Raw genomic sequence first — 269,074 nt, 5'->3', positions numbered from 1 at the left:
AATCCGCGTACAGCAATGTCTGATTGTATCGCTCGGCAAGGTCCGAACGAGGAGACGCGAGACGATATCTGGGGATAATTTCGTGGTCGAGAATTCGCACGGCGACATCATCGTACCCGGTCCAATTAACAGCAGCAAGGGGTCCTCCCCCTCTTGGCCGAGTTACCTTCTCGTATATCCTCTCGTAAAATCCATGATCCTCGCCCGCACTCTCGTATACACGTACATTGATCGCGAGAACTCTTGACCCTTTGTTTCGCAGCCGGTTAACCGGCCAGAGGCGACGGCGCCTTACTGCCGTGATAAGATAAGGGCACTAAACAGTATTTTTGCCAAACTTGAGCTCTTCGTACAAGGTACTTTAGCCAGTATTTTGTTGTGTCCTTAGAACCTTTTTTCGTTCTCCCGAAAACGAAAAAAAAGTGCAATGAATGAACAATCTCGACCTCTATTTTTATATCTCATATAAATTCTGACGCGGATGAATTCTACTTTTCTCTTTTTTTATCCATTATCTGTCACTCACCTGAGAAAAATTCCGAAAACTGTCATGCTTCTCCGATTAACCGCGTGTGAATAAAATAAATAAAAAAACATGCGCGCGGTGAATTGGAGCGCGTTTAACGATAAAACGCCGAAGGGATAAATCTGAATTTCATTAGATGTAACTACGTGCTGATACAGTTTAGCGTTACATGCGATTGCGCGATGTACCAGCGCCATTGTCGAACGGTACGGTTGTAATATCTGTATCAGCTTCTGTTTCTGTCTATTCAGAGTGCAATTCTACGTTCGCCGCTTGTTCCCGCAACGGATCACGAATGAACGCGCCAAAGCGGAAAGTCCACGCTCGCGGCACAATGCACCAGAGTTCGACGCGACTGTCAATGACGCAGCAACATCTACCTTCACCTTTTTCCTTCACTTCCCCATGCCGAGAGAAAAGCTTGCAACAGTTGTTCCCACATCGAGCCCCATCTCCCATCCGCATTCCTGCTTGCCGTGCTTTCCCGTGCTTTTCCAGATTGGGTAAGTAGCTTTATGCAATTGCTGGGGCATAGATGCACAGAGTGCCTCTCGGCCGAGCGTTTCTTTCCGACCGCGGATGTAACATGGATCTAAGTGGAATTCTATCTGAAAAGATAGATACAATCATTCGTAAACGGCATGACGGCGTTTCAATTTCAGTGAGACATCGATATTATATTTTTTCCCGGGTTTCCCTATAAATGTTACAGATTTTTACTCCCTGCTTTTAGTTTTCCATTTCTACATTTCGGCTTTTAAAACGATCCTCCATAAAGTATTTCCCACGAGTTTTACAGCAATATTATATTTATCGCGAGAAAAATTACTCGTCGAGAATACTCATCAGCAGAGATACTCCGTTTTGCGGGGAATGCAACCGGCACAATTTCTGCGAGTTCGACGTTGCGGACAGAGAGAAGGAGAGAGGGACGGAACGAAGTACTCAAACACGTGATGAAACGCGGCTGTGACGCGCGGTTATATTTTTACATAGCTACCGGCATCATATCTCCCCCGTATCCGCGTCGAAAATTGAACTCTGAAGTCATGCCGGTTTCAATACTCGCTCTGCACACCGGCGCAGATTCCGAACGGCGATATCGGTCCCTCGCTCGTACTCCGCCCTATCTCCGCGTCATTCGCGCGGATCGCATTCGATACGCGTGCGGTAATCAAGCCGAAACGACGGCGGGGTCAGCGGATCTCGCGACGCCCGATCGTGCTAATGGTGACCGTGACCACGTCACGTGTCGAACGTGTCGAGCAAAAGATATTCCGGACGAAAGGGCGGGATCCCCCGAGGCTGGAACTACCCTCGAGCACCCTTATTGCGGCTTGCCGCGCGCATATGCGCGATGTATGCATATGGAGGGCAAAAGGGGTTGCGTGGAGCATGTTGCACGTGCGTTTTCGTCGTGCACACACGTTCGCGAAGTGCCCGCGGGGGTGACCGAGGCCGGTGGCTAATGGCCGAACCGTGTCACGATTTTCGTCGGGGCGTGCAGGTCCGACCTGCAGGTTCGCGCCTGCACGCCCGCACCGCACAGCGACTCGGTCCAATTGGCACGCATATTGGAATTCTATTACCGGGATTACGGCCGGTAATTGCTCGGTTTAGCGCAATATCGCACGGCACCGTCTGTGCGTCGGGCTGGGCGCGCGTCGCGACGCTCCGCCAGACCGATCGTCCGGCGCGCGCCTAATCGCCGTCCGCGCGATCCCTCTTGTTACGACTGCTGCTTAATTGCTGCCGGATACCGAAATGCCATGTTGCTGATGCTACACTGCATCGTCTTATCTTGATGCAACAATACGGAATTATAATTCATTACGATGGTTAGAATGATATTTTTTTAAATATTACAAAATCATCTTTTGATATTTTTTATCGTCGTTACACGAAGGGTATAGTGACGATTATATATAATTCCTGCAAGTATATGCCATGGATATATGAGAGATTTATAAATCTTTAACTTCTTGGTATGTTAACGTACGAGGGAAAGTTTGATATTCCTGAAACTTTCGGAATTTGCTTTTGAAAGATAGATTAATTAATTAGCAGGTTAATATAAATATAATTGCTCGTGTGTGCTTGTATCCCTCTTGACGTTCGATCTTGATTTGCGTTTGGGGTGCGTGGCCCGAGAGTGACTCGAGAACTGTTTGCGATGGTACCCTTTGTGGAGTTCAATTAAGCGAATCGCGATTGCTGACAATGAGACGTATTGGAGCGGTTTGGCAAGCGAACGCTAAGATTGATTAATTAACGCGCCGAATAACGCCGATAATTAAATAATGCGGGTTCTCGCGGTTATTCGTGAGTAAGGGACTGCGGTATTAGCGATTAGGACGCTCAGAATTGGGTGGGAATTACATGTGTGTAGCCGCACTTCCCAGGAATAGAATTTAGTCCGGATTATATGCACGAGTTTGTGTGCACGAGACGCGTTACCTCCAGAGACACAATTTCGAGCTACACGTATCTCGCAGCTCAAACATTTCTAGGCAAATTTGTATAATAGAAAGAATTGTCTATCCATTTAAAAAATGCTGCAATGTATTGCAAAGATAGAAGAATAAAATTTTCAATATTTTGTTCCGTAGATAGTTCTCGAGATTGTGAATTTGGTATTACGTTTCCCGTTTTCTTATTAATATGAATGATCACATGTCGGGCAATATTATGCGCGATGTAAAAATATTCGAAAGCTGGACGTTCGACGTACAAACTGTAATATTCTATAATCCTACCATCCAGCATGTTTTTTCGTTCGGTATTACAGAGAGAGATCGCAGAGAGATTTTTTTTCAAAAGTCGGTCAGTGACAGAGACGTCGGTGAACGAAACCGCTGACGTTTCCGATCGGTCAGAATAAGAATACCATTCTTAGGAAGTGCGCCGGGATTTTTAGAGATTCTCTTCACCGATGCGGCACGGGATTATATAAAATGTTTCTACATAACCGGAAAACTCCACCGCGGCTCTCCCCGCTTTTGCCGGGGTGTCGAGGAAAAAGCGCTTACCCGGCAGATTCGCGCGCCGGCTAAAGCTCTCCTTTCTCTCGTATTTTTTTCACCGCTTGAGTTTTATCTGATAACGGCAAAAATATTTTTTCGGCTTCGCTCGCGGAAGATGATACACGATCTTCTGTTGTCACAGCAGAAAGTCGAAGTAATAAATACCGTCACACGCGCGAATTCGAGTCTCCATATATTTTATATGGTTGATCGCGCACTTTGGATCTTGTATCCCGTGTACTTTCGCGCATGAAACTCTGCTCTTGTTCGTAAGAATCTGGAAAACATCGAAACTTGAGTCTCTTGTCTCTCCAATAACATAGATATTTTACATTAGTTTCAGTGATCATGATTTACGTTAATTTGCATTACGAAGCATTACTCATAAATTATAATCTTGATATTTCGTACGTACACATCGATGGAAACAACACATTAATTATACGGTATAGATAAATTCCGTTATCAAGCCGCGAATAATCACGTTTCAAAATCGAGCCGCCCGAATTCTGATCCGGATATTTAAATAACTTTCCAATTCTTCTCGCCATCTCGCCCACAAAGAGGCTTCGCCGTTGTTCGCTTGTCGGATGTACCGTGGGAATAATCGCAAGAAAAGCACGACTCGGCGCTTTTGAACGGGTTAATCCGCGAAGTGGCATTATTTCCGGTGAGATAGTCGCGCTTCCCGAGCTGGGTCACTTCGTTATCGGGCAACTCGCGCAGTCAACAACCGCGACCACCGCGGGTGCAGCGCTAGCAACTTAAATATTTGTCGGAGATTATATTCATACTCCGGTCTCTCTCTCTCCCTTTCGCACTTTTTAATCAGCCTGTCGGCGTCCTTGCTCGCATACCCTCCGCCCTTCGTTCCACCGAATCATCCCGCAGGCCCGCCGCAGATTTTCATTTCAGATCTGGCCGCGGACTTCTCCGCGCGTGTTCCGCGCGGGAGAAAATGGTCCGCTCTTCGTCTCTCGTGCTTTCTCTTTCTGTCTCTCTTTCTCCGTTTCACTCCTCTCTCTCTCTCGATTTCAATCTGTTTGACGGTCCGCTCCTCTTGGTTGCTCAGCGTGTGGCGACGACGACGTCGTCGGCCTGAACAAGACAACGAGACAAGACCCCCGGCGGAGAGACGTTATCGAGCCACGGCATCGCTCGAGCATCTTACCAGCTTTGTCCCCATTTCCCCTCCAAGGCCGAGTCCTCCAGACTTATTGGTACCCGAAAGAGCTCCCGAAGATCGTCTGGGCGTAATTGCAAGAATCAGTCATGTTACCTCTCTCCCGGTCAGGCGAGCCGTCCACCAAATTCTCTCCCGGTAAACCACCGTGATCCTGATGTGTAATTTTCCCCAAACGATGCCGAGCCGCCGGATCTTATTCTTTAATCTATGCATCCGTGATACGTGACAATAGGATTTAGTTAGGTTTTAGGGCGAACACGATTAAGTCGATTCTATAAAACATTAAACGTACCTTTACATATTTTAGCATCACGGAGCGTTATGTATAATTCTTTCTCTCGAATATCTTTCTGTCCATTAAAAAAATCTACTCCATCAGTTTTATTATTAAAGCTGTTCGGTTAAAATTTAATATAGAATTTGCTCTCGGTACGTACGCTTCTTCCAGCTCATATATTTTTTCGATTTAATTAATTTCGGCTATAACTTAGGAACATTTATAGTTATTCCCGCTCTAAAGTATCTGAAATCGATGCGCACTATCGTGTCGCAAAATAATGGCGTGTGATTATGACTGGGAAAATATTTCAAAGGCATACAGCCCATGCTATCGCACAGCGGGGTTATTATTACCCGATCGTAAGACCGTAAAATTCGATCTTGCGAACGAAATTGCGATCGGTGGGAAGACTTTCGAAACGCACGGCCGGAACGTTCCGGGTGCCGTCTAATGGCTGGAACTTTATCGGAAATAAATATTTTTTGCTCACGTAATCGTGTCGTTACGGCGAGAGCGGTTAGTAAGGCGATATCGGCATCGCCTGGGCTGCCTGCATCGATTCGATGAAACATTCCCACGAAACATTACCTTCCTTTCAATGGAGCTTAATGCACAGATCTACCCTGTGGGCTTCGACTTTCGATCGGAGTCTATGCTATCCGGTTCCCCTTTTCGTCCCTCCGTTCCCTCGATTTATCGTCTTCCCTCTGGCAGCAGGTCGGCGTCTCTAGGCAAAGCGCTTAATCCTCCAACGAGTCGAAAACCCCAACGGTATTACCGTAAACGTTGATTTGTGGTCACGGCAGCGACATTATTTATAATTTGCGAGTATTAATAGCTGGGCTTATATTCCTGCGTATAGCACCTGCATCGCCTTGGCCGTATCTTCGTTCTTACTGTTGTCTGTATCCTCGTCTTCTGTTCTGTGGAGGCAACATCATCTTCAAGATATCGTTCTCGGGAACGATATTAAACATACTGATGAAAAGGATCCTTTGGTCTTAATATTAATAACGCAAGTTCTTTTGTGAGTTCGCAGCGAATTGTTTCAAAGCTTTTTCCTCAATACCTTACCGGGGATAGTTTCTGATTCTCTTTTAATTATTTAAATTTGGAAAATATTCCGGATGTTCTGTGAAGCAACTGAATCAATAATTAATCGAGTTTCCAGATCTGTATAACAACTGGCATGCTGGAGTGATTATTTTTATGTACACTAGATTAACGTGTTGCGCGAGTGATTTATACATAGCCGATTGTTTATTAGATTATAGACTTGAAATATTTACTCACCTTCTGCAAAAATAATTTCGTTACAGGATTCGTTTATTTTGTGCCCGGCATGCGAATAGTCGAAAAATCGAATCGTGTCCGATGTGATTATAATAATTATTCGTTTCTTGCCACTTACTCGATCGCCGGCGGTTTTCAGATTGCGTTTTAAACCTGGGAATTTCTTGCATATGCATGAATCACGGCCGCGTTTCTTTTTGTGCATTTTTCGCATTCGCGTTCTCCATCGCATCCCTCGTCTTCTCTCAGCTACGAAAATGGTGGGAGGAAGCGTCGAAACGATAGGAAAGCCATGCTGCCTATCTGCAAGAGCAGAGTTTCGGCCTGCGAATTCGTTATTTCTTCAGACTTGTTATTTTCATGGTAGAATACGGCACATATATAACGAAATCAGATTGCTGCTGCGCTGTGCCATCCTTTATCGCCGAATAACACCGTAACGTTATACAACTCATATGCACATGCACATACTACTGGCAAACTGATATTTCTCTCTGAAAATCATGCCGGTTGTTTCTATCGTAGTTTGATACGTTTTCCTCACGCTTGTTTCCCGATTACTATGCTTGCAGTTATTGATATGTCAAATTAGTTAAGCATAAATGAACGAACGAAAAAAAAAAAAATATATATATATATATATCGTACATATTATTATTGATGATGTAATAACTAAATTCTCGTACCAATTAAACGCTAGAGCTTCTCTTTTCTGTGATGATCAATTCCCTGGAGACTGAAAAGACTGTTATTTTTATATTTGATATTTTATGGTCAGTTTATTCTCTAAGCACAAACAATGCCAGAAAAATCGACGGAATTTTATAAATTTAGTTTATAAAATTTTTAAAACGCGCACACTATTGTTAGATATGTCAACGCTACAAGTTTCGCTGATATTTCGATGGGCGCGTTTAAACATTTAGAGCTAAGTTGGTTGTGCCTCATAAAACGTTAACGAGCCCGAGAAGTCGGTAATGAAAATGGCTGTTGCTGCGCTCCTGCCTTTCTTCCTCGACTCCGAGGTATTACGTATTTCGCAGCGTCGTGCCGAGAGTGCCAGTCTTCTGTCACATCGCAAAAGACCAAAGCAAATTAGCGGATGTAATGTAATTGCATGGCACCAATTTATTTCTGCTGCGCGGCGAAGCGCAGCCTTGCGTTTCGGCTGTGGGTAAAATTAAGATCAGCATGAGACACGAAATATGCTCGCAATTCATACGCGGGAATAACGAAGTGATCGTGTACCTTTGCATACGTACCCTTGCGCGTTTTCGTAGCTATCTTTGAGACGTTGGATGCAAAAATAAGTCTGACAATCTCCTGTCCGGAATATTCCAACAAGGATGATTGCTCTTGATTGAATGGTACGTATATTATTGATTTTGTATATACGTCGCATTCGCTTTGTCTGGCATTCAAATTAAATAATGCGATCTATTTCAGTAGTTTTTATGCAGCAATCGCCCGAAAATCGCCGTATAAATCTTTTTACATGGAACAGATGTTAATTATTTAACTCGCAAAAATTGTCGGATAACGCACCATTTCGGGAGTGTCGTTTCGAGGGCTAATCATGTACTGTATGAAGTCGTCATACGTTGCTGATCCACACGATCAGCTCGCGCGATCGTAATTAAAGTTCTCGCGAACAAATGGTGCGTCGGGAGTGCCGTATCTTGCCGCGCGAATTGACGATGTCCTCTCATATGTAGTGTACAATTGTCATATCGGAAGTGTTGTGAAAAAAATGAGTACAATGCAAAATGCAACTAACAAGGGAAATGCATGGGAAGGGTGAAGCAGAAATGGAACGATGGTTTCAATTATGGAGATAGCAGATTGCCGTTTTCATCAATGGACTACGAGGAATTCATTATTGGTGAGTGCTTGATTTTGTAGGGTAGCAGTAGTAATGTTGCACAATCACATTGCTTCTCTTGAGTTAATTTCATGATATAATATAGTATAGTTACTGATTGTTCGGTACGGACCATATCTAAATCTGAGACAGTCCATAATGCTGTTCCGCGCAGAGGTGAACCGATTCACAGAAAGCAATGACTTATTTTGACAACGATTTGTACTGACGTTAAGGATGTACAACAAAAATATCCTTGACCACTTGTTTGTAAAAAGATCGATTCGCATGTCGATCTCGGTCAATTGAATCGATCGATTAATTTTTGCACCATGTTACGTTGAATTAACCATGAGCTTCGTCGAAGCGCGAAAAAGTTGAGTGCATCGCAAATGACGCACGATTTTCGCTACTCCGCTTCCATTATCGCACTTTTTTCGCCATTTAATAAATTGCCTGCTAATTAGTTATTAGTCTCGGTCGGTGATCCGTACCCGCGTCACTCTCGTATCTCGAATACGAAATAAATGCCGCGCGATATCGTCTTCCTAATATCGGTAATATCAGTCGGGTTAATATCGGTATAAATAACGCCGTGTCCCGATTCCGGCGCATTTTTCACGGCCTATCCACTCGCAAAATAGCGTTCGGGACATTCTGGAGGGAAGCTCGTAAACCACGCGGTGAAACGACGACTGTGTTTCTTGCTTCGTCACTCCCCCGATGCCAACCCTTGCCAGGCCGTGGTTGTCGACATTCTGATTCGCCGTTAAAGATGGCCTGGCACTATCTTAATGGATATCTAGACGGCTTTCCGGGTTCGTGTTGCAACATACACGACACCCTTCGAAGTTTCCCTTCCCCAGTCGCCAGTGACAACGGCGAATCTCTTGGACTAAACTAATTTCGGATAAGAAATCGCATCGGCGAAAACAGATTCGGAACATTTGTGAAATTTATCATACGTTTCGAGATTGGACGGTACGTAGATTTCGGTCGGCTAGCTCGACTGTCGCGGTGGAGAATTGCTCGAATTTTAAACATTCGCCCGGCATACGCGTGGTACTGTTAATATCATCCATTTCCCGTCCATTTCTGTGCGTTTAAAATTTCCGATATTGGCCCGGATGATACAATTTCGGAAATTTAATCCGCGCGTTAACGAAAAAAAGTATAGCAAAAACTGGAGTGCTCTGTTCCAGATAATGCATTCAATGAATTTCCGAATAAAAAATTCTGTAACTTTATTTGAAGTTAACTAAATATATAATTTTTTTTAAAGTCTAAAAATTCGAAGAGCATTCTATTGAAGATAACAAGATTAAGAATCTTGTAGTTCTTAAACTTCCAAAGTTTATCCTCTCAAATTAATGCACAATTATTTTCAACTTAAGATCATCAGCAGAGAACCATCAAAAGAAATGTTCTTACACTTTATGAACATTTTTAAATTAATTTAATGTCAATGGAAATATCGTAGAAATTCCTGACAATGTCTTATCGTTTGGAAGCGTATTTCCATCATCCGAGAAATATCGAACCATAGATTGGAGCAGTGTTCTCAAATGTAGTCTAGGAGGAGCGATTCGTTGCGGTTGAATTGTTTCGAAGGCAGATCGGAGCGACATGTACGCGACGATGTTGTCGATGACAACGTAGGGATAACGCGCCGGGGTGATTTCATCCGCGATAGGTATATACCTTTTATCCGCTATGCAGAGCGGCCGTATTAAAATGTAAATGCGCGGTAGCTAGTTATTATGCGGGGCGGCCGATGCGATCTCCACCGGCGGCGATGCGACCCCCGTCCTCGTGTGTGCCTCCTGCTGCACCCCTCGTCGTCGTCCTCGTAAACACCCGATAATGGTGAAACCGTGTAGCCGACTATCCGCCACCGCGTGAACGTCCCGAAGACGAAGCGGAAGGAGGGATCATCGCGGTTTTCCTGATCGCGCGATCGAAAAACGTCGGAGTATCTTGTATCTCTCGCGGGAAGGAAGCTTCTTGGGGCGCGGTTCCGTCGTCTCTATATTTTTTAGATCTGACGCTGAACGCAAGTTTTGCATACGACGCGAGAGAGATGCTTATTTTATTGTTTTACTAAAATGTCGAAACTGCGAAACGCAGATACACGAATAGCGGGTAAAGTGCTCTATAAAAAACGCTTATGAGAGCTCGAATATATTTTATTGGTTTTCGATAGCGCGCAGCGGCAAGTAGCGAAAATGCGCGCGCAAGATCGCACTTATTGTTGCAAAGCATTCTATTTGCGAGTGGTTTAATCCCGTCCCTAGGCGATTTCCCCGTGCCGGATTCGTTAAAACTATCGGTACCCGTTGGAGTGGACGCCGTTCCGCTGGCCAGCGTCCGACGGTTTTATCTGTTCGTGCTGAACGAGGAGCCGTGTTTCCGAGGTTTGCGTCACGCGGAATCGAATTTTCAAGCACACCGCTTTACGCGTCCGGAGACGTTAACGGCGTCGGATCGATGTTACACGGCGAACTGTACCGTTGCGAAGATATATTATCCGCCGTTGAATTTGCTCGTGGTGCCGATACGGCCGTACGTCGGGAAAAACCTTTCGACGCCGACAAGACTCTCCCAGCAGAGAGAGATAGAGAGTTTCTACATTGTACGGTGTCGCCCTGAAGAGATTAACGGAAAACGTTCCGCGGGAAACGGATATATCGGATGCGCGTGTTCAATACGAGGTATACTCCTAAGAAACCCGTAATTGATTGGTCCATCTTCGCGAACGGGTCCGATGATCGATAAGTATCGGCAAGCGTTCGCCGATTTTTCAGCTGATGAAAAGTTTCTGAAATAACGTAACTTCGACGATGAGAATTCTGAAAGATTGAGCATTGACTTTTTATTAATTAAAACGCAAGTACCTCTGTGATAAGATCGACGAACCGTTCTCCAGTTTTGCCCTAAAAACATGTCCAGCAAGTACCCTTCAACTTCGCGGTCTTTATAATCCCATTCTGGGCGTATCGGCCGACTGACAAGTTCGCAGATAATAGACATCCTCTTACGGTTTCGCTAGCGCGGCTCCTGTATTCGCGATGCTATCGCTTGTTTTGCGGTACTCGTAGTATTTGTGTATTTCCACGGTTATGTTCCTCGGGGGTTTCCGTTGTACCGTATAATAAAATCCTTCACAGTGTTCACCGTCTCTCTCCTCTATCCCCTTGTCGTCTGTTCGCCAATCCCCGGTATTCCGGGTGCACGCAGTATGTCGCCATAGCTCGACGCGCGACGACGATACGGCACTCCGCCGGCAGGGAAGGGTGGCGGAGAATGCAGCCGGGCAGGGAAAACGTAAAGGGGTTGAGTAACTGCAAACAGCAAATACCGCCAGGTTACCAGCACGCATTCCTTGACCCGATATGCGTGTACATACTACACACACACATGCACAACACACATCGAGAAAGCTGGTTGTACGTGTGTGGGAGCGAGCGCCTGAAATCCGTTAGCGAGTAAAGACCAGCTAACAGCTTGTGCGTCGATATTCCTCGATCATCGGACCGCCGAGATGGCCTAATCAGCTACGGGTTAGGAGCCCTTGGTGGTTCTCCGCTTTAAGGTCATGGGAAACTTTGTACACCGGACCAGCTAATGAACTTGGGATGGCGTTGGTTTGTGCGACGGAGAGAGCGCAGGGTGTAAAGGGTTCCTCGACGCGAGAGGGAAGGTAAGCCCGATAGACGATTAGACAAAAAGGGAGGGACAAAGTGAGGAAGAGAGAAAGTGAGAGAGGTAGGAGGCGAGGTTACAAAGTTGACTGGCTAACGTTACCGCAGGTCGAGTTGCTCCATCAAAGGTCAAAGGGTATATTTCCGACGGCGGTGGCACCGTGTAAGGACATTTTTATGGTGTACTAACGGGGATCGTTTGAGAAGCTCGTCGGTCCTCCTCCGCGACATGTATGTAAATATCCGTTTAATAACTAACGTTATTTACTTGCAAAGAGCAAGTAACGGAAGCTGCAGCGAACTTTCCTCAGCTTGAAGACCGGAGACGCCGGTTATCGAAGTATCCCCATTTTCTGGCAGGTTTGCCAATGAGTAGAGAGACGCATAAAGATCGGCGAATTATGGTGATAACGCTCGTCGGATAATTTTGTTGGTTGCTCCCGATCGCGATACTCCTTAATGCGATCCGCTCCGGCTTTAATAGCTCGAACTGTGGTCGTTTGCCGGAATCGATTCTTCGAGGAGCGCAATGAGGGGCGGACTTGATGAGACCGTCTTGATAAGCTACCGTTATATATTTAATTGATTGTGCTTGATTGATTTTATGGGTCATGGAATTGTATATTGTATATAATTGTATATACTGTCAAGCTGTTGTACACAACCTTTTATACATCTATCGGTGGGTGGAGAAAACTGTGTCTCAGGAGTTTGCGTTGCGTTGTGAAAAGGTATCTCCGTAAAATTGCACGAAATTGTAATTTAACGCTTATTCACCATGAAATTTAATACTTGAAAGTGATTTGTAAATTAATTGAAAAATTTCTGTTATATAGACAGTTCTAAAAATATCTTAATATCGGATGACAGCGCGTACGTGGATGTCAGGCAAGTCGGTATAATCGCACGAAAAAGTTCGAAGTGCCCAGCTGAATCGCACGTTTCGTTAGAGCGGAAAATTCGAAGGCCTATGCAGATCGATACAAGTTGCCCGTTACAGCGGTCTACTTGGCGATGGGATGGAGGTCAGGTCGATCGAATCAACGATGCGATTAATCGGAAAAACCCTTATTTTTTCCCTCTTGTCGTCCGCCGGTCTTGGCGCGGCGTGTGTGTACAGATGACTTCGTCCGAACTGAATAATGGCGGCGATGCTCCGATATCTTACATGCACGAGAAATGTACTAGCTATCGTTAACACGCTACGCTTTTACGAGCATAATCGATAAGTATCTTTCGTGTAAAAAGCGCTGTTCGCTGACGTATAACTGCAGTTTGCAAGATAACGCTGGAACATCCTTTATTACAGCGCGAGTGACAAATATTTCTTAAGCAACATTTAATTTACCTCTTTGTCTCTCTCCCTTCCTCTCTTAATTTCTTCGTCGACGGATTTAATCGGTGTAAAAATACTCCGAATCTCCATAGGTTTCTCGTCTGTAAAAGATTTCTTTTTTAAACAATTTTTGGAATTCCTTTAATGATGTTTTTATACAAGATAAGAGAGAATACTTCGTAATCGATATTAGCTTTTTACCTTATTCCTTATGAATAAAACATTCGTTGAAGATGGGGAGTAGTTCGAAAGCGGTCTCCGAGAGACCATTGCGCGTCAGTCTCAGGAATTAAAAAAATATTCTCTCTTACAAGAAACAATATCTCAGACGTTCCTCTATCTCGCGACTATCGTGAATTTCAGTTTTACTCCGAATATGAATCTTAATGTCTCGCAACGAAGGCAGGAGCGTCTCTCCACGCTTCCTTTCGCGTCGACCTGCAATTTCATGCTGGACCCTCAATTAATACCGACTTAATTGTTCGACAAAACGGGATCTGATTCCTCGCTGTCGCGACTCGGAAGAGAGGAAAAATAGAAAACAAAGAAAACTCTTTCCGCGATCGTCCGGTCTTAACTGTCGGCTTCGACACGGTCTCACGTTTCCGCGTTTTATATATTTCGCGCGGCAAAGGGAACCGCTTCGTCGCCCTCGGGTATCGCGGCACCGCTAAATATTCGAATCGCCATTCGCGATACAAGAGATTATTAAAATATTTAAACGAGCCCGGCGACTGGTCGTTACGATGGTAGGTCTGTAGGGGTAGGCAGGATACTCTCATCCTCACCCCGCGAGGTTCTCAATTAAATGCTAACGAGCGAAGAGCTCTTTCCACCTGAATACTGCTTCGCTGGAAGCTGCAGCAGTCACCTAGCCCGTCCTGGTGCCGACCGACGCTCCCTTTCACCCGCCCGCGCATCCGCGTACACCCGTCTATGCTCCTCGCGTCGTTTCCCACTTTCCACCCCCTCGTTCTCACCCTCCCGCGCCTTTTACACGGCGACATTGTTTTAACGAGACTGGGAACGTGTAATTTGTTCGTCCCGCGCCCGTAGCTCGTGGCGAGAGAGCGCCACACTCGGCCGCTGCACTCTGCCGCGCACTTTCGCACTAACGCTCTCCTCTCACGGTTCTCCCTTTCCTCTCTCTCTTTTTCCTCCTACGTTCTCTCTTGGTCTCTCTCTATTTCTGTCGTTCTCTCCACGTTGTACTAAAATCAGTTCTACTACTTGCTCGCAACGGCACGCTCTTATGCGCGTGCATTCGCGCTGCATCGCGGCGTGTGTGGAGTGCCGTCCCGGCGCGAAATAATTTTTTCTTTCTTTCTTTCTTTCTCTTTTCCGAAGACGCAAATGCGCCGCGCCGTTACGCTCGTCACGAATCTCCTGGCGCGCCGACCGCGGAATTGCGAATAAAATTATGGTCCGGTTTGAAGGACGCCGCTTCGTTAGTCCCTTTGCGCGACCTCATCGAGAATGGGAAAAATACAGAAAAATATGTACGCCGTCAGTTAGCCGCGGTATATTCTTCCCTTTGCTGGCTAAACGCATTTTATCTTGTATACGAGGAACGGCCGGCATTTTCGGCTGTTGGTACCGTCCAAGTCATTGTATCTGCGAAGCGGACCAAATTGAACAGACATTTTGTTTTTATTTATATGTGTGTAACTGTAATGACATAGTTTATTATTCTACCGTGATTGTAGCGAACGCTGAAATTCGCAAGTACCGAAATTTTAATTTCTAGTCTAATTCAGTTTCTAATTTATGCTGTTAGACCATGCCACAATCTGGCATTGAGCCTTTGCGAAATCTTTTGTTAGTTAATGTCTGAAAGGCTCGAGTTTACTGTCAATGAATGAAAATGATACCTGCAATCGCATGATCCACGCGTTATATTGAGCTAAGTGGCGCTCGCTTCATTTGTCAAATATAATCCGCGCTTCATTAATGCGTCGGCGAAAATCTCCTGCTCTATACGACCGCCACGTTCGTTATTAAAATCCGGGACATAGATTAAACCAGCCGATGAATAATTCAGCCGAATTATGAAGAGTATCGACGCGGTGAAATTCTCGGACTACGCGAAATTAAGCTACGCGCGTCGAATTCGCATTGTCATGTAAATGTGCTCCCGCATTGATCATCGGCGACGTTCCCCCTTTTTTACGCAATGCACGTCAGTGTGAGTCCATGTTTCGGTGTGTGTGTGTGTGTGGCCTGTTTTCAAGCGTTTCCGCGCGCGTCTGCGTTCCAATATCGCGAGAGCGCAACGGAACTTTTCTCGTAAAAGTCTTTACAAGATTTCTTGTAAAGGTTTCGAACTTTTCCGCCGTTTCTGATACTTATGTATATTTATGCATTATTTATCATAATGTATCTCGCGCAGTTTATGTACATTTCCGTTACCGCAAAGCCTTGCCAGTAGCGAGAAAAAAATGAAGAAGACATCCCGGCATACGCGGCTACCCCGTTTTTCCCGGCGAACTCGCGCGTGTTCCGTCGCGACGAAACTTCGTCACCGCCGCGAAAATCGAGTGATTACAATCACGGGCACCGGCGAAGTTGCACGCCTGCGAAATTTCATCTTATAGTTATGTCGCGCAGTTGCTCTAAACTAGTTGCATGCACCGGTATGCGGAGTGACTTTTCTCGATGCGCGGAAAATTTGTCACGGACAAACTATATCCTCGCGGTGTATTTTGCATTTCGCGCATACCAGTAGTTGCATGCACATTTAAAACGTTGTTAAAATATTAGCGAAAGGCTCGTAAATCGCTTTTCGGTGTGTCGAAGTGATTCAATCTTTTATTGCTCATCGCATCCTTATCGCGATCGATTGCGACGGATAAAAATCCTAAGGATGTCGGATGAAATATATTTAATTTAAGGTCCCTCGGACATTTGTGAAACTTTTAAGCCGTCGTCTATCTCTAACGGATTTTCTCTGGTCTCAGCGGCGACCTTGGAATGCAGCGGATTATGAGAATATCTCTGCACCCACAGAGAGAAGCGCATCTATTTCCCTCTTTCTTTCCTTCTGCGTCCGGGTGCATTTCGTGTCCAAAAACTGACAAAAATGCAATCTCGACCTGTCGACATTTTTACCGCTCGGGGAGCAACGCGTTTCTCCACCGGCAGAAATTTCATAAACTCCTATATTTACGCGCGACACACAAAAGAACAGCATTTGTCCTTTACTCGTGGAATTCGGCAAATTAAATGAAAGCCCGCATCTGCGCGTCGTATTTACCGGCGCGTTTCTGCATACGAAAGTGGCGGCAAAATAATAAGGAAGCGCGTCAATTTTCGTAAAGCGGAGATAGAACATTGACTGAGGACCGAAAACTAGAAACTCTGAAGAGTTTCCGTAAAGTTCTTAAAGTTGACGCACGCAACGTCACTGAAAGTAAAAGACTTCAATTAATAGCACAAATATTATATGAAATTGAAATAAATGCAGTTACTTCGTTTACTTTTAACAGCATTTTCTGTTAAACATGTTACGATAAAAAAAGATCCGGAATTAAGCTGCAAAACCGGGGTCGTAAAAATTTCTTTACTCAGAAGTCGCAACTTTAATCGAATCTCGTTACAATCATTGTGTCGGGGAAATGTTTAAAACATCCACGAAATTCTTCCTCCTCGCCGTCTCACCGGTATTCCTCGGAGCAATCCGGTAACTCCAATTTTAGAAGCATTTTACCGAGTTATGGTACCAGAAAGTGCCGAACAGCGATGAGTAAGAGAGTCGAAAGTGGATACACCGGAGTTAAATTTTAATTTGCAACTAGTTAAAAAGTTAACGGGAGTGGAGTGGTGGAGGCTTGCTGGCGGTGTGATGATGATGTAAGTGTGGGGCGGGCACGACAAATTTCCGTCGGATGACCTAAGGCACCCTTGCGGCGAAAACTGCCTCTCCCCTTTTTAACCGTGCAATCTAAACTTGAGCTTGAAATTATCCTCCCAATGCGGTGCACGCGGAATGCGCTGACAAATTTACTCTTAAATTTACTCGTTAATAATGTACGATGTATCTGGATATCTGAGAATCCTTTTTGAATGTGAAAAGAAGTAGATTAAAAAGGAGACGCGAGGAAAAACGGAAACACTTTGTTGCTTCATTGCGCGGCGGAACAATAACATAATGGCGTAACTATTGCTCGCGATGACAGATGATCAGTGATTTAATGATGCGTCGAGTGTCTCTTTGTACATAATAAACGCTGTAATGATGTATTTGGCTCGCTTTTCTGCCTAATTGATATTTAACGCGATGCACAGTGGGCCAGAAAGCATGCAAAAGCGGACAAAATTCAAGATTTCTTTAGACTTTTCTGAAATTCGAGGTACTTGAGGTTTTGAGGTTGCTGATAACGAATCTGACATGGAAAATTCAATATTCAAATTAGTGGATCCAATATGGCGGTCAATATCTATTAATTTTGATCGGATTTGTATGGAACTTGATATTTAATGGTTTTCAAGGTTGCTGATAACGAATCTGACATCAAAAATTCCTACTCCCTACTCGGAGCGTACAAGCGCCGCGAGAGACAGTGCCGGCACGGTAGAGCGGCCTATCAGCAGATGGGGCACCGTTGCGTAGGACAAAATATTTTCTATTTGTTACATTTAGAACAATGAGAAATAAACTAGTGAGATAAATTGTCGAACTTAAAACTTTGGTGTCTATCCGTCAAACTAGCTTTATATCGTGAAAAAATGCATTCTATATATTAACATATATATATTAATATTATATATATACCTATATATTATACATATATATAATATTAATATATATATTAACATTAATAAATATATTACTATTAATAAATATTCGCTATCACGTGAATTAATGCACCTTATTGTACGTATCTAGTCGCGTAATCGTAGCAAATCTGGGCGATTTAAAACTCATGTACACATAGCAAATTACAGTATTCGCAAAATATCGCCGAATAAGTTTAAAGTAGACATTATAATGAAGATCCTGACACCTTTAATTTTTAATTAGAAAGTGGAGTCTCGGGGAGCAGGAAAACAATAACCTGTACAAAAGCGAAATGAATAAAATTGATTTCACAAGAAGTCATGATACTCAAATCAGGTTAACGTCCACAGATCTTTACTAGCTTTTTCAAATTCAAATACCCGTAATACTGATATTACATAAAAGAAAAACTTTTAAAAGTGATAAGCTAAATTTTTCATATGAGAAAAAGAAATTATAAATACGTTAGGAAACAAATAACATTTTTCTTGTTCATGATGCCCCTATATGAACAAATATTGAATAACCTGTAAAAACATTTCGCTACGGCCACTTCAACTACTCTATTTTAAGATATCGTGATAATTGAGTAAAAATTTGAGTGTTGGTTTTTTGCCACTTTTGTGAGTTTTCTAGCCCACTGTGCGATGGCGGGATTATTCTTTGAAAGAAAAGCGATGTTTATTACACTGTATAAACAAACGATGTTTTTGTAATTGTTTTATGCCCCTGGAATGTTAGCATTTCTGAATATTTCAACTGAACAAATTTATAGCAGATATGTTTTATTAATTTTACTTTGTTTTAACATTACAATTACAGAAAACAACACTGTAATAGCAAAGTCTTTGTAGCGAAAATCGTTTTGTACATTACGCTTAATGAAGATTAATACGTTGAAACATATAAAAACATACATATATATATAATAATCTGGATACTATTACGTACGTATTAACTGCTGGGAAATACAATAATGCTGGAAAATGCCGGCGAGAGAAATTTTTCTCGTTTCCAGAACGCTTACGCTTTCCCCATTGTAGCAATAAAGTGTGGCACATACTCGTATAATTAATTAAGAGTCAAAGCTATTTTTCTCAAATACATTTATACTATTCTTATATTATTATCGTGGACGTCATAACATTCAATACAAAATAAAACCTTTGAAAGACGGATAGATGCGTTAGCAAAACGTATAAGTTTGAAAACCGACATTTAAACGACACTTGCGACAGTTAGGAAATTTTCAAGTTTTCCAACTTCTAGTTATCACAATTATTCCATTTCACCTTTCGCTTGCATAGCAAAAACGAATCTCTCACTTTCTCTTTGATTGTCAATCTGTTAATAGATGGTAAAGATCAACATATTGGTAAAATAGCGCAATTTTATTGACATTTCGGAATGAAATCGGTTATTTGTCACGGCAAACGGAACGAACGGCGATAGCAAACGCGGACGGCAATCGGCGCACGGTAATTTGTACGAGTGAAAAAGGAAAGCGAAGGGGGAAACGGGGGAGTAGAGAAAGCGAGAGAAAGAGAGAAAAAGGCAGAAGGGGGTAGCGACGGCGGTCGGGCAGAAAACGGGATGGCAACGGGAGGAAAAAAGTTGCAGGCCGCGAGAAGATGAAATTTCCTCTTCCGGATGGGTCGTCGAGGCGCGTACGGTCGTCGTCGCCGCGACGGAAATATCGGTTTTCGTGAACGACGGGTCCATTGTCTCCGCTCTCTTTTTTTTCTCCTTCTTCATTTCCAAGGAAGATCGTCGAAGAAGACGATCGTCGGGATTCACTCCCTTGGCGCACGCTGCTTCTAGTTTTTTCTCTCTCCATCTCTTTCTTTTCCTTTCCTCCTTATTCTCTCTCACTCGTTCTCTTGCTCCGAGTCTGAAATCTTAATTACGGGGACGTTCGGTGAACACCTCGTCGTTACACACGGCGCTTGCGATGTGAGAACGCTTTATAACGATAGACGGCAGGCGAAGGAAAGGGAGGCGAATCGGAGCGAGAAAAGGGAGGAAAAAGAGTTGGCGGCTTGACGGAGAAAAAGACCTTTATTAGCTCGAAAACTGAAAAACGCGAAGGGCGCTCGAGGAGTGAATTTATCGCACCAATGCGTGAGTAAGCTTCGAGTAAGCTCCGGCCGAGTACTTACCGCGTGCAAGTCGAGTTTGTTATAGAGAGACGATAATTGCATCCCACTTGCCTCTGACTCCACCTCGGCCAAGTCGCGGAATAAGCGATCCTACAAAGAGACGGTGGGCCACAAATGGGGGGAGGAGAGGCGACGCTCTCGGAAACGATCGAGAATCTTGTGATTCCAATTAACAGATAACGAGCAAAAGTAATATCCCGGTTTCTTTTCTTCCGCCTCCTTCGGTCCCTCACAGTCTTCCTCTTTTCTTTCTCCTCCCTTTCGTCGCACCGCGCTCCCGTACCTTCGTCCTTCGTTCCCGTAGCAGATCGATCCCGTGGCTCACCGTCTGGGACTCCGCGGGAATAAAAGAGCAGACGAAATCGCTTTTCTTCATGTATATATGTACAGAGTGCCTCGAGTTTCCTCTTAAATACGAATTCTTAATTCAATTTGAGATTTGTCTTTAGATTTGTCTTCAACAGAAAGGAATATACGATGGCTTTTAAGTTACAACGAACTAAATGCAATCTCGAGCAGTTATTTTAATAGAATTCCCACCTGACCTGAATTCTCACACCGTTAATCGCAGATATTTCTAAAATTAGATTGAAAGTCACGACAAATCTCACCGTTAGATTTCCGGCAGAGCAAAAAGTCTGATAATTTTTAACGTCGTAAAATTTGTTCAGGGAGAAAAGAGTACTTTACTACAATCTCAACGTTGTATCCAGCAGATTTTTTCTTACATGTCTGATTCGAGAGCGCTCGTAGGACACGAGACCGGACCTGTATTTTTACCGTTGTACACGACGATACATTAGCGCGAGCCGATAATTACCTGCTAGCGAGCACGAGAAAAGGGAAATAATTTATCACGTTAGTCGCCCGCGACCCCGCAAACTAAATTTTCCCGTGTCTCCGTGCAAATGGTTTTATGCCGAGAGACGCTCGTTTCTCTGCTTTCTCGATACGTAGTTAAGTTATCGGTAAAGACTGTAGCACGTCGATTATCAAGCCATAATTAATCGCGCTTGTCCGATTCGCAACAATCCCGTGCGAAAACGTCGTTGAAATTTGCGAGGTGTGCGTGAACACGCGCGGATAATCCGTTCGCTGGCCCGATAAAGCTTCGCACGTTGCGTGCAAGAGAGTTTCGTAATGTACCCGTAACGCTCGCGATAGAGGGCTCGCCAACGGCAAAAAAGGGCCGTTTAGAAGTTGATAAATGTTTGTTGTAAAAATCCATTGTTGTAGCCAATCGATGGACTGCATAGGATGCATCGTTGACTCCCGGTTGTCGCGGAATATACGTGCCTCGATATCTGTAGCGATATATCTATCGGTGCCTTGAATGCAGGCGTGGACGCGAACGTCCTGCAGCAGATTATAAATATATTCTGTTTCCCCATTTTTAAATCGAAAATTTAAAATCGAGTTAAACTCGAAGATGTGCAGATGAAGGACTAACGGAAAACCGGATGAAATGGAAAATAATCACAAGTCAAAATAATCAAATTCTTCTCATTGTGAGAATTTGACGAAAAATTTATCAAAGAAGATCCGCAAATTTTATTATTTACTTGCGCACCGGTTCGTATATGAACATTTAATTAAAGTCAGTGACCCGTGCATGAATATTTCACTCATTTAAAATTACTCGAGCACAGACGAATCTTCTCCACAAAGGGTGGCCAGAGACCTGGGTCATATTCGAGAAAAGCTCTCACTCCGCAAGCAGCAGCGAGCTTGTAGGGTACTTCCTGACTAATTGCCGGGGGGGTTCGCTGTTTCCCGGAACTCCTGCAGAAATATAGCTTCCGCGGGTCGAAGCACCGAAGACAAACCGCGGGGAGTCTCGAGCCTATCCCATAGCGCGGAACCTCGCACCCAACCTCGTAGATTCTCTCGGATACATCTCTCGAGTACATATCCAGCCACCCCTGATAACTCCCCATTCTCAAGAGCAGATTTAGATGTTCTGCAATTGCCGACTACATTTAAACAACAATCTTTTTATGTCTATACGCGTAACGAAAAGGTATAATCAAAAGTAAACGAAAAGTTCAATCATAAAATTTGTTAACAGCTCATTTACTCACGTAACTTTGAGTTTCCGTTATTATGGAAACCACAACGGTAGTCGTTAATTTTGGGAAACCGCCGCGGGGTTTCCCAAGAGGTAGTATTACCGTCAATAATATTGCAATATTAATCGCCCGTTGACGGGCCGATTAGCTATTGTTAGCTATTGGTTAATTCGCGTTTCACGGCACAGCCGATCGCGGCTGTTTTACTTTTAAAACAGTGCAAGTACAGTCGGTTCACGGGACATTTTCCAAATTTCACATAATCACCGCACTTCCGTTGATGACGGACTCGTGATTTCCCCTTGAGAGATTAATTCAACCGCTCGAGGCAATTTTCCGTTAGATGCGACCGACACGTTTTTCTCATTACGACTTGCCCGGCAACGTATCAAAGCCTCATCAAGATCGCATGAGGCCCGCCCACCCCTCTCGCATTAATTAATTACGAACGCGGAGCGTGACGTCGTCCGAGGTCTCGGTTTTTAATTCCCCTCGTGAGTTCGGCTTCTACTTTTCAGTGCATGGTAAATGGCGGGCAATCCAAGCGAGGAAAAAAACGCGATATCCCAGTATACACCGAAAACTTTACAGAGAAAAAGGCGCGCCATGAATGCCAGCTCTTCTTGCGGAAGAGCTTTTTCTGCTGAAATTTTTGCAGCTGCAGCAGAGATTATTACTTGGACAGGAGGTTTTTCTAGACACGTGTCTGCGGGAATGTCATGCCTTCATTGTTTTAATAAGAGTAATAGTAATCGTTACGAAATTCAGCGATCTTTTGTGAAACTATCGTCGTGGATCATCGTGGATACTCGATCGACTCAATTATTATTAGCATTCTTCCCCAAGAAAATGAATTCCGACTATAAGTTCATTGTCCTGCATACAGCTACTAATCTCCGTAGCTCGAGATGAATCTCCGCGACAGATCTCTCCCCTTCTCTCCCGTCTCCTTCGTTTCTAGATTCCTAGATGCCTCGTCGGTGGTCGGGCGATGTCGCGCCTTGGGACCGACGCGTAATCGTAATTAACGAGGCAAAAATGGAGTCGCGACGCGGTCGCGCCAAGTGAAAACTCATATTTACCGGTTAGCGAGCTCAGACGTCTCCGTGGTGTAATGCCACGGCATTACGCAATGCGCCGGGAACAACCGACCTGCACCACTACCATCGGCACAGACCAGCGGAAATAAGCCGCATCTGGGTTGGAAGTGCTCGTCGTGAAAACAAACGAGAGGATCTTGATACATAAAAAGGAACGCGGTTCGACCAATCGCATCCGGAGTGGAGAGAACTCGTCGGCCTTTTAAGGGGGGAGCCTGCTTTAGAACGCTGAAAATAAGGTATATTTTACGAATTGTTTTTGGAGAAACTATACAACGGATCATTATAAAACTTTGATGCATTTATTAGTACATGTTTAAAGATAAAAAAATTTTTTTTGATTTGAATATATCGCTTGTAGAGGTCGTCCTGGAGAAATCTTAGTGCAGCCGCGTCGCCGGCATTGCAAATTGGTGAGCATTCTCCTGCCTCCAAATTGCGTCTAAACTGAAAAATTGAAATATGTTCTCGTTATTTATGAATTCCCATCGTCGATGAACCAAAGAGAGAAGAAAAAAGTTGAAAAGTGCCAAAATGGTGGAGCTTAGAACACAAAAGTACGATTTTTAGGCAAAGTTTTTGAACTTTTTCATGCAAAAGTAATTGTTTAACTTAATGTTTTTATGAATATTAAAGGTTCATCGACGATGGGAATTCATAAATAACGAGAAAATATTTCAATTTTTCAGTTTGGATGAAATTTGGAGGCAGGAGAATGCTCACCAATTTACAATGCCAGCTGCACTAAGATGCCTCCAGGACGACCTCTACAGGCGATATATTCAAATCAAAAAATAATTTTTTTTATCTTTAAACATGTACTAATAAATGCATCAAAGTTTTATAATGATCCGCTGTATGGTTTCTCCAAAAAAAATTCGTAAAATTATACCTTATTTTCAACGTTCTAAAGCAGGCTCCCCCCTTAAGGGGGATCTTGTAGTTAATTAAAAATTAAAAAAGTAGGGATTAAAAATAAAACTCATGATGGGAGCATGTTGCGTATATTCTAGTACTTACCTGTGAAAATTGTCCCTTTTTATCGATGGAGAAAGAGATTCATGTGACTCTTAGTTAACTAAAAGAAGCGATTCGAGAGAAAGAAGCAGGAAAAGTTCGTGGAGAAACGGGAGAAGGGACAGCAGGATCGATAGACATTAACGGTAGGCGCATTGTGGGGAATAAAATAAAAATTGTAAGCCTGAATAATCCTCTTCTGCTGCATTCTCGTTAATGACAAAATTTCCAGCCCGTGCCGGACTACCTACGCGCTTTTAACGAGTTCTCGCTTGCTTCGTAACAGAAAAGTAATACAATATTATATTTTCCGCGTCGCGTAAGAGGGGGCCTCCCGCTACTCTTATTTGCTCCCTCCCGCTGTCTCTTTCTCGCATTTGGGCGGACAATTAAAAGCTCGGAACGGTGCGCGAGGGATAATTGCTCTTCGTTTCGATGCGAAAGCCAGGAATTCTAGCGGGGTGCTCCGGACAATAAAGCCCGGAGCCGTAGCTGCGTGGCAAGGGGATACGATTGTGCGGGAGTGACAACCCGGTATGTCGAACGACCAAATGGATTTTACGTGTACACGAAAAATAGAGGTCCGGTCCGGATAGCATTCTGCTCTCGATATAACTCGCCAGCAGGCGAATAGGGTGGAGCCACGCGGGGCGGCGCGCGACCCGCATGTTGTACGCGCGTTACATCTACATTTACACCCCCGCGCTGTAATCCACCCCGTTCATCGTGACACCAACGTCGCGACACGAGCGTAAGTACCGGACGAACGAGGTGATAAATTTATTTCCCGTCGTTGAAATGCATCTCGCGTCACGCGGGCGAGCGAGCGTCTCGTCGTCTCTCGTCTTCAGAAGTCACCTGCAATTTCACTGACGCATCCGCGCGTTTTTCGCGTTCACAGGGTTTTTATCTGAGCGAAACGATGACATGGTACCGCGCCATCCACTCTGCGTCGTCCATCCCTCTTTCGACGCATCATCCGCAAACCGTAAAAATGTAATTAGCGCGAGAAAGCAGTAGCGAGATTTAGTTTTCAGCTGATGGAAGGTATTGTCTAATAACGTTGATCGGCGTTGTGCGGTATGGCGATGTGTTTTGCTCGCAAAATTCCTTTTTTTGTTGCCTCATTTCGAAGTCATTCGTTCATTTATTTCTAAAGATTTCTCTAAATGCGGATTACGAGAAATGCGGATTACTTTTAAATAAAATCTCAATATCAGACTGCTAATAAATATTGACAAAGCTTGCGAAACAGGCAAAATCCTTCGATTATTTCGCCGTCAAGAATTTATCCCCAACTTTGTACTGCAATAAACGACGAGGAGATTTCTGTTGCGGCCTTGTCATCATCATGATCGCGATCGTTTCGTGAATGACGTGCGTGATTGGTAGCACTGTTTTCTGGACGCAGCTGAACCATTCCCATCCGTTTTGCGAGCAGAAACCACTCGGTTGTTCGTCGCGATCGCCGCGGAAGTAAAAGATCGAGGTGCTTAAACGCGATCCGTGTGTCACAAAACGAAAGCGTCAATTTTAATTACGCGCTCGCGCTGCATGCCAGCCTATCCGGAATACCGGGATAACGATAGCGCCCACGTGCAGTTACATCCGCCGGCGGATAGGTGCGATATCGGTTATCGCTTCTGTTCGCCTGTCCCCCTGTTCACGTGAAATCGGGAAATATGAGCACCCGAGGAAATTTGAGTACCGCCGATCTGATACTTTCGTCTTGCTCCTCTTCTCCTTCTCGTTGCTATCGATCTCGTCCTCTTATGATCTTCCTATCAATTGCATCGACATCTACATTTGCGCATTCGTTAGCAGCTTTGGATAAAGGATTTTAATTTGATATTTATATATAATAAAAATATGTTCACCAGATTTTTAGGAGAAACACTCACAACGGTTCACTATTTAGTCATAGCACGTGCATTGACTGCTGATTGGCACTTACAATTATAATTAGTTTAGTAAAACTGTGAAATGTATAAGTGAAATTTCTGTGTTACAAAGTGTATACGATCCGTATTGATCGTCGTTTTTCGACAGTGCGTAGACATTAGCAAACTGAACAGACGGCTTGATTAAACATTACGTAGTGACAAGATATCGTGTTAGTCGGATACATATTGGCGGATTAACGTGTTAACATTTCGGGTTCGCGTCGGATCGTCAAATCTAATAAGGTAAGAATACATTTATCACATCTTGACTGTGCATGTCCGCTAACGTAGTTTGCAGTATGTACACGTTCGCCTCTCTCCTCTTCAATTACCCCGAACGCAATTTCTCGCATGACGCTGTCTGCATCTGATCTAGATATACCTGCGTCGTCGTCCGTGTCTCATTACGGTTCGTCGACGTTCTCTGATAATATTAGCTCGTCGTGATCTTGATTCCCTGTATTTTCCGCTAATGATTCTCGATTAGAGGTGCTTGCCCTGCGGAAAAATAAGTAAGTTTAACAAATATTATATTATTCGTAAGCCGATGGTCGACGTAAATTGTTGTACAACGCGAACTTGCAAGACGGAATGAAGTTTGTATGCTTTAATTAAAGCTCAAAGTTTGCCAATTTGGCGTAACGTCTACATTGATGTAATGCAAACATTTAATAGCGAGAGATGTATAATATGATGAAGGTGTCGTGTGTCGGGAGCCTTAATAAACGTTCCCCGAGTTTTCGCGGTCGTAGGCAAATGAGGGGTCAATATTAACGTGTAATTACTACTCGCGCGTCTTCCCTTTTTATCTCGAAATCTCATGTATCAAGCGGTGTAATTAATTCGGCGGGCCATCTTTCCTCCCGCGAGTCTCGGCCCTTCGCCGTCGGGATACTGACACGTCCGACGACATGGATCGACCGTATTGCGAATTTAAAGTACGGAAGACGAAAGGGAGTTAATTTCGCGCGGCGTTGAGCCGCGATGCGACGCCGTTGTGGAACGGGGTTGGATACAGGATGGGGCCGTGGCATCGCAATGTGTCTTTCGGCCAGTCGACGGCCCTCGCCCTCGCTCGAGGGGTAATTGCGTTTGTGTGTAGCCGGGAAGTTTTATTTGGCTGGCATTTATTCGGCAACGAAGAGACAGCCGGCCCACTTAGGCGAGGAGACAAATGTATTTACGTCGTGAATCTGCCAGGACGCCCGCATCCACCTTTCAAGCTTACCCCGTTTATCCGGGAGGATTGCCGCGAAATTAAGGGGTCCCTGCTCCTCCCCTGGCTTTTTTCCGTGGCTGAGGAAAGACGGCGTAGCCGCGCGTCTCGTACCGATCGAATAATCGTCGAACACTCGATGGTATTAGCGAGAACAACGTAGATAAATACCGTTAGTTTAATGGCTACCGGTCTCGGGTCGATGGAGCAGACATGTTTCCTTTGAGTTCTCGTTATGTTTCGGTCCAATTAATCGATTCGCTTGGCGGCGGAAAGAAACAAATGACTTGCACATGTCGGGGAATGTTATATCGGTCCGCTTTAAATTTTCTATCTCGTATTTGTTGGGAAATGCACTCGCGAAGATTGATGCGATCCTTACGAAACACACTGCGCTTTTAAAAATTGATCGCGGACGTCGAGAGGAATTAAAGGAGAACATTCCCAACAATTTTACTTTTTCCAAGTAGATGGACTGTGTCTGACTGAGCATTATTTCCTTCCTGTTTCTACTTACGTTATTTATGATCCCATAAGTTGTATCTGACTCGCATATCTCCGCATCGTTTTAACGACGGAAATGGCTGGCGTGCTTTCCGCATCGTTCAAAATACCTCGTAGAAAACTGGAAGTGAAAATTATGGAGCGCGCAATTAACCAGTTATTGCGGGAAAGAAATACGCCATAAAACGGAAAATTCCTCAGGATTAAGAACGGAGGGAGTCTCGGAAGCCCGCTTTCGGTACCCCATCGATTATCCGCGGAGGAAGATACGCGAACCCTGTGATCGCGAGTGAGAGGAAACATTATTTTAAATCAGATATAAGATGCATACATCTAAATCTATCTTCATCAAAATTCAGTGCGGCATTTCGCTCGAGACAAATGCGAGTTCTCCAGTTTATCCGTGAGAAATTCGAATTTCACGCTTCGTTCCAATTATTTCCGGAACCAATTGAGGACGAACTGTTCGAGCGCGGACAAACCGTTCTTTGCGAGTATCGCGCTCTAGGTTTAAAATCAGCGTACCATACGCCACGACATATCGCGATAACTCGACAACATGATCCGAGACATAAGGGACACCGTTCGTCGCTTATGACACGGCCGGGGCTGGCGACGCGACGCCCGCGCAAACGAACGTGTACGTGTAAACGCTGGCTCCGATAATAGATTCCCCATTTGGAGTTCAGAGTTCTACGGCGAATCTGTAACTCCGGCGATCAAACTGCTTGCAAAGTTTGTCGCTCGAATCGAATGGGAGTTTGGGTAACTCGTATCTACGCCCGCTCTCGCTCGTACCCTCGCTCCTGGTACGTGTATTTTCGTGCACGTACACGTGCGCGTTGCATTCCCCTGTCTCCCTTTCTCTTTCCCGTCCTCGCCGGCTGTCTCTCTTACTTTCCGCGTATCTACTTAGGAATGTATAGGTGTAATATACATATCCGCATGTACAGAGTATCCTAGAAATCACCCTCTCGCCCCGGGAATCGAGAGTTGCCAGAAGTTAAGCTAAGAAGGATGTCGCTGGAATTATTTGACATTTCCAAGTACGGATTCTCTCGACGAGTCACTTGCGCGCCGTTTAATCTTAATTCGCGATCTCCACGCGCGTATTAATTACGTCGATATCGCGACTGACGCATCAAGGCAGGATTAACGTTGTAGTTTTCCGTTGTTCCTGTATTTATTTAGTCTCGAGGGATTTTTCGAGACACTACGCGCGACTAAAATCGTGGCTGCCCGTGTAAATCCAAGTCGGACCGCATCCAATTCGAGTAAAACACGCGCGTAAACACACGTACGGGCACGGCGTCTCACTTATCTTATCGACTGACGTGACGGCCGATGCATTCTCCTCCGCGGATAATCGATGGTACCCGAAAAGAGGTCTCCGAGACTTCTCTCCGCTCTTCGATTCCGCTCGCAGTTCTCGCCGTCACAGCGTGTACCATTAGCGTGGTTCTCTCTTGGCGACATGTCGCGATGCCGTGTGCTGTGTCGCGCATAAATAAGAGTGCCGTTGTGTGCACGTTGCAACCGACAGCGTCGTTTCCTCCCGATGGAAATGGACTCGGGGCCCGGGACTGACATCGCCGACCCACCCCGACAGCCGGAGAATTATTGTTTTCCTCGGTCGCGAGCCGCGTAATACCGAAAAGCGAAACACCCCCGCTGAATACGCGCGACTTGGTAACGCTGCGCGACGAGACGAAGTACACTTTGCTTTTTTCTCACCTCGCAGAAGCGTTATATTATCGGTATTTGTAGTTTGTCTCCAGCCATGCAGCGCCCGCCGTTTGTTTTCGATGCGCCGAAGATTGAAAACGGATATCGAGCACTTGTAACCCGCCACGACAAATGTCACTGCTCCGCACAAACGGTAACGGATCTCCCTTCACGCCCCGGGAACTTTTGTCACCCGTTTCTCGCTTTGCCCGCAAAATCTAGATAATTTTGTAGAAATGAATTTAGTATAACTGAAATATGAAATGAATTTAGTATAACTGAAATATATTGATTAATTTTATTATATCGAGTTTGTTGTATACAAATTATTATAATTCCTCGGGCAGAAATCGTCAGTACTGAGATATGAAGCTCTAATTTAAGCGTTCCGTGTTCCCTCCCATTTCACTCACTCGATAATGGACTGAGCTCACAGAAACCAACTATTCCTCTATATTCGATAAATAACAACTTCTACCGAAATACAGAGCGACGTCGTAATCTGCGAGGATCGATAAATCCTTTCCTCCATTCGCGGATTTCTCGCGAATTCATATATCAGTCGAGTGGACTCGTGAATATATATTTCCCGGACTCCACCGCGCGTAATAATGGCAATATAATGCTATGATTTCCGGGCGAGGGTTTTGTTGCGGACTCGACCGAGCGTGAAAGTATCCTTCAGAACGCGATTCGAGCACTCAGTGATGAGAAAAGCGTTTCCTAACCGTGGAATATGTTAATGTTCGTCCGCGAGTCTGACCTGAGTCTGCCTTTTTCTACTTGATGGTGGCTCATACGACACGTATCTCCTTTTGCTCGCAAATTTCTTGGTGAACACTATATAGATTCTATATTATAGAACATTCCGTTATTGAAAGACAAATTTGAGAGCATTGTAATTGTAATATTTCTACCAATTATCTTGGCAATTAGGATGTAAATTAATTATTTAATTAAAGCAAAGCTGATTTGGAAAATATGTAGTAATACTGCGAAAAATGTCTTGTTACTTTTCTTGCATGACTTGGTTCAAGAATCGATGTTACTTCGTCGTAAACCAAAGCGCTCTTTTTTCAGCTTGACCTTTAATATCCTTTAATATCTCGGGACACCCTGTACATCGCGGCAGCTTGCTCGTGAATTCGACACTGAAGAGCACTTATCGCTCTCTCGCGTTCTCCTCGAGTCGCGAGTAAATCGTACCGCTCGAGTTCGACTTTGGGGATGTAACCCCCGGCAACGACCTCTTTCCCTCGTCTAGCTAGTCCTCCTTGGCCTCCTCGTTTCAGCCTTGATCTCAACATCCATCTCTCTCGCTCGAACTGTGCACATCGCGAAGTGTAGGCTATAGCGCGATCGCGACGAAGCACGCGGTCGATAATAACCGCGCCGAGTCCATTACGACGCCTTAAGGATTCCCACGGCGAGATTACGGACATCAGAAAAAAAGAGGGTGGCAGTCAACCTGCACTCCCACGACTTCCTGCCATTTTGCCCAGGCGGCAAATGCCGCACTAAAAGAAAATTGTTTCAAGTCCGGGTTATCAGATAAAAACCAATGTGATAGTATTGCTGAATTGTATTTTATTTATAATTATCTTAAATACAATGACTAAATAATCAGTCGCGCTCACATAATTAATCGGAAAAAATATTGAAGAAGTGAGAGAGAGGGATAAATTAACGTGAAATATTTTTACACATTCCGACACATTAATGGTGTTTATTACAGACATTTTACAAGAAACATCTTTGGGATAAATATGTCTTTCGGATTTATTTAGTTTTCCTTTTTTTTGTATGAAAAAGATCCCGGGAAGATCTCGCAGCGCGCACTTTATGCGCTTACTGGGAAATTGAGAAATCCGTCGCTGATTTTAGCACCGCGGCCATTCTCTCTGCCTCAGTGTCTTCCTTTCTCTCTTTTGTTACCTGTCTATCCATCTCGTCCTTTGCTCTCTCAACAGCCTCCACCTTGCCCGCGTGATTTACCGCGCTCTCCTCATTTTCCGCGTCTCCCTCTGCCCTCCTCGCTCCAATCTCGTTCTGCCGGGTAAAGGATTTCAAAGAAATTGAGAAAGATTTGCCGACGCTGCCGACGAAGCCGATGAAGGAAGGGAAGGCGAAGAATGCGAAAGGCAAGGAAAGAAACTGGTGGTGCATCCTCCTCGGCCGAGAATGCGCCAAGCTTAAAGAAAAAGAACCGGCGCTCACCGTCGTTTTCTCTTTCCTGCCTCTCGCCGATAAAATAACATTAAAGCCACGAGCGAGTCAAGTTAATTACAGCACAGCAGCCTCGGTTCCAGCAAAAGACCGTTCAGGAGGGCGCATGGCGAAAACTCGTCAGGTTCCTCCGTATTTTGCATTATAAAATTGTCACGGCAAATTCGTCGGCGACGCAGCTGCACGAAACGCAAGATCTTTGCTTGTAGCTTACATTTATAATGCCAGCTCGGTCCGCGAGTCGGAAGCTCGAAATGAAAGCCGCGAGACATCGTGTCCCCGATTCTGATTGGACCTCTCGTGTATCGGGAGGCGATTCCGTTGGAAATTGCGATAATTTCACGAAGGAGAGTGGACAATCGCGTATTGCAATGCGACTAGAAACACGCAGAACTTAAACATTACTTTGCAGCTCTTATTAGGGAGTCTCGCGCGTTCGCGAACGGATGCTCCAGGACGTTACCTTGCAATTTGCGATGGTGCGTTACTGCTATCGGGCTTTTTTCCTAGTGTCCGATGTTTCCTGGCGTTGCGTATTTCACGCGTGACCCCCTTCGAGACGGGAAAACGGTTATCGCCTCGATTTTTATTCCGTTATTACGCGGCTGCGAGCGCAAAGCATGCACGAACGTGCATCTCGCAGAAAATTGAATTGTTGGCAGATTGCACGTTTGGTACTTTCGTGGTTGACAAAATACAAGTTCGCTCCATCAGTTTAAACATGCAGGACGCACTTGCACTTTTGACAGACACGTACGGGAGTATCGTCAGCGAAAAATGAATCGGCGCGTTTCATCGAGTTATCGTCGAGAGATCACCATGATTCCGGCAGCGACACGATGCCATCGCGAAATCTAACTAATCAGAAAGCGAAAGCGAATTAAAGCGGAGCGCGTGACACTCTCGGTGCGCGGACACGCGGCTAACGAATGAAATAAAGTCGCAATCTTTTCCAATCACGGGACCAACGACACGCCACACTCGCGCGGCACATCCGCGAGCTCTCTCACTCTCGCGCGCGTGCGAGATCCATCGGAAAGTCGATGTTGCCAGCACCATGTACCGCGTTGTCACCCCCATAAATCAGCCGAATTCCCGGCCGTGAGCGCCGCCGCGCCGTCACGGTCACGGAAATATCAGCGTTTTACGTCTCCATCCTCGTTCATCGTAAAAAAAGCTCCGGCAGGAGCGTGTTTTGCGAGGCAGCCGAGTGTCGGCCGGTCGCCGCATCGCGACCCATCGGCTATCGATAATCAGAAAAGTCAGGAATGTCACGCGGACGTGCCGATACCGAAACGATTCGCGCGATATTTCGCGCTCGTGCGGTTTGTGCAGTCGCCGGGCTTCGCTAAATAGAGACAGCCGTGGCGGGGCGATCTTTGCGCGCGGTTCATAATACGCAGAGCAATAAATCATGCATCGCGGGAGACGGATAACGATCTTCAATAAATATCCGCGTAACAAACCATCACGGCTCCAAACCGGTACATTCTCCACGGAGATTCATCTCGCGCGCTCGTGTTTGATGCGGGTGTCGCGGTATCGTGCTGGCATCCGTCTCTCTCTTTCTATCATCAATCCATAATTATCCGTAATTATCTCGTGATAATTGTATTTCTCGCGAGGTTTACATGGTAGAACAATTTGTTCAATCGCGTCGCTACAAAGCGGCGAATTTCTCGTCGGTATTACTGCAACCCTTTTTTTATGAAGTTCCTCGAGTATCACGCCGGTGCACGTTAGGTCCGTTGTCGTTCCCTTCGTAAGGAGTCCAATGTAGCGATCGCGCGGACCTCTCGAGACGCCGTTGGAGCGATGGTGCCGTTGCGGGGGTCGGACAGATTCCAATTTAGATCCGAGGGTGCCGGCGGCGGGTCTCCCGGGCGGTGATGGTGAACGAGCGTCGTTATCGGCGCTGGTCGCCAGTGGAGACGCTCCTCGTTCTCCGGTATAGACTACGGCCGTAGTCGTTTGTATACAAATATGCGGGCGAACAGGAAATTAAGGAGCCGTGGCCGAAGGGGTGCGCCGGCGAAAGTGACGGGGGGTTGGATCGCGCCGCGGCGACGGTGTAATTTGTGATAGCGCCTCTCTCGCGACAACGGTACCCCACCCTGCACGTAAAGCCGATTAGCGATACTTATTCAGCACTTTGGAGCAGCGGTACTTAACGGCGAACCGCTAATTGGTATTCGCGGCCCGTGTACTTTTGCCGCGCTCAAGCAAGGGGCCGCGAACTCTGGAATTCGGATAAATGAAACGAGCACTTTTCGTTTGCGGCGCGATTATTTTCCCATGGCGAGCCATGGAGGAGCGCTCGCGTAATTGATCGAATTGTTTCTAAAAGAGAGCAAAAAGATACATCTCCAGCGTTACTTTCAGCAAGTACTTTCTGCGTTTTCACGGATTCCGCGTTTCCTCGCTCGCTCCTGTTTCGTGTGCGTGTCGCGTTTATATGACGCGGACGCGATGGTCGCATCGTCGCGCGGAGTCGTAACGCTTTCGTTTAATGTAAAAAAGTTATTACGCGGTCGCGCTGAACTCTCGAGCCTCGCCATTACCGTCTGTAACGACGACTACGCGGTATATCTTCCGCCAGTTTAATCCCATGGTTTTCCCTGCGTGCGCTCCCCCTTTTCTCCGAACTGACTTTACGGAGATTAATTTTTTTTCTTGCTTCCTTTTTTGAGCACTTAATGCAGATCCTTGCTCTTACTTGCGCCGCGAGGGAGGAATACAGGACTAATCCCTTATTCCGTTGGAGCCCCCGCCATTGGTCCCGCGTTATTTCTTTAACTGCGAGCGAGAACGCGCCGATTTGATCATGCAATCGGGTTGCGCTGATAACAAAAGCCAAACCGAGCAAAATGACGATTATTGATGTCAAGACATCAATAATTTATGTTGGAATTATATCATGTTTCAAATTAAATGATTTCCGTGAACCGGGCTTCAAACGTATGCATGAATGATGAAGCATAATATTCTGTTGATGATTTGATTTGGTTAATTGGATATTAACTTGATAAAAAGTTAATTTCGTTTATCGTCGTGGAGTTTCGCTTCATCAGTTCAATGAAGGACGTTGAAAGTTATTGTTGAATTGGGTCGCACGGATGCCGAAAATCAAATGGAGCGAAATGACGATTATTTCAGTGTCAAGATAGCAATAGTCGTACTAAGCTATATCTCGCATTGAAAATTAAGTCAGTCGCGCTGCGAGTCGAGCTGTGAGTGTGTGAATAGATAACGGAATTTCTCAGAGCTCGGTTAATTTTAACCTTCACCTACTGTCGAGTTCCAAGCCGCAGATAATTTATAAAGCACTGTTCTCTTCTAACTCTTCCATAATTTTACGTAATTCTCTCGTGATTCTTGATTTTTTATCACCTGAAAGTATAATCAGAAATAATGTTGTTTCTCGTGCAATTCTCTAATTAATATTCCAAATTACTTGAAAATTTTGCGACTTCATTATCGATTTTACTATTTGTTTATCAGACTCACGTCGGACTTGCTTTATTTATATAAGTATTTTATCTTATCCGCTGGCAGTATTCGCTTTATCCATGCTTTAGCCACAGCAGTCGCGACTTAAACGAAGCCTATCTCGGTAGAAATCCAGTTTCGATGACACCTATTAGAGCCGAGTGTCGCGTTACCAGCGTGGCGGAGACGGATACGAATACGCGCGGGGATCCAAACGGATCGCGGTGGACGCGATTGGATCGCGTTCGTTAAAATAATGAAGCGGGTCCGCGCCGAGAAATATCGCTCCCTTAACGCGCTCGCAATCTGATACCGACTGCATGCGCTCGCGCACAGAGAGAGAGAGAGAGAGGGAGGAAGGGAGGAATCGTGCAAAAATAGAAAGAAAAAATATTCGCGTATCGGCGAACGACGCAGAGAGAAAGAGAGCGATCGGGGGTGTGTCCCGACACACGATCGGCCGGGAATGAAAGGGGTTGCGGAAGAATGGATGATAGGACCGGCACGGAGAGGGGTATGGCGATGTACGCGGTGGAGGCGGACAGATGGGGGTGTGAGGCATGGCCGCGATATATCGTGGCTGAGCCTTTATTAAAACTGCTTTCGGTATTATTGCTTTCCGGGAACGTCGGGCCTCGAAAATGCCATTTCCGCGAGATAGGCCGTAGCCCTCCGCGCCGCCGAAAATATATATCGCGCCCGCCTCACGGGATCGCCATGGCCACCTCGTCCACCCTCGTCGTCGTTCTCCTCCGCCACTTCTCTCTTGTGCTCCCTCTCTTTTTGTCTCTCTTTCTCTCGTTCGTACCGTCGCAAACGTGACCCCCTTGCTATGACCAGCAATAAATACGCTCTTCACTATGTACAGGTCGACGGCGCGCTTCCTTATATTGCCCCCGTCCGGTTATTGTCCGCCGACAATAGTCGAGTCGACCTGTAATCCTCGCCGAACTACGAGGTCCACTTCACGTACCGGAAATTTGGATGCGCGATGATTTTCTGACGCGAGTATTTCCGCGAGGTGCATTCGTAATATAATAGTTATCTTGCTTATCTTGATGCTCGCAGTTAAACCTAGAGAAGACTGTTTTCCTCCGTTTCATTTATCGACGTTCATCGTTGTTACATTGTTCATTCAAACAGCTCGTAATTGAGACCACCGCTGCGGATTACTAATCACACGAGGCGTTTCTCGCGTTCGATTAAATCCTACGTGAACAACGTGACCGCGACCGTGATCAATAGTCGCGTCGGAGTAGCGTTTATTCAGACACAAAAATGTTACGTAACCCCGCAGTTGGCATGCGGAGCGGCGAACCGCTGTCGGCCTCCGTTCAATTTTGCGAATTTCTCCATGTACATTCGTGAGATTGCGGACGCATACCGAAAAGTAGACAATTGGCAGTGGAATGCAATATTTTTCCGAGATACGCCGAACGTCACGCGAGATTCGCTCTGTACACGCATATCCGCTACTACCTCCGACAAACGCGCGATAACTCAGCGGCACTCCGCGTTCTCTCTCGCATACTGCGTTCTCTCGACGCGGCCATCGCCCGAAGCTGAAAAGGTAGCCCGATAACGTCGACCCAGATCATTTTCGCGAACGTGCGAATATCGTACATAACACACGTACTCACTGCCTCCTCGGCCCGTCGCCGGGAGCGGCCAGAGAAATTTCTCGTCGACGTACGAATTTTCGGAGGAAGAAATCTTTCACGCCCATCCATACGCGGCGTCCCGCGATGGAACGTTCGTCGCCCGGCTTTCGATTCAACTCGCGGGATTACACCAAGTGCAAGAAATTCGGATAAAATCCGTTATGTTATTTTCGCTAGTCGCGCGGATGTAGGACCGTTTAGCCGCGTCCTCGCGGAAACGTCACGTCGATGTTTCGAGGAAAGAAGCATTTTATGTGTCGAGAGGATCCTTGTTGTAAAAGCTCCTTTCATCGGTGGAGGATGCATGAGAACGACGACGGTGGTAAAGGCGTCATGACACTAATGGATGGCATTGACAACCACTTTTCTCGCGACCGATATCCCGAACTCAAAGCAGCCTCTCGCGGAGCAGGTAACAACCGGGCGAATAGTTTCTCGTCGCGAATGCAAATTGATGCGGAATCGATACCAAGCTGCCGAGAGTTTCTAATAAGATTCCCTTGCCTGCTACGATGCCGCCGCCATAATACATTTCCGATCGTATTGGCTGAGGACTGTTCTGAGGCATCGTGTAACAGACCCTCTTCCCGCTGGCCGATATTCAGGCAAAACTATCTCCTCGAAATGATTTCCTCGATGAGGGATATTCGGCATCTCGGTCAGCAATTATTTCCGCATAATTGCACGGCAATTTATTTGCGAAAATCTGTTAGGTTGCATGTAAGTTTGTGTACCAACATCTAGACGCATTCGATTTCCAAGAGCACTCCATGCACTGCCCGGTTCACGGCTACCCCGGAAGGGGTAACAATGCAAACGGAGGCCAGGATAATGGTCACGGTGTTATCTCGGAGGCATCACCCCAGAGTAATTTTTGAGCACGTTTCGCGGTCGATCACGTCCGCGTCCGGCCGTTTGCAATCAGTCGGTTAACTGGGTACCGGCGCGGGCGGAAAGTCGGACCGGGCACCACGTAGCGTCCCCTCATTATCCGTAAATTATTTCGCGGCCGTCACGTCGGGTCGACGCGGGTCGACCGAACGGAATTGGTCGCGCAACCGTACGGCGATCACGATAATATAGAACGTGCGTGTTCCATTGGTTGCGTTTGCCGAAACGCCGGTACACCGAGCGCGGAACGTTGCGGACAGCGTTCGATTGTGCAGACTCGGAAGAGGCCCCCCGTGTAAACGCGCGTTGTCCATTAGACTCGCTGAAATATCGTTCACATAAGGCTTAACGAATATACGTTCAATGCGTCGGCTATGTGTCGGTATACACGCATCATTGAAATAATCCGAATAAATGACCGGTTAAATGACGATCAATTTTGATAAAACACGTTATTGGGAAACGTTATTTTATTTACCTCGTGCAATCATTTTCGAGAATACCGACGTGCTGATGAATTAAGCTGATAATACACGCTGCGTAATTGAAAATATAGACACTCACGAATACACAAGATCGTTTTTCTACCTTCATCGGAGAGTGTGAGGTATCTGATAATTTCGCGTTTTGCATTTGTTAATTATTAAAACTGAAACAATGAACTCGTTGTTCTGACCGAATGTCAGAAAGTTGATTTCAGGAGGAATAACGTGTTCCTTGAACACGTAATATCGCGTTCAAGTATAAATGACGCTGCAGAACGCAGCTCGGAGTGCCCGCAGGCGGCAGGAACGTAAATGCGCTGGTGTGCACGGCGAGAGATCGATCAAATTATCTCGTTAAATCGAGGGAGAGTTCGTTTCCCAACCCCCGCGCAAACCCCAGAGCACGTCGATCACTCCTGTCGTACGTGGTATTTTTTCAACCCACCGGCGATCGAATTATTGCACCGGCCGAGTCTCTCTTTCTCTTTCTTTCTCTCTTTTTTTTCTCTTTTTTTCTCTCGCATGCCGAGAGCAGCACGTCTATTTTGCAAACATTCAGAAAGTACGTGTACACATAGCGACGCGGCAAACCGATTGATCGTGGGGGCGTTCGAAAATTCTTCACTTTTTGTCGGGCGCGCTCAAGAAATTGCTCTCGCGGAAAAGTTTCGCGAAATTTGGTAAGTAGCGGTGGACCTCCCTCTAGCTTCGGCTATCGACGCATCGTCTGCTTGGAGAACTTTTCGGCACGGTCTGATCCTCTTAATAAAGAGCCATGAAAAGAAAATAAATCTTGCAAATCCAAGTTTTTTCTTGATAATTTTAAAATCGAGATCGCGAGTGTAAATTAGAAAAACGATGACACGAAAAGTGAGATATTTTAAACACACATGAGATATTTTAAAAAATTGTACTAAATTTGTTCGAAGCAGACGTATCTCTCAGATCGGATTTCCGTCTCGTCTTTTTCCAATCGAAAATGTTTCAATCCAGGAGATTCTATGAATTTAAGATTAAATAAAAAATTTTCTGAGATTTAGAGAGCGATTTAGAGAGAGATGGGGATCATTGCATTGCATGGCTGGTGACGTTCGAGCAATCTCTTTCTCTGTGGAGTGCGGAGGTAATTAGCCGGGCTTCACTCCATCGTCGATTCAAACTACCGAATGGCTATATACGGGGTCAGGTCATTAATTTCCCTGCAGTCAAACACTGTCCACGTTGATCCGTCTCCGTACGCGTTTGGCTCTCCCGGCATCACGATCAGCTTCATTATCTTTATCATTTCTCCATACGGCGCTGCAAATGCGCGTTGCAAAGTCAGAAATTGATTTTCGATACAAGAAACGTGTTTGGTTAATCCGCAACGTGCCAAATTATAAAGGAACAAATATAATATAAATTTGTAATAAAAATTAAAATGCTTCTAACATTTCCTCTCATGATCTTTGTTTATTAACAAAGATTATGCAAGTTTATTAACAAAGCAGAAGATAATTGCGGTAAAATAAATTCAATCAAAAATAAATATGTATATATATGTTATATATATGTATGACGTATTTTGTCGCTACTGTCTTAATTCCGACACGCGATCGGCGGACAATAAAAATTTCTCTCTCTCTCTGTCCCTGTCTCTTGCTCTCTCGCGCGTCTTCGTTAATAAACCATGTGAAACGCACCGTAGCAGTGCACGTACGTACGTATATATACAGGCAATAATCGACGGGCGTTATATTTCAGCCAGTTGAATTGGATTCAACGAGTCGTACGCACCCAGTCAAATTTGCGAGCTACACTCTCCTGGCAATTATACCACTTCCGTCGACCGTCGAAGTTGCTCGCCCGAACGCGTATGCGTGCGTGAGTGCGTGTTCACCCGATCCCGAGTAAACGCGTGCACATGTACACACATTGCATCCAACTCCACCACAAGCACACGAGAACGTGTGTTCTACTATTCTACCCGGCGCTGTGCGGATGATGATAAATGGGTTAATTAAGCGTTTCGAGTTTCACGGCGACCGCGACTCCGAGATCGTAGAATCTCGCTCGCTCGGTCGACGAGCGCAATTCGAATCCCCCCTAAGACTTTGAGCTCCGCACATATTATGCTCCGAGCTCAACGAACGCAATTATTCTCTCACGATAATTTTTGTGATAACATAATCGTCATGTCACGCTTAGTCCACTGCCACGATTATGTCGATTGTTTCCATATCCGCCGTGCTGACGCACTTCCTGCTTGCGCGGAAAGATCATCGGCATACCCTTTTCCAGAGCGCTCGGAGAGACGGCCGCGCGATAGGCGCCTTGTAATTTAATCGGTGAACCTGCCTGTAATTAACCCGCCGACTTGGAACTAAACGAAGGATGTCTAACGTGCCGCGACCCTGATAGCACGTTTTGCATTACGCGAAAGCGTTACGCGCGCTCGCTCGCGATTATGCCGCGCGATCGTGAATGAGATAATATCGTGACATTACTCCACTAATTACCGCGGACGATTACGCCGGTGTGTATTCGCGTTTCAATTAGCGTAATTATTTGGCACGTGTCGCATGGACACCGAATGAGTGACAGATGACCCGGCACGGGGCGACGGCGCCGGTCAAGTTAGCGACATCAGATGTTCCGACGTGGCTACAGATGTTCCCGGTCCCGCGTAACGTCACCCCCTTGACGATGGTTTTCTCGTTTGTTAATCGTGCGGCAATTAGCGCAGTCACAGCGAAAGCTCGCATAATTAATAACAGGGCTTCGCGAGATGCACGGACTGTAATAAAGCGATTCAGGTATATTCCAATAAAACTGCGACCGCGCTCGTGTATAATTAAATCGTTTGACATCATTAAAAGAGGTAACTTGCGAGAGAACGGTCACCGTGCACCTTCCGTCCGGGTCTTTCTTTGATCAATTTGACGTCGACTTTAAACTCCACGTTACACAGAGGCTAACGATTATTGAATCGCGTCCGCATGTAACGCCAAACGTTGTTAAATGTTTAATAATTCCGCTGGTTACTCGATATAAATTCCGTCCTGGAAATGCGTTTCGCTCCGTGTAGAGAGTTAATAAACTAATAAACCGCTACGCGCGATCGAATTTCGCGACGCGCAGCGGCATTATACTGACGGTAATTATTTTTACACTCTGGCTTTAATGCGCTCTCCTTTCCCAGCAAACGTATACCGATTCATCTGCAATGCGCTCTTGTATTAATTATTTATTTTCAGTTCCTGGAATATCGTTTGTTTTTCTTATCCCTCTTATCGTCGTCATAAAGCTACGTGAGTCGTGAAAGGGAATAGAGATGTCTTCAAGTTGTTGTTCTATGGTTTATTTTTAATGACAGATCCCTTTAAATCTGCAGTCGATCTTCTCTCAGAGAATATTTCGAGAGATTTCATCACTTGTTGCAAGCTTTTAATAATTCAATGTGAAGTATCTTCGTAATCAAAACTCCAATTAATATATTTTGCGGTAATGTAGTTCGCATATGCATAAACAACGCATTTTTTGAAAAAAACCTTTTACCTTTACTCGTATTTTTAAAAACTGTAAAAACGTTTCTCTCTGAAAAACTCTCATCGGCGTATTAATTAAGCCGATTTCGCGGCCGTCATTAACATTAAGCTCGAAGCTTCTTGCACATCGCGTAAATTCATCTGCGTAAGTCGCGGGAGGTGGGAGAGGGGGAGTGCGCGCTAATTGCCGTCGCGAAGTTTCAGCCTAATTATCATTTCGGGCAGCCACCGGGCGGCTCCTGAATTCCCCGAGCGCGCGGATGCTCAGTAGAAAACGGAAGTGACGTCGTCGGCAAGCGGATCGGCGTACTCAAAGAGAAATTTGAACCCATATTAAGCTGGACCCCCCACCAACCCCAAAACAATTCGGACCTATCAGAAAATTTAGTGCTAATTATGTGCTAATTAGTTGCTCTATTCCCGATTTTGTTGCTCGAACCGTTTTGCAGGAAATTGCAATCAAAATGGGGGGGTCCAGCGAGTATTTTTCACTTTGGAGTTAGCAACAAATTCAGTTTTTGGTATTTTTCGATAGCCCTTGATGCGAGGAACAATTTAAGACCAAAATCATTCGAGCAATTAATTCTTTAAACAATGTACACAATCTTAAAGTTGAGTGTAACGCGTGACCGCTCGCGACCATATAGGCGGTTATTTTATCGCTTTGCAGTTAGCAACAAATTCAGTTATGGATATATTTCGATAGCCCTTGATGCGAGGAACAATTTGAGACCAAAATCTTGCGAGCAACTAATTCTTTAAACAATTTACAGCATCTTGAAGGTAAGAATAGCGCGTGCCCGTCCGCGACCACGTAGGCGAGTATTTTTTCACTTTGCGATTAGCAACAAATTCAGTTTTTGGTATTTTGCGATAGCCCGTGATACAGACAACAGTTTAAGACCAAAATCATGCGAGCAACAAATTATTTAAGTAATGTATGTCATGGAAAACTCTTTAGTCTGTGACTGCCCGATTTTCGTTTAATAATAAATAACCATGGTGTTACGGTTGTATATTTGGGTATTTAAAACTATTAGTGAGTGAGTAAGTGTGAGCAATACCTTTTTGCAACGTGTTTGGTCGAGAATGATATTGCGCGCTGCGTTGTACTTGGTCATGGATGTCAGTACATGGTTAACAACATTATATTTTTATAATTAATTTATACTATCTTAGAGCAACAAAATAGCAACAAATTCCAGTGTAGTTGTTTTTTCGATTCCGGCACTCTATATAGATTTTTCAGTATGGGGGGGTCCAGCTTAACATTAAGCTGGACCCCCCCATTTTGATTGCAATTTCCTGCAAAACGGTTCGAGCAACAAAATCGGGAATAGAGCAACTAATTAGCACTAAATTTTCTGATAGGTCCGAATTGTTTTGGGGTTGGTGGGGGGTCCAGCTTAATATGGGTGAAATTTGACCGACGTCATCGTAGGATATAATGCCTCCCTCGCTCGTTCTCTCTCTGTCTCTCTCTTGCGCTGGGTCGAAATTAAGACGCTCAGGGCAACCATAATCGCCGCGTCTCGGGATCCCGTTGTCGGGTCACGTACGGAGATCCGGGTAGCTAATTAGCCTTCTACCGCTCCGGGTTCCGCCCTGGTCAATCAGCGGCGGAGATTCGGTCTTGATTCGATCCTCGGAGCCTCGTTAGCACCGCCGTATATTCCTCTCTCTCCTTCTCTCCCGTTCTCTCCCGTTCTCTCTCTCTCTCTCTCTCTCTCACTCTCACTCTCTCTCACTCTCTTTCCTTTTCTCTCTTTCATCCTTGCTTTTCTCCACGTTTCTCAGTTACGCGAGAGAAGGTATAGATACAGGTACGCGTAACCACTTGAAGTTTCGCACACGATTTCAGTCCGCCCGATTTAATTATGTAACGCGAACTTTCTGGCAACAACGCTCCGTTCCTCGGCGCTTATTCTGCGAGAATTCTCCCTCGACCGACGGGATTGCCCGTCGACGATCAGAGAGTCTTTTCTTCTTCCGCGTGCGCCCGGAGAACGCGCGTGCTTGCTCCGGGATAATAAAGATCCGAGGGAGTATCGCGCGGAGCACGGATAATCAGTACGTAATGACCCGACTGTGGAATACGAGAAACTGCACTGAAATCGTAGCGCGCGCGATATCGTATCTTGCTCCTGAAGAGGTTTTAAACCGCGGCGTCAGTTACCTCCGCGAAGCGATCAGTAAATGTTCGAGAAGACCGTGAAGTCTCGGGTTTCGATTGATACGTGATCTGTATTACGAAGCGTCGTATCTCGCTGATGTTTCTAACGGCACGGATGACGTTAAAAGCAGGGAAATAACAGCCGATGTAAAAATGCCTTATAAAACTGTGCTATTTATTTATATCAACACGTGAATCTCTTCTCGATGTCTGCATACGGATTCTCGTTTGGACTATCGGGCTTGGACAAATGGACTTTTTATGAGATTATACCTATTCATACTGAAGCGTGTATTTGCGCAGGCACGTTCGGAGCCGGCCAGTCCCCTGTGTTAACGAGCAATCCATTACCTGAATTAATATCTGGAGCAAATTGCGTTTCTCGCGATAGGCATCCGAGCGGCGCGACGCCGGGCGTCAACCGAGCGGCCGTTGTCAGCGCGGCATTACTAATTCAGGAGGTGGTCGCAGCGCCGCAACGTTATACGCCACACGACGCATTCTGCATAGCGCATTCAGCGGCACAATGGGCCGTGGGGTGCGAGTTTTGAAATATGAATATGAATACGTGGATGCGGCAGCACGCCTCGCCGAATCGCGCACCCGCCGACGAAGACGACGCAGCGTCGCGACGATCGATGCCCTTCCCGTGCCGCCTGCCGCGCGTCTTTCACCATACCGCGTGATTTTCCCGCGGGTCATCCTCCGTCCTACCCCTTATCGCCCCCATAGACGACGACTGAAACTGAGGACTGACTTTCCTGGCCGAATTCCGGCGGAATTGTCGTCCGGGAATTGCCACGCCCGACCTGTGAGATGCAGCAGTCCGGTATTGTGCTCGGCGAATCCCAACTTACGAGAATGTAGGACCGTACAGTTGGACCTTTCACCTTTAGAACACCTTAGACCTTTCGCGCGGACGGCTTTACGGAAAATTATTATGAAAGGTTCTCTCTCTTTCTCTCTCTCCCACTCCCTCCTGTTGCTGTAATGTATTATATGTATGCCAGCTAAGATTCTGGCGTTATTGAGATATATGGATGCCATGAGATTTTATTGCGGTTTTATGGGCCCCGTGATAGTTGTTGACACATGCGACACGAACCAACGTACGGCGGCAAATGCACGAGAGGAATAAATATCTTTTGCTGCCGTAAATTTCTCTTTTTCCTAGCGCGTCAGAGAACTTGCATAGTGCATTCATTGATGCACGCTGTCAATAAGTGAAACAGTGTTAAAAGGTTCTTCATTCGATTCGGGGGGCATTCGGTCAAATGCGAGTTTGGAATTTAGCTCCAGAGTTATTAAGTTTGTTACGAAGCTCGTCGTACATGCACGTTCGGATTCAATGTTCTCACATTTTCTTTCTAATGGTTGCTGACATTTGAGATGCGAATTCGAATCCGTTTTCGGTCCCGTTTTAGCTTTATCGCAAATGCTCTAATCGGCTTGAATTCAAAATATATCCGTCGTTGACAGCTTGAAAGCTTTTTCAGCAGTATTCTTCTTCGCCGCGTAATCTTGTAAAATTAACACGACACGAGATATTTCTCTTTTCTTACATATATGTTTTCGCATAATAATTTATAGATTTTATATTTCTCCCTTTTTAGGATTGTGAGTATTTTTTTCCTCTTTTTCGAGTTTTCGCACGATTGACCGAATTCGGTATCGCGAAATACAAAGTTCCGAGGCGCCGAGGATCCAAATGCACTTTCGACTATCGGATTTGACGCTGGAAGCACTTCGCGAGAAAATTAATTAAACACCCTATCACTGTCTTTGTGATTACCGTGACTTGCAATTCGCGGCCCGTTTCACCGGTAGTGCACGTTGTACGTTTTTGTAGCGCCGTATTACGTGTGTACTGTTCTATTGTACGACGTGAAACTATCGTAGACACACGTACACTTCCCTTACAAGGGACAGATGTGTACGACCGATAGAAATCGCGGCTGATCTCAGCGGTGCACAATGCACCTCTAAAACAGCGTTATCGACAACGTGACCGGACCGTGGAAAATATTTTGCAACGACATTGCGACGACATAATTGAACTAATTTAAGAAACGTAGAAGACAGACATTTTTTCACGTATCCAGTAATCTAATTTTTAAGGAAATCGTTATACTTTTGAAAGCTTGGATATTTTGATACGTGACTCTAATTGGAATTTCTATACGTGAGATCAACATTTTGTCTCTGCAAAACTTTACGTTATTCTATATTTGAAAAGTAAGAAACAGCCGTGCTCTAAATATGTGCTTTAAATATCTGAATTTTTATCACCAGGGAACCAAATTTATCACTTCGTTTCGGAGCTATTAATGCGGTGAACTAATATCTGATAGCAATAGAGTAAGCTCTCTGATGTCTGTCGCGCATTATCGATCACGAAGCGATTACGATCCCGATTATTTTCTGCTTGGCGTTCTCTCCGCTTTCTTCATTAAGCGTCGATTCGTTCAACTTGCTGACAGCAAACAATGGAAGAAGATAAACGCTTCTCCCCTACTCCACCTTATCCTCCTTCTACACCTTGGCTGTCGTGTTGCGCAAAGTTTATTGCAATTGCAAAGTTTTTATTAATAGTTACGCAGACGAAGCGTCTCCCGACTCTCCGAGCCAGTTATCGCTGGAAAACGGTTGGAATTTTCCGCGCGTTGACATTCTCGAGGCGAGGGTGGCGGGCGGTGGACGCCGAGCGCAGTTCTCGGTTCTCGTAGTTCTCCGCCGCTTATTTGAGAATTTACGATCGTCCCCGTAAGTTTTCTACCAAGTTTCGATATTTCTCGTCGAGAGGCCGCGGTATCTATTAACATCCATCTCCTGACAAATAGCGAACCACACGCGCGAGTACGCGCGGAGAGATATCATCGTGGTGCATCGCCTCGCATTGCATCGTCCGCACGTCCGCGCCGGCATCGATCCGTTGTTTACAGCGCTTAATCGTTTTTGTCAGAAACTTCGGAAAATGCTACCATTCCGTTCGAGTTTCAGCGCGACACTTTTTGACTTCCGCCGGTGATCGGCGAACTCCTCCCGCGCTACCGGAAGCGCGCCGGGAAAAAAAATCCGGTGACTCTTCGTTGAGATTCGATTCGAGACGACGCGACGGTCCCCGCCAACATGATGGAAAAGCGCGCGAACTCTCGGCTGATATCGAAATCTCATTTTCCAAGCGTCGAACTTGTCCGACGATGCAACAGTGTCAAAATACGACGGCGATGAATAACTTCGGCGATCTTACAAGGAAAGGTTTTTAGGTGTTACACTCGGATTTCAAAATTTTTTGCATGCAGTAGGGAGGTCCCCAAATAGAAGAAAAATTATAAAAGTAGCGGCCCAAATGCATATTTGCGCAATTTTCGATGTTAGGTTAATTACTCAAAAATGCTATTTCCAATCGAATTCTTTAGATTTTTTATTTCACCTAATGCACAACGCTTTAAAAAGAAATCAAAACCAAAATTAAAACTGAAAGAATTAAAAACCTCCCTTGACCAGATCTTTTATGTCCTCGTTATGGATTCTGATCAAATCTATTTAAAGTCGCATACAATAAATCACGCAGAAAGAGCAAACTACGATTTGCGCAATGTACAATTATTCCAAATTGTGTGCATTGGCAGTTGCAGTAAAAAATTAAAAAAGTTACGATGCAAATACCATTTTTGAGCAATGGGCCTTTTATACGCACTGTGCTCGCGCGGCACGAGATTACATTAGACGCTCGTATTTTCTAAACACACACAAGTACACACACGCACACAGAAGCACATACGCGCACGCACACACATATACACATACACACACAAAATTATTCAGAGCAATATAAATGTGCATTAGGTAAAATAAAAAATGTAAAGAATTCGATTGGAAATAGCATTTTTGAGTAATTAACCTAACATCGAAAATTGCGCACGTAGCGCGCAAATATGCATTTGGGCCGCTACTTTTATTTTTTTCTTCTATTTGGGGACCTCCCTACCTGCATGCAAAAAATTTTTGAAATCCGAGTGTAACACCTAAAAACCTTCCCTTGTTAGTCCAAGTAGATAACTGCTAATGTTCATCCATTAGATTCCCCTGAGAGTCCTGCAATCGTAATTCTTTAACAATCTCATCATGATAATAATCCACGAAATATAATTTCGGATTATGTAAATCACGGCATGTATTAGAACACGCTACGATACGATCGATACAGGGAAAGGATACGAACGCATGCTCGGCAGCCGCGAAAGCATCGGGCTGAATAAAACGAGGACCGAATTCTATCGGCATTCAAATGTCCGCATTCCCGTTCTACCCTCGAACCGCCCAGGAACCGCCGCCAGTCGGAATACCGCCGTCGGTGCTCATCGGTCGTGCGGATTTAATGCCGGGGAGGGGAGTTAACAATCCCGAGATCGGTGCCAATTCGGCTCTCGCGACCTCCGCACGATTTATCGATGGAGTGGGAAAGCGACGATCGCTCTCGAACCCGAAGGATTTCCCATTCCGCCTGGCCAGGCTCTGGCCGGTCGCCTGCCGAAAGTCGCGCGGTTAATTTCGCACACGCGTTCCCGGACCGCGAAATCGACGCGATATCGGAAAGGATCGGGACCGGCTGCGTGCATTACCAATCTCTACCTACGGGTAACCAACCCCCGTTACCGTCCCCGACCCCGCGACACCGACCCCGCTCGAACGATTTCGAGAGAGGGTTGCTCTCGGCAAGATGCTGCCGCCGGCAATAACCGGTAACGTATTACCTCTTCTGGTCGGTTGAGCGCATTTAGATCGCCTATTTGGCAAGGCGGCGGAATAACTTTACGTTTTACTCGCGCGCCGGCACACGAATCAAGCCGCGCGAGAGAGCCGCGCCAGCCGACGACTTACGACGCGCGGCGCGGTTTAGTGCGGGGACAGATTTAAGAGCCGCGCGATTTACTTGAAAACGAAGCCACGCCGCCTTAGAAAACAACCTGTCCTCGGCAAGCTCATTCGGGAGCGCCATAAAACATAAAATGATAATCCGCGTCTCTCACGAAAAGTGGCCTTACAACGCGAGCTTTTGCAACTCCCGAACTCTCGACGTTCTGGAACGCTGAAGCCCTCACATCTCGAGATTAAAAGAAACTGGCATCATTCGCTGTTTGAAGCCGGCACGAGTGGAAAATGTACGTGCGGATTCCCTCGGATTTGAAAATTCCGTAATTCTAGTAATTTGGAACAGCTTTAACATACGATCTCGTAATGAGTTGGAGCTCGACGGAACTCGCAAATTAAAGTCTGCATTAAATCAAATCGTATAGTAGCATTAGTTAAAAATTCATCGGGACTTTTTCATTGTTATCGTTCATTTTTAAGACCATCGGCAATTTATTGAACGCGTTTCGCGATGTCGCTCCAGTATCTCCTCAAAAGCGAGAAGCTCCGTGATCACAGAATGACATATTAATCGGAGTTGAGTTTATCATCGAGAACGGCACAAGGATGGCGAAGGAAGATGGCGGGGAGGATTCAGCTGACCCGACTGGGATAAAACTTGACCCGTTCGTGCGTGAATTATTCGCCGTGCCGTTCGCTGCGACCGCAGACCGCAATTACGCGAATTACGCGAGCTGGCAATTCTGATGATCGCCCTGATACAGCCTGCCGGCCCGATAGGACGCCTCGTCTATGACGCGACGATGCGGAGCGGTGATAAGCAGAGGCAGCAAAACCGGGAATCCGCGCGAGCCGCGATAATGGCGCGAAAAATATCGATCGACGCTTTGAAAGAGAGCGAGAGATAAATAGATTGATTTATTTCGCACGAGTCTCGCAGCGGAACAAAAGATTTATTAGCAGAACTCGCTCTGAAATTATCGGACGGCATTTACATAATAATCGCATGTCGCGAGTTAGTTTTTGAGATTTTTCCATTATTTAGTAACTGGAGCTATACCGTCTCTACAAAAATTATTTCAACATGCTATCTATCTCTTTCCAGATGATGTTTTTTTATTGATTGAGCCAATAACATTGAATTATTAAATAACATCGACGATTTCGCGTTTAATCGGGAACATTCCGAAATCAGCTCATGGCACTTGGCATCAAACGGTGCAGAAACATCGCTCAATCACAGAGATATCCGCGTTCAACATTAGTCGAATCGATGCGTGTGCCTGTTGTGTTGGTTGTATTTGTTTTACGCATACTTTTAAACGCAGTATCCGTTTCTGAGTATACTGCGCCGCATTACCAAAATCGCGGTTTCACTCGTAATGTCGTGTCAGCGTTAATTATGCCGGCCTCAAATGTAGGTTCTTTGTAATAGTCGTACGCGTGTAATTTGCTCAGGACGCGGTCAAAGGTATGTCAACTGAGCCGATCGTCATCGGAAATTAATTACTCGACCGCGCGCCGCGTATTTGCGTATTCGCGACGTCAACGTGGATGACGATGCATTCATTATACCAGTCGTCCCCAGTTCTCTGGCCCTTTCCTCCGTACTGCTATCACGGTCGCGTCGTACGAGTTCCATTTTATCCGACACATCACACGAATTTATTCAAAATTTTCGTCTGTTTGAAATGTTGAAATTTGAAAAATAAAATGGATATCAAGTTCTTATCATATTTCATGAATATTGGTGAACAGAATACTCGTTGACAGAAAACGGACAACTCGGACGTCGGTAAAAGCTTGTAGAATGAGATCCGCGACATCGTGCCGGCGTCGGTGCAAAACTGATACGACTGCTGATACATTTATGTCACGGGAAAATCTCAATCACGTCACGCGAGCTCACAGTTCATCCGATCCGCATTATATTCCCGTGTTTCCGTGTACGTGCCGGTGGCGCAACCGTTGCCGTCGCGCAAGGAAAGAGACAATCTAACGTAGCACCCCACCGTCGTTCCTCCTCCACCATTGGACGGAAAAGTCCCATTTCAATATTTCACGGCTTATGCCCTATCGCTCCCGGCCGGGCGCGCGTCGTTAATACGAAACACCCTCGCGACGCGTGGCGTCGCGACGTTGCCGCCGCCGTGCCCGCCCCGACTCGGCCCGCCGAATGACGAATAGATGCCACCCTCCTATCATGCTCTTGAGTCTCAGCGAAAGCTTACTCCGGAAGCTGCGCGAAGATCAAATCGCCGTGCTTCCGATCCCGAGCAGTCGCGGAGACCCACGGCGGCGAATTACATGGTGGCGCCCCATGCTTCATCGTATGCCAAAAGTCCGTGTACTCGGGATATCGTCGGGGGCCAATTACCCTCGCCACCACCGCACCGCCGCTCCATAATGGAGCAATTATGGGGTACGCGCGCGTTACACGTAGATACGTCCGATTAGAATTATCAACAGTTCCTTCTCGCGCAGGATCGTCGGCACATGTGTGTGTGTGTGTGTGTATGTGTGTGTTTAAGAACCACCGCGGTATATTAGCTCAGAATGTAATTTTCTCGGCGAGTTTGCCCCCTTCGTGCCGACGTTACCTCCGGTACGTACCGATACCCCTGGGGATTATCGGTGTAACGAAGTCGGTGTCATGTTACGCCGCGCGCGCGAAGAGGATTCTTAGTGGCTTTCCGCCTGTCACCGAGCTTGGTGGAAAGCTTGGTGAAAGCTGCACAAGCTCTTTCTTTCTTCCTTCCTCCACGTGGAACTTTTAAATTTAAAAATGGATTTTGATCCGGTTAGAAAATACACGAGCTTAGTGCTGCGAGATCCACTTTGCTCGCATGCAGTACAAGATATTCAGAAAAAATTTGGAATATTGTTATGCAAAGTTACATATTTGTGTTTATTCAATATAAATACAATGTATGGATGTATGGATGTATGAATGTTAGGTCATTGGTTTTCTCTGCAAAAACGCTCTAGAATTCATCGTAGTTTCAGTCGCAGATCAATTCTGGAAATGCATTACGTTACGATTAGGAATTCTGCACATATCTGATTTATTTTAAAATCGATTTACGTTCGTGATTATTTTGCGTCGCCGCGAAATGAAATTTGAAAGAACGTAATGCAATAAGACTAATAGAAATAGAGAAGAAGGCAGTAATCTGTTATTTGATATTTCGGAGAGTCTGTCTTCAGGCTGTTTCTATTGTTCGGCGCTGATATGATCGATCGATCACTCCTAAAATTACATAGATTAAAGTTTTATAGATGTGAGGGTGTAATAATGCCGTCGCGCGCTGATATCTGTCAGTTAACTCCGATAAGCACATAATGCACATACTGTCTTTCGCTGTATCGATGCCGGAGGAATTCAGCAGGAAAATTGTTGCCCCGGGCGTGTTTTAGTGCACGCCGAAAAGTTACGTCTACAACAGCGCAAAATTGAATTAGCTCGAAGCTCCGGGCTGCAAGCTTCAAGAACAGATAACCTTTGAATTATGCAGTCGTTGTTGTTCCCGTGTTATATAATCAAAATTACAGGCTCACATCGTGCCAGTTATTTAAACCCTCTTGGAAGGAACATTATTCACAGCTTCGCATGTATACAATATCCACACTGTGAATTTTCATGTCGCGAATCCGATATCTAATACTCCGATACATAAATAGTACCTTTGTAAAATGTAATACTGCCAATTGCAGTTACCTGGGCTTTTATGTATTTTAAGAACTAATATCAATTGCACTCGTGCGCACGATATCATACAGAAACAATTTAATTTCTGTAAAATGACGTAACTCTAACAGGATACAAAATATCAGGATAGAATTACTCCATCACAGATCATTTAGAGAAGTTTTAATTGGATCTTCCATTAGCGAAAATTTAACGCTATATTTTTTTATGCGATCGTTTCTTATAATAAATAAGAGAAAGAGATAAAAGCGTTTCACACACATACTTTAAACCTGACGCTTTTATTTTCCGTGTTAAGATTGGTTTTAGTACAGTAGAAGTCACTATTAGGAAACAGTATTGATACGCGAGAATGACAACGACCGCGACGACGGCACACTCGATTTCCCCGGAACCATATGCTGCCGTGTCATCTCGCAGGAATGACGAAACGTCCGGGAGGAATCTGCGTGTCCCTATAAAAGAGTGCGATTTTTCACGCACCGGCTGGTCGAGATGTCGCGCTCTTCCTTTCTCTCTCTTTCTTCTATTTTCTCCAAAGCTCGTATCTCGCCGAACGTAGCAAATGACTCGTGCACGTTGTAGCCGGCTCAGAGAACCCAGGGGATAAAATCACTCCCGGCTTTAGGCATATCGGTACCCTGAACGAGAAGTGATGGATTAAGAAAAGATGATACAATTGTTATACACTGCAATTACATCGCGATTACATCTGGTTCCATCATGATTTCTTATAAAAAAATATTTATATTATTGTTGAAACGATAACAGTTCTCACTTCATTAATTTAAACACCTGCACCTATCAAAATCGCTTCATTCGTGTATCCAACGAAAGTGTCTCCTTTAATATCAACTGCTCATTACGCGATCAAGTATCGATTAATTAAATCAACCGCGTGTCTGATAATGCTAATCGGCCGGTTTTTTGGCGTTTCACCCCTGTTCCGCCCCTAAGGCCGCTACTGGACGCATGGGGGATGGCGAGGATACGCGCGTCACGTACGCCGTACGTGCGTCGGATACGTTAGTCGTAAACGGCCGGGGAATCGCATTCCGGGACGGCGGCGGGACGACGAAACCGGCGGTGGCCGCTCGCGATCCGATCTCGCGACGTGCAGCAGCCATGAAGCAGCATGGACCGAACGTTACTTAAAGCGCACTCCGCCGCTTCCGGCGGCCCATGCGCGATCCCGGCGAAGAATACGCGCGTATACATACGTAACGGTTGCAGCTCGCGAACTAAATCCCGGCCGATACAATCTCCGCGGATGAACTCCGCGGGCTTTTATGATGCGGCCGCGCACGTTACGACACATTCATTTCTTCTTTTCCTCTTTTTTCCTCTTTTCAGATAGACGCGCGCCGCGCGCCGAGCGGAAAAACCGGGCCGGCGAGATAGGGGAAGAATGGAAATTCACCGCACACCGATAGTTACGTGCGTGTTTTTAAATGAATGTAAAAAGTTCCAAACGTCTAATGGAGCTATAACAAGGAAAACCGAAGAATCGATATTGACGAAATGTTCTCGCACGGGAAGGAGAATTCGTACGCGTCGAATATTGGCTTGTTTCAGCTTCCGTTTTAGCTCGATGGCGTCGTGTTCTCATCTTCGCCAAGTGTCGAGGGTATTGTCTCATCACCAATCGCGTGACAAAATGCGATAGACTTTCCTCTTGAAAACTTGCTCTACCGAGATCGATTTTTAATCTCCACGATCACTGTCGCAAGGATTGTTTTCAATCTCCTTTTTTTTCTTTTCGAGCAACGTGAATAATAATTATGCACCGTTTAAAGCGAACTGCACACATTGCGGAGAAAAATACCCTGAGAGTACAAGCGAGGGCGCACGTTATTCTATTCCAATAACTGCCGCTAGTACTATGATGCTTCCGTTTGATGCAGCGTTCAGAAACAGTCCGTGAAGTTTTAATGGATTCGCGGGACGTGCCGTGCGCGCACGGGTCACGGACGTGTATGTGTATGTGTATGTGTGTGTGTAGGTAAATCCGCGGTTTTGCCTCGTATCGATTAACGGGCACGATATTCGCCACCGTTACCGTGGATAAAGCCGTTAATGAACAAAGGACTCTCCGTCGCCGCGCGCTGTGTTTCGCGATTCGTTTCTTCAGGATACGCGACGTCGACTTGACAGCTTGCACACGGTACATGAATGAGTACGAAAGAACGAGAGAGAGAGAGAGAGAAGGTAATCCCTAAAGGAACTACACGTGTTACTCGATACATCTACTTTCGTCATCTCAAAAACAACGGAACACGACGGGAGATGCACTGGTGCACGTTCGTCGTAAGGGTGCAGTCGGCCGCGTGCGGCATGATCTATCGCGACAGGACGAATATTGCGCTTCGTATTATCCGGAACACGACAGGCTCATTTGTGCCGAGTGGCTATGCACGGTGGCACTCGATCCCTGGATCGGTATACATGCACATTAATGGGTCGAAGGATACCGTAGTCCCTGACACGTACTCGTCGGTGGGGTTTGGTACAGACGGACAGACAGGCAAAGAGAGTCAGATAGAGGGTGTGCAGGCGAGGGATAGATAGATAGGGAGAAAGGGATGGAGATGGGGAGGAAGGAGCATTGAGGGGTCGAGTGGATGCGGTTAGGGTATCCTTGACGTCAGTCACGTGCGTGGACGCGGCCGTGGTTCCGACGGAAAGGGAAACATCCGCTAATTAAGCTTGATATTAGAGAATTTCGGATGACGTGGCTCGCTCGACGCCGATCTTGCCGTTTACGCGTTTCTGCCGTTTGCCGCTGTTTATGCGCTCTCTCGTTAAGTAAATACGTAAACGGACAAACAAAGGGGATGCTTGCAAATGCGCAAGCTGTTTCCGCGTCAGGAAACTGACAACTCGCTTGCGCCAGCTAGTCGTCGTTTACAGCGCTCCTCTTCAACGACTGCCGGATTTGTCAAATTTTCGCTCGCGCGACAGCTATTCGATTCAATTTCGAGAAGAAGCCTATCTCTCGTTTCGCGCCACGAAATTAGCCTTTCCGGTTTGGATATACATTATTCTCGACGCTTCTCACTCTCTCTTTCTTTCTTCTTTTTCTCTCTCGTCGTATCAACATCACGTGCGACGTGCCCCGCGTTTCCTCCCTTCTGCGCAAACCGTATTACCATTCTATCCGTGTCGTCGGCGTGCGGGGATGAAACTTATATTCGCCTGCGAGACGCGCGTAGACGTAAGTCGGCGCGGGCGTGTTTCGCTAGAAAGAGCAACTAGTTAACGAGAGAACTCGCGGCGAAGCAAGGTAAGGCGAGCCCGGACGTAATCGAATAGCGGATTGAAATGACATCCGCCACTCACGGGTAACTCGACGAGACCTCAAGTGCCGTCAGCCTGAGTGGCTGAGGGCTTATACTCTACCTAGAGCGTGTAGCGTGCGCGCCACGTTCTAGACAGCCGTACACGTTGACCATTATCGGCGCACGTTGCACGTAAGAAACGACTTTAGTGCGCCGCTGTATCGAATCTCCGCGGGTAAAAGGAACCCTCGTATATATCCGCTACTTACGTACGTGGCCAGACTTTCCCTACACTTTTGTTAGCTTAACTTGTTTCTTATTTCTGCTACCATGACGAAACGTGGCTTCCTCGATGTTACAGACCGAACGAACGCGTCAACCAATGATTGATCATCGCGAGACTATCGTCGTAATGTTATTAATTGATTACGTATTTCTGCAAAACGAAAACCGATGCTGTTCATTCTTTTTTATATGTTTGTACGTTGAAGTGATTTTGTTTGAATTAATATTAAATTAACAATGATGATATTAACGTTTGATTATTATAAATACAAGAAAAGCAGCTGATAGTTCTTGATCATTCAGTAAATATGTTATCTCATATGTGTATAATCGCAATGCTCTTGCTACAGAAGATATTCGCACTGTCTAAGCAATAATATATATTATATGGTAGACGTTGCAACCGAATGTGCGTGTTACGCTTTATCTTGCAGCTATCACGGCTGTCTCTGAATAGTTTATAAATTGTTCATCCCGGAGTTGTTAGAGAGCTGCCAACAACGTGAAACGGAGCGACGTTAGTAAATCCAGTTCATCCGATTCTCAAATAAAATCGGTTTTTCTGCTGCGTTGGAAATTCGTAATACGGTTTTCGCCGTGTCTTTTTGTTCATCGTATCAGACTAACAGTGACTTCTGCTTACGTACTATGAAACAGAACGAAGCAATCTCTGACGAGAATTAATACTCGTACTAAAATATGATTGAAAGCAAAAACGAGCGATGTAGAGTCTTTATTAAAATTATTTTACATATACTCGCATGCGAAATAACAGTTTAATACCAAGTTATATTATATAAAATATTTAAATAAAATATTACACGTTTCTTTCCACACGGTGCAGCACAGTTAGAAACATTATCCATCTCTCTCTCTCTCTCTCTCTCTCTAAAAAAAATACGATATTTCCCAGCAGTGTTGAACATGATAACAAAAAAAAGTGTTTTGCAATTAACGCTAGTTTTGTGCCAAACTTGATGCGCTAATGACATACAAACGTGCTGCACAAAGTGATAGCGTACGATGCGCAAACACAGCCATGATACGTGAGTGTGCAACAACCGTTTCTGCCTCGCGTAACATTACGCGGTAGGATAGAAGCCAGGATGGAACAGGGTGGTCAGTAGTTAAGGCCAGCGCGCAGCGGCCAGTTCTGCCCCTTATCCATATTCCGAGCAGCTGCTATCAAAGCGCTACTGGAACTGAAAATAGCTCGGAGCACATTTCACTCGGATTATCTCCACTGGCTGGTCTATCGTGTCGGGAACACTCATTCGACCGGGGAAGGAACGAGAAACAAAGCCGCACACAATGGAATGGAACGACTAAGATGCGGTGACGAATCGCGTATAGGGAATATTATGTTGTTTTTTTTGTCATCCCGTAATAATACGAGAGAATGACGCAGAAAGAGAGAGATATATAGATAGATAGATAGGAGTGAGGGAGAGAAGGGGAGGAGAGTGCCCGTCGACAGAATCACGCGGGATGAAAAATCGTGGTGTCGACGAAAAACGTTAAAAGCCGAGTAAAACGCATGAACATAGGTACACGGGCAATTTTTCCCGTAGTTTTGCTGTTATTATTTTTCTGTTATTAGCATTTACGGAAACAAAAATCTCGTGTACCGTGCATAGGTTGTGTTTTGTTGAATTTTTCACATTTTTCGAAAACTGCGTCAGAACTAAACATTATGTAAATACAGATATTTTTTTTTACTGTTACATGATACCGTGTACATTTTTCCAATTTGATCCGGCTGTTCGACAGATATAATCCAGCCAACATTTTCCGTCGGACATTTTCGAATTGTAAATTTATCTAATGATATTTTCGAACAAAAAACCGAGTTTATTTAACAGCCCTTTAACTTTAACCAATACAAATATTGCTGCGTCGAATTTCGTAGCAATATTGACATTTTCCATCCCACGTCATCCCTTTGAGAAATATCGCCATAAAAAATTGCCGGGGTTTTGCGGGTAAACAGAGCTGGGATGACGTTGATCTAGCTGCAGCGCATTGTTAAATAATAAAATATTCCTTTCGATGACTGCGCGATAATCAAACGCGCAGTCTGCCAGATCAGATCTGTCTGATGTTACAACCAGATGGCCGTATCATACTTCACCCGGACTCTCCTGGTTCTCGCGCATGTTGGTGGAGATAACAAAATCTTGGGGGTTGCGCCGCGCGATAACATGCTCCGGTCTCCACGCTTCGATTCGTTAACGATAACGTAGTCGGTAGTTCATCGACGACCGCGGGAAAAGGGAACACGAAATGCAGCTTTTGCTTTACCCGAGCGAGTCTCGCGCGCGGGTGAACGCGCACGCTTTATCCCTTTTTGCAGGCCGAACTATTCCAGGGGTGGTGGTGGCGGCAACGTTTTATCGCAGCATCTTCGTTGACTGCTGCTACGGTGACGCGGCGCGCTGCAAGTACGTCAGAGTGGAAGATACGGGTTTTTACGGGTGGCAGCGAGGGTGGATGGAAGGGTGGAGACACGGCGACAGATAGTGCTCAACAAGTCGCGCCATTGCCCCGGGCTTTTCTCTCCCCGGTTTCTCTTCTCCGTCCTTCTCTCTTTTCGTTGCATTCGCATCGTCCCGCCCGCTCATCCCCCAACAACCCTCGCCGGTTCTCTCGCCACGTTCGTTGAGGTTGCCATCCTTTCCTTTCTTCAAGATCCTCCTCTCGTCGCCCGCGTTTCCAACTGCCTAATAACGCGGTACTTACCCGCCGTCGTAATTTACAATTTTCACTGTATAATGCGCCGTTTTGCCAATTAATCGTCCCGCCGGCGCATCGCGAGCACGATTCGATGCACTCCGATGCCGTAGTCGCGCGCATCCTTCAGCTCCGCCCGTGGAATTTAATTTGCCGTTTGCGGCACGCGTGAAAATGTCGCGCGTCTACGCACCTGTGTCATTTTGCGCCATTGCTGTTAAATTGCCGTTGCAGAACAATGCAATATAATACCTCGTGTTTTCTGCGCGCCGCAGCAATAGCGGATAGTTACGCGTACGTAAGTCTCTCTCAAAACTTTATTAAATATCATTTTCGCACACACATGATCCTTCGTTATAAGTTACGACATCACACCACCCTCGCCTGTTACGTAATATAACTCAAGCTCAATTTTCTTGAATTAAATTCGTACTCCTCGTACATGTATACTTGACGCCAATGATGTACGATACGTAAAATTTATTAACTTGCCTAATGAGGGATAGCTGGGAGCGGTGATATTCGGTTACCAAGAGGAGTGCACGAGCTGCCTCGAGTTCATAGTAACGCGAACGATCGATTCTAACGTAGCAATTACGCGGATTTTCGTGAAACGATCGAAACTTCTCGCGCGGGATTTCGCGTGCGTCGCACGAAACCAATTAACGACGTCGAGGACGAGAAAAGAGGGAAACTCATCCAGAATGAGATGTCCCGGCGTACTCGGCGTGTATGGGAAAATAAAAGAACACTCGCGTCGGAAAAGGCACCCCTTTCGAATGCATTTGCATCGCAATTTCGCAGTCGGCTGCGTAACGACAACAACGACTCGCGCGACGGGAAAAGGCAAGCGAATTATAAAATTCATCAGGCTAATTCCGCCCTCTGCTCGCTTTTTCTGTTCTAAATTTACACCTTACAATCCTGATCTCTCTCGAAGCGTCATGGTGCCATCCAATCCGTGTCTAATCACGTATCACGGTGCTCACGGTGTTTCACGAGGATTTAGTCCTATTACACGGGATCAATTCCGCTCTACTTTCCTGCAATCCCTCCGTCTCTCTCCTTGCTCACTCCTTCTCCATCTGCCTCTGATCTTTCTCTCTATCTCGCCACTTTTCCCACCGATCAGCGTGGCCACAGCTTCTCCCGGTCGGAGTCCCACTTTCCCGTCGGAGTTTCGGCGGACCAGCTGCTGTGAAGCCGCGAGAGTTGCAGACGAGAGGGTGGAAAGAGGACTCGTGGCCTTGTGCGGAATTTTCGACCGCGCGATTAACGGAACGACGCTTCGGCGTTCCGTTCTTCTGCGCCGCGCTCGTTAAGAAAATCGTCGTCGCGCGGAATTGTTCCGTTCGCGCGGAATACTATTCGCCATTGTCTGGTTATTATTTCTATGGGGGTGGAGCGAGTCTTTCGCGACGACACGATATTTTAATTACCGTAAACGTCACCGCGGGGGTGCAATTACGAGGCCGCAGCTCTGCGAGCGTGGCGTCGCTCTAAATCTAATAAGGCGTTTAGGTCGCTGAACTAACCGACCGATCCAATAACGGCGGCGTTTGGTGGCCGCTGCGAGCGGCAAATAAATTTCGGTCGTTCGATTAATTAAATTTCGGCAGGAAATTAATTAACCCTTTAACCGTAATGAGAACGATATCACTCGAGCGAGACCGTTGCGCACGGTGCGCGCGATAACCGAATTAATTTTGAGACACATTATTCTCTCGCACTTCCATGCTCCTCTCTCTCTCTCTCTCTCTATCTATCTCTCGTGGTGTGAAAATTGCGCGTAAGGTGTTTCGTGTTGACGCCTCGTATCGAAAACCCGCGAAATAACGGCATGTCGCGGCTGACTGCTTTAACCGCCGAATAAAATATGATAATTACTTGCGCGTTAATATTAACATCATAATCATTATTTTATAATTACAGCTATTTAGATTATAGATTTGACTGTTCATAAATTAATTCGATAGAGGTAAAATTTAAAGTACAATTACGCCGACAATTTGGCGAAAAGATGGAAAGGGAGTGACGTTTCACGTTCGATTCCGAAGAAACGCGAGGAATAAGAGATAGAAAGAAAGCGTAATAAATATTACATGTATACATTTCATAATTTCTTTTCTTTATAAAAGCACTTGAGTATATCATATTTTTATTAGACTGACGGCATTCGAAAACGTCAAACATATCGATATAGCGGCACTCTCATGAATTAATTTTCAACTATCGAGTATCAGCCGTCCGCAAGGTTACGCGCGAATGCGCGCGTGCCTTCAGCTGTCGCGCGTTTTGACACACGGTAGCACCTGCGAATGAATTTTCCATCGGCGAACGTCAATTTTAGAAGAACCTTCAAAAATAGCCTCGCGGCGAGATTTCCCGTCCATCCGCTGACAGCTCCAGCATTAACGACATGAACCGCGTATCTCTCTCTCTCTCTCTCCCTTTTTTACAGGAAAATAGATTGAACGATTTATTTATTTTGCATTGACGCGTTCCCGTCATAACAAGGGCTAAATTAATTTGTTTACAACAGAATTTATCCCCCGAGCATTATATCTCGATTCTTTTCCATAATATCGTTTTCACGTGATTACTACTCTGTTACTGTCATATGCAAGAAGAGAGAGGGAGAGGGAGACAGAGCAAAGGCGAATTTGCAATCTCCCCTTCCACCTCCGTAATTACATTCGAAAACTCTGCTGTCGTAACGTTACAGCATTACCGGTTGCAACTATGGTCGAAGTGCGTCAAATTCTCGCGGTGACGGCCCGTGCTTCCCACCGCCGAGGGCACAAATTCGCCTCGCCTTAGGGCGAGCGAATAATTGCCCAACTATCTCCGGAGTTTCGTCCGTCTCGCGGAAAGTTGTCACTTCCACGTTGCGAGCACCCATTCCTCGCGGTCTCGTGCGCCGTCTAATTTCTCGTGAAGCATCGTTCGGAGGTCGCGAACTGCCTCGGTCTATGTAGCACGCTACCTGTTGGTCCTCATAGGATACGGTAGTCAAGCCAAGCGAAGTTAATGATGCCCAGCCACCTAGGTACGAGTATCCTTGTATGTACTCACATACTGTTTTTCTCGGGTAACTGCGGTAGAAGAATGTTGAAAGTGTATAAGGAATGAAAGAAGATACAGGGTGTCCCATGGGAAGTTGCTGAAACTAATCAGCTGTCATTTTTAAACGTATGCAGTTATTGAAAAAAACAAAAATTGCGTTGGAAAGAGGAAAGTCTGCAGTTTTTAATGGGTATAAATAAAATTTAGCAAAATGTTTGTATATCAGTTTATTTTATTAATGAAAAATATGCTAACAATCAAGTAAGGTAATGATAAATATTTTCAAAGTGTGCACCATCTGAATTTGTACAAAAAGCAATTCTTTTACGAAAACTTGTGAAAACTTTTTCTAACATGTCGTCTTTAATGTTGCTGACGACCTTTTTAATAGCTACTACTAAATCTGACACTGTTTCTGGATTTCCGGCATAACAATGGTCCTTAATGTATCCCCAAAGAAAGAAGTCACATGGATTTAAATCCGGCGAGTACGGTGGCCATTCTAGCTCCCCCTGGGCAAATTTGGAGTATCCCAGACCGATGACTCGATTGCCATAAACTTTATGGATTGTTTCGAAGACCTCCTGGGTTCGATGTGGTGTCACTCCATCCTACATGAAATGAAATCCTCTGACCAGGCCTCTTTTTTTTGCATGAGGGAAGAATTGTGTTTCGAGAAGCTGCTTGTAACTTTCACCAGTGACTGTTGATTCGAAGAATTGCAGATAAATTCCTTTTACCAAGATCGCAGCCCATGCTGTTATTTTTTGTGGATGTAAAGGTTTAGCCAGGGAAACGTTGGGATTTTCCGACCCCCAAAATCTATAAGTTTGTTTATTAACATAACCATTTAGCCAGAAATGTGCTTCGTCCGTGTAAATTATCAATTTTGCATCAAGTTCTCCATCTTCAAACATTCCATTTATCGTCTTGCAGAATTCCACACGTTTCGTCATAGCGCGTTTGGTTAGCAATTGATGCGATGTTATTTTATACGGATGCATTTTCAGGAAATGTTTTAAAATCCTGTGTAACGTTGTTTTGGATATTTCAAGAGCTTGGGCAGCTTTCCGAATGGAAGAATTTGGATTCTCTTCAAAATACTTCTTAATATCTTCAATGTTTTCTTCTGCAGCTACAGACACAGAAGGACCTGGCAGATCATGTCTACGGTCTTGGATAGTTCCATACTGCATAAAATTATCGATAATTCTGATAAAAAAAACACAAAACATTATTTTAATGCAGATTTATTGTCAAAAAATGGAGTGACGTAACGCATACGTTTAAAGAAATAATAAATTCTAACCTTTTCAGCGTGTTTTCGCTCTTAACTTTATGTGTTCCGTATTTAGTACGAAACCCCCTGTAAGCATTGCTATAAACTTTTCCTCTGGAAAAGAAGCACTCGACAAGATAAATCTTTTCTTCCGTCGTCAGATTACTCATTTTGACGCGCACGGACTTGCATCTACCACAACCAGAATAAAACTGCGGACACTCAGATGAACGACCGTTAACCGTAAGACCCTTTCTGAAGTCATGGAGGGGAGAACCAATCGTTTACTTTCAGCAACTTCCCATAGGACACCCTGTACAACCAGGCTTCACGTTAACGTTAAGTTTCGTAAAAAAGATTCAGTCAAACATGCAACGTGCACGTGTACTCTTATTGTCTTCTTTACATACCTGAAATCCGTGACAATAAAGTATCCTTTATGAACCCCGAATGCACCGGAGGGTGCACGAGCGTCCTGCCATGGTTACCCCCGTCGCGATGTGTACGTGTGTGGCGACGTATCATTGTCGTCCGTGCCGCACGTCCATCTGTCAAGGTAAGCACGCAGGCACGAGACGCAAATTGGAAACGTGAGGTGAAAGTGCTGTGCCGCCTCGTTTACGGCGATTTGCACCGACTTGGAGTGCTCGTTCGTTGGTTCGCACGCTCGCTCGCGTCAATCTTCCATTCCCGACATCGACGTCGTCAGGCCACGATCGAGGCCGCATCGCCTTGCGGAACAATAACGGAAGGCGTTAGTTCAATGAACGTTGCAGGACGAGGATCTTGGCCGGTGAGTGCGCGAAAAGTCGCGATGAATTATCACTCCATTGGAAAAGTCCCATTTGGTAAACACTATTCAAGAAATCCACGCGACTATTCGTTACGCGATATGCATTCTCGAAAGCATCGCGTCGCTAAACTCGAAATCGCGTTTGCTTATCGATTCGGCGAGAGGTCCCCGGCAGCAGGCTGCAATCGCCACAAATCATTCTTGCGCAACATTCGCCACCACGTCAATAACAAAAACGCGTAGACAGGCTAACGCGTTGAATCTGCTGCCGATAGCGCGATTGTTAACCCGCGTGTCATGAAACATCGTCGCCATCGTCGTTGGCACGCATCTCAGGACGACCGGCGCGGCGTTTCCAGAGATGCAGCTGCAACGTTTTGAAACTGCGTCGCGAAAATTGAAAAACGCAGTCGCCGCGTCGCTATGGTGAACATGCATTCGCCGCCCACGGTAACAGTTGCTTTAAACGAAAGCAGAAAATGGGATGTGCTAAAAGACCGGCAAAAATTGCTTTCCCGACGCAGACGCGCGGTTTGCCTTTCTAAATGTGAAATTTTTCTCGTCGTCACACTTTTGAAAATTGCGCGTATACACGCGTAATTTCTAGCATGCGCGGGTATGCGCGCGCTCGAGAAACGCTTCAAACTACCGAATGTTTTGTATCGTGAGCTCGCACGATGTTGCCAGAGAGAGTGTTGCACCGTAGTTACACACACGCACAACACAACACTAGGGAGGTTACGCACGTTCGGATAACGGAATTTTTTTGGACGTGGCCCGGTGCGATATCAGGCAAATCTCGGCTCTCCGGTAACGCGGCCGGTTCCAATGACGACGAACGAACCACGAAGCGTTCTCGCTACGGTCGTTTCGACGGCGCGGTGGACGGCGGCCGACAATCAGCGGGCCCTTCGCACCAGTTACGAGCCAATCTTTTTCGTTTGCCAGGGCAATTCGATGATTAAAACGTATCCGAGCCGAAGGGGGTGGCTGTCGGGGGTTACCGTTACAAGGATATAATAGCTTGAACGCGCGGAACGTCAAACGCGCGGATTTGATTGGCGTTTCAGGTTACCTCGCGTTCGAACGTTTGCGCCGAAAATGAAAGCCTCGGGCGGACGCGCGCGTCATCGCGTCGGCTTATCAATTGTAGCACAATTCATCTTCGTTTGTCGAATCATCCTCAGAAAATTGACGAGAATTGGGTATCCGAGGTTTCCCGCGCTCTCTCTTTCGTTAACTGCTCGATCCCTTTATCAATTTGCAGCCGATCACCCTTTCGCTCTTCGGTAAATTAATTAATCGAACGCGCCAACCCCTTTTCTCGTGAGATCTTCAATAAAGCTGCAAGTTAAAGCAACGCTTCGTCGGCGTTAGCTAAAAAAAATCTGAGACCATCTGCACGTGCGGGAACGCTGAAGGACTCCGAAGGGACTGAGACGTACAAGTATCGCCGTGGCACTTTCGTTACAATGTAATCTGCTTGTAACATGACGTCTCATCTCGCGTAACGTGTCGCGCAGCGTCAGGGCCGCCACGTTTGGATTTAAATTCACTGCAACTCTATCTCGGCACGTATTTTCGGAGACAATAGCCCGGCAGCTCGCGTGCGTGGAACGTACACTGGGCCGCGATACGCTGTGTCCACGAATTAACGACTTTCTGACCGCGCTCACGTGGCCTGAGTGCGAATTCTCGTGAGCAAAAACGCGAGTGGCAGGCGTCGCGCGTTTATCGTTCCGTCTAATTTCACTCGAAACGTGATAAGTCCCACTTACTGTTTCTTATTTCAAGTTAAATACGATGTGAAACGCGATTTGCATAAATCGTGTTTGCGTATCCGTCGTAACCGCTTATCGTGTAACCATTTCCTGTTTTGCAAACGGTTTTCAGTCGAATTACAGAGGTGCGAGCAGCATGATTCTTGTCGCGGTTGTATCATATTCAGGCCCTTAACTTTCGCTGAGATTTTTGCTCCGATCAATTCTCGATCTATCGTGAAATAACATTTATCGCTCTCGTGCGAGTGGATTACGTGTGTACCGTACGCTATTTGATGCTATGTTAACGTTATCAAATTAATTATTTAAGCTAATATTACTTTCGCTAATAACATTAAAATCATGCAACATATTATAATTAATATAACGTGATGAGCCGGCGAATGAATAAAAATTTTCCATTTCACGGTACGAGTGGAAATACTCTCTCCTCTCGCCGCAATTTTACGCTCGGAGTGCCGCGTGTATTCGCTGCTTCGGGCGATTCGCTGATTCACGACTGAAATATTTTTGCGAACCCAACGTTTCTTGTCACTCTTCTTCATCATTTTGTCGAAACGCGCCGCGGATAAAAAAGCTCACTACTGTGTCTCGTGACTTCTCGCACACGCAGTGTGCACGCGTCATCGCGTCACGGAACAAGCTGATTGCCGGCGCATGCTCGACGATTGATTCGCACGATAATTCTCACGTCGGGCGAAGCGGCTCGTCCGGCCGGGATCGCGTGGTCGCCGGTCATCGCATCTGGTGCCCTCCGATCTCCTCGCCCTTCCTGAGCCGCCCTTCCCGGACCGACGTACGGTACGGCCTGGCGGCTTCGCGTTAGCCCATTATCGTAATCTGCCAGCGGGACAAATAACAGGGTACCGTCCCTACCGTCTGGTAGCTAGGGATACCGCGATATCTGTTACTATCGACGCTTTGATATTTGGATGCTTTAGTTGAAGATTATCCGATTGACCTCCTGGAAGCGATTATTTCTGGCTGACGTGGTCGTAACGTCACGTTGCAATTATGACAGGAGCATAACGAGATACAGGAATAACCAGCAAAATGCCCAGTATTAAAAAATAAGGTAATTATGTACTTTAACGGACCCAGCCCCGATGACCTTGACCTTGACACATGTTGTCAAGGTCACCCTCCTGAGTGACCTTGAAGAAGTTTTAGCCGTCGCTCGTTGTTTGTTAAAAAGTTATAAACAAAGAAAGTTTAATGATTTCGCACGAATTTTTAGCTGTCCACGTGAAGCAAGAACATGATACTGACATATATTATAAAGGTTACCTTCCCGAATAACCCGCAGTAGGTTTTAGTCGTCGATCGTTGTTTATGAAAAAGTTATTAACAAAAGAAATTTCGAAAATATAGTAGTTATTTTGAAAGAATATTGAATATTGAAAGATATAAAAGACGAATATGTACATGAACGAAGAAAGGAAAGTCATTTAAAGCAGTGAATTGTTAATATATAGAATAGTTTCTTTTAATATAAGTACAAATTATTCTTCACTTTAACCAAAAGCACAAACAGTTAAATACAAAGTATTCTCTGCTTTAACTTAACCTAACCTAACCTAACCTAACCCAAACCTATTTCTGATTTAAAGCTAAAATTCCATCAAATATACTCTTTCGTAAACGTATATGGTATCGCAAAATTATGCTTTATTCATTAAACATTTTTGTTAATAACTTTTTAACAAACAACGAGCGAAGGGTGAAACCTAGTGCGGGTTATTCAGGAAGGTGACCTTTGTAATATATGTCAAACTCAAGTCCTTGCTTCGCGTGGACGGCTGAAAATTCGTGCAAAATTATTAAACTTCTTTTGTTAATAACTTTTTAATAAACAACGAGCGACGGCTAAAACCTCTTCAAGGTCACTCAGGAGGGTGACCTTGACAACATATGTCAAGGTCAAGGTCATCGGAGGTTGGTCCGTTAAAGTACATAATTACCAAAAATAATGAAATTACAAAGAGATTCGAGGAAGTAGCCAAGGCAAGGACCGCGAGATTGGCAGTATTGATCGCGCGACAAGAAGTGATGTTGACGCTTAAAGACCACGTGGACGTCAGGCAGAGTTGAAATTTCATTCCGATACTGACATTGATATAAAGTGCCTCGATATCTTGTCCCTCCACGGCAAGCAAGTAACGCGTCAGCGAAAGAAAAGTAGCCACCGGACGTCGCGCGCGTTACGTGTTGTGGAAGGGATGACGGTCACCAGCGTGTTCTACAATTGCAGGAGGGTCCCTCGTCGTCGTCCCTCGAGCGGACCCCACGCAATCGACTTTGCTCCCCTTTTCGTGCGCGATATTGTTTACTGTCAACCTCGTTCGGGGGCTACAACGCTATCCCCGCGCCCCGACCGGCTCCTCATCAGCCGTCAGACCCATATGGCCGGCTTTAGGGGAGTTAAGCACCGAGGCGGGTAATTGCGGAATGTTACGAGCGTGGTTAATTTGTATTTCTATGGCGTTGTTACTCGTAGATGGATCGCTATCTGGTCGGACGTTGAGCTTTATTGAGACCAATGTGGATTGCAATTCTTAAGTCTCACTTCCGTCGAATTGGACCGATTAGTCCGAAAATCGTATAACTGAATTGAGGGTGTCACGGAAGAATCTGAGATCGGAAAACGAGGGAGCGTACTTTAGCGGTAAACCGTTAATTTTGCGGGAAAACGTGGGGAAAACTGCCGAAACATTGCCGGAACGAGTGCGGAGGTGTTCGCGCGTATCGCAAACTTAATTAGAGACGCTGATATCGCGTTCATATGTTATCGCGCGCGCGCGTGCTCTCTTGGTTGCAGCATCGCTGTCGGTTGTATCTCCGCGTTCTCACACAACGCGAACCGGTATCGCGGTGCTACATAGGAGTGACTTAAACGTTTAAATGCTTAATTACCACATTAAGAGTAACTCGTGGAGGCCCACGCGGGGGAAGCAGGGATCTTTAAACGCGGCTCATCGGAGCGCGAATTACTTTTGTTGCGCGGCCGGAATAATTGAAGCGTTTACGGGTGGCAGGCTCTTGTTCGCGATACAATGGCGGCCCGGGAACATCTAAGTCCAGCGTTAGCACAATAACAAGGGTCCGCGCGTGCTATAATACGCGTGATAAATGCACGCGCGTTTCACGGCGTCGGTTTCGACGATTAATTACGCGTAGGTGGGTACCGGGTGACGAATCACCGTTACAACAGCGTGGCCTCAACCGGATTAGGCTACCAAGAGTGACGATACCCTCAGCAGCTGTTGGAACTCGCGAGTGAAATAGCGCGCGAGTCATATCTGCGTACGCGTCGCCGTATGTTTATGAGCGCTTTATGAGCGCCGGAATAAATTTTGCATTAGTGGATAAACTACGGGGGAAGCGAAAGTTCGCACGATGGTATTACGGAAGCTTACCTCCGGTACGTGATACCGTGGAATCTACGTACACAGGTATACCTTGTCTTAAAAGTAACGTAACTCAAATTAAAAAAATTTTCTCAAAGTAAATAGAAACAGCAAACGCGCATCTTGCTGTTTAACTCAACCCGGTTTCCGGCACCCTCCGCGCTCCACTTTCGAGAGTAGCGTGCAGATATGCAAAAGCGCGTTTCTGTCGAAAATATCGCGAGATAAACGCTTCGCATCGAGTATATGAGTATAACACGAGTTTGTCGCGAATCTCGATCGATCCTACATCGCAATTGGCAATTCCTTTCGGGAATAACACTTAGAAATAAGCGTTTCGCGTGACGTCCCGCAACGATGACGCTGCGACTGACCCTACAATTGTCCCTCGCGGCGGTGGACGGCTTAATCGTCGCGTGGGTGGGCGACGACAATCGCCGGCGGATGCACCCGTCCACATTCCCCGGGTTAAACGTTTCCCCCGTCCGCACGAGTCCGTTTTCCGTTGGACGATCCCGTGGAAAACGGGAAGACGAGAGCGCGCGTTTTCCGCGTAATTCCCTCACGGTTCGCCTGACCGATGCAAAATGTCTGAAGTCCGAATTCGTGCTGGAGAATTCACCGGGTTCTCTCTTGGTCTACCGATGCCACACATGCCACGTGCATTCGTGACCCGGCCCTTACGGTGCGTCATTTTCTAAAATGTCGCCCATCGGTCAGCATTGTCCCCGGGTTTGCGGTCAATCCGGACCGTTGGCCGCGGTCGCGGTCGTGGTCGTTGCGAGCGGTCGCGGATGCGTAGCGCGAGGGAGGATGAGGACGATGAGGACGAGGAGGTGGAGAAGGAGGGTCGGATGGTGGCGGTGGATGAGGAGAACGAGGAGGATGAGGTGGAGGTGGAGAAGTAGGACCAGGAGAGCGGGCGAGCGCAAGCGCCTGTCCGATCGATGCCCGTCTCCCGCGTATAAAGCTCTCGTCCTCGGGGGGCGCGCGACAGTTGGCGTTCCGCATCCGGAACATGCGTCGCGCCGTGTGCCGATCGCGTTCGGAACATCTCGTCGTCGTCGTCGTCATCGTCGCCGCCGTCGTCGTCATCGTCGTCGTCGTCGCCGTTGGTCGTGCGGTCCACGTCAACAGCGACGTCCATCGCGATCACCGTCATCATCGTTGCCCGGCTGCGGTCGAGCTCCGACCGGGTGAGTCAATCTCGAGGATCGCGAGAGAGCGTCGCGATCCTCTCATCTCGCTCCGTGGATCGCCGTTGGATCGTCGCAGGATACTCGCGGAAGCGCGAGGACTCTTCTATCCCGTGACCGATAAGGAAGAGGCGACGAACGCAGCTCGACGTCGTCGCTTCGGCCCGGTCTACCTCCCTGAAATCCCTCTTCCGACGCGAATCCTCTCGGCTTCACGCAGTGCCGAGGCCGGATCGCGAGCGATGTGCGTCAGTGCATGGTGATCGGAGCTGGAGCATCGCGAGCAGCAACATCGCGTGCGACGAACGACCCTTCGAGGATCATCGTTGCTTGGATCGACGGTTGCCCTGGAGTCGGAACCAACTTCTTCCTCGGACGATTCGCGTGATCTTCCGTCTATCTACCGTGGCCGAGAAGTCACCCTCTCCGTCAACTGACGGAGATCCAGCTGCTTGCCTTGACTTGATGACATTCTCTGGAGCTGCGACGTCCCGTCGCAGCGAGCTACCGATGTGAGACCCCGAAGTGGAGCGTCGATTTGCGCGCCGGGAGAGATCGGGGGCACGGGACCGGTGCCGGGAGCAGCTACGTTGCTGGACCGTATCCGGGAACGCGTCACCGACATTCATCCCGCGCGGGACCCGTCATCCGGCCAGGCGGCGTCAGATCGACGGACGTTCGATCGTCTGGCGGACATCTCGGCCGCCGCGCGAAGAGGCAGCGGTGTCAGGCGAAGGCGTAGGGGCGGCGGGAGAGGAGGTGGAGGAGGAGGTGGAGGAGGAGGACGAGGAGGAGGTGGTCGTAGTGCTGGTAGCAGCGGCGGTGGTGCAGGAGGAAGGCCCGCGGACGTGCAACAAGTTAAGAGGCCGCCGCCGTCGACGTCGCTGTCCTCGCCACGATGTGACATGGATATCCTAGCCGTAGCCTGCGCCCTCGTCGCGACGGCACTCTACTGCAACACCCTGCAAGCGGGCTTCGTCTACGATGACCGGTGAGTGAGGAAGCCTCTTCGAGTCTTCAGGGTTTCTGAAATTCTCCCGAAAATCCGTGACGATTCCTTCCGATCAATGATATTTGAGATTAGATATCATCGGGTTCGTAATGATAAGAGCATCACGATCACCGTAAGGCTCTTGCTTGCGTATCAGTTGAGAGAATTACACTCGAAATTATGATGGTTTCAACGTTCTCGATTATCAGTTTTAGAGTTTGGCAGCTTCGGAAATCTCGATTCGGGATTCTCCTTGACGTTGAAGTTGTTGCGAGGGTAGGTCGAAAGGCGGCCGGTGACACGTTCGTGGCGAAGTCGCGTGACGAAACCGCGTCGGATTAGAACGCGAAAGTTTCGAGGGCAATACCCGTGAACGATAATTCGCCGTCGCATAGTAATAACGGAGGAGGTTTGATTTGAGGGAAGCTTGGTCAGCGCGATGTTCAAAGTTGTTGATAGCTTATCGAGGCTTATCGCCTCGTCTGTCGGACAAACGCGACTTAAAGCACAGGCGAGTCAACTCGTTCGGACAGCAGTGCAATTCGCTGCTCGACTTCGTTTAATCCTTAAAGCACCGGAAGACGTCGCCTCTAAGGGCGGTTTCCGTAGCCGTTAATTGAAGTTAACCATGGTTTAGCCGATTCTCTGTCAATTCCCTTGATTCTCCAATCAAGGGACAGTAGTTGCCAAGAGACGGAGAATTAATTAAACGCTGTTTAGCTCGAATGACTGATGTAATATTGACAACCTCGGAGGGTCATACTTTGAAGGCAAACTGTATACAGTTGTACACACTCGAAATTTCTCAAATCATCACGATTGAGGTAAATTGTGTACCGGTCGATAGGACTCGAGTCGCGAATTTGCTTGATCGAGCATCACTAATTAAGAGTGGCTCCTTCGCCATCGGACGGAAGGAGATTCTTGTCAACCATCATTTCCGAAGGGCGATGTCGTTCGTAAGGACTCGTAAGTTTGCCGTGGCTATTACTCATAGCCGGAATGATATACGGTAGATGACATTCCTCGCGATATTTCAGCCGTCACTCGCGCGCCGCGCGAAATTGTTTCTGCGCTGCCACCGGTCCGATACCTACCGCTGCTATGGAAAACAAATAGCCACGAGCCGGAGTAATCGCAACAAACTGTGCACCGTATCGTTCGTTCGTTATTTCGCCTCTCCTCCCGGATCAATAAGACTGCGTCAGGATTTGCGCGGCGCTCTCTCGCCGACCGGCGAAATTTTCGCGATCACCCCGTCCGATGCTTGAAACCGTTTCTTTCCTCTTCCCTCTGCCTGACGTCGTTCCTTGAACAGGTGTTTCGCAATTTCGCCCGATATCGGGCATAACTGCGAGAGCTCATTTATCGCTCGCGCAGGTGATACAAAAATTGCTCGGCGCGCAATGAAAACGGATATTGCAGTATGCTTTTGCGCAAAAAGCTATCGTGGAATAACAGATTTTATTATTTATGTGAAAATCTCACAGGGAAACAATTTGCCAGACTATGTAACAAAATAATTGCTACACGTGTAATAAAGTATACTGCCGCTATGTAATAAAGTATACTGCCACTGTGTTAAGTCAATATTGAAGGTAATTATAGAAAACACTATACCTATAAAAATTGTATATTCAAGATAAAAGCTAATCCACACAATCAGGAAGCAAACGTTTACCTTCGCCCTCGGGCAAAATCGCTATGGTCGCATAGTTCGACGAAATCGTAGGTAGCGCATTAACACGCGCACAATTTTGTCGCTTCCGAGCCAGAAGAATGAAATCGCCTCATCGTTGAATGACTTGCCGCAGTCGTCTTTCGAAACCTTACGCTTCATGTATTTCGAATGTATTTCGTGCAGAGAGCACGGGCGAAATATGCGGAACGGAATCGGCGCGCGGGCGGGCGGCATAATCCAAAGTTACTCGCACGATAAGAGCCCTTAATCCAGGACTCTCGAATTCTATGACAGTGAATCCCCTAATTGAGTATCCCATAATCTCTGGAACATCGTAGCCGTGGAACTCGATCGCGCCTCGGTTTCGGCCCGACGACGGATCGCAGATACCGGAGATACCGTGAGGGTTGAAAGTGGCCGCGTCAGAAATTCGCGCGAGTATTCGCTCATACCGGATTCCGTTTTACGGTCGTTCTTTCCGCGTTGCAACCTCATTTTCCATCGCTTTTGTATTTGCTTCGCGCTTTGATAGCCCGTAATTGGCCGCCCCAGTATTATTAAAGACGAGTACGCACACTGCACGGCCGTTCGAGGAATCGAAACGAGCCGACGTTATTTACACGAGCGGTGTTTGAAAAACCGGCTGCACTTCCGCCGATCGCTTCCGCTGCGTGTTCGCATCCGAGCGACTCTCGTTTACGGTTATCGGAAGCGCCGTGCAAAATAATCACGTTTGTTTCTCAGCACGACGCGGCGAGCTTTGTGTTGCGAGCTCGCGCGGTAAAAGCCGTCATATAGGTAAGTTTTCCAACGGCAAAACTCGCGAAAGTTTACCTGCACGCCGAATTATTTGCCGCCGCTGCCAAAACTTTCGCGACTCTCGCGCGGAACTGTAAGTTTCTGGTGTAACTAACTATATGGGATTAGGCGCATTACACCGACTGTAATCTTGCTCCGTTACACGTGGGTCTCGTGGGATCGAGAGTGCCGGTCCGAAACACACCCTTCTACTTCGATAATTCATGTTACTTTCGCAGGCTCGCGCAGGGAACGTTCATTCTTCGTGAGACAAGCAATTGGTTAATCCGGTACGTTCGTAATTTTTATTTTAAATACTTTTGTAAGAATTATTACGCTGAGGGTACCGGAGAAGAAATTATTTTAAATACTTCTTCTAGTATGTGATTTTTTCCCTGGCGTTAATTTTACAAAATAATTTAGACGCACATAATTCGCACGGGAATGAGATTCTCCAGCATCTGTCTAAGGCAGTGCAACGTGATAATTTGACAAGCCGCGAAGTTTAATGCCAGAGTTGCATCGCGTGAGCGCCGACGCTTTCTTGACTTAAGAGCTTAAGAGCATCCGCGCGTCCACTCGGCCCGGCGCGATTAATCAATCATTGCGTTTATGTAATCGGCCGCACCAAGCCGCCCACGTTACCGTTATAAACATTTAGGCGCAGAACATGCACGTGGTGCCATGGTACGGGGGAGAGTGTGCGCCCGCCATAAATTAAATTATTCCGGTCCGGGCGTCGGAAATCAACTGCGTCGAGCGTTCCGCTGGAAATGCCCGGCGCGATTAGCCTGATAGTCAAACGCTTAATTATGGAACCAATTTGAACGGGACTCCGACAGACAAACAGACAGACAGACAGTCGGTCAGTCAGTCAGCGACGAAACGGGTGGCGAAAAAGACCACGTCGGAAAGCAAAGAGCTCGTGGGTACCGCTATTAGTTCCCGGCGTAGCCTTAAAGCTCTCGCGTAATAACGAAAAACGGCCGTGCGCTAGCCCGCGCATTAAGCTGGGATAATTTTTCATCCATATCCGGCCCATTAGCGGCCACCTCGTTCGATGCGACCGCCGAGGCTAAAGCGACCGATGCGCCCGCCGCTGGCGACCATAATCAAGTCGAGTCCGGTTATTAACGGGGGTCCCCGGCTCGACTCTTCCCTATCGTCGTCCTTTTTGCCGGTTACGCTCTTTCACGTTTCCCTTTGCCTTCTCTCGCCGGTGGTTCTTCCCTTCCTTCTCGCCCTCTCAGCGTGACCTAGCAAAATACTCGCTCCGCCACTCACTCCACCGTTCCTGGTCGAGCCGCAATTTTCGATCGTTCGAGACTCGTGCTCGTTCATTCCATCCGTGCGCTGATTTCATCCCTTTGCCTCCCTTTGTCACCGTTTAGCGTTCGTCGTTAATCGTTAGCGCGTCTGTTCGGCTTTGGCTTTTGGCTTTGCGTCAAACATTTGTAACTCTCGGTGCTTGAATGGGTAACACCGATGCAAACACACCCGGGAAGCACCCTGACATCCGAAGAATCCGCGGCGGTTTTATTCCGCAGACCTGTCTTGCGCGGAGTTTACTGTGCCGTGAGTTTATTCCGGACGCGCCTGAAACTCATAGGATAATAAAGGCCCCGTATTTTACCGCGACGCCTCGACCACAATGGCCGCGCAAAGAATACGGGACATATTTATTCGGCTAGTTTTTTACTGGCGACGCCAGAGGAGCGGACTCGAAAGCAAACGAGAAAAAGAAGGACAGAACGGGGAGCAGACAGAGCCAAGGCGAGGGAAGAAAAGCCGAAACGCGACAAAGTTGGAAGCCGCACTACATGCTTTTCCCTCTCTTTCCTTCTGTCTTTCTGCCTTCCGTCTCTTCCCTCTGGATAACTCTGGATAACTCGTCTCCAACAATCACGAACTCCAGAATATCTTGGCCGGTGCACGCGCGAATTATTTATGAGTCATTGGATTTAGCATAGTTTTACGTGTCTGAGTTATTTTTTAGATGTGCATTCTATTGCATTCGATTTTTTCGAAGAATATATTATAGGAATTTCCGTTATGGCTTTCGAGTTCGAGGCATCTTTTGCTACCGGGATGCAAATTAGGAATTTTCAGAGACTTATTTCGATATACAGATGCGAAAATACGTTACCTTTATGCTTTGTAAAGCTTCCCTGTGTTTTTGATGAAGATATTAGCTAGCATTTTCTGTTACGTTGTATCTTATACAAGCATAATGAGTCTATTTCGGAATCATGTATGTTATTTATTACATCCGCTCTTTTATTGATCTTTTAATACGATGGTTCTCTAGTACGCTCTTTCGTTTCATCTCATTTTGTTCAATCTATTGTGACTCTTGCGCGATGGCTCTTTTGTTGTTATTACTTATATAATATATTACACTCATTCATTCAGCTTCTAGTTTAATCTAGTTCTTCTATTCTTTCTCTCTATCCCGTTCCTCCCTCGTTCCTTTCAGAATATACTTTTCTCGCACAGAACAAACGTTTCTTTCCGCCTTTATCGTTCTCGTGCGCTAGATAATCTCGCAAAGAAACGCCGTCGCGGTGTACACTCGCACGTAGGTGCAACAGCGCCGATGCAGCTGCATCGAGGATGAGTTCGGAATAAGAAAAGTTGGCGGTCGAGGCTTAGCTTGTTCCGTTTCCGCCGGTGAATAATACCGCGGTATTCGGCGGAGGCGCGCCTTCGGTCGCATGAAATGTAAAGCACGGCATTACTATTTCAGCCGACGCGGTGCATTCGGACTTACCGCGATGCACGGTTTCTCAGAGCGTGCGTAAATAATGGACGCGCAATGCGCGCTTTCGCGAAACACGGCTACGACGATGAAAGAAAAATTGCATCGGTCGTAAGAAAAACGCGCCTTCGCTGCAGAAATCAACGACGCCAAATAACACATCGACATGATTAATAATTTCGGAATCACGGAACAAGCTTGCATAAAGTTAATTGCGAACTCTTGTTCCATGATTCATTAAGATTATAATTATTATGCATCCATCAGAGATACAGCCCCGCAGTTCCCCTTTCACGATTTTCAAAACTTTATTATAAATTTTCCCTTCAGCGTTTTAATTATGTGGTAACGTAATTTTTGTAGGGCTTATCGCTTTTTATTCCTTATTACAATATGAAATATTGTAATGATGATAATGAGAAAGAGGTGCGTGTCACTTGTTACATAAAATATAATATAATTTTTGTAAATAAAGCGTCATTATCTTGATTTAATATAATGTAACAACCAAATAACCGCATCTGTGGTTATTAATTAATGCACTTATGCTTTCAAATTAATTTTCTTTATTAAGTAACTGCTATAAATATCAAAAAATTTGGTATTACCTATCTGTGAGGACCTTGACAGATGCCTATTAATTTATATAACAACGCTTTTGTATATTTATTACGTATTTCACTGGAATATGCAATCGTGTCAGATACAATTCAGGGCAGCGTCCAGACGAATCGTGAAAAATTTATATTCCATCGAAACTACCATATCTGCCTATCCATTTTGCGCGATAAATCTCTCCTGATGTAATTTACAAAACAAATGCGGCTAGTGAAAGACAATAATTTATGATTATTGTCACGTAAAACCGCCGAATGTAAAACGGGTCAATGTGATTGAAACAGGTCCATTAGCACGGAAAATTTTATTAATCTCTTTCGATACAACATGCAATTTCTCGCGAATCAGAATTAGAGAGGTTTTGCAAAATTTGTTTCATTTCTATTTTGTTCTCAAATTTTTATTAAATTATCAAATATTTGTCAAAATTTTATACAGCCGTTCTATCTTTGATGTTGATAAATCTGACATCTAATTTTTCTAATTTGATATTTATCAGTAATAGTAACGCGTCGGAACGCGTTGATTGAGACAGGTCGTCCTCTTTCGAAACGCGCTTTCTGATGCGTAAACTCGTTTGCGAACAGAGTTTTCGTTTGGTTGGAGGACACGATGGAAATGTCGACAGTTCTAACGCGTCTCTCGTCGACTCGCACGCGTTTTAATTTAAGCAGAATAAACCTTTCGCACGTGGAAATTCCCCTCGTTCGCGCGCTGTCAGCTGCGACTGACTACGCCTCTCCCAGGACAGATTCGTGACGAGCAAACTGCGATACGCGCTCAGAGGGGAGGTTCTGGATTAGAGACGGGATTAAACCATTGCCAAGTAGACTCGAAACCGATAGGAAATCGATGAAAAAAATATTACAATTTCTCGGTATCGCGTCTGTAAAAGTGACGATTACAAATAGAAAGACTACGAGTAGCTCGACGTGGAACATGATTCTGTATATCGTTCTTTGACGTTCGATACTGCACGTGTCACACCGTATCTGCATCATCTTTTTTTCAACGAAAGTGCACGATCCAGATATAGCGATTTTCATGATTGTTCGTGCGACGTGACGACTGCTGGAGCGATATGAAGCGGGAACATCTGGAGTTCGAGCGATAATGCAACAATACCGAAATTTCTCATTCCGAATTCGCTCTTCTCGTCGAATCACTATTTGAGTTGAATGAAAATTTCGCTACTGGGAGATCGCGAGTACGTCCGGTCGAAAAGCGAGATTCGCGATATCGATCCGGTTCTACCCTCCAGGCGAGGTCGGACGGGCGCACGGGGAAACGGTGGAACATTATAAATCCGGAATCCGCGTCAGTCACGGAACCGAACGGCCAGCTGCCGGGATAAAAATGACGAGCTGGCGAACGGACAGGCGGGCGGACGCATGTCCTCCCTTTGAATGGCAGGAGGGATCGAACAAAGAGGTCGACGAGAGCGGAGCGTGCGGACGGCACGTCGTCGCTCGCGCGCCGATCCGCCCAGAAATTCTTGCAATTCCGCCGGGATATCGGTCCAGTTCGCCTCGTACGTGGGTGCACGCGTATGTACGTTCGCTGGGAGGGTTCATCACTCGCGATGATGCACGCGGGGGTGGCGGGGATTCGCGTATGCATAGCCGCGCGGGGCATTTATTCTGCGGAACCGAAGGGATCGATGCGCTTTATCGCATCAGAAAGGCCGCCCCGAACGGCAGAGAGGGTGAGAGGGGCGCGAGGGAGAGACAGATAATTTACGGCTAGGCTCTCTCTTGGTCTTGATAGAGCCTTACCGTAGAGACGAGATATACAATGCGCGCGACTGATACCAGGCTGCCGTAAAGATCGGAAAACGGTTAAAAACGAGAGAAAGAAAGAGAGAGAGAGAGAGAGAGCGCGCAACGTACTGGCGCGTACTTCGTTCGAGGGGTAGTTAAAAGGGGGTAGTATATCACCACGGCCGTGCGCGCGCGGAAACGGGGGAGGGTACGCGCGACGCCCGACCGTCGGTGAATAAGGGTGCTCCGTAACAGCGGCACGACGCAGTAAATCGCCGCGCGGATGGAGCGAATATACGTTGGACGAGCGAATGAGCGAGTGAGCGAGCGTGCGAGTGAACGCGCGAGAAGTTGAGGCTTCGCGAGCGAGCGTGTACACGTCACAAGAATTAATCGCTGATTTTTATTAACGGCGTCGGGACTAAGTGGAGAGGAAGAAAGTGGAAGAAGCCGCGCGACGAACGCGCGCGGAAACTATAAAAAGAGATGCCCTTAATTACGTTAAAGTTTACGGTATCGTGCACGCGTTATCTCGTGGCTCGTTTAAACTCACGTTTTAAACCGTAGGAATGAATATACGCACACTTCGCTAAGCTCTCGGGCAATTATGTTGAAAAAAAGGATAGTTTTTGGTTTTAGTGGATTAAATAGGTCAGGTCGCTGAATATGATTCTCCTGGCGGGTGAAATTTTTGGACCGTGGTTTCTCCATTGCACTTATACTGTTGTAAAATGTTTACTTGCGAAATGGTTTAGCTGTGTTTCGGAGTAAATCGTAATATCATAAATGATTTTATTCTATTTCATGATTTCTTACGATTGGGCTCTTAGGCAAATAATATCCCGCGATACAGAATTCATTCTATTTGAAGAGACGAATATACGTCAGTCTTGGTGTGCTTCGCAGGGATGAAGGGGGGACATTTGTGAGCTCGGGATTTAGCCTGGAGCTAGTTTCCTCGTGTGTATTGTTGGGTTTCACGGATGAGCGTTGCACTCATGATATATACACTGCGTTCATATGCATTTATAAAAAGGGGCTCGAATTCTAAACGGCGCTCTAAACGGTGAGGAAAACAGAATTTTTAAAAATCGCTTAGGAGATTCTCGTCAAGATTTCCTTTCTGCTCCCAAAAGGAAAAAAATACATTATCATATATAAATCAATTTTATTAACGTCATTAATTCTGACATTTGTGAGAGGAAAATATTAATACTCTCAGAAGTTCTTGACGATCAATGCTAATCCAGATCGCGAGAAAGTTGGTCCATTAAAAAAGTTATGCGATTATAAAATTTCAATCCACATTCCCCTCTTTCTCGAGCAGGAAATAAGGCACGAATAACATAGCTTTCCTCGAGAAACAACAATTACTGATTATTAAAGCCCCGCGTGTTCCTGTTGAAGGCAGACTTGGTCGTATTCGAGTGCTACACGAAGTGCATTGTAATCCGTTACAAAGACGCGGAGGATCCGGAGGTCGGCAGGAGCGCGGAGAAACGCCGAGATGGAATGGGGGAGGAAACGTTTGCGGAGGTGTGTACTTGTACGTTTAATCGGCTCATTACCTGCATCCCGAAGTCAGGTAAACCGCTCCGCGACACGCACGCACGCACGCACGCACGCACGGGGGCGCAAAATTCTAACTATGCGATTATTGTTGCACGGTGCGTGTACATCGTCGCCGTCGCCGCACCCCTCGAATTAGCCCGTGAGCGAGCAAGCGAGCGAGCGAGCAGGGTTGCATGTGTACGTGCAGCACCTTGGCTGCGGGCGGAAGTGCATTTAATTGGCCGTGCGCGTAGTCGCGCTCTCGTAATCGCTGACGCGTTTCGCGCGTGCACGCGCGCGATACTTCCGCGCGTTTTCGAGCTTGCGAGCGCGCGTGGGCGGATTAACGTTACAACGTGGGCTGGTAGATTGGGGATTCTGCAAAAGAGTTTCCCTCCCGAGAAACTTTATCCGCGCCGCGGCGTTCCGGGAAAGTTGGTCAAATTGACACGATATCGACTTACGTAACACGTTAATTAATTCCGTGACTCTTTAGTAATAGTGCAAGCGCACAGGGAAAATGCACGTTCGCTTGAATGAAACGTTTTCTGAATTCATTATCTCATATCGATACGCGTAGTGTCTATTGAAAATCTATCATGTTCAGTTGCTCGAAAAAGATTTATATAGAGATGAAGTAACGTGGTGCGAGTATCTGTGTCAAGATCCCGTCTTTATTCTCGACTATCCTTCATCGTTTCGCATAATTTCACGTCACGTTTTACACTCGTAAGAAGCTTACACCATGGCTCGATCGAAATATCCGATTGCAGCAAAAAGTCTGATGAAAAATATCGTATCGCCGGGGTGATTCACAAATGGACGCGATATTTGGCGCGATTTTGCACGAGGCACCGATAATAATCGCGACGATGACTGCGCGCCAGATGGTATCTGCATCTCGTTTTTTTTCCCCTTTTTTTGCGGCATCAGCGCTCGCGCGCGAATTGGAACGGATCAACGAGTGGCAGGTACGCATGGCCATTTTTATGCTCGTTTGCCGAATCGGCCACCGTCGTTTGCCGTCGCAAAAAGCGACATACCGTGATCCCCGATGCGGCGATTCTCCATAGATCGCGATAACGCGCGCGCGGGCGCGCGACTTGTTCATTTCGCCAGCATTTTGCATGGTAATGCGTGCATGCACACGGAGAAATCTGGTTTCAGCGTGCGGCCCACGCGTCGTCGAAATCTCATCTGCAGACTCGCGCGCGCACGTTGAAACAGCGGAAGCATCGACGACACCCTAATTTAAATTTCCGTCTGAAGTATCTTGAAGTATCCCATCTGCAAGAAGACGTTATCGTAATATTCGAAATACAAGTTCGCTCGTAATATTTACAAGTTTCCGGCAAATGCTAATATCTTCGAATGATAATCTTGGCCGGCGTAACTCTGCGTTCGCGAATTCGCGAGTCGAGTAGTGCGCGATTATTAGACCTCAAATTAAACTCCCGGAAAAGTAGGGTAGTTCGGTTGAATTCAAACGGGCAATACCATCTTGTTATTCGACCATATCGGGGAGGGAAACTCGGTTCGCCGGCCAAATTTATGCTTAAGCAAAACCCGACTGGAAATTGCTCAAAGAATCTATCATTAAGATTAAGGTCGGCTGTGTTGAATAAAAGTTGCCGTTTCTCCGATTAAAAAGTACGGGAACCAGAACGCACGAAAGTCTCCGCGCTTTAAAATTAGCTCAAACGAGACGTAATGTCCGCTTTCATCGAGGCGGTATTTATCTGCATGGCAGTGCTGACTTTTCCGAAGAAGCTCGCATTAATCAGCTGCCATGACTTCGTTCTCTCTCTTTCTCCCTTGCATCTTACACTGCGCAAACACTCTTCATCTCTATCCACGGCAAACAGCATTCCTCCCCGTGATGGCGACCGTAGTCTCGGCGGCAATAGCGCAGATAAACAGCGGATTCTTTCTTATCGTCTCGCGGCAGAAGGGCCTTTTGCGCGAGGCAACAACGTTTCATCGTTCAGTGGGGTAGCGAAACGTCAGCCATCTCACCATGTCTGCCTCTCTTTCTCTCTCTTGCTCTCACTCGTCCGTCGCTTTTCTGTCGCCTTTCCCTCCACGGATTTCCCTTCGTTTTCCCTTTGTCTCTTCGCCACGCTACCAAAGTCTCGCGAAGTCTCTTACGCGGGCCTCTTTCCTCTTCCGCTCTGTCTCTCTTTCTCTCTCTTTCTCCAGAAACTATTCGCTACCTCGTCGAGCTATCGCGATAGTCGGAAAGGGGTAAGGAAACCCGCGGATAGGACGGAAGCGAGGCGTCGAGGAGCGGCGGCGAGGAAGCTCGCGAGGGAGTCAAGCGGAATGGCAAATCCCGAAACAAACGGTGCGCAGTCTTTGCGAATTGAGCGAGCTTAGCAGTGGATTATCTTCGGCGTGTATACGTATAGCTCGACGTTGAGGCAGAAAGGAAGAGAGAGAGAGGGAGAATGAACTTCGCCCGGATGCCGGATACCGCTCGCACCCCCGTAAGAGCTCGAAACCGTGTTCCCGACGGTTTATACGTCGCTGTTCTCTTGGAATCGAGGACGACAACGCTGCCGCGCGCGATCGACGCCGAGATGTATCCCTCGTTTGCCGGAAAATCCCGCTTGGAAATCAGCTGTTGCGCTCGTAAGCGGATTTGAGGCGCGCGGCGAAGGCGTCCGTAAGTAACTCGCGGTAATTAGGCGATCTTTGCCCGATCGTTGTTGGCCATCGCGGAAAAATAGCGTCGTCTTTCCGAGATCTCCCGATTCGCCGGTTCGATTATCGCACGTCCCACTTTTAGTATAATGTCGGGGAAAGTAGAGGAGCTGGGAGATAAAATCCTCCTGTGACTTACGGTTACGGAATGCAATTATTTCGCGAGCGACTTTAATCTCGCGAGCGGCCAGGCCGCCATTGTCGAAAGTGAAACATCCGGATCGATATCCATAAATAGAGAAGAGGAATGCGAACCGGGTTTTGGTGCACTAGCCGATTCTGTTGTCGCGACGTCCGTCGTGGTCGTAATCGAGTTAATCCCGTTGTGGATTGAGACAAGTTACGCAGAGCGGAGCGTCCGAAAATTACTACGACAACGCGCCGCGGAAATGCATTGTCCGGACGCGATTTCACCTGCAACAGCGAATGATTTGTTTTACGGGGGAGTTTCGTATCGATCAATCGCGCCGGAATGATCGCGAGTAATGCCGTTTTGTTCGTATAAACGGCATCTTTTTTTCCTCGCGATCGCGCAATTTTTGTCCTGTTTTTATGTCGATGTGCGACGCCCGAGTTATCGTTAAAACCCGATAAACGCACAATGCACAGCGGTTCCATTCCGTAGGTAATTACTGTTGGACGTAAAATTCGACGAGCGAAAACTCGCGCGACGACGACGTTGCACCGCCGGAAATTACTAATAATGCGATGACGTCGGTCCGACGATTATTCGTCGGATTATGACGCGTCCCGTAAAAATAACCGTGCGTACAACGCAATATTAAAATGATATGAAGTCCAGCGAGTGCATCAAGCAACGCATCAAAAATGTAAATGACATTTTATCAAAGAGAAGTGCGCCGCTCGATCATTTTTCATCGTTAAATTCAATCGCTCGCAATTAAGCGGACTGTTCGAAAATCATATCGACGTTATTAATTAACGATGACGTAGAGACTGCGCGCTATTCCGTGCACGTACGAATACCAGTAGTAATCCGTCTCCATCAAGCTAAATCTTGCGCAAAACCCTCATATAAGATGTTAATGCAGTGCAGCGAAATAATCTGCCGTAAAATTAATGACTCGTCTAGATTTAGCGGATTTAAGCCTCCATGGTGAGAGAGAGAGAGAGAGTCGCGGACCCTCAAGGGAGGTACGTTTTACGTTCCCCGAAAAATGAAGTTTTTCTAAGCGGCTCGTATTAAACCTTTACTACACCGGGTTACGCCTTTACGGCGCGAATTTCAGTGCTTCCAGCAGCCGGCAGCAAAGCGGCCGCGGGAGATAAATGTGTACGGCCTCTCGATTATATCGTACGGGCCGTATAATAATTCCCTCCAGCACACTGGAAGAACTCCCGGAAAGCTCTGCTGGCAGATTTTTAAGATGCCTCCTCTCGCGGGCGTCGGCGGGACAGCCGGAGCACATTTGCGGTAAAATTAGAACGCCGTTCGTGCCACGGCGGAACTACGAACGCGGAACGAGCGCTCTTGCAATTCTTTCGGATTAGAAACGGGGTGGCAGAGGGGGAGTGTGCGAGCATAGATGAACGATGTACCGCGATACGGTGATTTCCCGTGGCATTTAGGACTCGCGCCGGCACCGCTGCAAAATCCCGATGATGGGACAAAAGTAGGACATCCCCCGGTAACGGGTTCCTCCTCTCCGTACCCTCGTCTCCCCGCGAAAATCCTTTCACGATCATCAGACACCCGGTACATGTGAAATCGATGCCGGTGCCGGCGACGTGTTGCTGCAAAAAGCGGTCCTGGGTCACATTATAACCCAGTCTCGCAGTGTCGTCCAAGCGCAACTGCGATCGGGAAGAGCATTACGGGCGACGTGGAGGGTATTTCTGGAGCAACGCCTCGCAACCCCCCTGAGGGACACGGGCATCGACCGGTCGCGGGCGCGAGAAACGTTCTTTTCTGCGCCGACACCCGCAATGTTACGAATGTTTCAAGAAAGCACGAGCGTGTACCTTGCACGGCACAATTTTGCTTAAAATTCAACGTGCGGTGAATCGATAGTCTTTTTGAATGAGGATGCAGATTAGCGTGGCGGCTTGCGTTTGCGGGTAAATCGCTGATGCTCCTTGGTAGAGATGTTTAATACAGGCTATTAGAGGCAACGGGACGTCTGGGAACAAAATGCCCTCATTCGGGGCGCTAAGCGGTCTTCGGGGATTACCAAAAAAGAGATATATGTGGGATGACACGAACGAGCTGCTTCTTATCGATAGATAAGGTCCCTACCGACCTTCATTACTCTTGCCGGCGCGAACCGCGCGAATTGTTCGCGATTATTCCTCCACCAGACGAAATAAGGGCGAGAAATAGTCAATCAGGCAACTAAGATGTCATCAAGAATTTGTTAAAAATTCTGTAAATGATGTTAAACTATTTTCGTTCTTGAAGATTTATGTATTTACCGGCAAGAAATTAACAATTAATTTAACTATAAATTAACAATTGATAATTAAAATTAAAATAACATTGAAATTAAAATATTTTGACGTTCAAATTTTTATCACAATGCGGTTTGTTATAGATTGCATTTTTATACTTGTTGTTTATTTCTCGTGTCTCGGTCCAACAGTTAATCGTTCTATAATTGCTCGCAAGTTGGACCGTAACTTCCTCGTTACGTGATCGGTGAAATTCTACGTTAACAATCTCCTCGGCGGGGTTTACCAACCTAACCTTCGTTAAGGGTAATGATCTAAGAGATCTTCCCTATGCTCATTAATCCCTCCTTTGATGCGCTCCCTGTCGCGTTGATTCGTCTCTTTGGAGGAAATTCTCATTATGATAAACTTAATCAATTAAGTCGATCGTATCAGTTAACGTCGCGATTATCACCAGCAACATTAGTTTGATTAATGTTGTTGTGGATGCTGATCGGATGCAACAATAACAGCGCGCTGACAAATTAAACTTGCACCGTTCCTAACTTTGCGAAAAAGCAATAGGAATAAAAAAACTTTCAAAAGTTTCTTGTTCATCTTGTTGACAACAATTTTATGTGCGGGGAAATCACCGTACTATTTATCGCAGCTGCAAGAGCAGCTGTAACGCGTTCCTTTTGTTACAAATGTGACTTGGATTTACGCGATTCTTCGTCTCAGTCTCAGCCTAGGAGGTATCAAGTGCTCCGTAAAGTTTGAATTGAGGTGCCGCACCTCGTTCCTCCCATAGTTTTTCCGCAGTTGGTTTATGAGGAGCGAAACGTGCTTTGTATAAAATCCACGGGGGTCTGGAATTATCTTGTTTTATGTATGCGTGTGCACCACGTCGCGCGTTCTCCAGAGACCGAGACTTCGGGATATCGAGTTTGCCGATAAATCCGTGCGCTCGTTGCACGCGCGCACGACAGATAGAGAGGGAGAGGCGAAGAAAGAGAATCTCGTTTTGTATAATATTTGCGCGATATCATTGTTTATAGCACGCGTTAACTCGCGTGCAACTTGAGCAATTTCACGCGCCACTTACGCGAATCACCATGCGTCGCGTTTTCTCTGTGGGGATTGAAGGGGCATGTGGAAAACGGGAAACAGGGAGAATTCTGCTCGAAAATGCATTCGTAGTTTCAGCGATTTTGTTCTCCCGAGCGTCTTGATTTACGATAATTAAGTTGCGAATGAGATCTACGTGGAAATTGAAAATAATCCACATCGAAACGGACGCAACGCATGCTCATGGGACCAGAGGGACGTCGAGATTAAAAAACTTGCCTGCACTTGCGCCGCGCAGCTTCTCGCTTTTCCCTTCGCGCGAGCGAAATCTCGTTTAACAATCACCAATATCAGACAACTGGCTCGCCGTTGCAAAAGAGTATCATCCCGCGCTATCTCCGCATTAATATCTAAACGCCGCTAATATAACGCCGCTTCTTACGTGCCGCTTTTTAAGGGACGCGATTAAAAACCGCGCGCACTCATACAACTGCATGAAGAACAATACGCTCGCGCGTTTGGAGCATGACTGGCGGGAAATTACACGGAATTAACACAGAGGATTGTTTGTAATAAAGATTAATAGCGGGCTTTGTAACGACCGCGTTTGATACTCGCGGCTCCCGCATTGCCGCGCCTATGTCTTTCTCTCTTGCTCCCTCTCTAATAAACGTCTCTTTCTCCTTGCTCCATCAGCCTCTCTCTTCTGTTCATCTCTCTTTCCCTCTGTCTCTCCTCGCGCCACGACGAATGTTGTTTGTGTAATCAACGGAACGAACAGAACCCCCTTTGCCACACCGCATGAGGGTGGGACCCACCTACCGCTCCAGTAGCGTGTAATTTGTAATTCCGCACGCTGCATTATTTTCCGCTCTACCGCTTTCCCGCTCGCCGTCCCTCGCGCGTTGTCAACCCGCTCTCTCGCAGCCCACGTCGCTCTATCTTTCGCGCGCGCCTTCACCCTCTCGTTTCCATCCACGCTGATGGCCCGCGCTCTCTCCGTCGCGCTCGCTAAATTACAGCTTCATTCGCGTTTCGCATGACAATCCGCCAGACTCCCCCGGAAATTGTAGAAATCAAATCAGTTGAGCGTGTGCGACGGTTACGCCCGACGGTTACTGCAAATCTCGCTTATTACCGCTTATGGGGAACGCTAGGCTCACCGAAGCGTCGAAAAACCTCTTGATTTATAATGAGGGGTGTTCATTTAAGTCACCGTTATCTAAGGATAGTCACTCCGAAAGCTCCGAAACTCCGGAACTCCATTGGATATCCACCGTGCGGCTGTAGACCAGATCTCCGCGAGATAAGTAGAATGCGCTCGTGCGGCGCGCGTCTTGAATTCTCGGGGTGTGCAATGAGATAAATAAAAATGTTGGAACTCGCAATCTCCAGAATCGCCAATAACACGGCTAATTTCGAGTCTGGCTCGACATGTCCCTGCATCCATATGTATGCTCGTCTTCAGCAACCTTCGGCAAAAACTTGTCGCACCCTCCGGACACCGACGTGTGCGCCGTCTTGCCTTGGCGTCAGTATTAATAATGTAATCGGCGGGGGTTGAGAATTAGGAACGATGTCACGTCGTCGCAGGGAGGTGTAGGAGGAGGGTAGTGCAGAGGCCGGTAAGTCGGCGCCCCGTCGACCCATGGAGGCAAAGATAATTAAACCACGACCCCACGACGTTCTCTGCGACGAGGGTTCCGTCGTCATCGCCGTCGTTGTCGTCGTCTCGGTTACCTGAACGTTATCGTGCCCGGAATGAGAATCTTAAATGGAAAGGGGTTGTTGCGAGTTGCGCGGGCACGAGGACCGAAGCTGCGACGGCGTTAATAACGCCGAAGGCGCTTGCATTGCGAGTGCAGCCAAGACATCAGGGAGAGAGGGGAGGGATAATATAATCGATACGGCGTCGCGGCGGAGAGTTCGTCAACATCGGTGGATGCATTTGGCATGCACGCGTGATCGCATTCACCGATGCGAATCAGAATCCGTCTCGAACGCACAAATCAACGAAACTGACTCTAATAAATGACTGGGAAGTTCTTGAAAAAATTTCATTTCCGTTACCGCAGGTTAAAACGGAATATACGGCCTTAACCCATTAACGCCTGAAAGTCCACAATTTTCTGCTTACTTTCGATTCTCTTGAATGCCTATCAAATCATGAGCAATTTAACCAACAATGTATATCCTACTATTTTTGGGTATGCTCTTTCCGAATCCGTCGTTATATTTGAGTTTTGTCGACGTGGAAAAAAAATATGTCTGTCTTAATAAAAAGAAATACGAAAAAAACAGTATTTTCGAGAAAAAAATCTCTGTTTTTGGAATGGGATGGGAGTAGAAATGAAGTTAAGACCCCGTCCATCGATGGATAAAATAGTTGTACTTTAAAGATGCACATAAACAGAAGGTCGAAAACATCATGGCGGTGTCAAAATGACGGCAAAATCAAGGAAATTTGTCAAATACAGCATTTTTTCGATACAATTCAACGATAATCGAGATTTTTACATCTAATTCATGATTCTAAATGATAAATTCGATAAGTCTACTTGATATTAGTTGATATTTTCACTCTTAAAAATAGCGAACTCTATATGGTAGCCAATCAACTCGCGAAAACATTGAAAATATGGAGTTTTGTCACTTTTCTCAGTTATCCTCGTCTATTTATTCTCGATCTAGTGTATCATCCTCTATAAATACATAAATTGGTAATAATAAGAGCCCATTACATTCTAAGCCATCATGAAAAGTTCATAATCACCCCCGTCCCTTAGCCGTTAGTCTCTAACGTTGCCCGACTCTTACCACTAGGAGGTGGACGGAAAGAAGAGTCTTGTTTTTTTTTGTATTCTTATCATTATTTTATATTTTTTTTGCATTTTTGTCATTTTATCCTTTTTTTATTCGAGTAATTATTTTTTTATATTTTTATATTTTACAGGGTGTCCCGGGTTTTAACCGACAAACTGCGGGAGCATATTCTACTAGTGGAAATAAGAAAAAATTCTTATATCGAGTTTGCTTAGAAATGCTTTATTACAAAGTTATAAACCAATATTGAAAAGAAATATGAGATAAGTAACAACGGATTTTTTCACAAAAATAAAAATTATCTACGCAATGATTTAGTGACGCATTTCAAAATGTTGTCCTTGCACATCGATACAAGCTAGACATCGACGTAGTACAGAATTTGTTACGGTACGACATTCCTGAAAATTTTGTTGCATCTCAGTAACTGAATTAGTAATTCGTTGCTTTAAATCTATCTGGTACTCTCCTGTTAGGAAATCTACGTTGATACTCTCGTACGGCAGCTCGTGCATTTCCGTCACAGAATCCGTACACGAAATGAATATCAGTGTATTCCTCATTTGAAAACACTTTTGGCATTCTGATAGTAATTGCTAGTTGACACGACGATTGAAATCTAACAACAGCTACTGTTGTGAAAGTAACAATCATACTGAATCGTTTCAACATAGTGAACATGAATACATGTGAATACACATAACATAAACATCTTCGACCTTCCAAATTCTACACTATGTTCCGTTGTTACTTATCTCATATTTCTTTTCAATATTGGTTTATAACTTTGTAATAAAGCATTTCTAAGCAAACTCGATATAAGAATTTTTTCTTATTTCCACTAGTAGAATATTCTCCCGCAGTTTGTCGGTTAAAACCCGGGACACCCTGTATATTATTTTTCTCATTTGTCCGCATGTCCAAATCTCTATGGTTTCTCAAATATTTATGACCATTTTGTATTTTGAAAGTTATAGTATATCTATCAAAATTATTGATGATAGTTTGTGAAGCAGGGCTTGCAAAAATATCGATTACAGTCGTCACAAAACTTATTTGTTCTGATATCGCATGACTCGCTAGAACACGTTCTTTTCAAATCCTTATGAGACGCATCATGTGTATTTTGTGACTGCTTCACAAAATATCATCAATAATAAGAAGGTACCTCGCAAAGTCAGAAACAGCGCCGTCGACATCGTTTTTGTCTCTAATTACAGACGCGATCATTCGTTACGTTCATTACGACGGCGTGTAATGGAAAATGAGGGCATGAATAGTGATAATTTCATTATTGTATCTCGATATCACGCGTTTGTTAACTGAATGATACATGTGCGACAAAATCGTTCGGCGATTGTCACGTTACGCGTGCTGATTTAATCGCATCATATAGATGACCTTTTTATAATGCAAAATAATGCACGCCACTGGACGGTCGTGATGTCGGGCTTTATGAAGCGGATCGGCATTAAGTTTTATGTTGTATATTATACGTTGCGGCGCGCGGAGCACCGTAATTTCGAGAAAACGATATCATTATCATTAACGTTTTACCGCGATTACCGGTGTTCACCGCGAAGTGCTCATTAATGTAACAATTATTATCATCCTATTTTACGAGAACTTACCTATACACGTAACGTTATCAAAAAGAGGTGCCGTAATTCAGCAGCGATAGGAAGGGGGGGAGGGATACAGCAAATTTCCGACGACGTTAACAATATCAATAAAAATACGTGGCGCCTATTAACGTCGCTGCATCGAAATTTATCGTGGCGGATATTCTCGAAATACCAAACTGTGTTTAAACGCCACGCGCGGGTTTTGTGTCCGACGTTGTAATGGAACACCTGTGCGCGCACGTTCTCTTATGAAATTTACCCTCCGCATTTTTAACACTCGTACATTTGTTGCGCGGTACGTTACGCGGCGGTAAATTTCTTCGAGTCCCGCAGCTGCATTATGGGGTATAATTCCTAGATACACCAAGCAGGCGCTCGCGCGGGGGAGTACATTTTCATATACACGCTCGTGCGCGCGCGTTGCACACCGTCCGCTACAGGGATACGACTCTATGACTTACGAGTTGGGAACTTCCAACTTGCATCTATGCGGCGGCCCGATAATTCACAATAATCGACATTTACGACTCACGTAGCGCGCGCGGCGCCGGGTAATCAAAAACAGCTCCTCCGAAACTGTTCCGTCGAACAGAAACGTAGTTAACATCGCCGCTCGCATCTTTCCGATATACGATACGCGACTCGCCGTGCAAGCCACTTGGATCGGTATTGGTGAACGACGGTCTGTCGTCTTGGAAGCAAAACTGAAAAATAATTATTTTTTTTTCTTTTTATATAAAGAAGGATATACAAATTCGATTTCTCGATGATTGTTCCTCCGCGAGAATTTTACGCGCGGACCAACCTTAGTTCCTCGTTCAAGCCTCGGAAATTGCTGGGAAACCGCAGCGTCTTCCACTTTCCGCGGATGTACTGTGTACTCTGCAATCGAGTTGCATGTTTTTTTTACTTTGCTCGCGTACCGGCATTCCTTCGATAGTCGTACCCTTCACTCGAAATTGGATGCATGCGCGAGCGGGCGGGCACGCGCAGGCACGCGGCCTCAGACACGTTTCTCGCGAATATTCTCGCAACGGTGGCAGGATGCGCCACTTAAATTGCAAACGGTGTGTCACTTTGGCGTAGCGACGCTCTGCCTTCCCGACGTAAGGCGGCTTGTAAGATGCCCGCGTCGTCGGGCATTATTAACACCACCCACAGCGCATCTGTCTCTCGCGAGCTGTCTTTTATGGTGGCGCATTCGCATTCCCCGCGTTTGTCGCATTCGCCGTGAAATGGGGTGAGATGGGGAAAGGGTGGTTTTAGCCGGTTCCGCGACGATGTCACGCGAAAACGCATCCGCGTGCACACGTGTGTGCACCCGCACGAGCGGCCGCGATAATGGCGGCTTCGCCTGCCGCTGGTGCAACTCGGTGATGCCATAGTTCTACATTCTCCTCTCCCGGGTGGACTCATTTTGCCCGCCATTATCTGTTTGACTTCAATGTCGGTTCATCGGCGTCGAGTAATTACGGAGGCAACTGCAAAATCGTATCAGGTCACGTAAAGCGTGCGTTATCGCTAATTAAAGTTCTGCAGCTTCGAATAAATTGTGCCGTTCGCGTCGCTGAAGATGTCGAGAGAATTTCGTTGAATTTAACGGTTTGATAACACGTGACATGTTACATTCTTAGCGTGTTATTGGCATTGATGATCAAATATTGACACTCCGGCACGGTAGTCCATTTCGGTGTATTTGAAACTTGAATGAATGAACAGTGAGTTTGAAGCTGCTGCTGCTGCTCGATGCATGATTACCAAGTTTAATTTACAGAGCAATTTTCAGCAATTTTAGGAAACGCGGCCAAGTCATGCGCATCGAGCGCCGTTATTGCAGTTCACCGTGCGTGCATGATGATGACTACGTTGAATACGGTCCGCGTAACGATATAAATACTGTGCGGGATGATAGCCAGACGCTCAGTGATGTATATGCTCAGTAATTACCTAACGCTAATTACGCTAAAATGATAATGACGCCGCTTATGCGGGAGTACACGGCCGTGTTCGCCAAACTGTTCTATAATTTTACATGGCGGGGTCCACCTAATATCCCGTTATCGCCGCAGCGACGAGCACCAAAGTCATTAATAACAACAACCGGCGGGTCGCGCGGGGATATCGATTTATTTGTGCCTCGAATTACTACGCCCGGCAGACTATCCAGAGACTCAATCTCCGCCCGATAAATGTCTCTTTCCTCGTCCTTATTATCGCCGAATAGATTTTCCCCCGTCGCGCTCGCGCGAGCGGCTTCTTTTAATCCGCTTTCCTTCTTGGAAGATTTATTTCGTTTTAGATACGACGCCGCCGTCGCCGTTGCGCGCCTAGATATAGATATATCGCACGGATATGCGGCTGGCGAATGGAGCCGATAGATTTTGATTACGGATACCTTGTAGCATATAAAGAGGCTCCTGCAGCATCCCCATCCATTTCTTGAGCGCGTAATCCGCACGCTATTTCCATAAGGACATTTCAGTAACACTTTGCTCGCGCGCTTTGTGAGATCTGCGAGAACAAGCGCGCTAATCATTTTATTCGCATGTGTATGGCGAAACGATAATTTGGGATAGTCGTTATTCTTGATGTTATTCCTACCGTAATTTACCGATTTTACGGGATAAAAAGTTAAATTGAAAGTATTAAATTCAAGTGACTTCGATATTATCAGTATTCGATGTTATCAGTATCACATAAAAATTTCTTAGTCCTGTCTAGCTACGTATTTCTTCTTCATATCTTATAATAATACATAATAAATCTCAATTACATAGTTTTCATGCGCAAAACTCAAAAGAAATTGTGAAAAAGATTTAAAAATTTATAGAAGAGTTAGCTTTAATTTCAGAGAAGATTACTAAATTATATCGTTCACCGAGTTTAAATGGAGTAAATTACATTTCTTTTTCATACATTTCGAACACACGTTTTATCACTATTTTTCGAAGCTCGCAGGATCTGCGAATGAGGAAGCGTGGATAAAACTCGTTGACTCACATAATTTGCGTTAATTGAAATCGAGCGCGAACGTCGTCATGCAGCGCGAACTTTCGTAATAAACGAGCCATAGTGTGTGAAAGCCGTAGGCGTTTCGTATTCCGCCGTATTATTAGTTAATTTTTTCATCTCCTCTTCTCCGTTTCGCGGCGGATTTAATATTTAGGAGTTGAGGGGGAGGTGCGCTTTTGTTCCGTCGACGGCGCGCAACTTCAGCCCGCAATCTTCCCTCTCCGGCGGGCAAAAGACGGCAACGAAATTCCCGGTAAGCTGCTTTGGCACGCGTGCTCGAGAGAACTACGGCCACGAAAGTGAAATACACCTGCCGTGCCGCGCGGGCTTTCGCAGATTCACCCTCCTCCGAAAACGAGTGAAAGGAACGCGCGGAGAGAAAGAGACGCAGAAGGGTGGCGGTTGCGGCGCACGGAAGGGCGGCGCGATTTATAGCGTCTTAAGACTGCCAGTGCTTTATGACGACCTTAATGTTTGCACCGTAAATTGGGTGGCTTAGGACAGCAAGGCAGGCCGAAAACGGTAAAGTGAGGATCCTCCTCCCCCCCGTACCGCGCTGTGTGACCGGCATGCCTGAAATAATACTCTGGAGCGACGGAAAGAATTGTCGGAGACCCGGGTCGATTTCTAGAACAGTCATGCGTCACTTTCAGAGCATCGATTACGTAATCACGTTACCGTCAAGTTTTCATTAAGGAAATTTCGTGCATTCGGAGCGTGTACCCGACGCTCCGATATTTTGCATTTAATGGCTGGGTTGGCGCGACCCGGCGGCCACCTATTTAAATTCGCGATTTGACACGGTCACGGTGTTGCATGGTGCACACACGTGTAATCTCTCTCACGGCTCCGAAAGTGCCGCGTGTCACGAAGAGTTTAAAACAGACACTCGATATGGAACATAATTTCCAAATGTCACGCGCCACTGTCATCGTACCGAGCCACTCGTTCCGGCCGAATTATCCAGAATAAATAATCAATGTACGCAGGGTCTGCATTTGCGGTATTCCAGCCGAGGTTAAATATTAAATGTCCCAAATCCCCTGTGCTCTGATAAAATAAAAATAAAAAAATCAACACTAGAATATCAACGGGGTCAAAAGTAAAAATTGGAAACGCGATTAACAGTGCTCGAAAAATTGTCACCGTCATATTTGAGAATTGGCATGCTGAAATTCAAGTTGTAAATTGTCGAATTAATGCTGGCAATAACACTTTAAAATTGACTTTTCGAATTCTGTCGAATTCGAATTTTCCGATAATTGATACTGAGTTCAATCGTCACTTGCAAGTTCCTGTAATATCTGCGACATGCTTGATGTACACTGGAGTGCGCGTGTGAGCAGTATGCCGACAAAGAAACCGGAAGAAGGCGCACACGAGGCCAGGCGAGTGGTCCTCGTGGTTCAACGAGCACGCTCTCGTTCGGGTTCCACGTAATTGAGACAATGAGTGCCGCTCGATATCCGAGGGTCGCGCCTGGTGTAGGTGTAGCACGTTACTTAGCGGTGGGCGCGCTTAAAGCGGCTTCGCCCTCTTTACGAGCGCTCCTAAACTCGAGTGAGGAAACCCTCTCTCTCGAGAGAGGATGTCGACTTATTATTTTCATCCCTTAACACGCGCAGCAAATATTTACGTAGCGTTATCGGGGACGAAGAGGCACGATGGGGCTGAGAAGACGTGATGATGTCTACCCAACGGGACGGAAGAAGCCGGAAGACGCGTCGGTTTACGACGCAGAGATTAGCGTTAACGACGAGAGACACCACCGCCGTAAGGTAGCCTCGCAGCGAGAGAATTTCATTTTCGCGTGTAATAATGCGCCGCGATATTCACGAAGCTTATCGGCTCTGCTAGACCTGCTGTTCGAAATTAATTTTGGAAATTATCGATAATGGACTCTCTCTTTCTCTCTGTAGCGCGGTGCGATTGATTATGCAAGAATTTTACGGAGCTCGGCAATTGGACGGGAACGCCGAATTTCCGTTTGGTTTTCGCCTCGCATGTGAATATGTTCGCCTGCGGACCTGGAACTAGCCGGTGCAGTGATCGAATGGAGAAAAACGAAATAGACGAGAGATAGATAATGAAGCTAAAGTTGTGGAAATTTAATTTACGGAAATGGAATTATACCTTCCACACGGCGCTGAGATATGAATTATTACTCCATTTGTTTACTGCGGCCAGTAACCCGATCGTGTTATGGTAGTAACGTTACCGAAATTTCATCGTACTAGTTGAGAATTAATTCCCAGTTACGAGAACAGAAAAGCGTACCAGAATAATATTGCAACAGCCCTCAACTTACTAAAAACAGTGAATAAATTACGAGTTGAAGAGTGTCTATCATCTTTTATACAAAATTAGATATTTTCACTCAAAATCATCGGACCTCAGAAGAGAATCACAACGTTGTTGTCACACGGAATGGTTACAAGAGTGCTGGCCACTCGTTCGAATTTCGCCGAGATCGAGGACATTTATTTTCCCGCGCACGGTAACGCGACCGCGTGGATACACATATGATCAAACTTTAAGCAAACAACGGTCTCGAGCGGAGCTGCACAAATCGTTTCAGCAACGTGGACCGTAAGGCTGCTGCAACAATAGCGGTACGCGTTAGCCGTTTGCGGCCGCGTCGGAATTATTTAGCGTAGCTACGCCGACGTTCTCGCGCGCCGTTGCGCTTCGTTACCGTAATTCGCCAGCGAATCAGAACGCGGGCGTTCGGAATACCGTAATCCGCCTTGAGGAATTTATGTCGCGTCTTGCGAGCAGTCCCCTGGTCTGATGCCCCGTCGTAAAATATCAGAATTCTGGAACGGAGAACGCATCCGAGATGATCCAACGTACGATCGATCCACGGAAAGCCTAACGTGATGTCGGCTTAACGTGCTCGCCAAACGGCATCTCGCACGTCGTTACTCTCGCCGGCTGGCGAGACGAGCGTTAAAGAGTGGGTGTAACATGGAGGACCAGGATGTTATAGCGAGATACGTGCACTTTCCAGCGACGACTTACGCCGCATAGGCGGTAATTACGGTAACGGTGGATGCGAGAAAACGACGCGGTAAACGCACGGGGTGCACAGGTGCACGCGCGCCGTCGAGAAGCCAGATGGATATATCAGCGTTATGCGTCCCTCGTTATGTCAATGCTCGTGCGATTATTTTTACGACATTCTGCGCGCATCTCCCTGCACGTGCTCCTCGTTTTAGACTAATGCAACTTTAATGCGAGGAATGGAGGGAACCGATCGTTCTCGACGTTTGGACCTTTCAAAGATCGCATGATGTCGCGGGTTTATAAAAGCGCGGCTTTATTTTAAATAAAACACATCGACGGGCCGAGCGATGCAAAAGGTCTATCGCGATGTTTATCGGAAGCAAGCGGCGGAACTAAAGGTGTTATACGTACCGGCAGCGCGGAGATCTAATAAGCGGAAAAGCTCGGACGGACGTAAAGACGTCTTTAAAGGAATATCGCTGTGGAGCGTATTTCAAAGGACGGCGCGATGAGTTTACCTTTACGCGAACAGGGTGATGTTCGAGCTATTTGCTGGGAGATAGAAGTAACTGCGCGTGCACACGTCCTAAAGGCCTGACGCGCGTTCGCTTACAGGCGAGTGTAATTCTGAAATGTTTAGCCGCGCAAATTTATTTGCCCCCCTCCCCCTCGCCCGTTCTCCACTGCGTGCAGTGCGGAAACTGCTTGCACGGCTTGACACAACAGGCGCAACGTGAACGATGAAACACACCCGACAAAATAACATCCGCGACGCGTAAACACCGATATCGGTTTGTGGAAAATGGGTCGCGAGCTGAGTCGAGAAGCGCCGAGTCCCGAGCACGTTCATCATCCGATCGATGGCAGGGCCTCTTCGTTGCACTCGAAATCTCGAAGGGGACGAATCGACCGGAGGAGAAGCGACGATGCGACAGGACAACGGATCGCGAAGCGGATGCTGCGAAACGGAATGAAACGAAACAAAAAAAAAAAAAAACGAAACTTACGTAGACTTACGGGAAATTCAGCGCTCGCCGATGTATTAATAGAACGAATGAACTCACTCCCCTCATTCCCTTTTTTCCAGATTACGTTGCACTTTGAAGCGCGAGCACGCTCTCGACGAGTTTATATTTAAAGCTCGAGTATACCGATAAAAAGGGAATGCTTCGTTTCGTCTATGCAGCGCATTGCAAATACTCGCTCGAACGCACGCTCCATTGTGAGTGTAAGCTTACACCTGCTTTATTCACGTGTCGATATAAATTTAATCTCGCAACGAACGCCCACTCTTAGAATAATTCTAACTTTGATATCGGCTGTATATTTTCGTACCATCCTACGTAGACTAGAAAAACGTTTTGCACACACCAAGTGTCCATAAAGAGCGTGTGTAGACGCCATATACGAGTTCACCCGAGTCGAAATTCTAGTTCTACATTGAACCTCGAATTCTTCATTTGAGGCGTTATTCAGCGTCTATTTAGCTACTACTTTAACACTAAAATATGTCCGAAATTTCCTTTTTTGCCGCTAGAGCGTCAAAGCAGGTTACGATCAAGGTTATAGCCGAATGTTGCAGGGTCAAAATAGCGTCTTAACATCTGTTTGTAGGAGTTTGAGTTTCAATGTAACAGTTCTAGGTTCTATTTTCCTAACAGTAGGTTCGTACGACTGCTAAAAGCATTAAAGTAGGCGCAAAATTTCGACTCGGGCACTTACAGGATACGAAGTGCACGTAAGGGAGCATCTCTTTTTTTATTATAGCGTCGTATTTAGAAAAACAGCTTTCCTAAAAGGCTTATTCTTAGCGCTTACGGCCTATTTTACGCTCGCACCCGCTACAGCACTCGAGACGATCGAGGACTATTTTTAAAAAGATATCGGCGTCGGTGAAAGGGAAGCGGCCGCGCGATGTTTAGTCGGAGAATGGTGGAGAACGGATGATGGCGAGGAGCCCGATGTGGATGAGGAGAGGGTCGTCTGAGCACACACGAGAGCACCGGTCCATGGCGCGCCACTTGCGGGTCGCTCGTGCAAACCCCCGGCCCCCGAACCTACGTACGTACCCTCGCCTCACCGGCTGGAGCTACTCTATATTCCGTTCGACTCGGGGAGGAAGCGTTACCCCCGGTCACCCTCCGCGTCCGGTGCAGGCTCTCGCACCTCGGCACCTGTAACACGCCGCACGACCCCCAAGCAACCCCCCCTAGCGTCTCCTCGCCACTTCGTTCCTCGTTCACCGTTCGCTTTCTGCGTCGCTCGCCTCGTCCATCCACCACGTTCTATCCTATTCCGTTCTATCGGCGATCCTCTCGCCGATCGCAAGGCGAGCCTTCTTTGCATATCCATCCGGCGCATACGTTACGGAACAGATAGGCGACCGAGAGTCTTATGTAGGGTCGTACTCGCGTTTATCCCGGCTGATATAGCACGGGAAAGAACGAGACCGAGTGGAGGAGACGGCTCCAGAACGGATCCCAGGACCGGTTCTCGGGACGTGTTTGCGGAAGTGATCTCTGGACGAGGCGCGCGTCACGCTCGATCGCTTCATTTTTCGGATACGTTGCGATATGTGTTCGGGAGATTAAGCAAATGCAGTCGATGCAGCCGTATACTTCCGGTCTCTCGGCGGACATATTAATCTTGACTTGGTTAAACTCGCGCGAGCGTTTAACGTTTTTCGTGGTGAATTAGCGCGACGATAAAGAGTCGTCTCGCCGCGAGACGACCGACAGATAGGCGTTCATTATGCACGTGGTGATATCGACGTGGCATTAAGTTTCAGCAAGATCGGAAGAGAGGAAGGCGGATGTGGGGACGTATATTGCTTGTCAGTCGATCGGAGCACCGACATGTTCTCAGACGCCAGTTGACGACCTGCTTCACACCCCGTCCATATCGCTGTATCACTTAAGAGCTAATACCCATTTACGCGTCGCACTCGCACGTGTCTCTTCCGCAGCACTTCCAGCGGTAACGTGTGGTCCCAGCACTCTGCGCGTTTCTGCATCGCGCGAGTTGCTTCGAGCATCGGACTGTCGAAATGTGTCCCGGAAATCCATTAGAGAGCATCGGGTAAATTATGCAATTGAGCGGCATGGCTGGCTCGGTGTTCCCTTGATTCCTAATTTGTGCATTAAGCACTCGAAGGAATCGAATTGCGAACCTCATCCGACATCTCGTCTGGGCATTGCGATGAAGAGGGGAACATCATTTCGGATATATCGATGTTCGAATGAGATGAATGAGAATGTAGGCATTAGCCTGAAGTGTCAAAAATGAACCGAAAGCAAATGAGCCGATTAAATACCCCGGAAACTGGGTTCGACCATAATTCGCATCCGGCTACAAACATCTATATTTATTTTGCGAGTAATCAGTAAACGTGCCGTGTTTGATGAATCGCGAAATTAGCCGCTATTATTCACGGCTATTCCGTTGGCAGGTGAATGTATTTAATTGTAAAATATCTAAAACACTCATCGTGCGGCGATGTATGCACTGATGCGGTTATGCTGATAATACATGATATGAATTGTTAATGCGCTATGTGTATTGTATGCGAAACCCGAAAACAAAGATATATAATGCAGAGAGAAGGAATTTAATTTTAGGTTAATCAAATAATTATTTCTTGAATCATTTCTGTTCAAGGTGCATAAAATTTCACCGCGCTTTCTGATATTTATTTGTAACAGCTATCGACAAGGCTACAACTCTATTATTTATCGATATAGGCATAAACTGCATTACACCAAGATTGGCTCGAATATTAATCACGTTGCTACAGCTCGCCTCGAGCGATTATCAAAATTTATTTTGGAAATCCATTAGTGCGCGGTTCACTGCGTCCACGATAAATTATGCAATTACGCGGCATCGCCGGCGGCTGCAACAGAGGCCAGCCTAAGGCTCTTAAGGGCTAAGACACACGAAATTTATTCATGGTCCTTGATTCTCACCCGCGCGCGGTATTCCATTTTGCAATGATCGATCCCGCGAATTCTAAGCAGGCAGCGTGTCATACATACGTAATCTTATACGTGCACGATTCATCCGCCGATTCATTATATGGCGGATCATAATTCTCCCGCACTTGACTTTCGATCGTTACTTGCATTGTACAGATCATTTATTTAATATAAGAGATGAAAGAACTAGAGAGCATGAAAATTGCAAAGACCATAGGACGTCATAAATCCGTAAATACTGTAAATGGGCAATATGACAGGACTCTTAAAAGCATGTCTGAATAATGTATGCGACGAAATAGCAACGCATTTGCGATACGTAGCGGGAGAAAGATTACCCGGACAGGCGAATTCAATGACTGGGCGAATCCGGCGGATTGTCGTTCATAACGTCCCGGCGGGTCCCCGTCTGACCTCGAAAGAAGGGACGTCACGAGAGCGAGCAGTAACGAAGCAGCCCGTCATCCTATTCTGTATGTATCCGGCGTGCTGGTGTTAACACCGGGCGGAACCGCCGCCGCATGATTCCGGAATCCGGCGAGGGTCCTAATCCCCGCGGGAACAAAGTTCTCTCTTAGTCAGGACCGAAGCGTAATTAACGTTCGTACTACGTGACCAGCCAATCGGCGACTCGCGCGAGTCATAGTCGTCACTGGCGGAATGATCGCGTCGCCCAAGTCGATATCGATTGGAAACGCGGCGCGATGCGACGCGACGCGACGCGACGCTTCCACGGCGAGGCTTCCCTGTGAATTTACATTGCAAATCGATCGTTAATAAATTGTCGGCCGCGCCACGAGATCGCCGCTGAATTTAGATCGATCATTATAATCGTTGATTGCGGCTCGGCCCGAATGAGACCCATGAGGAAAGAGGATACAAATCATTCCTTCGGTCTTCGCGAATCGACGAAGCCGTGCAGTAACAACGCTCGCGAGCAATTCCAGATAGATTTTCTCGAGGACCACTCGTTTGGATCCTCCCTATCCGCGTAGGGACGTTCGATCCCGCAGAAAGTATAAAATCATGCGAGTCTTTCAATACGAATGTTGAACCTTAGGAAATATTTTTATGATGAAGCTTTAACAGGAGAATCTGAGAAATGAAGTTTAGTCACGGTTAAATGAACAATGTCGTTCGAGTACTCGATCAGGATCGATCCGTGTTAAATATAGCGATCTTCGCAGCTGTAAAATGACGGGACGGGTATTCGTGCAAGGGGCAAACGCCTTCCACTCGAAGGATTAAACCCTTCACTCGTCAACTTCGCCTGCCATTCTCCCGTTTCGCAGGAGATACTGTCGATCAGCACCGAAATCGCGTTGATATCAGCCGGCAAGAGAATGAGAGAGAGAAAGAGAGAGGGACGAGACTACAGCTCAATTTCTCGCGAACGGAGCCATATTTTTCCAGGCTCCAGGTTCACACAAACCCACACGGACCTGTCAGCCGCATCTCGGCGAGTCAGATACAGATCGACCGGCGCACACGGGTACTATTCGGTCGCACGATATAACATGATAGCGTGCGCGCATGTAGATAGACACATACTTACGGAAAACAGAGAGAACGAGAGAGAGAGAGAGAGAGAGAGAGGGAGGAAGGATAAAGGAGGAAACAGGAACAGGCGGTGAGCGCGAGGGGAGAAGCGAGGGAGAGAATGAGACTCGAGAGCACACAGCCGCATCTTCCAACTCCGTGCGTCTCGGTTCGCCATCCGCCCTCCAGCTAAATCCAACTCCATTGCGGCCATCCGGAGCCCTCCGCCTTCATTCCTTCTCTTCGGGAATATCATTGAACGACTCCAGAAATCTGGAACGCACGCCCGACCCGACCGTTTCTCTCTCTCTCGTTCTATCTTTTGCTGTCTTCCTGCGTCTGTCTCTTGTCTTCTTCCTCTCGTCTCTTTCGCCATTCAGTCTTTCCATCTCGAATTAAAACGTCGGGATTCATCTCTTTCTTCCTCCTCGCCGCCGTCGCCGTTCTGCCTCTGTCAGAGAGAAGGTTTGCCTTCTTTCTTTCATTCTGTACTTTTGTTCTGTCTTCTTCCCGATCGTTGTACAAAACTCGGAGCGTCTCGACGCGTTGCATTTAAGGAGGCACCTCGTTTCTATTTCCCAGACTTTCCGCGTTCTTTGCTAATGGTCATAAGGTGATACTAAGAAGTTTCTCCCTTTCTCTCTCTCTTTCTCTCTTTGAGATGTACAGGCGAACTCCGCGAGAAGAGATGCTCGAGACTATGTTGCATCCATCCAACATTGAATCTTGCAAATTTCACATCGCTGTTTTTCAATAAAATCTCAGCGCATGCAAATATGGCTTTTCACATCCGCCGCTGGCTAAATTTATATCGAAAGTTTCGTATCTGCTACGCTGTTTATTTATTCGATAAATAATAGATAATTTCAGAATACATTTGTACATGAGAATCACGTGTACGCGGTTTCGTTCGCATACAACGAGAAATAGCACTCATACAAAATTTATATTATACATTCGGAACCATTATTAGACTTTCCTCTATTTCTGTTTAATATTAAAAATTAATATCGAGTATTATACCGAAATGAATAATTGTGCGACATTATGAAGGAAATATTATACGTAGCGTTATAATTAATGCAATATTATTCAAATAGCATCCTTAAGTATTATTACGAATTATTTCGTAATTATATATTATGCTTTTTTTAGATTTTTATATTATCTTTATATTATATTAGTGCATAGCATGGTACGCAAACTAGTACGCAAACCAGTACGCGATACATATAGACACCAAGATTAAAAATCAGAAAGAGTGACGCGACGAAACAGTCCGTTAATGAAAAGTCTGGATATATCGCGCGGTGTGTCTCGAAACATCTCTTCGATCATGCAGCATCGACATTCGTCACACTTTAATTTTTCGCTTTATCCACGTTTCTTTCCTTTACACGTCGACCCTCCTTTACACACGGATGCAATGCGATTGCAACGGTGGCCGACAGAAATCCGCTGTCGTTTCCGATACCGTTTGCGTGCAGTTTCGATATTTTCCCTCGTATATTCGCAAACCGCAGCCCCGACATCGCGAGATCTAACGCGCGTCAAAGAACGCGCGCGCGATCGTTCCGGCCTCATCACACCGGGAGCGGTGCTACCCATTTTCTCTCGTTTCTCTGTACGGCGTGACGGCAACAAGAACGCTGAGGAAAAGATGAGCGCCTCGCTTCTCTCACGTTGGCAGAGCCTCGTCTCCTCGGAATCGTTAATCCGATGTTTGCGCGGCGCAGCAGCAGCAGCAGCAGCGAGATTAAAGGAGGCCCCGCAGGATGCCTCTCACTTTCTCCCGGCAATACCTCCCGGTCCCGGAGAGACCGGGAGAGACGCCTTCGGGATCGCTAATCGTGTTTAAGAATAAACTTCGCAATCCACCTCGCCCTCGCCCTCTCTCCGCCCATCGAGCGCGACATCCGAGCGAGAATACATTAGCATGATTACTTTCCTGCACAATGCAGGCAGCTGCGACATGTACACAAGACTCATCTCTCTCTCCGCCGTCGTCTTCGTCTTCGTCGTCGTTGTCGTCGTCGAGGCCGGGGCAATATATCGCCACGCTTCCTAAGATCGTTTGTTTTGCGACTGAATTATTCAGTCGAGCTTGACGCACGAAATCTTAGCGAGGGCCGGGTAAGTGAGGCGACGCGACGCGACGCGACGCCGGGCGATGGAGCGGAGTTCCACGCGACGCGAGCGACTATGGGAAACTCAATAGCGGCCTTAATCACATTTCGTTTCGCGTCGCGTGGTGGGTGGTGCGGCGGCTTTTTTCCGTCCCCGCAGTGAAATTCATTACGCAAATTGCTTTGATACTCGATGCCATCGCGTTCGCGGATGCCGTCGGCGACGTTGGCGGCGACGCGTGAGTCGCGCGCTATCGGCAAACTGCGCTGTTACAGTGACAGCATTAATGCGGAATGCTGTAAAGTAATGCACTCTGGTATCGGTATCGCGCATAGAGACGCTCGTCACTGCCGATCCATTAACGTCGGAAACGTTCGAGAGCTGAACGAACATTAATGAAAATTACTCTCGTCTAATTAACACGAGTGTCTCTGACTAAGCTTGCGAAGTGGTTCCGTTGCGGAACAATAATTTTATCGAACGTTACTTTTTGCAATATTACACTCTGTACACGACTGCTCCGAGCCGAATAAATTTTTGGTAATTAATTTTCCATGATCCCTCCCGCCGTGTCGGAGAGAAAATTTTCGTTTCTGTACTTTAATTAGAAATTCACGGGTGCAGGGTCCGTGCAATTTGTCGATCTCCCGCGAGGGTTCATTCTTTGAAATTCGCTTCCGCAGTTCCCTATCCCTTCGTTATTTGCGCGGTGAAAATGTGCACGGCGGAAGGCCAACTCGCCGGTTAGACCGGACCTTTATGAGACCCTATCGATATCCAGCGGTCTCGCCGCTTACCATCTTCATCCTCGTCGTTCTATCCCGCCGGCGAAGAATCGGCAACCGCGTGGAGCTCGTTTAACGGAAAAATCTCAAAGACACGGGGAACTTCTGAATGGCTCTTTGATGTTGCTAGTCGGCTGTACGAACCGGCAGTTCTCTCCCTTCGGGCTTCCATCGCGCCTTCCACCATCTGTCTCCTTTGCTTGTCCGCCCCCGTTCGTCTTTTTCTCCTTCCCTTTTTCTCTTTCTCTCTCTCTCTCTCTCTCTTTCTCTGCTCACGACGCCTCACCTTTCCTTCGCTTTGACCATTTGCACTCGCGTGTATGTGTGCAGCAGAAGTTTCGACGCTACGGAGCCTTTATTCTCGGACCGGTCGGACCGTCGGAAAGTTCGCGGATAAAGCCCGATAATAAACCCTCGAAGTCAAAGCGACGAAAATCGAGGGCAGTAAGAAGTGAAAGAACGAGAGGATAAATACGGGTAGGAAAAAGAGCGCGAAATCAGGGAAACGAGCATCAATAGGAGGAACGCGAGATGAGCACACAAGGGTGTACGTGATCTCGGCGGGGTGAGACTTAAGGGTTGATCGGCACACACTCTAGACACATTCATAAGAGATCTCATAAATGAATATGGGGAGAATTACAATAGCGGTAAGAATAAACAACTGGATGTTTACTGATTCTCGCGCGTAATTATATCGGGCTGATATGGAATCTCGAATTTGTATGGTAATCATCGAGATGGCGAATGCCTCGAAACTTCATTTGAGGGCTCGGCACGCCAAGTGCTAAATGCGAACATTTCGTGAGGGCCGGAATATAAATTGCTCGCGGTAAACGGCGATATATTAAGCCGAAGGAAAAAGATGAAGATATAAGGAAAGAGGATCAAATATCGAGAGCGGGTAGAAAGGGGAGGAGCAGGGCGAGAGCGGGGTAGAATAACGGAAGGGGAAGATATAGGGTACGGAGGGAAGAACGTCTTGCGAGAGGGAATTTGGTCGTAAAGCGTGCCAGCCAGCAGCTGAGAATAAATTGGAATGTCGTCGAAGCTGGAGGGCGGTCGAAGAGAGACGAAGGAGCGGACTGAGGGGGAGGGAGGTGTGGATGGGGGGACTCGGGGAGGATGGGCTGTGGAACCCATTGAGGATGGTGCCCCGGGGAATTGGAACGAGACGGAATGCGGCTCGATGGCTTTGTCCATGTTCCACCGTGCGCGATGTGCTCCGACTGTATTTTCGCCAGCCGAGTGATTTTTTTCGGTCCCGAGGAAACGTGGAAGAAAGATGCGAATCATCCGTTCCCCCGTGGGGACGTTTAATCGTCCCCCGCCAAATTTATAATCCCGCGAGATAAAGTAGCGCGCGGGAAGGCGCTGACTAGCTAAGCGTCGAGCGCCGAACCGTGACTGTCAAGAATATCATGTTCTCACGAGAATCGATGAACTGGGGGGATAAAATCCAAAGAGGTGATATTTTCCGATGTTAATTATAAAGTAAGCGGATTCTGTATTGATCTCTTTAATAGTTGACATGGAATTGTTGAGAAACTCCGACGACCCCTTCAATTAGTTGCACGATGCAACGCTTGGCCTAGTGGCATAATTATCTTAAGTGATCTACTTTGATCGCTCCATTAATAATGAGACTGCAAGAAATATCAGAATGCCAGCGCAGCTGTGCACCAGATTCCATTCGACCCTTATCATATTTTTTCTTATGCTGGAATATTTATTCCCGGCAAGTCCGTAAATAACGGTATGCCGTGCCATTAGCCCTGAATCGCGCGGATGCACAGAATTTACGTATTTCATTGTTAGTACGGCGCAATTTCGCTTTAACGCGCCGCCGCTACCGGCCGTACACCGCCAGCGGTGATTAAAACTTCACGATTTACATCCCGCGCCCCGCTGCTCGTTTCGTCCGTTACCATTAATGCCCGCGCTAACGATCGCTCACGCCACCGAATTTATTCTTCTAACGCATTCTGTCAATCGTTCACCCGAGCGCTCTCGATTACGCAAATTATCGACCGTAAAAACGGCCGTTCCCTTTTCGCTCATCTCGATCTTCCTTGAAACGGTTTAATGTCGTCGGAGACATTCAAGCCCAAGTCCAGCCGATCCGTTATTGTCAGTCGACTTAGACCATTCTCAGTGAAATTAAGATAGAACACCGCTTTCCGGACTTAATTTCGCAATTTATCATGTGCGAACTGTTTGTAGTTCCGCTTTCGTTGTCGAGATATTTGTATGTATGAAACGAGCACACGCGGAATCGCGAGTTTAGCCTCGCGGATTAATTCCTGGTCTCGCGAGGAGAATTGCATGGATGCTAAAGTCGGCCACGAATCCGTGCGAGTATAATCCACAGGACGTATATCTGTGTGAGATATATTCGCTCATCTTTGTGGCTGAGGAAGAACCAACGGCAAGGGCAGTAGCGAGAAATGGATCTCGAGGGGACACGTAAAGTAACGTCATTTAAGAGAGCTTCCTTTCCTAATTTCTATTCCTAACAAGATACTTGAGGAAACAAAAATCAGAGTACTACAAAATCATTTATTACTGCAATCACGAAACAATAATTACAAAATTCTCAAGTAGGTAAATATAATAGTTGAAAAGCAACGAGAGGATTTTATCTGAAAGTCCGACAGTCCATAAGGCTCTGGTTACATCAAAGTCGCTTAAATCACTTGCTCTTAAGCAAATTCTCCTTTTCCACGTGTGTTACGTAAGTATGACGTACTACCGTAATCCAGAGAGAGAAAGAGAGATAACTAGCGCTAAGCCCAGCTTACTTAATTCAAATTGCCGGTGGAACGGGGCTTTCGGAGGCTCAGAATCTTTAACGTTTAATATGGAGAACGATCGTTGACACGGTACTCGAGTCATGCCCGGGCGTGATTGTCCTCGTAATGCCGCGTCCGCCCCTCGTTACTTTCCGCTTTCCGCCGCTCGCCCGTCAGAGCTCACGCGGCAACATCTTGCAGCTGCCGGTTCTTGGCATTGGACTACTTTCCGCGTTTATTAAGCTCGTGATATATGGCGCTGCCCGACGAGCGAGCAAGCGAGCTGGACTACCGCGCGCTCTTACACGACAGCACGATGGAACAAGCTCCCCGTGGGACAAGTTACGGACAGTTCCGCTCCCGTTCTCCCCGCGAAAACGCCGGCCGTTTAAAGGGACCGCTGATAGCAAGCGCCGCGTTTGAATAATCACGGTAACCTGCGGGAATACCGTATGGCGCTTTCCCCGAAATTCCTGAAACCGTCCCGAACTTGCGGAATCGGGATTTCGATGAGACAGAGGATTCGACATGCTTGACCTCATCGTGTTGCACCGTTGTACCGCATCCTTCAAATCGCTCCGGCAATTCTGTGTAATTTATGATACCGTACGTCTTCCCTCTATAAGAGAGCAATTCTCGTAAATTCTCATCAATAATTTACAAATTATAAATATTGCGGTTGCATGGTAAGATTCACGTGAATCTATAATGAAAAACCCATTCAGACAAGATTCTCGTTCTCCATTACGTTTGAAAGTGACTCTGTTTAACGGAACTTTAATGCGATCTGAATGTTAAGAAGTTGTGAAAAGGATTCGTCGAGACGTCTGTTAAGGAGGTCTTCGAGTACAGCCGGATCAAAAATCCGAGGATAAAAGAGAGACGTGACGGAGCAGGAATATCTTATACAGCCATATAATTATTACATCAATGTGATAAGACCGTCCCGAATGGAGCGTACGAAACCCTTTCCCGAGTACCATCTGCGCCTTGCATGGCTCGTTTCCTTCGTGTGCAGTAGAAAAGGAAGCCCCGCGCGGCCGTGTCGTCTCTGCTGACTGTTTAATACCGCGCCAGTTACGAAACTGTTTTGCAATTGTGATTCTTCCCCGGCAAAATTCTAACCCCCCGCGGATGCATCCTCCTCCTCTTCCTCCTTCGCGCCGTACGATCCGCACTTCCGTCCTTTATCTCGCCTTTCCGCCAGTTTGCAGCCCTATCATCCTCTCTCTCTTTTTTTTTTTCGTTTTGCTTCTCACGCTTTCCGCTCGATCGATCCTCGGACGTCACTTTAAACGATAACTGGCGCGGATATAAAAAAAAACTTTATTTAATTTGGAGTGATTACGCGACACGCGCGCGTCGGTCCCGAAGCGGTCCCCGTAGATTAAAAATCGGCAACGTTACTGTATTTTGCATCTCCCCATTTTGCCGCTGGTGAATGCTTCGCGCATGCACCGCGAACGAATAGATAGATGGGATCCCGGCTCACTTTGGATCCCGCGGGACGCTCCTTGGCAACAGACAGGGAGGCACGGGGAGAGACAGCGCATAAAATTTGCAAACAAGAAAAACCTGCTGTGCGCGAGGATGCGGCAGAACTCCAGGGGACGTCATTAATACGGCAGAAGGTTGCTCGTAGCGTAAATTACAGGACTTTAAAGGGGATGTTGCGTTTATTTTTTCAATAATGTAGACAAAGTGCAGCTAAGAAGAATACTCGGTTTTTCTTCTATGCGCAAGGAGGATTTATTTTAATACAGTTTCTCTAGCATTAATTAATTCACATATTTCATTATTTCTTATACATAATATATATTGCTGCTAGGGAAAGAGAGCCACTTGAGCTGCAATAACAAAGGCGTATTTTTCTACGATTCCCGGGTTAATGGCAATTCGTTCCGAGTAGTGGACGCGATATCTGGTGGTATATCACTTATTCAGGAAGAAGATAAAGTTCTCGTACGATCGGACGAAAACTTTGGATCTTAAAAGATGCAGAGCGAGCTATTCCTCTTGTTCGTTGTTCTTATTGAACTGACTTCTTGACTTTCTTGGTACACACTCGGTCGCAGGTGGATTCATAGCGCGCGTCCAAGGAGTTCCTTCGCGAATTCTCCAAGCCATTCTGCTAGATGGAGGATCAAATACGTAGAGACATGAGTAATCCAAGACGTAAAAAGTACCAAGTGCAAATACACCCTCGACGTCTAAAGAGGACGTATTTAAAAAATGATCAAGCATTATTGCATAAAGAAAAGAGGGAGTTCTGTCGCAGGATTTCTCGTGCGGTTCTGCGACTTATCCGCGGTTTCGATATATCTCGGTGACGCTTGAATGCGCCGCGATTGTGACTGCCACCTGTAATCTGACGAGGTTGTCTCGTGTTCCTGGGAAATATCGTGCGTCCAACACGCGGCCGATCAATCCAAGATACGTAATCTGATACGGCGCGATTTCTTCATGCGACGATGAAAATCTTTTCTCTGGGATATCGGATGTTATCTGCGAGAAAAGTCATTCGTACATTGGGATTTATATAGCGTAATGTTTGATCGAACAGCGTATGACGTAACATCAAAAATGAACTGTGAGTATAATTAATTACGTATAATAATTAAGCCGTTCGTTATTGTTCGAACTGCGCGATGCACGAAAGCACAGAAATAGGAAAACAAATGACATACGGACAAACGAAAAAAGAGGGGGAGGAAATAGGAAATGCCGTGAAACTTTGTGCACAAACGTGTATTTTCTAACGTCAATCAACAGCGCGAGAGTAATTAAATATCGAGAATTTCAATTTCACGCTCGACGCACATTGCGTTTAGTTTCGCTGCTGTAACGCATCGGGAAAACGAGTGAAATTTCGATTGCTTTGATACTCGACAGCGGTAAACGGTTTTTGCCGAGTACCGGCCACGTTCGATATGATTCCGATGATTTCTGCCTATGTGCATGGAAACATACACGTGCCGTACAATGGGTAAAGTGGCAGTCACACATCACGATGGCGTCTACGCGTTTAACCCCCTTTTTTTCTGTATCTCTCTTCCTCCCTCTCTACCTTCCTCCACTGGTATTTTATTTCGCGCTCGCGGCAACGTTTAATTTCCTTCGCCCACGCAAATTCGTTGTGTCGGAAAATTTAGTGGTGGCAGCAGTCGTTGCCGGCCCCGGTCGGCCCATTTGCCGTTGGTGATCTCGTGTGATACGATGTAAACATCAGAATTTCCTATGCTCTGATACACAGAATCGACCAGTTAATCAGCCGCACCGGCGATTTTCCGACGAACGATGCGGAAGAGAAAGCGCGCGCGTGCATACGCACGCACGACTGATTTGGTAATGACAGAATTCAACCCTGGAAGCCGCGGGGAGAAAAAAGGCGATAATCGACGGCATAACTTTTCCGCCCGCATGTAAAATTTGCAGTTGGTAAACGGGTCAGGTCATTGACAGTAGCGGGTGCCCGCGAAATATTGACGATGCAACCAAAACCGTAAATATTTGAGCACGTGAAATAATTCGGGTCGCTCTAGTGTATTTGAATCTCACGTGTACACGACCGGAGAATTGCAGCGATACTCTACACCGGATATACCCAGCGGAATCCGAATTGCCTTGTGTATTATTTCTGCCGCTGGAACAACGCGACGCGCGCGAGCCCCGAACGAAAGAAACACGTTTGTTTCACGAGTAGCGAATTTCGATAACGATTCGCGCAACCGCGAGGCAACTCCTTGAGCACATCCGGCGTCGAAGCGTCACCCGACGTCGCCGTCGCTGTTATAATTCAGTTACGGAACAAGCGCGCGTGCGACGTAACTCGCGCGACATAAAGTAACTTTCCGCGCTCTCGCGAAATAGGCTAAAGCGAGTTAGGGGAGTGCGGGAGCGAGAGGATGAAACTGCTAGGGGATAGGAGCGGCGGTTCGATCGAGGGAAAGAGAGATGGAGAGGGAGACAGGGATGATTTACCCCCGGACGAACAGCGAACAGGTCGCGCGGATCGTCTCTGTCTGCAAGTCCATCGCGAGAAAACGAATTCCACGTCGCGCGGGAAGTCCACTCCCACGTTCACACTTCTCCAAGAATATGGTTAAAATGTAAGGGCCCGAGACGCGAGCGCGAACGCCGGGGCGACAAATGTGCAAGTTTCGAAACTGAGTTTCGAGAGCCGCCCCCGAGGGTACGAAAACGTGCGACGGCAAAGCGTAGTCGCACCGCCGGCGGTTCGCGAGGCCGGTGGACAAGGAAGCGAGGAAAGCTAGGTGAAGGACCGAAGTACCAAGGGTGGCGAGTGAGCGACCGGGGAGGGCGCTGAAGACGGAGAGAGCGGAGGGAAACTACCCCAAAACCCGCTATCTCGATTGGACACCTTGGGGCGCGCGCCGGTGCTCGTGGTGGAAGCGAAGGGGCACCCCCACGAGGTGCTAATGTCTGGCAGCTTAAATCAACCCCCTCTCGCTGTGCCACCCCCTCCCGCTCCGCCATCGCCGCCAACCGCCATCGTCGGCGAAAGCCCCGAGGCGTGGGAAAAACTTTCTCGGCGTTGGTGGGTAGAGACGAGCTGTCCTGCTCTTTTCGCAAAGAATCGCGATGTCCTTCTTTCCCCGGTTGCCTTTCTCCAGCCCCCTGGCTGCTGCCCTGTGACTACCGCGCGGTATAATTCGAGGGTCGGTGCATAAGAACCGCGGAAACAAGGATCCGTTTTCGCGACCGAGCCGGGGATAAGTGCCAGCCGAAGAAGCGCACATCGCGGGGCATTAATTAATTCAAACTGCCTTACCGGCTTCGGCGTTTAATGCATGCTTAACGTTTGCATAATTAATCGGCCGGCGTTCGTGCAATAGGCTATTTAGATAGACCTTCATAAACGCGAGAAGTCCGACTTCGAAATGCGAGAAAACAGCCAGCGAACTTAATTTCCCCGCTTACCTTGCGCGCGGTGGTTCGATTGTCGGAGTCTCGACGAGGACAGAGATTGCGTTTTTATAATTCTCTTCGGCGGCGACCTGCTCCTTCAGCCGGAAAGAGGCACTCACGAGTTTCCGCAAGTTCACGGAAGACTCGCGATTTTAAAACTTCCCTCACGCGCGACGAATTTTATACGACTTCGCTGCTTATGACGTCCGGTTGCTAAAAGTCGAAGGAGATGTCATCAAGATCGCACCACCGGAAACCGAATGTGTACCAATAGTTTATCGATATTCAAACTTTTTATTTATTAATCTGTAAACTCCGCCAGAGTTACGTTAGTTAATAATATTCCGGTGGAGGGAGACACGAGAACTCGCACCACACATGAAAATCTTTCGCGTGAAACTCGCGCACTGGCCTCGAGCGAGCAGGTAACGGAGTTTAATAAAAACTGTTCGCTAACTATGAGCCATTGAAGTCGTCTCGTGAAAAACGACGTCGAGTATCTCGCAGGAACGTGGAGGCGTGCAAGAATTAGGTATACTCGTGTACACCTCCGGCTGTGTATGTATCTGTATATACATATACATGTACGTATGTACATAGGCGCGTATACGTGTCGGATGAACCATGATGGCAGAGATACTTTCTCCTCCTTCGTCCGGTATGGCGAAGAGCTATTTATCTTCGCTTTACGAAGCTCCGAGGGAAAAATGGCGCAGCTTTGTAACTGGCAGAGGGATGTTCGCGAATCGGGGCAATTTCGTCGCAGCCAGTGTAACGACAGTCACGTTCTAGTACGAGGACGGGGAGACGCTCACGGCAAACAAAGTAATCTCGCCTAGATTCGACCGTTTCGTATATGAAAGAGACACAAACGCGCCATAATGCTGCGCCGCTGAAGCACTTTGATGCCGCTCCATGTCGTTCGCCCGGCAATTTTATTTGGCCCGAGCGGTCCAAGTGCGTTCTGCACAAGAGGAAGGGAACAGACTGCGTCGGAATCTCATTCGAATAGATTCTTGGCTAAGGCAGAGACGCGAGCTCTAAGATGATTACAGGGCAGATTTCGCGACTCGCGGAATGTTAAAACATCTTGTTTCTCGGGCTCTCCGTCGTTCTGCGTTATTTTGCAATTTATTAATTAACGCGTGCAACGAGGACGGTTATATTGAAGTCCTGCAGCTAGCCCATTTTCACTAGCGTTCTCGAAAGATGAGGCGATATCTCGCGTTGATGATATTATTTCGTAGCGAAGTATTGACGCGAGAGGTATCTCGAGAAACTTGAGACACGATCGCCGACGATGGTGTGCCGTTACGGGAAATAAATCTTTCAGCCGGCGCGCGTCGACACTTCCCTCTGATTATTATCATTTGCGACTGCACGAGAGAGCGATGGCAAAGAATATACATTACAATCGCTAATGAAAGCGCGTTCGTCTTCGTCATCGCGTCACAGATCGCAGGATGAATGAACATAGAGGCACACAATGGGCAGGTACACAATGGGACACAATCGGTCGATGGGGCTATAGAATATCTGCTGTAGCGCACAAGCAGGAAGACCCGCATAAAAAGGACAATAGGGCGTGTTACCAAGGCAAAAAGGAGCCCCGAGCCCGTGGTGAAAGGGGTAACGAGCGCGAGTCGCGAATTAACGGCGAAATAACAGGACGACGAGACGCGACGCGACCCCGACGAGTCGCCCTTTTGTTCTTTACGAGCACGTTCTCATCTGACTGTATCCTCATCTGGATTCCCGAGGACGAGCGGAGGGAAATCGTGGCGAGTGAAACCCAGGAAGGCAGCTTCGCAATGTAAATGTCGCGTGCGATTACGTGCGATTGGAAGTCGATGGGTCAAGACGTTCGGGCGATTGATGGTTAGCGGCGACGCTCCCGAAGCGATCGGTCATAAAGATTAATGTCGCGGAGCGGTCGTCGCGCACGAAACCATCGACATCGGAGATAACGGAACGCCCTCCGCTTCAGTCGACTGGCGAATAAATGTGCGGGCAAGTCCAATTCGGATTCCCGCGTCTCGTGCACGATCGACTGTAACGATACCTGTGTACCAAATCGTCTGACTGTGGCGATCCGTTTCCACTTTGTTACCTTCTCTCTGCGAATTTCTTCTATTTTTTTGCCAACGTTGGATCTAGTAAGATATTCGTGTAATTTTAGTAAACTTTATTTGAAAGTTTTAATAATTAACTTAACTTAATTAACGCGCTTTAATTAGAGCTTCCAAAAAACATTCCTTCCATTACTGGTCTGAGCACATCGATCTGTTTCTACTTCGCCTCGACACCGGGTGTCCCATTTTACGAAAACATTTACTTTCGCGTGTATTTTTCATGTAACGCGCGATAGAAATTTGACTGCGAGAGAGAAGTGATTTAATTCAATTCCGCGCGTATTAGATCCCGCCGCGTATTCCCGAGCTTCTCATGAGCTTCTCAACGACAGCATCGTTTGTTCCGAGCGGGATCGAAGTCCCACCCCCCTTCTTATCCTCTCTTCCTCTTCATTCTTCTTTGTTTTCGTCTTTCTTCTTCATTCGATGCCCTCCCCCCGAGGAAACTTTTCTACCCGTGATATATCGCGTTACGAATGGGGTGCCACGGGGACTATATTCCCGAGTAGCTGTTACCCCGTTAGCTTCTTCGCCGTGGCCCGCCCACGCGATTTATCTTTCGCGGCTACGAGATTCTATCCGTCTCTCGCTCTTCCTCGAGCACTCTCGCTCCTTTCCTCTCGCCAGCTTCCGTGCTGTTCCGTTGCAGCCAGCATGCCGTTGCATCATTCGTGACGGCGAAGCCCTCCCTCGATCGGCATTCGAGGTCGACGTCTCTTCCGGGCATATTTTCGTTTCGTGCCCGCGAGCTGCGCGCTCCGAATCTTCTTTCCCGGAAGCGATTCCAGTCAATTTACGGGGAGCATCCGTGGTCTCGTTCGAGTCAACGTTCCTGTCCCAGTTTAAGGCGGATCCTGAATTAGTCCGACCGAAATCCAATTATACCCTATATTATAACGGCGCACATTTCGGACTATCGATCCAACGAGTCGACGACATGCTTCACGAGTTTGCCCCATGGTCACTCTTTAATTATTTATGAATCGACGAAATAGCCATTCCTCACGAGCTAATCTAATCTAAGTTCGTTGCATTATGCAGGGTCTGAAATTGATCAGGATCGAATTTATATAATGCGCGGACAACGTAATCGACCCGCAGGCCATGTGCGCCAAGGTCGCGGTTATTTATTTCTCTGCACCGCTTGATTAGCGTCGCATTCCCAGCGAAATATTAATCTTACACTAATAACACATGAGTGACCGGCGCAGATTGTCGGAATTATTTTATGAAACACAATGAGTGAGATGCACGTCGAGTATCGATCGATACATCAAAATTGATGCACTGACAAAGCTTTACATCTTTTTCCGCATCCATAAAATACATCGTCCTCGGGACACTAATGAAATCATGCATCATTTATTTGCGCCAAGCGCGATCTTTATTTATAAATATAAAATGTATCCTTCTCACTGTAGATATCAGCACACGCACATCCTCACATAAATAACACCCGCATATCTGTCACGCGAGATTGATTCACGCGAATCAGCGTAAACTACTCGGATTTGTGCGTTCTTCGTACGCGTAAATCTAGCTTTAACAATGAGCGCTGGTCACATATCAGCTAAGTTTTGAACGAACCAGCGAGCCGCGACATTATCCATTTCCGCCCCCTTTCCACTGACGTCGATCGCCGTTGGCGCATGGACCGTTAAAAAAGCTCGGCCTATCTTTCCATTAACCCGTTTCTTCCGCTCGGTGCGTTGCATCGCGAGGAAAAAATACAGTGACGTTGATACAGCGCCGCTCGCGGTTGTAATAGATACACACGACGAATATAGTTGCGCACACAGCAAAATCTTTTTTTTAAGTATACACAAACTAGTAGAATTTTCACAAAAAATATGAAGAAATTCCATGATCGCAATCAAAAGTAATTTTTATAGGAAGCAACGATTTTATATGTATTTTCTGCGCGCTGTGCATCTCGCATTTACATCATGATTTCCTGCCATTAACTCGAAGAGTCACAGGGATGCGATGCAACCCCTTCCTCTCACCTGCATTCTCTCGTTTCGTTCGTGCGTGCACAGACACAAGCTCGCGTTCACGTTTGCAACGTTCCCCGTACACGTGCATTCACCTATCGTGAGTTTGACGTTACTCTCGGCGGAGAGCTATCGGGTGTCTGCGGCTATTACCACGCCGACCATTAGTAACGCGATAACCCGAGGAAAGGAGGATCGACGAAGCGGTGGGTAGCCTCTTCGAGGTGTTATATCAAGGTATAGTCGAGCCTCGCGTCTCGCTTGGTATTGGCTTCCGTTGGAATCAGGGTCCGATAGGATGATGTTGTACTAAGCGTAGATACCTCTAATGCCGAAACTTCCGGTCCGACTTTGCGCAATTAGAACGAACTCCACTCCAAAGCTAGAGATCGTCCGTCCGCTTTATCGCCTCGATCTCATTCGGCTCCGAGGCAAATCGTTTCGAACGAGACGCGTGTACCTCATAAAAGATTTAATAATCGTGCGATTTGTTTAATGATATGAACGCAAATGAGCTTGATTTTTGATTAGTCTTACAAATACTCGTCTATGATTTATGTATTTGAATTTGTACGCTTGTTACGAACAACTTTGTTCGGAATTTTGTAAAATATGTATTTGCATCGAGATGTGAAAACATCATTTTTTTCGGCTTCCTATTTCGCATTATGTACTAACCATGGACTTCCTTAAGTGAAGAAAACTCGGTGCGAAACTTCTTCAATGTGCTTTCTTCGGATTCGCATCATACAGCGATTGTGATCCATAAATCTCTCGTGCTCTCGCTATTGGAAGACGAACCAAGTAGTGTTCCGTACTTTGAGATCGGTTTATTTATCGTACGATCTTTCTCGGCGCGAGGGGGGCGCGCTTCCAGCTTTCGTTCCCTCCGCTCAAAAATAGCTTACTACAGTGTATCCGCTGATTTATTCGCGGCGGTGTAATTCAGGGATACTTCCGCGTCGGTAGCGATGAAAATGTTCGCAAGAATGGCTGCGCATCGAGCCGTAAGTCGCGCGGCGCAGCAAGTATTACGGTCCAACTCGCATTATTTCGTAGGCGGCGACCTCGCCGCGCCGCGGGTGCAACATGGGGTGGACGGCCTTGCGGCAATAAAAATACTTGGCCCGCATCCAACCCCGTTTATTGCCGGAATTTTCCTTCTTCGTACACAGCCGTCCGTCCGTCCGTCCGGCACGGTCGCTCGTGCGTTGCATTCATACGTCGCAAGTGCATCGGTTGGACGCCAAGTCCGAGATCGATTAGGAAACAGCCCTCGTCAAAAGGGCAATAATAAATTAAACTATTCGAGGTAAAAGTGGCTTCGATAGTTTTGCGAACTATGTTTTCACATTTTTCAAAATTTATAATTTTATATTTCAATATTTTTTTATATCAATATACATGTATGATACATGTCATGATAAAGGTATACGCGATAAGCATAGATACACGCGGAATGAAAAGAGTAGAAAATCGGTTTTTGTTTCACATCGTTACGTCCATTTTTCGCGAAGTTATAACGTTTTGAAAATGCCTACCGCACCGCGACCGCACCTGTGCACACGCCCACGTAATCCATTGCATAATCCTATTATATAACCGTTACGCAAGGTCAGCTGATCAGCTGACTGCAGGTAACAGATGTTTTTCCCCGGACGGCGGCCACGTGGTTCCCCCACCATCCGGCTCCTCCATTGGATCGCGATCACAGGTCGATATAATTATCAATATCTTTGCGCAGAACAATCTCAGCACGATGAAACAAGTTTTATTGGAAAACTGAGACTCCAGCGCTTCCGGTAAGCCCGCTGTCATTTATCTAGGGTAACTAGTTTACGAGATATCATCGACTGATTATAAAAATAAAATTAATTTCGCCGAAAATCGATCGCCGACAGCCGAAAATGGAAATCATTCTATGTTTAAACGGTGATAGTTCGGCTTAGGGAAGTCGTAGCGACATGAAACGAGGTTCATTGAAAAGTACACACTCTTCCCGTTAGAACAGTGTAAAATATAAAACAATTATAAATTTGTTTATTTATAAAATAGTACACGAAAAAATTCTTTTATCATATGCTTTGTAATATGAATTCTGGAAGATCAATAAATTGTAGCTTTATCATTTTATCTATGTTCATAGTAAAATACACACACACTTTCTCTCTCTCTCTCTTTCTTTCTCACATAAAAATCGCAAGGGAATAAATGGGCGTGCATAAACGGAAATGGCACAGCTTGTCCTTTATTTCCTGCGCGATGTCTTTTTCGAAATTGAGCCAGGCAGGCAGATGAATAAGAGATAACGCGATTTTAATTGCGATGCCTATCATTATTACTGTTTAAGGTACGGCGGACACCGTCCCGGCCCATAATTGCTATTCCCCTAAAGATTAATGTAAACAATTTCTTTCGCTGTAGAATGCAATTCCAGCGGCGTACTGACGTTTTAGCGACGGCGATAACGATCGTAAATAGGGTCGGCTACGGCGTTATAAAGCCAGCTAACGTGTATTTACGTGTGCGCGGCCATAAATGGCTTAACAAATCTCATTTCCTGACGCCTAAGTCAAATAAAGTCGCCATCGAGTGAATGGCTGGGAAATGCATGTGCGAGAGGAGGACACGGCGTCTCTACTTGCACAAGCCCTGTTATTCTATTTTTTTTCTATTCTTTCGTTCTATCGCTGCAATCGTGCGCAAACTGAGTGTTTATTCTGTCATCGAAATCACAAATACACGATCGTATAGAAAACGAACAAATGCAATTGTTTCATCATGACCGCTCGTTATACCGTTCATTGTTTTTCAATGTAAGGACATCTAAAATATATCATGTGATATCAATCACTGTTATGGATAACGTGTAACGTTACACGTGCTTTACTTCTCTCCATCGTCATATTAAACAACACGAATCGTGCTACGCTGATAACGCAACGCGGAATTAAGCGCGAGCGGGAAAGCGGCGCGTCGCCTATTTGACGAAATTGTTTTTGCGTTACGTCGCTTTTGCCTCATCCAATGCGTTTGGTTTATTCAAGTTTCCGTGCACGGTGCACAGTTTGCTAAAAGCAATATGACAGCGCAATTGCGCCGCGAAAATGGAGCAAAGAACGTAATCCATTCCGTCACAGAAGTCTATTACTTTCGGTTTCTGTTCTGGAAGCGGATGCATAATGCAAGCTGTCTACTTCGAAAGTAGCGCAAATCAGATTTTGAGAACACCGTTAATATGAATATGCTGTGTGAATTTACACATTTATACCGTAGAACCGAGATCGGAATAGCAGCAATTTTCGAATTATGGATATTAAAATTAGAAAATTTTATGTTATTCAGGATCACGGATTGCGGAATTTCCAAGATAGAATTAAATAACGAAGTCTTGATAACTGATTTAATTTAAAGGAAATTGCACATTTACAGAATTTTATTTCGAGATGCAAATTTGGCACGTACTATTAATTCGAAATATTAATAATAAATGCAGAGAGAGAGAGAAAATAACGGCAATTTTCGCGGCTTTCTGGAAACGTTTAAATGAACGTAAAGAATTGATGAGAAAAACTAGTCTATCTTTAAACTGAAATCGGAGAGATTCCAGAAGACTGAATGCTCGTTCAACGGAAAATCGATCTCCTCGCGAGAGTCTCCGTCTCATGTTTGCGGAGCGAACGTTCTTATCAATTAAAACGCGCGCGGGATATCTATTTTCCGAAATGGTCAGTATTTTTTTATGTTTCTCGTAGCCGGGCCATTTTGCACTCGCGGAATCAGGTGACAATGGCGGATGACGACTGCAGGCGCAACCGACAACGACACTTTCTCTGTCGAGATAAACCGAGCCTGACGTCCGGCATGACTGACAGAATTAATTAAACGTAAAGGCAACGGTGTAGCGACGTGGACTTTTTGCGATTATTCTCCATCCATTTCTCGTATTCGTCACGACGTAGCGAGCGCAAATAGCTGTATCGCGCGCTAAGGTCGATCACCGAGACAACACAATCAGGTCAATGCAGCAGTTGCAGCTATAATCGTGCGATTCATCGAGACTGTTCGATCTTAATAATGTGTCGTTCATCGCTCTTGATAATTTCTTGAATTTTCGACCGTCTTCAATAATGTGCTCGCTCGTTCGCTCTTGTTGCCGTTCCTGCGGCAGGAGAATTTCGCTCAACTGCAGCGAGGTAATTCGTTCGGCTGCTTATATTTGCGGAATTTATTGTCACTCGGTCCATGCGCTGCGCGGCGCACCGACCAGTCCGCGAAGGGGCTTGTTTGCGACGTCGAGTGCTGTCCCGGGGATAGTTGAAGGGGTCCATTGTGCGGCCGCGATCCCGGTGTGTGCGCCACGCTGCTATCCGCTTTCCGACGCTCTCGAGATACACACACAGCCGCGTGAGAGCACACACACGCGCGATGCGGCCAAGCTTGCTCCTCTTTGTCGTAGCAACCGCCGAGCTTGCGGTTGCCGTCCTATCGGCAACCTACCTACAGTGCGCACACACGTACACCTACGTACACGCATGTATGCACACATACGCAACGTCTCTCTCTTTCTCGCTTTCGCTCTCTTCCCTCCTCGCTCTACCTCGAGCATCCACGAACCAAGAAGAACTTCCAGGCACAGACACCGCAACGGCGAATATCGAGTTCGCATTGACTTCGCGCGAGCATGCCGGAAGGTCGATTAGACTTGTTTGGTATCCGCGGAACTTCGCCGGCGGCTATGAAGGTAAATTAGACGCGCGCCCATCCACCCCCGCGCACGCAAGAGGCTTTTTATTCATTCGCGATGCGGATGAATGTAACCTTTTGTGGTCTGGCGGAGTTTGCGGTTGGGCTTGCGGGAAATGGAATGGTATGGACTTTACCCGGCGTGACGACTTTAAATCAGTTACGAATTGCAAAAATACTTTTAATAAGCGAGAAATGTATTTAGCGAAATTGCCATAATTATGGAGAACAATTATACATATGTAATGTGATATAAAATATGGAAAAGGAACATGATATAATCGAAAAGTAGGAAATGAAGATAAACTGTGATAAAATTAAACGAATACTTCCTGAGAAATGCTATGTTATTGCAGTCAGTATTGAGGAATCAAGATAGCTTTGGGACACGATCGAATCAATAATTCTGTATTCGAAAGATTCGTGACGTTTTGTCGATAGTATTAAACTTCCTTTCGATAATAGGGCACTAATTATAGCGTTAATCCCGAGTTTAGGGTGATTGGCAGATTAATCAATGTTTCGCTTTAAGAACAAAATTGTCCACAGCATCTTAAATGAATGATAAATTTAGAACGCAAAGTACCATATTCATGTAAAAATAATAATCTGTATTATATTACATCGCTGCGCATAAAACGCTGATCAAATTAAGCGAAGCTATGAATTTTCAAAAACGAAAGTAATTTCATATTTTACACGTATTTATAACCATTTTTTATAATCTAAAAGCGTTTGCGCAACGTAATATAATAGATGCACGAATGCGGCAAAAATATCATCTGTAAATAAATTGAATCACGCAATCGGCAGACTTAGTATTTTCTCTTCATTAAATTCGCGCTGAGGGCGAGCACATTTCCGTGGCTAATGATTATTCCAAAGAACTTTGAACACACCGCGATGCACAGAGTCGCATCGTCCGCAACGTATCGCAGCGTGGTATCAGTGCGTCAGCCGGCATTTCCGCGTATGATGAAACCGCGAAGCCGAACGAGCCAATCCATCATAGAGTCAGCTATCATTACGCGGTGACACCGAGTATACGTGCGCACGAGAGCGGATTTTCCACCGGATTCTCGCGTCAGCCTTTCCCTACACCTCACATATATAGATTGGATTTAATTCCATTAACGAGGGCGTTCGGACGTTAACGATCCGCGACCAGTGGCGCGCGAGACCATGAAATCCGATCCGGAGTCACGCCCGTCCTGGAATTCTTATCCCGCTCGTAGGATTTACGTGCTGTCCCGACGACGAAAACGGCAAACACTTTCCGTGGTGGCTTGGTCTCTTCAGGGATTCGCCGGCGAGAGAGCAGACCCTCGCGGAGTCAGCCAGGTGGCGGCGAGAATCTAAATTGAATTTTTCCGTTTCATTTGACGATAAATCCGCCGCGTCGCGTTAAACGAACGCGGTCAGTGAGCGGCCGATGCTGTTGGGAATGGTACAGTCACTTGGACATGACCGCGTCTTCCGGAAGAAAATACGATATGTAAAAAGCCGATTTTATATAAAAATGAAACCAGAATAATTATTTATGTTACTTTACGTAAACTGTGTAAAAATTAAATACGAGAAATTATATTAAATAATTGTAATTTATATTATCTTTTCAAAAATAAAGGAAACGTTAGAATGTTAACATAAAATTAAAATTTAATATTTGATATTTTCAAATAATAAGTTACGATTCCATTAAATCTGTTGAAGCAAAGTTCGTCGTATTTTATTATATCGCGAAGCGCTGCGTTCGTCTACGTGTGCGTTTATGAAGTATACAATCCGCAACGTGGAAATTGGCATAGTCGAGTCCGGTTTTCGCGTCCCTTGGGAAATGAAACGTTAACGCGCGGTCACGCGATTTACAACGAGCGGAAACAGCCACTTTGCAAATAATGACACGACGCTGCGAATTTCTGTTTAATTGATCAAGCGGTGAAACTGGACCGATCGCACATTCTCCTTATTATTCTATTATTCCACGTGAATCTTTCAACACGATGAAAGCATGATAATCCCGGCGGTTTATACGCGTCCGCAAAATGCAGAGCGTAATTGCTTTTTCTTCGAAGGATTCGTAATTTCCTGGGATCTTTGTATTCTGGTTCCATTAGGCGCCTAATCTGGGTTCTTATTAAAGCAGTACTTTTCATTGTGCGCGCAAACTCTTTCATCAACCGTAATGCATAACGTATATAATCTTGGTCTTAAATTGTTTAATATTGGAAAAAAAGTACAGAACTAAAATGCTCTTTGTAAACGCTCTTTTCTTCTTGTGATATAAAGTTTCATCTTTCAATTTCTTTATTTTCTTAACCTACTTTTCACATGTCTTCTTAACGTAACATTTTTCACTGATGTTATTTCGTTTCTCCTCAAATGTCATTTACTCCAAAAATCTCGTTAAAATTACGTGATATTTTAAAAGTGAAACGCGAGATTAATTATTTATATAGCAACATCGGAAGATGTATTTTCTATTCCGCATTGAAAAATATTTTAAAGACGCTCTTTACTTTAATATCGCGCTTTGATTAACGATATTTATACTCCTAACGCTATTTCATGCCGAAAAAGTATTTTGACGATATCGCGTTTCGTTCCATGGACAATGGAAAAAACTGTGAGCCGCGTCGAAGCTATTACACGAATGGGTTTACGACAGGAGTGCGTTGTGATCGATCACGAGATCACTGCGCTACGCCGATATTAATGTAACTGCTACACACATTACGTAAGTGTCACCTGCGCGTCCCACCAGTCAGTCTCGGATAATTATTACGAACGTTCGATCAACATCGGACAGGGCCGATGCATCGATCAATGTTATCAAGGTAACTCTATTGCTAACAGAATTGTTGCTCGACGATTATCGCACCTGCTATTGGACACTCGATACGGTGAACCTATTACGACTAGATGCGCCATGCAGCTAATTATCGTCTCGTGAGCTATTATCACGCGATCCCCAGCATCCGCCTATTATGCCTATTTGTTACCAATACGCCAAGTCAGTCCTTTCGCATCGCTGCAGCAATTACGCCGTGTTACGAGAATTAACGAATGCTTGATAACACTTGACTCTGGATTGAACTGTCTTGAATCTATCGCATTTCCTTCCACTCTAATAAATTATACAAATTTCAAATTATCTTGCGTCATTAATAGATTATATCTGCAAAATTCTATAAGTCTTAGAAATGCGGATATTACATCGACTCTCGAGATGAAGAAAGTCCCTTCGAGTTCTTCAAAAAACGATCGGACCATCGTACATCGCCGCGTCGTATATCGCGTATAAGCCGATTTTTTCGCTTCGCATATCAGACCTTATCGTACGATAATTCAAGATGAACGTAGAACAGGGATCCCTCGGGGTGAGGCTCTCGCGAGGGTCGGTCGGGTTGGAGGCGAATTATGCGGTGGGCCCTGGACGGAATCTAAAATCGAGCGGGGGCGCGATGTCTCGTTGCTATTCAAGGAAACCTCTCGGATATCCATCCGGGCCCCTTCCGCCCCCGAAATGCCGACAAAACGACGGTGCACGACGTGGACGAGGAGGACGCGCGGGATGGAGGGACTGTAGTTTTTCCGAGCTTGGGAGAAAGTTTGCCCAATTAAACGGGGCTCGGTGTTTACCGCTCGTTCCTCTTATCGTCCTCGAATCGACGACAGGGGTTGAAAGTAAAAATAAGGGAAACACGTCTCTCGCTGGTTGCCTCCATCTCGCTCGAGCTCTTCTCGTTCTCCCGCTCCCCCGCCACCCGCGCGCAGTTGGAATCGATCTCTCTCCGCGAAGCCGCCATTTATTTTTCCTTCCTCGTTTCTATTGGTAGCGCTTTGAAGGATGTACATCTTTTACATTATTTGACTGGGGGAAGGATTACGCCGGGCAGATATTTCACCGCTGCCTCCTATAAATGGGGACTACATCGACTGCGGGCGGAATTGTACTTGATCGATCGTCGATTTGCTCGGCCCGTTCTCAAGGTATCCTCGAGGAATATTAATTGCGGGGAATCGCGGGGAAATAAGTGGCGGCTAATTTATTGGATCGAAGGTAGACTTAAAGTTTTCCGGATGTACTTGAGAAGTTATTGCTTTACTTTTACATAGAATGCGAGTCAGGGAGAAGGAAGAGAGACGGCTGCTCTCGTTAAGATCTCTCGTTATACTGTAAAACGCGAGGTGCTAAAATTAATTCAATGAGCGTTCTTGTATAATATGTCGAGTGTACAATTTAATGACCAGATAATATTCACATGTCCGTTCAAAGCGATGAATAGTAAAGAGCGTGGGAATTCACGCAGTTGTCATGAAAGATCATTAAAGAGAAAAATCTACATGGAATTTGGGAATGGCATGATATTATCCAAATTATTATTATGTAAACGTCATTCGGTTTAAGTAGATCTTGCAATTACCGCAATTGAATCAGCATCCGAAACCATATTTTATTTATCATAATGGATGACTAATTAATATTGTGAAAATGAGTCACGCGTGATCGGAATATGTGCGTATATCGTGAAACGCATTCGTATCGTTTTACTCGCGACAGTAATGAACAAATGAGGCCGCTACGCTGGACTGCACTGCCATAATTACCGCACAGTCAGCAATATTTGCTCCTCTCCATATAATGTCGTTCCCGCGAACCTAGACGTTTATCGCACCCGGGAGAGCTTCGGGCCGCAGGAAATAATTTGGTCGGCCGAAGACGGGGGTGGCATACGGGGGAAGGTCAGAGGAGAGTACCGAGTGCCTAGGGATGGTGGAGACGAGTATTCCATTCTCTCTTCCCCGCTAACTATAGATTTTCATAATGCTCACCATTGCGGCCGTTGGATGCTGTAGCTCGGTCGAACGATCGGAAAAGAGAGAGAGAGAGAGAAAGAAATTTATTGCACCACGGGAAAAATTCCACGCTCGACACAAATAGATGTACGTATAACACAATATTTCATAATATAATTACATGTAACGGTATGAAAAGAGAGCGAAATAGAATTGCGCGTGCTGGCACGAGTAATGGGAAATGAATTAATCGCGTCGAGGGAATCAATATAAGGGGGAGGAGGAGCAGCGCAAAACGCAATTTAATGCGATACCGAGTATAATGTAATTTCTGACGCTTATGTTAAGTGAATGTATTCAAAATGTTGGCCGACCGTGTGCATAAGTAACACGAAAGTGGCGAGACCGGAACAGAGATCCGGAATTAGGCAAAGGATTTTGGGAGGAAGTCCGGGTCGCCGTAACGAAAATAGAACATGGAGAATAAGTCGTTGGGAAAACAGGAAGTGAGCGCGCAAGCAGAGAGAACGGGCGCTTTATCATTCAGGAATGGACAGCGCTTAAAGGATATGCATACGGTTCTTGTTATCTTGACCACGTTTCGCCTCGCAACACATAATTTTCTAATGGATAATAATGGCTGTCGTTTTCCGTGTGTGCTGCAGGATAATACGCATACTTCTGCAAATGTAAGAAGTTGGCGCTTTTACAGTGATGTGGCTCCGATTTTGTCATCGCTTGACGCGCTATCGTTCAACGAGAATGATATATGGAAACATAAAACGTATTGAAATGAATTTCCGTAAAATTTTATTAAAATTATTTTACATTTTTCGTTATATTCATAATTATTAAATGCCATGCCAAATTGCAACTCCGATGCGAAGCTATAAAATTCGCGAAATATAAAATAGATTTTTAAAACATGTTTTAAAATTTATTATATGCAAATTGATTTTTATTCAATCCATTTTGCGCGCTCTGATTAAATGTCAGTAGAATTATCAAGTGTTGCTCATCTTTTTTCTGTCAAGAGGAAATCATTTCATGAGGCATTACAGACGGTCGTTTCCGTTTGACCCTCGACAATGCCGAAAATGGGGTAACTGTAGGAAAAAAGGAACCACTTTATTATCTTCCGACGGCGGACGCTGCGTACAAGAGCAATGAGATATTAAGCGCAGGAACTCTCGAGTACGACGTAAGTAATGGCGACAAAAGTATCTCCACCGACGGCGTGGGTGGGACCGCGAAAAGAAAAATATTTTCGCGCGAAGCAATCTGTCTCGGAAATATTCTCCATTGTCGAGTTTTATTACCGGTAATTGATGAAGCGTCGTCGATTATTCTAAATCTTGTTACCTGTTCGCATTTCTCCGACGTGCTCTCCGTTGAATAGATATCAGTTCATCATGATGATAAAAAGAGTTTTCATAAACGTTCATAATAATAGTAGAGTATAATAAGCATATTGTCGTAAAAAAAGGTATTAATAATTCACTTAATAAAAATTTTAATAATACACACACATAAAGTTTAATAACACATACACACTTTTACAATTAATCAAAAATTAATAAATTTCTAGTTATTTAACTAGACTAGTTATTTAAATGTCGTTTCTTTCATTTTTTATCTGAAATAGTTTTAAACGGCTTAAATAAACAGTTAAATATATCTAGTGCTAAAAATATATTGAAACGTTTATTACAAGAACAGTGATGAGTCCGTATCAAATTAAATCAGCAAATGGAGTTGTACGAAGATACCTGAAAATGTACCAGCAGATGGAACATATCAGGTTTCATGTGATAATTTTGGAGAACGGAAACGTACACGTGACGCCGTTTAATTCTCCATTTCTCCATTTTTCCTAAGCATACACTGATACATTCCGCAATAACGGGTGCTACCATGGCCGCCGCACGGCCAATCGGAAATTCTTAATTAAGTCGCGCGTTTTCCCACGATGCGTATCACTACAGCCGCGATAAAAATATTTTCCCGGATAGAATTAATTCCAACCCGGCGGAAGTATCCCGGTTATTGAGGATAAACCCCGAGACGAAATTAAATTCCACGTATGCAGAAAAGTTTTTTTTTTAGACACGACCGAAGGTGCACTTGTACTACGCTCGATACTGCAGAGAAATTGCAACGTGCGCGCTTCTTTGATTACCTATTTTGTACGAAATGCAACGTTTCAAAATTACAATTTATCCGTTCAGTTAACGAATTTCTGACATTCTGTTTCCACGCTTTCTTCTACGGAGCTTTCGGTTCGAAACTTTTGCGATTGAAAGAAAGAAATGATCGGGTCAACCAACACGTAGCACTCTCGTCCGATTTGATTACAGTTTCAGACGTATCACTAGTTCGTGATATGGATAAAGGCGGGTCGCTCTCATTGCTCTCAACAGTGGTTGAGCGCCGGTGCCTTACGATGCCATGAAATTCGTACGATCTGGCTGACATCTCCTTGACGGCCGGCATTATCCGTGCATCAGGAAAGCCGGCATACATTTACCATAATGAGATTTCACCGAGTACCTCACGATCCTATCGCTTCGGTCAGGATTCGAAAGCTATTCCTTTTTACTGCCGGATCGTATAACTGTGCTCTCTTAATTGAAATGGACGCATTCATGCGGCGTACGTTTGTGTGTGCATACATATATGTCATATGTGAAAATAGAAATAAATAAACAACAGGAGACTAACGAGCGATGGTTGTTAGACGTTTAACCAACACGGGCTGTATATTTTGTTTAGTTCGATAGCATGCAAACGAGTAGCCGAGCAATGGTAAATGAAAACATTTTCATTACGACTTGAATGCTGCAAGTGAAAAATTGAATTTACGAGAGCAAACAGTCAGTCGATACAAGCCGCGTGCAACGTGATGTCGCAAGTAAAATAAAAATAACGGCAGCGGCCACAGTTCAGGATCGACTGCCTTTTGCCAATACAGATCCGACACGGAAAAGTAATTCTGCCGATTAGATTCAGAGATGGACTTGACAAACGAGTGTGCATACGGGAATGTATAAGTGTCTTTCGCGGTATAACCGGACTCTATTCGAATCAACTTGACGTATACATTTCAGTTTACGACAGCGAGCAAATAAAGACGTAACACGAGCTGATCTTGTTGGTTTCGAACACATTTTCCATCCTAATTTAACGCTTTCGCAATCAAAACGTGGGATGCACACTCATTTGTTAAATCCACTTTCTGAATCTAATTGGCAGGATGACTTTTTTCTGTTTCAGATCTAAGTATAGCGGGACGCGGCCGATCTCGAGCTGCGGCCGTCTTGGTGAGTCCCAGACAGCCGGAAAGACGCACAAGCGTCGAAAATTCCCGCTGTATCTTTCCGTAATAAAATCTCTTACGCGAAATCGTGAGTTTCACGCAGCGAGAGGCAACGGAAAATAGCGGCGCATCAGTTATACCGGCATTTTCCGTAAGCAGCACGTAGAATCGAGCGCGAGGTGGGAAACGGACGAGCCAATTAGCGGTCGTTAGAGTTGCAAATAACTGGGAACCGCGTGCAGCCGCGTAATGCAACGCCTTGGAAGTGGTGCACGCCGTTTGTTCGGGAGTCCGCAACAGTCGGAGAACGCCGGGGGATGCCTTCCTGGCTGCTCGTCCGGTAACTGACTGGGGCACGCGAAACATATTTCACCCCCTAATGGCCGGCTTAGCATAATGTATGCCTCGGGCCGGGCCACCACCAGCCGCGCCCCCGCTTCGTTCCGGTTTTCTCCGACCCCATCGGCGCTCATCTCGCGTCAAAGTGGATGTTAGTTATTCGCCTTTGAGTTATCCTGTTCATCGGACCATCTTTGAGGGGGAGAAGAAAAAGATATATATATATTCTCGGCTCGAAAATCGATGAATCGCGGTCGCGACCGATCACGTCTGCCTGTCATTGGGATTTTTTTGTGTGGCGAACACGCGATTGTTCCCGAGGAAATGCATTCGCGAAATGTCGCAATAACGGATAGATGAGAGAGGCGTGGTATTTCGAATCGCACACAGTCGCAATTAGTCTCGTAATGAAACGCTATTTATGAAACATTCGTGTGTAATTGATATTTCGTTGTTGAGTAGCGTAGCGATATGTAAATTCAATTTCCGTTTTTAATTAGCTCCCGAAATATATCATGGGAAATATATGGGCAGTATTTACTTTTATAACTCGCGCAAACCGCACATGAAAGGATAGAATATTATATATTAAAAATGAAGTAGATAATTGTATTTAAATATGCACGACTATACCGCGATTTAATTGCGGAAAAGCCGAAATGTCTGGATGTATCCTGGATGTGCTATGGAGATCCTCAATTGAAATAAAAACCACTATAAAAATATTAAGTCCACATGGTCGCCATCCATTGTTATCAACCGACAATGGCCGGGAAATGGAAAATAGATTCCCGGTATAAAGCGCTGTTTCTATTTTTATTCGGAAACGAAGGTGCACGACTTTTAGCGTCGCGTGTGGCTTTTGTGTTCGTTTGGGTGCCTTCTTCGCGCGGATATTGCTCTCGGCATAATGGCGCGGAGCTCGGATGCGAAATCCTAACAAAGGAGCGGATCATTCTTAAAATAGCGCGGGGAACACTCTCAAACCCGGAAATCTTTCTTGATAAGATTGAGTGAGCACGGCAGTGGCGGAGGCGTCGTGGACTCCGAAATGGAAAATGTTTGTTCTCTCTCTGGTCTCCCTTGGAAATGTTTTCCGAACATACGATAACGACGATGATCTTTGCGCACTCGAAAGGGAATTATTAATTGACAGGAATAGATAATGAGAAATTATTGGATCAAGGTGTTATCGGATCAATGTTCTTCATTAAAATACAGAGATTACAAATTTAAATATTTTATTTATTATAACAAAAGTTCAGCATTGTAACAATTTAACAATACAAAATAACAATTTAAAAATACCTAATTCGCTAAATCTTTTTATCGAGATTGAGGACTTAAAGGATTGCACTGATCGCACTGAACGCCGTTCAAAGCGACGGTACTCGGAACGTTAAATACTCGCAAACAGATCGTCGGTGCGACGCCTGCAAGCTGGCGATAGCCCGACGAAAGATTTAGACGCGGCATCTATTAGACCCCCAGCACAGCCGATCGGATCGTTCACCAGCAAGAGTCGGCACGAGCCATAGTCACCCAGGACCATGGACCACCGAGCCGGAATCCGGGGAATTGCTGCGCTATCGGGGGCCGAGTAATTTGTCGAGAAGCCAGTGGACTAGTCGCGCAGCGCTACCGATGGGATTTAAACGGATCTCGCCGACCGCAGGAGGGAAATACCAGAGTGCCACGTTCGACCTGGCCTCTCGTTCCGTGAACATCTCCCGCATCGCGAGCAGAGAGAACGAGCGGCTCTTCGCTCTTCATGGCTTGCGAATCGCCGCTCATTCCGACGTAACGAGAGACTCCAATATTCTCCGCGCGTATTACAAAATCGCATCCCTCGCCGGAACATGGACTCTGCGAGAACTCACACGACCGTCTTCACTCGGAAACGAATTTCCCGACTATTGTTCTACTATCGCAAGTTTCGATTATGCGAATATAATGTATTGAGCGGAGTTACAATGTATTGTACGGAGCGCGCGATACGGTCAAAGATTCTAGAAGAGAAAATTGCGGAATCAGTAAAAAATCTAGCTATAATTCAGACGGTTGTCGGGTTTTCACCGGTAAAAATTTAGTATCGCGTTTGTACTTACAGTGAGTACTGTACGTACTGTGCACAAAGAGCAGAACACTTTAACTTGTTTAATTCCAACAGCCACCCAGACTTCCTCGTAAAGGAGCCGTGCCGCATGTTCGTCCATGGGCATTAAGGGTGTGCTTAGTCTTTGTGTTCTGTCTCTTGATAAAGGCCTTAGTTGCTTTTCATTACACCGTTCATTACGTTGTTCCCTCTTAAACAGAGCGGCTCTTGGCGTAAATTTCGAAAATTCCATTAAGAGTTTAGCGATCGTTGCCTAACGACGTGTTCGAATTACTTCGGAGGGGAAATTGAAAAAAAAGATATCAAATTGCATAAATTGTATAAATAAGTAATTAAATTAATAGACAGACTTTGAAATATTTGAAATATTAATGCAATTATAGACACTAATAAAGCAAATAACATCAGAAAACGAAATGGTGTCACGAGATATAGCTTGATCGGGAGATAGCTTCTTCCTAAAATTAAGTAATGTGATTACATCGATAAACCTCATAAACCGATTCTTGAGATTCTTACGGATCAGTCAATTTCATACTTTCTCATTTTCCATAAATATCCCATCGCGGTTGAAATACCTCGTCGTACCCCCTTTCCTAAGATTTCATCGCGCTCCAACGTAGACATGGACGTAATAAAATCTCATTCTTAAATTCCCCGCGCTCGTCGTCATTCCAGTTACGAACCGGCGACGCCGATCGATACGTATCGGTTTATTATTTTCGCGAAAACGATCGCTCGGCAAATAGGATAAATCGACGACGGCGGAGTTCCGTCTCTCGTCGAGAGACGAGATCGTCCCGCCCTTAGCTTCCTTCCCTTCAAACTTAGCCGTCCAAACGCAATCACACGATCGGGTAACTTTCCAATCTCGGGTTAACGGCGTGCGTTCCCAAAATCTTCGGTCCTCCGGCCTTTCCTCCCCCGTCCAAAGGATCCATTCTCAGCCTTCGTCGCGCCGTCTTGTTTCCTTTTTCATGTCTTTCCCTCCCGCGCTTTGCATCCTGCCTCTCAACCTCGTACGTTGATCCATCCGTTCTTCTTCCCCTGTCTTGTTCTTCCGAGTGTCTCCCTTAGCCCTCTTGTCCACTGTCTTTCTCCTCACATTCCTGCACATGCATCGTTACCGATCCTCAGATTTCTTCTCCTCTCCACTCTTTTTCCGCGTTTCTCCGTCTTCCTTTCTCTCCACTCGTTTGCTGATTTCTCTCTCGTTTCCCGGTTTTGCCCCGGGTGGAACCACTACGGTTAGCTCTCTCGAAGTTATCTCGATCTCGTTTTAAAATAATCCAACTCGACCACCCTTATCCCCGTGCGTCCTCGCCACCGCCGCTCCCGGGGGCGATCTTCGAGTTTAGTTCCCAGCCGCACCCCGTTACCTTTTGACCGGCAATCCTTTACTCTCTTTTTCACTCTACTCCTCTCTCTCTTTCTTTCTCTTCCTCGCTATTCGCTATCCAGCCTTTCGAACTCACGAAACCGAGACTGCGGCCGCAATTAGAAACCGCGGCGCAGCCCAGAAACGCGGCCGCTTTAAACGGCCGCTACTACCACGCGTCCGACAGAGAGAAATTCGAAGAAAGACAGACGAGCAATGGAATCCAGTCACCGCGAATCCGGGGAAACGAGAGAATTACGAAAGATTGCGGACAGACTCGTGAAGATTTCCGCAGTGGCACGATCCAAATTACGGTCCGAATTGGGGAACCTGCACTTACATTCTCTCACATATCGATAACGTACGATGGATGGAAATCGGTTTCGGCTATATACGAATGTGATAATTGCTCCATTTTTAAGCTTTCACGATGAATTTCACAAAAATACGTTGCTTTGGAAACTACAATTTTAATTCTACTTTCGTTTCAATAGAATGTAAAAGCATCATAATGAAATTTCAATTTAATATTCTTTATATGCTGTAGCTGAATTTAATCTTGATTTTCTCTTTCTCTTCATGATTGAGATTTTATATACTAAATCAGGCAAAATTACAGACACGAGCTTAAGTAATTACTGATAATGGTTTCTCGTTATTATTGATTATACATTGCTACGGTTTTAAATATCGATCTTACTTACTTGTGCAAGTAAGGGTTGTTACGAGTCCGGGTCGCTTTCCCGACGGAAATAAAATTTGCATTCTCATAACGGTATTCCGCGACGAAGTCTCGCGCGAATTCTAACTGCGTATAAAGCGAAAGCGCCGCCGGGCATCGCCTGGTACTTTGCAAGATGGAAAGGGCGAGAAGGGACGAAAGCGAATTGCGACGTCGTCCGTGCAGCAAGGCGAAAAAGTTTCGAAGGATCGCGGAGTAACGGCGGGACTTCAATTTATCGAGCCCGAGGAGAAGCACGAGAGAAAGAGAAAGGGAGAGGGCAGGAGAGAGAATTCGCTTCGGAGAACGCGGCGTTATACCTTATTCTTACGTTAATCCGCTAAATTCTTAATAATAGTTTCCCCAGACGGAAGACAGCAAAATACCGCCAGGCCTGCGAGGAAGGACCGTGAGTTACGTCCGCTTTGCCGAGCACGACCGGGGTAAAGACCACAGGGTATCGTTAAATTTTCCCAGGAAAAGTGGCCAGGGAATTTTCTGCAACCGACGAATAATCATCGCGGTCATAGGCAAATCTGGGATCCAGAACTTAAGGACGTTTAACGACCGAGAATTTTCATGATTCTATGAATCGAGAAAGGCGTAGCTGGATTTTTATGTCACGTAACACACGTAGTTGGATAACAGGTTTAATTTGAATGCATAATCTCTTGATGTCACGCGAAATAACTTTCTTTTATGCCGTATTATCTCACGACATCTATTTCTTTTATTATTGCTTCAATTCTTCTTTTTCGTACATTACATATTATGTTATGTCGCATCCTGAGCGCACGTGGAATCGATCTCTCAACCGTCGTGTATCTCTGCGAGCGTAACGTCGGTATGTCACGAACAATATCGCCGGCTTGACGAAGAAAGCGCGTTCTTTTCCCATGACGGGCCAAAAAAGGCAGAGGTATTAGAAAGCAGCGCCTTTGTCCGGCGACTTTATTGTCCGCGTCGCGAAAATATTCACGGGAAGCCCGGCGATGGGAAGTTGGCCCCGACACTGGACGCACGTTATCGCTCTTTATGCTGCCGACCGTGCGATTAAAGTATGAATAATTTATACTACTTCAGCGCGGTTCGCGGGCGAATATTTGGGGAATTTTGCAGCGAGAGGATTTAATCGAGCGAGATCGACCCTTTGACATTGAATCGATGCTTTTACCTTTAATCCTCTTTGAATTGAAAGGACTTTTGAACAGTTATATGCATACCGCCGTATATTTGTTCAAAACGGGCTACATAATTAGTTTAATCCTGATGTGCTCTTAATCCGGATAGGGACTGTGTTTCGCAGAACTCCATTATAAATTCGAAAAGCGATTCTGAAGCGCTCGTTGCGGGTTTACATAACCGACTTTCGTCGACAAATATTAACAATGCGTTTCTCGGAACTCTCTGTATCAAAAATATATAATATAATCTCTTCACCGCTATTAGCCATGAATCAACGGTAAATATTTTCTCGGCAAGGGTAGCGGAAATTACGAAATTAAAAGAAGACAAATAAATCAAGCTTTCCGCGATAAACTAGCGGATGTAGTCCGTCCTTAAAGTGGCGCAATTGCCATTACCATCGCGCGTTAAAAATAATAATTGTACAGACGATGCAAGACACACTTTATCGAAAGCATCATCTGCCACGATGGAGCATTAAGCGCTATCGCGTTTTAGCGCTTAATGCTCCATCCCGGAATTCATTAAGCCGTGCGCGTTCGCCGCGCTTATATCCGCCGTCGCGTCCGAGATCGCAAAATAAAAGGAAAGAACGCCCGGCCTTATCGCGAGCGCGGCCACATCTTTTCGCATGCTAATTAAGCGAGCTTTATTACACGTCCCGCCGTCCGCCCGTTCGCTCATCCGCTCCCATTTTTCCGATGACACCGCGCGCGGATTTACGACGATATACCTCCGTTAATGTGCCCGGCATTTTCAGGAAACCGACGCTTACAGGTTTAATGAAATGAAAAACGATGTTTTCCACGGCGTCGTATTCGTTACTTTTAACCGTAATAAAAATTAATTGCCTCAGTGCGGAGTGGTCTTGAGATAATTAATTTCTGTACATCTCGTTTTTCCTCATGAGCAGCATCGTTTTCTGAATACGAAGTCGGGATGTATGTGTATATCTGATACGAATTAATCTTGGCGAACTCTGATTTCTCTCTCTCTCTCTCTTTCTCCTTCTCTCCCTTTCTATCTCTCAATGCCGTCATCGCGGCGCCGAGGAAGAATGATTCGTGACCGGACAGCGTCACGTCCTCGTGCCGTCATCGGCACCATAAATTTTGCGGATCGATCGATGGGGAGCGCGTGTTCTCGTTGTGTATTCTACAAGCATAATCTCCCTGTCTCTGTCTCTCTTTCTCGTGGATGCAACGCGACGTATTCGCCACTGCCGCAAGCAGTGTGCAACAATATCTCGCCAGTACTGCCTCGCTTCTTCTCTTCTGAAATCCCGTCTCCGAATCGCGCGTTCGCGAAACGTCGTCGCGACCCCCTTTTCTACTGCTTTTCTTACTTTTCTTCCCTTTTCTTTCTCTTTCTTTTTTTTTCGCGCGCACGGCAAGTTTTCTCGTTAGCATTCCGTGTCCCGCGCATCGCGTTCTCGCGGTTCAATTTGCTCGCTATGCATAAGGCATTATGTGGCGGTCTAGAACGTCGCCCTCGTCCTCGTCATCATCGTCGTTGCTGTCGTCGCGAGCGTCGCGACGCGCTGCAGCAGCTAGTCGCGCGTGCTAGTAAAGTCGTGCCGCGTTGCAAGCGAACGTGCTTTACGTGGTCGCATTTACCAAAATTTACGCCTCCACGTTAACCCGTCCGCCTCCCGTCCCGTGCCCCGAGGATACGAGCGCGAAATGGGTCTCACTTTTCTTAGGGAAATGGCTTCCCGTCCCGAAACGCGTAGCAGCCGCGCCGTGGTAGTCGTCTGCATCGTCGCGACGCAGGATACCGCTGCTTCGCCGCGACACCGTTGCAACGTGCCGAATAAAGAGTTCTGGTTGAAGATTCTGTATGCCGTGGGGGACTCCGTGTGCGAGTCGTCTGCCGTGTATCCATCGCGCGTCTTCTTCCGTTCCGCCGTATTTCCGCGCATATATCGCATAGGATCACTAGCGGCGGATAAACTTCCCGTTCGCCGCATCCGGTTAGTGGATTCACGCTTAATAAAGAAGCGACGCATCTCTACATAATTTATTATTGGGTTGGCCAAAAAGTAATTGCGTTTTTTTATATAAATAAAAGGCGAATTTTTCATGGGAAACAAAAACTTTATTAAACAATATATTGTCCATTTTGTTTGATTATCTTTTGCCATTTTTCAGGCAACTTCAAGATTCCGCGCTCAAAAAAGTTCTTATCCTTTTCAGCAAAAAACAATTCCAACAACGATTTGATATCCTCATCAGCAGTAAAGGTTTTACCATTCAAGGTGTTTTGCAAAGAACGAAACAAATGGTAATCTGATGGTGCCAGGTCTGGCGAATATGGTGGATGTGGTAACATCATGGTAACACATCCGATCCAAGCTGCAACAATTTTTCACGAGTGACCAAACTTGTACGTGGTCTAGCGTTATCATGGTGAAACACAACACCTTTGCGATTCACCAATTCTCGACGTTTCTGTTTGATGGCATCATTTAATTTATCCAGTTGACGACAGTATACGTCTGAATTAATGGTTTGATTCCTTGCAAGCAGCTCAAAATACACAATACCTTTAAAGTCCCACCAGACTGACAGCATAATCTTTCTTTGGTGAATATCTGCTTTTCAAGTGCTTTCAGCAGGTTCATCACGCTTGCTCCACGATCTTTTTCGTTTGACGTTGTTGTAGACGATCCATTTTTCGTCGCCTGTTATCATACGTTTCAAAAATGGATCATTTTCCTTACGTTTCAAAAGAGAATCGCAGATGTCAATACGCTTAGTGAGATGAATTTCTTTGAGCTCATGTGCTACCCAAATATCGAGCTTACTAATGTATCCAAGTCGTTTTAAATGGTTTTCAACACTCGATTTCGATATGTTAAGATTCTCGGCAATCTCTCGTGTCGTTAAACGCCGATTGAAATCGATCAGTGCCTTTATTTTGTCATCATCAATTTCGATTGGCCTTCCTGAGCGTGGTGCATCTTTCACATTAAAATCTGCAGATCGAAATTTAGTAAACCAATTTTGACACTGCCGCAGGTTTAAAGCATCTTCGCCATATACATGACATAACTTTTTATGAGCTTGCACAGCGTTTTTCCCTTTTCGGAAGTAATAAAACAAAATATGACGAAAATGTTCTTTTTGATTTTCCATTTTGAAATCGACGGCAAACAAACAATTGTTAACGAAATCGTGTACTTTCTTTTTCTAAAACAAGCTTGAACTGTGAGTTGTTAACCTACATAATGAATTTGCGGTTTAGAATGAAGTTAGTTACATTTCAAGACATGTATGCCCATCTATTGGAAAAAAACGCAATTACTTTTTGGCCAACCCAATAGATTTATTACCTATAAATAAATGCCGAGAGACAAGTTAGTTTGTGAGACACGTCGATATCGATTAGAAATCGCTGATTTTTCTCGAATTTTTCATGGAATAAATCAGCGACGATATTTTTGAATATTTTCGTATATTTTTGGACGATTCGCATTTATACGTTACCCATCGCACGCTTTTCGATGAGACTCGGGGAGTTGTCGCCCGCGTAAAATGGGACCCCATCTCGATATTTTCGGTTTTTCGTGCCGACGTGGCAACGACAGCAGCACGGGGGACGCATTGCTACGCTTCCGTGGAGCGTTCCGAATGGAACATCACGCCAACGGTTGCTTCCCTGCGTATTGTGCTGCATATATCCCTTTGTGACCCTAAATGCCGCGTGGTCCCTCTCCCGCGATTCTGCTCGCGCGAAAGCTTATTGCAGTTGCACGCGCGCACCGGATACGCTTTATTACGTATTTGCCAATTTCTTTCAGCTTTCTCGGAATGCCGGTCCTCTCCCTCTCCCCCCTCTATTTCTCTCTCACACTGATCTAATTTATCGCGCTCGCTCGCTATTCTCTTTGTGGCAGCAGTCTTCTCCATTTTGCCGGAATACAGTCGGGGTGAATACAGCGAGTGTAGCTCAAACCGTGTTATTAAATTTCTTGGTCAAACTGCTCCGCGGAAGCAACGGCATAACGGCGCGGTAACAGTCATTGTCCGTTCATTAAAATACAAATTCCTTATTATCGTCCTTTGTTAAGAGCGGATTGCGTTTAAGAGTCGCGCAATCGACTTTCCGAGCGATTCGCTCTACGTACACTTTTCAGTATACAGTTATCAAAATACTGTAAGCATATTTCAATGAGATTTCCGCTATTCTCCTTTGCGTCCATGAACAGGGTAAATCGCCCGTTACTCTTTCTCTCTCTCTTCGCGACCGATATACATATATTGATGGCTATTAACAAATACTTAGGACCGCAAAGCGAGCGAAATCGCGGATAAGCGCGAGCCCTCTCGAGTTGCACAAATTCTATACCGCCGCGAAATTATAGCTCTCTGTAAATACGGCCACCAGCTCGACGATACTGCCTCGTTCAAACTGTATGCCGTTATTGTGGCGGTTGTACATACATAAAACGGTGCACACTCGACGACGGAAGTCCGTGATTTGACGGGGGAAGGAAAAAGGACGAGAGAGAGAGAGAGAGAGAGAGAGAGAGAAATAGAGAAGCGCAAAGGCGCAGGGAAAATGCGTTACGTCGGCGGTAAATTCCGGCGTTATACTTCGTGGCATTTTTGTGTTTTCGCATGTTCGTCTTCAGCTTTATTCCTGCTTCCTCTCCGTTTCTGCGCAAACCATCTGAGAGCAAGACAGCGAAATGGAGGAAGGGAGAGAGAGAGATAAAGAGAAAGGGTGGAAGAGACAAAAAGAGAAGAGAGAAACGCGAGGAGCACATCGCGCGGGCGGCGCACTCAGGAAATAGAAATAATACCGCGCGACGAGAGAGAGTATTCCTTGTAGAAATTACTGTGCCGCGTCTCGCAATTTTTCATGGGGAGAAACGCCGGATGGGAGTGTACGAACGAGCGCGTTTGTCCATACACACCCAGCCTGAGCGCTCGGAACGACCGTGCGCGCGAAAATTTTCTGGCCGTTGAGCCAGCAAGGGACCCCAGAAAGAAAATTCGCTCGAGGGCAGATTGCAGGTATTTATATGCATACGACCCTTTTGAAATGTGTTATTTGAAAAATGTTTCCCTTCACGTGTCTTTTCCGTACCACAGATTATTTTGAAATCCGCATGCCGCAAATAGAGAAACACTTCGATAGTCTGACAGAAAGAGAGAGATAGGATTTTTACGATCTTCACCGGTTTTTCAATATCAAATAGTTATACATTGAATCACGATTATCAGATTTACAATGCCTGCCAGTTCGCTCAGAAATTATCGATATTTATCGGGGAATTGATAAACGTTGACTTAAAGTTAATTAACGGATTTTCATGCAGTAAAAAATGTACAGCTCTATGCTGCACAACCACTGTAAACACGTATTCAATTCATACCGAAGCTCGTTATATCGAGAATCTTTAAATGAAGAGAACGGTACTGGGGGGTACTGCTATTTCTCTTAACGTTTCGATTATAAACAGTCTTGAACTACTTTCTTGCTTAGCAGAGCGACTTTATTCGTTTGCGTCTCTCTATTAAGACGCGCTTAAGGCAACCGGAGCTTTAACTGTTTTATTGAGGTCTCTGGGTCGATTGATAAATGTACGATTTCTTTTCTGTAATTCCGTTTTGGCCGACGTACAACATTCCCCCGACCATTGCGGGAGGAAAATTGCGGCAGCGCAGAAAAAAGCCTCCTCGAGTTATCGATTCGTCCCGTAATGAATTCGTGGCGGTTTTTTCGCTTTCTTTCGCAATATAATGATCGCGCGTAAACATCGCGATGCCGAAAACGTTGCAGGGCCATCTCGCGAATTTCGACGGCAATCAAACACGTTTAGTATCCCATAATCGACTGTACGCCTTGATATTACGGTCCATGAGGAATCAGGGTTAACGATCATTTAATTCCTGATTATACGTGGTGTCCGAAAGAATCGGAGCGCTAATTGAGCGGCAGATTGACCTTTCGCACAGCGCATACGGAGCTCGTTAGGTGAGAAATCAAATAATGGATAACGACACTTGTAACAATGAAACAAGTCGTATAACGGCTCGAGACTCGAGAGGCGGCGGGGAGGAGGTACACGGTCAAATAGCACGGAATGGAGGATAATGGCCCCGAGTCGTGAGTTGTCGCAGTTAATCCCGTAACGGGGATATTGTGTCGTGCGAAAGTTTTCGAGTACGCCCTAGTTGATAACGCTTTCATTGATAACGCGACGAAATAATTTCCATTTTTCCGTGGGTCGTATCGGCGGCCACACGCCGCGATGCGACGAACCGTCGTGTTTCCGCGTGCGGACGCTCAATATTCTACACGCGCGAACATCTTCTCCTCTTGCCTCTCTGTTAACTGTGCTATTGTACTTTGCATAACAAGTCGAGCCCGACCACTGCAGCCCGTGTGCGTGTGTGCGTGTATACGTCGAATAATCACGAGCGCGCAATAAGTTTAAAGCGTACGATGTCCGTAATCGGCGACGGTAAAATCCGGCGTCGTTGCTCGTGAGGTGCGTGTACGCGCGTCTTCCCGCTCGTGTTCTCGCATTGTGTGCAGATCATGCGTGCGTACAGTCGCGCGTTTCGACGCAAATGTGCGTGACAAGGGTGGAATATAACGGCGGCCGTAATGGGGCGGGAAAGAGCGCAACAAGAGCACGAGTGCTAATCGCCGTCGAGTTTGCGTGAAACGTAAAACGGGCATCGAGCGTCGCCGTATTAATACCTCGTCGTTGCGAGAATCGTGGCGCAAAGTGCCATTTCTCACGCGTCCTGCGAGCGCAACCCGCGAGGAAACGCTTGTAATTTTTAATTACGATCGACCGACGCTCCTTTAATGACGCTCGGCGTCACTGTCGTCGTCTTCGACGTCGTCGTCGTCTTCGTCTTCGTCTTCGTCTTCGTCTTTGTCGTCGTCGGTGGTGGATTACCGTAAAAGCGCGTTCGGGCGCGACGTCAGCCTTCTCGCTTCGAAGGTTTTATTAATTACGCTTCGCTTGAAATTACGCGCGAACCGACCTCGCGTTATCTATTTATCCCGGTGAAGATTAATTCGTCCGAACTACCTTCTCTTTCTTCTTAATCCTTAAGCAACTTCGTAGTCGCAAGTCGGTGCCAACGTTGGCAATGAAAAAATCGTTTCCAAGTTTCCGCTCGTCGCAGCTTGTGTAACTTTCGCGATCACGTCGAAGTAGATCGTCGTCGCATTAAGCGACTCGGCCGGGGGCGAGAGGAGGTGAAGTTCTTCTCGCATTGTCGCGTGTCAGGCGAGCGAAAAATTGAGACGTTTCTTCCGGCGAGCAGGAACCCAACGAGCGAACACGACGTTTCATCGTCGGTCGATTCGCGTCGGGAAAAGCAGAGAAAGGAGAGAAAGAGGGAAACACGTGCCGCAGAGTTTCGGAGCTGATTGATATAATAGCTTCGCCGCGAGACGTCGAACGGCCGCGTTTTTGCGAGCCGTACGATTTTCAGCTCGACGAAGTTCCATTACGACCGCCGTAAATCTTTCGGCGAATGTCCGCGCCTCTTAAGCAGCTTCCGTATCTCAATATCGCCGTCCGTTATATCGTCCTCTCCCCCGTCAGTCGCGAGATCGTTTTATCGTTTATCTTGCACCAACTCGAACGCACTCGGAATAAACGCACCAGAATACATGCATCGAAAGTAGCTCATACTTTTTTAATTATAAACTTCAGGTGCAATCGTTCTGCCGGCGTTTCCCGTATTTATGACTTTTTGATATCTCGTATTAAACGCACACCCCGTGTAACTTTTACCCGTCTGTAACGCGGGAATCATTGGTGCTCGCGAAACAATGGCCATTACTTTTAGCCCGAGCGAGAACAGCCGCGCGACTTTTTCCGAGATGTTCTTACGACTGAATTTATGTTTCATGCACGCATCAAGTATTACCGAGGGTTACAATCGTTACGAAGTCGCGATCGATATCCATTATACCTCGGGATTACGACCGTTCGCATTAAGGGAGTCCCTTCGCGTGAAAAACTCAAGTCGATTCTTCGTTCGATCGACCGTGCAATATTGTAAATATCCCCATAGCAATGGCCCACCCTTGGAGCTGATCGTTAGCAGGAACATCGTCCTCTTTAACTGCCCCTCGGTTCTGATAGCGATCGCGGCGAGGCAAGAAGGTGGAAATAGTTTTCGACAACGACCTCACACCGGAGAAGAACTCGACGCTCCGATGGGAGCACTTCGCAAATCTCCTTCCGGGTGCACAATTTTTCCTCCGCGCTCCATCGCCTCCCTGAATGTGCAAGAAACTTGGGTTATTCGCACGCCAGCATCGTGAACTCGCAAATTAGCGTCTACACTGATGTTCGCGACCCGGTCAGTCACACGTTTCTTACTTTTAACATGCTTGATGGCTTGATGGATCGGTCGCGATGCCACATTTCCGCAAAATGTCGATCGTGAGTCGCCTGAACGCACTCACCGACCGTTAGCTTCCGTAAGTCAAACAGCTGGCTCACCCTTATCGCACGTGGAAGGGCGATTCGACTAATTTTATGCGCTCTTCGCCTTCGGGCGGACCTTGGAGAGATTATGGCGAACGTAATCGATAAAGGCCTCATGTATATTCATAATGTAATCCACGTAAATGGCTGACCAAAGTGTCCAGTCAGTTAATTGCCACCGCGGTTGAGTCGAGAACCGAAGGGAGGGAAAGGGGACTGAGGGAGAGAAAGAGAGAAAGTTGAGTTGAAATTAGATTTTCCACCTGAGGCTGATTCCCCTTAATCCGAGTGCGCTACGAGTCGGAAAATTAAACATCAGTGCGCGACGTGGACTCTGGATCGCGTTACAATCTATTTTATACATAAAACTGCAAGTTAAATGAATTCTTCGTTACAAAACAAAATGGCAATCGCGCAGCCCGCGCGACGAAATGCAAATCGCTCTTAGCCGACAAACGCGACGCGCGCGACTTCGGAACTTCTTGTGCGCTGGACTCGGGACGTCCGGCTGGCTGACCGGCGGCGGGATGGAAGCTCGCGCGGAATTTCGGAAAACGAAATAACGAACAAAACGTCAGACGACCGGGCAAAGAAATACGGTGCAGCTTACAGCGAGGAAGCGAGAACCATCTACCCTGTAGTTAACGATCTTCTCGCGCGCGTCAAGAGTAGTTCACCAACTATTTTCTCGTTCACAATTACACTTGGCGGTACTTTCTTGTCCGCCCTCTTTAATCTGCCGCGTCAAATTCCTCGTGACCGATCCGCCTCCGACTTTCCGCGGCGCCGTTCATCCGTTTTGCCCGCAAGAAAGCCGTGCGAACGTCGGAATTAAAGTTGTCAACAGGTCAGGATGCTCGAACGGGCCAAGATAATTTAACGGGCCTTATATGATTTCATTTTTCGCGGATTCCTTTGGAGAAATTCAAAGTTCCTCCTCTTCGATCGCACACTCAAAAATTACCGATACTATTTTAAGCGAGGAACAATCGATTGCAATTTGATTAAAGAACCCATCATGAAAACAGGGAATTTCGTGTGAACATCGTTCATTTAAAGCTTTTTTTTCTTAAAGTTGGAAAAGGATGAGTATACATACGGTGAAATATTTCAGGACATCGTCTACTGATACGATAAGAAAAAGCGTTCGCTATCAACTCTCCTTGTACAAGTGACTAGCCGGAAAGCCTTTGTGTATACGTACATGCGCCTGTACGTGACAGCTTTAATATACCACAGGCTGGTGCTTTCTCTCTCCTTTGCCCTCCTCCGTGTCTCTCTTCCTCTCTATAATGGCTATCCTCGATGTTCGTTATTAATAAGGCGCGCGAATCCCTTTAGAGCGAGATACAAATTACCACGAGCCGCGTCTCATCCCGGTGGCACAGACACCGGAATATCTAGGGGAGTTAATCAACGCCGCGTCGTATAAAATCAAAAGAGGCTTCCACCGTGCACGACGTCTTTCAGCGTCTCCGTAAGCCTCGTAAAATTCGAAGAAAAACGAATGAAAAGAAAAGAAAGCGAAAGGTAGAAAGAGAGAGGATAGAAAAAGGGAAACGCGTCCGTAGACGACCCGCATCAGCAGGTGCAATATACGTGCGTTCGCGTTGCTTCAGATTAAAGAGAGTTTTATGCGAGCTACGCCGTGGCGTTATTAATCTTCGGAGGGAAGTCTCGGGACGGAGCGGCAAGGCAGAGGGTGGTGCACGAGGGAGGACCAGACTCGGAGGAAAATGCCGGCGGGTTTGCTGAAACAACGAAGCGAGTCCGTCGCCTTTACGGGGCTGCTGGTCTTTCTCTCTTTCCGTCGGTGCCTCATCTCGCCCGGAGTCGTCGACATCGTCATCGTCGTCACGTCGACAGCCCAATTTTTTCCCTTTCGCCACGATCGATCTCGCAAGCCGCTCCGGAAGATACAGTGAAAGGGAGAGAGAGCCTCGGTAACGCGTATCCTGTCGCTCCGTGACGCGCACAGGTAACGTGAAGCCGTCGCGTCCCGTTGCGTCCTATTTACCGGACGACGCCTCCATTTAATCCCGGCTGACTTGCATCTCCTGGTTGCTCACGACGTTTTCCGCGTTTCCCGGACGATGTCCGAGTGGTAATGGCAGCGCGCCTCTTCGGGGACCCGCTCGGTTCGAGCGTCGAGACGGCCGTGCGAGTTAAGCTCGGGACCGGAGACGTGCGCAGGTGGCTTATTAACGTCAGTTTTGAGCGACGGCATGCCGAGTCTTATCCCCAGGAATAAGCGCGCCGCCGGCGGATTCATGAGACTCGTGGGTTTATCTTGTAAATTGAAAGCTCCTTACAGCAATGCTACTACTACAATGCCTCCATTTTTACTGGTACACGCGAGACGTCCTGCTCGCAAACTCGGTTGGTACGTCGAACTTGAGACTTTATTGCGATCATGATACAAATCTTTCTTCAACAATCTTCTCGCTAAAATCCCCGGTAAATTTGATGTCTCAGTAGCTGCACGTAAAAGAGATATTTCTTGGAAAATAAGGACAGCTTTGTTTCCGTTGTTATTCCCGTATGCTTGCATATTTTAATAGACGCGCCAGATGAGTGTCAAACCGCTTCTCGCGAGAGATACATTTAGAACCGTTGTTTGTCCAGCGAAGTGTTATGGAATTCTCCTGACATAAGCAAATTAATGGACGATGACACATGATAACACATCTGGCTCGGGTTATTGCATTTGATCGTAATATCTCGTGAATACAAATTTCTCACAATTTTCACGAATACGTACAAACACAGGCACGCATAGACGTTGTTCGTGCACACCTGCGCGCGCGCGTATTGGTACTATTATATCATTATATTAAATCGCGTTAACCCCATTACTCCGGATCATTCATGTTTCATTTATATTCCATTCTATATCCGGTTTTTATCTTTCGATCGTAATATAATGAAAATTGATAACAGCTATCTCCATGTTAATACGTTGCAACACATCATTCGGGGCCGCGCGTGTTACGGGGCGTTACGCGAGCGGGCGAATTAAAAGCACCCTGCTTTAAATTTCCATTGCCTTCGAAAGCCGTCGAAACGAACCCCCTGAGTGCTATACGAGGAAGGGAGTTTCTAAAATCTGGATTAGCTCCAGCCTGATACTAAAAGCAGATGGAAATTCTGGATTTACATTAGAACGTGTTGACCTACAGGCCTGCACTCAGGCTTAAAGTTGGCTTGCTCTGAGTGGCAAAGGAAAAGTTAAGCCTCGCTTTGTAAAGTTTTCTCATCTGTTGCGAATTTTATCCTTACCTTCTGCGGGTAACGACCGATTAATTAGTCATGAAAAACGTCCTTAAGCGCGCGACCGTGTTCTAAAATATTAATCAAACCCGCTTGTTGCAGTTAGGCATTCACTTAAGCGGCAATGCTCTTAATCTTTCAGCACGATGCAGAGTGCATACGCGCGCGTACTTTCAGCGCGGACATCGAAAAACTATTGGTAACCAGAAGAGCGTTTCTTCGAGAGGAACCAAAGCTTCTTAAGAGATTTCGCGCATTTATATTTCACGTGCTTTGTGAATTTTTATTTATCCGCGCGAAGTTTAATCCTTTTAATATAATACTTCGGCTTTATGTGCGATAAAATTAGCGCTTTGCTGCTCGCGCGATTGCTCGTGTCGCATTGTATCTCTTTTTCTTTTTCTGCATTTTGCTCGGTTGGAAACGACGTCCTCTCTCCTTTTTCTCTTTCTCTTATTCTTGCCGATTTTCGCGAGTTCTTCATTAGTCTTGGTCGCGCTTGAGTGATTTTTGCTCTCCAGTCGGGATCTCGATTGGTCATCCTGGAATAGTTGGGATATCGATTTCCTCTGCAGGAATACCACGAGGAGTTAGATGGTGACGTTTCATTAAGACGACAAAGGCGCGTTCCGTTTCCCCCGCATATGTGTCCACTCGAGTACCAGTGTCCGTTCCCTTGATCGTACATCGGCAGACATCGGAGTACACAGGGCGACCGACATTGATCGTCGCGCGGCTTTTAAGCGCAAATTGCTGCCTAACTGTGAACACGTTATGTTCTACTCGGTTTCATCGATCCCTCGTGTAAGTGCGAATTAACCGGGCGTTGCTGAAACTGCGCGTAATAGCGATGATTAATCGCGACACTCGGGTCATCACGTGCGGCTACCGTTTGAGTCCTTTTTGTACCTACTGGCATTCAGCTACAGTGTATGCCGGAAACGATGATAAGGTGGGAGGAGAGCGATCGCAGCCATGGTATTCTAAGTCGCTTATCAAGGAATTGCGATTTGATACGCACGGCTCGCTCGCCGGCGAAATTGAGGACTCGCGCGATAAAACAGGATCTGATAATTAATGCATGAGGATTATTCACTTAGCGTAAGAGTGCGCCTCCGCGCGAGGCGTACCTTCTCCGTCAATTTGCCGCTTTTAGTTGTCGACGGCTGATGTTTTTTTGGCTGCACGAACTGTCAGCCAGTCCAACCGCGATCGATCGATAACCCGCGCGCGATGACAGAACGACGTGTGATGTGACACGCGAAACTTGACCCGGTTCCGTCCCCGCCCGAATGGCCACCCTTTGCCACCCTCTCAGCCTCCCTCATCCTCTCTTTCTCTCTTCCCTCTGTCATATGCCGGAAATGAATTGTCAATGATCCTAATGACACCGGCATTTCGAGGCCGTCGGATTCCCCATCCCGCGTAAGCATTATTAAACCGATGCGTTTCGCGTAATCTAGGTCAACGTTATTTTGCCAGGATAATAGACGTGCCAATTACGTTGTTTCGTCGAAGCCGCCAATGTCGTGTGACATATCGATATTCCGGCGACGCTCCGCTGCACGATTACCTAATCATCCCGCGAGAACGTTAACGTTGCTGCTGTCCGACATTAAAGTCGCGATCGCGCAACAGCAGGCATGGGAAAAAGAATTTTCTCTTTAAACAATAGAACGATATTTGATCCAAAACGTGATTCGGGGACGGTCGTTCTGGGTTCTTTAACGAAGCGTATCGCGATTCTCCACCGTGAACAATACACCGCGGTGGCAATTTCGGGAGCACCGTTCTATGTTAATTCCGCAGTGAAAATTCGCGAATTGGCCAGACTCCGAGTCGAGTGTCTGCGCGTGATGAGCGAAGCGCGTTTGGCGCCGAGGCGCTCCAAGGGCGGGGAAGAAAGAGGGAGAGAAAGGGAGAATGTGGGGGGCGAGAATTAATCGTTCCGCAATGTTTGCCGTGTGTCCACGTTATATTCGTGTGATCCGATAATTACAGATCGCTGCGAAACAATAACGAGCCCGTGCTGCCGCGCCGCATCGTGCCGCGCGCCGTCGAGTGCAATATTTTACTTCTGCCCGGGCAACACTGACGCCCGGCTAATATTTTTCAACCATGGTCGAGCAGCCAACCGGGCCGTTTATCGAGGGTTCCTGACACGTGAAATCCATCGTAGCCTTTTCCTCCCGACTCGACGTGCGCGAGCGAGAGGGCGAGCGAACGCGCGCACACCCGCTCGCCCTTACGCGCCCTCGCACGATACCGTCACTCCCGGTTACAACCCCCTGAACGCTCTCAGTCTCCGATTCCCTTCCTCGTTGGCCCTGGCTTTTTTCACCGCTTTTTTGCAGCCCGTAAACAGTGCGCGTGCACGATCGCTTTCGCGAAATTAAAAATAAAGGAGAGCTCCGGCCGGATCTGGCGTTGACGTACGAATTTTTATCCCGGACGAGCGGAGTGTCGAGCGTGGCGGCGGTTTCCCGGAAAAGGAGCCCTACGTTAATGGTAGGGCTCTGTCCTGCCACGTGACGGGAGACGGAGCATTTTCAGGATCCCTCGAGGAGCCCCTGGTCTTGATAAACAATTTTCCGCGGCTCGAATACACGCCCGGACTCCCTTCGCCCTCTCGCCTCCTCCTGCACGCACCCTTCTTATCCGTACCCTTGTCAAAGCGAGGAGGACTGTCCATCGAGCCTGTCCGTAAAGCCTCTCAATGGGAAGAAGGCGGATGACAATGACTGCGATTTGCGCGGCGCATTCACGCATTATAAATGAATGTTCTCGCAATTTTTGAATGCGAGGAACTTAACCGAAAAATTCCCTCACGCAATTATAGCAAAATGTTACGCTGTACATTGTTGGAGTGACTAGACTTGAATTATTCACAACTTCAAATGATTGTTTAATGTGTGGAAATAATATTGGGGTGTTTCTGTAAATTAATAATGATCTGTTACATTTCCATTTCGATTCTAGTTTCGGAAAAGTTCAACCAAAGGTCACAGTTTACAAATTTACGCATTGACCGGGATAGTTCTCCCAAAATATATTTGATCTGATTAAAGATCGCTGCAGCGAGTGTACCTCGATATAGAATCGCGAGCGCGATTAAACGCCCGTCATTGTCACAATATTCCTGATACCGCGCAATGACTAGGCGGTAGCGTTACTCCCGAACATTTGTCAGATTCTGTCAGGAACATGCCTTCCCCTCTCTCCTCCCCGTGAAAAGATAAAGAAACTCGTTGCTCACGTTAAAATTATTATTGATGATCGCGATGTGCTGCGATTTGGCGCGATAACGTTGCGCCGAGAAAACAGCGTGATTTTTCGATCGTTTACGTTTCGCGCGTGTCGACACTCGCTTTCATTTATGCGTATTTGCGTACAGATAACATCGTCGCCGTATTCACAAGTTCCCATTTTTGCGAAGATATAAATACTTTCAGACTGTCGGCAGAAATATTTTATCCGATGGCTTTTTAGTCGTTTATTAGCTATTGCATATTCTATCGATGGAAAGTACTTTCTGCAACGAAAGGGCATAATGTATGACGCTCCATTGGTATTTCGAGAAATCTATACATGGTTCGTTCGTTCAGCACTCACGGTTTTCCATATTTTACGTAACGAGGCATCGTTGCGCGGCTTAATGCGCGGCGTCATCGAAAATGGTTACGGCGCTCATCCGCGTAACGTAAAACCTCGCCTAGCAACAATAAAGGGATTATATTAAGTAATTGAATATTGTCACACACGGCAATAACGTATTCGTGCTGTACGCGACCCGCAATTTCGCCCCCTCTCTGCTGATATTCTCCGAATGCGTCGTAATACCCTTCGATAAAGCGCTCTCGCTACGATTACATCGCATCCAATCATCGAAAAATCGATTAACGAGTACGATAACGCCTCCATCCCGGTCTCACGAGAACGACAATTTCACGTGGCGATTATCGCTTAAAACAAATTGCCACGAATTTATGATCTGCCGAGGATACGGTCCACCGTATTCATTAGCGGCTTATTCGTACGAGGCTGAGAGTTTAAGTTATAACGATAACGAACGCGCGGCGGAGAGTTAATCCGAAAGACACCTCCGCGATCAATTAATGGCAAATCACGCTGCCTAAATCAGACTAACTCGGCTGAATCCCGCGGTAACCACCAGGAAGACCGCGGAACGCTCAACTATTCGCATATACCTTTCAATTAATCGCGACAGCGCTAAGTAGGGCAATCTTGAAACGATTAAAACAATATATGCCGCGCAAAACTTTAAATAAGCCAAGTAATAACAATAATTCCTCGTCAATTTAACGTGACTAAACGATCTTTTACAATCATGATTTCATTTCATCGAAGATCGACTTCGTTATTCCGCGGTGTTTCACTGCTCTCCTCGAGCTCGTAACGCAGCCAGTCGAGAACGCCATGCAGGAAGGGATCGCACTTCGTCGTCCTGGCGGGATTTTTCGCGGGGAACCCGCGGAGTTAGGCCTCGTTTGCAGCCCGTCGAAGTTCACGCGGCGCCCGGCCACATGAATCTTATCTACGTGCCGCAGGCGCTACCTTCCCCATCTTTACCCCTTCGCAATTCCTTCGTCCGTAAGGCCCGCGCCGTCCCGCCCTATCGATCTCCTTTTAGCCCACCGCCACGTCTATCGGGTTTCCCGTTTCATTTCATCAAGCTGATCCGGACTTTCGACGCCTTCGCCTTCTCACCCTTACACCCATACAGACGCGATCTCGCGTCGTTAGACATCGAGGAAGGAAGACTATCCCTTGCTCTCTCTTTACCTTTCCTTCGTTTTCTCTTCTCTCTCTCTCTCTTTCGCTTCCTATATTCTCGTTCTAGTCGGTGATAAACGCCGTTCTAGCCTTCTCTTCCTTCTACCCTCTTCGTCGGTCCTCTCGCACCCTCTTGCTCCTTCCGTAAGCCGGCATCGACACGACCAAGTAGCTTCTTATGCCAGCTCCTTCGTCCTCTCCTCCATCATACGGGGTTTCCTGCTCGCTTTCTTCCGCCCACCTACCGCCCGCCATCTCCCGGGTGGAACGTTCTACTTAACAATAGAACGCCGAATGGAGAGAGAGCCGGCATCAACCCTCAATCAACAATACTTCTCCGCGGTCCTCCCGGAGGCCCGAGATATATATACGTTATGCCTCCCCGCGGAGATCTTATGTGCGCGCCATAGAAAAGACGGTATCATCGCTGATTCCGGCAACAGCCGCGTTTAGACTCCCCGCGGTGCGCTGGCGAATTGGATCAGAGATAGCTGTGGAGGCGAGAAAGGAAGACGAGAAAAAGTCATTGAAGAAGGCGACGCGGAGGGAGCGCAGGAGGCTTTGAACAATCATATGCGATACGCATCCCGTTACCCGTCCCCCGGACAGTTCCGACCGCAATTTGATCCGTCTCGCTACCGGAGAGATGGGATTCGTCCGATTTATTCCTATTTCCGAACGAGAGCGCGGAGAACTCTTCATCTTACTCACCGCTTTAAGAATCATTAAAAGGGCCTTTTGGTACTTGCGCATAAACGCGCTCGCGCTCGTCATCGGCGTTATCGATCTCCTAAAGTTTCAATGTTCGAAACGCTCTCTCGCCTCGGTTCGTAAAAATAAATCTGTTGCAAGTTCTCTATTTTCGCGATTAAATAAATCTGTTCCGGGGAATGACTCGTTGGTGGTTCGGCTATTCTTGCAGTTTGGTCCTTTATTAGTCGCTGGCTCTGTATTACGTTCTCACGGGTCCAGGCGATAAAACGTCCCTGAGGACCATCCTCTGTAGCTCGGACGGCTTCAATGAGATTGCACGACGTTCACGTCTCGTCTCGGTACAATTACTCGGACCGCGGAAGGTTGCTGTGGCCGCCCTTTCATTTGTCAGAGACCAACCTAGTATCCTACCTTCCGCGGGGAATCTCCTATTTACTCATCGTGGCGATTCGTGCACGGCTGCATTACAGTGGCCCCGCCGCAATTTTGTATCGTATCTTGGTCCGAAATTGTACGTTCGTTCTGCGCGAATTATCGGGACCGATGAAATATACGCCGGGCGTAAATTGCACCGAGCTGTGGCCGTGCAAACATCTCGGTACCATCAATTTGTTTAGTTTCCGGAGACATCGATTTCCTTGGAAGTTTGGAACTCCGATTCAATGTGAATTGTTTCGTCGACATGATAAGTCTCAAATTAAGGTACCGTGAGATTAAAGTTAATGGATGTGTGTGTGTATGTATGGTGGCTGAAATTTATATAAATTATTTACTTATATCTTACGTGAGTATTTTTGGAACAAACGGGACCATTTTGATCAGATGTTAATCGCATGTCGAGTCATGCTTCATCGTCCTTTGACGCAGTCAACGATAATGACCGACGTTCATACGATTCTTGATACTCCGTGAATATAGCTGACAATGAGACGAGCTTCATTTAGACTCTATGCTGCTGGAAACAATTTGGGGCTGAAAGGGATAATCGTTGCTTCGACGTTGAAAACGAAATTATACGGCGGTTTCTCGAGACGGATCGGTGGAATAACGTTAGCTTTATGTAGATGTGTCGGGGCGATTTATATTCAGACAGCAGGACCGTGATGAGACCGTCTCTTTTATTAGCACAGTCGGACGGGTACCTACGGGAAATCCTCTGTTTTTCTTTCCGACGGCTGTAATATTACAAACTTGGGCTCCCCTGAGTAAACAGTTGACTGTTCTTTGCACGCTGTCTGACGTTGAAACATTAAATCCCATGAAACGGGCGTCATCTACGCATAATTTCAAGAATTTTCGCATCGTCGGCCATATCGCCCCGTCGGCGACGAAATTGGTATTCCTATGTATTTGCATATGCATAGGATACGCGTGTTGCTACGGTACATTCGACGGCGAACACTTTTAACCCGAAAGTTTCACTTGGAAAAATTGCTCTGACGTATTTCCTAGTCCACCGATCGTTCGTTGTCTCGGTAATATCGCGCATGAACAAACATCTCTATATCTGTATATCTATATATTATCTGATATTTAACAGATGAGACGATGACTTGTCGTTTTACCATTAACGGAAGTATCTTAAAATACATTAGATCGGTGCTTACGCGAAAGCATTACGCGCTACTGCGGAAACTCGCCCCTCCCCTTCTTCCGTAAATCGACATGATTTGCAAGATGTTTTAAAGATCGATTGCAAATGCATCTTCCGTGAGGATTTGCATTTCTCTTTTTGACGTGGCTCGCTTTGGCAAGGATCGAGCATGCGTTTTTCAACGTCACGCTCGAACACATTGAGTCTGTCGATAAAGAACCGTAGTGGCGGCTTTTACAGCGTTCTCCGAGACGAGGGAACGATGTTCACCGGAACGTTACAAAGGAATACGAAAAGCGACGCGGATATTCTAGTCATGCGGCATCAGAGTCAAATGATTTTCAAATTGTTGCGAAATTCGTTAATCTTGCATGCGAGCGTACTGCTCGCGCTTTCATAATCGATCAATATTTATTGCATCTAAAAAGACTTTGAAACTTGATGTTAGCGATAAGATGCAAGATTATTTTTCGTATCTGGTATCTACTATATATAAACGATCTAAATAAAAGATCCGTTCTACGTCAAAGACGAGATATTCATCCTGGCGGCAGGCAATAAATATTAAAATGAACGTCGCGAGAGTGAGACGACAGGGCGAATGTCCAATTTAAACGTCTCCCACCTAAAGTAACCAATAAATATCACAATGGGGTTGCTCTCCGGAGTTGCGGGCCGGCGCAATGAATTTCGCGGATCGTTCACTTTTAGTACTTATCGCGCGGAACTTCCCGTCTCTATCCGGGAAATATCCTCCCGCGCGACGACGCTCGACGCTCCGCGCGATTCTCTCGACTCCCCGAAGAGTATCCTATAAAATCGATTAGCGGTCCGACGCGAACGGAGAGCCGCGAATACCCCGTTTCGTCCGCGGAGATCGCGCGATCGTTTCTCAACGTCGTCGTCGCCGTCATCGTCGTCGTCGCTGAGAAAATCCGGTTCGCCGATGAAGGAATATAAGCGGCGTCGTTACTCGAGAACCAACTGCAGCTGCGAGAGCACTTGGAGCCGGAAGAGCGGGAGCGGGTGTACGATCGCATACAAAGCGCGGGAGATACGGGAGATAGGGTGGCGGGCGCGATTCGACAAGGGAGTAAAAGAAGAGAGCGCGTGGGAGCTCTCACGGTGCGGAAACGGGGGTTCGCGTAAAGAGCGGATCGCGCACACCGTTATGAGAACCCCCCTGCACCGCTGCTAGCCCCTTTGCGTCCTTTTATATCGCGCGCAAACTCGAAAGACGCGGCTGCGAAACGTGGCTTGCGAAAAAAGGGTAGACATTTTCTGTAGCGTGAACCACGACGATACACTCCATCTCCCTTTCTCTCTCCTTCTTTTGCTTACCCTGTCGTTCTCTCTTTGTCGTCGTTGTCGTAAAGCGTACGACATCCGGCCGGTGATATCAGTGGCAAAGTTTAACCTCCGCACGTTTCGCCATCTGACTTTTCCAGCGACCTCGTTGCCGGTTTCTTCGCGATACACAGCTGCACGCCGATCTGTCACTGTCAGCTGGGAAAATGTAAATTTTTCTGGCGCACGGGTGCGCGCATTAGGCAATGTCCCACGAGACAGTTTAAGGTGGCCGCGAATTGCAGGAAGTTGCAACGATAATCCGTTGCGCGACATGGAGCAAGTATTACATGGTCGCGAGGATAAAATTTAACGACGCACGTATCGCGGAATCCTGAAAGAGCGATTTGCTTAGCCGTCCTATTTACCGTTTCGGCGAACAAAGCGGGACGCAGAAGAGGCGGTACAATTGGCCGTGATCAAAACGCGTTATCCGATAGATCACTTCGATGGGCACTATGAATCTATTGTTGCGAATCTGTATGGCCACCCGTGTTGTAATCCGTCGAATGAAACGGTGGTGCATCCGATACACACAACGCTTTCATTCGATAGGTCGCAAGAATTATCGAATGCACTGGTCGATCCGTTCGTCCATCGTCATTCGAATACATTTCCACTGTCGATCGTCATTTTGTTTTTCCGTCAAATGACCAACCGCAGAGGGAATCAAGTTTTCAGGCGAATTCATCGAAGATTATCACAGATTAATGAGCTGACGTTATTTAATTTAATGGCGCTGACAGAATTCGTTGGCGCGCAATAATTTACGCGGAATACATCACATACATACTGCAGCGAAAGTATGCTAATGATTATTTTATGCGAAACGATAGCCCTCTCTCTATCCCGCCCATAAACTGCGGTCAAACTTGATTTCCCGCGGAATTCCGTTCCATATTTTCTACGTCGAGCGATATTTTAATGCCGGCGGTCACCAACGATTTGCACGTTAATGCGCGATTTTGTACAATGCATTTGTAACGAGATGGTGCGTAATATGTTTGAAGGTAAAAATGCTGGGCGCATAGAGAACGAACTTTAACTCTACTCATTTAACCGTGTTTGCTTTGCGCACACGGCTGGCCGCGGATTCGGAACGCGATCCGCGAAACGTAAAAATTCATTATTCCATTAAAATATTCAGGTTTACCTTATTGAAATTTCCGTTTTAATTTTATACACATTATAATTTCATAGTATGTTTTGGAAGATGCAGGAATGCTAAAAGTATCCAATCTGGCAATACCCACGTATGGATTACATCGAGAGATTAATGCGACTTTCGATATCCAGCAGAGGAAGCGTATTTGGAAAAAGAGAGATAGAAAAACCAGAAAGAAGATATCGATTTAATAATTAAATTAATGCTGCACGCAACTCCGGCGTATGTTAATTTGCATAATGTCGAGTGTAATATTAAACGCGGTCTGTAGTTGGCTTCCTCCGGCTGCCTTCGACTCTCTCCTCTCTCATTTCTCTATTTTTACCATTTCCCACTTCCGTTGTCCACGCACGCCCGAAGCGAATTCGCTCAGTTATGCGAGATAACGAAAGCCGGCAATTTCACAATTTGATAAGACCGAATTTACGAACGCGCCGCACAATAAATACCTACCTTTTTCGCCTGCCGTAATCCGGCAAAAACGTACCGGCCATACGTTTAATCAAAACGCGCCACGTACACACGTGCGCAATAAAAGGCGGGGACCAGACGGCGCCGTATTTTCCGCGCGTTCTCTACCCCATCGCCGCGCCTTATGAATTACGGCATAATTACACGGCCAAAAACTATGTCCCGCTCGCGATTAACTTTCGTATAATTAAAGGAAACGACGAAAATTCCGCAAAGTTCCGCCGCTGGCTGCTGCCGGCCATCGCTTTTAAGAATATTCGCGGAAATTCGCCGCCTTGATCGCCAGGCGGAAAAATCGCGTCAAAGCGACGCCCGGCGTTTGCAAAGTGCTCTCGCTCTTCGAGACTCTCTTCGAGGACCGACATCGATGGTCAGGATAGGTATAACGAGGGTTGAAAAGCTGCAGCTTTCTTATATTACGCTGGTTCCCGGCTTGAATCGATATTTGCGTTCGCGGCCGTCCCTTGTCCGATTCGTGGCCATAACGATGTCACACAATCCCGTTAATCACGACTTAATGATAGTAACGGCGAATGAAGGGGTGGAAATGCAACTAGCGAAGGAGCACAATGGACAACACCTATAATTGCAACTATTGGGTTGGCCAAAAAGTAATTGCGTTTTTTTTTATATAAATAAAAGGCGAATTTTTCATGGGAAACAAAAACTTTATTAAACAATATATTGTCCATTTTGTTTGATTATCTTTTGCCATTTTTCAGGCAACTTCATGATTCCGCGCTCAAAAAAGTTCTTATCTTTTTCAGCAAAAAACAATTCCAACAACGATTTGATATGCTCATCAGCAGTAAAGGTTTTACCATTCAAGGTGTTTTGCAAAGAACGAAACAAATGGTAATCTGATGGTGCCAGGTCTGGCGAATATGGTGGATGTGGTAACATCATGGTAACACATCCCATCCAAGCTGCAACAATTTTTGACGAGTGACCAAACTTGTACGTGGTCTAGCGTTATCATGGTGAAACACAACACCTTTGCGATTCACCAATTCTCGACGTTTCTGTTTGATGGCATCATTTAATTTATCCAGTTGACGACAGTATACGTCTGAATTAATGGTTTGATTCCTTGCAAGCAGCTCAAAATACACAATACCTTTAAAATCCCACCAGACTGACAGCATAATCTTTCTTTGGTGAATATCTGCTTTTCAAGTGCTTTGAGTAGGTTCATCACGCTTGCTCCACGATCTTTTTCGTATGACGTTGTTGTAGACGATCCATTTTTCGTCGCCTGTTATCATACGTTTCAAAAGAGAATCGCAGGTGTCAATACGCTTAGTGAGATGAATTTCTTTGAGCTCATGTGGTACCGAAATATCGAGCTTACTAATGTATCCAAGTCGTTTTAAATGGTTTTCAACACTCGATTTCGATATGTTAAGATTCTCAGCAATCTCTCGTGTCGTTAAACGCCAATTGGAATCGATCAGTGCCTTTGTTTTGTCATCATCAATTTCGATTGGCCTTCCTGAGCGTGGTGCATCTTTCACATTAAAATCTCCAGATCGAAATTTAGTAAACTAATTTTGACACTGCCGCAGTTTTAAAACATCTTCGCCATATACATGACATAACTTTTTATGAGCTTGCACAGCGTTTTTCCCTTTTCGGAAGTAATAAAACAAAATATGACGAAAATGTTCTTTTTGATTTTCCATTTTGAAATCGACGGCAAACAAACAATTGTTAACGAAATCGTGTACTTTCTTTTTCTAAAACAAGCTTGAACTGTGAGTTGTTAACCTACATAATGAATTTGCGGTTTAGAATGAAGTTAGTTACATTTCAAGATATGTATGTCCATCTATTGGGAAAAAACGCAATTACTTTTTGGCCAACCCAATAGATCAATTCTACGTATATATAGTTCGGTTTACTTTGAAACTTACCATAAGCAACACTCGTTCTTTAATTCAACGTTGCCTACCACCTTGCGATTGTAGACCAATAATGGAATCGTGTTTGTAATGGGGAATCAATGTGCACCCGAGTCATCAAACTGGTCGCCCGACTCCGAGCGGGTCCGACTCGCGCGATAAAATATTGGATTTCCAATACTCCATTATGACGCGGCAGATCCGATTCCGCGATGTGCAATTCCGCGGGAAGCTCGCGCGCGATAACACACCGTCGTAATATCGTCGAAGGGCCGTGGCTACATTTGCGACAGAGTACATTTTAATCCAGCGAAGATAGCAGACACGACCGGCATCATCGCGTCCATTATTGCGAGGGGAACGCTGAAGGGAACCGCATGTCGGTCGGATGCGACACGCATCCTGTTTAAGATCGAGACACGCAGCTGACGTGGAAGACGGAAGAAATACGCGGCTGATGGGTTACGGGGGACGGGCGGGGAGGGCTTGTAACCGTAGCGAAGAGCCGGACGGCGTAGCTATTCAAACTATTCGAGTTGCAAGGAATTTCCTCCAACCAGCCATACCGGTGTACACGGTTCGGGACAAGAGGAGGGAGGCCACACCACCCCCTCGTGCACACGTGCACGTACACGCGTGTACACACACACACACACACACACGTGTGCACCGATGCCACCAGTTTCCCGATGTAACCGCAGTCGAACGAGCACCGCCACCCTCCGACACCCTCCACCGCTTCGAAACGCATTGTGGCACGTGGAATTTGTCTTCGGCTCGATGAATGGGATTACCTACCCTCGAATCGCCGTCGATTAAGCGATAGGAGCCCATGACAGGGGAGACGATCGCGCGCGTGTGTTGGTGCGGAAGGCATATGTGCGTGCGCGCGACCGATAATTGTCCATGGTATGTGAGAGGATTGTAGATTCACCGAGCGCGGTGACACTCTCTATGAAAAATGAAGCTGGGGTTTGTAAATGCTGCCGTGAAGAAGAATTACAAGGGGTTGTGCATTAAAATTGATATCTCGCGTCACGTTCGGGGAGATAAATATCCGAGGAGCAAATTTAGCGGAAACCCGACGCGAATAAACGTTTTAGCGAGATTCGTTCTCAAGCTGGAACGATACTTACTTGATCGTACAAAGAATGCCAGGTCAGATCCGAGCCGTTGATCGTGACAGATCGTGCCGCTTCAACTTGAGAAATTAGCATTCGACGCAACGGATCCGAGTTTAGGATATGAGTAAAATACATGAGGTAAAAAGGATAAAAGAGCGGACGATAATTTATGGAGTCGGCATAATAATGTACATTGTTGAAAACGTCAGCTTGAGAAAGCAATAAATTTTCCCTCGCTTCTTACGAAGGTCGCGGGGAAACTGCTGCGAGCTTGAAGCGTTATCGCGCGAGTTTACAGAAGACAGGTATCTCATTTCCGGGGAATCGTGCTACACAGGATTCCGAAATGTAATTCTCGCCGTGGAGAAATATCAGATGAGAATTACGTTCCGCTATATATAAGAATCGCGTCTCGCGCTTGTGCTCGACATCGGAATCCACGAGACTCCGATACGAAATCCGTGGATCATCCAATTTGAGATGGGCGCGGTGGTGCCTTAAAGGCGGATCCTTTAAAGAGAATCTTTAGAATTCTGTTTATTGCGATCCCGGATTCGAAAAATATTGGAACTCGCGAACCTCCTCCAAATTGTAGCACCTCCGGATCCCCGGATTCCCGGATCCCGTACATCCCCATGAAACGAGATGAGTGAATCTTGCAAAGCTCCGCTTTTACGTACATCCTTCCTGTGCCAAGAAACGCGATGCACGTGTAAGTAGGTAGGTGAACGTCACTACCGTTACCACCGAGTGCGTAATACAAATTCACGAACTCTTTGATACTTTCATCGATCGTGAATTTTTAATTAAAAATTCGCGCGACGTTTCTCTACGCGTAGTCGCATGCCTTAAGGATTACAAATACACGGTGATTTTATGCCGGTTTCTAGATCGAATCGCAGGTCGGGGATAGGAATATCGCTGCCGTCTAATTCCTCCGGCGCCACATCCTCCCTTGGAGGGCACTTGGCCGTATTATATAGGCAAACTGCGAAGCCTCGTCGATATTGGCGACACGAGCGCGAGTCGTAAAAGATTCTCTTGTACCGGGCGCGAGAGGAATCCCCTCGTGATCGGAATAACGAGTTCCTCGGCTCTCTGCACGAGTGATCCGGTGTGCGTGAATGGGCCCCGTAGGACGGAAAGGGCAACTTTTCTCTCGCTGCACACCGAGAGCGCGAGAAAGAAACGTGCTCACTCCAGCACTGCCGATCGGGAGCGTACAGAGTGCGATTTCCGGACGAGGCCATGAATTTTATTATAAAGCGCTCGCGCGCGCGAGCGCACGGCAGTCGGAATTACATTTCCGATGTCGGACCAAGCGAAATTCGGCCCGGCGAGCGAGGATCCTCGATGGATATCCGGATTTCGCACCGGGAATCCTCTTTTTATTCCGCTTTAATTTGCTCTGCGATCCTCACGGGATATCGTATGCGCCAAATGGCGCACGAGATTTATAATCGTGCTGTAATTATTGTAAAACGATAACTGCCGTTAGCGCAAAAACGCGAGCGCCACCGAATGTTTCGCGTGAAGCCCGAGTCGAAAACGGTTTGTTAACGTGCTTCAAAATTTTACTTAACGAGTCGTATAAATATATCGTGTAAACATAAATTTATGTATTTCACAACATACTTTGTTACAATGTTTCTATTATACTCGCGTCGTTATCGCGATTTATGTACAAAGAGAAAATGATGCGGTGATTAATTAAAGCAATAAACTTCGCAGTCACAGAAGAGACAAAGAGGGAATCATTTTAAAAACTATTTCGTCCATGTTCTCCGTTTTCTCTAAAATACTCGTGTCGAAAATCCATTAGTTCGACCGTTTGTGATAGAACAGCTTGAATCTGAGTTCGTGTACGACGTGCTTATTATCATCGACAATGCTATCTCTGCTATCTGGGTTAAGCGCACGACTGTCCTGTCAAGACGGGGTCCTTGGTGGGTCTCTGTATAGAGCTGAAGCAACAATGCAAAGAGGATCCTTGAAGCGGTCTCCGAGTGACCCAGTATCGATTCCGTCTCCCTTCTGCTCGAGCATTGATTCTCCATCTTGGGCAACGTTGGTCCTTGCCGCGGTGAATCTCGCAAATCAGAAACGACGAGTTAACCGCAAAATCGACTATCAGGCCATAAATTTAAACGGGCCCGTTTATGTCAATAGAAAGGTTCCATTATCTTTTTTCTTGCTGAAGATTAATTGACGAGTAACTTTCCAATAAAATTATCGCGGGGAGATTAATATCTCGAATCAATAACGCTTACTTAGAGCGGGTCTGAAGATATTATCTTTCGGCCGCAGTTAACGTTAAATAGTCGTGCGATTTTTCTCTCTGGTTGGCCTCGAACTTGATTTTGAGGTGAATAAAAGGCGGACTCGAGCAACCAAGACAAATGCTGTATTCCCTATTGAGCACAGTCGAGAATGCGGATCTATTATTTCCCATCATGATTATTCGTATACGTTTATTACTCGAAGGGAGTGCCGCTTAATGGATACGAAGTGCGGTGGCGATACTCCCGATGCCACGGAGCTGAGGCGACGCGGTCGGGGAGAGACTCGAGAGATCACGCGCATTTATAAGGCGAAACGCGTGACTCGACCGACCCACGAAGGCGACGTTACCGGAGTCGATAACGGTGAAAGGAGAAAGCCAATGGCAAAGAGAACTCGAAATGGAAAGAGGGCAAGAGGAAGAGAGAAAAGAGAAAGAGAGACGAGAAAGGGCGAACGAAGGAACCAGAGAAACCCGGCTCTCTTGTGGAAAACGACGTGCACCGGCAACGCCGTTGCTAACGGCCGTAAATGGACGGTCGTTGAGAAGGAATACGAGGCGAGAGAGAAGAGAGGCAGAAAGAACAGGAGGCTACGCCAGATGGATGGAGACAGCGGCATGAGGGAAAAGGGAAACGAAAATGGGCGGGAGAGAGGAAAAGAAGTAGAGAGAGAAAGAAACGGGAAAGAAAAAGGAGATACCTTTATTACTCGAAGAAGAGCGACCGGTAAAATGGAGAGACAGGTCGTCTTCGCCCGTGGCAACCTGCCAGGATCTCGCGGAGAACGTAAGGAAGGGCGAACAGGGGTGAGGACGGGTGCTGCGTATGCCGGGGAGGGTTGTCGGTTGCACGAGAGGAACCTGCGGCATACCGGAAAAGAAGGCTACGGCATATGGTTCAAGGGACACGCGCGCATCCCTCGTACCGCCTCGTGAGACCATTTTCCATGCAAAATAAAATATTGCAAATACGGCGGAGGCGGTCACACGCGCGCGCTTGCACACACGCATGGATGGAGGGAAAGACGCGCGAAGAAGAAACAAAAAGGAAAAGAGAGGGCGAAGAAGGCGCCTTCTTTCTTGAACGGGAAGGAATCCTGCAAAGTTGGTCCTTCGCGCGAAGTCTCTGCGGAAAGGGACACACGCATACAGATATACACACACACAGGCACGTGCAGCGTTGAAACATTCGATACCCCGTGAATTTGATATTTCCCTGGGGCCGCGCGCTACGTATTCCCGCCTATTTCCGCTGCTGTTTTGGTGGATTTCGGATTACCCAATCGGTCACCAACGGCGGCTCTAAAATATACAAAATACACCGGAAGTTTCCTTCCCTTTTTTCCCACCCGTCCCGCTTCTCCCGAGGATTTCTCACTAAATTCAAAGACAATTCCTCTTCACGGGGAATTCGATCAAAGCCCCTCCCTTCCTCCCCGTCGCCGGGCGCAACTTTTTAATTTTCAACTTGGTAATTAAGCGTGGGATTAAAACTTCGTTGAAATAAAGTCTCCCGGGATTGATTGTGAAATAAGCTTTTGTTAGCCATTTGCACTTTAAAAACTTGGTTCATATCGTTAAATGGCTCTGTAATCGGGCACCTTGTGAAATTCCTGCTAAGAGGATAAACTCCATGGCGCATTAAAGATACACGCGGACGCGATTCGAGTTGAAATAAATTTCCTAGAAAGATATGTATGTGCAACGAGAGAGAGAGAGAGGCGATGCGATTCATTGTTGACCGTGTGATTAATGGCGCCTTCTAATTTATGCAAAACCGTAATCGCACATCTATGTCGTCGTGTAGAGGCGACGCGCGAGAGCACGAAGGACTAAAGATCGAAACGTACATTAATCACGGTGATTAATACGTCGTTTTACGCGGAAGGGCGAACACCTCCAAGTTACGCATTAATAATCACATTTATTTCGCCGGAACCGTATAAGTAACAGCGACGAGAACGGAACGAATTAAGCACGACTTCTGACAATTACACGATTTCGCGATAAGATTTCTTAATGCAACTTTCGATGCGTATAAAATCGCGAAGGTCTTTCTATTATGTTACGCTGACACGTTATACATTATCTAAGCACCGAAAAAGAAAATAAATACTCTTTATTATGTTACACGTAACTTTTAGATAAATTGAAAAACAAATCGTACTATAGAAAATTAAGAAAAGATCGATTAAGCAACTCGTGAGCGTCTCGGAGATGGTCTCGCGAAATTGCAATACAATCTACGTGACATTCCGCATTTCCGTGCAACGTAAATGCAATTCATCTCAGCTGTTAGGTGTTAGTTATCGTTAGCAACCTGCCCAGGTCGGCAATATAATCCCCCGTTCGCTTTCGCGATCCATTCGAAGACATAATCACCGGCAAGCGCAATGATCGCACGCCACGGCTCGGGCGTTATTTCGACAGTTTACGAACTCCGATTTGTTCTCGTCCCCTCTTCATCCCCTCTATCAGAAATACACCCACAGAAAAGATTTCTGGACTTAATGCTATTACTCTTTAATCTATCATAAAATAAGATCGCTATAGCGACAATCATATTTATTATTGAAAAGAAGCATATTTTAATCTTGAATAGAAAATTCGAAAATCTAGATTAAAATAATCTTGGTGCTATCTCATTAATTTTCTCAGAAGGATTTAGATACAAATTTGTAGCAAGTTCAAAATATTCTTGATTTAAGAATATTGTGAAATCTAAAAGACATCTTATTCTATTCTTATAAGAGAATTTGTAGAATCTGCACAAAACGGCCAATATTTATGTGTTGCAATCGAAAATCGGGAAAGTGTTTCTGTTATTTACAATGAATAAGTGCAATACTCTACAAGAAATATTAAAAGATATGGAAATATCTTATCTCGAATCTTATTTCTCAAGTAAGTATATTGTATATACTTACTTACATTTCCATATCTTTTAATATTTCTTGTAGAGTATTGCACTTATTCATTGTAAATAACAGAAACACAGAAACACTTTCTCCATTTTCGATTGCAACACATAAATATTGGCCGTTTTATCGGAATAAAGGACGCGGAAGCGCCGAGTCGACGAGCGACTGTGAGAAAATGATGCGTCGACATCGACAAAGCCTACTATAAAGTGGCGCTAATATCAAATTATTCTACATACAAGAATATATAAGCATAAATTTGTATATGTTACTCTTGTCTCAAGACAGTAAGACAATCTTATTTAATTCGAGAGAGAAGAATAGAAATTACTGATTTAAATTAAAAATTGTTTTATTTTCATATTTTTTATACTTGTAATACGATTAAATTAGTCAAGAATATTTTTCGTCTTGTTATCAGAAATCCTTTCTGAGGGTGTACAGTCATTCTCGTGCTATTGCACGACTTTCGGTCGTATGCACATATAAATGCGCTGATGACTGATTTAATTGTCATGCATCAGGGAACGATTATTTATGATGCAATGAAATTTCAGATCGATCGAGCAAGAAGGAACATATTTCATTCATATTTGCCGCAGGCACTCGTTGAGAAAGGAAAAGGAATCCATCAACCAGCATGCCAACGACGAATATTTATTATTGATAGACACTATTTATCGAGGCAAAAGGTCCTCTTTCTGTCACGCCAGAAATTTAGTCTCGCGCCATGAAATATTCCAGGATCCGTTCCAGATTCCCCGTAAGAACTCCCATTTGCTTGTACGCTTTGCGAGGAGATTGCGGGGAGATAGATACGCTCGCTGCGAGTATATTAACGGGAGGAAGACATTCGTACGTGCCGTCGTGCGAGATTGGGACTCCGACTGAATTCCGAATAATGATCGACGCGCGGCGGCGAGCCGACATAGAGCGGGACGCCGCTTCGAAAACGAGATCGAGCGGAATCGAGCCGAGGAAACGAGCGGAGAACGGGCGGATGCCAGCATGTAAAAGCGCGGAAAGGAGAGGCGGATGACTTCGTGCCGAACGACACGAGCAGGTTATTCGCAAATGGAATACGTATAGATCGCGCACGCTCGCGCGCGCGAGCGGGCGAACGCCGGATTGGGGACGGTGATCGATGGATGGCGGGTGGATTGGCTTCGCCGGGATCGACCGTTAGGAGATTGACCTCTGTCAGGGGTTTCTATTACGACGTCCTCGAGTCCTGCGGCGTACGATGGAACGAGGGGTCGGCGCTTTTCCCCACGTGAATCCGCACGGCTTTCCGCAATCCCTCGTTCCCCGTTCTCTCTCTCTTTTATCTCTTTCTCTCCCTCGCTCGTAGCCTTCTCGTCGACCGTCTCGATTTACGTCCGCCGATTTTCATGCCCGCCTCTACGTGAAACGGAGACGCGTTATCTATATATATATATATATATATATATATATATATATACATATATACATATATGTACATATTATGTGAGAAAAAAATTTGACGGGTCACGGGAACGGGCTGAAAAGAGCGGAGCTCGTGAAGGCGGTCGCCTCGCCGCTCGTTCGTCCGCAGATCCATGAGGCGGCTTCTTGCGACGTCGGGATAAATGATGCATCGACGCTGCCAAGAGTGTGCGGTATTGAAATACGGAATGACACGGGCATGGCACGTTTAGCTTTATCGGGGGAGAGGTTACTTGACAAAATTGTAGATGATGCGGTTTTAGAGCACAATTCCTTCAACATTAAATGAAGAGCTGACTTGGGAACCGCAATCTGCAGTTGTCGCTAAAGCAAGTTCGATATGTCATTTAAGTAAAAAATTATTTTCCAACTTGGACAATTCTTCCGTAACAGTTTCATCATTAATTGATTCATAGTACCATAGCGGAGGAGTAATCACCGGCGCCAATTCGCAATAATTTGTTTTCGCTTCTGATCGTTCGATCGTCTGGTAGCCGGGAGATTAACGAGCTACCGATCGGATTGAATTGCTATTACGGAAATATCTAGTGGGGGATCCTCGCAGGAGAGATACAAATCTGCTGCTTATACACTGTGCGCGCTCCGCAGCTCGTATATTACGAGATTCATCTAAACGGGGAGCGTGGCATCTTCCGATTTGGCTCGCGGCTTGCGCTTTAAAACCGGCCGGGACGAAATACATTTATCGTCGCACGCTCGATACGTCGCCGCGATACATTTTCCGTGATCAATTCGAAAGAGTCGCTTCCGCGGGATTGGATAACTCACGTTGTAACTCGTTTAATACACGGGAGTCCGTGGATCTTATCGTCGATGCATAGCGAATAATAGCCCGCGCGGGTGCCCGCTGAATCGCACGTATAGGAATACGAACAAGGAAACTAGAGCCGGAAAGAAACCGGGACGAGGCGAGCATTTAGACGAGACGGTGCTCGAATGATACGATATCGTGCATGAGTACCCGTAACGTAGTTTTAATTTTAAATTGCGCCGCGTCGCGTATAATATCGCGGCGTTACGCATACGGCGCTATTCTATTCTTAATCCAAAGAATAAAGACCGGGAGAAGCGGTGAGGAGGTGAGCTCGAAATTACAACAAAGGAAATACGGTACGGAACAATTTTGCGCTTTTACATAGCAAAAAGGTTCAGCAAGTACCACTAAGGTGTCCATAAGAAGGAATGGAAAAAGGAGGTAGAATGAAATACTCTTTTAATTTCTTATAATAATTTTATCGTAATGTCTCTCTTTTAATTTACACCTAGCGACTTCCGCAGCGGATACTTTCTGTCTGGGAGATTTTTCCCTCAGTTATTAATAGCTCGCGTCCAAGATCTCGTTATTGTGCTACGGCCGGGCGCCGATGGATTATCGATGTGTGTACATGCCGATGAGGCCACTTCTCACCGCCTCATTATGTTCGCGACCACTATCGATGCGGTCCCGGTAACCCTTTTACGTGACGAGACCCGGGGGCGGAAGTCACCCCTAATTATCGGTCGGCTTCGAGCGCACAAAATATCGCGAGCGAGCGGGCGGGCGTGGCGCGGCGCGCGCGCGCGTGCGAAATAACCGAGTGAGCAAAATGAGTTTTCGAGGCGATTTGACGAGATTAATCGATCCGTTTCTGCTTAATAATTACCAGCGCGCCTCCCCGGCGTGCCATTTGTGGGCGCGACACTTCGCCGCATCTGTTTCGACGGGCGCGACTTAACCCAAATTGCTTTCCTGAAATCGATTACGGCCGGCGTAGGAGCGCCGCGACGCTGAATTTCTATTACCGGATACGATTGCGAGACCGGCGTTGCGCTGTTGGTATCGAAAATCCACGCGTATAATTTTGACGTACACGAATAAGCGCGCGCACACGCTTATCGCTGATAAATGTCCGACGAGATCGGGATCTAAATTAACGTCACGTACTATTACGGTATTATCACGAATGTTGCTAAAATTTGTTGTATAAGGGATATATTTTGTAATTATGTGGAAAGGTGTGATAAATGAAAAAACTATCGATTCTTTCGAAGCGCGATAATTGCACTGGGGAATGGGCACAATGTTTTTGAAATATCCCTTAATTTTTTCGCGTGGAAACTTTATTTCAATTGCTAACAGTGTCTCAACGTTTACGTTAATGGAATTCATTAGTATTATTATCGACCGCACGTCGATTAACGCATGTATTATGTCTTACGTAACGGCGCCTTCGGGCAAACTCCCGAAAGTAAGCAAGAAAATGATTCCCTCCTAAACAAGGAACATTCCTCCTTTAATAACCGCATGGGAAATGATTAATGGCTATAAAGAAAAATTCCAAGTAACACTTTGGACCCACCCGAAAGGCAAACAAGAAACGATTTTTCTCCGGTTGGAAGAAACGATTTTCCCGTCTCGATACTTGCACGGAGAAAGATTAATCGTGAAAGAGAAATTCCAGCTAATATCCCGGTCGTTCCTTCGGCCCGCGCGTTTCCGCTCAGATAAGGCATAACGTATGTGACGTCAATTGAAATCTGACGGGAGGGCGGGAACGCGGAGAACACGTTATCGCCAGGAGATGAACGAACGACACCGAGGGAATCCCGTTGCCGCGATAACGTTCCACTATTTTCGACGCTCGTCACCGTTTCACGCCGTTGGGACGTGATTCCGTCCGGACCCGCCGCGAAAATCGCACGAGGAAAATCTCGAGGAATGGAAACCGGCGCCGAGACGCTCGCTCGAGCGCGTCGCTCGTCGACTCGGCGCTGCTTGCGGCTGAAGGTGCGCACCCCCGTAAGAGACGCCCGAGGGATGGAATGAGTTTTCCGGACGATTTAGTCAGGTATTTATTTGGCTTCCCTCCCTCTCTCCCTCCACCCTTGCCCCGGCACCGCCACCGCCTCACCTCTTACCGACATCTTCGCGGTTCTCGCTCCCGAGACTATCTACCAGGAAATGCCTGCCATAATGTAGCGTCGTCGAGCTATGCGCTCCTCCTTCCCTTCCGCGCGTCTTACTGCTTTCCTCCGCCTCACCTCTCATCCCTGACCTGCTCTTCCAGTTTTCCTCGTTTTCTACGTCTCTGTTTTTCTCCTCGCGGTAATGTCAATGCGTTTTCGTCCATCTGTCTTTTTCGCTTTTCCTCTCTCTCGCTCTTCGTTGATCTCTATGCAGATATTTAAGACCAGACCGCGCGCGCAAGTGGTCTTTAAAGGAAATATTAGTTCCTCCGTTGTCCCGTATTCTGTTTCGATGAGAATACCGATACGCTCGATACGCTAATGTCATCGAGTGCGCTCGGAAGGGAAATACAATATGCGAAAACTTGGAATACCGATCCCGCGCACTCTTGGTAATACCGCATGGCTGATATCGATCGCCCTTACTAATTGTAAGTCGTTCGTCTACCGATCTCGTTATTTCGTCACATTTGCCGCAGTCTATCTCGTTCCGGCCGAATATTCAATTCCGTTAATCATTTATCACCAGTATACGCGATTAAATCGCGTTCTGTTTATCTACCGAGTTTTATCGATATGCTTCTCACCCGATATTTACCTTCTCTCTTCGTCGTTTGCATCCCTCTATCTTTCCGCACGTATCTCCGTTATCTGCAGGAACCGCGGCGGGAGATAAAGAAAGAGCGAGCGCACGGTGGTTAGCTAGAGGTTACGGAATGTCTGGGCAAGAAAGAGACAAAGAGAGAGAGAGAGAGAAAGCGGCTGAAAGGGAGGAAGGTATAGTCTGCAAATTGCCACGCGCCACATCATCCCCTGGGATCGTGCACCTAGCTCTTGCCGAAGAAGCGGCACCGTATCATGTCGCGTTCATCGGTGTGAATTTCTATCAGTCGCGGTGGTGCGCGAGCTCGCCTTATCCCGCAATATAGGGAATCGCGCCACGAAACTCGATCGCGGTCGATCGTATCGAACATATCGCTCCGGTAGGACGCTAATATCGCAAGTTATTGCGGCAACTAACTTTTCGATGTAACGGCGGCGTCCTAGTTGCACGTAACGATGCTCGCATGCCTCCGCCATGCTGCGAAACTCTTGTGCGCTTTATTATTACATGTAATGAAACTATGAAAAATAAGCGTTGTCAAGTTACCAGGATTACACATCATAACAAATCGATGTAACAAACTGCGCGCGAGATCTTGTTTCGCCACGTTGAATTAAAATTAAAGTCGAAAAACGCGTATCTCACTCTCACTCTCGCTCTCTCGCTTCCTTTCACCCTTTCTCTTTAAAATGGAAATGTTTAAATTAGCACAGTTATGATTTAACGATTCGTAGCTTTTTCTGTATTTGGAACAAAAGTCACGCGGTCGTTTTCCTATGAAATTTTAAAGCTTGTTGGATATCGAATCGCGCGGATGCTGTGTGTGTGCGTAACGTTAACTGACGAATACTTAGTACTCCGGTGACGCGTTCCACCCGCCAACAGCGGTTCGCGTAATATCGCGTGACAAAAGAATCACGAGCGTAGTTTAGACGGCGATTATAAATTCGACACGAATCGCGCGACGTATCGAACGGTCGCTGGAAAATAAAACAAGTCGGAGCACGTACAAAGAGCGACAAACACGTCACAGAACGTATGCATGTTGCAAGAAAGAGAAAGAGAAAGAGAGAGAGAGATAAAGAGAGGGAGAGAGATAACGAGGGTCTTATTTTGCAGTAGAAAATATCAGAAAAATCGTAGACTCGTTTTTTATTTCATTTTACGACGAATGTTTCGGCAAAACAGCTATCTTGTTATCCGGGTTTTAGCACCGTTTTATCCGGCAGTTTGCAGCTCGTCAAGCGCAAACGAGCGAGCAGGTTTTACGCCGAGCGCGGTTCCCCTAATCGATAGGAATTTTTATTTATCGGAGGATTAGCCGGTCTCATTTGAGCTTGAATCGAAATGCTCGGCCGGGCTCACTCGGCGGATGGAAATGATCGCGGGTCAGAAGTTTATGAGACCGCGCGTGGCTCGGTTTTCACCACGTTGCAAAAAATTTCCATTTGCGATAATACCGCGAGTACGCGCGATGGCGCATGACCGATTTTCTCATCGCTCGTCGTAATGTAAAAGGATAGGGGCATAAAACCCCGTAATAACCGTTACACCATCCGCGCGCTGTGAAACAAGGACCGTACTCATTTCTCTTTCTCTCTCTCTTCCTCTTTCTTTTATTCGTTAACTTAATTCTCTCTTATTTGACTATTTCCTTTCACGACATCACCAAATACGCTGTCTCTTAAACACTGTTTGATCGACAAAACCTTGCTTCTTTCCCAAAGTATTGCCGCGGCAATATCGCGTTTTGCGGTAACTTCACTGTGAGGATAATATGCAGGAATTGCTCCATTTTTACAATCTTGGCAACGACGCGCAGACATATGTTTTTTTAATCTTTACGTGTTTGCGCGAACATTTTATATCCGTTTTTCTGTTTTTCCTTTTTTTTATTTTTTTATAGGAGAAAAGCTTTATTTTAGAGACTGTTATTTAATTATTGAAGGGAGCAGCAGAATCAATAAAAGTCGATATCGTACACGCCTCGAATTCGTGACACCTGCTTCAAAACAAATGTTCAGACAAATGTTCGATCCGAAAAGCAGTCGGAACCGCAAAAGAGAAATGGGCGGTACATAAAAAATGCCTGTCACGCAATGTCATCGGTCGGGCCTAATGCAGCACTCGAGTAACTCGAGCATCGTCGCGCGCGTTTCACCCCTCCACCCTCGTGCTCTTACATCGATTTGCCATAGAAACTAGATGTAATCGATAGAACACCTACCCTCCTCGTCCATTCCCCGCTACCCTATCGCCGTTCCCTGCCGCATGCTTGCACCCTCTCATTCCTGCGCTCTCCTCGATCGCGCTTCCGCCACCCTTCCACTCTTTCATAGCGTCGGAACTATATGCAAGCCGGACGAAACCACGGACGGAGATTAATCATCGGTCGATTTTAATATCGCGTCCGCGCGGGGTTGTCTATACCCTCAGGGTACGGCGGGAAGAGTGGTGGAGAAGGAGAGGAGAGAGGTGAAAGAGAGAGAGAGAGAGAGAGAGAGAGAGAGAGAGAGAGAGCTACGTAGTCCTGTAATTTATTAATTCATTTCTGCGCGCTTGGGGGTGGCCAATAACTCTAATTTGACCGCGGTCGCTAAGCGCTTTCCGATTCGGTCCGCGCCCTCCACCGAGAAGGAGGGTGGAAAATTGAATCGGCGTCGCCTTACGTAAGTCGATGAGGCTTAAAGGGGTCGGACGAGTATTAAGTGACTCGGCTGTGGGGAGGAAGAAGGGCGCGAGAGCGCCGAAAGAACACGGGCCACCCCGAGAGCTCCCGCTTCCGAATCCATTTACGTGACGTCGCGCCGTTTCTTCGTGAGTCGTTTCAGAGGACGAGCTTCATTAACGTCACGCGCACGTTGTCATAAGTGCGCGCGAATACGTCTGTGTATATGTGTGTATGTGTGTGTGGGTATACGTCAACAAGAATCCACCCGCCACCCTAATGGCTCCGTCGACCCATGAACATTTACATTTGTCATGCGCGACACGTGAAGAGCGCGCCGCGACGCCAAGCATCGTTTTTTTCTTGGAGATTATCAGGCATCCCGATGACGTTTCCCGCCTTTTGAAAAGATCATTTCGCTCTCTCTTTTCGTCGGACATAGTCGTATAGCTCACGAGACTCGCTTACATGGACGTAACACGTTTCTTTTTGGACGGCGCTCACGTGAAAGTCGGCGAACGTCGGCTCCGATTCCCTTATAATTCTCTACTCCAGACGAGACTGCGGCGGTAATTTGCGGTTTAAATACACCCGCGAGAAATATTTGGGCATTCGCCGAAAAGTGGAGCTTGAACGTATTATACGTGCACGTACCTATACGTTTGCGTCAAAGGGAACGGATACTCGAACAATCACGTGCTTCGCGAGCGAGGGAGTTAACTTCATGACAGGGAATCGCGGTGGTACTCTCCCCGTTCGTGCACTACCCCATTCGGGACGAGCTTCATTAACGTCACGCGCGTTATCGTGAGTTGTTTTACACGGCCGTTCTACAAATACACATCCTGTGCTATATCCCGCGTCTTTATTTCGTTTAGTTACCAAAGAAATAATTCGGATAATGGATCGCGCCTGTGCGAGGACCCTGTCGTCATGATTGAGCCACTCGACCACGTGCGCAGCCGTTGACAGAGCGATCCATCGCGAAATCGTCCGACGTACGTATCTCGCGGATTTACACGTGCAATTGAATACGCAGACGGCCGCTGCGACCGCGACGTTCATCATCGAGATTGAGCTCCGACGATTTTGCCGCTCCGCTCCGGATTAAGCTCGCGCGATGGATTAAAGCCCGCCGCGGCCGCGTCATCAGAACGAAGAATCAAGAAGAAGAATCGAATTGGGGGTAGCGGAAACACGCGAGCACGACGGAAAGTGGATAGGAATAGCGTATGAAAATTGTAGTTGCAAAAGAACGTGCTGTAAAGTAATATCTTTCCCTTTCACTTCGAATTTTTGTGCCGACGTTCAGAGTTATCAGGCGTTATAAATGATAATGTACGTTACGTATATTATTCTTTTCTCCTTTCTCTCTCTTTTTTTTAATAAGAAGTTGCAGGATGTTTGTTCCATTTGCGTCGACTATCATCCGCGCGCGTCACTCAGTCAGTCAGCTCAAAATTCAGAGTCCGCAACGGGGGATTACTACCCCCCGTGAATTCAATTGCGAGGACGTGCAAGTGGCGAGGGCCGACTTACACCTCGGGCTTGAATCCTTGGTTCAGACGAGGCGGAAAATCGGGGAGCAGCTGGCAGAAAAATAACTCCTAAACGAGGCAGGCGCGACGGCACCGACGCGAATTTTCAGAATGCTGCAATCGGCATGAATGGGGATTAATTGATGGCTCTCCCATCGCATGGCCGTCGTTTGCACCTCGCCGAGAGATTTTACAAATTTTCATTACACGCGAGCCAAGCCGCGGCGGAGAGCGAAAACGCCGCGAGCGAAAATGCGAGCGCGCGATCACGATTACTCGTCGCGCGGCCCGGAGAACGGACGGGAACACGGACAAACTCATTCCGGCATAACAAATTATTCGGGAAAACGGCGGGAATTGTGCGGGAGCGACTAACAGGAAAGTAATTTGGTGTCGCGCATTTTACGCGGCGTCCCGAATCGGCGAGCCGAAATTTTCGTGCGGATCCGAGGCTTCAGCGCGGGCTCCGTTCAGCGCGGATTAATGCGGGACGCGCGTATCTTCGAAATATGTATTCGCGTTATATAACGTGTCTAAATACTATATTTAAACTCAGCTAATTTACCGGCCCTAATGAGAAACTCCATTCCGATAATGTGAGCTCATTAAAATCTGTCATCGTATTCCGATAATTTGTCCGTAATTTTCATCATTAATATCGTCTCCGGTCGCGAATAAATGTTTAGCATCGTACACGCGCGCGACTCGAATAACTTTTTTATGAAGGCAACTTCCACGTGCAGAATGCACGATATTTAAATACGTGATCCAATATTCTCCCGTAAATTGCTTCAATTGTTTACACAAATTACGTTCATACCGTTATTACAATAATAATTTTATAATTACGAATCACATGTATGTACACAATCATTGTCAGCTTTGACAGAGGAAATGGACAAACGACGCTCAAAAGAAGTGTCGTGAATACTCATCCAAAATGGCCATTTCATTACATATTCCAAAGGGATATCTCCTATGTAAATTCCTGTAGAGATTATTATTGTATATATTATTCCAAGCTCTTGTCACGTTAATTCTTCTCCGAGAGAATTATCGAATCACGAGCTGCTGGCGTAAATTGGATCACAGATAATATAAATCTGGGACGGAGAAAGTATATGTAGGAGTCGCGCGGTCTGTTGACTGCAGCGGCATTAAAAATTATGCAACTCAAAGTTGACGCAGGTCATCGTCCTATTTTCACGACTACGACGCGGCAGACAGCGTGGCCTTTGGTATCGGGATCTGGAGACGAACCGTAACATCAGGTTCATCGATACCCATGAATATTGATCGGCCGTCGATTAGAACGCCTCCTCGCCCGGCGACGAGAGCTCGCCTGCGCGATATCCGATGAAGAAAAAGTTCGATGAGATGTAACGGACGACGGCGCGCTTTTTGCAAATTTGCTTCTCTTTTTTTTCTCCGTCCGACAGCGCGCCCGTTGGGAATCGCTTTAATTGGATGAAAGCGGCCGGCGAGAATTGAACGAGGATTACCGAGCGTAATACGCGAAACAAAACGCCAACGGGTAATTGAAATGATTCAAGATGACGGAAGGTTTTCTCTGCGGCTTTGAGCTATAAATGAACTTGGCCGCGTAAATCGTTATCATTTAGCTTTATTCATCCAGCGAAGGCGGTACGGCGCCGTTTGCAGTACTCTTTCCTTCTTTCTTTGAGAGAACAAACGGATTTAACCGCGTAAGCGTTCAATTATGTCCTTTCGCGAGGGGTAAGAAAGAATTCCTTAAGGTAAAAGCGTGCGCTGTCGTAATTGCGAGCTTTCTTTTGCGTATCGACTTTCGCGATTTTTGCTCGGATCTACGGACGATCCTGAAAAGATCGCGTTAAAAATACACTAATTCTCTTTTTCTCTCTCTCTTTGTCGCCAAGCGAAATTGTCACGACATTCATTTCAGTCACAGCACTCGCGACAATTATTATACCCCCGCATTGCTGTTGTTCCGCTATACAATTTTTTATTCATAACGAGCGCGGTAATTGAAAATATACTCCAGAAGAGATAATATCAATTCGCGTCGCATGCCTGATAAACTCGATAACTGCCATAAAAAAATACGTTCTCTCGCTATAAAAGGCGTGCAGCTGCGAAGAGCTGCGTTCGCTCGTATAATTGAACCGGCAAATAACTCCCGCTTCCAATAGGTCATCCACGTGAAGTATGTATAAAAATATTAGGGCATGTTATTTTGCACACTTCATATTACTATCTCCGAACAAGCGCCTTTAATCGCGCGCGTTCCGCTCGCATCGTTCCTGCTCTCCTCCTTTTTATTTACGCGTGTTATTCATCGCTAACATATCGCGCATATTGCAGGATGAAGCTCTGATAAACCGGCTTGTTCGCCGCGAAAATACGCGAGAAATTCATCGGTGAGGCATGCAAAAGTTTTAATATCGCGGAATTATCCCCAGAGCACAGACTACATACTGATAGTTTCCCCATTTAAGGCGACGATAAAGGGACAAAGGTGCGCCGGGCAAACGACGCCGTTGCGATCTTCATGTGACTACGTCGTAGCCGTTCCAGCACCTTTCCCGGAGACGACCGGTGGCTCTTAGGTTCATGAAGTGCTCGGGATACACTTTGCAGTTCTTACACGTAGAAATATACATATGTACTCGCGAGTGTGCGAGCAACGATATAAGACGGGTGATAAGGCCGTTTCACCGGAACGCTATCGCCGTCGTAACCATTTTCGTAGGCCGGCACGTTACGACTTGCGCTGGTAATCTTCACGTACGATTGCCTCGCCGACGAGGCAGGCGATAATAACGAGTATTCCACATAAGTGGCGTCTAACTAATTGCGTTATCTTAGTTCCTTCGCTCGTCAAGTAAATTGCAACCGCAAGATACGGTCAGATGGAAGACTGCATTTTCCGAAAATCGATTGGTATTTGGTAATCGAGAGAAATTCGGATGAAATATTGTTTAATGCAGTTTATGTGTTACTTTATGATTATATTATTTCTGCGTTATTTTATGTATCGTTTTATCGGAAAAGGTAACATTTTGTACTAAAATATTATAAAATGCAACTTTATTAAACAGCATTATATTTTTGTCAAGGAAATATAATACTTTTTATTAATTTTCAATTTTATTACCGAAAAGCAAAACTCGCGAACAAAGCGCGAGCACGTTAGTGAGCAATGATAGTAACACAGGGAGGAGCGGCCAATCGATATGGACGCAAAAATTGTTTCTGCCAACTAATATGTATATATGTATATACAGGCGGCGTGCTTGCGCGCCGCAAGTAATTAATTTACGAACGCGAGATAAAAATGGTTTATTAAATGCCACCGAGTGATTTGTCGCTGGCATTTGGCCCGAGAACTTCGGTTGATGCGGTTAACGCGATGAACTGACTGAAATGTTGCAAGTCCCATATTAAATTGCGCGTGCATACACGCATACACACGCGAGGAAAATAGGCAAATTGAAACGGCTTATTTTATTTGAACCGCAGATCGAATTGCACCAGGTATAATAATAGATATCCCGCGAATTTTAACGCGGCCGGCGAGTATAATCCGACGCGGGTTATATTATTACAGGCTGATTAAATTACGCACCCAAAATAAAAACCGATTTAGCCAATTTTTCCCGTTTGCGACGCGCTGTGCTTTATTGTTTTCGTGTTTGAACTGGGTCATAAATAATTCGCGTAATTACAAACGGCCCTCTAGTTTGCAAATTTCTATCTCGTTCGAAATGTTTATTAAATTTGATAACATCACAATATAGAACAATTTTGGACTTTAACTGTTATATTATACAAAAATATATGCATGCATTTATAAACATAATTGCACATTTCCGTGATTATACATAGTACGTTTAAGAAATCTCTCACGGATCGATAAACGGATATATAATGTCAACAATGGTTTTTCTGCTTACAGGAGAGCCATCCTGACGAATCCTGATCTGCTGACGAGTACACCGTGGTATCGGTTGCTCGAGAATGACTTCTGGGGAACCCCGTTGACGGAACGCGGTTCGCACGGCAGCTACCGACCACTCTGCGTGGCTACCTTTCGTCTGAATCACTTTCTGGGAGGCCTTGAACCCTGGGGCTATCACTTGGTGAATGTGGCGTTGCACGCCGCCTGCACCGTCCTCGTCGTCAAGGTAGCCAGAAAGGTGAGCAGTCTTTGTGATCTCTAGATTCTACCTTACACAATAGTTCTACAAGCAACGGCAGATATACCTTCCGTATATCCGTGCGACGCACACAATGACCGACTCCGCCTATAGGTAAGGGTCGGTAATGGCAGATAGCACGATCGTGATAAAGAATATTTTTTAATATATATATATATATATATATATATATATATACAGGGTGTTTCCTAAGTAAGTAGACAAACTTAAGGAGGATATTCCTTGACTTATTTTAAGAAGAAAAGGTCATATAAACATATGTCCTAAACTGCTTTGTTTTCCAAAAAAGTACATCACTGTTTTCGTTCACTTTTCGGATAGCGTGCTTTTGCAATACGAGTCAACAAATTTCAACAGATCTCAGAAATCGCATAATAGATGGATATGAAAGAATACGTAACACTCCAGGTATTTTTGAGCGTATACATTAATCAATGGAAAGGAGAGTTGAGGCGTGTATCATGGCTGCAGGTGGACATTTTCAGCAGTTACTGTGATGTTATTATTTTTCTTTTTAGTTACTATTTTCTTTTTCGTTATAATTTTTCTTTTTGGTTACTATTGTTTTTCATTTGTTTCATTTGCAATAACACAAACTGTTCTATAATAAACGAAAAGTGAACGAAAACAGTGATGTACTTTTTTTTGGAAAACAAAGCAGTTTAGGACATATGTTTATATGACCTTTTCTTCTTAAAATAAGCCAAGGAATATCCTCCTTAAGTTTGTCTACTTACTTAGGAAACACCCTGTATATGATATATTTAATATATATAAGAATATGCAGGGCGAGGCACCTAAAACAGGCCACCTGAATATCTCGGCTGTTATTGGTGATAGAAAACAATGTGTCAGACCAAACTTGCATGGTTTAGAGGGACACATAATTTGGTCTGAATAGTTTTTTATTAGGTGGACGCGTAGAGGTCATATGAAGGTCAACTTCGTTTTTTTAAATGGTATGATATATTTTTGTACGTACCATCTAGTAGAGCGTTTGAAGATGCGCACATTGATCTACGGGTCAAAATCATTCAAGGTCACTGAAGGCTAAAATTTCTAAGTGCTAGAACTTTTTCATTTCTGAGTTTACGGTATTTTCAATAGCAGAGAACTCTAGGCAATATAAAAAATAATGATATCATCAACTCAGAACTTCTCGGAAAAGAAAAAATTTGCGCCGCGAGAGACGGTGCCTCAAACAATCAAAAAATGTTTCAATTTACGCAACGGTACCTCTCATCTGCTTAGGCCGCTCCACCGGCATAGTCGGCACTGTCTCTCGCGGCGCTCGAGAGCCTGAAGTGGGGATAGCGGCACCGAAGTCCGAGCTCTGCTTATTAGTAAATACTGTGCATTCCATTTGGAGTTACTAGTACTAGTACTGGTTACCACACCCCCATACACAAAATCGGCCCTTTTTAGGGCCACTACGATGTACAAATCCGACCGAGCAACCTCCCCGCGGTGTACATCGGGTAATGCGAATGCCGGCGTATGTCAACTTTGACGCTTCATATCTTGGGAACTGCTTGGGCAAAAAACAAAAGTAGGTAGTGTTTTGGAAAGCTCTCGAACTAAGCTACAAGAATATACAATAAAAAAGGGGGGTCCCATTTAAGAAAACATCCATCACATTTACCTGGCCTTGAAAAGGTCACTCAAGGTCAAGTACATATTTTCATCATGTGGCCCCCTTCAAACCATGCAACTTTTGTTCGAAACATTTTTCCGTATGTCCCATATTTTTCGAGATTTTTGCCTGCGGCATTAAAAATGGGACACCCTGTATATATATATATTGAAAAATATTCTTTATCGCGATCGTGCTATCTGCTGTTACCGACCCGTTACTCATTACTGACCCTTACCGATAGGCGGAGTCGGTCATTGTGTGCGTCACACGGATATACGGAAGGCATATCTGCCGTTGCTTGAATGCCGACTTCCACGTCGCACGACTTATTACGAAATTGAGGAAATGTTGATCGTACCGGAAAGAAGAAGGAGACCATGTCACGGTAATGCCTTCCGAATAACGTGCGGGTTTTACGTCAGTGCGGAAGACAGAAGGAAGATAATGGTGACACCTGTAGAGCGCACGTCACGCGGGAGTTTTGATAATATTCAGCGTTATAGTTAGTGGAGGTCGGAAATAAAATTCCGAAGGTCCGTCCGATGCCGAAATATTATCGTTAACACTGCACGGTATTTTCTCTCTTATAATAACAATCGACATGTTATATTATAAAACAGGCTTAACATCAAGTCCGGGAGGCATTTCGACGGCGAGCCATCTGTCAATATCCAACCAAGGAAGGCTAATTGTTAATTAACTTGGTGTTCAATTGCGATGAACATGCGCGCGTGCGTTTTTTTCATTTGCCATTCGCGCGTATCGTCAACATTGTTCGCGATACGAGAGAGCCGTCAATTAATCAAGATTCCGTCATGATAAATATTGTTAGCAGACTGCATTCTGCTCCCATCAATTATGTTCTCACGGCTCACTCTGTACCGCGACCTTAATTCACGGGAATGGAAAGGAGCACAATTCGCTTCGCGGCAAAAGTCACATTATAAATCCATCTAATTATTAAGCGACCCCGGATCCTTGTTTTATATCCGAAATAAAGCCGCTGGAGACCCTTCTTATTTTATCTCGACGGGGAGAATTGTCGGTGGTGGAATTTGAGTAGATAAAAGAAGAGAGAGAGAGATAGAGATAGAAAGAGAGAGAGATTCCACTTAACTTGGGCGTAAGCCTACCGCGCGGTTTTAATTTTACGACGTCACTTCGTTTCAGTCAGCTTGAAACCCCTCTTATTCCGGGCGCGATCGTGAAAGGAAACCGTAATGACGATTCGGCACAACCCCGCACGCGAACATCTCAAATAGAACTTCCGAATACGTTTGAGGATCAAAAGGGCCGCGGTGAGATCCTATCATTCAAATGGAACTTTAATTTTACCTCTTTTGGTCATCCTGTTTAACTTGACGGCTGTTTAATTTTGGTGTATCCAAGTGATGGAGAATCGCATTCCCAGAGGGGAAAAAGGGATACAGCGCTCAATTGTACACGTACTGAATTACGCAACATTTAATTAACGACTTTCTTATTTCCCACTTCATTCAAATTTAACGCACTGTGTGCATCCACTAATTCGGACAAAGTTTAATTCCACATGCGCCGAAATAGGGTGAATTTAATCATACTTATCGTAGTTAAGTAAAAGCCGATGGATACGTATTAAAACTAAAAGACATAAAATTTAATTATACTTAGCTTCGGTTACGTTTCTCATGCAAGCCAGAGATAAATCAGCAGCAACCTGTAAGAAGTCCTTGAATAAAGTCGAGGAAATTTAACGAGAACGGAGGAGTCACGCCAGGAGAAACGTAATACGGGAAACCGGGGAGATTCCTAGCCGGATTCTCTACGTGAGAATACTTGGCGCATTTCTTGAGGCCGTGAAAATAAGCAGTAATATCAAAGTTGCATACTGTTTTATAAGTTCATTAGCAACTCAAATCGTTTTAGCGCGTTATTATGGGCGCCAGAAGCCGGCAAGGTATGAGGAGACCCACGTTAATTTAATACACGCAGCACTTTGCTGAGTAATGAAACTGTCACGCTAATTAACTGAGTCTAAGTGTATTAATGAGAGTACTTCTCGTACTTCGAGCGCCGTTTTGAGTTATGCATGTCGTTAATATCTCCCGTTTCGTCGAGGTTTCGCGCGATCTTCCCTCCTTCTCGATTCCGATCGGTTTCTTCTTCACTCCATCTCTTCGTCCTCTTCGATTTTTCCAGCGGAAAAAATATACGACATTTATATTACAATTTTTCTGCTCGAAATTCCGCCCACTACCGCCGTATCCTCTATCCCTTTACTGCAGATGTGCATCGGATCGTATAATTCTCAAATACCCCCGCGCCGATGACTACTGTCGACGATTACCAAGCGTCGCGCATAAAACTACGAATTGTGCTCCTCTGCATTTTTACATATTTCACGTCCCTCCTATATCCTGACCTAAATATCTTGTCCGTATCCTTGGATCTTTCGAAATCTCACGGTTTCCTTTATCGTCAATGGACCTGATCCTGAATATCCGCTCCACATTGCTACATATATTTTTTATGTTCCATTACGTTCAGTGTCTTGCGATATCATACATCAATTGGTACAAATTACAGCCACTGGAATATTTTCCTATCCTCTCATATCTAATTTAAGAATTTCACGAGAATCCTAGCACAAGTAACTCTTAATATCTGAAATAGAGACGAGAGCACGTCTGCTTATTGTTCGCCATGTGCTCGAAATATAATACAATCCGATCTAGAATCGAAATTCGAATCGAGCGATCCCGGGACTAGCCGGGGATGCAGTTAATTGACGATGCAGTTAATTAACCCCACTCCCATATGCTTGAGGGTTCCTCTTTCGAGGTTTACATGCGCGAGGTTTACATCCTTACGAGATATCCGCAATTACACTCCGCAGGTCCTGCCAGGAAGGAGCAATCTCGCGCACGCGATCACGGGTTTCCTGTTTGCGGTCCATCCCATTCACAGCGAGGCTGTGGCCGGCATAGTCGGACGCGCGGATCTTCTTGCCTGTTTCCTGACCTTGACATCTTTCCTGACGTACTCAGGCCATTGTAATCGCGCGCGATCGCCGCTTCCGCTGCTGCTGGCCCTGGTATCGTCGACGCTGGCCACCCTCGCCAAGGAAACGGGCATATCGTCGCTGGCACTCTGCCTTTTGTGGGAGCTCTGTCGCGGAGAACCAACTCGCAAGGTAAGTGACATGGCGATAATTAGTTTCAACGTCAGCGCGCACCACGTTGGCTTCTTACGCCTCCAACGTTGTTCCGACCTGCTTCGGCACTTGAATGGTGGAATTGCTTTAAATCGGCAATTGCCGTGTTCAAACGTAAGCAAAACTTGATGATTGTATAGGTTTTCGAAACACTGTGAGTCATACGATACGTAGACTCGACATGGCGTATATAAGCATTAAGCGTTCAAGCACCCCGGGAACACTTAAATACCTCGGGCACCGGCGCGGATTAAAAATATCCTCAAAGTTTTAATTTCTCTGATTTCAACTTTGGGAAGTTATTTCTGAAAATAAAACTGCAGCGGTTCCTGTCGCGATAAGGTTGCTGAACAGGATCCCGCGCGGATCGATACCGTTTCGCGGCCGCGTCGCGCGAGAGAGCGTTTACTCTCACGCGTCTCGTCTCATCCCCACAGCTCCGAGCGTGAAAGTTTCGACAGGGAAACGAGGCGGAAGGCGACCAGGTAAAGCTCGCGTCGCGCACATACGGATTTGGGCGAGCATGTAACCGATAACGCACTGCCGTTGCATCGTGCCGCATCCTGCCTGCATCCTGGCGAAGACAGCGGCGGGCTGATGCGCGCCGTGGGCCACCCTCCGGGCACCTCCAGCCTCCACTTTCAGACACCTACTGTCGTCATTCACCCTGTCTCCTCCCGCCTTTCCTCCTTCTTCTCCTCCTCTTGTCTTCCTCCTGGCAATCCCCAGAACCGCCGTTCGCCTTGTCCTTTTACTGCACCCCTGAATGTGCTGGATGCAACAGACGCCTCGCGTGATGCATGATGCGCGCCCATCCTCCCCCTATCCGCCCCCGCGATGAGTTGGAGGAGCGCCAAGAGGATCGTTCGTACTTTCCGACGTCTCTCTCCCCCCTCGGAACACCGTGAAGTCTCTACACGTCTGCTTTTTTCCTTCTTTCTTCCCGTTCGCACCTCTCTCTCTCTCTCTCTGTCTCATACTTCTCTTCTTGTTATTTCCGTCCCATCCTCCTATAGGCTGGATTCCTTCGCGGTTTCCGCTCCTTTCTTCCGCGGTCCAGGATAGCCACCGAATTTAAACCCGTTTTGCACGTTCCGCAGTCTGCAGTCGAGCGCGATGTGACTCAGCATCGGATTACGGTACTCACAGAGCCCAAGCCGCGCTTGAACGAATAACTTTTTGATGTCAGAGATTTGAAGACAAGCCTATTCTTGAAGGCGTTAAAAACTTTATGGAAATTTTAACGACATTGATAAATCCTTTAAGGATTAAAAAGTTATTATACACATAGATAACTGCAAATATACTTATGCTTCTTATAGGAGAGAGAGAGAGAGAGAGAGAGAGAGAGAGAGGAAGAGTTCAAGAAAAACAATATATAACTGCAAAATATATATATTTTTTTGCATTCGATACAGATTTGACATTTAGTATAAAAATTAAGATTACATAACTGTCTATATGGAAAGATGCATATGTGTGTGTAGGATAGCTCTTAGTTTGAATTATAACAAAAGTGAGAAGAGAATATTTTATTATATATAAACGTGACATTTAAATGTTGATATTTAACAAGAAAACTTGATCACATCAGATCAAGAATTATCAATTTACAAAATTAAAAAATCAAGAATTGTTAATCTTCATTATCTCTTAGGAAAGAAAGTAATAAATCAAAACTGATAAATGAAAGCGATAAATCAAGATCTGAGGTACGAGAATCGCGAGATGGAAGCGTCTCATCGCGCGCAAAATGCAAAAACGTCACCACCGTCGCTCGTGATACTCCTCTTTCTTTCCCGTTTTCCGTTCGCTTTGTTCGATCGCGCAGAAATATGCGTGGATCAACGAAACCCACAGTGGAATCGAGAGACAAACGAGACGTGACGTTCGGCAGATGAGAACCGGATCCGGGATGGACGCGAAAGCGCGCGGGGGCGCGCGGCGGAAATTTATTAAGTTACGATCGAGCTGTCCGGAACGATCGCGAAGTAATTGGAAAAATCTGGTTTTCAGATTATCGACTTGGCGAGGGTATCGAACAGGCGGCAGATATCTCCTCGTGAAATATCGCCGCGACGTTAAATCCGGCTCTGTGGCGCTTGTTTCGTTTTGTACGCTTTGTTGACCGCTTTATCGCGGATAAAACAATATCTGCACGGAAAAGCCACGATAAGTGATGGAATTACGGCAATTACCACGCAATCTTGATAATCCGGACTAATTCCGCTACATCTGCATGCGAGTAGCGAATATGTATCCGGATTATCGAGATGTCCGGATCGCTGGGAATTAAATGCGGGGCCGCAGTTTTCAGAAAGTTACAGCATCAACGCTTGTGCGGAACAATGAAAGATTTTCCGTCGGGAAATTGTCCACGCTGCCGAAAATCGATTATTCAGGCGGTACGCGGCGCGCGCGTCGTCACAGAGGTAAATTAACATTAACCGCGTAATGTCACGCGGACTTTGCGGAACGTACCGCGCGCCTTATTGTACGTAACGCGGATAATTGTCGCCGTCACAGGGAGTCTTTATAGCAAAAGTTTCAGTCCGGAATTAGCGGTTACGGAGCTGGCGTCGCGGCGCGCGGATGCAACCGCTCGCCGTCGTAATCCGCTCGTTCGCATCGCCCGGAAAATTACATCTTACGGTTGTAACGAACTTGGCGGAAGTTTGCGCGAAACACGACGTATCGTTCGTTTATTAAGGCGAGTTTTAAACTATTCACGGCCGTGCCTTGACAAATTTTCCCGGTGTCTCCTCTCACTGTCGCGACGTTCGAAGCTGCGACGCGCGCGAAACTTCGGAGATAACAGCGACGGATGGAGTGGCAGGGAGGTAGAACGGAACAAGAAAAGGGTAATGCGAAGTAATAAGGCGTACCGGAAGCAACGCGCGGTAAAACGCGCGCGACACCGTCCTTAAGCACGGCGACGAGGCATTCAATTTCGTGTCAGCCAACTTTTTTAACGAACTTGCCGGCACACCCCGCGTCACTCCAGTTCTCATTCCAGTCGTCGGAGACGATGGCAGGACGAGTGTCTCTCGGCTCTCGGCGAGCGCGCGCAGGGCGTAATCGTGCTTAACTGTGAATTATAAATTCATCGCAAACTATTATTTCTACCTGATCCAAGTGTCTGTGTAAGTTTCGAATCACGTTTCCGGTCCCGCGATCATCGCGGAGAGAAATTTCATCAGGACTCCTCGTGCAGGAATCTAGCGTGATCCGAATCGCTCATTTCAGGAATTGCTGGACAATGACCGATCTCGATTATTTGCTGGAATAAAAATGTTTCGTGTGAAAATATTCATCATTATTTTTATCATGATTTTGTAGATTGATTTTTTATTAACGCAGAAGCGATTGCCAATTACTTCGCAACGAAGAATCCCGCGCTATCGTAATAATATTTTACTTGGCCATCGTGAGCGATGCAGCAAAGCGTCTGTTCTCCCCTTATGTTGCGTCAACACGAGCATGGTGCAGCGAGACGCGATTCTTCCTCGCCGATTCGGACAAACGATCCTCTCCTTTCCATCTGACCGAAACTGCCTTCCAGTCGGATGCTATGCCGCGTTCGCCGAGGCAAACATCGCCCCCGACTGTGAAAGCTTTCGTACTTTCAATTCGGCCCTTTTCCCTTTCGGTTTATTCACGGGAGAAAGAGCGCGCTATAGCAGTGCGGAAGCAACGTATACCTATCCGATGAACTGACAACAAGAACACCGTCGCGTTATTACGGTATCATATTTCCCGAGATACCTCGTAATGTGTTTGTACTTTTATTATTTCCGTACACCTGCGAGTACACGTGCGCTGCAACACCATACACACACGCACGCGCGTGCATGCTATCTTCTAGTTACATATTTTAAATCTATGAAGCCATTTCCTTTATTGCAGTAAAAAAAATTGTTACGAGCCGCCCCGAATGCTCGTGAAATCGCTAGTTCATCATGCAGAAAGCTAATTCTCATTTCGCGGATGTGCGCGTATCTCATTCAAGATCCACGACGACCGCCAAGGCGATGCGATCTCTCGACATTCGGTGGCTGCACGTTCCATCAAATTAAAAAAATATAATCGCCAGAATTTTTCCTAGATAAATTTCTCTCTTGTGGCCTACCTCGTTCTCTGACGTATTTCTCCCCTCTCTTTCTCTCTCACTCTCTCTGTCCGACAGTACGCGCGTATTAACCTAGTTTCCGGCTAAAGCAGTCGCCAGCACGACGACCCTCGGCCAAGCTATACCAGTGATGCCATACCGGGTAACCCGTTGGATTTCAGGGCAACTGCCTGTTCACACGGGGTCGGAGCGTCATCATTCTGTCAAGTGGTATCGTGCTGCTCGCTCTGGGTCGGCTCAGGCTCGCGGGTGGCAGGCCGGAGTTCGCCAGCGCGGACAATCCGACCGCCCGGCATCCGTCGCGACTGACACGCGGCCTGACGTTCCTGTATCTACCGGCGGCTAGCGCAAGAATGCTGCTCTGTCCGAGCACGCTGAGCTTCGACTGGTCGATGGACGCCGTGCCGCGCATAACCAGCCCGCTGGACCCGCGGAACCTGGAGTCGGCGTGCCTGTACGTCGCCCTGATCGTCGCCGGGTCCTGGGCGTTTCGGAGTCTGCGACGGCGACCGCGCCGAGACCCGGTGACGACGTGCAGTCCGCTCCGGCAGCAGGCGTACTCGCGCTCGGCGTCGTCCAGGTGCCCTGTATGCGCCGGCAGACGTACCGGCGGCTGCCACACGGACGGCTGCAGAGCGGCCAACAACAACAACAATAGCCCCTTCGGTGATTGTCATTGTGCCAAGAGGCCGAGCAACGGCGGCGGTGGCGGCTCCGCGAATGTCGACGGCCGGCAAACGGCCGCCACCGCGGTCGCCGTATCCTTGGGCTTCCTCGTGCTGCCGTTCCTCCCGGCGAGCAATCTCTTCTTCTACGTGGGCTTCGTAATAGCCGAGAGGATACTGTATTTGCCGAGCGTAGGCGCTTGCCTGGCGGTCGGCGCCGCGGTATCCGGCTGTTACCGGATGGCGAGGAGAAACGGGTCCAGGAGGCGAGGCAGAGCAGTGCTGATCGCCGCGGCGATCCTCATCGGCGTGATGTCGGCGAAGACGCTCGTGAGGAACACCGACTGGAGGGATGAGGAGAGCCTCTACAAGTCCGCATTGCGCGTCAACCCGCCGAAAGGTAAGCGGATCAGGCTCAATCGAAACGTACCTCGCGAACTCGTCGCGCGCGGAAGCATCCAGAGAACTTCGAATCTTTTTCTTTCTTGTGATGGCTATATGCGTCCTAAATTCGCGTCAGAGGCGTTACCGAACTGCATCCCAATTTGCGTCGAGTAAACTGATCGCTCGGAAACCACCTTGGCTTCTCACCGAGCAAGTATCATGTTAACGACTCGGTACGCGATCGCGCGAGGGTTCGGTTAAGCCGGCGAGTATGTATCATCGCTCGTGCCGATGACACTTTTATCAGCCAAGCTCATTCCGTCGACGGCTACGAACCCTTAAATGCGTACGGTAGCTACGGGAACGTCTCTTTACACGGAGGTTCATAAAAAGGGGAGAACTACCGGTGTGTGTCGTGCGCCTGTCGCCTCGTTGGATGGATTAAAGGCATAAAGATAGCAAAAACGCCGCGCGCGTTAATAATAAAAGGCCATCGCGCGTTGATCGAAGCTCGATAGGCGCGTCGCCGCGCCACGAAATATATGACTATGTAAAACTGAAATTCCCCGCTAAAGCCGACGGGTATCACACACGCCTGTTTTCTCGTTATAACGCCGGGGCCATTGTACCACACCGGTGTGCTATCCCGTCCGTTCATCTTGCAGTTCGGCGCAGGCGGTTACGCGCCTACCGCGTCCATAAAATCGCTCGAGAGATGAATACGCGGCATGCAATGAGAAACGAGTCGGCCTTTACTCTGCCCGTTTCTACTGTGCCTTTTCCTTTTGGAGTAAATATCTCTGTCTCGCATGTATATCGCTTATACTTGTTTCTAATGAAAAAATAAACGTGTTTCTCGACTGATAAATGTACGCGATGTGATTACTTGGTACATTTATTTTCAGTGGTTCTTTTTATAATAACATAAGTTTTTGTTATTCTTTCGGAATATTGAAGGAAATCTCATCTGCATGCGCGGATGGGAGATCTACGAGCAGAAACTTTATTGAGAGGGATTTTGTTGAATCTTTCTTGAAATATTATCTAAAAATATTCACAAGTTTTTAAATACATTTTTTAAAGCAAAAATAAGCAATTATGTATATTGGGTTGTAGCATATATTCGTTCCGTTTTTAAAGTGTTTTTTATGACATTGATCGTCACATATATTCGTTATTAAAAATACTAGACAAACAAGATAAATATATGTTACAATCCAATATAACGTAATTTTTATTTTCGATGATAATTAATTCTGCCATTTTGATGCTTCAACCAGGAGATGAAGATAATTCTCAGATCATTTTCTATTATCTATGATTGTTTCTCGCGCGATCAGAATTGTTAGTTTTCCCTGTTTTCTTGCTGTGCGTGTCTTCCAACATTTTTAATCTGTCTGACGTAAATGTCTTGCACGCGCGCCAGCGTGCACGCGCGTTAAGAGCATACACGAGCTTCTCGTTTCTCTTCATCCGTCGGGTTCTCCCTTTAATGCACTCTTCTAATCCGTCCCGACCCTTTTTCACCTTTTATCCACTTTCATACGGCGCTTATCCTCGACGGTGTACTTTTTCGTAATTATTTTAACTTACGTCCCGCCACCGTAACGGTTCCCGGCCGGTTTTCCTCTCGCTGGCGAGAATTTTTGCTTCGTTTCTGTAATGCGTTTCATCCGCGAGACACAACGCGCGTACACCGCCTGAGGCGCAGCCACTTTCTTTTTCCTGTTGCATTAATTCGCCCTCTCCCACCGACTATCACTATGTGTACACTCTCGCTACTATTATGTAGCCGCTATATTAAAAACGGTTGCGCAGCGTTCTACCGTTTCATTCGTCAACTACTTGCTCTGATAAGACGAAAGATGCTGAACTTTCTCGCTTCTTTCTCGAGGATAAATTTTTAGATAAAAGAAAATGAACGTACGTGCAGTATTTTTAACCTCGGCACACGCACGTATATCAGCGATACACGTAACCCGATCCCTTCTTCGATTTTGCCCGAAATACCATCCGTCTTTGCCACTTTTTCTACATTCCATCCGCTCCATTTACTTTCACGATAATCTAACGATTGATTGCATGATTTAATCTACCGGACAGTAGTCCGTATTAATTGCGCCGCACATCAGCACGGCGCATCTGTTCCACGTCATCGACCGCATTACATGACTTTAAGATTATCTTACCTCCAGGCTCTTATTATTTATGCACTCGCTTGCGATTAATCGCGGCCGATCTAAAGATCAGATACTTCGTTAGCTTTCATCGCGTCCGGCTTTTTCCATCGAAATGAAACGAGTTTTTTGGAAATTGCACTCCGTCCCTCGGGAGCGCTCTTCATCCTCGTCCAATCTCCCGCTGTTCATCTCTCTAACGTCCCGGCAGGAGGGACACAGCAAGCGGAAAGACCGAGCGAGAGCGAGCGGACAGAGACAGGGCGCGCGGAGGCAGTCACGCGAGCTGACGCCGGCCGACACAGCGCGCTACTACCGGCGCCGGCGGCGACGTCACAGCGCGTTTTAATTGCGTCGACAGAAATTGCGTGTTACCGTGTTAACAGGCTGCTCCGCTCCACGAGAAATAAATTTACATTTTGTTGGCGCAGGTCGCCGGCGCGAGCGAGCGAGCGGGCGAACGCGCGCCCCGTTCTCACCCCCTTCGTGACCTTTCCCTCGGATGCATTCCGTGTTCCCTTCGTTGAGCGCATCGAGTCACCCCCGCGCGTCCGCGGTTGACGTCCGCTCGTTGATTTAATGCGACGACTGACAACGGTGTCAACGCGCGCTCCGTTCTCCTCGGTCAACTGCGATCCCGCGCTCGACACGTCTAATATTGGTATCACTCGAATTGTCGCGCGCAAACTGCACATCAAACACCGCGCGATGATACGCCGATGACGAGGCGGAAGCCCACAAAAATATTAGCCATTGTTATCTCGACGGTGATGTACAGCATATAAATGCGGCGGGCGTGCGTGCGCTCAACGTGTAAGCAACGTTTCCCGGAGCACTTCCTGCTGATCATGTAACGAGTTGAATATTCAACTACAAGCCGCGAGAGCGAGCACGTAAGCAGAGAAATGATGGCCAGTCGTATCTTGATCGTGATAATTCCCGGGTAATTGCCGCTAGGATAATAATTAACGCTGAAAGTGTAAGACGTATTTCACACCTGCGCATCATTCGTTAACAATTACCCGCGCGTGTACCGACGCCGTTTACCGTATTTCACAATTATTCCTTTCTGCCGTTCAGATTATTCTCTCAATTTTTCCTAGCTTTATTTCTCCGAATTATTCTTTCAATGCTTGACAGAGCGTATATATATAAAATTTAAATAAATCGTATAGTCAAAATGTATAATAAATCATGTCGCACGGTTTTGCTAAGCAACACCTTACTAGGCGTGAAGTCGAACATGATTTATGCTGTTTCTAGCTTACGGCAACTTGGGCAGCGTTCTGAGCGAGCAGGGCCGAGTGGCCGAAGCGGAGGAAGCGTTCGTCCAAGCGCTTCGCTATCGACCGAACATGGCAGACGTGCACTACAACCTGTGAGTACCATATCCTAACTCTGTCATGCATATTATTCTCGCTCGCTTAGATGGATAGTCGTATGACGAGCTCCAAACGTGTTTATGTATCTGGCGAATACCGAAACTGAGACTGTCGAGAGACAATTTTCCACAGTCCGAAGTTAATCATATTTCTATCCAATCCTGCATAAAAATAACTTAAAAACACTTTTTTCTCGTCTCATTCTCGTGCCTCTCATCCCGCCGTGAAATTAATCTCCCGATATCTCGAAATGTCATTATTCTCGCGCACGGTTACTAAGATACCGGAGCTTTATTAGTCCTGACATAGATTCGCCGCGGTAGGGACTCTTAAATCTGCCTTGGTAAGCAACGTAATCGCCTCAAACTTGAGGCTCGCCACCAAGATCGGCCCCGACAAAGCGCAAACGCTTGGTAAGAAGATTACCGGGCGATCCCCATATTTGACCGACTAATTCTTCCCCGATTTTTCCGATCCGCGCCACCACGCGGAATATATTTGCTCGCGCTAAGCCGGTCCCAGGTCGAGGATTCCAGGGAGAACCCGGCGAGAAACCCTGTTTACCGTTCCATCCTGGTATCCGGAGGGGGAGGGAAGAGGGTGGAACGGCCATGAGTTTCTTAAGCACGTAATATCGGTCAGCGTAGCCTCCGACCGCGCTATCTCCCGCTACCTCACGACGCATCAACGACTTCGTATAGGGCTTACCGGTCCCGGGGGAGCCGCTGAGGGTCCTTGCGATCCTTCGATCGCAGCTCATCATCTTTCGACGCTCCATGTACTAGGTGGGAAAGGACGCGGAAGCCTGTCAAGCCGTTGAGTCGATAAGCCTGCCTACCCTGGGCATCCCTCTGCGCGTTTCTGATAAGCCGGCTAGGCGGCACATACTATGCGCCACGTACTTGCCCCATTATGTATCCATCCACCCACGTACGGACGTCTTAGTGCGCCGCTCTCCTGCCTGCCCGGCCAAATTGAACGATCGATGGAAGACGGCGATATCAATCGATAGTGAAATTAGTGGCCAAAAGTGATTACGGCAGCGACGCTGATGGAATAATCTGCTCGTGACGAGCGATACATGACGACTCCGAAAGTGATTTCTGTGAAAGTGATTTAACCGTCTCGATGCGTTTGCTCTGCAACGAAAGTTTAGGATTGCTTGAGGAAACAAGCTGATGTAATGGAATAAATGTATGTAAAATAATATTTCATACGTTGTGAGATTTCGAGACGAAGTTTCTCTTAGTACGATTAAAAGTAGAAGCAGCGCATCGTACAATCACCGTGATAATAAGACATAAGAAGATTTTACGGAGCTGAGTAAACGTAATTTAACGCTTACGTTGGTGCACCACAACGAAAGCCCTTTAAACATGCTTAACGTAAAGGACAAGGCATAATTATTATAATAACAGGGCATAATTCTGCATTCAGTAAAATTTGCTAAAAAATATTTAAATTAAGAGTGTGCTTTTGTTGTGCTGTCGATTATTATCGTGCCGTATTTTAATTTTAATTCTTGTTGATACATTTATTTACGACGAAAAATATTTTCAAGACATGCAGGTGTGTGAAGTGACGTACTATCTTCCTAAGTCATTATTACACGCGCGGTTTCAACATGCTGAATCAGCATGCGCTGCAGCCGAAAGCGATTACAGGCGAATTCCGGTAGAATCGTTCTCTCGGTCAGATAAGTTAAGCCCGACGTTCGCGCCTTCGTGGCAGATGACGGTGATATCTTTCGAGGCTTCAGCATCAGCTTCTAGGGTGAAATGAAGCGCGGTGGAATTACCGTTCGCTAATTCATCGGAAAAGACCGAAAAAATCTGCTGGGATCGTCGAAATTTTCAGGATAATACGTTGTGGCTGCGATCGGAACTTTATATTAAGCTCAGAAACCGCTATCGCAAGATAAGCCCGCATTTCAATCGTGGCGAAGGTGGAGTACCCTTCGCTGTGTTATCACGAGCAAAGCTGCGATCATGAATGTATGTCCTGCGTTACGTATATATTTTTCCTCGATCCGCTATGTGTACCCTTTCACAATCGAGCTCTTAGAAAAATGACGGGTCGTTTGATCACCCTCCGGTTATTATCCCTTCCGAGGATACACGGCGCGCAATTATCAGCCGACGTACGTTATCGATACGAATCAATAGCCCGGGAAATTCCCGTTACGTCTTTCCATCATCATCCGCGGAAGAAAGAGGCGGTTAATAAGAAAACGACGTATATATCGCTCGCCCGCAGCCACCTCCCCGTCTCTCTCTCTCTCTCTCTCTCTCTCTTTTCCCGTCTCTGGCCGTTTTACTTTCTTTCGCGGAAATTTACGAGCGGATCAGATATATCGTAGGATATTACAGCCTGGATGTTATAAAGGAAATATAAAGTTCACTTCGTGCTTCATGATTTTCGCAGATATATTAAATCCCACTTTTTCTTATTGCAGTTTATACAGACATATATATATTATATATATGTAATCGGCCAACCGTCTGTGTATGAGTCACCCCCAACGGGGATGGTTCCCGCGATAGATCGATCCCCGCGACACGCTTGACATCGATGGGCGCGCTTGTTCGCGGCACGGCAACGGGACAGCGACGGGCGATTTTGCGCCTACGGTGCCGCGCGTCTTTCTACCGAGATCAGCCCCTAAGAAGACTGATGACGGACCCGTGTAGCGACGACGGATGTTGATTTATTAAAACCCCGGCGTGATCGTAAGTCATCCATCAACGGCTGCCGGTGAATGGAAAATTGATTAGTCTTTGCCGCGTGTTAGGAAAACCGTGAAGGGGCAAAAAGCTCACTCGCACCCCACCCCAAAGCGGGGTATCCAAAGAATACATCGTAATTATGTATTACTCCGTTACTCCTGTCGGTGCAGGTCGATACTTAATTAGCCGCCCGCCCCTGCTGCCTTTTCATTGTTACCGCAACGTGAAGGTTCGATGATCCTCTCCAGCGAAAACCAGCGGCGGCGTGAAAAACGCCGGAAAGAAACGCGCGTCCGCATAAAGCAACCGGCGAATAAGATGAGCAGGATAATTAATAATCATAATGAAGCCACAGTTTCTCCTTCTATCCCTTTTTCAACCCCGTGCGAACGTGAAGCAGCGTTCATCTTTAACGCGATGCACTTTGCTGCGAGCTTCTCAGATGCTCGAGTCCCCTCGAATCATAAAGTTGACGAGGCAGAGAGTGCTTGCAAACGGACGACGCTAATCGGCAAAGAGCCGTCGCCGAAATTGAATCAAATTATCTAAGCTCCGTAGCCGTCGCGCCGATAATTACGACAATAATCTTGCTTGGTAATCAGCTGAGGTGCTGCCTGCCGCTAAAATGACTAACGAAATTAGCTGACGGCGCGCCTTGCTGCGAGGCGGAAGTTGATTCCCTGCGGTCGTTCAGCGGAAAATGGAATCGGTTGATTCGAGACGGGAATTGACACCGCGTCAAAGGAGACCGCGCTTCCTCCTCTCTCTCTCTCTCTCTCTTTCCCTCTCCCTCTGCCATTCGGGGTTTAATTGTCGTCGTCGTCGCGATGCTCGGGGTGCAACGACGTGTCACGGCCGCCGTGCTGCCGTAAAGCAGCAGGCAGGTATGCGCCGTTAAATGGCACGAGGATGCAGATGATGCATCAGAGGGCGAGGTAGAGCCGTGTCAAAGACCTCGGCGAATGCATCATCGCGCAAACGACGACGGCGGCGGCGGCTTTTCGTATGCGGCGAACGACGAATCGCGCGAAGAAAACGGACCGCGAAGACGAAGAAGCGTACGACCCCGAATCAGGAAATTAGCTCGAGATTGACTCGCCTCATGGGATTTTAATGGGAGAGTTGCGCCAGTCAAACGCGACGTCGAACGAGCTGTCGCTGACGATATGCGTTGCCCCCTTCGTACAGAAACGTACAAATGCGAGATATTCATTTGCATCACATCGTATATGTGTATATTTACATGTGTGTATTACCCTACACTACAATAATTCAATCATTATAATTCCGTTCAGAGTAATTGCGATACTGCAAAGTGGATTTGTATCGCAATTCCGAAACTCGTTAGATGCGATACCATATTGGAAATAAGCGATATGAAATTAGGACGTGCCATTTAGCCGTCCAACGTCCCCGTACCCTCCCGGTACCCTCATTACATCGCGTGAGACCGTATATAGGCGTTAAACCTCTTTGCACGTACCGCTGCACTGTAATACCGCGGGTACACAGAGTCGACGCATCATCTCGGTAATGGACCGATCTCTGCGTCGATTCACGATGCAGTGTCGGCGCAACGTTGAAAAGAGGATCTCTCGTAGATCCGAATTCCGCCATCCTCTGTAAATTCTTAAAAGTGGAACGAAATAATCGCAGAATAAACAGTCGCTGTTAACTCATTTGGGAATCTCGAAATCTCATTTACGTGAACACCGTGAGAAAATAATTGTACACATCCAAGAGGGTGGTACGTTGCGGAAGCAATGAAAATTGTATACGACTAAAAGTACACAAGGTGGACGAGAGAGAGAGAGGAAGCGACGGAGGGAATCCAACAATCGCGCGTTTAACGCCGAACGCGAGAATGCGGAGCGTAAGCCGGGGAATACCGGTATTCCGCTAACGGAATACCTAGCTACTCGAAACCGATCCTCGCGAGTCGCTATGCAAGCTGCAAGACGAGTAAGTAGGTGGATAGGGCGCGCGAGGGTGCACAAGACGGGCCTTGGCGAATTGAATGGGAAATTGATGGGCTTCGCCCTGTCGGTCGTGTACGCGTCGGCGGCGGCAACGGGGCGCTCTCTCTCTCTCTCTCTCTCTCTCTCTCTCTCTCTCTCTCTCTCTCTCTCTTCCCTCACATCCGCTATAGACCTGGAATCCGTTGTCCTTGCAACGTATACAGGCTGTACCTGCAACCGACCGACCATTCGTGCGATCCTCCTCTCCTCCCGTTTCTCCGGCTCTTGGCCTTGTCGCTACGTGTGTTCCTCGCGTTTCCCGCTTCGCCTGCGCGACATAAAAGCCGATTCGCGCCCTCCAACTAGAAATAGCATCGGTGCAATTCAACAAAGATACAAATGGCGAGTATCAGGATGAAACAAGCAACGCACGAGCTAATAAAAATTGTTCCTCGCGATTTCGATGTATACCAATAAAATATAGATGATGGACTAACATGGACTAATGATACAAATCGAGAAAATGTGAAACAGCGTCTCTGTGGCAGTTAATTTTCTTCAGAAACCTCTTTCTCAAAATAGACAGAAATTGTTTGTTCGAGATCGAAAGATCGCTTTGAAAACGCTATTATTCTGATACAGGGATACATGGATACTGACTATGACGCTAATTATCATCCCATGTCTCGAACTTTGACGTTGCACCTTCATAGGAAGCGCCGGCGCTGGTCGCGCCGTAAGCGTGAGTCGGCCTTAAACCGTCATCACCTATATCCGACGCGGTGTTTGTGCGTCCTGCGTCCACCTGAATATGTATCGTCTCGACGGCGCTTTGATTGTGCACCCTCGCCGCATTTGCATGCGGGCCAATGTTCGCATCAGCCGGGCAGCCAGAAGACGCAACAGCGTGCCGGACGCGAAGGCGTCGTCGTTCGCGATGGTATCATACGCGTTTCTCTCTCTCTCTTGCCATGAGCTATTCGCGAATTACGACCTTTACTGCGTGCCCAGCCGTGTAACGAAGGTAATTTATTCGCACTCCTCGCGAACGAGACGAAAATTACGTCGAGCTTGCTCGAGTATGCAAGCGGAATTATCAACGATTTGTGTGGGAAGAATAGTGAAAGCACTCACCCTACCTTCTGATTCTCAAAGAAATCGTCGTCGGAACTTGACGGGAGAATCTGCGATTCGTTTGCAGATGAGGAAAGAATGCGCGCTTCGCAAATTCGACCGTCGAGAAAGATTGCTGGAAACAGAATCAGAACAGAATCGGTTAACTGCAGTTGGTTAATATCAAATATATCTTTCAGATCTTCCTGCTATTATCGCAGATACTAAAAACATTTTTATTTGTACCTTAAACACGAAATCACCTAATGAAATAGACTTTACGAGCTTCAAGCTTGTTACATCCTCGAGTCCCTTAATTAACGAATTCTCCATTAACGTTCCCTCGTGCGGCGTTATCGGCCCTTAAAGTGACCGCCACGCGTAAGCTTTCATTAAATACGTTGAAGGACTCAAACTCAACCCCGTACGTTCTCGCGTATTCACGTACGACCCCCCGAAAATGGCAAGACCGAGAGATGCATCCTACTCTTTCTCTCTCTCTCTCTCTCTCTTCTTCCCTCTCTCTCTCCTCTTCGCTCTTGCACACGCGAGACCACCATATCTTTACCACTCTGAACTACCTGCCTGAACTTCAACCGCTCGTGCCGGCGGTTGGTACAGAGGTATTATCTCAGGCTCCCGTCTGTGTTATCAGATACCACCTCGTTGGCGGTGTACGCGTCCCCAACCGACCTGTAACCTGACTATCCCGCTCCCCCGGCATTCCCGACGAAAGAAAGGCTATCAAGAGAAGCTTACGCGGACAAAAAGAGAAAGAAGTCCAGGAGGCGTCCCGGAAAGAAGTCTAAAGGATCCGCGAACGAGCTTGCGGCCGAACGAGTTTCAAACGTCGTCTTTCAGACTTTCAGATCTGTCCGTTATTTTCATCGAAGGTCTTCACGAAAACGTCGATTCCGACGACGAGTCTTCGGTAGCATTCGCCGTCGCGGATGAAAGCTGACCGAGATGCTCGCGGTTGGCGCAGCGAAACTTTCAGCTCACGCGGCTGACATATTTTCTTGCGGATTACAGAAGTGCGCGCGGCTTTTCCGGCGCATTTGCGTTTGTCGCCCATAAGCATCGTCTGAATACACAGAGTAACAGGCAAAACCCATTTACCCGTCAGTCCGACTCTGCGCCGCCGAGTACGACGGAGAGACACGTATCTTTAGAGGCACATCAAAGTCGCGTAAACTTACTGCCTCAGGGGCAATTATCGCCTGCTAGACATATCGCATACTAGCAACACTGTATTTTGCGCGAATATCAAGTTACATGTCAGGATTCGCGCGTGATGAAACGACATTTATGTCTTTGGGGCTTAAAAGGAGTACGAAAAAGCGAATTGAATTGAATTCGAGATACATCGCGAAAGATAGCTTTAAACAACCTTTATCGTATGAATCATAAGAAAATCAGTAAATCTCTCTTATTGTAGAAAAAAATAATAGAATAATTTTATATTATTTTCTATTCTATATTATTTTTTGCATAACAATCATATAAGATTTTTTAAATAATTGTCCTTCTCTTGAAAGAATTATAAGCTACATCTCAGAAATATTTATTTTCACGGCATTAGAATCCTTTCACAGACGCATATTAAATGTTATATCGACTTTCGCAAAATTTTCCCGATTTCGTTGCACCAGCGCACCGTCAAAATCGCGAGGAGGAAAGCTTCGCCTATTAGTACAAATTGAGAGAAAACGTGTATCTTCGGAGACGGCCGCGTCCCGATATCTTTGATCGGGAAAGTTCCGCAGTTCCGTCGACTTTATTGACTTCGAAACGGGCGGGGAGGATCGCCGGTACGGATCGGGCGATTTTTCTTCGTGACTGCAACGTGGAAGGTCGCACAGTCGGCCGCGTCTCCTCGTTGCGTCTTTGACCGATTAAGCGACCGCTGAGGTCACTCAACGTTTCAACTTCGGAACGAGTATCGATGTCGAGAGATCGGCGAAGAAGGTACGGGAGGTAAGAAGACATTGTCGAAAGAGCCCTTCTCTACCGGGAATCTCGAGCTCGACCGCAGAAACGAAAGCCACTCCCGAGAGCATCCGGGAAGATCGGGAAACAATGCAACTTACGAGTCGATGAAGCGGACTATCGATCGGACTGGTGGAACGGTGCGCCGCCACGACGGAATTTCGAGGACGACCCGTTTTTGGCGACGTTATATCTGTCAACGACCCGCACGATCGATTAACGTTGGATAAGACGGGATAAACAATGACAGTTAGCCAATGTCAAGTATCATCTATAATAGAACTTTTGACACATTGTGGACAAGACACCAAAACTACCACGAACGTTTCCTAAGGAAGACCAATATCGATGGATGGGAGGCTTTCGATCATCTTGCACTACCCGCACGCTGACGCGTTCCGGGCTGAATTGCCTTTATTTGACGGCGGCGTTGACACGGAATTTTCATCGTCGGTAAAAGATCGTGAGACGGATCGTCGCGAGTCACGTCGGATTACGGGGAAATATCTGACGAAGGGTCGACGAACTCGCCGGTGAGTCATCGCGCAGTTCGTTTCGCGATAGTTTGATACATTAATCCGTTAAGTTGGAGAATTTATCGAGCTGAAACTTGGTTTAATCTCGGTTCAATGTAAACGCAAGACACTCGCGCGCCGTGCTCGCTGTAATGTACACCGAGACAGATACACTGCCGGAGGCGAGACAGAGAAGAAGACGGAAGCGGAGTTGAACTGCAAAACGGAAAGGAGAAAGAGAGAGAGAGAGACAAGAATGAGAGGGAGATTGGAAGAGGACAGAATAACAGAGAAAACTGGGTGGAGCGAAAGGGGCAGCAGTGGAGCAGGGCAGACGAGAGAAGATCGTTTAGAGACCTTAAAAGCGACAAGACACGAACTATCCTCAAGTTATCTTCAGCGTCTCGGAGCGGGGCTGTAGGTTCGTCAGGGTAAACCGAGTCCATGAATTAATTAGTCGGCAAACGACAGCGCGCGCTCGTCCCCGTGGCTGGGGCTACTTCAGGGCAGGAAAGGGTCGAGGCTCTTAGCTCGGCCGGGTACACATACGGGTACAGACAGCGGCTCTCTCTCTCTCTCTCTCTCTCTCTCTCTTCCTCTCGAGTGGGTGAAGGTGTAATAAGGGTTCTTGAGCGACGTCGGAAAAGGGCGTGATTTAATTCTCATGAGTTAATAAGTTACGGACGACTTAGCAGACGACTCGCGCGCCTTTGCGAGAGTGCCGCAAATTTCGACAATCGTGATTACTCTATCACGATCTCGTGACGTTAATTCGCGGCTGGATTGATAAATTCTGATAATTCCGTGGGAACATATTTCGTAATGTTAACGCGCCAATAACAGCGATATTAATTAATCGAATATGATTTGGCGACGCAACGTCACGTGTAACGCAGGCTACGGCTTATAATTGCGCGTGTATCTTGTTTCGATTAATTTTGCGCGTATAACGATATAAACGCAAATTACATCGGCTATCGAGCATTCCGAACATTTTAACATATTTTTAGGATAAAAATCGGAATTGCACTTTGACGAACATCGTCAAAATTCAATCATGTGTTTCACCTTCGCATTGGCATTTCCTTCTTTTTCATACTTTCCATCTCACCCAAAGGAAGACAGTGGTGCTGAATTTTTGACAATAACGTAGCGTGATAACGACGTCGAGCCGGTCGAGCGAAGAGATACAACGGGATTGGATAAAGAGACGGGAAGGCGCATAAAATACGACAGGGGCTACGTGAATTCGTAAACACGGTGCGGTGGGCAGCCAGAGGGGGGTGGGAGGGGAAGAATAACTGCACAGGCAGCTCTTATTGGAACTCCGACATCCCTCAGGATCGACTGAGCAGTGAATAATACAGAGCGATACGTATCCGCCGTGTTCTCAGTCACACTGATAGTGCCCGATCCCTCGGCACTGCCTCGCAAAGAAGATACATAAAAATAAATCCAGAAGACGGTAAGAGGATGAGGGGCACGGGATGGTCCCCGGGTCTGGGAGGATCGGGAGCACCGGAAGTGTGAGAGCAAGAGAGCCGCGCGTGAAGCTGGTTGCCTCGCTCGCCCAGCGGATCCCGTCACGAAACTTTTCGAGAGTTCGCCTGATGGCACTCCGGGGAATCACGCACGCACAGGGCGATTCCCAGCCACCTACTCCCCCGCGCGCGCCGGAGGGTCGTCATAATATTTTCCGAAACCCTTGAAAATTTCGCGGAGAAGATTCCCCGTGTAACGCGCTCCCGAGTAACGAGTTTCCAACGGCGGCGAGAATTTACGGCACGGCCGCGCGCGAATTCGACGTCCACTTCCGCGATTCGCAGGACTCAGGAGACCAGAATTATTACTCTCTCGTCACGATTCGATGAAATTAACGTTATACGTTATTAGTAACGTTATGAAGTATAATAACGTAAAGGGTTCTTTTCATCTCGACAGAATCTTGAATTTGCGGGCAGATTTATAGCTTTTATAATGAGGAAAGTATTTACGTACAGTTAAGAAAATGATCATTCCTTGCCACGCAATAGCTCCACGAAGCTTTCTTCTTCTCTTTGTATTTTCCTCTGAGAAACGAGATACGCGCAATTTATAGGAAAAATCTCGTTAAGATCGGATATCATGTACATATACGCGACTGGCAGAGATGGTTATCGTATCAGATCTCGCTACGTCTGATTTCGATCGAGAGAGAATCGGCCGATCGACCCTTTTGCCGTCGAAATAGACCGTAAAGGCAACCGACGCCCACACGAAGTCCCGAATCGGTGAACATCATCGAAAAACGCAATGCCTTTTTTAGACTGTGACTGAAAGGGCACGAGGGGAGCTTCAAGATAGGAGATCGGCGATATCATAGCGAGCAAACGTTCGCGCCGACGACGGGAAATCAAGTCGCGCGAGATAGAAGTTAATGCATTCTCCGATACCCGTCAGCGATTCGTTCACTCGCGGTCCGGAATAACGTCACGCGGTAAATACCGTTGACAATTTGACCGATGCACACATCCGGTTATCTCGTGCACACTATACGTAACTCCTCTTCACACGAATCGATCGAGCCACCGATCGAATAAGCTATATCAAATAACACATGTCTCTCTTATCAAACACAAGCGACTTTACTGATCAACCGCTCTTTCTCTTCTCTCTCTCTCTCTCTCTCTCTTTCTGTTCCCGTTCTTGCTCTCTCTGACAGAATCAACGCTAACCGAGCAGTAACCGCTTTTGCAGTGTCCCTGTACGCTCGCTCCTCTCGTCCATCGCCAGTCTAGAACGCGTCTGTAATTTCCTTTTGTCCGCTAAATTGCGCAATCCTACGTGCGTTTTCCGTAAAAGACCGCGTGCTTACGCTCGATCAAACGGAGAATTGGTATGCGTTACCAATTCCTCATCCACTATGGTAGGTAAGCCATGCCAATTTAACGGCAGATTGGACGGGTACGCCGTTTTAGCCGCTTAAATAATATTACCGTAAAGTTAAAGTTGTCCTTCCCATCTCGTGCAAATAATCTTCGTATCAGATCCGATTTCCGGCTTACATCTCTCGTCGTCTCGCATCGCGCAACGTTGGATTAATCCCCTGTAACACAAAGCAGCGCGCTAGCGACATTGTTTCGATATTTCGACGCATATTCTAATTATATTACACACAGCGTAATACATGTGCGAAGCCTATATCGGTATTCGATAAACCCTAACGAATCATCCCGAGAGCGAAACGCATTTCGTGGCGCGCGGTCTGATCGGTCGTCGACGCGCGCGATTGCGGCCGTACACGCGGCATGTACATCCGATTAAAGTACGATTATAATTCCCAGTTGCCCCCTAAAGCGGCCTTCGCGCGTGTATCCTTCGCGTTCCCTGCGGATCACCATGAGGCATCGCGTATGGCGAGTCTCGTATACGGAATACCGCTTCTCCATGGCGTTTAATAATTTACGCAATAGCAATGCAGCTATTGCCAGCACTCATTTCTTGCTCTGCGTTGCTCTCGTCACCGAGAATTCTTCTCTTTCGACATTCTCGTTTCTCTTTTTCTTATCTTACCTTATCATTGTGCTATCTCTTCAGCGACTCGATCTGTCTCTATTTTCCCTCTTGTTCCATTTTCAGAAATTGACTCTGTATGTCTGAAAATGACTCAATCTACTGTGGATTTTTTCAACGATTTGCAGCCAATATTTCTATTCGAGGAGACTCGAAGATGAAGTATTTTTCAACTTTCAGTAGCCATGAACACATTTTTAACGGAATTGCTTTAAACGATCGTTTCGCGATCAGCCATCAAGCAACCTTCCTTCAGTGACTGATAAGCACGGTGACTTTTATTCCGATCTATAACTTAAAGCATGCGTTGCGCTGCAGATTCAGTCGCCAACAAGCTGTCCAAATTCGCGAGACCGTGCACATCTGTCTCTCACACCTTCTCGCGTTCCCCATACGCATTACACTGTCCACCCTCGCGGCCATCGCGATCAATCTCTTCTTGCACCCGCATATAATCCCACCCTTTCCTCCCTCCACCCTGTCGCCGTCCTTTATTACATCGCTCGCATATCACTTCGTTTCGGCTCCGTCTCTCGCCTCTCCCGAGAGAGCGAGCACGCACCATAGCATCACGGGCCACATATCGGCCACCCATTCCCGCGCAATATCCGTACAACGGGTACCGTCGCATACAGGACACCATCGCAGGATAGCGGCCGTCCATCGCGCTCGCGCGCGCGTGTGCGATGCCGATTCTGACCCGCATACGGTATTACCATCCGGCCCGGCTTCGGGCCCAGCCTCCGGTTCGGCCTGTTTGTTACCGTCGGCCTTTACAGCTTTGTCTCGCCGCATCAGATATTACCAGGATAATGCGTCCACCGGACCGGACCCTTCCCCATATCCATCCCGCGAGGCAGCGCCGCGACGCTCTCTCTGTCCGTTCATCCCTCTCTCGCTCCTCCTCTCGCCGACCAAGCCACCCTCTCACCGGCTACCGACATAGCGCGGAGCATCGACCAGCAACCGCGCAAAATGTGCATGCGTGCATTGTACGCGCGTATATAATACACATATATACACACGCATACATACGTGATGCGCACGTGCGCGCACGTCTGCACGTAGATGTATGCTAAACGCACGACCGCGCGCGAACGTGGAATCGACGTCTGTTCCGATGGCCGACCGGTGACCGGCGGTCTCGGTCTCTCGCGGATATTCGGAAGCTTTGTTGCTACAGCTAAGCCGCGACGCTCAAAGGCGATGCGTCCACGTCAATGTTAATCATTAATGAAGAGGCGAGCTCCCAGCCACGAATGATATATTGCCGCCTGTTATTGAGTTAGGGAAGAGTTAACAGTGGAACGAGAAACCGAGCGCTTGACCGGCCACTTAGACGAATGGCTTTCCCGTCTTACGTATGACGAGAAAAGCCGATTTTCGCAAACGCCAGGAGCCAGCAGTACCGCGATAGAAGAGAGAGTTGATCGCCGCAGAAAACGCCCACGTCAACGTAAACGTGATACAACATGCATTATCTACGAACTGAGATGTGAATAGCTTGGTGAATCTTTTGTGATCTACGGGAATTCATGGTGAAGATATTGTTGCGGGAATGGCGAATTGATATGCCAAGTATTAGGATAAGTATTCTAACAAAAGTCTGTAGCATCGTTTAATTTTTTTTACTGAAAAAAAGATGCCAAATTCTGGAAAGATGGAATCATGAAGCCACAAGATGGCAAATATTAGAAATACGGCGCATATGTAATTGAATAAATATTTATACATATATACAGGGTGAGGCGCCTAAAACAGGCCACCTGATATTCATATCTCGGCTGTTATTGGTGATAGAAAAAAATGTGTCAGACCAAACTTGCATGGTTTCGAGGGACACATAATTTGTTCTAAATTTTTTATTAGGTGGACGCGTAGAGGTCATATGAAGGTCAACTTCGTTTTTTTAAATGGTATGATATGTTATTTTACGTACCATCTAGTAGAGCGTTTGAAGATGCGCACATTGATCTACGGGTCAAAATCATTCAAGGTCACTGAAGGCCAACTGCAAGGGAAAATAATTTATATTGCCTAGAGTTCTCTGCTATTAAAACTACTGTAAACTCAGAAATGAAAAAGTTCTAGCCCTTAGAAATTTTTTTCTTTTTCCGCGAAGTTCTGAGTTGTTGTTATCATTATTTTTTACATTGCTTAGAGTTCTCTGCTATTGAAAATACCGTAAATTCAGAAATGAAAAAGTTCTAGTCGTTAGAAATTTTTTCTTTTCCGAGAAGTTCTGAGTTGATGATGTCATTATTTTTTATATTGCCTAGAGTTCTCTGCTATTGAAAATACCGTAAACTCAGAAATGAAAAAGTTCTAGCTCTTAGAAATTTTTTCTTTTCCGAGAAGTTCTGAATTGTCAATATTTATATTTTTTATATTGCCTAGAGTTCTCTGCTATTGAAAATACCGTAAACTCAGAAATGAAAAAGTTCTAGCACTTAGAAATTTTAGCCTTCAGTGACCTTGAATGATTTTGACCCGTAGATCAATGTGCGCATCTTCAAACGCTCTACTAGATGGTGCGTAAAAAACATATCATACCATTTAAAAGAACGAACTTGACCTTCATATGACCTCTACGCGTCCACCTAATAAAAAACTATTTAGAACAAATTATGTGTCCCTCGATACCATGCAAGTTTGGTCTGACACATTTTTTTCTATCACCAATAACAGCTGAGATATTCAGGTGGCCTGTTTTAGGTGCCTCACCCTGTATACATATATATATATATATATATATATATATATAAATTATATAAATATATAATTATATATATATATATAAGTTTTTGGAATTTGACTAAAATAACGCTACGAACTTTTGTTACAACCTAATAATTCAATATTTAATACAAAGACTCGGGAGGAAACTATGGTGGGGAATTTTCTGGTCGACTATATTATTTATGGCGCGTATCATACTCATGTGCACCCATCGACTACGTCTTGCTATTGACTACGCGTGTTTCTCGCGCGACAAGATTTGCATTATATTTCCCGCCGCAATGGCTCTCTCGGAGAGGCAGCTGACTCATCTCATATGCGCCTCGATGCATAAAACAAAATGCGCGTATCCGTCATGACTACGTTACGGAGTCATGCGTGTGTTGGAATAACAGGTATCGGTGATTTAAAGAACACGTCGTGTCCGAAAATTTGAAATATATTAAGAGACATTTCCTGCGAGAAAAGGACATATCACGGAATATATCGTGCTCCTCCCTCCTCTTCTCTCTCGATTTCAATCGTGACATTGTAAATGCACGACGAGACTGCTGTGAAACATGTCTAGGCTCGGGATAAATGAGAGATAACGGTTTCGACGTGGTTATCCGTAATACCGGCTCTGTGATATTGATGATAGCATAATACACGATGTCCATAATAAAAATCGCGATTTCTCGTGTCACGAGGCCATCATTAACCGAACAGATATCACACGGAATCCATTCGCGTTCGCGCTCGCCCCGTGATATGATACATCCGGAATGGCATCGATCGCGATGTCATCATGTCGAAACTCTGAAAAGGTTCGCTTTCACGAGCCTGACACCACTCCATCAATCCGTTAGTATCAAATTCGTGCGGCACGAATTTCCAGAATTTGGACGATATTGTTTCACCTATTCGCAACTATTATCTCGTCCTGCCCAAGCACACGTACAAAAGGTGCAAATTGTATCGCCGTCGTCGAGCGGCACGTCAAAATATTTATTCCGCACACGAGCGGAAGATAAAAATACTCAGTACAATAAATATCGTGTCACGTATCTCCCGTCCCGTCACTCGACACTCTGCATATTCCGCGCTGGCATTTTTATTTATTTTGCACCGCCGTTATGTATTTCACATACCGAATTTAGACCGCGTAACGAATTTCGCGAATGAAATGCAACATGATCGTTGCGTCTCGTTGCAACGAGAACTTGCGCGAGGTCCAACGTTTATAAACATGATTTACCAAGATCTACCAGGTAGATCCAAAGTGACACAGATTCGCGCGTAATTAATGAAATCGAACGTTCACGTCACCGGCGGCGCTTTAAAACCAAACTGAAGCGTATCGAGAGATCGTATAATGTGCGCGGGATTTAGGCGAGCGGCCGCTAATTGCGAGGGGAATTCCGGTCGCATTTAAATCGGCTCACCACGACAGATCTAATTGCTCGGCTCGTCCGTTCTGCCCGCCTGATCGCGCTTTCCCAGGACCATTCTTTTCCTCGCTAATTCGATTCCGCCGGTCCGAATTCTTCCCTTAATACGCGTCACGCCGTCACTTCAGTCGCTACAGCGAGACCAATTGTTTCGCGCGTAAAAATAGTCGTGAGCTATAAATTCTCTCTGGGATAGTCGCAAAATAGGTCTATTCGGAATCGGTCTACAAGTCCTCTTTCTCAATTTTGGTAACTATTATAGTACGGATTACGGGTGAGCGACAACCGATATGTTTGTTTTCGCATTTTTTCGCGTTTATTTTCGTGGGCTTTTGTCATTTTGCACATCTGTGAAAATTCATTTTTGCCCAGCATAATTACGCGAAATACCTGAGGCTCTCCAAGTTTTAGCAGACAAGCATTTGAAAAGGGCACGGTAGGGTACGGTATAACAAAAACTTACGCCGCAACTGAATATTCCATTCATTCTTTTGTACGCATGGTGTGTCGTTGAACAGAATTTTTTTGCCTCCGCGAAAGCTGCAGTTGCAACGAATGCGGTTAGCGCTGTGCTATTTGCATAACCTCACGGTTACGTAACATTTTATTACGGAACGACACACGTACAGTGAATCATAAACCTGTGTACGCCGGGGGAACAATTTTTGAACTACATTAAATTATTCGTGGGAAACGGGTCACGGAATTAAATAGTACGTCAGCAAAACGTCGATGGGAGCAATCAAATTAATTCGCAAAATAACTCTTCATTATCGTTACTTGAAATTTGTTTCGTTTTATTTGAAAGTAAATTAACTAAAAATAAAGCCAAACGCACGACAATCAATCGGGAATAAATTTCGAGTCAGAGGAAGAGAGAAGAAGCGAGTGTGAGAGGGTGAGGAATCACATTAATACATGCAAGAAGACAAGGGATAATTGCGAGAATTCGGTTCTCCCAAATCGATTCTTCCTTTCCCGCGGTACCTTAACATTAATGACGACTTCGAACGCGAATTATATCACCGAATAGTCGACTCTCGGTTCGTATCCGAAAATACGATTCATGAAAGGTGAATGAGGAGTGCGATCACGAACTCTAGAGGCGTTCGAACTTTCAGCTCGGCGCGAGTAGCGGACACAAGAACTTGTTAGTCCGCGTGTCGGAACTTGTATTTTATTAGAAAAGTTATACCAAGGATTAAACGCGATTCACGACGAGGGTAACCATATTGGGGGCCCGGCGAAAACGGGAAAGGAATGTGCAATCGCGTCTAATTTGACACTTGCCCGTTATCCGCTATTAACTCGCGACATATTACCTTGATCCTTTACAACTCTCTCATATCGTATATCACTGCGACGTCTTACAAGTTTAACGGACTTGGAGATCTATTCCGTGTTCCGCTATCTTACTGTTAAATTCGCCGCCCTCCACTCTCGATTATGTCCCATGACATTTCACTACCAAATCCCGCTGGAACAAATAATTGCATCGCCTACAGCTTTTCAGATGAAAATACGCAATTCGCAGAACTGTTTACGCTTGAAAGAAGAATGTTTCTCTTTCTATTTTAATTATTACAATTACATGAGTATAATTACAAGTAACGTAGATTTTAAAATTTCATATTTTTCACAAAAATAGGAAAAGATGCTGTATTATTTCTGGAAGTCGTCTCTCGAATTAATGAATTAACATAAAAGCACGTGGTAGTTCGATCTCATGCTCGCGATGTCATGCTGCATTTCGAAGACGCAACCCACGTTCACGTACTTCCGGGGGCATCTGCGCTTCGAGGGCAAGAGAAAGAGAGAGAAAGTGCGAGAGGAGCAGGGCGACGGTGAACACGAGAACTTGTTAGCCGTCCTGCCGGGGCTCGTATTTTATTAGAAAAGTTGCCCGGCGAATTAGCCGAAAACATGACGAAGGTGGAGAAGATATAAGGGCCATGACGGTGAGTGAAAAAAGAGGTCTGACGAACGGTGGCACAGGACGACAGGGACAGGAAACAGGAGAGCGACGAAAAGAGAGAAAGTTCGCCACCAGTGTGGTATGGTGGCCGTGGCGTGGAGAAGCGCGGAGAGGGATCATTACGTCCACCATGCCATCCTGGAAAACTTACGGATCTCTCGGAGGGCACTCGAGCCGCACGCGGGCGCGGCCTTAATAAGCGCTTTAACATCCCGTCTATAAATTTTAAGCGATGTAAAATTAGCGCGAACTCAATGGTAAGGTAGCCAGCTCGGGAGGGTAGGTGCCATTCCCTACTCTCTCTTGCCGTCTCCCTCGTGCTCGAACTCACCCTGCGCCCCTTCGCTACCGCTGAATCTTCCCTTAAACTTCGCGGAATAATAGGTTCCGACGTTAGTCCGGGTCGGCCCGGCTCGTTCTCCGCAACGACGACGGTTACCTTATTCATCGTCCCGGGGTTGTCGAGCCGATCCGACCGACCACCGAACGAACGATCCAAACCGGACAACCAAAGCCCGACCCCAAGCCCCGAATTCTCTTCAGTCCGTTGCCCGTTGCCCTCTCTGCCGAAGTCGTTATTAACCGGCGCGTTTCGCCGAGGGAGGAGAGGAACAGGCAAAGACGGGGCGAGTTGGCGGAGGGTGAGTTAGCTGGAGGTAATTCGACTTCGAACACGCGAACGAAATTGGGTCTGACTCGGCAGCGGCCGCGCGTCCGCGGCGACGAGAGCGATGTAAGTGATGTAAGCGACGTGAACGGAATGGCCGAGCGAGTAAAGCGAGTGAGCATACTCGCGCTACCTGGTCGCAAGGGGACCAGACGAGAGAGAACGGACGCGGCCGTGCGTCATGCAGCATTCGTATTGCACTTTGTGTCTCGTTCGCCGGGTTACTTATGGCGGTACGTTCTCGTGAGGGATGGCAACGAGTCGATACGAGTCGTAAAGCATCGCGCTGGGCGCCGATACCTATCCCTCATCCGGCGGTTTCCGGCCCGATATTAACGTAGTCGATATCTGTCAGATCCACATGCGCACTTATTTGTTTGAGGAAGCTCACAAAAATCCGTTTCTCCCCTTCCGAAAATTTATTCCACGTGTATCAGTCATCTCGGAAGAATTTCTCACTGCGAGATATCGCATGGTCGTCGCACTAGTCGACTAAATTTTAGGATACTTATAAATCAAGGCGGACACACACAGATTGCCGCGATCAGGAGACACCAGCGGGAACGTATTGCATCTCTCCACAAATTCAAGGAGCGTGTTTTCGAGAGGAAACACTTTGCTGGAATCCAACTGAGCACGAGTGAAGAATGTTCGGCGAAAAGAAAAAGAAATATCTAATTAAAGTTGAATGTGCTCTTCTTGAGCACTCTTCAATTACTTTCCCAGACACCAGAATACGTTAAAGTCTTCTTTGCAGTTGCGCGGGAGAGGTTCTTCCCACCTGGGAGATCCTGCTTCGCCTCGCGAGTATCTCGCGAGATTCTTATGAGAGGTCGCGGAAACAACGAATGGGCTGAAGTAAACGACGCCGGCAGGAGGCGGGGGAGGATAAGGGGGAGCACATCGGAGTTGGGTGATAGGGCGCACAATGCAGCCGGAGGGGGAGAGATCTTTCAATCGTGCGCGATTTACTTTGCAAACGACGACGAGCTGGGCGAACTCGGAGGCGCCCCCGATACGGTGCTGCCGTCTGAGAACTTGGCCAATAAAACGGCGAAAACAAGAAAAAAGCTAGGCCCTCCACCCCCTTGCCACCCCCTCGTCTCCTGAAAGACGTCTCGAAGAGGATTGCATAAACGTAAGCAGGCGCGTTAGCGGCATCCAAACAGTCGAATATATCTCGCGGGGAGAGAAGGGAAGCAAGAACCATCCCTATTGCCAATAACCCGTATTTTCCCGCGTCCCGCTAAACGCCACCCCGTGTTCCCGCGCTAGCCAGCGTCGACCGAAACGACAGGACAACCGCCGAGAGTGGAACGCGAGACAAAATGCATCTCGACGTTCGGTAAGGGCAATCGCCGTAAAGTGCCGGTACCGCCGTAAATATTACACGAGCCGCACTTGTCGGTTGTGTGCAGCGAACCTGCCAGGGTGTCACGACGTACGGCCCTTGGAACTCGATGACACTGAAAGTACTCCTGCGGAGAACCAGCGAGGCGAGTCGCGTTCCGGCGATTGATGTATTCTCCATGTATTACTTTGGGCGCTTAAAGATATCGAGAAAACGCAGAGGATGAGGATATTAAAAGATGCAATAGTACCTTGAATCTTAATGGGACCTTGACGAACTGGCGAAAGGCTGACCGAGAGCGGTATAAAATCTAGAATTATTGTATTCGAGTAAAGATTTTATCAGTCATAAAATAAGAAAATGCTAAAGTTAGAGCGTGGACGCCATCATAAATGCATCTCGCAAGATCTCTACATCACCCGCAGTGCTGAAATTATTAAAGTCCGGCTGGTCGTCAAGAGGTTAAAACTCAGGCGGTCGTGGGGCAAGAGCCACGCAGCCGGGAAATTTAGCTTTATGACACTTGACGGGGGAACAATTGCGAGAGTGGCCGCGCGAAAATGGCGGCGGTAAATATTGCGCAAGCAGATCTTGTCGGGCCGATGAAATTGCCGCGCGTGTTCCTACGTGGCATGCGGCGGGGATGTTTTGCGAATCGCCCGCGAGATATTAAGCCCCCGGAATAGAACGTGAGGGGAAAAAAAGGGAGAAAGGAAAGAGGAGGAAAAAAAAGACCGCGCGGGATGGAGAGGAGCGAAGGGGAAAAGAGAATAAACGCGGAGGAACAAAAAGCGGGAGAGGATGCGCGATTGCGAATGCGGGGTGGCGTGGCGCGGCGTGGCCGCGTGAATAATATATAAAGCTCGCGTGACTCGGCTCTTTATGACGCAACTGAACGTATCACATTCCATACGGCGGATGCGTGACTGCACGCGTGTTGCGGGGATGAAAACGCGATGCTGCAACTTTTCGTGCGTGTGTGCGCGTATAATGGGGGTGTGGAAACCGAGACGAGCAGCGTGGATGCACCTACATACACGAAAAACTGTCTCTGAAAGTAGCGCGGCCGTCGTCCACTTGTTACGCGAAGGCGAAAACAATGGCGTCGGTGGAAATTAATTATTTTGCTGGTTCTGAGATGTCTCGCAACGGGAAAAGTAAGAGAAAACAATGAAACAGAGCTAGAGAGAGGGGGGGGAGGGAATGAAAGCGCTTTGCAAAAGACCGTGGATGAGCGTGCTGGTGCCGGTGATGCTTTTCCTTCCTCTAAGAAAATCAGGCGGCGGCGATGACAAGGACGACGACACGGTCGGCGAGTTGTTGCTAGTATCATGATTTCGCCGGGCGTAATTTCACTCACGTACAGGCGCAAGGGCGGCTAAAGCGCAACGAAAAACGTGAGGTTGAAAATGCGATATCTCGTTTCGCGGTATTTAAATAATAATGAACACTCGCGCGAGAAAAAGCATTTTCAATGGTGGAAAAAATACATGAAAAATGCATCGCGGGTAATTATTAGCGCGGCTCGATGTATGTAGTACGAACTTGACGTGACTCGCGAGAGGTTCGTTTTTTTTTCATACTGAATTATCGCGCAAACCCGTAACGTGCGTAACGCGATTATGGAATTACGCAAAGTCAGGGCATTTGATTCCTCGATGTTGCGGCTTCTGTTTTAACGTGTTTCCTTGGTGTTATTAACAATCGTGTAAAACGGATCTAACGAGGTCTATTCTTGCCGTAATACTCGCTTCGCAAGGCGCGTTTCTTTGTGCCCACGCGCAACACGGAAAGAATATTTCGAGTTAAGAGTTGAATGAAACTTGAATATTGTATACACGCGTCGGTACCTTAAAAATATGATGGAAGGGCACTGTTAACAGCAGCCGGCTTCCTGGATTTAACCGGAACGACGAGGAACGGTCGCGGCCGCGCAGAAACTCGTTTACTCGACGGCATTGAACGACGTACAAATTTTTCCGCGCGCCAGTATCGAAAACCCGGGGATCCGCGCTAAGCCATATACGGTGTAAAAACGAGAAGGAAGGAGATAACCGAAAAAGGGAGGAATGGAGAAGAACGAGGGAGCGTTTGCAAAACCGACAGCAAAAAATAGTTTGGCAGAGAGACAAAGACGGGACGAGCAGAGGGGGAAGCGAGTGTGCAGCAGGACGATTTTATTCCTGGCTGCAATACTCGGAGAAAAGCGAACGCGATTCGGATTCGTTCAAACCCACCGATCGACAAAACCGAGCGGAAAAATAAATGTTCCACCGTGCTCCGCGATCGTGCGGGTCCTTCCACGATTTAACATATGTTCCATGAAATCACGGATGCGGCCTTACCGTACGATTTCGCCGATGACTTCCGATTTCGGCGCGGAAAGTATACCGGACATCCGGCGCGGCTGAACTGCCAGGGAATCGATCCGCGAAGTCGACATGCCCATTAGTGGAAACTCAGCTTGAAGAAAATACGACTTAAATATATATCCTTAATATGTTTTTAATTAGCTCCATTTAGTTCAGTTAATTTTAAGATGAATTTTAAGATTATTAAACGATTATTAAAAGATTATTTAACGTGAATTTTAAGATAGATCAAGATCGTTCACAAATATTATAATTTAATGAATCTCGAAAGTTAAGGTCCTTAATTACTAGGGTAATTAATATTGGAAGTTTGCATCTTGCACAAATGATAGTGCCCAACAAAAGTTTCACTGATGAAAGATCGAATTTGATCATGTCAGACAATACGCTCTCGAAGTTTTTCTTACCGCATGCTGTATTTTGCAAATATTTGGCTTTAGGGATTGTAAAGGATAACAGTGTACGTAATAGGAAACAGAATGAACGGTAGGAAACAGAGCGGAACTGGTCGAGCTTTCATCGTAGCAAAGCTGCTGCCTTTGTCGATTTTGCTACGATTCAGTCGGGGAATAAATAGATACCCGTCGAGAGATTTTCAAGGTTTTCATTACCGCGGAAGGATTATAAAAAAGGAAATGTGGAAATATAATGGAAAATGAAATATCAAGCTCGATGTATCATATTTTATCATTATTATGCTTTAAAATACTCTTTTCAATGTTTTATTACAGTTTTTAATCCGCGCTAAAAGTATCAAATCGTACAATTCAAAGTTCTTGAATGATTTATTTAATTGACATAGTGGAACACGCATATCAAAGTCATATTCATTAGTACTAATAATAATATAACAGAAAGCGAGAAATATTAAAACCGATCTTCTATCTTCAAAATTATCCGTCAAATTATGTCTCTTGATATTAAGAAGATATATAGATTAAGAAGAGATATACAAGCGAGCTATTTTATTATTAGTCTTAACTTTATTAAAAACATTTCACGCTAATCGATCGCGGTTTATTCCAGAAATATAACGATGAACGCGCAACACGATGGATATAAACGAGGAACAATGACATAAATGTGTTAACGATCAGCAGGATGAGCACGAATAGAAATACGCGTTATAATTTTGCATAAAAGGAACCAGCGATCCAAATATCACATAAATTTGTTGCAATGGATCAAATCATTATTGAATTAATTTCTCGCGCGACACATAGCGTTGCTTTCCTCCGTTTCGTTGCGAGTAATCGGATTTATCCACGTCTAATCAAGAGCAAAACGTCAATGCATCGCGCTACACATACCGCGCACATCATAATACCGTATCACCGTAACGTAACATCCATCGCGAAATCTTCTCTCCGATGCGATCCAACCCGCATCTTACGGAATATTATCATGATCTCGCGCGTCGTAATCGTCGGCGGGAATATCGGCTTATCTCTACGATTGCACCTGCATCCTCTTCATAAATTATCCCTCCGCGCGCACGAGGATTCCTCGGCGCTGCACCCAGCGTCCGCGTATCTGAATGACACGTTGCGATTCAAGTGACATATTATATTGTTGGAAACAATACGCGAGCTTACTCGACGTTAGCCCGGCTTTATTGAACGTTGCGTGACAGCGATATTCCAGGCGCGTATGCGTGCGTACGTACATGCGTGCATGCGTGTACACGGCATGCAAGCTCGTGCACGTCGTCAAACGCGGACACACGCGAGCTGGATATACCTCCCCCGTCGAATATATTATATTACAATGCATTGGTTTCGCGTTAAATTAAAGCGGGTTAAATAATCGCCGGCACGTTCTAACGAGCGCTGCACCCCACTTTTACAAATCGGAAAGTATTTGTCTTCGATCCCGACGTGAACGCGAGCGGGCGCCGAAACGCGGCCGCCGGCCGACTTTTTCCGCGGCGCCGCGCTGCATAATTCAGCGGACACCAAACCGACCGGGGAGAAAAACAGTTTGAAACCGCAAATTACATACGAACGACTCAATAATGAGCGGGGCCGCGCGCGAGCGTGACGAGCTCTCGTTAGGATCGTGTTCGCTGCATTTCTCCGTGCCGGAGGGTATCGGCACGGTAGGCAGCATTATGTACACGGAACAAGTAGACCGCAAACCACCACGTTGCGCTTATATGAAGAGAGTCAAGTCTCTGTTTGCCTGTTTATTACCGCATCACGCAAAAACGAATGCTCGCATTAAGCGAAAGCTACGACTTTCGAGTGGTTGTCTGACCTAGAGCAGATCTACTTGATCTACTTGCACTCCGACTTTCAAAGCTTCAACTAAGTATCTCCTTCAAGGAACACTACCTTTTTCTCTGTTATATTATTTTCTTACAATTTGAAAGATTTTCGACGATATTTGATGATATCCTACAATTTGAACGATTTTGACGATATATATTAATTTACAAATCTGTACTATTTTAATTTAAGTTTGACAAGATTGTAAAATAAAATACAATCGAATCGAGTTCTCGCCAATTTCATCAAGCGTACAGTTTCGCTCTCGGCTTTCGCGTTTACGTATATTTGTAAGTAACAATGGGATGCGATACAGTGCGATATTGTTTTACTCGGTAGCGGGTTGTGACGCTTTCGAGCGTGATCCACTCGCTGGATTCGCGCGAAAACGAGAGTGCCGATAGAAATCGCTGGCGACGCATCGCGTCGTCGAGATACGCCGATTAAAACGTCGACGTCACATGAAACGTCTCTTTGATGTTTTGCGGATTTAACACTTTTTCAATCCCCGGCGCGACGGGGAGAATTCCCGAGTGGAGCTTCGAGAGTGCTTCGACTGGTCACGTTCGATGCGAGGCGTGCGGGTGACAGGTATAACGTATGATACGATACTAATTCGTTCGCGGGGATGATGATCGATCCCCGTAGAACTTTATCGTCCGGAGAAACTTATCAACGCCGAATGACGGGCGTTAAATTGATACTCGTGAATCAGGACGAGCTACTGTGTCGCGCTGCATCACGAGAGAATAGAGAGAAGAATACGTTGTGCGTTCGAAAGGAATCGCCAGTCGACCGTATATTTTCGCGTAAAGACTGAAACAAGCGTATGCTGCCGGCAAATTATTACTCGCTCTTTCAAGCTCTCGTGACGTTCTGAATCCTGAAAACATGGTCATAGAAATTATTCTTGCCGTGACTCTTTCATGATGGATGCAAATTAAGAGAATATATGAAGAGTCCTTTTTTCAACAAATCTTGAAATTAATACTGATGAGCAATGTGAGTCGAGACGAGTTCGTCTCTTAATTACTAATGTATCAGCCGCTTCATTAATCGATCGACAAGAAACGAGACAACTGATCGCGCGTTCATTAATCATCGGAGAATTGCGAAACGTACGTAAATTACGTTAGGGCTCGACCTTCGTAGATTGTAACGTAAATCACGCACGGTTATAACGGCGGTATTGGCACCGGTGACATGTCCGTATTTTTTCCCAGTCTGACGCTCTACACATCGGAGTCGCTTTCTCGTTTCCTCGCGATCCCGATAAACAATTAATAAACATAAATTCTCTGGAAATCGCCGATCGGACAGGCGGGCGCATGCTTGCCCGCCCGCTCGCGTCGCATAAAATCGTTATAAATTCTTTTTTACGAGGCAGAGTACGTAAAATTGCGCCGAGTCCCTCGCGATTTATATCCCGACGCCTGGCGTCGTCCTCTGTTTGCGCAACGCCTCACTCGGAAGGGTTCGCTCTCCCGGTGTTCTCCCCTTTATCCACCCGCGCCCCATCTTTCTCCCTCCTTCCCGCGGCCCTTAAAGGGACGATCGTTAAAATACGGCGAGAGTGTCGTAAATCGCCGATCGTTACGGAATCGTGCGCGCCGCTGCGACGGGAAACGGAGGAAGGCTTCAATTATCGGTGCGGTGCGGTCGGAACAGACCGTCCTACTTGCAGTCGTCCTCGCTACGACCAATCTTCCGCAGTAATAAGAGTAAATACGTCCAAGACGTAACGGGGCAACGCGGCTAGAACATCTTGCGATTCCCCGGCATCGGTGATCACCGACATCAACCACCGCCCCGTGACGACGATCTATAAAATCGTTCTTAAGGGAATACGAGACTGTGCAAGACTGTGTGAGGATGACCACGTTTCCTCACAGAGCATTGCAAGCAAAGTGAACACGATTCGGTATCAAGCGTACCGATCTCTTGGTGCTTTAATTGTAAAAAGATATCCACATGTTTACTGAATTTCTCTTTTTGTTTTGTTGGTTTGACGAAATTTCGTTACGAGGGAGGCAGGAAAGGCGGACTTTACAGTCGTATGCCACTTCCCGACATGTATTTGCACTCTGCTATATTCATTTTTTCTTTCTCCGTTAGGATTTTCCGCGACAAGCGCCGCGGATAAAACGCACGTTCGACTCGCTACCGATGTCTCGTCAATGTTTGTTCACGACGATCTCCCTCGTATTTGCACTTACGATCCGGATTTTCGGGTGGTCCGAAAATGTTCCTGCTGCCTGAAAATCCGTGGACCTGATTTCGATTTGGAACGGTCCCGACGCAGCGTGTGAGCAGAGATAACCACCGGCGGTCAGTCGAGAGCACACACGTGATAATAGAGACGGTCAGTCGCGCAATTCGGTGACAGCGTCGATGACGACGATGGCGACAATGGGAATAACGGTCGTCGTCGTCGTCGTCGTCGTCGCGGCGCCATCCGCGATAAATGCATTCTGACGAAAACGAGGCAGCTGGGAGATACAGTTGGCAAAAGACGGCGATCACCGATAAGCGGCCGCGATTTGACGGTTTTCGGACGGTTTCCTCGCGTGGAATAGTCGACCCTCTGATATCGTCAGCCTCGATGACACCCCGTTGACATTATCCATCCTCGCTCGTATAATCTGCATTCTAACTTGAAATAAATCGCAACAAATGATGTAATCTTTAATTGTTTAAATACACTTAATGTCAAATGGCACACGAGCGGCGAATAACGTGTAACGTTAAATACCAGCCGATAACGTCGGCCGAATTTTTGTTCAGAAAAACGTGCCGACACGCGAATGCAGTAAAGTAACCGAAACTTCCGCGGCCGGAAATGCATGGGAGATGAAATCGCGGTGTGCCCATTGTCGCGTCGAAATTCCGAGAGGATCGATATAAGCTCGGCGGGGTGCTGCATAGCGGGTACATCGCGTACGCGTCCCATACCTCAAGCAGATACGTCTGATACGCGTACGGTACGCGCGCGACTCCCACAATAACTCGATACGCGATGCTGAAATTTACGCCGGGAAATTCCGCGGACGGCAAAGACGAGGAGAGCCGTCCTCCTCGCTGCGCGCGTGCACGCGCGGTGAAACGGGAGCGATGAATACCGTCGCGCAAAATCCGCAGCGCATTGTCCGCGCGCGTCCCAACGACACAAACGCCCGTTGCATATCCAATAGCGTGGATTACGGCTAAATTTAATATTCATAAGGATAATGCGGCGTTACACCATCGCGCGCGCGATAGCGCGATCGATATCAGCTGCTCGCTCGTTGCCGCCGCGGATCGTCGTCGCCTGCGCTCGCCTCGGATCTTTTATTGCCGTTTTTATCCCGACTTGTGATTCAGGCATTATCGATCGACGCCATTGCAAAATCCATAAGCCGACCGCGCCAGCTATCGCCGTCATCCCTTCCGCCGCGCCGGCCGGCATTTTGCCGATCGGCGATTAACACCCCCGTTATTGACAACGCGACATCCGCCCCAGTTTCGACGCCGCGCGTGCGATAAGTCATCGCAGGTATTCTCCATTCTTTTTTCTTCCCTCTCTCTCTTTCTTCCGTTGTTTTTTTCGAGTTTCACACCATTTTTGCGCCACCCTCCGGAGTAGCGAAGCTTCTTGCTCGGAAATTGAGGCCGCGTGACGGGCAAAAGTGCAACCGGTGAGATGTTGAGATGAACTCTCGGATAAGATTGACGATCGCGATGCGACGTGACTTATGACAAATTTCCGCGATTCGCCGAAGACGAAAGTCCCGAAGGCGTTTTAAATGGATCTTTCGGATTTACATGTGTAAATTTAGCGAATACGGTTTATTTCAGTGAAAAAACGTGGCGAATTCATTAGAATGAATGACACATAGTCGCGTTAACATATGATTCCGCGTTATAAATTGCGTTAAATGGAAAACATGCGGGTAATTTATTTATGAGGATATTATATATAAATTTCTATGCGGATTTACGTGTGAGAGGATGTGTCTTTCTTTATGCGCTCGCGACTACGATCAATTTTCGCGATGCGCACGCTGACTACGTTATCGCAGCGGTACCGCGAAGAGTTGCGTAATCGGACAGCGCGCGGGAATGCGTGCGGGACGATGCACGAATGCACGATTCGTATCGTTGCTCCGTTGTGCCACATGATGCACGCAAGAAATTTATCGACGCGTCGACGTGCGTGACGGTTGTGCGCAAATATTAGCGGGAGTTTTAATATCGGCTGCGGAATCTCCGCCGAGAATTTAATATCGAACATTTTTTGGATACGCCGAAATACAGAACCGGAGAACGGCGTGTCTCTCAGAGGCATATTTTCCGTGTACAACGCTATTTCGTTTAACGTCGGCAGTCAGAGCGCGCGTGTCCGCGCGTAAAATTATAATAATATGCGTTACACGGCACATATAATCATCCTAATGCATTTCTCCTAGAACATTATTACGATGAAAGCTTTTGCCGTTATCGATCTTCACATTTAATTATCCATTTAATTACGTGAAAACAATCTAAAATGCAGTTTTAACGCTAATGAGAACTCTCGCGATCCCCACCCGCGAAACGTGGCAGCGCGCGAGCGAGCGCGCGTAATTAAGCGTAAATTTATTATACCTGGATTTTTATATCGAGCTTAAATCACTCGATTTACGTTTGTTTCGCATACGGTCGTCGTCCTATTGCACGATCCGCGGGGAACAAGCGCGCGATCGCTATCATCGTGGTAAAGTTGTATGAGTTAAGTTTAGTTAAATTTAGTTAGAGCCGGGACACAGTCCGATCGATGAAACGTCCGGATGTGCATAAACATCCAGATATTTTAATGAAATTACAAACTTGTTTACCCGGCCGGGGTGTTTTCTTCAATTTATTCTACATTATTCGGTTTGCATTTTAATAGCGACGATTTATCTCAACGTAATTATTTTGCGTCCGATTGACTCGCTATAATTATTGTGTCGCACTTTTCGATAATGAATCGCGGAAGATTGCATTACGCGTAATTGCGTCAGGTTTCGAAAGGTCGTTTCTCTTTTGATACCGAGAGATAAAGATATCACGGGTTAACAAGTTTCTGATAAATAGTTAGGACCAGGAATGACGTCGAACAATCGTGTAAGAATAGATTTCCTGAAGTGATATAAACAGACGATCAATTTCAGTTATACTTGGATGAAACGTACAAGTAATTGCGCTCATCCTCTAGCAGCTTACTTGAAACCCTAAAAATAAGGTAGACATATTAACGAACGCTTCGCCGGAAACGCTTCGTCGTGCATCGCGCAGCGTGCATTTTCACGCTCGCACGTTATGAACCGCAGCCGGACCGATTTTTCGACGTTCCGTTCGAGCTTTTATCGGCTTGCCCGCGCGTCACCACAAACGTTTTACGGGCGAGATATTTTATTTTTGATATTTTATTTGCGCGCGGCGCATAAACGATCAGATACCTGGTGGCAAGATGTTTCCGTATACCGCATGTCAGCCGCATCCCGTCGCGATATACACCAGAAACGTGGACAAATTTCGCAGGCCGGAAGCCGTCGCGAACACTCGGAGAACGTGCTTTCGCGCTTTTGCCGTCGCGGCTAGCCGACACAAAGAGCGATCGTTGTATTGCGACACGCCCGCTTTTCGTCATAAAATCGTTCATGGACCGTTACGCGGAGTTCGGGATAATTCGTATAATTATATCCGCATGACTCGACCGAGTGATTGCGGTTTATTTTGTCGATGGTCCATGGGACCACGTGCTCGCACGTTTGAAGTGTCGCGGAGCCACCGTACGCGCAGTGGGCAGTTTGACAGTAACAGCATTTGACGCGGCACGTCGCTTTATTAAGTTTCGCGTTTTAAACGAACGACAGCCGGCAATTACGCGCGCGATTTGTCTTTTCATTTCGCGGTGCACGATTTCATCCACGCAAATTCGCTCCTATTTCGTATTCAGCATTAAACGCAGCTAATCCTCTCCACTGAGAAATTTATTAAGATTGAAAACCAGAAAGAAGTATGCCTTTTTTGGTTTTAGAGTATAATACCGCGACGAGAAAGCATCATTTCATCGATACTTTATACTTATCTGAAGCTTCGCGTTCGTCTAAATCGTTAAGCTCTATCACGCAGTATCTTGCCATCTTTCATTATGCGTTCGGTAATTTATGAATTCGAAACTAGTATACCGAATGGCTGGGGTACACGACCGATAAACAGGGGGTTGAATAACAAATTAAGTGGAATACCGGTATAATTGCAAATTGGCACAAACTGGAGATTGTTACAAGAGAAGAAGCCGGAGAGTGACGAACGTATATATGCGTATGTACGCGCGAGAGTCTTCGCCTTGTTGAAAGTTAACGAACGCCGAGTGGCGGCTCGTTAACGAACAGGGATTCTCTTCATCCTGTCGCGCGCGCCAGGAAAGGAAATATCCCGTATCACCCTGTCCCCGGCTCCCCTTTCCTCGTTTTTCTGTTTTTCTTTTTCCCCTTTGCCGTTTTTTCTACTCTTCTTCATGCTCGTTGCACGTCGGAGACTCATAAGGCGCCTCATTAGTATGATTTTTTCGCGACGCTGCGTCGACGTGAGAATTCGGTGTGCGCGCGCTAAATGCATCCCCAATTTTGATAACGAATCGATTGTCTCGAGGGTGTGCGCGGTGTTCAAATATCTCGCGGATAAATGAGAAATCCCTGGCAATTAATCTGCAAAGGCTCGACGAGTGTCCGAGGAAATTTGCCGACGTTAATTTATTTTCCGACATTAACGAGACCGACGAAAAGGCAGCGTGTATCCCGGCGCGAGATGGAGAGATGTAGCGGGGCAAAATGCACAGCAAACTTTATTCCCTTAGTAATTTACGGGCCGATTCAAATTGTACACACGCGCTTCGTTAGAAAAGTTCGCGCGGTCGAGATTTTGAAGCGCGAATCTTCATAAAGAATCTCCATAATGAATCATCATGGAGCATAGCGGTGCGGCCGGCGGATGCCCGGCCTCTCTTTCTCCGCGTTTCAAAGGGGAACGTCCAGCTTGATGCACCCGAAATAACGTATGCAAAATTGTAATTCTGTTTAACGGTGACAATTCGTGAGAAATGTACGCGGACATACGCGCGACCCCGTAAATATTTGCCAAATCTTGATATGACTGTCCGACCATCTAGGGAAGTAAGAAAAATAACGCAACACGCGAGGCAAGAAAAATAACCGCGTGCGCTATGCCGTCCGGTTCGATTTCGATAACGCGCGACGAGAAAAATATCAGCGATAGCGTCCGCGCGCGAGTCGTCTACCGGTCGGCCGACTATACTTCATCTGTCGACAAGTGATATTTTCATCGTTTCGCAAGCGACAACTTATGCTGGAAGATTAATCGCTGCGACGCCGAAGTGGTGGGTCCTTTCTAAAATATGTAGCTTCGCGACGAGAGGGAAGATAGAGAGAGAAAGAGAGAGAGGAGGACCTCCTCTACCCGTATACGGTATTACGAATCGCGCTTATTGCGACCGCAATTTAATCCCGCCGCGTGGCGCAGCGACCTCACATGCGATAAGTCATCGCCTTGACAAGTAATATTTTTATATCGTTTCTGAAAGTGACATCCTTCGAGAGAAGATTAATCGCTCACTGTCTAAGAGACGGAAAACTTCACCTTTCTTCCCGCGACGTTTGACACTCGGATATTGTATCAGCGAAGTGAATAGCGCAGGAAGCTGAAAGTCTAGCTATGATAAGCATTATGATAACGAGAAGCAAACTAGGAACGCTACAAGATTAATTTCCACTTTAACCATTTTATTCGATGTGTGTTTCCCGACTCTCGATCTAAACTGTTACTCTAATTGCCTTTTTCGCAATACTTCCACGTCTTGCTTTTCACGTTATGTTGCACGTTGGAAAGCACGTATTAAAAGGGCTGATTTTTTTGTTACAGGGGCATCTTGCAGCAGGGCAGGAAGAATTACGAAGAGGCGATTTTAAGTTATCAACGAGCCATTCATTTCCGACCTTCGTTAGCTCGTAAGTCTTTTAATTACACTTCCTTATTCGACTTTGGGAGCCGCGTAGCGTCGTCGACTTCGTTAGCCGAGTCCTCGACTCTATGGCCGTTCGAGCAACTTAATATTTGAGCGCCATTAACGTTTATTTGATGGATTCGCGTTGTTACCGCCGATCGATCCTTAAAGGATCCTCAACGTCACGGAGAAATATACCATCACTTCGTACGCGTCAGTTACGAAGAAGATGTTTGCCCTCGCGAGAAACAACGATAGGAAACTTTGTTGGCTCATCCATTTTTTCCAGCCGCTACATTTATCGCGACTACCCGACGAAATTCCATTTTTAATTAGAATCCCGAGAACGAATTTTCCGCGAAATTTTTCCCCTCGCACGTCTCGAACGTCTCGATCTTTTTGATCAATTGCAATAATCCTCGAGTGTCCTATATAGGCTCACGTATTATCCCGACGCTATTTCTCGGCGGTAGCTCGCTTCTTGTATAGCGAGCCCCCTCGGGTCCACGTATACATCCGCGCTTATGGCTGAGAGATCGGTCCGCGTCCTTAACGAGCCCTCTTTTACCCGGGAGACCCAGTCTTTATGGCCTTAGACCTGAGGGCGCGGCGCACATCGGGAAGGACCCACAGGAGGCGAAAAGGAATAAAGCAAGTCGGGGGGAAGGAAAGACGTGCGCGGCTCGTTTGTTACACGTACACCCCCGTGCGATGTGCGGGGTACATCTACGTACGTGTGTATGTGCGATCCTGCGATTTACCTCGGTCGACGTGGGAGCGGTTCGTTACCGCACCGAGATAGTTCGTCGCGTTACAATATCGATTTTATGGCTCCGTCATGTGCCATCCCCTGTTTCCCCAGATGTTTTTCCTCCGTAAAGGCTGATACAGCTGCGGACCCGGAACCGCGCGTCGAATAGTGTGCGGTGGGCGCATCTGCAGACCGGCAAACGGGACACGCGGAATGCAGATTAGATTTCGACGTGCGTGTGCGTGCACACGAAGCGTCTCGTAAATGGCTTAATGTTTCCGTTTCAACGACGGAATCTTCAATGTTTCTGGGTATCCTCCAGAGGAGCAATCTTTCTCTCTGCAACGAAATACAACCTCTTCGAGTTTGGTAAAACGTTGAGCACATATACGAATAATTAAATTCTCCTTTTAACTTCCAAAAGTGAATCACTCCGGTTCGAACGTACAGTGATTTTATATTTCGGACAATTGATCGCGAATGATAACTAATAATGAAATAATGAAAAGTGCCGGTAAGTGGTCCGATATTTTCAATCGACATAGACCGATATCTGGTTCATAAAAATGTCTGAAAACTTGCTCGAAATAATCGTTACATTCTGCATATGTACAACACATTAAAGGTTGGACTCGTATATCGAGCATATCGAGCGAAGAACGACGCGCAGGCACACGAAGTGCGTAATCCAGAACGCGGCGTGGTCAAGGAGACGTGTAATTCCACAGAAATTCGCGCAAGCGGGCGATTTGCATGCACAACGAGCGGCCACAAATGACGGGGAAACGAATACTCGCCACGTCAGGGATTGCGAGCGAATTTGTTACCTAGACGCGCCATACACACACGCGCGCGCGCACGCGCGCGTCAGCCACGTACGACGATTTACTTTGACCGACGTGAAATTGGTTTGTTACGGAACGACACTCCCGCGCGGCACAATATCGATTTTATTGGTCCTTTACGGCACATACCGGTTTCCCGGCCAAAACGTTTTCCAGTCTGGAACGGAAGTGAAACGGTTCGTACGAGTCCGCGATCGAATCCGCGAAGTCTTATACGTCGCAAGCCGGCAAATAAAACGGAAACGAAAGAGAAAGACACGCGATCCCGCGGACGGTATCCTTCTGCGTTAACGTGCTCGCTTCTAAATCGGGGAAAACAGCGATTGCATCGAGGAAATCGACGATCATCCTCGTTCAGCAAAATATATCGTATCCATTAAATAAAAGCTACCATATGTGTGTCAACTCTCTGTGTGTCGAATAAATGAATGACGCGCCGCTGCAACGATAAAATGTAATGAACTGAAACATTAACTGGTTTTCCTAAATTGTTTGTCGCACTTGCCGCTCGGCACGTGAAAACGAAAGTCCCGAGTGTTTGCGAAGTTACGTATACATCGACCCGCATTTGACCGGCCGCGTTGCGGTTTCTGTGTTGACCAACCAAAAATGCTGACCGATGCAAATAGTCAACAAATGTTGACCGAGTTACCAGTTAACAATATCGCACGCTTTTTCTCCCCATTTCTCTCCTTCTCGCTGCGTTTCTTTGCAACAGCATTTTTCGTTCGTCAACACACCGGACGTCAGCGAGTCAACGTTAACGCAATTGCATATCTCTTCGCACGATATGCATACATACGTGCTTGTGGAACACGCGCCGCTTTCATCGATGCACCGCACGCGCGTATTCATCGCCTATCTGATAGAGAACTGATCGACCAAATCGCCCTCTTGATGTGAGTAACGACCGATAAAAGTTGGCGGCTTTAACAAGCTTAAGGGATGCCGAGGAAAGTTTACTGACGCGTCGGGCAGTGCTCGACTGTATCGCGGGCTCAAAACGCGATGTAACACCCCCGGGGGTCGCAAGATTGAAATTTATTACGAAGCGCATGCAAAGCTTGCGAAAGCACGCGGCCGATATCGCGCGGAAGAACGAGCGCTCTCCGAATACCTGAACATGATGATTAAACTTTTCGTAAGAGCGGTTCGTAGGAGTGTCAAGCAGCGCTGAACGATCGACGATCGCGACAAGATCGCAGAACGATTTCGAAACGATATCCTCAGATATTAATGGCGAGACTCTCCCACTTGGCAGAAAGAAGAAATTCTATTGACATCCGAAACACTCCAAACATCGGTGCATATTCGTGCTCGTTACATCACCGGCGGGCTTTGATCTTTATTGGATCGGGAGTTTAGAGCAGTCACATTGTATGGAAGGATGCATACCGAGAATGAGATTTGTCGGTGCAGGCTTTGATCTCGATACATTGAAAGTATGCGAAACTGCAGAAAGCGGACGGCTTGGCTGATCAAAACCGAGCTTGCGCGAAATTGCATATCTCAGGGAAAACATTATTTATGAGACGCGTCTTACATACCGTCAGACTTGTTGAAGTCGACTTCTACTTCTGGTTAAGCGAGGAAAAATCGTTGCAGGAGAATGAAAATTTTTGACGATTGTTGCACGAGAACATTAAAAAAAACTTGCCTGTGCGACAACTTTCTCAAGTGAAACGATCGCAGTTGCATCTAATGTGTTCGAATGGTTGCAACTTTTCCAAGTTGCAAGTTGACTTTCGTAATGGCAAAAATGCTGGCGAAAACTCATTAAATAAATTAGAAGATAATTATACCTGAAACGTACAAGAGTGACGTTTCATGTGTAATATTTAATGATGTTCCGCAATTTACTCATCACCGAAATATAGATTTTCATACCTTGTAAAGTAAAATAACGAATGTAACAAACAAAAGTCAAACGATAGTATAAATAACATGGGTTATTATATATAATTTTCATGACTTTTTAACTTGTCAGAACGATTAAATTAAATTTTAACGAAACTTTACAGAAGCAGTAATATAAATGTATTAATTATGTACAAATTATATTTTAATCGATTATTCAGATAAATTGGCTAAAGAACCGTGAAATTTCAGCGGAAATATAAAACGCACTTCAAATGTACTCGCATGAAATGTCATGAGCAAAATTGCAATTAGTTGGATATTTTCCAAGATAAGTTTCATATTGCTAGCATCGCTGCCACTTAAAGACTATTTCTCAAAGTTGGTCAACGCTAAAGTCGACGTATTATCATCGATTAATCAACGGCGCAGCGCAAACAAAGGAAAAGGAGCGGCGCGATCTACTTTTTCCTTGGGCCCGCAAACTTTATTCATTCGAAGTTCACTTGCTCGTCGCGTAGAAGTTCAGCCGATTACTGAAACGCGGATACATCTCGCTTCTATGCAGCGGGGCGCAAAAGTATATTAGCGAAGTTAAACTCGATCTCGACGACGACGGGCCGGGAGCAAAAGAGCACAAGGAATGTTTAAGAAGTCCTTAACATTCGTCCGCGATGGCGGTGTCATGCAAAATACTTGGGATGGACTTTGCTGCTCAGAAATGAATAAAATTTACTTAATGGCGCCTGCTTTGCTTAACGTTAAATAATAATTAACGACCGACGCTAATTTAACTCACCGTCGTGAGTGCTACGGTTACGGCGGGATTCCTATATCGCAATTTACGATTTTTCCGTGGAGTCATACGTGAATCTGCCACAAGCTGCCAGCGCCGGCTGCAGCGCCGTTTCCCTTTACGATGCAGTAATAAATCGGCAAGAAGGAAAACGAGCGGAGCAGAAAAATTGGCGGTCCCCAGGATTGCGGAACGTATGCATTTGCGGGATGCATGCAGATGCGGACATGCCGCGCGTCACTTTTATGACAGTTTCGAGTAACGAACGACACGTGTCTCCTTTCGTCGAGATTTTACGAGCGACCGCGACTTGTGTTAGTCGGCTAGCCAGTTTTGGAATACGAGCGATCTATATTCCGACAAACCGCGGCGCTCGTATATCTCGCGCGAGTATCTTCGCTCATTCATAATTAACTCACTCAAAAAGAATGAGATTAGCGACGAAAAAAAAACAAGAGACAAAGAGAAAGAGAGAGAGAGAAAGAAAGAGAAAAGATAGGAGGCCCGCGTTAATGGAGTTCGCCACGAATGAACGGACCCGCGTGAAAGACTCCTCGCGTGGGCAAACTTCTGGTAAACGTCCGCTTGTCTGGTACACGTGTGCAAAACGCTTGCCCGCGTTTCTCGCGGGCGACTCAATTAAACCGGCCAAGTTTCTCCGGGAGAGCGCCGGGAGAATCACGAGGCAAAGACTGCGTAGACAGAAGACGGAGATGTAGTTAGAGATGTCTTTCCACTTTACTTTCACAATTAACCCTCGGATGCGCAAAGCAGTTTCTCTTCACCCTTCTGCCTGCCCGCCCCTCGCAATGTTAAATAACACTTCTCCATCCGGAGATTGGTGAAATGTATTCGGGGCTCAACGTGCGGTCGCTTAATTTTAATTTAATCGCGCCGCGATGATCATTTGCCCTCATTCATCGGTTTTAATTATCTCTATTTGACAATGATGAGTCTCTCCTGACCGGCCGATTGATTGACCGAAACGCGCGTCGATAGGTTTTAGTAATATTAATTTAACAGTAGTGAATCTTAAATAATTGATTAACTTTGATTAAATTGTCTCAACAATTTCACGGTGAAACAAATCACATGAATCTCGTCAGTCTGTGAAGTCATATAAATCACATCAATTAATATTAGTTATTGGCTTCTATAATATTTATTTATATTATTACGCTTCATGCGCATCTCATCGTTTAGTTACATGATATAATAATAATTGTTTTATTTAATACGATATATTATATTTGCGTACCTGAAACTCTGTCAATCAATCAAACGACGGATTGTCCTTTGTAGCGTTGCAAAAGTAATGCAGACTAATTAACTTAATGTACGATGGTAGAATGTAATCGGGTGAATTAAGAGCTTGCATAATTTAATTTAGAATTTGTTGAATTCTTGAAAAAAGTCACGAACAGCTGAATTCTTGTCAAAGAAAGTTAGAATCGAAATTGCGGGGAACGATCACATTCCACGTGAAAGTACACATCAGACGCATGTAGATCATCTACATTTTGCGCCAACAAGGGCGTCGATATATGCCACGTCGTATTCGTGGCATATTGGTCGTCAAATCGCGAGAATATCTCCCGATATAGGCGATAATCGGCGAAAGTCATGTCGAAGCACTCGTATTTCGTGAGTCGGATTGGCCGTAAATCGCGCGTTATTATCACAAGTTCCTACAATGCCCGTCCCCTGTAGTAATCTACCGGGTGAGTCCGTAAATAGGCGTACCGATTACGTGGGGCAGAATACCACCGCTAAGCTACCACTATTCGCGTTCTCGAATCGGCGGGCAACCGGCAACCGAGAGAGCCAAGCAACGATTCATTAGGGGCGAGATATACGAACCGCGGGGAACAGCAGGGGTTGCATCGGAAATACTCGGTAAGTAGGTTAACCGGACAGCCGCAATTTTAACTGGTGTATTATTAGAAAGGCCTCCGGGACGCGCGCGCGCGCGCCTCCATAAATCCCGGTTAATTTCAGCGGATACACGCGGCAAAGTAGCATTCGCCGCGCAATCACTCACTTCGAAAGCGGTCTCTGGATTTCCATTAGCCGCATAGGATTCTCGCATCCGACACGAAAGCCAGCCTTGCCCGCCGTCACGATACCTGATTTCGAAATGCCCGAAATCGTCCCGTCGAACCTTCAACTACCAGGAAGTGCGACGGTCTACAACGTTCCAGCATCTATTCGGCAATTTACTGATATACCGCGAGAAACGTGGCTATAATTGACAGAAAAGGAATACCGAGTGCCACGCGCTTCCTGCATTCATCGACAATTTACAGTTATTGCCGTCACTGGGAACGTCATGTCCGCGTAAAAAATGTGTAATATCTCATCGGACGTCACAAAATTGGAGCGGACGTATGTTTTCCGGACAGTGGATTTTAATTTTTTATAGTTTGCGGCGGTATTCTCCATTAACTTCCGGATTCTAGGGTGACGCGTTCCCGTAGGTTTAGGATGAAGCATGTTCGTTGCCCGTACTATAATTGCACGCAATCATTCACGGGAAACGCGATCTTGTTAGTGTCACGGCGGTACGAGGAGCCCGAGATTACCGGCTTTCGCTACAAGGTTCCCGTATCGCGCGCGGTTAAGTGTCCTCTCAGGACTGGAATCGCGAGAAATTAGCTGGATCGATTGTATGAGCACTTAACACGATTGATTCCCTTGAATACGGCGATTCGTGTAAAGGCCTTTACCCCCTTTCGCAGCCGCGCCTTCAGCCACTCCGTATACCACGCGATCGTTCAAAGCCCATGTGTTACACGGAGTTTACAGAGTTTGCATGAGTGCACTCGCACGTACATGCTCACATGCGTATATAAAAGTACATTCGACTTGTCGATCTCATCCCCAACCGTCATCTGGAAAGTAGATAACGTTCGTTCTAAAAATGTAAAATTATTTGTGCGTTTATATATATTTTCTGCTATATGTTCCTCGGTTTTGCGCTGATTTTGATGCATCGCATGGTGGGCGAAGATTGGTTTCGTCATTGTTTGTAGCGTGAATCAAATAAACTATTGAATGCGAGCGTATTAATTAATTTTCACATTTGATATCGGCGTGTCGGCGTGGCGATTGTCAGGAATTACATATTTTTCCGTGCTGCTGATCGGCAAATTGTAATTACATTTTCGGGAAAGCCGGTTGGGCTTTCGACGGCCAGCGCTTTTCATCTAGACGTACCGTGTGTCGCGATAATCTACATTAAATACGCAAATTAATTGTTTCATCCGAATTTAATCATTTACTTAATTAATATCGTGGCAGTGATCGAAGCGGCTTTGAAATTCACGGACCGCGAAAAGCGCTCTCGCACAGCGCAACACACTTTATCGAGAATGGACAGGAGAATCATTACGCGTAACAAAAAAACAAGAGATAACGCGGGAGTGAAAAAAAGCAATTAATGGAAAATTTGCAATAATTCCGAAATAATTGTCAAAACGATTTTCGAATTGCAGCACGAGGATGTGGACCGTGCGTGCAATGCTCTGTTTAAATATCAACGCAATCGCTGACCCGCTTTAACTTTCAATTATGTAACCGAGAGACCATCGACTGGCATTCACGATCGAAACAACCGTCATTCTTCACGGTTCGGCTCGCAGCATCCACGCTTCGAGAAGCGCGCATCCGCCGAAAGCGCGTACTCGCGCATCCACACGCTCACCCTTGATTCACCATAGTCGTTCGATCGATCGATAAAGGATATTTTCTCTCTCTTTCTCTCTCTCTCTCTCTCATTTACACACGTGCACACGTTGCACCTGCGTTACTCTCATGCACGCGCACGCGAGCACAGAAGCATTTGCATGGACGCACGCACGTATCAGCCTGAAAATACGTACACGGCGAGGATGTGAGTATGGCTCAACCCACAAATTGGCGGCCGATCAGGCCACTAATTACTCGGACCGGTCGTGTTTTAAACGCCGGACGGTTACGACCGATTTACGGGGCCGAAAGAAAATCCGCCGGACGTGCGGGCTCCTCTCGCAATCCGGCACGGATCACCGCCGCCGAATGGTCCATTCGTCTAATCGTCCGTTTCAGCACGGCGGTCACGCGTGCGATTCCGGCTGCGCGAATAAACGTGCGATATCCGGTTCGTTGCTTCGGGAAACTGGTGGTACCAATTTTCGACTTGATACGTTGGAGATGAATAACTAAAGTCCCTAAAACACAATATAAAATCTCATGGCCTAGATGATCAATTCTTCGACTGAGGATTCGGTATTACTTTTGCAAACATTAAATTTTGCGAGGCTGAACCGAGAGTAAAACTGATCGCACATCTTGTACAGAGAGATCATGCTTTTAGTTTTTCATCAGCGAATGTATCAGTAATCTTTAAATGTTTTTGTATCTTCAAAACAATGCATACATATATGTATATGCAGATATTATACAATTGAAGCAATCACATTGATTGAGAATTTGGCGGTCTCGTGTAGGCAGACGCACGCAAGTAGATAAATCGATGATTAAACAGACATCGGAACGAGACTTTTTACGAAAATTTTAGGCAAACATCGGCTCGTTGCAATTTAATCGGTTAATGCTTAGTTTGCAGAATGCGGTCTGGAAGAACGGTCGCAAATGTGGAAACATGCCGCGAAAGGAGTGGTCTAATAGTATGTGCGCTAATGAGAGGTATATTTTCTCATTCGCGCGTGTCTCTCTGTATTCCTCTCTCTCTCTCTTTCTCTCTCTGTCTTTCCTACGTGTAGCTGCAACGAGCATTTCCGGCAATGAGTCACAGTCGGATGCACGCGAAATTACATCGCCATGCCGCGTGCTAAATTGTCCCGTAATCTTGAAACTAACGTTTCAACACACGGTCAACAGCTTGCACCGCCAGCCAGTACTTAACGGCCGCGTTTAATAACTAACAGGACTCGGCCGAGAGTCGCACACTCCGCGAAAGTTTGCTCCGGCGCTTTGTTCGTCGTTATTCGCGCCGGAGAACAAGACGATCCTGTGCATTTCCGAAAGCCGTATACGCTGCTCACACGTTCCGAGATTATAACTTCCAACAAAAAGGATCCTCCAGAAGGAGAACGCCGAAGTGTTGAAAAATCGAATGTTTTATGGGATTCAAAATATGAAATTCAATTATTTATTAAATCCATGCATTTTGTCTTTAAGAAAAGAACTTCAGAAGCCTGAAAAAAATACTGAGATGTGTAAAACGTTGCCATTATTTTATCTCATTGATGTTTGCATCATAAGTTTTCACGGTGGAGAACAGTTAAAACCCATCTATCGGTCATCGGTATGGGGCGCGCGGCGCCGAATTCAATCGAAACGCGCATCGCTTTTATATTCGGCGGGGCGCTATTAATTTTTCTCGCCGGCGCATAAATCGAGCCGCGACTTCTATGAATAACATCGGTCGCCGATGCGTCGAGCGTTCGCTTTTGTCTCGCAAGATCAACGGCAGCGCGGTACGCGCGGCCGAACATCCCGCGCCCGCGTGTGGCCGCAACGAATTATCACGGAAAACCAGCGCGTGTCGCGATAAATCGAAGGGTGCCGTCGGCCCCGCGTGCGCCCATCGATCTTCGTCAGAAGGACGCCCATCCGGCGCGCGCGATGCAGCGTGAGCGAAGCGGATCGTGCCAGGAACCGGCCAAGTTAACCAGAAAATTGCAAGGCACACACAAAACTCGGTAGCACAATGGAATCTTAATTCCGCGAGAGCAGCGGAGTTGAATTCACTTCGACCCACCTCGCTTGTCCTCCTCCTTCTTCTGGTTTGCCCCCCGTTCACCTACCGCCGTCATTTTCCACCCTCTTTCTCTCTCGACGCGTCTTATTCTCTCTCTTTCGTAATTAGGAAGCAAACAGAACGGCGGTCTTGCCAAGTTGGCGGAGTCGGAGATGAAACAGCAGTTTCCGTCCGCCCATCCTTCTTCCGCTCGTACCGTGCACCCCATGGGAGTTGCTCCCCTGCCTCTTCCTTCGTGCCCTCCGCGCTTTCACCCAACATCTCTCCGTTCCCGAAACCCACCGTCGCATTTTCCGGTGTGTCGACGGGTCACCTGACTTCTCTCCTCTTCAACCGAGTACGATTATGTGGAAAATACGAGCCGGAAAAGGCCTGGACAGTATAATTCACTGCCAAACGCAGGCCGCGGCTGCCGACATCGCGTCTTCGTTTGCTATCTTCCGTTCTTTTTACGACGCGCCGCAATATCCCTTCGGAAGGAGGAAGAAGACTGAACGACAGGGAGGACATCGGCAAACCCGATGCGAGACCGACAGCAAGTTCGCTTTATGACCACCGTCATTTCCCGTGAGGGGAGTTGTAGCGATCTCCGAGGTTTTTACGGCGTAATTATCTCGCGCGGGGGTGTCGATTGCCTGCTTCTCAAATGCCACCGGTATTTCCGGTAGCGCACGCCGAAATGTTAGGAGTTTACAGCGACGTCGGGTTAACGACCCGATCACACGATTCGATCGCGAATTGATACACGATTTTACGATACTGCCTTAGGAGAAGCTTATCCTCGCATGAAAACTGAGTTTTTTTTATTATAGCCGTATCACATAATATAAAAATATGACACACTTAATATACAAATATTTTGCAAAGCGTCAGAACGCACACATGTTTGATGAATTTATAACAATCTTTTTGGTGATTATGGAAAATACATTATTGCTAAAATAAGATGAAGGCTTATGCCATAATCGTATGTTGCTACTACAGATTATCGGCGCGATAGAGACGTATCGACGCACGTAGATTCATCCGGAGATCCTACAAAGCACGGCGCTCTAATTCCATGAAGTATCCCCGGGAAGGGCCAGGAGGAAAATGGATCGCTCGATTCCACCACTGCACAGTTGGCTCATTCCTTATTTAAAATAATGAGCGAAGCGAGAGTATCGCCAGTGCTTTCGACCATTCGGACGCGACGCGCCGATTGCTGGCCTGGTCGGCATAGTTTTTGTTAATTAACACCGCAAAGGGGAGATGTACGCCATCGCCACCCATTTACGAATGCGGCGTGTTAATTTCCACCCCGTAACGCACAGCGGTGTCCGGCTTAAATCGATGCGACCACCCTGGCGAGAAGATCGGAATTTATTTCGCAACGCGGGGGAAAATAAGGAACGTGAGCGCGTTTCGGGAGAGATATATGGTAACAGGTGGTATCCGAGCGTACCGCGTAATAAGTTTTCACGTGGACTAAATGCGAACCTGTACGCTCGGCTTTTACGCCAGGCTCGCCATTTCTCATTCCCGCCTTTCTTCCCCTTAACCGATCGCCGAAGTCTTGAAATGAAATGCGACGCGCATCACCGGTTCCTTGCGCCGGCTGCACATTTTTACGTTCCTTCGCATTTTGCATCGTATTCTACATTCATTGATCGTTTCCCTGCATTCTTTAGTATCTAAACAGTTGCGATAACGAATAAAACATTCACTGGAACAACTGTGTCATCCTGAGCAATTCAATAAATACGTAAATCATAATCTGTCTGACTGCATGCTTGACTTTTACTACTTAACGTTTCACGGAAACCACGGGAAAAAGTGTCTGAATCCAGTGGTAAATTTTGTTAAAACTTCCTGGCTCTTCCTTATTTCAGGTCGAAAGTTTCCCTGCGTATTATCTCTTATCATCTTTGCGGCCTGCGAGAGATCGTGACAATTTTACTTGAGCGACAAAGCACTTATCCCAGTTCAAGGCCTAGGAAAGTTAGTCCCCTTGAAGGGACTTTTTTAATTAAAGTCAGAAATAAAGGTGTCGAGAAAGCGAAATTTCACATCTAAAGTTTCCCGCGAGGTCGGGACTTGCCGCATGCAATCTTTTCGGCTCATGAAATTATTCTCCGTAATCCAGGCGGCGGTGCAACTTTTGCTTTTGCATATTTCGAGCGTTACAAACACGTATTATCCTGAGTGCAAGACTGAGTATAATCCTAACATGTGTCACAGCTGCGTTTGAGAGAACACAATCGTTTCAGACTTGCAACAGAATCACAAATTTTGTAGAAAACTCGATGTTTTTTCTCTTTCAAATATTTCAAATATTTTTAAATGTTAAAAGATAATTTAAGAGTTTAGACAGTAAGAAAGCGCGACGGGGAGCGTCATCGAAGTACAGGACTAAGGTCACCGGACATCGGTGATCTCTCTTGTAAGTGGCATTCACGATCCTTATCATTTATCTTTGCAGAGGCTTACGTGAATCTGGGGGCCGCGCTGATTTCGGTCGGACGTGGTACCGAGGCGGCTACGGTTTTACGCGCCGGCGCATCCTTGGACGGATCCGGCCTCAAGGACAAAAGGGCTCACGAGGCTGCCAGGGTGCAGGCCCTCCTTCAATTAGGCGCACTGTATGCCGATCAGGGCAGATTACAAAGAGCCCTGTCGGCATACAGGGAAGCCCTGCGCGCCCTGCCGGATCACTATCCACCTCAGGTTAGTAGTTCGCCGCGTTTCCTCTTCATTACGCCACTAAGGCAGAATAACTCGATGCACACCGGAGAGAACTATGAATACTTAGAGCGTGTTAACAGTAAGTGCCTTCGAGGGTGCATCTCCGTTTGCTCCGAGCGATTTATGCAGTCTGTCCCGGCCTTGCCAGCCTCGAATTTCTGTCTCGCTCTCCTCCTCCTTTGTTCCCTCCCTTCATTTCTCCGCAAATTATGAGATCCATGTCGGTGATAAAGCACGATTATCGATCATGTATCGATATTGTACTTTCGCAACGCTGATGCATTCGGTGTTACTAATTCCCATTTATTATCCGTTATTAAATGATTTTAAGTGGCAACTTGGTAATTACTTCGTTTGACGTCGATCGAAATCGCGACCGAGACGATACGCGAATTATTTCGTGTCTCCTGACAGAGGATATCGTCGCGCAAATTGTTCCCGGCTCACAGACGCGACAGTTAACTGCAAAAAGCGATTGCCATGGACCATTCCGCCTCTCGTCGATTACACTCGACCGGTTAAACCGTGCCAGGGGACGCGGTAAACCACCCCCGAACGATACACAGAGAGAGAGTCCGGTAAGAAAGTAATCAACCCGAAACGGATCTCTGATGTTTTCGTAGGCCAGTCCCACGACTGCTAATTGCTTTCCAAGATTATTGCTACCTTCTCGATTCGCTCCAGGCAACTCCTCCCGTCCCTCGCTTAGTCATCAGCCCACACCGTGATCTACCGTTTGGCTCATTCTTTCGTCCGCGTGACAGTCGAGAATTATCCCCGAGATATCACGCGACTGGTGCCGTGCTCTCGATAATCATCCCGGCGTCGCTTCCTGTCTCGTTTCACCCCTCCAAGAGTCAGGAGAAAACGATCCCCACAATCTACTTCCTTCTTTCCCCCGCACTCGTTCCCTTCTTTCTTTCCCTTTCCCGTGTCCGATACAAGCTCCGACCACCCACGTTGCACGAACGACAACGCGCTGGACGAAGTTCTCGAGAGTTTCCCACGTAGGGTGACTTTACCACAGTCACCCGACTTCCTCCGTTGCCGCTCGGCCCTGCTCGCGTCTTTTTCCAGCTTTTCCGTTTTCACAATTCACGTCCAACTTTTTGGACGTGGCGCGGGCGAAGCGACAACGTCGGATCGCGCAACGACTAGTTTTCTCTCGCGCCCCTTCTCGCGCCATCCCCGTCGTCGATGCGTCGAAGCGAGAAGTTTGCATTTTTACGAGGCACTTCGTTGTGGTCTCCGACTACATGGTCCCATTGGAACCGACCGACCGACCGATCGACCGTTCGACCATTCGACCGTTCGACCTACGAGCGAGTAACCCTCCTTTCGTCCCTCCCCTTATTTTATGCGCCACGAGGATGGCGCGGCCGCGTTTTGTTCGGCGCATCGTTGTGGAATTCCTGCGCGACAATTTATTCGAAAAGTATTTCTCGCCTTCGCGCGCGCACGCCACGTACGTGTGTACGGAAGCATATGCAAACGCAGCAGATGCGCCAAGAAACTGCGAGAACTCGGACCGAGATCCACGATTTTTCTTCGAGTGTGTATGTATATATATATAATATACATAATGTATATACATATACGCCGAGACTATTCGCGCGCTATGATCTCCGCCACCACATTCTCCGCGTTAGAATAAAATCGTCTAAGCGTATATTTGCCCAAAAGTAGTAAGCACGAAATTTTATTTTTGTTATTTACTATCACGAGTAATGCATTTAGCGAATATTTATCAGGATAGTTCAAAGTAAGTACAAAGTTAAAATCTACATAATTAATTAAAATTTAAAATCTACACTAAAGAGCTTTAAATAAATATGTTAATATGTTGATATAAATCAATATAATTCTCATTTAATATATTTTATCACAATTATATTGATTGCTTTTTACTTGTTGAATTAATTTTAGCTTGTAATCACGATAAATATATTTACGTCCCAATTTCTCTCTCTCTCTATTTGCTATCGAACATTTTCTATTTCGAGATACATTGAAGCTGAGCGATCGTACCGCTATTAAAATAACGGCACGAAATAATGGCTCTGGAGTTCTGGACTGTCGCGTTACCAATCGATTCTATGCAAAAAGCAACGCTTGTAGATCGTGAGTGACATGACAGTCGCGATGTCAAAATATGCACGTTGTATACGCGTATCAAACGCAAAGCTGATGCGAGCTGCAACGAGTCGCGCGTATGCCCGCGCACATTTCGAAGCGGAGGCATTAATCGCGCGCGATTAAAACCGTACACTAGTGAGTTGGATGAAGTATTTCTCGGTGCACAACGCGAATAAGATGCACAACACTGTCAAATAAGATGAACCTTGCAAAGCGAAACGGGACCGAGCTACCCTTGAAGAAACAGTTCCTCTCGCTCGCGAGATTAGTGGTGTTAATCTCAATATTTCGTTTTACTCGGCTGATATAATTCCCCATTCGAGCTTCATGATTGTCAATCGCGACGAAACGGGGACGAAAGGAGAATCGCCGGCATTGGCACGTTTCCACGGCGAACTTTTCCCGACCATGCAGTTATTCGCGCCGTCGCACCTCACGTTCGCCTAATTGATTAAACCTCTCTCTTTTTCCCCTCTTTTGCTGTCTCACTTGCTCACTGGCTCCCTTTCTTTCTCTCTTCTTCCGCCGGACGGCAGGGAATCCGAAATATCTGATATTACACAAATTGAAATTCTTCTCTTTAAAACTTTTTGCATTCCGCCCCCGTGCGACGGTTTTATTCGATTGTCGAACGTAAGTCCCCTCTGTCCTTTCCCCTCCGCCTGCTGCTCCGTCGCTCTCACTTCCAGAATGACTATTTCCGGAATCGAAGTCGCGGGGAGACGGGCACGCCAGAGGAAATCGTTATGAAAATACGCCGCGGATCGTTTATCCCGCGAAAGTTTCGAGTGCACCAAGTCACCAGTTCACGTATATGCACATAAAAGGAGTGTTTCGTAAGTGTCGGCCCGTGATTCCCGTGAAGCCATATATTCTCGAAAGTTGCGGGAACGTAGCCCACGCTCGAAATGAAAAGAATTTATTTCGGCCCAAAAAGGCAAACGCAAATATTTCAAAGACTTAATTTAATATATTCAAGAATAATTGCGATTCGGAGAAAGTATTCATTCAAGAAACTCGCTCTTTTCCGCCAAGAAATTTGCTTAATATGATTGTATACGATCGTGCTGCGACAATTACATTGGACATACGATCTATTCTGCAAACCAAAACCAGTAGCAGTGCTGGTTGAAATTATCAGCTGAAGCGTTCCCTCTTGTTTCACTTTTAACTTCGGAGACAAATCGAGAACAATTACCAGATTACCAATTTTACTTGCTCGACCTATTTCGAGCGATATTAGCCATGAATGATTTTCCTCTCAGCAGCGACATGTGTGAAATTTAACGCAGTTATGGAGATAAAAAAAACCGTCACGGCTAACCGATCGTCCAGTCCTAATCCGCGATCCTGCATGAACAATTATTCCAAGACGGACATTCTCTCGATATAGGATACTGTATTTAGGACACACTGCCTGTACCATCCTGAAGCGACTCGAAAGAGTGGCATCTTAAAAATCCGCAAGTCAGGTCCTCCATCAACCGAGAATACCCGACGATCAAACCGTCAAACCATTTCGGGTTTGACTTAAACCCCGAACCCAAGCACCTCGAATCGGGCATCCCAAATCCGGGCACCGTGAATCGGCCGTCATTGTCATCGTCCCCCGGGACACGGGAACGTTCGGCGAATCGTAACTTTAAATTGGCCGTCCGAGTGATATCACTTGCTGGCTCAAGCGGCATCAAGAGAGAGAGAGACAGACAGAAAGAGAGAGAGAGAGAGAGAGAAACAGAGAGGAGTTTCCGTTTCAAAACGTTTTCGAATGGATCTCCGGCGTTTTTCTATCCCGAGTTATTGCCTCTCCGCGTGATTTTCGGGAAAAGTTCACCGCGCGTTCTCGCTCGTATCGAGTTATAATATCCTTCTCTCCCACGATCGAGTACTTCGAGGAACTCCCAGCTGCTTCTGGTTGGTGGTAGGACCTTGGCGAGGTTTCTCCTTCCGGAGTCTTCTCTGCGAGAAGTGCCCACGGGAATTAGATAGCGAAACTTCCGGGGGCGTTCGTCTTCTCCTTCCCCTTTGATCGATAAAATATTTCCTGATTTAATAAAACAGCCGTTGCGTCGAATTATCGTTTCTTGAATTTCACCGGGAGTACATAAAGCGACTCTTGCTCTTTCTCTCTCTCTGCCTTTTTCTCTTTCTCGTAAATGATGAAAGCTGTGGACTTGGCGCTCATCAAATAAATATTAAGACATTTCGTTTTATTATGTATTAGCGTACGGAGACATGGTTGGCGTTATATGCGCGCTTTACGTCACAATATCGGTTCAGGGTAAAGTAAGCATAAAATATTAAAAGTTTGAAGAGAAAGGGAGACAAGAATCTTCGTGCGCTCATCGCACGACGACATCATTAGATTTATATAGTACACGTTTATAATTATGATTAAATGTTTCCACAATATGTTAAGCTAACAAGTATTATCGTAGAGAGGCACTTTACTTTTTGACGACACAAAATAAATGGAAGTTTTATTTTGTAATGATAATGATGATGATGATAATGATAAAAAACGCGAATTACCGGTGTATATTGCCTTTGTCCTCGCTGCAAATAATCTTGATGTAGCGTGTTTCATCGCTACGGCTTTACTTAAGACCGCATTAATGAATACTCGACAATTAGTCGGTGCTCGTAATGCGTTACTCTTAAGACCGCTCGATTTATCATTCTGTACTCGAGAAATTAAAAATACTTTCACGCTGTGCGGAGGAAAAATGTCAAGAGAGAGAAAAGAGAGTTACTTTCTTTAATTAGGTATATTGATGTGTATGCGTACATGATTACATCATTTCACATAATTTCGCAAACTTTCTCTATTTGATTTAATCTGTGATCCACACGGATTTAAGCTACATCTATATTTGTCGCACATTTTGAACAAGCGAAAGTGGCTTCCCTTGGAATTATATCTCTATAATATCACGTTTATTATGTAAGATCATTGATACGTATATCCTCTTCCATATCGCAACATTGTTATCACAGACATGCCGAAAATAACCGCGATTAATTTTTAATACGTACTCATAAGAGTTTTATAGGCTTTATATTGCTAGAAATCCATGTGAAGAAGAGGGAAAGAGAGAGAGAGAGAGAGAGAAATGCAACGTAATGCATAATTTAATAAGACGATCTTAACTTACCGGCGACTAAAAGTCTGTACGCGCACATACTTTCTCCGTCTCGACCGGGCGATACTAAAAATACGTTAGCCTGATGGGATGCAAGAGTGGGTTGCGGGGGAGGAAGAGGGTGGGATAAAACGCGATACGTGTCATTTATTTATTTCCGAACACGGGATTTCCATCCGTTCTCCATCCGGAACGTAACCGAAGCGATCCAGCCGCGATTGATTTCGTCAGCGGGGGCGCGGAGTTCTGTCGAAACTTTTCCGCGGCGGTTTCAGTCAATCCCTCCTTCATACACCCCCCCCTGCACACCCGATTCCCTCACCCTGCGCTCCCTTTTACGAGACATCAATTATGACCGACAAACTTTGCGACTTTGCGCTCATCCTCGCGGGATAAGTAGGGGGACGAGAAGTTTCAGAGAAGAATGGTCGGTGCCGGCTGGCTGAGGTCTGGTCCGTCGTGATGCGTAGCGAAAAATTAATAACCGGGAACTTTTCCCCGTTCCTCTTACCGCACCATTTAGCAGTGTCGATACGACCACACGATCGAAAAGACGAAAGGAAACGGTGCGCGGGTCAATGTTGATCTGGCGCTTCGCGAAAGATATGCGGAAATTTCGGGCACTATAATAGCCTATTATTAATAGGTCGCTATGAATGACGGAAAGTTTATTAATAATTTCGATTAATAACTTCGAGAAGATTGAGTTACAGAAATAGACAGAATTGAGTTGCTGAATTAGACAGCACTATATAAATTCTCGGCAAATTCAAAAAATCGTGAATAACTTACTTTTGTCAAATATTCCTGGGACGATACATATTATACGAAGTTAGCGTTTGCAGCTTTGAAAAGTATTGTACTTTGTTAATCGCGTTTTTGTAGATTCTGCAAAAAATCCGTAATCGATTCTCTCTATCGGACGCGTTTACTTCGTCACGTCTAACAAACGCGGCTTTGTGTTAAAATTGCGCGGTCAGTTGAACTTCGGTCGATCGAGCTTGTCAATCGATTAGCAATTAAACGGCTAAATTAGCCAGGCGATTAATTGTGCACACCGTTTTAATAATTTAACAATGCCGGCCGTCGTTTCAAACCGATCGCGATAGAATGTTCGCCGGTATTTCGAGGTAAATGTATTATCACGTTGCAACGATTTCTGTCAAGTACAGTAGAGCGTTTAATTTGCGGACAAGTGCGAGTTATACGTACATTTCTCGCGATAATGTTCGTGACAATATCCACGACTTACTTTAATGTCACGATCAGTTCCCTTGATATAGAGAGAACTCGATAATTTTAGTTGACGCAAAGTTAATCATAATAAATAGCACTTTTGCGTGCATCGACGACTCCAATGAACCAGGAAGCTTCTCGTTAAATTAAAAAAAGCAGTAATGCGTGTACACGACGTAGTATTATTCTCCATCGACCGAGAACGAGTCAACGGTTGATCGAAAAAATCGGTCTCAGCATTATCGAAGCACACAGGTGGCATAAATCTCAACTCGCGTCAGCGTGTAACGCGCATGATTTAGACTCTTCCATTGTGTGGCGACGTATAATATTTTTGCGCTCGGGATAATAGTGTCACGATAACGATATGGCGGGCTCAACAAAGGCCTCGGGGGCGACGACGAATTTTCCGGAAAAATTCCCGCGCTGTCGGGGGTCGCGCCGGATCGCGCGGCGCGACGGCTGTCCGGATGAAAAGGGGCGACACCCTCGTTTTACATATCGTTTTAATAACAGAGGGTCGCTTTGTGCGGCAGTGTTTGAGTGGCTAATTAGGTGCTTGCAGCCCTTCGGCTCGCGCACAATGCTGCTCGAGGTAATTTTCCAGCTACTTCTGCGCGCTCCTGCTCTCTTTCGTCTCGTTCGCCTTCTTCCGCAGTCGCTTTACGTGTTGCTGCCTTCTCCCTCGCACCGCAGGGTGCACGTCGCACCCCTGGAGATGTATTGTACAGTCATGCAGTCATCATTTCGCGCGTCAATCCTATTCATCAGTGCGACATGCAGAGCTTCGGTCCTTGCACTCGCAAGGATGAATTTTCACTGTTCGCCTTTTTTAGAGCGGCTCGTAATTTCGATGGGATGATGATAGCTTTAATTCTTTGCTTTAATCTCTCCTGGTACCATCGATTTGTGACAAGATCGATGGCGAACAGTCACGAGTCAAGAAACTTGAACTTTTAGCGGGACGGGAATTAAACGATTAAAGAGCTATCCCGACAATTATTTGCTAGTGATTCTTTGAAACGGGTAAGAGGCTTTTGCGACCTTGAATTACGATCTCCAAACAAGAGGAACAAATTTGTTTTCGTAACGTAAACATCAAATAACAACTGTCGTGCAACCTTTTCTCTCGCTCTTGCTCTCGGAAGCGGAAGATTAAAACTTGAGAAATGAAACGGAACAACTTCCATCACTTGGCACGTCGTAATTGCGCCAAAGTGCCAGGTCCTACAATCAACAATCGAATCGCACCGCAGACGCGAAGAAATCAGAGATGTATTTTCAAAATCACCACAAAGAGAGAGAGAAAAAAGGGAGACCGAGGAAAGAACTCCCCCGATTGCAGAATGCGCTACCGGCGCGGCGATGTACTTTGCACGTTATTCCACCTACCGCTCTCGCCCGCGGGGATCCTAATGGCTTCCTTAGGGCCATGCGAAAAACAGCGAGAAGCTTTTAAATTACAAGCCAACACCCACCGGCCCCCCGTCCGCTCTTCTATCCGAGCATCCCTCGCTCCTCTCGCCCGCTCTCGCGCACTTTGCTCTCCGTACGGTTTTTGCGCACAATTTTAATTTTAACACGAGCCGCTGCCCGACACAGCTCCGTGCCGCCGCTGCACTTTAATCTTCCAGAAGAACACCCATTGTGCCGCATCCTCCCTCCTCCCTCCCCCCGACCGCCCCCGTCTAGCCGTTCTCTTCCTTGCTCTCTTTCCTCGTCGGTCTTCCACGCGCGTACCTTCGCAAAAAAGGGAAAGAGGAAGGGAAGGAAAGGAAAAAAAGAAAGAGGCAGAAGGAATTCCGCGCGGGCGTGCCACTCGCGCGAATTAAGCACCCTCGCGCCTCGCCATCGCCCTTTGTTCCCGATGCCATCGCGATGTTGCGACGGATTTCTCTCCTTTCTCTCTTTTCTTCTTTCTCGTGAAATTTGCGGCTGTGCATCGCGCCGCGGGATTACGGACTCGCTCAGGGATCTTGGAGTCATGAGGAGTGAGTCTCGTTTCGCGTGATTGGGGTGAGTGCAACGTTTATCTGGCCGGGAAATATTTTCGTGCGAGTCGCAACTTGTTTGTGAGAACGGAGGTAAAAATATTATCTCGGAGGGAGAGAGAGAGAATAATATTTATTTTTTTATATTCAAACTCAACTGCGACAGAAATAAGTCGTCTCGAGGTTTCCTCGTCTCGCCCCGGTCTGGTCCCGTTTCGAGCGGTCTCCGGCGATTTGCATTCGAAATAAATCGCAAATTGCCAGCTGACGAAATTTAATTCCGAGCGGGCATAGCCCGACGAACGGACAGACGGACGGCGGACGAACTGTCGTCGGTGGTGCAACTTATCGATCAGCGCTAGGTTGATTAAGACGGTCCGCTGTGTCGCAAATCCATCCGACAGCCGTTCTTCAGTAGCCGAGGACGACGACGACGACGACGACGACGAGAAACTTACTTACTCACACCCAGTCGTCCCGGGGCGAAACTCCATTCTTGCCTATCTACGGCGGAAAGTCACCCGAAAGTTTGCGCCATGTGCTATCGAAGGGATCGCGGAATAGCGAAGAGGGAAGGAGACGGGGCCCGGGTAGTACTACGTAGTCGAACAAACACGAAAGTCGAAAGAAGTAAAGCGAGAACACCGGGGGTTGAGGTGGTGGTGATGGCGGTGGTTGCACCATCTTGCGGATTCGTCGCTGTTTCGTTGCTTGCACATTTCGCTCCGTCCCGCGCGATGATAAATCGAACAGAGTTACATCAATGTAGTCGATGGATAAATGACGGATTACTCAATCACGCTTGCGATTGGCCGGTGATGATCATCGCGAAGAATCCGAAGCAGTTTTACGGCAAAAAGCAAAGCGGAATTGCGCGCGCGAGGAAAGACCGCGTCAAAAGAGCCTGAATCTTCGATCCTAGATTTCGAAGCTGAGTCCCAAGCTTTGGAACGGCCAAAAGGGATGATGGGGGGAGGAAAGGGAGTCGAGAAGAGAGCCGGAGAACCCGCAGAAATTTAGTTCCCAAAACGAGGGTCTAATCGCCGACGCGATATCTCCCAGGACTTTACGATGCCGCGCGGCCCAACACGTACACATTCACACACATACATGCACACATACGTGTGTTGCATGTACGTGTGTATAGGTGCACCCCGAGACCCCCTACGTGCCAACCCGTGCGGTAAAACATCGCCGGCAAGATTACACCAGAGTTTCGCCAGTTCCCGATGTTTTATCATGATGGCCCTCGGTTCTCCTCTCGTTCTCTCAACCTCTCTCTCTCTCTCTTCTTCTCGGTTGGCGCACGGCTGGCGACGTTGTCCCGTGGAAAGTTGGATGAAACTCTACGAGCGGCGCGGCGGCGCCCCCGTGAATCTCCCTTCGGAAAGGAGGTCGCATCTCCTAATCGTAATCCTCCGAAAATTCGCCGAGGAAATCAGCACTACCTCTTCCCTTTTCCCTTTTTTATTTTTTTCAAATAAAGATCATTCGTATCTAGGGAATATTAGCTATAATCACACAGTTAGCTATAATCATGAATGTCGTCAATTTAATAAGTGATTTCATCGATATTAATATTTTGAGTAACGTAGCATTTTAATATTAAACTTACATTAATATTTAACTTAAAGTTTAACTTAAAGCGTGCAACTTAAAGCGCGCATGCAACTAAAGTACGTTACGAATCAAGTAGTCTGCGAGAGACTGTGATTGCATTCCAGAGAACATTCGTCGATGCATTCAAGAGGCTCACTATCAAACCCGCGACACAACGGTATAAATACAACGAGCACCATTGTCCTCTGCAAAGCCACCGGAAAATCATTAATAGCATAATGGGGCAGGATCCCGCATTGAGTGAGAGCCCGAAATGAGATCAAACCGTAATCCGCCCAATATCGGTTAGGTAAAACCCACCAGCTGCAATCGATCAAATTACTCGACTATTACGTCATGCTACTGATCCTTCTGTATGAAAGACCAAAGCGTTATTGATTCGCCCGACCGGATACCGTACTAATAACAACAATTTGACGATATCTTGACAAGTACTTTGCTCCATTTTTTCGCGGATCTCGAATTTGCTCGCTCCACAAACGCCTTCAGGTCACTTTCCGCTTGAGACTTCAATTGAGTAAAATTAGATCGAGATCTTCATAACTGCACATGCTCGCGGAATTAAAGTTGAATCTCGATGTGCGTCGAGGTACGCTCGCGAGTGCATCAAAAGCGCTTCGTCTAAATAAACTTCTCGAGGAAAGTTCGCGCAAGCGCCGTTTGATCGTAGCACCAAACAGCTCCGCTCGTGCGACATCAAAGCCGTCGCAAAGCAGGACCCCCGCGACGGCAATAAGATTACGAGGAGAAATTAATCCCGCGCACCTCCCGCGCTGCCGCGTAATCAGCCGTCCAATTGTTCCATTCAGAGACTTTGCCAAATCTCTCTCCTCCGAGGAACGTCCGCGAGACGAATAATCCCCGTTCCCGGGAACGGTTCCCTGCGCCCAAAAGCGCGTTTGTTATCGAGTTACCGAACAGATGCGAGATTCGTCCAAGTTTCATATCGCGGCCGAAACTTTTCCGTTCCACGCCGGAGAATTTCGCCTCAGATGCTAATTTACGCGACTTTACACACGCACGTGTTCCGAATCCGTCTATGTAGCACTGACGCTCACGCATTTGCGCGTTTCCCGCAAAAAACCACGAGAAATTAGTCGCAGCGATTTTATGATCCTGTAGAAGCGGAAAGATGCAAAGATTAGCGCGTCCGAATACGATCACGTGGGAAAACTGAAAGATAAGTTGGATCCTTATTTTTATTGAATTAGTATAGATTTTATTTTCTTTATTTATTTAATTAATATAGATTATATTTTATTTTCGACGATTTCAACAATCATAGTATATCTATGTGTGTATATATACAGGGTGTCCCGGGTTTTAACCGACAAACTGTGGGAGCATATTCTACTAGTGGAAATAAGAAAAAATTCTTATATCGAGTTTGCTTAGAAATGCTTTATTACAAAGTTATAAACCAATATTGAAAAGAAATATGAGATAAGTAACAACGGATTTTTTCACAAAAATAAAAATTATCTACGCAATGATTTAGTGACATTTAGCATTTCAAAATGTTGTCCTTGCACATCGATACAAGCTAGACATCGACGTAGTACAGAATTTGTTACAATACGACATTCCTGAAAATTTTGTTGCATCTCAGTAACTGAATTAGTAATTCGTTGCTTTAAATCTATCTGGTACTCTCCTGTTAGGAAATCTACGTTGATACTCTCGTACGGCAGCTCGTGCATTTCCGTCACAGAATCCGTACACGAAATGAATATCAGTGTATTCCTCATTTGAAAACACTTTTGGCATTCTGATAGTAATTGCTAGTTGACACGACGATTGAAATCTAACAGCTACTGTTGTGAAAGTAACAATCATACTGAATCGTTTCAACATAGTGAACATGAATACATGTGAATACACATAACATAAACATCTTCGACCTTCCAAATTCTACACTATGTTCCGTTGTTACTTATCTCATATTCCTTTTCAATATTGGTTTATAACTTTGTAATAAAGCATTTCTAAGCAAACTCGATATAAGAATTTTTTTTTATTTCCACTAGTAGAATATGCTCCCGCAGTTTGTCGGTTAAAATCCGAGACACCCTGTGTATATATATATATATATATATATATATATATATATATATATACGCGAATTGTCGTCAATCTTCATGCTCCGTACACGATCACGCCGCAAACTTGGTTTCGACTTGCGGGCGAAGCAGAGGGATTCTGCGTCTCACACGGAGACGTAAACCGCTCGAGGAGCGCCGGGGAGCTTCGGCGGGCGCGTGCAATGCATCGCTTTAATCCAGTTATTCCCAGCGATTAGTTCCCTTGTCTATCGCGCGTATATCCTTCCTTTTAGCCGGCTTTCGAACGTAGTCAGTCAGTCTAATTGCCCCGTTCGGCTTGCGCTGTCCTAATTGTTTGTTCCATCGCGCGAGGCGGTATGCAGATAGCGACGACGACGACACGACGACGTCGCGACGTCTTCAGCCATCTGCATCCCTTACATTCTCTCTCCCGTTCTCTCCCTCACCTCTCTCTCCATTGCGTAGGCAATCAACGGAATCTGGAATGTGCTGCATTAGCGGCAGAGATGACTTCGTGCACGATTCGACGTAATTATCGGCCGGATCAAATGCATCGCGGATTAAATTCTTTGCGCGGTCGGTCGTATTAATTCCGCGAAATCTCACGACGAGCAGCGATCCAGTGCTTTGCGCGACTAATTTCTTGCAGCTATTCCTCTTTCCAGTACTGTCAAGACTTCTCATGAGATTCCCGTGGGAGATCGCGAGAGGAAGTTCTTAAATCGATGCCAGATGCTCAACGTGCGCACGAGCTATGATACAGTACCAACGATTGATTGCATTGTTTATTCTCTGATTCTCACCCACGATGGTATCCGTTTCGCCGACATGGTGTCCCCGAAAACTGACATCGACATTTGTCCGTTGATTGCATACCGTGGCGCGCAATCATTCGGAACGGAATTAATAGTAATGCGATTTTAAACGCGTCTCGCTAATGCGCGTGCCACATCGTTTCCGATCGGTTTAATATCAGTCCGGGACAATGTCGGACGTCCACTTAACTATTCATCGATCCGGCGATATTAATTCACGGCGCCCGAGAAATGTACACACCACCCGCGAACCGGCCGGCCCGATGCGCCGATGACAGGACCGGGAGTGGGAGGGAAACAGGGGGAGAAAAAAAATACGCCCTATTATTTTTCGAAAAGTCAAAACGTCCGATGTACACGTCCGAACTCCCGCCACGCGGAGCTTGATTAAACATTCATCGAACTGCGCCGTGGTACAGACATTCCGACCAATCGCTCGAAATTGCCGAATACTCGACTGCGACATGAATGTAAACATGAATGATGGGAGGGCACCGGAGTAATTACGCGGTGAATGCGCGGCGGCTGGATATTTTGTAATTACAGGAAATTTCGAAGCTCCTCGGACGAGATGAGATGCATAATTGCGAAAGCACGCACGTGCGCAAACTTCATCGACGCTCAATCGAGAAGATCATAACAAATTGCAATTCGGCCTCGTGCGTGTATTGCCACGTAAAGTCTCGTTCCGATCAATTTCGAGCTAACTCTATGTTATCAAAATGCTTGGTTATACGTGAGAGAGAAATAAAACGTATCGTAGAGAGGCAAATCACTTTTACGCTATACAAATCGATGTACTGTCGCAATTCCATCATTTTTCGAACATACATATTTTCGGTAATCTTCAATAATTTTCGGCCTTCAATAATTCCGAGGCCATGTCGCTTACACTCGCTCATGGAAATATCGCCACTGCATTGTCGACGCATACCGTGATATTACGGTAAATAGCATGTGATATGCGATCATTATTTCTCAGCGTGGCGCAGAAAGCCGTGAGAACCTCTCGTCAGGTGCATAAAAGCCGCGACGATCGGCAGAGGCATCGCTTTATGAGCCGCGAGCTCGAGTGAGCATTATACCTAAGCAAGTACGTGCCACATCCTTGAAAAGTAGTCCAAGTGAATAATGACTCGGAACAATACGAGCACAGTGGGAGCGATGCGAGCCGGTTGCTTTGCGCTTTGCCTGACTTTGCGCGACGATGCATTGACGCGCGTTGCACTCCGCTCGCGATACGTCACTCGTTTCCCATTCAGACGTCAACGCGCGTTTTTGCGGCGAAAAGTAATGATCACGATCACAAAGCACCGGCGACATTCGTCGCAAGCGTAATCACGCGCTCGAGCCGAAAGAAACGCGAACGTTCTGCCAGCGAGATGGAGCACCTCCGAGTAACGCAGACGAAACATCACGCTGAGATGATCACGCGAAAATGCAAGATGGCATTTTGATTTTTGTCTCCGAGTCATGAAATTTCTATTGATTATTCCGATACGCAGAGCGAGAGCGTACGCACAACGCCCCGAAATAAAAATACCAATTAGCGTCACGATTTTCCCGGTTTACCCGCAGCTCGCTATACGTGAAATTGCATGCCGGCGATTCCCCGTGAGAGACCTCCGCGATGGGGCGACGGGTAAACCACAGGATCCATTGAATCACGAGGCAATCGAGTCTGACGACTGAGTCGGGGATATTCGAGGTCGTTCTTTTCCCGTCTCTCGCTCGCACCCAGCCATTTGTCTTCCCCGCCGTGAAAGAGTTCGCCCCAACGGCCGAGACCGACGGCCGCGGCCGCCTCTCGAACAAAATCATAAAAGTTTTAGCCTACTACAACTCCGAGACGTGGCTTGCGGTCTCCCGTGTGTGCCCGGGAAGAAGGTTTTCGATGTTAGCCGCCCCCGTGACGCTCCCAATCGCTCTGTCACTCCTCTCTTGAGTGTGCGAAAAGTGTGTGCGTGATATTCCAAAGAACTAGAGAGAAGTGTGGAGCCTCGTTACCCCTCGTGAAATTTCGAGTTGGTTTTGTCACTTTTTTGAAGGTACTTCAAGAGGATCTGATGGAATACGCGGTTACTCGGAGGAATCTTAGTGCTCGGTGGAGTGTCGCTCATTAGCAGTAAATTCTGAGACTCGGTGGTCCCCGAAAATCGCGGAACACTTCCTGAAGTGAGGATCTCCCTCAATTTTAATTATTTTCCGTTCCTGACCCCTGTTTATTCGTCGTCAAAATGAACGGCGCATTTGCCCGAGGGTGCGATGAAAATTTTCGAACATGATCCCTCGCATTGAAGCGCTATTAATTAGGCAGCAGTGGCGCACTTGGAGCGTTACGCCGGATTTACATCCTCCAAATTGGAGGTAATTAAGTGCTTATTATTATATTGTACGTAGCACGTATTAAAACATGTACTCCCGCGCGCGCGTCGCCGGCAATTTGTCGCGCTTTGTGAATTAATTGTCGACAAATTTATTACTTGTCGAATTCATCAACATAATTTGTACATCCAGTAAGCTAACGAACCGGTTCGCACATCGATCCAAACATGATTTTCTCACGAGCGTAGTTCCTCCCGATTCCTGCATCCCGTTTTTTAAAAACCCGCTTCGCACATTCCTCAACCGGCATTTGCATATTTAAGTAGTGTGGAGCGAACGGGGCGGGATTAAGTCTTAATGTACGGCTCTTTAAATCCCGCGGAAACGCAAAAAAGTCCAGTGACCGAAATTTGTAATAACGTAAATTGCCGAAAAATCTTGGGATTTCGGTATTAAGCTTTCACAGTGCAAAGGTGCGCGGCAGGTTCTTACTCTTCATTTAAATACAAATAGACCGCGATCTCGAAGAGCGATCTATTGGGTTGGCCAAAAAGTAATTGCGTTTTTGTCTAATAGATGGACATACATATCTTGAAATGTAACTAACTTCATTCTAAACCGCAAATTCATTATGTAGGTTAACAACTCACAGTTCAAGCTTGTTTTACAAAAAGAAAGTACACGATTTCGTTAACAATTGTTTGTTTGCCGTCGATTTCAAAATGGAAAATCAAACAGAACATTTTTGTCATATTTTGTTTTATTACTTCCGAAAAGGGAAAAACGCTGTGCAAGCTCATAAAAAGTTATGTCATGTATATGGCGAAGATGCTTTAAAACTGCGGCAGTGTCAAAATTGGTTTACTAAATTTCGATCTGGAGATTTTTATGTGAAAGATGCACCACGCTCAGGAAGGCCAATCGAAATTGACGATGACAAAATAAAGGCACTGATCGATTCCAATCGGCGTTTAACGACACGAGAGATTGCTGAGAATCTTAACATATCGAAATCGAGTGTTGAAAACCATTTAAAACGACTTGGATACATTAGTAAGCTCGATATTTCGGTACCACATGAGCTCAAAGAAATTCATCTCACTAAGCGTATTGACATCTGCGATTCTCTTTTGAAACGTGAGGAAAATGATCGATTTTTGAAACGTATGATAACAGGCGACGAAAAATGGATCGTCTACAACAACGTCAAACGAAAAAGATCGTGGAGCAAGCGTGATGAACCTGCTCAAAACACTTGAAAAGCAGATATTCACCAAAGAAAGATTATGCTGTCAGTCTGGTGGGATTTTAAAGGTATTGTGTATTTTGAGCTGCTTGCAAGGAATCAAACCATTAATTCAGACGTATACTGTCGTCAACTGGATAAATTAAATGATGCCATCAAACAGAAACGTCGAGAATTGGTGAATCGCAAAGGTGTTGTGTTTCACCATGATAACGCTAGACCACGTACAAGTTTGGTCACTCGTGAAAAATTGTTGCAGCTTGGATGGGATGTGTTACCATGGTGTTACCACATCCACCATATTCGCCAGACCTGGCACCATCAGATTACCATTTGTTTCGTTCTTTGCAAAACGCCTTGAATGGTAAAACCTTTACTGCTGATGAGGATATCAAATCGTTGTTGGAATTGTTTTTTGCTGAAAAAGATAAGAACTTTTTTGAGCGCGGAATCATGAAGTTGCCTGAAAAATGGCAAAAGATAATCAAACAAAATGGACAATATATTGTTTAATAAAGTTTTTGTTTCCCATGAAAAATTCGCCTTTTATTTATATAAAAAAAACGTAATTACTTTTTGGCCAACCCAAAAATTACGCTTTACGCAAAAAAAGAATAACACACGAAGACGACGCGTAATCGAATTTTCGTTAAAAGAGACGTTCGCCCGATCAAACGAGACGGCGATTCGGGATATCAACGGGAATCCCGAAGTATTTTAACGAAGACGTAACGTCCAAATCGTAACGACATCGTCTGCTTTTTCTTTTAGAGCGTGTACAATCTGCTGGGCGAAACTCTATCGAGGCTGCAACAATACGCCGAGGCGGAAAGGTGGTTCCAGGCGAGTTTGGCCAGCCAGCCCGATCACGTGCCGGCGCACATTACTTATGGGAAACTGTTGGCACGAAACGTAAGTAGTCGCTTCGCTCTTAAATATCATCGCCGTTCGCTGTCACTTTTATTTTATTTTATTCCGTTTCACTTCATTGCAAATCTCTGCGAGACACGTATGATTATCGCACGATTACGCGTCGAGCACTGGCGACAAAGTACAATAAATAGAAAGGATATCTCTGGGCCGATACGAAGTCCCCGCTCCTCCCGGCTTGTATCTAGACGGTACTACTTACATACATATTTCCGTCGTATATTCATGTGTCGATTATTCATGTGGTCTCTGGATAAACTCCATTCGGCCGCGATAACGGATGACAATGTCCTTATTTGTCAAATAGAGCTCTTTTAGGAAACCAAATAAAGTTGTGTTTTAGGGAATTCAACGCTGAATGTAAATTCGCCCATTTCCTGTATCAGACATCACCTTTTTTCCCGCGACACTCGGTTCAATCGATATGGATAATGCACCGGAAATGTCAATAAAAAGAAGCCAAAAAAACATTTCCGAAATATACCGTAATATTCATTACTTGAGAATTCAGGGGTTTCTCGATGTTATCGCACATTACACTTCACATCATCCTTCAGAGCTCAATTTACATTCAGTGTGGTACAATCTAACGGATATAATACTCCCAAAAATGTTGTCCAATGTAATAGAACGAGCTCCTCGACCGGTAACAACCGCCAGGGGGAGGGGGGACTGACGGGACTATCGAGTTCGCGGTGGCTCACGAGTCGCCTCTGCTTTGTCTCTCTTTAGTCGAGCCGCGTTCTGGAAGCAGAAAGATGGTTCCTGAGGGCCCGCAGGTTGGCGCCGGACGATCCCAGCGTACACCACCATTACGGTAAGGCGCGACCGAAGATTCATTTAATTGCGACCACGGGAAAGCATCCGTTTCCTCGCCGTCGTCATCATCGTCGTTCTCGTTATCGTCACCCAGTATTCGACAGTAAATGACGTCTGCTGCCTGCGTCCCGTTTTTCCAATTGTCGTCCCCTTTGTCCCCCTCTCGCCCCCACGGATCGGGATTCGTCCTTCCGCCTCTCGACCGCATCGCAATTTAAATATCTAATACCCGTATTTGTAGTCGTCGCCGTTGGTGATAAGGGATCCTCGTTCATTATTAAAGCAATGAAATACGCTCTCTTAAGCATCCCCTTTGCCTTTGCACCCTCGCCGCGAGCGTAGTCCATCTCGAGAGGACTCGGTGCTCCCCGCCGTGGCCGAGATCTCTATTGTAACAACGGTATAATTGATTCCCGATTCCCGAATCCGTTCTGAAAAGGAATCCTCGAGGTTTCTTCCAACTGTGAACGAAAAGGGAGGCTCGCGTCGAGAGAAAATCAAAGATTCGAAGAGTTTTCGCTTAATAAGAAGGGAAGATAAGAGGATCGCCAATTCGTCGGGCCGCTATAAATATCGTTGTAATATTTCTCCGCGGGACGATAGTGGATCCGGTGAGCGGAAAGAGAGGCGGACAGGCTAATCGAAAAGGGGCTTCCAGACATCAGGGCGGGAATGGGGATGAAAATCGAGATGCAGGAGGGTAAAACCGACGGCTATTGAAATTCCGAGGCACGCAACGTCGCGAAGACGCGCGCTAATTCGCCCCGATTTTCCGCACGATCGGTAGACGCGCGCCGTCTGTCACGCGTCCCTTTTTCCACTTGCTGCACCACTGACGCGCATCTAATCCATAGGAAAGCTCAGACATTCGATTCGTATCCAATCAGTAACGCATTTCAAATTACAATACGGTAACATTAACGGTTCACTCAACTAACGTCGCGGTCAAGTAACCGTGATGGCACGATTCGCACAAACGATCGAACGCGCGAGGCACTCTCGAAGGCGCTTGCACGCGCGAGTCACGCAGTCTGCTTGGAAAATTTCCAGGGCTGTTCCTGACGTCGCAGGGCCGACTGGTGGAGGCTGCCGAGGAGCAGCTACGGGCGGCCGAGCTGTCGCGTTCCGACTACGAGCTGTCGGTCGCGGCGGCCTCGGCCCTCAGACAGGCCGATCGTCGCGAGGAGGCCGAGGTCTGGTACCGACACGCGGCCAGCTTGAGGCCGCACGAGGCCCGCAGCCACACAAATCTCGGCGCGATCCTACACCTGAACGGCAAGTACAAGCAGGCCGCAGCGGCGTACAAGGAGGCTCTCAGGCTGCAACCGGGCGACGCGACGACCATTACGAATTTGCACAAACTCGCAGCGATCCTGGCGTGACCTGACCTGAACTCGAAGACGACGGTGGAGGAAGAGGAAGCGAGAACGTGGCGAGGCGAGAGAGAGGGTGCGAGCGAGGATGGAGACGACGGTGTGTGTATTATACGACCCCGCACGACAAGGAAGACCCCTTCTTACCGACTCTTACCGTGTACCCCGAGACCCCCATCAGCCCGATCTTCCTACCGATATTCGTTTATATCTCTGCGTCGTCGGCGACGCGCGCGTTCACGTCGACGGCGCGCGGCCGACTCGTATCGCCTGCTATGGTATGTAAAGAATAAAGCTTCCTTTATTTTTCTCTAATATACGACGGTATATTTCATTGTTCCCCTGGTTTGTCCCTCCCCGATGAATTAATTAATCAGGCGTGAAGGATTGAGACTTCTTCGCGAGCGGGAGGTTCCGTCACGATGGGCAGGTAAGTTCATCGCTCGCTATTGTACGCGTAATCTCGACTCTTCATTCCGGTTTACAAGAACTTCATTCGCGTCTCTATAATTCCTTCTTATATATTAATCACGCCAGATGCATCGCGAGCAAGATGGCTCGATTCGCCGCTGGAATTTCCCGCGGCGGATATTCGGATATCTCGCACTCTCTTTCTCTTTCGCGGTGAGGTGCTGAAGCTCCATTAATATCAAATCTATTTGCACGAAGGTACCAACTGGAATATTTAAGTTTACACTTTAAATCACACCCCCGAGCGAGTGCCAACGGTGCGAGCGAACCCCGGGAGCAGAATCGGGAGGGGATGACGGATGGAGAAACGGCAGAGTGAAAGAGAAAGAGAAAGAGAGGAAAAGAGGAAGAGAGACAGAGAGATGGTGAGAAAGGGGTGAAAAAGCGGGCACACGGAGCCACCTGTCGCTCCTGTCGCACTGCTGGAGACAGCCTCGGCAAACACTCTGCGCGACCGCCGCAACGACGGTTACCAAGCTTTGTTCCGCGAAGAACTCGCTTCGTTATCTTTAAAGCGGAACACCGTCAAGAGAGAGCCTTTCTTCCCCGAGACAACGAGTTGGCTGCTCCGCGGGCGCCCCGTGTCTCTTGCCTCGACCATTTTATTTTTCGCCGACTTATCCATCCTCACGGCTGTTTTCCTCCGCATTAGCCTCCCTCGCGCCTTTATACATTTCCAACTTTGTCAGAATCTCCACAATTGCGATAAAAATTTTTATTTAAAGAGCGTATTTTTAAAGAGCGCTTATCTTGACGGTTTCTCGTCCTGAGATGGTTCACACTCAACATCGTATTGTTTAATATTGTTTCTAAAGCTCCTCTTCTAAAGCGTTTCTTGCTGTGAGAATTAAAGAGACAGGGAGGAGGAGGAGGAAAGGGGTGAGAGATGCGGGAAATGAGATGTATGTCGATAGAGGAGCTGGTAAAAATGAACTTTGTGATGTATTCGTGATTTTACGACGTGCCATTTTGCCGGTATCGTTCGACGCAAAACGTATCTGCGAGACGGCACTCCTCGTTCCTCAGAAACTCGATGTCCCTCGTCACGTTTCCATCTACGTCTCTCCTCGTTTCAGTTTTCACGCCGCTTTTTTCCCCGCATTATTTTATCTCAATCTCTTGCGCCAAGACTCTTCTTACAGCCGAAGAGGTGGAGGGAGCATTTTATGCGTTCCGTATCTTATGCGTTTTCTTTTAATGCCCCTAACAATACCCGGCCGGTATCTCGCGTTTCACGTCAACGTTAACGATGACAACGCTTTTCATTTCTTATCCGTTCAAAGTGATCCCTGCCGAACTTTGTTATATAGGAATATCATTGCACTCACGCTAATACACAGTTCCACCTTTTCGTCACAGTTATTTCTACGCCGCGTTCCCATTTCGAGTCTTTATGTATTTTATTTTGCATAGTTTAATCTCCATGTAATTCAATTCTCGTAATGCCGCATTCCGCATTCGAAAATTGCATCAACTGCAACGACGGGACGGCGATGCGACGAGCAAAAGATACGACAACTGCCGCGTTATACGGAGTTTCCAAGTCGACTCTCGTTCTTTTATCTTGCCCCGTCCCCCCGACTTATATTGTCTTACTTTTAGTATGCCTCCATCCGCTGGCCGCGCGTTTATCTTTCGCTTTTCCCTTATCTAAGAAAGCTAAGAGAACGAGCGAGCGAGCGCCATCGATTTGTAGCCGCAATAAAAGCGGCCCTTACGCCGCGGTATAAGCCGACTGCCATGCGTGCCACTTTATAAGCTTACAAGTATTATCATCATCCCCTTAGTTCGCCATTCCGGTTCACTTCGCATTTCCCTTGCATTCTCTCCGCGATTTGTCCGGATCCGTTTATGTGATTTTCCCTCCCCAGCCTCTTGCAGCATGCTCCGCATGCACGATTGCACGTCTGCGCAATCCTTTGCCGCAGTTAACGACATTTGAATGCCGGCTTTACCGATGTACCTTGTAACGTTACGCGAGATCCTCGCGTTTTCTCTCTCCGCGTTTATTCTCCGTTCCGCCGCTCTATTTTTCCACGCTATTCTTGGATCTCATTACTTGCGCGATTGTCGGGGCTTGAATCGGTAACCAATTTGGGAAAGCGCGTTCAGCATTAGCTTACCCGAGTAACTGAAAAGCGTAGCGCGTACGTAAGTACCTGTATTTTCTCTTGGACTTTATTCCAACTTATCTTTTCCTTATCGCGTATCGTAAGAATTATTTATCATGTAACTATAATTCCTTTCTTATTACCTTCATATATCCGGCAATGTATTGTATTATATTATATCTTCTTTTGAGCTTTAGCTCTCGAGTATTATTTCCGGTGTATTTACAGCGTACTCGTTCTCTTTTTTCTTTTCGCTCTCTTCCACTAACTTCATATTTTCATTAACTTTATGTGCAACCTTCGCTAATGCGTTCGCAAACGCGGACATTTAAACAGTCCCGGATTACTATCGCCCTCGTTATTTTTCCACTTTTATCCCTCTCTCCAGCTCTTATTCTCTCTTTATATTTACCCGTGTTCCTCCCGGACCTACGTGACCATTTTCTATGTCTTTTTGCGTCGCCGTAAAGAGACCGTCGCGCCGCCTTACTACTCCGCTCGTTCATGATTTAGCAATAAGTGCGGCGCTTTTATCTCTCCTTCCGTGCCCCTCTCGCCACCATCTTGCACCTTATTGATACTGCCGAGCTTTTTCTCCGATCTGTGTGCCGTAAGCATCGTCCGCTTTTACAACTGCTGCTGGACAATGGATGGCGCGAGCGCCATCAAGTCACCGTCACTTAGAGGGTGCACCGATTTGTTCACACACGAACAGTTCCACGATTGCTTATGCTTCATTCTCCCCTGTTCTACGTTCTACATTTATCGTCCGATTTCTAATTTTGCCATTTTGTCAGGATCGCGCCTTGATGAAAAGATGATGACTTTAATCATTTTCGGTATCAAGTTTAACGTGACGATTTCCGCGTGAATAATGCGACGCGGGATTCAGGGTCGAGCTGGTCGCGACAGAACTCACGAGCATTACGATCTTCTGGCGACACTAAAAATTCCCTCTTCGAGGGGATGAACGACTTTGACGTAAAATAGGTTTCCCCGGCGCGCCACTTTTTTCAATGACCTTTTCCTCCCTTTATCCTACTTGCCGCAATCTACGTCACGCGCTGCATATAAGCGGCTGTCTTCGTGCGCCGTTCCACGTCTTATCCCCGCGCATCTTATTCCTTTTTGCGCGAAACTCACCGCCGCCCGTTTGCCCTCGCGGCCCCTTCCTCACTTTATTTCTTTACACCATATCGCCCGGACGCAATAAGAGATGGCCAGATAGACGGACATTTATTATGCTCTAGGGGCCCCTCGGGAGAACAACCCTCTCGTCTCCCACCCTCTCGAAACGGCGGGAAAAAGGCGAGCGCACGAGGATGACTAGTTGAGAAAAATATCGTGGATCTGTTGTAACAATTTTCATGAACGTTTTCGGCTGAAAATTATTATTTTTAACCCGGAAAAGAGTATTATCACGACACACACTTGTAACAAATAAATAACATAATTAAACATTAACTTATAATTCCCTTTTAATTTTGTAATCACGTTTGTTGTAATTTATGTAACGTAACGATGCAAAAATGCGGTTGGAAAAATTGCTATTAAGAGCGATTTCGGAGTGATTCTCGATAAATATCTGATCCCATCCATATCGTAGCCACCGACCGTGACGCAATGTAATAAAGGTGATGGCACACCGGCGTGCAGTTCGGTGCAGCGGAAACGAGAAACGGCAATCGGAGGAGGAGGAAACAGGGTGGAAGCGATGCCGGGTCGTTATTGTAACGATGTGTACCGAACAATTCTGAAATTCGATGTGCGCCAGCGGAGCGGCTGAAACGGCGAAGGCTGGGTGATCGATGCGGCGAAACGATAAGGCGATGGGTGTATTATCGCCACGACATAAAACAGTAAGAAGTACCCATGAGTGATTGACGTCACGGCGACTGGAAGGCACCGGATTATCCGTGTGATCGATCACTCGGCCCGTTTTACCGTTAGCTCATAAATAATAATAGCGAGTCCTCCCCTTTCTGCCGGCCGGATTTCCGAGACACGTTCTGAAATGAATATCGCGTCGAAATCCCGCGGACGATCGAATCGCACGATCATTGAGAGGTGTTCTCTGAGCGTCTCTGCGAGACCTCGAGCTCAATGGAGAACTCGGTAATAAATAAAAAGAGGTGGCGCGAATTGAGAGCACGATGGGGTCGTAGAGAGAATAGCGGTGGGCGAACTTTCCGTAGCCACTGCTTCTCGTCATGGGTCGCTAATCGCGGCTGAAATAAATCGGCCCATTAACCACCATCCGTCAAGGAGTGACGGACAAGGGACGAGAGAAAGCGGAAGGAAGCGGTGGCAACATTGAAGGTGCGACAACGACGGGAACTTGTTTCTGCCGCAGGTAAGCGAGTCCGCTATAACGCGCAGGGGTAGCAGGTGCATCCGCGTGGCCTGTTAAAATATTCCGCAGGGTCGCGTCACCCGAGATTACAAGATCGGTACACTCGGTGGCGCACGTAGGGGGAAGGTCAAACGGTGCTTCGCTGTTACCGGCTCTCGAGCTCGCCGCAGCAAGCTTCCCTGATTTACCCATTGCCACCGCGGAGCGGAAGTGGAGACAGCGGATAATGGAAAATTCGCGAGTTGTGGATTGCTGGTTTGTTACTGCGAAATGCGCGGATTGCGTTGAAAAGGGGAGAAGAAAGTGGACAAACGGAAATGTAAGGAAACACGGCATATCCAGGATCCTGAATACTCTCCCCTTACTTTGCGTGGCTGGATAGGTTTAAGAAATAACTTAAGAAATAATAAAATAACAAATTTGTTAAACATGTAAGAGCAGCCAATTGCATGCAATAAACGTTACATGTGACTTATGCGACTACAAAGTCGAAAAGCCGGGAAGTTGAATTTGCGACAACGCGGCGCGTTCGAAAGCTCCCTTGAAGGTCTCAAGCTTCTCACAGATGGTTTTCCGAGTAATAACCGAGTGCTCTGTTGCTGGCGCACGTTTCGCAGACGCGATTTTCGCGCGCGGATTTTAGCCGCGCGTCTTATTCCGCGTCGGACGCGCTATTGGCAGGGCTGTCACAAAGGGACGGCGACGGGTTTTAACCGTCGCGAGAACGGAAATAAAGAGCGCGACCCGTCGATCCATCACCCGCGCGACCTCGTCTCCTTTCCGCGTTTCCTCTTCCTTTTTTCCCTCGCGTGCACTCGTCGCGGTTAAACTCGCCTGCGCTTTCCCGTGGAATGCGACGGTGAATGTCGATGAGCAGTGACAAAGCGGAATTCACTAGCTCGACTTAACACGGCTGCGGTGTTCTCGTCGGTCCCGCACTTCGCAAGTCAGTTTTAAATGACGCACCGTGTACCGCGATGCAAGAAACTACCGCTGCTACTGCTGCGTTGTTGCCGCAGCTGTTGACATTTACATAGAATATGACAAGGTAAATGGCACTGTTCATCTGACGAAGATTCCCTATTATTACATACTAAATTACTACATGACAAAAATGACCCCGCACCTTTCGTTCCCCTCGTGCAGACCTGTTGCCGCGAGGTTCACAAAGTAACACAAGAACGCGTGATTTCCGTCTCTTGCGCGATATTTACTCCCTTCTTCGCTTCCTCTATTTTACTGCCTACTACCCCTATTTTACTACCTAGCCCTATTTTATCGCCACTGATTCGAGGCCGTTCTCCAACGCACACCGTAGTGACGGCACCGAGATCTGGACGCGATAATGCCGAGTTAATGCCGCGTTCCGAGCAAGGAAACATCGCAGATGTACGTAGTGCGTTATGAGGCATCCGGCATCCTGTCGCCGTATCCGCGGCATTTCCGCTCAAGCAGAACCGCGTTGGCTACCGTATCGAACGGCACTACGTTACCACCATCGTGTTATGCTCGATTAACGTGGAAACGGACAAAGCCTCGGCCTTCGTGTATAGTGCCGTGTCCGACATGCCGTTAATCGGTGACTTTAATAAGCACGTCTGGAGAGAGCTTGCGAGGGCCCAGGCCAGCGCGCTGCGATGACAATCGATCGGTACCGGTCGTCGTTGTCGTCGTCCTCTACTATGCGGAGTTGCACAATGAGTCGCGCAACTTTGATGTAACTACGGTGTAAGCTCGACACACTCCGAGATAGAGCACGGAATCGCCCTCGGCGGATACACACGGGCGATCCGAGGGATTATCCAGTTTGTTCGAGGAATGAGTTCCTTCAATCCTTTTTATTTATCTTTAATGTTGCTCGTATGATTGTAGCCATTGGATCATCTTGGAACTGCTACAATTTATTATTATGTAATTTATTACAATCTACTACGTGGTTGTTGCGTAAAAATAATTTAGAGAAATTTCCGGCTTCTTTGTCGATAAGGAGAAACTCAATGCTGAAGGACGAAGGGTGTTTCTTTAAGAGTAGGGCTTCCGTAAGGGTCCGTAAATTAATGCGAGCAAAGTGAATGGAGAGAGGGACGGTGATCTCTCTCTCATTCTCTTTCTCTTTCTCTCTCTGCCTCTCTCGCGAAGCGCAACATTTGTGTACGGAGAAATATCTATTACCCTAATGCGTCCTAATACACTTGTGTCCGTTGCAAATTAATTATCTTAATGCCGGCTTTCGTACCGCGTCGTAACATTTTGGGAAAATTTGATTACTGCGGATAAAGCGGGTACGAGGCATTCCGCGCGTAAAATAACCCATTCGCGGGTCTTAGAAATTGTAAAGGGCAGGAAAAGCTATCAGAGAGATAGAGAGAGAGATAGAGAGAAAGAGAGAGAGACAGAGAGAGAGAGAGAGAACTTTGTCCTATGAACATTAATGCGCGTCCGCAGTTAAATTAATCTACAACGTTCGTTCCTTTCAGTAAAGGAGAGAAGCAGAGATAAAATTAATTAATTAAAGTAATACATAGTTAAATAAAACTACATCTATCTATAAATGTGTACAAGTGAAAAATTTATTGCATGTGGGGCATAAATTTCTCTCTCTCTCTGCATAGTTATTAATTATTTAAATAATAATAAACTCACGTGGTATTAAATTTTCACCGATCGAGCACGAAGCGCATGCTAACAAAACAGTGGTGCTTCCCAATAAAAATAGATGAACGAGATTCATTCAGAGCCGAGTGAAAAAAATGGGGCGGCACACGTCGCGCGGGAGTTCAACGTAGTTAATAATTAAACCGCTCTTTCCCGGCTAACGAAAACAGGTCGTGGTCGCAAAATCCGCCGTCTCCGGGGAGGCCGACGCCTTTTCCATCATAAATCATGCCGACGGAAATTCACGCATCCGGGACATGCGGCAGAGGCGCGGTTCAACGGTGCGAACGACGAAATCTTAAGCGGGAATCGAATCGAGATACCGGATCATAATGTAACGCAGCGGAACTCATCGACCGATGATGAGAGTTTAACGATCATTACATAGTTGCATTCTCCACTAGGGAGAACGAAGCGAATCACGCTTCACCTTCGTACACCTTACTTCTGGTTATAAAGGGCAAGAATCGCCCGTTCTCATCGAGCGGGACACCCAGCTAATATCATCGTTGTCGTTTAACGCGGATCAGGACAAGGATAAGGGCAGCAAAACAGAGACAATTCTTCCGACGTGACTTTAATCGTCGTATTTTCCGCCAGCACCATTCCATTATGCATGTTGTTTTACAGCGCTGGGAAAAAATGCATTTTTGTAATATACACGGCAGGCCGCGACGAGTCCGAAGAGCGGGCGACCGAAAAAAGGGGAAAAAAGGGGGTTGGAAAAAGGGCGCGCCGCGAAAAAAAATCTTGCCGGAATGAAATTTCGTGAGGGGTGAAACGCGATACGGCGACTCGCCGCGAATGAGGCGTCGTTGCGATATATCGCGCGGCTGCGCGGGTGGGGAAAAAGCGATTAATCCACCTCGTTTGCACACCACATGGCCGGCAGCTGCTTTCGTATTCGACCGTGCCGGGCCATCAAATGGAAATGAATTCCGCCGGCGTTAGTTTCCACGAGGCGAGGAGCGGCCTGTGCTCTTTGATGTAAGCGTAACCACCATTTCGAGCCTTCCCACTAACACTGATTTTTTCACCTCAAAGGGGAACGCGCGTCGTCAGCGGGATCGATTAGAACGAGCCGAACGCGCGCCCGATTATTATGGAAAAATGATAGAAAGTCGCACGCGTTCGCGCCGAGACCGGAGCTTTCGTCAGCGAGAAATAAATCGCGGTGAAATAGCGAAATCGCTGGTGCGAGCGATAAAGTTTACGGAATTTTCGCACTTTGGAGAAGCGCACGGATGCGTCCTGCATCTCGTCGAGCGTTGGATCGCCGCACTGAATAGGATATCGCTGATCTATCAGATCCTACTTCTCAAACGCGATCGGGCAGACGCGCTTCGACGCAGCTCCCCGAAAGAACGCATCGTGGCTCGTTGTGGCGCGGAATAAAATTGTTTGGCGTATCATCCTCAAAGAAAACTTTCATTAGCTTAATGAAACGGGTGACTCCGGCAAAAGCTAGGCCGCAGGCGCGGCCCGCATCCAGGACACAAAGGGGACGCAGCGCGGTCGGCGAGCAAGGTGGACAGGGAAAGAGTGGAGGAACGAGAGACGAGGAAGGACGACGGGAGATGCACCCCGGTAAAGCCCGTCGGCACTTTAATTAGAGAAATTAAATTTTCAAACGAAACACACAAGCGCTGACCCGCCGCCTCTCAGTCCGACCGTTCGCCCGCTCCTCCTCTTGCAAGAGACACGATAAATGCTGGAACGATCCGTCCTCGGTAACGGAAACGACGATAACGAGTAAAGGTAGCGCCATACGATCTTGGTTTGCGGTTATGCGGCTGTCCGATATACGCGCACATAATGCGGATAATGCGCGTCCACGTGCGTTTTGCGCGGTACCAGAGACGCCTGCATACGCGTACGTTAACCGGAAAATTGTTCTTGCATGCGCGACACACACGTCACGGTAGCGCGAAACGAATACCGTTCCGTTAATTCCGCAACGGCGACGTGATTTACGCGATGACGTCGTTTACGCGCGTTTCCGCGCCGCGGACCACTCGCGGACTCACGTAACACAGAATGAAGCAGTAAATTTCTTTTCTATATTTATAACCACTATAATTTAAAAAACTATTTTAATTTCAGAGGAGATCAGTGTTGACGCGTACGCGCGCGCACATGCGCATGCGAGCTCGTAGATCAGACCGAAGCTAAATATCCGCCTCGTTAATCCCGCGCGAGTCTTTCTTGCCGCGACGGTTCTTTCGGAAGTCGCTGACTTTCGCAGAAACAGCGATTCCTCGTTCTCTCCATTGCATTGTCTCGAACGAGAAGCAACGTCGGCGGGTTAAGTGAGCGTAGCGCGAAATAGGCAGGGCAGGAGGCAGGCGAAGGGGTTAATTCGAGGGAAAACACCATCCCCGTGGCACGTGATATGCCCAGATCTTGGCGATTCGCAGGCGCAGCCGAACCAGGGATTCGTTTTATTCACGGTCACGAACTCCCAACAAGGTTTGTATCGTCCGCTCGAGTTTCCCACTCGAGCTTTTTCTTGGTCTTTCCGCTCGTTCTCTCTCTTGCTTTTTCCCTCGTCTCGTCTTCGCCGGCATCAGCCAGCGCCAATAATTGACTTCGAAGTGGGTGTCGAGCAACGAAGAATTCGGAGCAGAACGCGACGGACAAGCGACCGACCTCCAAGAAATTAGTTTTAAAGTATTCCCCATTTAACGAGTAGTCAAATTTCTCTTCTTGAATCGAGAGCGACACTCGGGGATCACGCATACCGGATTGATTTAATGTTCTGCCGTTATTACCGTGAAATCATTCCACTTTTCCATCGCGGACTCTTTTATGTGATGCACGTACCCCGTTTCCATTTCAGTGTATCGCGATATTATTTTCTTTGAATCCCGTTAATACGCATAATGTACATTTTATTGCAAAATTATAAAACGTTTTGCACATGGAACCACTGTTTCATCTCTGAACTCAGTTAAATTATTTTAACTTCTTCGTTTGGACTTGGGTTCTTTTTATCGCGATATGGAAATTACCTTTGAAACGTGAAATTGGATAATATACATTGACGTACGTTTAACAGAATTACAAATATTGGATACGAATCGC

General features: G+C 46.4%; 1 protein-coding gene and 1 long non-coding RNA gene across 4 annotated transcripts; one reads left to right on the top strand and one right to left on the bottom strand.

Annotated features, from left to right (window-relative positions):
- Positions 1–57,072: 57,072 nt before the first annotated feature.
- LOC109611551 lies at positions 57,073–65,080 on the bottom strand. The gene is made up of 2 exons (XR_002193975.2): positions 63,801–65,080; positions 57,073–62,140 (listed from the first exon to the last, which is right to left on the bottom strand). It is a non-coding gene; the product is annotated as an uncharacterized LOC109611551 (long non-coding RNA).
- A 6,254-nt stretch (positions 65,081–71,334) lies between these two features.
- On the top strand, positions 71,335–258,717 carry LOC105287628 (transmembrane and TPR repeat-containing protein CG4341). Of its 3 annotated transcripts, none has more exons than XR_003406588.1 (10): positions 71,335–71,558; positions 179,459–179,699; positions 184,232–184,528; positions 188,840–189,743; positions 193,168–193,282; positions 225,885–225,970; positions 238,441–238,685; positions 256,050–256,190; positions 256,838–257,025; positions 258,078–258,142. XR_003406588.1 is itself a non-coding variant. In XM_011353273.2 (10 exons), the coding sequence occupies exons 1-10, from the start codon at positions 71,473–71,475 to the stop codon at positions 258,407–258,409; spliced, it is 2,532 nt and encodes an 843-aa protein (XP_011351575.1). In that variant the 5' UTR covers positions 71,335–71,472; the 3' UTR covers positions 258,410–258,717. The 3 variants fall into 3 exon arrangements, 2 of the variants coding, with proteins under 2 accessions (XP_011351575.1, XP_011351578.1); XM_011353273.2 differs by having other exon boundaries at positions 256,941–257,025; positions 258,078–258,717; XM_011353276.3 differs by lacking the exon at positions 256,838–257,025 and having other exon boundaries at positions 258,078–258,216.
- Positions 258,718–269,074: the final 10,357 nt, after the last annotated feature.

The sequence above is a fragment of the Ooceraea biroi genome, chromosome 5, assembly GCF_003672135.1.
Source record: "Ooceraea biroi isolate clonal line C1 chromosome 5, Obir_v5.4, whole genome shotgun sequence".
NCBI lineage: Eukaryota > Metazoa > Arthropoda > Insecta > Hymenoptera > Formicidae > Ooceraea > Ooceraea biroi.
The sequence above is the reverse complement of the archived record's forward strand: the minus strand, read 5'-3'. Positions and strand labels throughout refer to the sequence as shown.

Bases quoted from the DNA above. Each gene is read 5' to 3' on its own strand.
- LOC105287628 (XM_011353273.2), top strand. From the start codon at position 71,473: ATGGATATCCTAGCCGTAGCCTGCGCCCTCGTCGCGACGGCACTCTAC. The intron at 189,744-193,167 runs GTAAGCGGATCA...TGCTGTTTCTAG, and splicing joins GCGCGTCAACCCGCCGAAAG to CTTACGGCAACTTGGGCAGC. The intron at 238,686-256,049 runs GTTAGTAGTTCG...TTTTTCTTTTAG, and splicing joins CGGATCACTATCCACCTCAG to AGCGTGTACAATCTGCTGGG.